Genomic DNA, 270,909 nt, shown 5'->3' with positions numbered 1-270,909 from the left:
AGGGGAGAGGGGTAGAGGGTGGTACCATTCTGGGCTGTGGGTATCCCTTCCCCAAATCCATGGAGTAGCTGCGGCCACCTGCCAGTGACCTCCTGAAGGAGATGGGAGGTCCTTCCTTCTTGAAGTAGCATTGCTGGAGCCTTGTCTACAGCTGGGCACTTTCCTGAAATCACCTTTGCAGAACTGGTCTCCAACTGTTGGGCTACTTTAAATAGATCACCTGGGAAAGGCCAGAGAGAGACTTAGGATATGCTCTGGGGCACAACAGGGTGTTGAAAGGCAAAATATCCTGGGAAAATGTGAAGTTTCTTTTTGTATAAACTAAACAAAGAGGAAGTAGGGCTTCCCATCTGCCTGAGCCATTCACAGTACCTGGGTGCCTGCAGGGGAGATCTGCCTGCTGCATCCAGAGGAGAGCAGGTTCAGGGCTCGGGTACAGACTCTCTGATTCTGCTTCTCATGCTCAAGTGAGAACTGGGCCATAGACCAGGCGAGCTGGTGACTCCTTCCCTCCTGAGCTGGCTGAGGTCCCCCTGAGAGCCCCGCCTATGTGCCTCCACCCTCAGCTCCATGGAGAGCTCCCACTGCCGAAAGCCAGGCTTTCTCTGTGGGTTCTGCATCACTTGGTACTGCTGAGTAGTTTGGCATGAACCCCGAATCACTTGGGTGCATTCGCCAAGGCTTGGAATTAGAGCTGCCTTCCACAAATCACTTGAGGGTACGTTCAAGCTGCCTCAAACAGAAGCCCAAGTCCATTAACTTAAACAAACATGGGGCAGACAGGCCAGGAGGGGCTCAGAGAGCCACTGGAGGCTGTCAGGACCCGGGCCTGCTTCCAGAATCAACATATTTAGTGAGTACCCTTAGTACCCTTAGACTGAGAACTTCATGCACAAACCATCACATCGGCATCCAAAATAGAAAGAAAAAACGAAGTTTCAATGTCAGGACCAAACTTTCCCAAAAGTTCCCTAGAGATGGTTTCTTCTGTGCCTTTGGGCTCAGACTCTGATGCACAACTTCATTTCAGGGCACCGGGCAAATGTCATTGTTTACGGCTGAACTACCGAAGCAACAAACATCAGACTGTGTGGAGCTGTGTGAGGAAATGAACGGAGGGTTGGGTCTGGTTCTTCCTTCCAACCCCACGCTCCCAGAAATAAGACTCAGACTCAAAATACACCTTCAAATCCCTTAGCCGTACATGTAGGCGCTTCTCTGACTAGATCACAACTGAAGACAGTCCGTTTACTCTGACCTACACTCTGCCACCTGGCTGGTTACTGTGCCAGGGACCGTGTGCCTCACACCGTACAGGCAAACCTTCCCAAGCCTTGCTCTAGCCCAGAATTCTTTCTCCTCCCGGATGTCCCACCTTCTATTCTACCCTTCCCTATAGAGCATATGGTTTTTAATTGACAAGTGATGCACCCATACAATACACAACATATTCTCTCTACACTGGTCGGGCAGGGATCAGGAGAGCCATGCAGGCACAGTGCTGATGACCCAGAACCCAGAGGTGATACCAAAGTCCCCTTGGCCCTCCTACCTGGGAGTGTTGTTGTTAAAATTAATATCAACTAGGGGTTTCTGACCCTCCTTAGACCATTCAATCTCCAGAAACAAGCCACAAAACCTTTCTATTTAAAATATGCCTTAAACAGCACAAGAGCTGGGTAGATATCAGCCCTCTAAGCTATTTCGTCTACTTCTCTGCCAATAACCCTGAGATATGGCTTGCCATGTTCCACCTGGGCCATTCTTACTCCAGCTGGCAGACAGTCATAGCCAGTTCTTGCAATCCCTTACCCCACAGTGTCTTCCTCTCTCTCTTCACTCTCCATTCTCCTCCTCATGGTCTGGCTTCAGACCCCAAGCCCGGGAACCAAAGCCCTACCTCCCTCCCTTCTGCCCAGCTACAGGCTGTAGGCATCTTTATTGACCAATCAGGGGTGGCTTCAAGTGCAGGTTACATAACATGCCTTGGTGTAGGTTAGGATTTTCTCAGGTGGAAACCTCTGGTTTGTTTGGAAAGTCAGTTATGTCAAATTATGTTTTTGTTGGGGCACACAGGTGAAAAGATGCTTGCACATAGCAGACACGTGAAAGGACCCATGATGAAGGAGTATAAATGTGACCCCGCAGACATGGGAGAACACTGGTTTCCTTTGCTCGGCCTCACTATTCTTCACTAAGGACACACATGTATTGGCTCACCTTACATATGTTGTTGAGCTCAACTTGCGGTAACACTGCCTTTGAGAGAAACTTGCCCAAGAGCTGGGGCCTCGCCTCCGGCTGACTGGTGAACCTTGCATTTTCTTCAGGATTGAACTGCAGCTGCTGGTTGGTGCCTGGTGTTTACCTTCTGAGAACTGGACTGAAGCTGCTGGTTGCCTGTGCTGTCTGCCTGCCTTGAGGGCTGGTCTGCAGCTGCTGGACCGTTGTTTGGTGTTTACTATGGGGCTGAACTGCTGCCAAATAAGACTGAGAACACCCCCAAAGGACTATTGCTAAGCAGGCCCTCATAGGCCCCTAATAACTTTTCTCTTCCACTAACTTGGCTGGGTGATGGGCTAGAGGAGAGAGGTTGGACGTTTATTAGTGTTTATTATGTGGTAAAAAAAAAATGTATGCCTACAGCAGCCAGACCTTCCAGGCCAGTATTTAGCATTATAATACACAGCAACAGAACAAACCTTAACACTGGAACTGTCCAGGAAGCCAAAAGTCCAGCAGGGACATCACCTGCTGGTAGCAGTAGCGCTTGAAGTAGCACCAGAGCTGGAAGGTGCCGCTGAGAACTAGCAGAGGGAGCCTGGACGGTGTGAATACTCCCACTCACAACTGATCATCTTGAAGGCAACGTCCCAGGAGGGAGTGCTAGCGCGTTGACCCAGGATGGAGATGGGCTTTCCGAGGCAGGCCTCTGGGAAGTACTTGGGCGTGGCTTGCTTATGCATGAGGTGAAAGTCGCTGTTGAATGCTTACCCCTACACCGTCTTGAGCGTTGGACTGTTCAAAAGATAACGCATCTGGTTGTACTTGTTCCACTCGAAGCCGTGTACAGGCTGTTGAAGAAGCGTGGCTTTCGCCCACTTGTAGGCACGGGCTACCCAGCGACACTTCCTGGCTGAACTGTGCCTCATCCTGCCCTCGCATTCTCGCCAGCGCTGCCTGTGGCCTGGAGCTGCTGGTGCGACCCTTGCAGGCGCTGAAGGCCCTCTTAAGGCTCCAGCAGATGCGTGTCCAGCAGGCGGCTCACTGTGAGCAGCCATGGGCTGTACCACCCTATATTGGCGTCTGCCAGGCTCTGCTGGATCAGGTCCTCCTCCATCAGCACTACTTCACCGGTGGGCTGCCTCCCCGGGTTGCTGGAGCCCCCTCGGGTTCCACAGGGTCCACTGAAGGCCCAGAGCTGGGGGGCAACTCCTCAAGCTCAGACTTGAGAATTGAGAACAGCACGCCCTGTTCCTGCTTTGGTTTGAACAGTTTCTGCCAAAGAGCATTCTGTTGGCGCTTGGCGGAGCCCAGCCCTGGCCATGTGAGCAGGCAACTGCTGAAGCAGGCTCTCCCAGTAGTCCATGGCGAAGTTGGGGTCGCCAGCATGGATATTCCCCTCAATGCTCTGGAAGATGACCTGCAGCTGGTCATATGTCTTTGCGTTGATCCCCTCTTGGCACTCGCCTGGCCCTTTGCCCGAGGCCGCCAGCTTGCCGGGCCTGGGGGCCTGGCAGTCTCGTTCTCAGTAATAGTTGTACTGTCTTGCCAGAAGTCCACGTTCTTGCCCTGCTCTAGCTCCATGTGTACCTGAATGTCCTCTAGCAGGTCCTCCATGTCCACCACTGTGAGGCCACTGAGGAAGGTGTAGTGCAGCAAGTAGCTCCTACTGCCTGGCTTTAAGTTCCAGGTGGACCGTGCTACCAGCCCCACCCAGGTTCCCTCCAATCTGCAGATGAAACACACAATCTTATTTTTTAAATGCTTTAGCTCAATGGCCGGGCTCTTCTAAGCCTTCCTCGGCTATCATGCCCTCCTTTTCACTCCCAGCTCAACACCCTAAATCTGCCCTCAGCTTAGTTGGGTTTCTAATCTCCTGTCTGCTAGCTCAGGCCCAGTCAGGGAAGTGGCTGATGGCCACTCTGCCCTAGATCTCATAGGGCTAGTGGCTCTTTCTCTCTCCGAAGCATCTTCCTCTCAGAGTTGGCTAGCCTGCCTGGGGGAGAGGTGGGGATATGGGCTGGAAGTCCCGCCTATTCCACCCAGATCATTGGCCGATATCGATTAAGAACCAATTGGGAAACAGGACCTTCAGCATTCACACACAGATTCCTGATCAAAACATCAGAACCACTCCCTGCAGTGTAGAGAGTTCTAGCAATCCCACTGCCAGGTCACCCACCTCTTCACTGGTGTACTTTGCCAGAAGGTCGATGGGTTTGGCCCACCTGTCTCAGTTTAGGATCTTAGAGCAACACTTGGCCTGCTACAGGTGTCCCCCAGCTCCTGTTCCTCAATGGCTTCAGCTGCCCAGGGCTTTGGAGTGTCTTGGGGGATGACCCTGGGGACCATGAGCCTTGCAACCCTGCAGGTCCTGGAAGCCCCTCATCGTGCCTGAGTCTGAGTGGGTGGCCTGTCCTATGAGTGCCATTGGCTTAGCTGGGGGCTTTGCCTTTGCCTCCCAGACCTCTGCCACCAGTTTCCCTCCGAATCACACCTGCGCCTTGGCTGTGCCACCTGCATTCAGGATGACCTCTGTGTTCCTGTCAACTCCAGTTGTTCAGTACATGGCTCTGACTCTGACCCCTGTAACCCAAGGAGTGTGAGCACCAGCCAGTGTCCAGACCCATTTGTGGATTCAGCTGGCCTGTCCTCAGGAGCCTAGCAATGGCTTAGGAAACCGTAACTTTTCCTCTCTGAGGCTTTACTGCCTTTGTCTGCTAACCAAAGCCTAGTTCTAGAAGCTTCTAGCCTCCTTACACAGGGGCAGAGAAAGCACCCAACTGATCTTACCACTCTACCCAAGTCCTAGAAGGAAAAAGCTTTCTCCTTCTCCACACTGTCTTAAATCCCCTTCAACTCAAAGGCCCTCCTTTCTGTTTACTAACATCCATGCCCTGTCAGCTGCTTGCTTGCTCTCTCCCCTGACCTAGGGTTGACTTTATATAGCTCTTGGATTACAGATGTGTGCTGAGGCTGAGCCACACCCCAAATACTTGTTTACAGTAAACAAAAAATACTAGGATCAAAGGCTGAGCCACAATTTGAAACAGATTCTTAGAGTTCACAGTCTTTGCATTCACAATGTGACTAAATATCCTGGAACACTGGCCTGTCTGTCTTCACCTGTGTCTAACTTGATCCCTCTCTGCAACCTGTCTCTGTACAACTGTCCCTGTAAAACGCTGCTGCCCCCCATCCCACCCCACCCCCGCTCTACTCTGTCCTGTCTACTCTACTATCCTGCTCTCAAATCAGTTTCTCCACAGACAAAATGAACCAATTCAAACCACAGGTATAAAGGCAGGTCTAAAGGAGGCTTCATTGATCTCAAGGGTGGAAGTCAGTGAAGCCCCATTCTCTGGCAAGTTGATGTTATGGGTTTGAGGCTTGGGGTGATGCTGAATAAGCTGGGGCCCCTGTGGGAGCACTCGTGGGTGGGTAACTGGAAAGACAGAGAGAAAGACAACTTGTTAGCCCAGAATTCTCCTTGTGGATGAGGTAAGCAGAAGAAGAGCAAACGGGGTTTCTTAGCTTGTGCAGGTGGCAAGCAGAGGTTTCAACCAAACATCTGGATCTCTTTGCCTACTTCCTGCTGAAGAGGGGCAGCCTGAGTCAGGAGAGGCAGGCGTCAAGTGCAGAAGCATTTGGTTGACCATTACTCAGGAAACTTCTGGAATCCCTCCCCGGAGAAAGCGAAGGATGCAAGGTGCTAGGAGAAACAAACAGACAGATTCACCCAGCAGCCCTCCGAGCGGGGCCAGCCACGAGAGGAAAGCATGGGACAGAATCACCCCAGCAGCCCTCCGAGCGGGGCCAGCCATGCCAGAAATGGTTGTACTGGCGTAGTTCTTCTGACAGTTTGCGAAGTGGCTTGATATCAGTCTCCACCGGGCCAGACTCTTTGACATAACCTGGCTTGCCCTGTGACCATACACTTTATTCGCATGGCTCCTCTTAACACTCAATGTAGAAATTGTCTGATGCTCTGTGTGAGACTTAATCCACCTCAGTTATCAGCTCCATTCTCCTGGGTCCCACTGCCTCTAGAGCAGTAAACATGGGTTCACGGCAATCATATCCAGACCACATGCTACTCAGTATGTGCTGGGGAAGAGTGTCAGGCAGGGCTCCTTGGCAAAGGGACAAGAGCACAACTGATTCAGAAGCCTGGAAGGCTTGCATGCCCAGAGAGACACAGGAGCCCAGGGCTCTCAGGAGATGTTACTGAGCAGCGGGCCTCAGAGATGAACAAGATGTCTGAACAGGCCCAATGCTGTCAGCCCCGACTCTCAGGGAACCAAAGCCGATGCACAGACCAACCCCAGGAAATACTGCTGACTCATTTTATAATCTCAAAGATTAAGTCTACTGGGAGACACGTGCCTAATAGGGAGAACATGGCTCATTCTGTTTTCTAGCATTCCAAACACAGGGCTAGGTTGATAAACAGGCAGAGCCCAGGCCTCTGAGCATGCACACCCTGCTGATTCCAAAAAGGCCATTTGGCTGACACAGCCTGTACCTTAGCTGAGAGAGGTGAGAACGTCATGTCAGGTAAGGAAGGAAGAGACTGAAGCTGAGCAAATGAAGTCAGCCCAGGACTCAGCCACAGGAGACCCATGTGCCCAGGACTCAGCTACAGGAGACCCATGTGCCCAGGACTCAGCTACAGGAGACCTATGTGCCCAGGACTCAGCCACAGGAGACCCATGTGCCCAGAACTCAGCTACAGGAGACCCATGTGCCCAGGACTCAGCTACAGGAGACCTATGTGCCCAGGACTCAGCTACAGGAGACCCATGTGCCCAGGACTCAGCCACAGGAGACCCATGTGCCCAGAACTCAGCTACAGGAGACCCATGTGCCCAGGACTCAGCTACAGGAGACCTATGTGCCCAGGACTCAGCTACAGGAGACCCATGTGCCCAGGACTCAGCCACAGGAGACCCATGTGCCCAGAACTCAGCTACAGGAGACCCATGTGCCCAGGACTCAGCTACAGGAGACCCATGTGCCAAGACTGTTCTGATTGTGGCAGAGCTCAGCCAAACACATTAGAGCAAGAATGTTGGCTGTGCAGCTGCCGCAAACACAGCTGCCACAGGCTAAGAGGCCTCCCAGGAGCTCAGCTGTCTCTGTTCATCGCTCCTCAGGCCAGCTCTCTGTTGCAAGGGAAGGCATTCCCAGAAACTCATTCTTCTACACGGCCCACAAAACAGATGATGAACAAGTACATTTGGCATTTCTAAAACAGCCATGAAGTAAGTCAGATGGGCCAGGCTTGGCCCAGAGGCTGTCCTGAAGCCAATCCCTGGGCAAGGGCTGGCAGGAGACTATGATAACAGGTTGTGATAGACACATTGATCATTCTTGGAGCTGGAGCTTAAAGTTATCTCCACCAATGGGTTTAGAGTAAGTAGATCCTCAAAGGAATCTTACAGTTCAAGAAGAAGAAAGAAAGAGTTCCAGGACAGCCTGGTCCACAAAGAGAAACCCTGTCTCAAAAAACAAAGCAAAAATAAACGCCAGGCGTGGTGGCACACACCTTTAATCCCAGCACTCGGGAGGCAGAGGCAGGCGGATTTCTGAGTTCGAGGCCAGCCTGGTCTACAAAGTGAGGTCCAGGACAGCCAGGGCTATACAGAGAAACCCTGTCTTGAAAAACCAAAAAAAAAAAAAATCAAGAACAACAACAAAAGAAGAATGAAAAATGTCTGCTAGTTAGCCAAATAATAGAGGTAACCAAATACCACAATAGAAGAAATGGCGTAGCCATCTGGCCATTGATGCTCAGCTAGACAGGCAAAGCTGGACACAGTCATCCACGTTTTACCAACAGCTTCATGGCTGTGCCAGCTGGACATTTTTTTTGGGGGGTGGGGGTTGAGACAGGGTTTCTCTGTGTAGCCCTGGCTGTCCTGGAACTCACTTTGTAGACCAGGCTGGCCTTGAACTCAGAAATCTGCCTGACTCTGCCTCCCGACTGCTGGGATTAAAGGCGTGCGCCACCACCACCCGGCCAGCCGGACATTCTTAATAATGGGTTCCAAACCTGTCTCCACTGGTTCATGCCCCAGCTCTGGCTCAAGTGCACCGCTATGGACTGACAGTCCTAGACATAGTGAGAGAAATTTCATGAGGCCAGAGGTACCCAAAGCAACCTGAAGAAGAGAGACACCATTTTTGTAGGTTGATGATAATCATGACCATGAGGACGGTGATAGGGATGGCGGTGATGGAGATGATGTTGGTAATGAGATGGGGTGGGGGTAGTAATGGAGGTTATGGAGATGATGGTGATGATGTAATATGATGATGACAGGGATGGTGGTGATGTTGATGATGATGCTTCTTGATATGGTTTGTAATGCAGCAGCATGATGTGGCAGGAGGGGGTGGGTGCCTTAGCAGGCCCATGCTGAGACATCCCCTCCCCAGGTACCAGCCATATGACGGGTCTAGTATAAAATAAAGTTTATCTGGGCATGGGAAGGGGAATGTGAAAGGAGTAAAGGCAGAGAAAGAGGGGACAGAGAAGTCCAGAAAGAGAGGAGAGAGAGAGCACGAGAGAGAGAGAGAGAGAGCCTAAATAGTCCTTTGTTAGCAAGCCAGAGTGTTGTTGGATGGAGCCTAGAAGAAATGCTAACACTTACGAAGATGTGGATAATGGTGGAATTACATTCTCATCAGCTGAGATCTCTAATGAACACTAGCCCACATTTGAGCACATGGCAGGGAGGAACAACAAATGGCCACAGCTCGATGAACAGGAATTGCTGAAAACTGAATTTGCATAAAGTTCTTTTAGAAGCAGCTTTGGCTGCTCAGACCCACTTTGCCACATTGCTGAACGCCTACAGGGACAGCAGAGATGTTTTAGGTGGGAATCACTATCATACACCGATCTCGGGGCTATGGAGATAGCTCACTCAGTAAAGTGCTTTCCATGAAGGCCTGAGGACCTGGGTTTGGATCACCAGCAAGGTATGATGGTACAGTCTGTAACCTCAGTACTGCATGGACATGAGTACATGCATCAGACGGCTTGCTGAGAGACCCTGTCTCAAAACAGGAAACCAAGAATAACAGATAGAGACCTTCTGTTGACCCTGGGCATGCACACACTTGCAAATATACATGCACACACATGCAAATGCCGTGCACATACATGATGCATATGACATAAACAGAAGAAAGCTTATAGATATTAACAATTAACTTGAATTTTGGAAAAAGTGATGGTGGCAAAGGCTTATGTACTGGGAAAATGGAAAGCTCTCTTGGTGATAAACAGGTAATGGACAGAAAGACTGACAGCATAGGACCTTGAGACCCAGTCAGTGGGACTTCCTAGGTGACTGGGCATGCTTCAATCTCCAGCAGCTCCAAGGAGGTGGTTGATCCCTTTCTTGCCAATACACGCCTGAGCTCTCAGAGCTCTGTTTCTTGCTCTGAGGAGGACTTGAGGAACCCTTCACACACATAATGCTGAATAGAAGCTGACCGGCCTACAGGTACCTGCACGCTGGTGTAACCAATGTCTGGAAGGCCTCAGCCATTCCAAGCCTTTGACTTTCTGCCACTGGAACTGGCTTCTTGATTCCATTTCCATTTGCTCTCAGGTAATGCGCTTTATCTACCCATAAGCCAGTCTGCACTCAGCTCAGGTCAGTCCCTGTTACCTGCAGCTGAAAGCCTTGGGCAGGCTGAAGACACCTGTGCCCAGGGAATGCTCCTTACCTACCAGCCCCGTGATTAGGATGTTACAAGTTCCTTCCTCTGGGTGCTGTGATGTCTACAGACCAGAAATGGAGGCAGCATGGATGTTAACAGATTTTAAGAGCACCCATGTTAAAGTCTCCATCTTCAGCCTCTAGCACTATCAGGGAGATGAGGAGACACTGGTCTCCGATCTCTGCCTCTTTTTCTTTTCCTCCCTCATTCCCTCCTCCCTTCCTTTCTCTTTGCTTCCTGACTGCTGTGAGCAAGCAGTTCCTTCTGCCCCATTCTTCCCTGGGAGGTGCTGATCCTCCACTGTTCCAAAGCGGCCATGAGATGAAATGGAATTGGCCCGTTGGTCATAAGCCAAACCAGCCTCTCTTCCGTGTAAGTTATTTGTCTCTGGTATTGTGTCACAGTGACAGAAAGCTGATATTAGCACATGTGCTCTCCTGTCTGAGTACAGTGGACCCAGCCAGCCTACAGGAGGGTGTGGCATCTCAACTAAGGTTAGACACTCCCAGAGGGATGACCAGAGCCACTCAGAACACAAAAGGACCCCAGGCAGCCACATGAGCAAAGGTAACTCTCTGCATACCTCTAATGTCTGAGTGGCTGCCGTTACCCAAGGCAGCTCCACAGTGAGTTGACCTGCAACTCAAAAGCTGCAGTTTCTTATTTTCACTAAACAAGAGAACCATGATACTCCTGTGAGGTCCTCAGTGTTGAAAGGTGACCACCAGCAAGCTGTCTTCTGTCCTGTGTGGTACCGTCTCTTCTGGGACCCCGTGCTCCTAGGCCCCTGAGAAAGAGTGTTGGAGGTGACAGATTTCATGAGGCAGATGGCACAGCCTCAGGTACAATTTCCTTTGATAAAGGTATTAAGAAAAATTATGTGCAGGGCTGAAATTATGAGTTATTATGAGTTTTTAATAATGATTTGGATTTAATTAATAAATTAGATTAAATTAGTGAAAGCTGGCAAAAGCCCAGGCTAGAGCTGGCAGAATTGCAACAGCACACAGTCCTGGCTTTGAAGCCTAATATCAAGCACAATTATTTTTAATGATTAAAACAAATGTTTAAGCTGTGGCAGCGGTGATGCTTGTCTTTTGTTGTTGTTGTTTTTTATTAATCATTTTATTCGTTTACACTTCAAATGATATCCCCTTCCCAGTTACCCCTTCACAAACCCCACATCTCATCCCCCTTCTCCCCCTCCCCTTTGCCTCTATGAGGGTGCTCTTCCACCCACTCACCCACTCCTGCCTCACCACTCTAGCATCCCCTACACTGGGGCATCAAGCCTCCACAGGACCAAGGCCCTCCCCTCCCACCAATGCCAATCAATCATCTGCTACACATGTACTGACATTGGGTGGCTCAGCAGGAGCCACGCACCCAATCGTGTGTACTATTTAGTGGATGATTTAGTCTCTGAGAGCTCTGGGTGGTCCGGTTGGTTGATATTGTTGTTTTCCTGTGGGGTTGCAAAGCCCTTCAGTCCTTCCCCTAACTCTTCCATTAGGGTCCCCAGGCTCAGTCGGATGGTTAGCTATGAGTATCCCCATCTGCATTGGTCAGGTGCTGGCAGAACCTCTCAGGGGACAGCCATACCAGGCTCCTATCAGCACTTGTCTTTAACACACACATACTGCACTTGGGAGGCAGAGGCAGGTGGATCTCTGTGAGTTAGAGGCCAGCCTGGTCTGCAGAGTGAGTTCCAGGGCAGCCTGCGATACACAGAGAAACCTGTCTCGAAAAACAAATGAATACTGCATGTGCATGTGAGTGTGCATGCAGGTAACTCTGGAGGGCAGAAAGGGCATTGGAAGCCCTGCAGCTCAGGTTGGAGGTAGTGGCATGTGAGCCACGCAATGTCAGTGCTAGGAACTGAACTCCAATTCTCTGCAGGAGCAGCGGGTGCTCTAACATCTCTTCATCCTTTGCATTTTAAAGAAGAGAAATGGGATTGTGACAGGTTATTCTAATGGTTTACAGCAGTAAGCTAGCTGATGTGACTGTGACACTGCTCCATGAATCCTACAGGGGACATGTATGACCAGGCCCATTCTGGTGTCTGCTGAATTCACAAGGTGATGGGAAGGGTGTTCCCAGCCTTGCCCACATTCTGTCTCTGTTCAGTGTCTACCATCTTCAGTCAGGATAGTGCACCTCATAGGTGACCAACCCATACAATCCCAGAATGCAGTGAAGGATTAAGACAAAAGAAGACAACTTGCTTGTGTTTTTATTTATAAGTAATACTACTTTACATATGATGGCCCAGAGGGCTAGGGCACATCAGAGAATATATATATAAGTCACCTCAACAGAGCCTCAGCCCCAGATTGGCTACTTTCAATGGCAAATGTAGTAAGAGGGCTTATGTGTTTTCCAGGGTGTGTACTGTGTTCTTGTATGTGGCTAAGAGCATATGGAGGCAAGGTGGGACCCTGAATATGAGTCCAGTCTTAACTCCAATGCACCAATTTGGTCTCATCAAACCCCACTGGGTTGAGGATAAGAGGAGGTACAAAAAGGCTGCTTCTTCCTCCTCTCCCTCCTCCCTCTTGCCCTCCCCCTCCTCCCCCATCTCTTTTGCAGCCATAGACTTGGCTCAGGAGTTAAGAGCACTTGGTGCTCTTTCAGAGTACTGGAGTTCCGTTCCCAGCACCATGTCAAGGAAACTGTAACTCTAGCTGTCTGGGATCCAATGCCCTTTCTGGCCTCTCTGGGTACCTACCCACAAATAAGATAAATATCTTTTTAAATTTCTTTAGACAGAGTCTTACTATGTAGGTCTGGCTGGTCTGGAACTCAGTATGTAGACCAGATAGCCTTGGTAATGGTCAATTCAGAGAATTTTCTGTCTCCTGCCTCCTGCCTCCTGCCTCCTGCCTCCTGCCTCCTGCCTCCTGCCTCCTGCCTCCTGCCTCCTGCCTCCTGCCTCCTGAGTGTAGAGACTAAAGGCATATGCCACCACACGTAGCATAGAAAATACAGCTTAATTTTCCCCCTTGATACAATAAACTAGGATTTATCCCCCTAAAAATTAATTCAGTTTGCAGATAGGAAAGTGGCAAGCTCTGTTATATTTCTTTTTTTTTAAGATTTATTTTATTTATTTATTTATTTATTTATTTATTTATTTATTATATGTAGGTACACTGTAGCTGTCTTCAGATACTCCAGAAGAGGGAGTCAGATCTCATTACAGATGGTTGTGAGCCACCATGTGGTTGCTGGGATTTGAACTCCAGACCTTTGGAAGAGCAGTCGGGTGCTCTTACCCATTGAGCCATCTCACCAGCCCTCTGTTATATTTCTAATGGTTTGACACGACACAGTAAACCTCCCCATTCCTCCCTCCCTTCCTCCTTTTCTTTCCTCCTTTCCTTTCCTCCCTCCCTCTTCTTTCCTCCTTCCCTTCCTTCCAGACAGAGTAGCCCAAGCTGTCTTCAAACTCACTATGTAGCCCATGTATGCACAGAGCCTGGTGACCCTCTGTCCTAGCCAGGTAAGTATCCCTGACATGATCCTCTGTCTCTACACAAATGCCAGAATCACTCTCAGGACACAGCTGGTCACCTGGTCCCCGGCCCAACCCTTGGTTCCTAATCAGGGGCAAGGTACAGGGGTGCAGGACACAGACTATCTCCGTGTAGTGACAACAGTCTTATGTGATCTTGAGTTAAGCTGGTGCAAGCCACTTGAGATCCTCACGGGTGGGTGGACTGGTTGGGGGGATCAGGGTGGACATCCTATCCCGAGCAGCCTGGCCTGCTGGGCCTTAAAGGGAGGATATAGCTACATCAGCTCCGGTCCCACAGGCAGCTCACAGGAGGTGGGACCTCCACGCAGCCTTCTCTAAGGTTCTAGAGCATCCTTAGGGTGGAATAGGCTCCTTTCCTAGGAAGAGCACTTACTATCCTCTTAGACTTGACCTACCTCATGCAGCTTCCTGCATCTGTCTCTTCCTATTCCCAGGACCCTTCCACCAAGAGAGACTAGCCCATGAGTGAAACACACTGGTGGGGTACAGCTGATTTGTCCCTGAGGAAGGGCACCAACTCTGTCGTTCCCAAGTCTCATCTTAGGTCAGTTTGCCTTCCATCAGTGTGGGAGAGTTTAGTCGGGGTCTCCTGGCCTTGGCAGCCTCAGGTGGACGAGGAAGACCAGTTCCATGCTGGCTCAACTCTCCCTGGGGCAGATTTTCCTGCCCTGACCCTCCCAAGTCCCGCTCCACTGTCTTCCTCTCCTGCCCTGCTCAGGTCTCCCAGTTCTACATAATACTTAACAGCCACACCACAGCCAGTGTGGCCCTCCATGGTGGTTGCTTTGAAAAGGAACACTGACCCAATTCTAGCTCATAAACTAGGAGGGAAGAGAGTGGCCCGTGTGGTCTGCAGAATTCCAGGAACATCAACACCCCTCCCCCCTCCTTCCAGGGTGTTAAACACACTCAGTCTCTGGGGACTCCTGGCATGTAGTTTCTGGGAGTATAGGGACCCAAGGACAGCAACCCAAATCACTGGAACCCAAAACTTCATCAAAGAGTAGTTCGTTGTCTCGAGAAGCTGTGAGCTGCCAGAACCACGATGGTCTCTTGGCTCCACCCAGCATGGTCAGATTGAAGGGTCCGCTCCACCTGTCTGGAGGTCCAATCTTCCATTTGAGACACTACTCATCTCTACTTCTTCCAAATCTACATGAAATAAGTCAGATGTAAAAGGACAAACGTGGGACACCCATCTCACCTGACATGTGCAGACTAAGTCTAAAGAGATGCACTGTGCCCAGGACATGGGGAAGAAAGGGATTCATTGCTTAAAAGTACCAGAGTTCTGTGAGAGACACTGGAAGCATTCTGAACTAGACATAAGCGGCGGATCCTCCCCAGGACACACGCCTCCAGAACTGTCAGTGTGCCCAAGGCCTGGCCCTCCTCTGTCACTTGGCTCACAGTCCTTTGCAGACTTGATTATGAATGTCATTCAGAGGACATTTGTTTGTTTAGGTTTCATAAAGTCTAGACTAGCCCCAACTTGCTACCAGCTGAAAGCCACCTGTTCTTGCTTTCTACCTCCCAGAGTGCTGGTATTTTACACACACACAAGATAACTCAAAGAAGGGAACCCTATCATAGATTTTTTTTAAAACAAAACAAAAAAATATTTATTTTATTTATGAGTTACTGTTGCTCTCAGACAGGCCAGAAGAGGGCATCGGATCCCATTGTGACCCACCATGTGGTTGCTGGAAATTAAACTTAAGACCTCTGGAAAGGCAGTCAGTGCTCTTAATTGAGTCATCTCTCCAGTCCCTCCCCACCCACCCCCACCCCCACCCCATCACAGATTTCTACTTCTGAGGGTTTTGTCGTTTGTTTATTATTATATCTAAGTACACTGTAGCTGTCTTCAGATGCACCAGAAGAAGGCATACGGATGGTTGTGAGCCACCATGTGGTTGCTGGGATTTGAACTCAGGACCTTCCGAAGAGCAGTCGGTGATTTTAACCACTGAGCCATCTCGCCAGCCCCTTGTCATTTGTTAGTGGTCCCAGATTCTTGTTTGTTTTAATCTTTTAAAAATATTCATTATGTGTATATGTCTGTCTCCCAACAGCTGCCCTATTTTGACTTGGATAGTTGCATGGGCAGTTGATAAACAGGTGTCTCCACTCAGAAGGGGAGATGCAACAGCTTGTGGGTAGAGGTGAGTCCCTTTAGGTGCGTGCATGGTCCCTGAGCTCTTGGGGTTCCCCTGGCAATCATGGCCTTCATCTCAGGGCATTACCTGTCTCCTAAGTTACAGTCCCAGCACCCCTCCATGCAGACACCTTCCCAGTACCCTGAGGAAGCTGGCTCATCAGACTGTGAGTGACTCCTACAAGGAAAGCCCCTGCTACTGTGAAGCCAATACAGGCTGAGGCCTGCTGTGTCCACACCTGTGCTGGCTGGTTTTGTGTGTCAACTTGACACAGGCTGGAATTATCACAGAGAAAGGAGCTTCAGGTGAGGAAATGCCTCCATGAGATCCAGCTGTAAGGCATTTTCTCAACTGGTGATCAAGAGGGGAGGGTCCCTGGTGAGTGGTACCATCTCTGGGCTGGTAGTCTTGGGTTCTATAAGAAAGCCAGGGGAAGCAAGCCAGTAAGAAACATCCCTCCATGGCCTCTGCATCAGCTTCCTGCTACTGCTTGAGTTCCAGTTCTGATTTCAACAATGAACAGCAATATGGAAGTGTAAGCTGAATAAACCCTTTCCTCCCCGACTTGCTTCTTGGTCATGTTTGTGCAGGAATAGAAACCCTGACTAGGACAACAGCAAACTTTCCCCTCCACCTAATCCTAGCTCAGCTCGATTGTGTCACGAGGTAAAATATAAGGGGCCAAAGCTCAGATGAAGGGGGCTGGAGTGCCAGGTAAGAGGGTCTCAAGAACCCATCTGTAAAGTCCTGGAATAATTAACCTGTCACTGGCCCTAGAACGATGCCTTCCTGGAACCTCACCAAGGCAGGTGTTACTGACATCCTTGCTTTGCCTACAGACAAGGCTACAGGGCTCAGAGAGGTCATAAGGTTCTTGTGGTGTGGAGAATTGAATATTCTTGGCCCAAGGGAAGTACTACTATCAGGAGGTATGGCCTAGTTAGACCAAGTCTGTCACTGTGCAGACGAGCTTTGAGGGCTCCTAGTGCTCAACCTCTGCCCAGTGCAGGAGAGGCAATCTTCTCCTGGCTACCTATGGATCAAGATGTAGAACTCTCTGCTCCTCCAGCACCATGTCTGCCTGCATGCCGCTATGCTTCCTGCCATGATGATAATGGACTGAACCTCTGAACCTGTAAGCCAGCCCCAGTTAAACGTTGTCCTTCATAAGACTTGCCGTGGCCATAGTGTCTCTCCACAGCAATGGAAACCCTAAGACACATGGGTTCACCAGTGAGTGACCAGAACACCTGACCCGAGTCTTCTCTACTGTCCCATTTCCTGCCTTGCCTTCCTCACAGGCCTAGGGTGCATGGTCAGTATAGATCATGGGGACAAGACACAACTTCCATCCCCCAGCACTCCCTCTTCTTGAGAAGAGCAAGGGGCTGGATGGCTTAGCAGTTAACAGCACACAGTGCTCTTGCAGTGGACCTGAGTTTTCTCCCAATGTCTGTGTCAGAAAGCTCACAGCTGCCGGGCGATGGTGGTACACGCCTTTAATCCCAGCACTTGGGAGGCAGAGTCAGGTGTATTTCTAAGTTCAAGGCCAGCCTGGTCTACAAAGTGAGCTCCAGGACAGCCAGGGCTACACAGAGAAACCCTGTCTCAAAAAAAAAAAAAAAAAGCTCAACTTCAGCTCCAGGGGAACCGGCACCTCCTTCTGGACTCTAAGGGCAGGCACCCGCACTAATGTGCACGTACCCACAAACACGCATACAGGTATACATACAACAGAAAATCACCCGCTGTTTGCAGAGTTGATGCTTCTCTTTGTAGTCCTGGCTGGCCTCAAACTCAACAGATATGCCTGCCTCACTTAGCCTTCTGAATGCTGGGGTTAAAGGCATGCGACACCATGCTGGGCAAAGGCAAATGTTCAGGGTGGGTTGGAGAGATGGCTCAGCAGTTAAGAGCACTGATTGCTCTTCCAGAGGTCCTGGGTTCAATTTCCAGCAACCACATGGTGGCTCACAACCATCTGTAATGGGATCCGATGGTGTTGTCTAACGACAGCTACAGTGTACTCATATACATAAAATAAATAAAATCTTTAAAAAAGGAAAGAAAGAAAAATGTCCTATAGGCTTGCTTATAACCTGATCCTGTGAAGGCATTTTCTCAATTGAGGTTCCCTCCTGTCAGATGACATTAGCTTGTGTCAAGTGGACATAAGCAACCCAGCACATCCTAGCCTTCATTATTGAATTCTCCCCAAGCGTGGTGGCTAGAGTCACTTGGGAAGAGGAACCGTCAATAAGAAAATGCCTCCACCTGATTGGCCTGGGTAAGAAAGCAGGCTGAATGGGTGGGGAGCAGGCAAGCAAGCAGCACCCTCCATGGCCTGCATCAGCTCCTGCCTGCATCCTTGCGCTAAACAAACCTTTTTCTTAAGTTTTTTATGCCCATAGAGTTTACACAGCAATAAGACAGTAAGACCAAAATCTCAGCCAACAGCTTTATTTTTTGTGGTTTTTGAAACAAAGATTCACTATGAAGCCCAGGCTGGCCTGGACTCTGCATAGATCCTCCTGCCTCTGCAACCTGAGTTCTAGGGTAGAAGGCATAGAGAGCTGTGCCTGACACATGATGGGGCGTGGACAAGTGATAAAGCGCGCAGTTCTCACCCTCAGTGCTGGAGATGGAAGCTGGGATGTCACACGGTGGCTCACTTAAGCACGGGATCTAGCTTTGCACATGGAGCCACAGCACCAACCTGGGTCACAGTGAGGAACTGTTGTTCCCAGGCTGCCCTGCAGCGTGGGGCTAGAACTCCACCTTGCAGGCGGGGAAGGCCTCGTCCTGCATGGACACCAGGCTGCCACTGCCCAGCACCCTGATGCCCAGTGCCTGGTGCTGCGCATGCGTCTCCTCATACCACCTGTGCATCACCGCAGAGTCGAAGGTGGGGATCAGTGTGACCTGGGAGAACAGCAGGCAGAAGGTGACCCTTCATCTCCCCTGAAGCACCAACAGACTTTCACAGTCAGATGCTACCACACAGCCCAGACTGGCCCACCACTCCCCACATGCCCATGAGTCTCCCACCAGCCACTAAGGTTGCGCCATCCTATCCCTGGGCTCGCTCCCCTACTGAGCTGCTGCAGCTCTAGCGTGGGCCTTTGTTCTCACTGTTCCAGAAGCAGACACTGTGCACACAGGTCTGCCTGGCCATCTGCTCAGCCTGCAATGTACCTCTCAACCAGAGGCCCTCAGCCTCCATGTCCTGGCCCCACACAGCTTTGGGGAGCACCTAACCCTTTGATAACATAAATACCACCTGTTCTCCAGAGCTGTCCTGCAGGGGACAGGGCACCTGGGTCCCATGCCCCAGTGTCCTTAGGCTGAGCAGGAAACACCTCTTAGAAGCAAGACCTCAGAGTCCTGTGGTCCACCCACCTGCAAGTCAAGGTCCCACTGCCGCTTGCCAGCCAGCAGTGCATCCAGCACAGCTCGCAGGCCCTCTTCCTGGCGCTGGCCTTGCCCACTGATGACATAGCAGAGTGCACGGACACGCAGGAAGAAGTTCTGGTCCAGGTGACCGGCACCACCACCAGGCAGGTAGGCCAGGTCCAGGTATACAGGGGAGCCAGCAGCAAGCGGTGCAGGGCGGCCACTGGGTCCTGTGAAGATGTACAGGTTGGTGGTGGCATCATATAGCTACAAGGTATCTCTGTGGTAGGAGGCTATTACCTCCTGCTGGCAAGGACATCCCAGATCTCTGCACCCTGTATTCACGGGGGCTTTACACTGGGCCATAGAGCCAGGTGCTCAGAGAGTAAGCTCTCAGCCTACAGCCTGATGTGCACAACTGAGGCTGCTCACAAAGCCAGTCATGTGGGAGGTGCTGAGACACAAAAGCCTTGTCCTACTCCCAGGTGACAGACAGGGAACCAGGACAGCAGACCCCCACAGCAGCCTCTGTGCCACAGGAAGGCCAATGGTGGCTCTGCCCAGGGCAGACAGCCCTGCTGGGGATTCTGAGGATCCTGAACGGCCGTAAGGTCTGCAGAGGGGCAGGGCAAAGCCACAGCCACTGCAAGGCCTTTCTAAGCCCAGGCCTCTCTGGGTACCTGTGAGGCCTGAGGAGCTGCAAACACCGTCCCTGCCCGGATCTGACATAAACAGAGCTGGTACCATGGCTAGCTGTGCACTGTCCTCAGAGGCGTGGGTCTGTCTCCAGCAAGGTCACTAGGAGCCACTCTGGGTAGATGGAGCTATCAAGTCTCCCCCAGTTGCTTAATCTTATGTTGGTGCAGAGCCTTCTGCAACTAGGCCCCCGACTGACCTGTAACCTGCAACAGTGCTTACGACCAGAGCCCTGCTGGGGACAGCCCTGAGACAGTCAGCAGGGAGCCACTTCCAACTTTCAGGACAGGCCTAAGGGTCCATACCCTTGGAACTCACATGCAAAGTCAACCCAGGCACTCACCTGGCAAATCAGCATTCACAGAGGGAGGGAGGCAAGGGGGATCATTTCCGGTTCTAGGCCAACCTGGGCTGCAGAGCAAAACCCTCTCAGTCTGTCTGAGACAAGGTCTCTCTCAAGGTTAGCCTCAGACTCCTAAGATCTACCTGAGTCTGCCTCCCAAGTGAAAGGCTGCACCACTATGCCAGCAAAACCTGCTCAAAACACCAAAAAGGGCTAAGCCTAACCACCTCAGCAAGGCAGAAGGATCCAGCATGCAGCCATCTCAAAGCACAAGACAAGACACAGATGGCTTAGGCAGGTGACAGCTAAAGAGGGCAGTGGTGGACAGGACGGACTACACACACTGTCAGCAATACCCAGCGCCCGACAGAGGTCACGAGGGGACCAGACAAGAGGTGTCTTAAATACCATCATTTCAACAGGATGAGGAAGAGCAGAAAAGCCCAGGATCTAGTGGAACTTCCTAGAAAGCAACCTTAGCCAGACCAAGACCGGAAGGCCTCTCTGAAGGCACTAAAGCTGGAGCAAGAGGATTAAAGGGACTCACCGGAGGAGAGCCTTGTGGCAGAGGCCATCTTGGGAACGGTCTTAGGGACTGAGGGCTTCCTGGTAAGGGGCACACGGCCTGGCCTGTCTGCAGGCTCACTGCGGGCGCTGAGTGGCCGGTTCCGGTCCCCCGCGGGGCCCTTTGTCTTGGCAGCTACAGTTGCAGCTCTGGGGGTGGCAGAGGCAGAGCTAGGCCTTGCAGGGGCCTTGCGGCTACGGCTGGGATTGGTGGTGTTGAGGGGCTGCCGGGCACGAGGCGGTAGCGCCTCCGGGTCCACCATGCAGATTCCTGGTACATCTGGCAGTGGTGGTGGCACACGAGGTGTAGGCGGCGGGTCCCTGGCCGCGCTCTCGCTGCCTGCGTCATCATCAGAATCCGCCACGGGCACGGGATCAGAGTCAGATAGTGTGGGCAGTGACTCGCTCACAGACGTGGGTGGAGTCTCAGGTGGCCGCTCCTGTGACCGAGCACTGCTGTCCGAGCTGCCTGGGGAGGCAGGAGGGGGTGGCTTGCGATGAGAGAACTCACAGGGTGACACGAGGCACAGGTCCACATCATGAGGAGACGTGGAGCGGCGCGCGAGGCGCAGGGGCAGGCTAAGCCCTGGGTCACCTGCTGGCAGGACTTGCTCGAAAGACACAGAGAGCGACTCGTCCACCTCAGTTGAGTGGGGTGAGCCCAGCTCCGCAGGCAAAGAGGGCGTGGTCAGCGTGGGCGTCGTGGCTGAGGGCGACGCATCAGGGGCAGGCTCTGGGCGCAGAGGGCTGAGTGACAGGCGCTCAGGGCTATTACCAGGTGCTGTAGGTGGTGGGGACTGAGCTGGGGACAGAGTTGGGGATGGGGCAGGTGGCCGCTCAGACTCCAAGATGTTCTCCGCTTCTCCAGGGCACTCAGCCACAGGAGCTGTGAGTGGCGCTGCCAGAACTGGGGCACGAGGCCCATTCTGTGATACACGAGGCTTTGTGTTGACCACACCAGGCCCGGAGCGGCGTGTGTCTCGGGCAGTAGGCTGAGTGGGCCCAGATCTTGTGTCCTTCTTCTGGTCACGAGTGGCCAGGGCAGGCTCCCTTCGCACTGTACTCCTGTTGGCAATGCTGCCAACAGTGCCACGGACTGGCTCCTTGCGTGCACTGTCCCGCGAGGCCAGACTGTCTTGGCTGTTGGCCCTGGAGGGCGCTTCCAGGTCATGCGTGGTAACTACTGGCCTGCGCAGGCACGGCAGGTGCTGCAGGCGCTGTAGCCCATCCAGCAGGCGCGCGGGCGGCGTGCGGCCAGGAAATAGTACACGCACAACCTTGTCGCCAGGCGCCGCTGGCTGCCACACGAGCAGAGCACAGGCAGGCGCTGCAGGGTCCCCAGGAGGAGGGTGCAGCACAAAAAGCTCTAGGCGGCCTACGCCCAGCTTCTCGAAAAGGACAGTGGGGCAAGAGGGCTGTGGGCCACGCTGCAGTGGCAGAGGCGCAATGCCCAGGCTCCGCAGCAGGCTCCGAGCACACACAGCCTCGTCTTCGCCCCCACGCAACCGAGAAGCAGCCTCACGAGCATTCAGGAACACCACACCCAGCGCAGGCGACAGCAGGCGACGTAGCCGCTCCTCATGCTGTCCCTGTGGTCCTGCGGCTGCTTCGCGCTCTGCCAGCTTGCGGCGCAGCAGGCTGTTGAGGCCCGGCAAGCTGTCAGCACCCGCGTGGGTCACAAGGACAGCGTCCACGCGATCCAGGTGGCGCACCAGCTTCCAGAAGCTCGACTTGGGGTTGGAGCCACCATTCACCAGCACTGTAAAGCCGTTGACAGCGAAGAAGGCGGCGTCTCCCAAGCCACCCGGGAACACATAGCAACAGGGCCTTGCTAAGCGCAGAAAGCCGCCCGCAGCCGGTGGCTCCAACAACTCGAAGGGCGATGGCGGCTCCAGCGACTCAGCCACATACTCCAGGAAGGCACGAAGGCCCTCTGAGGCCGGCAGCTGCGCGGGCGGATTTAGTCGCAGCTGCAGCCCGGGCACAGGGCCCAACAGTGCCCAGTCCCCAAAGGTTGGACAGGACACAGTGAGGGCTGGGGCAGCTGGTGCTGAGGCCAGTGCATCCTGGACCTGTGGGGCAAGCACAGGACCACCTGGACATGAAGACTAGACACCACTTCCTCTAACCCCCACCAGCCGCCACTTGTCACCCCGGGCCTACCTACCAGGGTCTCTGGTGGAGTTGCCTTCCTAGCCCACGGCCCCGTTCAGTGTACCCTCCCCACTCACTGCACTGTGCAGTGGATGATAGGCTTCGGAGCCCTTCTCTCACCCTAGAGCACAGGCTTGGGAAAGGGCGGAAGGGTCATGGGAACCACTTACCTCTTTGTCCCCCAGCACCTGCAGGAAGTGGTGGGCCGAGAACCCCCCAGTCTGCAACAGCAGTTCCCCAGTCTCCTCCAGGCAGGGCCCGGCCAGGACCAGCAGCTTGTGAGGGGCGGGGTCCATCAGGAGGTTCCGGAGCTGTGGGTAAGGTGGGCAGCCCCGTGAGTGGCACTGGACCAGGCCCCAGCTTTGAACTCATTGTCAGAGGCAACTGAGAGGCTGAAGGAAAGCAGAACCAGCAGGTGTGCCTACCACAGCCCTCCCCTTCCCTGAGGCCAGCTGGCATCTGCCTGCCAAGCAGGGCTCCTTCACCGTGAGACTCCTGTGAAGACCCACCTAGCCCTTTCTCCATCTTTCTTTAGGCACAGGCTAGCCCTCACCTACCTGCTTCTGCCTCCTCCTGCTGGGACAACAGGCCTGTGACAACATTCCCAGATCAATTTGTGACATGCATCAGAGAGTCCCAGAGCTGTCTTAGACTGGGAGGAAGGTGCAGGCTGGCCAAAAGCAAGACTCCTACCACCCAGGGCAGCTCCTGCCTGGGCCAGGTAGAGGCTAAGCCAGGACATTGGGTTCCATGGGTTCCTCCCACCTGCCTCCAGCTCATCAGTGCATTCCATGACCAGCCTTCCTGCCCCAAGTCTACAAGAGGAAGTAGGTGCAGAAGTGTCAAGCACATATGCTGGGTCAGGAGTGAGGACAGCACAGGGCCCTGCTCCTACCTCATCACACAGGGACTTGTCTGAGGGGTTCAGCAGGACCAGCGTCTCCAAGGTCTCTCCACGGTGGTGCAGGCTCCGCTGCCCTGTGGGATGACAAGCCCAGGCCCCGGCTCAGGCTGCCTAATCCCAAATCCTACCACCAGGGGACCCTCAGGTACTGAAGCTGCAGAACCCACAGCAGGGTGCCCCAGCTGAGAGCAAACAGGAAAGAAAATGGAAGAAGCCCATGGGTGCCCTGGGCCTCAAGCAGGGACAACACAGATGATCAGCCAGGGGTGCTAGACTGCGTATCAGCACCAGCACAGCTCAGCACCTAAGCCAGGAGGACACACAGGAGGCTCTACATGGCAGACAGCAGCTTCAGCCCTCCCCTGCAAGACCAGGCCAGAGAAATGTGACTACCCAGAAGGGGCGTCCAGAGGGCTGTGGTCACACAGTAGGTCACTTCCAGCTTTTTCTCCAATGGATCAGGGGTCAGGAAGCCACTACGACCCAAAGGGACACTTCCTTCCCCTCCTGCAGCTGTAGGTGGTGACTCAACCCACTGGGCAGGGACGAGCTACAAGCAATACCCATGAAAGGGCTGCTCTGGCCACCCCAGGATCCCAAGGAAATCGCCCTGCACCCCATCTCTGCTTCCCTATTGGTTCTCAGCCCTGAGGGCCCCTCCCTAAAGTCACTACACCCTTCTGTAAGTTAGGGACAGAGCATATGACTTTCTTCTACTGTCCAAAACCAAGGCAGCATCCACAGGCCAGAGGTACCTCTGTGCAGGCCTTAGCACTGCCTCACCCCACGCCCGGCATACAGCTGCCACTCAGCAGCTCAGCACCCAGAGAGGAGCAGGAGAACTAAGGGAGGCAGAGTGGGGCAGGTCACCTTTCACAATGCTGGAGAAGGTGGCTGAATGCCGGGACACGAAGGCCTTGAGCTGCTCATCCAGGCTGCAGACAGCGGGGTCCACATCCTCCCAGGAGCGAACACCTGCAGGCAGCAGGAGACAAAAGCTGAGTGCCAGCGCCCTCCCTCCCTTCTGTCTGCTTGGCTCCCGTGGCTTAGCTCCTGGGAAGGCACAGTCAAGGGGCTCAGGGAAGCCTCAGCATCTCTGACTTGAGGCCTGACCAACAAGATGACCAGTCCCTGTCTGGCCATCCGCTTCACATCTCTGCTCTATTAGAATCCTCAACTTTTGGGAGATTTTTCTGTATGCACATGTATGCATGTGCACACCTATGTACTCCTCCTCTGCTGAAGTCACCTTTTGGTGAGCATTTACATGGGACACAAATATCTTCACATCCTTTGCCCATTTGGAGAGATCTATCCACATACTTCTTCCCCAGATGTCTTTCTCACCAATTTTCCAATTGTGATCTTTCCAAGTCCCTGACCATCCAGCCAATCCATTGGCTACAGCCCATGAGTCAGTGAATAATCGTACATCTGGCCACTTCTTCTTACAAACAAACTGTAATACCATGTGTACTGCCCGAAGTTCTGCCCACTGTGAAGATTTCCCTTCACCTGTGTCTTTCAAGGTTGTCTCAGAAAGGGGTTGTAATGCTGCAGCTGTCCACTTCTGGGTGGTGCCTGCATAACGTGCAGAGCCATCAGTAAACCAGGCTCTAGTCTTCTCCTCTTCGGTCAGTTGATCATAGGGAACACCCCATGAGGCTATAGGCGTATGCTTGGCAGCAGATGGCATTGTAACAGGAGTAGAAACCATAGGCATTTGAGCAACTTCTTCATGTAACTTGCTTGTGCCTTCAGGACCTGCTCTGGCCCGATCACGTATATACCACTTCCATTTGATAATAGACTGCTGCTGCGCGCGTCCCACTTTATGACTTGCAGGGTCTGATAGTACCCAGCTCATGATGGGTAGTTCAGGTCGCATAGTAACTTGGTGTCCTATTGTCAAACGTTCAGTTTCCACTAAGGCCCAATAGCCGGCCAAGAGCTGTTTTTCAAAGGGAGAATAGTTGTCTGTAGAGCTTTGCTCCAAAATCCCAAAGGTCTTTTCTGTGATTCACCTACAGGGGCCTGCCAGAGGCTCCAAACAGCATCTCTATGTGTGAGCACGCACATGTATTGAACTGTGTGTGTGTACCACATGGAGGCCAAAGGTCAACACTCAATGCCCTCCTCAACTGTTTTGGATCTTACATTCAGGGACAGAGTTCCTTAGTAAATCTTCAGGTCATCAACTGGGTGGGCTGGCTCCCAGTGAGCGCCCAGGGTTACCCTGTCTCCACATCTCCTGTGGGATTACAGGCACACACTGCCAAGTTGAGCTTTCATGAGAGTCACAGCCATCTTAGTCACTGAATTTGGGGTATCAGTCTCACACTAACACAAACTGGTTTGCACAACAGACCTCTTGCCTCAAACTTCCCAAAGTGCTGAGATCGCACACCTGGCTCTCTTAGGCTACTCCCACCTGAGAAGGACCCCATGTACCTTTCACCAGTGTGCAGAGTCTCTAACTGCGTCCCCCTCCTTCAGACTCTAAGTCAGGCATCACTCTAAGCCAGTGGTTATCAACCTTCCTAATGCTTGCTGTGAGCCTTTAATACAGTTCCTCGATGGGCGGTGGTGGCGCACGCCTTTAATCCCAGCACTTGGAAGGCAGAGGCAGATGGATTTATAAGTTCAAGACCAGACTGATCTACAGAGTGAGTTCCAGGACAGAGGACGGCCAAGGCTACACAAAGAAACCGTCTCAAAAAAAAATAAAATAAAATAAAGAAAAAGGGGGGGGAGGAGGCTGGCGAAATGGATCAGCGAGTAAGAAAACTGATTGCTCTTGCGAATGTCCTGAGTTCAAATCCCAGCAACCACATGGTGGCTCACAACCACCTGTAATGAGATCTGACACCCTCTTCTGGTGTGTCTGAAGACAGCTACAATGTACTTACATGTAATAATAAATAAATCTTTGGGCCAGAGCGAGCAGGGACTGAGGGTACAGAGTTGACTGGAGTGAGAGGTCCTAAAATTCAATTCACAACCACCACATGAAGGCTCAAAACCATCTGTACAGCTACAGTGTACACGCATACATAAAATAAATTAAATAAATAATCTTTTTTTAAAAATACAGTTCTTCACATTGTGGAGACCCCAAATCATAAAATTATTTTTCAGGACTTTTAATTGTGTGTGCATTCTCTCTCATTCATATTCTCTCTCTCTCTCTCTCTCTCTCTCTCTCTCTCTTTCTCTCGTGTGGCACGCGCGCGCGCACACGCACACACACACACACACACGCACACACACAAATGGGAGTCCCCGTGGAGGCCAGGGATGCTGGATACCTTGGTGTGAGTACTGGGTATTGAACTCAGGTGCAACTTTTAGTATTTTTAAATCTTTTTTTTTTTTTTTTTTTTTTTTTTTGGTTGTTTGGTTTGGTTTGGTTTTTCGAGACAGGGTTTCTCTGTGTAGCCCTGGCTGTCCTGGAACTCACTTTGTAGACCAGGCCTCGAACTCAGAAATCCGCCTGCCTCTGCCTCCCAAGTGCTGGGATTAAAGGCGTGCATCACCACACCCCGCTAAACCTTATTTTTAATGATGGATTTTAAATGTTTTAACCCCTCTGTCACTCACTAGAGGTAGTGGAAAAGAAAGGATATGGGGGAAGTGGACCTGTTGAGAAAGGTTTTTTTGGAGTATCTCTCATCTGTGCTGTCTAGAAATGGACAGTTTAATTACAGGTTGGCAGGGGCAGCTTGGTCTATTTGTAAATCCTTTTTTGTTGTTTTTTTGTTTTGGGGTTTTTTTGGTTTTTTTCCGAGACAAGGTTTCTCTGTGTAGCCCTGGTGTCCTGGAACTCACTCTGCAGACAACGCTGGCCTCGAACTCAGAAATCTGCCTGCCTCTGCCTCCCAAGTGCTGAGATTCAAGGCATGCACCACCACTGCCCAGCTATTTGTAAATCCTTTATGGATATGTCAGCAGTCTAGCTTGGTAGAGTCGGGTTCGAAACAGTGGTGATACCACCTAGCAGAGATAGCCAGGCCTCAGCCTTAGCTCGAGTCAGCAGGAGGGACCAACAGGAACATCAGAAGTTCTCAGCTGTTCCTTCCTCAGGGAAGAGAAGATCAGCAAGGATGCAAGACCCACAAGTTTTGAACAGTTGGATGTACCAGCAAGTCAAGCTCTAAGCTCTGTCTCTGTCTTTCTCTGGAGTCCTATTTATAGCCTCCAAGCACAAGTCCACTATGGGTCTTATCTCAGCACCTGTACCTAATCAGCCAGACTGCAGAAGTGGCAAGAAACTGTAGACTACCATCACAAGTTTTTTGGTTTTTTTCTGTGTGTGTGTGGTCTCAGCACAATGTAAGGCGGACCAGTATATGTGTGTTATTATTAGTAAAGAATCTTTTACCATGTGTCTTTTTATGTGTTTGTTTTAGTAGAAAATCCTCTCTCCTGTGTCTGCTTCAGGGAAATGTTCCTTTACAAGTCTGTCCTTAGCTTTTTATATCTTTATCTATTTTAATGAAACATTCTTTCACATTTGCCCCCAGCAAAACCCCATCCAACTGACTTTCCAAAGTACCCTTAAGTTTCCACCTCATTCAGGTTCTCTGGAAAAAGTTTGCTCTTAATCACTGAGCCACCTCTCCAGCCTCATAAAGTTATTTTTGTTGCTCCTTGATAACTAATTTTACTAGTTACAAACTGTAAATATCTGATATGCAGCCCCTCTCCAGAAGGGTCATGAATCACCGGCTGAGAACTCCTGCTCTAGGCAACTCCTGCTCTAGGCCTTCAGCATCCTCAAGTACCCTGACACCATGGAAGTCTTGCTTGCTTTGAGTCCTCTTCCCCAGCACATCAGCACTTCTCAGAAGACAAGGGACACTGCCTGTCGTTCAGCCCAGCCTGTATGCTGAGGCTGTCCCACTTAGGCCCAAGGACCATGCACCTCGATGGGCATTCTACATTGTTCTGGGGATTTGATTTTTTTTTGAGACATGGTCTCACGTAGTCCATGCTGAATACAACTGCTCTATGAAGTTAAGGACAAGCCCTTTATCTGATGTGCATCTCAAAGGTGCTGAGATGACAAGTGAAGAATGCTGGGGATGAAGCCCATGATCAAGCACTCCAGGCAACTTTAGATCTATCGACTGAATCCCAGCACTTATTTTGAATAGGTTGTCTTGTAGCCCAGACTGGCCTGGAACTTGCAGTGCTCCTCTGGCCTCAGCTCACGACTGCAGGGGTAACAGGCATAGGCATCGCATTCGCTACCCCATTGCAGAGGATGCTGCTGCGCTCGATGCCCCAGTGTGGCAGGTGCGCCTGAGTCAGCTCCCCTCGTGCCAAGCATCCCCGGGGCGGCCGCGCCACCCACGCACCAATTAGCACCCCCGGAAAGCAGGCCCCCGGGCGCCGGGGGAACTTGCCAGCCAGGCGAAGGGAGGGGCCGTGGGAGTGAGGCCGCACACCGCCAGAACCCCGAAGTCGGGGACGCAGCGCCCACCCGGCCGCAGGCCGCTCCCCGAACCCTGTATCCCCGGAATGTGACGCCACATCTAACGTGCCCCACGCGGATCCCAGCCTGCCGCGCCCCACCCAGACCCAGTAACCCGTGTGGCAGAGTTTTGTCCAGGCCGCCGCTAGGCACGTGCGCAACCCTATGCCCGTCTGGATCGTAGGCCACGCCCGGAACGTTGCGTCCAGGGACCCCGCACCCCACCCGGACCCCGGCCCGCCGCGCGCCGGAACCCCCAGCCCCGGACGCCCCGCCCCGCCCCGCTGCCACCGCCCCAAGTCCCCACGGACCCGACCTCGTTCCAACTCCTCCATGACGTAGGCCAGCAGCCCGGGGCAGCCACACTCGCCACCCACCACCAGCAACAGTAGGGAGCTGGGCGCCTCCACAGCCTCCGGCGCCGCCATCACTGCCGCCATCTTCGCACCGCCCCGACGCTCTGAGCGCCCCGCCCCGCTGGCCACGCCCCTTCAGGGAGCTTACCGGAAGCACCGGAGACCCCGGCCGGAAGCGCCCCCTCCTCTCCACCCCTCTGTCAATGCCCGCTAGGCTTTGGGAGCCCGAAGAGGACTGAGACTGGCTGTGTACTAAGATACCGTTATCCCTCCCAAATTTCATCCATTCATTTTTCATTCATTCCCTCATTCATTCTCCCGCTAAGCAACGCTTAGAATCTCTGTCCCCCGAAAACTCATTCCATCACAGGGGTTCTGCACAGAACCAGAGTCGGCTAGGTCCTGCGAGCTTCCTGAGTTAGAACCTGGACAGAAGAGAGCTTGGGGATGTGTAGCTGCTTGCTAGGTGTGTGTGCTGGGCCGGGTCATTTTGGAAGAAAGGACATTTTGGAGGGGTAAAGTCACCAAGCCTATCTGACACCAAGTCAGGTTGTCTCTAGATGACCCTGGGACTGTGATCTTCCTGCCTCCACAGCTTCCCACACGTTGGGACAGTAGACAGCTTGGGATTCACTAGGGCTATGTGTGATGGAGACTGCTTATGTGGCTCCCACTCAGACCTGGAACATTTTCACCCCAAACTTGCATCTTGGTTTATTTGTTTTTCGAAACAGGGTCTTTCTGTGTAGCCCTGGCTGTCTCGGAACTTGCTCTCTAGATCAGGCTGGCCTCAAATTCACAGAGATCTGCCTGCTTCTGCCTCCTGAGTGCTGAATTCAAAGGTGTGCTCCACCACCACCCAGTCCAATCTTACTTCTTTTTTGGCCATTCCATGTTAAGTATTTGAAATGCTGTTCACCCCAAGAAGGACCAGCTGGCTCCCCTCAAGAGTGAGCCTTCTGTCTCTGGAGTAAACAACTAAGCCCAGCCAGGTGCTTCCATTCACAGTCAACCTCCACTACCTAACAAATATGAGTCCAGCCTAGGCTACATCAAGTCATATATCAAAAAGAAACAACAATTTAAAAAGACAAAGATTCATGCCTTTAACCTCATCATCTCTCTAGAGACAGAGGCAAGAGGATCTTTGTGAGTTCAAGGCCAACACTGGTGTACACAGTGTTGACAAGACAGACAGACAGACTTTTAAAATAAATGAAAAACAAGCAAAGGCAATTCAGGACTGGTGTGATGCATCAGGAACCCAAATCAAGCCTGCTGCTGACAGACGTTCTGTAAAGGACTTCCCCAAGCCAACTTCCTCCATCAGTCCGTAGCATCAGCCAAGTCCTCAAGCCATGGTCTGAGCTTCCTGGATACTCTTTTGGCGCCAATATCCTTCCTGAATCCTGACTCCTCCCCCTTAACTGGTCAGCCTGCAGAAGTTGATGGCTTGTGATTTCCTCTGTTGTTATAACGGAAACAGAACTGGGATGGTCCATTCTCTGCCCTCTGGCTAAGATCCAGTGCAGAATGGGCTTGGCAGTGCATCTCCACACCCCTAACTCATCACAGAAGACTGAGTGACCTTGGACAGTCTGTGGCCACCCTGGGCTACATAGGGAGTTCAAAGCTAACCTGGAAAATAGAGCAAGTCCCAGGAAAGACTAGGGTAGTAAAATCAACACAAGCGACTACAGGGATAGCTCAAATCTTAAGAGGTCTTAACTGCTCTTGCAGGGGACTCACATTCCATTCCCAACACCCATAGCACAGGTTCCAACTTCATGGAACTCCTGCTCCAAGGGATTTGACACCCCCTCTGACCTCTATGGATGCTCTCATATGCACAGTCACTCAGACACTAAGAAATCTTTAAAAAAGAAGAGACAGGCATGTTGGCATGCATCTAATTCCAGCACACTGGGGAGGGGGCAGAAGCAGGAAGATGTCTGTATGTGGTTAGCTTTGTCTACGTAGAAAGGGTTTGGCCAGCCAGGGCTGCACGGTGAAATCTTACCACCACATCAGAGCTGGAGCTCTGGTGAAAACCAGCAGGGTCACACTCTCTGGTTCTGCTCTGTGCAGGGGACACAGTGGAGGCTTGAGGGTTCTGCACAATGGAGCCAACAGCACATCCCCCACTTTCCACTCATTCATTTACTCAGTCTTTTCATGCTAATGTTCACAGAGTCCCTCAGGATTTGAACCCAGGAGCCCTTGGCTGACTTGTGAGCTCTCCTGCTGCCTAAGGCTCTACTGTTCTCTTTTTTCCACTTCTATACATTCCACAGTGACCTCAAACTGATGAGTCTCCTGCCTCAGTCTCTCAGCTTTGGGCACAACAGACTGCATGCATACCACTTACATTAGTAGTGAGTGTTAATGTCATTATCTGGTCTCTGGGCCTGGAGCTCCACAGTACATCTCTGCCATGAGTCAGCTGGGGAAAGGGTTTTCATTAGGCTTTGTGGACCTCAAGTTTTGCAAAATACACACACACACACACACACACACACACACACACACACACACAGAGAGAGAGAGAGAGAGAGAGAGAGAGAGAGAGAGAGAGAGAGAGAGAGAGAGAGAAATGTCCTTGAGCTTTTCCTATCCCTACGGTTGGGAGTCAAGGCGTGGGGATTGCAAGTCTCCTGGAGAGAAAGACTCAGTGGTCACTTGGGACTCAGGTCACTTCCTTCACCTCTATCCACACCTAGATCCAGTCAGCTAATGGAGCAGCTGTCTGGTCCCCGTGGAGACAGGGATGGGGGGAGGGGAGGGAGGAAGCTGTGAGCCCTTGAGGCAGTCAGACTTTCTATTCCGCAACACTCCCAAGCTGTTTAGCCAGACATCCCTCTCTGCCTCTGCAGCCAGGCCTGGGGCTCCACATCACCAGCCACCCCTAGCCACATTCCAGCACTTTCCCTGGGGGAGTCTAGGCTGGCACCCTATCCCTGAGTTATAGCTGGTCTTTGCAACTTTGTGGGTTCTTTTTCCCACCCTTTATAGCCCAGTTTCACCCTCAATCACTACATAGGAGAGAAAGAAGGATAAAGGGGAAAGAGATCCCTGTTTCTTCGAGTATAAACCAACAAACCGCAGTCAACCCCCTTGAACAACAACCACCTATCCTATATCTATCATAGTATTTATTAGCTAGCAAAACCACATCTCCGCTAGAGCATGACATAAATCACAGCCAACTGCTGCAGCCAGTGCATAGGAGCCCCCGTATCTGCACACCTGGGGTTAAAATAAAAACACTTTCTTATGTTTCTGCATTTTTCAAGAAACCCAAATTCCAAAATTATCACTGATAGGCCAGGCCCCAGCCCCAGCCCCTCCCGGTGGGATCTTAGCCTGTCACACTTCCCCTGAGGCACAACCCCAGCCCCTCCCTGGGTGAATCTAGGCTGTCACTCTTCCTCTGAACCATGCCCCCAGCCAGTCTTTTTTAGGTAGACATAAAGGAGGCTCCCCTGGAACTTAGAATCTTCCCACCTCCACCTCACAACCATGGGCTGGCAGATGTGGGGCACCAAGCTTAGCCCTGTTGAGCTTTGTGAGCCATTGCCATAGCTCTGACAGCTACCATAGACTTACCGCCAGCCTCCTGCAGCTCCTGGAGTTCCCTGCGGGAGCCCTGGGCCAAGCTCCCTCCAGTTGGCACCAATCCCATGCCTTTCCTTTCTCCCTAACAAGCCAGTCAGACAGCTCCATCCCACCTTTAGCGCTGGCTTCTGTGACAGCATTCCCTCAGGCCAGGTCCTCTTTCCTCTTCCTCCCAACTCCTCTTTATTTCTACACTATCACGTCTGTACTGGTTGATTGCCGAGCCCCTCACACCTGCTGTTCATATCCAGCTGGTACTAAGTGAGGCAGTTACATGCAAATGACCCACAGGAACTGTCAACAATACTCAGTTGGTTTGCTTGTTTTCGGTATTTTGCGGGACGCCTGCTTGTTCATAGCTGTCCTGAAACTCACTATGTGGAGACTGGCCTGCCTCTGCCTCCTGAGTACTGAGACTAAAGGCAGGCTTCACCACCACCCAGTGAGTACTGAGACTAAAGGCTCCACCACCACCCAGCTTTACTTCACTTTCGTTTGTTTTGTTTGATTGTTTGTTTGTTTTTTGTTTTCTTAATGAAATCTTAATGTTTGATAATTCATGAGCATAGGTAACTTTTTAAAGATTTATTTATGGTTTATGTGAGTGTCCTATCTGAATGTTTCCCTGCATGACAGAAGAGGTCATCAGATCCCACTACAGATGGCATTACAGACAGCTGTGAATCACACCATGTGGTTGCTGGAAACTGAACTCAGAACTTCTGGAAAAGTAACCAGTGCTCTTCAAGGCTGAGCCATCTCTCCTGTCCTCTATTCAGGAATTTTTTGACATGTGTAACTGTGTGGAGGCCCTTTCAGAACCTCCATCTGAACTGAGAACATCTGGAACGAGGTGTGTCTTGCTATCAAAGATGGCCTCATTTTGCATTTCTCCTGTCTTAGTCTCCTGAGTGGCTGGTATGTCAAGTGTGTGGGTCCACACTCGGTAAAATAGGCTCTGCATGTGTGTGCTCATGCAACCACTCTTGTGCATGCGACAGAGGACAACTTTTAGAAGTAAGTTCTCTCCAGGCAGTGATGGCACACGCCTTTAATCCCAGCACTTGGGAGGCAGAGGCAGGCAGATTTCCGAGTTCAAGGCCAGCTTCACTCACAGAGTGAGTTCCAGGACAGCCACGGCTATACAGAGAAACCCTGTCTCAAAAAGAAGAAGAAAAGAAGAAGAAAGAAGAAGTAAGAAGAAGAGTTCCCCTCTTCCACAATAGTGGGATCTAGTGCCCTGATTCAGGTCCTCAGGCTTGATGCCAAGTGCCTGTGCCAGCTGAGCCAGCTGAATAGCTTCTTTTCTGTTTCTCTTTTTGTTTTGAGATCACATTTTATGTAGCTCAGGCTGACCTTGAACTCTTGATCTCTCTGGCCTCAGCCTTCCTAATGTTGGGGTGACAAGCAAGTCCCACCATACCCCTCTCCCTTTGCCACTTCCCTCTGTGGGCCTCACAGGGTAATGGAAAGACCTGGAGATGTTTAAAAAAAAAAAAAAAACAGGAGAGAAAACCAGTGACAAAGAGACTGGGGACAGCCCAGTGCCCAGGGCCAGCAGCAGCACTCCATGTCTGAGTCATCTGAGACATAGTGGACTGAGCCATGGGACTTCCAAATTAATAGGAATCCAACTGCTCAATGGTAAATATGAAGAAAACAAGAATGACATGACCGCATGACCCCAGGAGTGCTATGAGCACAGCCAGGGAACATCCCTGAGAACAGGGTTCATCACCACCAAGGGTCACTAGCAAGATACAAACATGGCAAACCAGCTCTCCCACCTCAGTCTCTCTGTCACTGGTTTTCTCTCCTGTTTTTTTTTTTTTAACATCTCCAGGTCTTTCCATTACCCTGTGAGGCCCACAGAGGGAAGTGGCAAAGGGAGAGGGGTATGGTGGGCACCAGGCACAAAAGTGGTGCACATATATACATGCAGGGAACACCCATAATAAAATAAAATAAATTATTTAAAGTCCCTGAATAAGCTGCACATGGTGGCACACACCTTAATGGGAGCATTGGGGAAGCCGAGGTAGACAGATCTCAGAACTCTGAGCTTGAGGCTAGCCTGGCCTACAGAGTGAGACCTTGTCTCAAAATAATAAAATCAAGTAATCAATTAAAAGTGTCATTTGTGCTGGGCGTGGTGGCGCATGCCTTTAATCCCAGCACTTGGGAGGCAGAGGCAGGCGGATTTCTGAGTTCAAGGCCAGCCTGGTCTACAGAGTGAGTTCCAGGACAGCCATGGCTATACAGAGAAACCCTGTCTTGAAAAACAAACAAAAAAAAGTGTCATTTGTGACAGGTGTTGTGGCAGATGCTTATCATCTCAGCACTGGTGAGGTAGGGGCAAGAGCAATCAGGGGCATTAACAACTACATAGTGAGTCAAGGCCAGCCTGGGCTACATGAAACCCTGTCTGGGTAGTAAAAAAAAGCATGTTGTCACAGAAGAGTTGGGCCAAGATTTCTTAGAAATTGTTTGTTTGTTTGTATGGCCGTATATTTTTAAAAAAAAGATAAAACTTTACTTTTAAAACAAAAGCTTTGGGCTGGTGAGATGGCTCAGTGGTTAAGAGCGCCGACTGCTCTTCCTAAGGTTCTGAGTTCAAATTCCAGCAACCACATGGTGGCTCACAACCATCTGTAATGAGATCTGACTCCCTCTTCTGGAGTGTCTGAAGACAGCTACAGTGTACTTACATATAATAAGTAAATAAACAAAAGCAAGCTTTGACCAACCTGGGCTACATAGGGAGGCCTAGTCTCAAAAAGCAAAAAGAGGGGTGAGGCCCTCTGAGGGTAGACCCTGTGGACTTGGCAGAGTGGGAAAGGCAGGTGTCCTGGCGCAGAGAAGGACCCAAGCATGGTAAACGTGGTACCAGCAGGTCTTGCCCTCTCCCTTGCTGAGCCATTAGATTACATTCCCCAAGCTAGCCACCAAGGGCTACTTCCTTATGCCTGAATAAAACACCAAGGTCCAGCTATCAAAAGTCATTATTTGTCTACACTAGCTGATCTGTCTAATCAGGACTTACCTAGTCACCCTAGCACAGACTTCCCTTTTTCTCCTTAAAACCCACTCCTGCAGAAGCACCTGCTATGCCCAATCCAGAGGCAGCTCCCCCCACCCCTGCTTGTCCCTGGGGGGATAAATAAATGTCCTTTGTACTGAGGATCAGATGTCTGGGTCTGTTCCTCCTCAGAGTGTAAGGCCTGTTGCAGACAAGGGAAACCCAGGGTACTAGGTAGTTTAGGGTCTGAAGGCATTTTAGGGTCTGAGGACTGGTTACAATATCCTGCCTAGTTCTGCAAGGCACAGGACTGAAGTTACTAAGGCAGGGACATCTCTGCCTAGGGACTGAGGGATAAAAGCAGGTGGCCTGAGATCCCAGATTAACAGGTGTACTGCAGAAGAACAAAGGCACAGGGGACAAGCCAGTCAGTGGACCTCAAAGTCCAGAATACTCACTAGCCTGTGGTGACAGGGCTGTTGTGACAGAAACCTGAGGTCTTACCAACAGGTGGCCCTGCTGGGATTCTTCATAGCCCCTAGGAGAGGAGCCATTTGGAGAGGAGGTCTGTTAAGGCTAGAGCCTGTCGCCACTCAGGAGAGGCCAAGGGGGGCATCTGCAAAGCAGGAAGTGAAACTGAACCGCCAGCACCTGTCCTGTTCACCCAGCTGAGGGTCTTGTAAACTCTGAATTTACATCAAAGCCCAGACCAAGGTTAAGGCTGGGCCTGTGGATACCAACTTTTTCCTCACACAGCTGTTTCTCCATTCCTTTCCCTGTGCCCTCTCAGGGCACAGCTTGCACCCCAGCATCTGTCCTGCATCTTACAGAATGTATCTACCCCACTTCAGCAGCCTCCAGAACACAGGTTGGAGCAATGTGTTCCAGCAGAGGTGGACTGTGTCCTAGCCTGCCCATTGCACACCGACATGTTATTAAGCTGTTTATTTTGGGGTGGGAAGGCTGTAAGATGAGATCTTTCTGTGTAGCCAAGGCCATCTTTCCTGAGCCTCCTGGCTCACTCTCCCATTTGTAAGACCTCAGGCATGCAACACCACGCCCAATTTCTAAATCTTACAACTATCTTATGGGACGGGGAGTGTTAATGCGGCTGGGGAAACTGAGGGATCACACTTGAATGCGCCTGAGCACAATGGAAATGGGGGACCTAGAAGCACACATCCCAGCATTGCATTGCGTTGCGGCTGAGCCAAAAAACGCGCTCGCCACCTAGTGGCCATTAGCGGAAACACACGGCGGATATTGTCGCCTTCAGGTACAGGACCTGGCCAGGAAAATGACAAAGTTAAGACAGAGTGACACAGCTCTGATACAATTCTATAAAGAAAATAGTTACGTGGGCTGGCAGGTGGCACACTCCAGCATCCCAAGAACTAGGAAGAGGCAGGAGAATTACAGTGAGTTACAGGCTAGTTTGGGCTACATTATCTCAATAAACAGTAAAAAACAAACAAACAAACCAAACTAATGACAGAGAAAAAGATAGATGGGGCTGGAGAGAGAACAGCAGTAGCTAAGAGCACATACAGGGATCGATTCCCAGCATTCACCTCACAACTTTTAACTCCAGCACTGAGGAACTGACGCCCTCTGCGGGCCTCCGAGGCACCAGACACGAAGGTGGTGCAAGCAAATAAAAAAGATGGATGATGGGTCATAGATGGGTAGATACACAGAAGGATGATGTAGAAAGTGGGAAGAAAAAGATGAAAAAAGAGAGAGACAGAGAGAACTAAAAATCCGGAATCTAACTAGGAACCACGATTACGCGTAGACTCCCAGGATCCCTCGCGCACGACGATGGGGCGTCCCGGGAGAAACTTGCAAAGGCCCGTCGCGCTGCTCTCTGGGAACTGTAGTCTCCGTGAAGAGAGGCGGGACTTATACGTAGCTGATCGGTACCCAATAAAAAAGCCAAGAACTTAGACCGCTACTAGCTGTACCCAATGGAAGCACCGCATCAGGAGGGCGGGACTTCCGTCAGAGACCATGGTGAGAGCCTGCGCGAAAGACAACACTTCCTTTTGTGACTGGCGGTGAACGAGTGCGCAGTGCCATGAAGGCCTCGGGCACGGTAAGGAGGCCGCGGCGGGGCAAAAGGTGCGGCGTTGGCGGCAGGGCCGCTCGGGTTGGCTGTGTCCTCCGGGGTGGTGGTGCGTTCGTCGCGAGGGTCCCTCAGCGGTTACGGGCAGCTCTCCTCGCCCACAGCCTCCTTGCGGCCAACATGGCGGCCGCCGCGTGCTGGGCGGCCGAGGACGGAGCGGGTTAGATCGGGGTGCACCGGAAGGCCCTCCGCCTTTTCGTGTATATCAGCGTTACACTCCTTTTCGTTGCCAAATCTAGCCCCGTGGTTCTTTTAGTCTTTTTTTCCTTCGAGACAGGGTTTTCTCTGTAGCCCTGGCTGTCCTGGAACTCACTCTGTAGACCAAGCTGGCCTCGAACTCAGAAATCCGCCTGCCTCTGCCTCCTGAGTGCTGGGATTAAAGGCGTGTGACACCACGCCCGGCTGGCTTGTTTTAGTCTCTTATGAGGTTTAAAGCTAACCTGGTCTATTTAGACTGGAGTGGACACGCGGCCCGCCTTAGGTTTAGAGAGCATTTGGTAAGCTTGCGGCCTGTCCCCAGCGCTGGCTACACCGAGCCTGCTGCCACTTATCTCGGCACTTGAAATCGAAGCAGAGCGTCGCTAGAATCATCCTTAGCTAGTTCTAAAGGCTGGCTGACGGTAGCCTAGGGTGCCGGATCTCATACTGGCCCCGGTGTGTTGGACACAATCCTTCGGACTCTTGGTGAAAAGCTAGTCTGGAATCGTCAATTAGTCCCAATCCAGAGACAGTTTCTCTGTAGAACAAATGGCCTTTTTCCTGCTCTGGGATTAAAGACGTGAGCCACCTTTGCCATCTTGGCCTGGAGTTTCAGGGAGAGCAGAGCAGCCTGCCACATGTAGACCCTGAGGCAGCTTCGTAGCGGAGCACAAGCCTTCTGACTTGCCTCACACTGGGCTCGAGTGTATGAGCCCACTTTGGACACCCCTGCCTGTGGGAGGACTGAATCTCAGGCCGGCTCTGCCTCCACACCCCTCCCCCACATAGACAACTTTCTCTCCTGACATGTCTTTCAGCTTCGGGAGTACAAGGTGGTGGGGCGCTGCTTGCCAACCCCAAAATGCCACACACCACCACTGTACCGTATGCGAATCTTTGCACCCAACCATGTGGTGGCCAAGTCCCGCTTCTGGTACTTTGTGTCACAGCTGAAGAAGATGAAGAAGTCATCCGGGGAAATTGTGTACTGCGGACAGGTGAGGTCTGGGGCCCCACAGGATGCCGGTCGCTGGGTACCATCAGAGCCAGGGCAGCACTCCTCATGTCCTCCCTACTCCCCACAGGTGTTTGAGAAGTCACCCCTGCGTGTGAAGAACTTTGGCATCTGGCTGCGCTATGACTCCCGCAGTGGCACACACAACATGTATCGGGAGTACAGGGACCTGACCACTGCTGGTGCAGTCACACAGTGCTGTGAGTCTCCAACCCTCTGCCAATTTCTGGCACCCAACCCAAGAACTGTCGCTGCCTGTAGCGGCTGTTTAAATAGTGGTGCACACAGCAAAGGGGCTTCGTCGCCTTTGGGGGGCTGTGCAGTGCCCCCCAGAGTGAATCAGTAGGCTCTACAGAATGTGGGGGCATTCTGGGTGGCTGGGGCTGATTTTCTTTTCTTTCCACAGACCGAGACATGGGTGCCCGACACCGTGCCCGTGCCCACTCCATCCAGATCATGAAGGTGGAAGAGATTGCAGCTGGCAAGTGCCGCCGGCCAGCTGTCAAGCAGTTCCACGTGAGTGACCCCGAGTGTGGGGCTGACGCAGGGCTGCAGGGGGTGGTTGCACACGGACAGTCTCTGGACACTGATTGCTTCCCTCCCCACAGGACTCCAAGATCAAATTCCCACTGCCCCACCGTGTGTTGCGGCGCCAGCACAAGCCACGCTTCACCACCAAGAGGCCCAACACCTTCTTCTAGACACAGAGACCCACTGAATAAAAACTTGAGACTGTCCTTGCTTGTTTGCTTCTATGTCCCTGGAGAGGTCCCAGTTGGTCCCGTCCCTAACAACATGCTAGCCCTGCTCACCTGCCTGTCAGCCTTGCTCAGTGGCATCTTTCCATAGGTGTGTATCCCCTTAGATTAGCTTCAGCCCCACTACGATTTGTCTAGGACATAGCCTGAGCCCTGCCTGTGACACTGAGGGGTAGCAGTCTGTTTCTGGACTCCAGGGTGCTGCTGTCTCAGGCCTAAGAATTCCAGACATGACTATAATCCAAGCCTGGGGACCTGGTTGAGCTTTTTATCCTGCTGGCTCTAAGCTTCAGCTAGGTGGAAATGAGGCCAGCCAAGCCCCACAGTGAGCTTGCAAGCTTTAGATGGGGACAGGGTTACGCTTTGGTGAATGATGGAGGAAACATGGGGGTTCCTTTTGTTGGGTGCAGCCAGCACGGCATCATCATGGTGCCCAATCTTGAAAGGGCACAGGCCTGAAGCTTCCTGGGACTGTTCTGTCACAGGGAGGAACCTACTGCAGTTGCCTACAATTGCTACCTCTGAGGGACTTGCCTCTGGCCCCTTGTAGACATTTCCATGTCTACACATGGCCCAGAGTACTTTCAGGGATAGCAATGTGTGAATGGCACTTAGAAGATAACATGTGAAAGCCATAAGAGGGCATCTGGTCTATAGATGATTCTTTTTCCCATTAAGTCCATTGGTCCCACATCAAAGGAATGGGTGACCCCTCAGACTGCATTGCTTCCCTGTGCAGAGTAGAACCAGTGGCTGCTGCTTTGGAACCTTGAAGAATCCATGAAAAGTTCCTTCTCTTAACCTGGTTTTGTCCCTAGCACCTGTATTAGGCCCACATCTGTAACTCTTGCTCCAGGATATCAGATGCCTCTGCAGGCGCCAGAATTCATATACAGCTCCCCTTCACCCACGTGCATAATTAAGTTTTGTTTTGGGGAGTTTGTGAAGATACCTGGTGTGAGACTAAGCCCAGCCCTCAGGGAGGCAAAGACAGATCTGAGTTCGAGGCCATCCTGGTCTAAAAGGTGAGTTCCAGGACAGTCAGGGCTACACCAAAAGAAACATTGGGTAGGCACACGACCAGCCCCAGCTCTCCCTGATGCTAGGCACAGGTCATGACTGCAAGTGTTGTCCCAACATGGCAGTCCCGCTGCCTCGGGAAGACTCTTCCCTCCCTCCTGCGTTAGTGCTTCTTCCCATTCAGAATACATGTGTCATCTCATCTTAGTTCTACCCATTCTGAAGCCTTGCAAAAACCTGAAACCCCGGGCTGGAGAGATTGGCTCAGTTAAGAGCACTGACTGCTCTTCCAGAGGTCCTGAGTTCAGTTCCCAGCAACCACAATGTGGCTCACAACCATCTGTAATGGAATCCAGTGCCGCCTTCTGGTGTGTCTGAAGCCAGCTACAGTGTACCCACATGTAAATATAAAATAAAGTCTAATAAGAAGAGAAAAGCCCTTTCAACCTCATCAGTAATGCCCTCAAGCCCGCCTGCCACCTAGGTTTAGGAGACTGCCCTAGCCAGGCCTCCCTCCTAACCAGCACCTCCAGGCAGGCAGTCCAGCCAGTATACAGCATATGAGGCCACCAGGGGGCGTGTGCCTTAGTTTTACTTATCAGACCACCCGGGAAGTACAGACGTGGCTCAATAGGGAATCAACCCTGAACACCCCAGAAACGGCCAGTTCTCCAGAAAAGGGTCCCGGTGACAGTTCTGCATCATCCCAAGCCCTGGGTCCCTTGAAAGCCACTATCAGCAAACTTCTGTTCTGGACCCAGGTATGCCAAAGTACCTGCGACAAGAAGGGAGAAATGGGTATCCAATGAACCCTCACTTGTCATCCCAGCACTAGGGAAGCCATGGCAGGATTGACACACCTTTGTGGTCAGCCTGTGGGAAAGAAAGGAAGAGAACAGGAAAGGGGAGGACAGCCAGGTCAGGTGTAGTGCACACTTGTGTTCCTGCCGGTAGGGTGGGCCTTGGTCAGGACTCCATACCAGCCTGAGCTACATGAGACTCAGCCTCAAACGCGTGCGTACACGCATACACACACACACACACACACACACACATACACACACATACAACCATAGGTCCAGACTGCCCTGTGCAGGTAGGGAAACTGAGTCCTAAACAGAAGGAAGAAATTCTCCAAAGAGAACCTGAGTGCCTCCCACCGGGTTAGCAAGGGTGGACAGTTCCTTCTCCCACGCTGCGGAGAAAGGCAGATGCTCTCTGGGGGGAAGGCTCGAGTCTCGTTTTTCCTTATGGGGCCCGGAAGTCCCCGAAAGTGAACCCCAGTCCTGGGTTCCTCGTAGCTCTGGTTCCTAACTCCCGCAGGCTGTGTGAACAGAGGGGAGCGGAGGTCTGAGCCGTCCAAGGCCCTTCCTGTCTGTTCACAACTCTACACGGAACAAGCCCTAGATGTGGGAGAAAGTGTCAGGAGACGCTAGTGTCCCCCCAACCCCGTTGCCCGCACCCCTGAAGGCCCGCTCGCCCCAGGACGGAAAGGGTGCGGGTCGCGCCCGCCTCCCAGGCTGGGGGCGGGGCCGCGCTGACCCCGGAGCCCAATAAATCCGCCGCGCGAAAAGCTTGTGGGTCGACGGCCCAGCAGGAACTCGCGCTGCGACGACGCTCGCTCTGAGAGTCCCCGACGTCCTCCGCATCCTCTCCGTTCCGAGTTACCTGTCTCCATGGAGGGCGCGGAGGCAGGGGCCCGGGCCACCTTCGGCCCCTGGGACTACGGCGTGTTCGCGACCATGCTGCTGGTGTCCACGGGCATCGGTCTGTGGGTCGGCCTGGCCCGCGGCGGCCAGCGCAGCGCCGACGACTTCTTCACCGGGGGCCGGCAGCTGGCGGCAGTGCCTGTGGGGCTGTCGCTGGCCGCTAGCTTCATGTCGGCTGTGCAGGTGCTCGGGGTCCCCGCGGAGGCAGCGCGCTACGGTCTCAAGTTTCTGTGGATGTGCGTGGGCCAGTTGCTCAATTCGCTGCTCACAGCCTTGCTCTTCTTGCCGATCTTCTACCGCCTGGGCCTTACCAGCACCTACCAGGTAGGGGACTTGGTCCCATGGGAAGGTTCCGGGAAGATGCCGCGGGCACCGGGCAGGGCCAGGAAGGAGGAAGAGCCAGTCCGGGCCCCACAGCTCGCAGCAGCCTCGGGGCAGTGGCCTCCCGCTGACACCTGTCCCTGCGAGTGCCCGTACCAGCCACCCACCGGCGCCCGACAGAGTTCAAACGCCTGCAGTGAGGTGTAGGATTTCCCAAACGCTCAACAACTGTAGTGAAAACGGAATAGCATCCACTTGCAGTTTCAGCACTAGGGAGATTGAGGCAGGAGGATTGCCATGAGTACCAGGCCAGTTTGGACTCCCTAGGGATACCCCAGTTTCAAATCTGAGGGCGCAACTAGGCACCCTGAAACAACGGTCCAACAAGTGTAGCGACAATATGAAGTCCCATGTGTGATATCTCAGTACTAGAGAAGCTTTGGCAGGAGGATTGCTGCGAGTTCCAAGCCGGCTTAACCTACACAGAGACTCTGTAAGCTCAGTTGGGCACTCCGGAACAGAGTAGAAACAGTGAGGATGGCTGAGGGGTCACTTGCCCGGTAACCTCCAGCCCTTGGCTCCCTCTGCAGTACCTAGAACTGCGCTTCAGCCGAGCGGTCCGGCTCTGCGGGACGCTGCAGTACTTGGTGGCCACGGTGAGCGAGCTGCCCGCCCTGCCACGCCCACACGAGCAATTATCATAGCCCGCTCCAACCTGACCTCACGCCACACCCCTCATCCTACCTGGCCCCGCCCCCTTCCAGCTTGAGCTAAGCTTCTCTGGGACATACAAGGACCACGCCTATAGCTCTGCCCTCATTCTGCCTATGGGCACCCTCTCACCTAGCTCCACCCCATCCTACCTAAAAACACCTTCTTGCAACCTGGCTCCGCCCTTTCTGCCTGATCCGCGCTCTCTTCTTTCTGCCTCCAACCCGTTTGCCCGCCCCTTGCCATCACCGACCTCCCCACCCACAGATGCTGTATACTGGCATCGTGATCTACGCACCTGCGCTCATCCTGAACCAAGGTCTGGCTGTCGGGAGCGGGAGGGGCCAGGAGCCCAGGCTGGACCCTACATGAGCAGGCAGGATGAGGGAGACCTGACAGGGGGTGTGTTTTGCAGTGACCGGGTTGGACATCTGGGCATCGCTCCTGTCCACAGGAATCATCTGCACCTTGTACACGACCGTGGTAAGTGGGTTGTGGTGGCTGACACGCGGAAAACCTCAGGCAGGCAGCACCACTCCAGCTTCCTGGCACCTGAGGTAGCCGCAGCCTGCCTAACTGTGCCCGTGTCCTCTCCTACATAAAGACTGATAGACATGTGAGCTTCAGGTGCGGCTGGATCCAGCAGCCCTGACAGAGCTTTACCTTCCCATGGTCACTCTGGTGCCAAAACTGGCCCCCTGCCTTTCCTGGCTCCTGCCCAGCAGTGAACTGGTTTCAGCTGGATCTGCCTGAGACTCTGGCCTAGTCTTCTCCTGGTCCCCTGATTGGCTGTGCCACCTAAGGGACTGGCATGTTCTGGTTGCTGTTTATGTACGGCGATGGAGGCTCAGATTTCTATGAATGGCAGGGAGAAATACATTTGTGAATCAGAAGTAGCTGCTTGGCTCCTTTCACAGCAGCATTGGGGAGGCTGGAAGCTTGTAAGTTCTAGGCCAGTCTGAGCTACATGGACCAGAAATAAACAAAAAGGGATAATGATAATACTGGGTGTTGGATTGTTTGCTGGGATGCCTGGGGCCATTGCGTCTGTTCCCCCTTACCTTATCTAATCCTCTGACTGACCATAGAAACACACAATATTTCACAGATGTGCCACAGGAAGCCAGGCAGGGTGAGCTGGGGGTGCTCTTCAGCCTTCTCCCCACGCAGCCCTGCCCCAGCAGCCCTGGGCGGGTTTGTGACCTGTATCCCCTCTCCCACACAGGGTGGTATGAAGGCCGTGGTCTGGACAGATGTGTTCCAGGTTGTGGTAATGCTCGTCGGCTTCTGGGTGATCCTGGCTCGAGGTGTCATGCTCATGGGGGGCCCCTGGAACGTGCTCAGTCTCGCTCAAAACCATTCCCGGATCAACCTGATGGAGTGAGAGATGGTGCCTCACTGTGCAGCCCAGGCTAGCCCCACTTCTGTCCCTCAGCCTTCCCAGCACTGTGTCTCAGAGGGGAACAAAACTCAACATAGAAAACTCCTACTCATACTTCAAAACTCACTGCAAATGTCCCCTTAGGATCTAGAAAAGGCATAGGTGATCTGGGGAGGGTGACATCCTCACATGGTTGTTTTTGTTGTTGAGTTTGTTTGTTTGTTTTGTTGTTGTTTGTTGTTTTGGTTTTGGTTTTGGTTTTTGGTTTTTCGAGACAGGGTTTCTCTGTACAGCCCAGGCTGTCCTGGAACTCACTCTGTAAACCAGGCTGGCCTCAAACTCAGAAATCCTCCTTCCTCCCAAGTGCCGGGGTTAAAGGCTAAAGGCATGCTCCACCACTGCCCGGCTTGGTCTTTTTTCTTGTTTTTTTGTTTTGTTTTGTTTTGTTTTGTTTTGTTTTGTTTTGTTTTCCTCACATGGTTGTTAACCTGCCTCATTCCCTACTCAGCTTTGACCCTGACCCTCGGAGCCGCTACACCTTCTGGACATTTGTAGTAGGTGGCTCCCTGGTGTGGCTCTCCATGTATGGTGTGAACCAAGCCCAGGTGCAGCGTTATGTGGCCTGTCACACGGAGAGAAAGGCCAAGCTGTGAGTATGCAGCGAGTGTGCAGTGAGGGACCCACACAGAGGCTGCTGGGACAGCCTGGCCCTCCCCACACACTCCTAAGGCCACTCCATCCCCCAGTGCCCTGCTTGTCAACCAGCTTGGCCTCTTCCTGATTGTGGCTAGTGCAGCTTGCTGTGGAATTGTCATGTTTGTCTACTACAAGGACTGCGACCCCCTCCTCACAGGCCGCATCGCAGCCCCCGATCAGGTGAGCTCTGCTCAGCTTTCCCATCGTGGGGTGGGGCTAGAAAAGCATTCCTTCTAGAAGGCACAGGCTGCAGGCTTTTGATGCAGAGAGCTCAGAGGCTGGTCCAAGGAAAGCTGGGGGGGGGGGGTGAGCCTGGGAGGCAGGCAGTAGGGAGCCATAGTGGAGTGAGAGCAGCCAGAGGACCTTTCAACTGAGAGTCAGTCACAGAAATGCCCTAGGAACATCAAGGAGAGGGAAGACCTCAGGCAGCCAGTGTGACAGGACACTTAAGATAATGATAGCTGGACTCTTCCTTTTGGAGGGTAAGGGGTTGTTGAGATAGGGCTTCATGTAGCTCAGGCTGACCTGCAACTCACAATGTAGCCGAGGCTGAGGCTGGCCTGTCTCCGTGTCCCCCTTGTCACAGAGGCCTCTGTCTTCCACAGTACATGCCATTGCTCGTGTTGGACATTTTTGAGGATCTGCCCGGAGTCCCCGGGCTCTTCCTGGCCTGTGCCTACAGTGGCACCCTCAGGTGGGCTCCCTGCTGCCCCTCAGCATGACTCTGCCCCCAGGGGCTCTGGTGCTAATTGACTGGCCAGCATCCCCTGGAGGATGCCAAGGTCTGGCCTCATCCATCAGTTAGGGAGGATGGCCCTGGGAAGGGGACTGCACCAGCTCTCTCGGGGTGTCCTAAGACTTATTTCTCCTCCCTCCATCCCCAGCACCGCGTCCACCAGTATCAACGCTATGGCAGCTGTAACTGTGGAAGACCTCATCAAGCCCAGGATGCCTAGCCTGGCACCCCGGAAGCTGGTTTTCATCTCTAAAGGGCTCTGTGAGTTTGGGGGACTAGGGTTCAGGACCAGGATGGTACCCTACACTGACTGAGCTACCCCTCCCCCACAGCATTCATCTATGGCTCAACCTGCCTCACTGTGGCTGCTCTGTCCTCGCTGCTGGGAGGTGGGGTCCTCCAGGTGAGACCCCCAACCCCACCTGTCTTGTACCTACGTGAGTCTCAGCCCAGGTTCAGGGAGATGTTCGGGCTATTGGACACTACTAGCTGGGAGTAGGGATGGGGTGGTGTTGAACGCCTGTCATCCTAGAGGCTGAGGTGGGAAGGTGAGGAGTTCGAGGCCATTCCTAGCTAGATAGAGAGTTCGAGGGCACACGTGAAACCCACCACTGACTCTGTCTACTAGCCTTGGGGGAGAAATAGGACTGAGAAAACTGGGACACAGAGGAATTTCAAAACCTGCAGTGGTTTTGTGCTGAGAAGTGGTGAGTAAGCCCAGTCCTTTTCCACCTGCCTTTCAGGGCTCTTTCACCGTGATGGGTGTCATCAGTGGGCCTCTCCTTGGCGCTTTCACCCTCGGGATGCTGCTCCCAGCCTGCAACACGCCAGTGAGTAGGGAGGGCTGGGCGTGTCCTGTGAGAGATGAGATCAATGTGCCCCGCCCCTCACTGTGGCCCCGCCCCCAGGGCGTCCTCTCCGGGCTGACAGCAGGCTTAGCTGTATCCCTGTGGGTGGCCGTGGGGGCCACGCTGTACCCGCCTGGAGAGCAGACCATGGGGGTGCTGCCCACCTCGGCTGCGGGATGCACCAATGCCTCTGTCCTCCCGAGCCCACCCGGAGCTGCCAACACTTCCAGAGGGATCCCCAGGTGAACAGCCCGGAGTCGGGGGGGGGGGGGGGCTGGGGGGGGAGGGTCCAGGGTGTGATGTGAGGGTGTTAACAGGAATGGACTGGGAGCAGAGGAAAGAGCATTCCTAGAGGGACAAAATCGGTTTGTGCAAAGGCCCTCGGGCCACGCCACGTTCAAGTTCTAAGGCTACAGGGAGGTGATCTGGTTTTAATAGAAGGGCAGAGGAACCAAAGGCAGAAGAATTGGCTTGCTTTTCCTCTTATTTTTTGTATTTTAGTACTTTGAGAGAGTCTCAGGTAACCCAGGCTGGCCCTAGAACTCTCTACATAGCCAAAGATGACCCTGAACAAACCCCTGATCCTCCTTCCTCTACCTGCTGCATGCTGAGGTGACAGGTGTGCTCCAACATATCTGGCTACTCTGGTTTTTTCTTCTTTTCCTTCTCCTCCCCTCCCCCCTCCCCCCTCCCCTCTCCTCCCCTGTTCTCCCCTCCCCTTCCCTTTTAGGTCTCTCCAGACAGGGTTTCTCTGTGTAGTCCTAGCTGTGCAGAAACTCACTCTTGTAGACTAGGCTGGCATAGAACTGTCTTCTGTCTTTATTAATTATTCTACTTTTTATTGGGATGTAATACACAGCTAACCATAAAAGCTTAGGTTTAACTGGGTGTAGTGGCTGAGCTTCGCAGCACTTTAGAGGCAACAGGCTAGATCATAGGCTATCCTTGACTACAAGATAAGTTTGAGGACAATTTGGTCCACATTAATAAATTAATTTTTTTTAATTCTCACTTCTGGGAAGATCCCTATTTTAAGTCTGTGGGTTGACCTCTACTAGGCATTTCCTAAGAACAAAATCTTACAATATGTGAACTTTTGCATCTCACCTTGTTTTGGAAATTCATCCTTGATTATCTATGACCGAAGTGTCCACCATCAGTTCCTTCCCTTTCAGGGCTGAGTGATATTCCATTGAATGGATATACCACATGTGTGTAACTGCTCATCAGTAGATGGCCATATGGGTGATGCCCTGGTTGGTGCTGTTGTGAACAGAGTTCCATATACCTTTGTGCACACAGCCAAGTGTGCACAGGCTTCTCTTCCTAGCCCTGGGGAAGGCTTGAGACTTTGTCTCAATCGAGGCCTGGTCTTGGGGTGTTGCTCACTGGTTGAGTACTAGCCTAGCATTGGAGAGGTCCTGGGTTCCTTCTAGAAAAATGCAGAGAAAGAAGAGAAGATGCTAGATGAAACTCCATGCCCATCTAAAACCTTCCAAAGCTTGGTTGGGTCTGGCTGGCATTCTCCTGTGTGTGCCTCTTCAGAGGACAGGTCTTTGAAGGTTTTGACCAGAAGGTTGTTTTCTAAGCATTCAGTTTCACTTAATTGCAAGATCAATGGGCAGCCATGGTGGGTGGTAGGCTGTAGCAGAAAGAGAGGAGACCCGGCAACTGCATACATCTCTGTATTTGAGGGATGACTGAAGTTGGTCTCAGCTGACACAGTGGGCTGGTGGACAAACAGGAAGAAGGCATCTCACACCTGTCCTCCCCCACCGCAGTTCTGGAATGGACTCGGGCCGCCCAGCCTTTGCCGACACCTTTTATGCTGTCTCCTATCTCTACTACGGGGCTCTGGGTACTTTGACCACTATGCTTTGTGGTGCTCTCATCAGCTACCTAACTGGTAAGTGCAGCAGCCTCCTCTGGGGTCAGCGGTTGGTCCTCCTGTCTCCACCCTCAACTCCCCAAAGGGAGAGATGAAAGAGATTCCCATGCGGCTGAGAGCTGGCACATTTTTACCTCATCCTTGAGACGCCCCACAAGGCCGGTTCTATTTTGCAGATGTGGGAACTAAATGGGGCAGGTTCCTCCGGAAAGTCCCTGCTATGGCCGGGGATGCGGGACGCTGTCCGCGGTCCTGAAGCAAATCAGCATGGGGAGGCCCTTGGGCTCTAACAACATCCTGTTTGCTTGGATTTGACATGGGGGTGGGGGATCTCTCTCTGCAGCTCAGGCTGACCCTCATGACAATCCTCCAGCCTCACCTTTATGAGTACTTGGATGACATGTGCGCATCACCGCACTCAGCACAGGCTATATTCTCTTTTAGTCATATATTTCCTTTTGAGACAGGGTCTCACTTAGCCCCGGCAGGCCTCGAATTCCTTATGAAGCTGAGGCAGACCTTGAATTTAGGATCCCCCTCTTCCACCCACTCCTGAGTGTATTCACCACCATACCTGGTTTATGTGGTTCTGAAGGTGGAAGCCGGGGCTGCCTGCGTGCCAAGCACTCTACCCTCTGAGATGGAAGCATTTGACACCCGACCCTCAGGCCCAGCCTGGCTTACTCCTATGACTCAGCGACTTGGTGCCCCCAGGCTGTTGCTGAACTTCTAGACATTAGGGTTGAAACAGTGAAGGGCCAAAGGCTGGGCACAGCTCCCAGCCAGCTGAGCTGATGGCGCCTATCTGTGATGCCAACACTTGGAAGGCAGAGGCAGGAGGACTGACTGAGCTGTAGCCCACCTGTCTCAAAAGTGAAAAATAACCTAAGACTGAAACCAACTCCTCACGATTCAGATGAAGCAACTGAGATGAACTGGGTGGGCCACCATGGCTGGCGATGGGGCTGGGCAAGCACTCAACGCTGAGTCCCCGTCCTCTCTGCCCCTCAGGCCCCACCAAGCGCAGCTCCCTGGGCCCCGGATTACTGTGGTGGGACCTCGCTCGGCAGACAGCATCTGTGGCCCCAAAGGAGGACACCACCACCCTGGAGGACAGCCTGGTTAAGGTCAGATTTAGCCCAGGTCACTGGGCGCCAAGGTCATGGGGACCTGGCGGGTGTGGCCAAAGGGGCCCGGCAGATTCCTCTCTGTGGTTAAAGTCATCCCTTTCCCAGGGGCTGACACATGAGCGCTGTCTATTTTTATCATATCTGTTTTTTTAAACAAATATTTCCTGCCTGTGGCAGGGGAAACTGGTTTCCCCTTGAGAGAGAGAGAGAGAGACACTCATGAAGAAGTCTTAAGATAACATTACTTAATTCAGAATTACATAAGAAATGGGGGGGCTGGAGGGGAGAGCTAGGCTGGAGCTGAGGCCGGGGACTGTAGAGCCAGTCGATGATCTGAAAGTTGGAGACACTGTCACCTCAGGTCAAGTGACCAGATTGACACAAAGGAAGGAGAAGTTTTTCTAGTACATGACACCAAAGGTAGAAATGTGGAGTGCCAGGCCAGGAGTTCGAGGCCAACCCGAGCTACATAGCAGGCCTGAGGCCAGTGTAGATCTCAAGTAACAGTAGGAAGGGGCTGGAGGCGCCAGCTGGGCTGGCAAAGGACCCAGTCCATTCAGGCACCACATGAGGAGCACCACCATCTGTCACTCCAGTTCCCCCAGATCTGAGGCCCCAGGCATGCACACACGCTGGCATAACACCCACACCCCATACCTGTAACATAGAAATAAAATAAGGTTATGAACCTTAGTGATCCCAGTACTGAGGCAGAAGGATCACTGCAAGTCTGAGGTTACACCGGGACTGGGGCTGGGCCTTGGTGGAACGCTTTCACAACACCAGGGAGGTAGAGGCAGGAGGATGGACCTCAGCTACAAGGCTAGCCTGGACAGCAGCTGACTCTGATGGAGGGAGGGGTGCTGGGCCACTCTGCATGTAGCTGACCTAGTTAGTCCTCTGGGACCCCATCTGGGGCGGGTGTATGATGTCCTACACTTTCTTCCAGGGACCGGAAGACATCCCTGCTGCGACCAAGAAGCCCCCTGGCTTCAGGCCAGAAGCCGAGACCCACCCCCTGTATCTGGGGCACGATGCTGAGACCAACCTCTGAGGGCGAGGCCCGAGAAAGCCAATCACAGGCCTCGGGCCAGCAGCCTCCTCTCTGAATGGTTGGACCATCACCTGTACAGAAGCTTGGCTGATAGAGGCCCTGCCCGCCCTGAAGTCCCTGTGTCCCACCTGTGCCCCCCAAAAGAGGGTTGGTTCTCTATCCACCAAGGAAAACATCTGGAACCGCAGTGACCTTGTAGATTGCAGTAGGCAACTGAGAACACTCAGCTTCTCCAGACCGTGAGGTTTTCCCATTTAACAAGCAGAGAAGCTGAGGGCGGTCACCCCAACGCTGGGAAGGTAGAGGCAAGAGATTCAGGAGGTCAAGATCATCCACAGCTACAGGCTGAGACCCTGCCCACCCCCAAATATATAAAAGTAATCTGGGTGAGCCGCGTGGCTTCGCGACAGAGGGCTTGCCCAGCACACAGAAGACCCAAGGCAGAGGGAGAAATGGGATGTCCACAGAACACAGAGCCCCAAGGATTGTGAAGCTTCCGCGAAGTGCCAAGGGACAGATTCTCAGAGCCCTCACAAGACACGGATGGACGAGTTGCCTCCTCAAAGGGACTGACGGTTTGCAGACTATCAGAGAACATGTTCCTTCTGTGATCAGCCACCTAGGCTCCGCTAATGCGTTCCAGCTTCCAGGAGACCCTGCAGACCCCACCTCCCATGCTCTCTGCCCTTTACCCCTGTGCTTTGTACACACTAGGCACCTGCTCTACCACTGAACCTCACACCTACACCTCCATTTTTATTTTATTTTTGACACAGTGTCTTAAGGTAGTCTGGCTGATGTCTGGCTATCACTCAGCGCTTTTTTTGTATATCAATATTTCATTCTTTTTCATTGCCAAGTGGTCTTGTAAAGACATACCACAGTGTGTCATCCATTCCCAGTGGGTGGATGGGTGAATAGCTGCATTGTTTTCAGCTTTTGTGTACACCAATAAAATTGCTGTAGGTGTTCAGATGCAGTGGCCTGTGGCGTAATCATTGGCTGTCAGTCTCCAGCCCCACACCTGTGTGTTCCATGAACCCACAGATGGGAAACATGGAAAAATTATTTTACTGAACACATATGGCCTTCTTCTGAGGTCGTGGTCCCTAGACAAATGATGTAAGAAGTATCTACAGAGTTGACTCTGCTCTGTACCTTAGGGTGTGCACAGAAGTCAGGGGTAGTGGCACACCTGCATGAGCCCTCAGAAGGCTGAAGGAGGAGTGTGCTATGGGTTTCAGACTCATTTGGGCTATGGAATGTTTTTCTGTCTCAAAACTACAGGACCACAAATCAGCAGACAGCTGGTGTTGTAACCTGGAGAGTTTGTCATGCATGCCAGAGGCTCTGTCCCCAAGCACCACGAGAAAGACCAGTCTAGAAGGCTGTGCAGGTTGGCTCTGTACAAGCATAAGATGTATGGTGTCCTAAGCAAGTGGGGCATCCTCCAAGCCACGCTCCTGAGGCCACCACACTAATGTTTCTCCTGGAGTATTCATTTCTTGGGTGGCCATGACCTGACTGGTCTTATTTTAGGGGCAGGACTGAGGCAAAGTAATATGTAGCCCAGGGTGGCCCCCCCATTTGCTAAATAATTCAGGATAACGTGTCTAACACCCAGTCCTCCTGCCTCTGCCTCCTCTTGTCTAGCAAGAAGCTCGGGAGTCCTCCCACAATCTCTCTCCTCCCTCTTCCCAGACCCTACCACCTCCATTAATGGTTTGTTGTTTTTCTCTTTCTTTTCTTTTTCTTTTTCTTTTTCTTTTTCTTTTCTTTTTTTTTTTTTTTTTTTTTTTTTTTTTTTTTTTTTTTTTTTTTTTGAGACAGGGTTTCTCTGTGTAGCCCTAGCTGTCCTGGAACTCACTTTGTAGACCAGGCTGGCCTCAAGCTCAGAAATCCACCTGCCTCTGTCTCCTGATTGCTGGGATTAAAGGTGTTTGCCACCACGCCCGGCTTTTCTTTTCTTTTCTTTTTTTTTTTTTTAAAGATTTATTTATTTATTATATGTAAGTACACTGTAGCTGCCTTCAGACACTCCAGAAGAGGGAGTCAGCTCTCATTACGGATGGTTTTGAGCCACCATGTGGTTGCTGGGATTTGAACTCCAGACCTTTGGAAGAGCAGTCGGGTGCTCTTACCCACTAAGCCATCTCACCAGCCCCTTCTTTTCTTTTCTTTCCTTTTTTTTATGATTTTACTTTATTTTTTAAAATATTTTTTATTATTACGTATTTTCCTCAATTACATTTAAAATGCTATCCCAAAAGTCCCCCATACCCTCCCCCCCACTTCCCTACCCACCCATTCCCATTTTTTGGCCCTGGCATTCCCCTGTACTGGGGCATATAAAGTTTGCGAGTCCAATGGGCCTCTCTTTCTAGTGATGGCTGACTAGGCCATCTTTTGATACATATGCAGCTAGAGACAAGAGCTTTCCTTTTCTTTTCTTCTTTTTTTTTTTTTTTCTTTTTTCTTTTTTCTTTTTTTTTTTTCGAGACAGGGTTTCTCAACTGCCCGGCTGGTTTGTTGTTCTTCTGAGACTTCTCTGGGTACTCCTGGCTGTCCTGGAATTCAATATGTACACAAAGCTGGCCTTGAACCCAGAGATCCACCTGCCTCTGGCTCTCCAGTGCTGGGATTAAAACTGTGCACCACCACTGTATGACCATCACTTCCCTTATTTCCACCCCCCCCAAAAGTTGCTCCCTTTTATTTGTATGTATGCAAACACACACCAAAGCAGGACACTGAGAGGTCAGACAACAGCTTGCAGGAGTTCGTAGTCTCCTCCTACTGTGTAAGACTGGAGGATTGAACTCACATCCTCAGGCTTGGCAGCAAGCTCCTTTGCCTATTGAGCCCTCCCTCCGGCCCCTCTTTTCTCTTTCACTCTGGCCTTGATTCTTTTTCTTATCTGGATGGTAAACATCACAGCAGCATTAGCTGCCAGCCAGGATGGCGGCAGCTCTGCTTCACCCAGAATGTGTCATGTCTGTCCTTCAGTCACCTGACACAGGCAAGCAGCCCTGTTCACTCCCTGGCTTGGAGCAGCGTAATTTCCCCAGCTCGCCTCTTAGCACAAAGGCTGACATCCGGTGCCTCAGCACGGTGAGCTGCTCTTCGGGAATGTTTCTGCCTCTCATGTTTGAGTGATCCAGGCCCTCTGAAGCTCCAGGGTTCTTCTGGTCCCTGGAATGAAAACCTTGCACACCCCCGGCATTGTGGCCTCCGCAGCACAGCTGACTTCAATCTTCTGATATTGTTTTTTGCATTTTTGCATGCGCATGGGCTGTCTCCTGCACGCCCCTCCGCTGTACTCTGCAGCTCTATCCCGAGGTGCCCAACTTGAGCAGGGATCTTACAAGCTCCCTACCTGCTGACTCACCCTAAACTCTCAATCCAGACCTCTCCAAGAACTGCCTGTGCCCGGACTAAGCAATCACAGGGCCTCCCTCTGCATCCCTCCCTCTCCTCCCCTCCACATCCCATCCTTACTGACAATCCCAAGCCAGGTGGGGCCTCCCACAGAGCTGGTGGCTGTGTCTGTCGCCCCTGCTGGTCTAGGCATCCATGGCTCAGGCCAAGAGCTTGCCGACATTCCTGTAGGCTCTGGGGCAGCAGGGGCGCTGTCAGGAAGCCAGGAGGAACAGAGCCAGCACCTGGCAGGAAGCAGTAAAGTTCCTTTGGCTGAGTCAGCTTTGGGCTTGGGTGGCCCCAGGGACATCTGTGATGCTGAAACCCCAAATTCACTCTGCTAGGTGGGACATGCCCGGGAGGTGGGAGGATCTGAAGCTCAGGGTGTCATCTTTGACTTCAGGGTGAGTACAGAACCAGCCTGGGCTGCCTGAGACTGTCTCAAGTCCCAAACAGCAACGACAAACAAATTAAAGATTCAAGACCTGTCCACAGACATTGGAGAAAGAATTGGGGTCCTCCCTCAGAACGAGGGCTCCTCAAACTTAGCTCAAGCACAAGCATTACCCACTAGAACAGAATCCCATGAGGTTGGTATGTGACCTGCCCCCTGTGACTGCACTTCTCTTGTTTCGCCAGGGCTGGCCAGGCAATGGGTTACACAGCAGGAGCTGAGATGCCGTTGCCCTAGCAACGCAAGGCCAACCAAATTCTGAAGGGTGTTCTTCTAAAAATCCTGCATCTTGGATCAGGAACATGTTTCAGTGGAAGAGCACCTGCCCACCATGTGTGAGCTGGTGATATTGCCAGCAGATGAGTTCCTGGTCCCTGGCTGTCATACCATTTCTTCCAATGGAGTAGGGAATGAGTCTTGCCTCCCATGCAGCTTCAGGCTAGCCCTGGCCACAGAGATTCTGCCTTAAACACAATAAACAGTAACAGGAGCGGGAGAAGGGAGAGGGTGTATGAGCTCAGCAGGACTCTCAGGATGGAGGTGGGATCCAGGGGAGGTCGGCCAGGTGGACCAGAGTCAGGATAAACAAGGGCTGGAACAGACTGAAGCCCAGCTGGTTCTGGTGGGGCAGCCTGTGAAAGTGTCAGCCTGGAGGTCCTAGGCCCACATGCCCTGAGCCCCACACCAGTGATGGACGCCAATGCTGTCTGCTCCTTGATTACAGTTTTCTTTTACCTGTGGCCTCGAGACTTTGAACAACCCCACCATTTCATCTGTAACAAAAATAGAAAGACAAATTTTGGGGGGGCGGGGTTTCTAGACAGGGTTTCTCTGTGTAGTCCTGGCTGTCCTGGAACTCACTTTGTAGACCAGACAGGCCTCGAACTCAGAAATCCGCCTGCCTCTGCCTCCCCAGTGCTGAGATTAAAGGCGTGCACCACCACGCCCGGCAGAAAGGCAAATTTTAAGAGGTGGAGAAAGGGCTCAGGAACAACTCTTGTAGAGGGTCCAGGTCAGTCCCTAGCAACCACAGAAGGTATCTCACTCAGCTCCAGGGGATCCAATGCCCATTTCTGACCTCTGCAGGCACCAGGCACACACATAATTAAAAATAACAAAATTAATATCTTTAAAAAGAAAACAAAGATGAACAAGATTTATTCACTCAGGAGGCAGAGGCAGGAGGATTTCTATGAGCTCGAGGGCATCCTGGTCTACAGAGTGGGTTCCAAGATAATCAGGGATATATAGTGAGATGCTGTCTTGAACAGAGAGAGAGAGAGAGAGAGAGGGAGAGAGAGAGAGAGAGAGAGAGAATATGTGAGGTTGGTTTTTTGGTCTCCTGAAGCTGTGCATGTCACAAGAGCAGACCCCACAGGGCGGCTGTTTGATGTCTGAGTCTGCTGCTTGTCCACATATCAGCATAGCCCACATTATCCAGTGCAACAGATTGCCTCGGGAGAGGAGGAGAGGGGTCAACCCCAGAAAGCAAACAGGCCCTTGGCCTCTGCTTTGTGTCCCCAGGGGCCTTGTCACACTGGGCTTCATGCCTGCCCAGCCCACCTCTGAACAGGGCTCCTGCGGTTGCTGGATTTGGTCCTTTCTCAAACATTTGTTTTGAGACAAGATGCCTGCAGGTGAGTCATGGCCAGGGCAGCTGAAGGGAGAGAGGGCTGGGGCAGGACTACAGCTGTGCAGGCCCTAGGGGCAGATGAGGATCTGGGACCACAGTGACCTGGAGTCCTGCAGGGGGCAGGGGGGGGGAGGGGATGGGGACCAGCACAAGGTGCAGTGTTAGGACAGAGGCCAGGAATCTGCAAGGAGGAGACTGACATACAAGTCCCTCTGTGACAGTGCAGGAACAGACGGTCCCAGAGCAAGTGACTCCATTGATTGAAAGGTCCAGAACAGGCCAGGGCTCAGGGTGGCTTGGGGTGGCATCGAGGGTTTGAAGGATAGCCCGAGTGACTGACAACAGTTTGGTGTTGGAATATTCTATGGCTTGACAGATGTGGGGGTCCCTTAGAGGAAAAGAAGCCAAGGGCCTGTAGACTGAAGTCTCACTCACATAATTTTGATCAAATGAACCAGACATGGGAGTTAGAGAGCTAACTCAGCAGCTAAGAGCCCCGGCTGCTCTTGCAGAGGACCCACCACCTCTGGGAGCACTGAATGCATATGGTGCCCACAGACAAGCAGGCGGAACAGTAACACACACGCAAACCTAAAAGGCAGACCAGGCAATGGTGGCACACGCCTTTAATCCCAGCACTTGGGAGGCAGAGGCAGGCAGATTTCTGAGTTCAAGGCCAGCCTGGTCTACAGAGAGTTTCAGGACAGCCAGGGCTATACAGAGAAACCATGTCTCAAAAAAAAAAAAAAAAAAAAAGAGTACTGTGGCTCAGTTGTTAAAAAGTACTTGTGGCTCAGTGATATAGAACTTGCCTCACGTGCATGAAGCCCTGGCTTCCATCCCAGCGCATCAGGGTATGGCACCCAGACCTCTACTCTTGCAGGAGGATCTCTGAGTTCTGGGCTAGTCAAGGCTATATAGAGACACCCAAGGCCATCCTAGGGACTTTGCACACGCACACAGAATGAAGAAACAAGTAACTTAGAGACGTAATAGAAAACAACAAAACTAAAACCCAGGTCGAGCTTTGTGCAGCCAATCACAATGCACAAGTGGAGGCCACGAGTTCCAGACTGGCCTGGGTTGCAGGCCAAAGAAAAAACTAGAAGCAGCTTCTTCTGCACCCCGGCCCAATGGGATCCAAACCCAGACCTGTGAGTTCGTCCTGGGACTCACAGCAGCAGAAGGCCCTGGAAGGCCAACTCTGCTCCCGGAAGATTCCTCTGGTGTAGCAGTGCTGGCTTGGTGACAAAAACACATAGAGTCTCCTGTCCTTAACTGAGTGACCTGAGACTTGTTTAGATATCTGGATTCATTTTAACTAAATTGACACCATTCTCTTCTCACATATAAGCTTTGTTTTTGGGTTTTTTTGTTTGTTTGTTTTTTGTTTTTTTTCAAGACAGGGTTTCTCTGTATAGCCCTGGCTGTCCTGGAACTCACTTTGTAGACCAGGCTGGCTGCCTGGGACAGAGCTAAGAACAGGCTCTAGGAGGCTAGAGAAATAGCTCAGTGGTTAAGAGCACTGACTGCTCTTCTGAAGGTCCTGAGTTCAAATCCCAGCAACCACATGGTGGTCCACAACCATCCATAATGAGATCTAACGCCCTCTTCTGGTGTGCCTGAAGACAGCTACAAGGTACTTAGATATAATAATAAATAAATCTTAATAATAAAACAGGCTCCAGCCCCTCACTGAGGATTCCAGGAGGGAGCTCCACTCCCGAGCCACGCCCCCAGCCCCTTGCTGGAGGAATTCTAGCCAGGGGCTTCACCAGAGCCACACCCCTGTGCCTCCCTAGGAGAGTCCGGGCAGGAGCTCTACCCCTGGGTCTTGTCCCCACCCCACTTCATTGTAGCCCTGAGTACCTCTGGGCCCCACTGACTGTGTGAAGATAACACAGTTTGCTCTGGCTGTGGATGGCTGGGCTTGCTGACTGAGGTCATGGCCTGAGAAATATATCATGTCCAAAAGATTAAGGCTTGATTCTGTGTAGACAAATTTCGCAAGCAACTGTGTGAAAAATGTACCTTTTGGGAGGAGCAAATAGGAAGTTCTTCAAGGTGTTTCCAAGGTGCTATATCAAAGAAGATAGCTTAAAACTGGGGTATTAAGTCCCAGTATTAGGTCTCCCTGGTCTCCTCTTCCAACCCCTAGTTTGAGATGTGGTCACTGACTGATTCTGAGCTGAATCCTTTTTCTCTCACCCTCTACATGAGTAGCTAAAACAGCAGGGGTTGAGAACAGACTAATCGTCACGGGGAAACCTACTTCATAGGAAGTAGTAGTGACTGGGCAGCATCTCAGCTGGTGGCTCAGTTGATACAGTGCTTATAGCACACTCTCGTTAGAGTGATTGTTGCTCAGTTGATAAAGTGCTTGTTGCTCACTTGTTAAGAATGCTTGTTGCCGGGCAATGGTGGCGCACGCCTTTAATCCCAGCACTCAGGAGGCAGAGGCAGGCGGATTTCTGAGGTCGTGGCCAGCCTGGTCTACAGAGTGAGTTCCAGGACAGCCAGGGCTATACAGAGAAACCATGTCTCGAAAAAAAAAGTACTGTGGCTCAGTTGTTAAAAGTAATTGTGGCTCAGTGATATAGAACTTGCCTCACGTGCATGAAGCCCTGGCTTCCATCCCAGCACATCAGGGTATGGCACCCAGACCTCTACTCTTGCTACTTAGGAGGCTGAGGAGGATAAATCCCTTAGGCCAGTCTGTTGAACATAGATCCCGTTTCAGCACCACCAACAAAAAGAGGTACACCTGGCTACTCCAAGAATTTCTGTCTCCGAACAACCAGCAAACTTATCGTGCCAAACCAATGTCATCTGTGAACTTTGCCATTCAGATAAAACTAATAAGTTTAATAACAAACACTAGAGGATGGGTTACCAGGAACAAATGTTTGCATTTCTCTAAAGGTACCTACGGGCTGTCACCTCTCACAGAGACAAGTCTTCCTTCTGTCACTCAGGGAAGCAGACAGCATTTTTCATAGTTCTTTTTTTTTCTCACACTTTTCAGTTTTCTGTTTGTTTGTTTGTTTGTTTAAATAAGGTCTCTCTATATAGCCTTGACTAGCCCAGAACTCACAGAGCTCCTCCTGGCTCTGCCTACCAAGTGCTGGAATCAAAGGTGTGTGCTTCCTACCATGTGCCCGGCATTCTGGGTTTTGTTTGTTTGTTTGTTTGGCTGATTTTTTGATTCAGGGTCTCCTGTAGCTGTGTCCTGGTGACAGGTGGATGCCACTAGGTCCAGCTTATGGCCTTTGTCTACCCACTGAGCCACAAGCTCTCTACCAACTAAGCTACAAGCACTCTTAGTCCCAGCACCTGCTTTTAAAAGATGCATCTTACTTTGTAGCCCAGGCTGTCTCAGACTCATGATATTCTCCTGCCTCAGCCCCACCACACCCACCCAGTGCTACCACACCAGGTACTGTTCAGCTAATTTTTTCCTGTGATCCTCATACAATTGGAACCTATTCATAGCAACAGAAGTACTGTGTGCTGGGCTCAACAGGAGGCCATCCTCCTCTGGGGTCCGTGCAGTCACTGCAGAGGCTGATCACCTGCAAAAGGCCCAAGAAAGCCAACATTAGCAGTCCACAAACTGAAACACCACGCCGAGAGTTGTGTGCCTTTCCTTTTGTGCTTCTCAAAGTCCACCACACGGACGGGGAGCCAGCTCCGGCTGCTGTTAGGGTGAGGATGGGGCAGCGCCTCTTCCCGCAAAGCCATCTTTCCTGCTCTGCATTCCCGCTCACAGTAATAGACTCCTCGAACTGAACCTTCTGCTTTCTTTCCTACAGGGCCATGCCTGCCATTCCAGCGCCTGGGACAATGAGGCAGGGGGACCAGTTCAGGGTCATTCACGGCTCCAGAAACTCCAAGGATGACCGGATGTGGCAGTAACTGTGTCAGAGATGCACAAAATCCTAAGTATTGCAGACTAAGATGAAGTTAATCGTCAATGAAGCAACAGAAGCATCAAAAAAGAACTAGGGGAGGGGGGAGTAAAGAAAAGCAAAAGATTAAGCAGTGCCAGTCGGCTTCAGCAACAAGGCGGGGGCTGACTCGGGCAGCAGCGGACGCCGAGCAGCTGGGATCTCTCTGTGTAGCCCTGGCTGTCCTGGAACTCACTCTCTGTAGACCAGGTTGGCCTCGAACTCAGAAATCCGCCTGCCTCTGCTTCCCGAGTGCTGGGATTAAAGGCGTGCGCCACCACCGCCCCGCGCCGGCTTGTGATTTATTTAGCAATTCAGTTATGTTCAATTATTTTTGAGATAGTGTCACTTTCGGCCTAGGTCTGCAGTCAGTCCTTCTGCTTCGGGCCCCATAGTGCTGGAATGAATGACACCATGACGGCCATGTCGGTTGCATTTAGTCTAATCCAACTTCTACTCCGTCTGACCCTCAGTTTCCCGACTCAGACAGGGCAAGGGATGTCTTCTCACTTTTGCCCTGAGTTGGAGGAGCCATTGGCCTGACAAAGAGCCCAGAGCAGCCAGGCCCGCACCCCGGGTGGGCCACTGACGCCCCCTGGTGGCACAGCAACCACATCCCGGCCGTCGCCACAGGGCTGGGGCCGGCCTCCCCATCTTTTCTCCGGGCAGCGGCCATCTTGGTGAGGTCACCGTTATGGAGTTTAGCGTTTATCTTCCGTTTTTGTTCACCAATATCTGAGATGGGCCGATAACGTGTTATTCTTGAAAACATTTTGCTTGGAAAGAAGGAGAGCTGGCAACACTGGTTTAGTATTTTGGCTCAGAGAAAAACTCCTACAGACTCTACCAAGATGGCGGCATTCGAGAACGTCATGAGTAGAGCGCCACCGAAAGTTGAGTACGCAGGCGCGGCGACGTCATTGACACGCGACCGAGCCGGTGCCGGGGGAAGAGGTAGGAACGGCTGTGGCGCGGGCGGAGCCGGGTTGCGGGGCACGCTGGGCGGGCGCGGCTCGGCCTGGGGGTCCTGCCGGCGGGAAGGCGGAACTGGAGATGGGGTGCCCGGTGGTGGGTGCTCCCAGCGCGCAGGCGCAGAAGCTCGCGGGGAGTTCAGCCAGTTTCCGGCCCAGGTCGAGCCGGGAGGGCTTCCTGGAGGAGGAGGAGTAGGAGTTTTCTGTCACTTTCCTCCTGCCGCGCGGCCTGGCAGTCATGGGGAACCACGTAGGCACTTTTCGAAGGGGATTATTTAGAGTCCTGGGCTCATTTTGTAGTCTAGGCTGCCTCGAACTCAGTGTAATTCTCCTACTTCAGCATTGCTAAGTGCTGGAATCACAGGCGTGGGCCCACGATGCCCGGCCTCGGACCCTAGGTAGGTCCGGAAACTGAGGTGGTGGTGCGGATCTGATCAGGTCCCTAGTGAGGAGGGTCCTTTGCTGTCCGTGCTCGCGGACTCCTTAATGCCCCCAACTTGCTGATGACGATGGTTTGTTAAATGACATATATACAGTAGACATTCAGTCAGGAAGATTCTGAGTTCCAGGATAGCCTGGGCAAGATACCGAGGCTCTTTCTGGATACAAATGACTCCGGATACCCACTCCACACCCACACACCCACAACGCCACCACCAAATGCCTTAAAGAGAAATTTCCGGTCTGGGAACGTCAGGAGCTCTTGGTCGGCCTTCTCTGGTGCTACACCTGAACTGGTTTCTTTCTTTCTTTCTTTCTTTCTTTCTTTCTTTCTTCCTTTCTTTCTTTCTTTCTTTCTTTCTTTCTTTCTTTCTTTCTTTCTTTCTTTCTTTCTTTCTTTCTTTCTTTCTTTCTTTCTTTCTTTCTTTCTTTCTTTCTTTCTTTCTTTCTTTCTTTCAAGATTTATTTATTATATGTGTGTACACTGTAGCTGTCTTCAGACACTCCAGAAGAGGGCATCAGATTTTTGTTACGGATGGTTGTGAGCCACCATGTGGTTGCTGGGATTTGAACTCAGGACCTTTGGAAGAGCAGTCAGTGCTCTTAACCACTGAGCCATCTCACCAGCACCCTGGTTTGTTTCTTGAGGGATGCTCTGTATGGCCTAGGCTGGCCTGGAGCTTAGAGGTATCCACCTGTCCCAGCGTGGCAGCCATGCCTCTAGTCCCAGCCAGCCTTGCCCTGAAGTTTCAGCAGGAGTTTATTGGGTTAGAAGAGAAACATGAGCCCAGCATAATGCTGCATGCCTGTCATCCTGCTGAGGCAGGAGGATGGAAAGTTTCAGGCTGGGTGTGAGGTCCTGAGGGCAGGGCTGGTGGGTGTATTTGAAGGCTCAAACGAGGCAGGTGTGCCTCTCACAGGGAAGACCTAGTGAGGAGCTTGGGAGTCAGGGACTGTTTGGGGTCCAGCTGGGGTGCCTACCCCATGATACGGGGTCAGAATTCACAGCATCCCTATGAGAAAACTGAGGCCAACAGGAGCGCCTTGACCACAGGGACCCAAGTTGCCACGGTCCTCCTTGCGCTTTGTCTGATGGCCCATTTGAGGCCAGACAGTGCTTAGGAGCCAGTCAGGGCCCTCACCCTTCATGAACTGGCCTCATAGCCTGCTCTCATGATCCCTGCCCACATGGTGTTCACACCCAGCAGTGCCCACGGGAGCTGAATGGGACTTTGTAAGCCAGATAGGAGTGTGTCCCCAGCCCTGCCCCCTCCTCTTTCCTACCCCTCACTCACCCACCAGAGCTTCCATGGACCCCAATGAACACACAGCCTCATTCCTGCCACTGGACCTTTGCATGCTCTGAGCTGTCTGTGGGGAGTGTCTCCTGATAGGATGCACAGGGTCTCCTGTAGAGGGAACAGAGGGCCTGAGGGTGGGAATTCCCTGGTGGTCCCCGGCCACTCAGAACTGTCTCCCTCACTCTGAAGCACTGGGCGGGAGCTCGGTGCATAAGTCTGAGGCCCAGTGGGCTGCAGCCCTTGAGCCAGTGCATGCTGGGTGTGGTTCTTTCTTTGTGTAGCTAAGATGGCCTGAAACTTCTGGTCCCCATGCCTCAGCCTCCCAGGGACACACCACCACACCTGACAGGAACAGGGGTGCTCCCCTCACCTGAAGGCCAGACTCCTCAGTTTGGTCACTTACCCTGGGGATGCCTGAGCACCCCACAGTTGAGGTTCTGGGGGCCTACCGTGGAGTCAGTCTACTACAATGTCTCTTCCAGGCACATTGGCTGTGTGTCCTTTCATCTGGTGGGGTCCAGTGTAGGCTCACAGGCCACAGAGTGTCCCCCATCTACACAGTCTAAAATAGGACACCCCAACAGCCATCACCCACCTTGCAGGGTTCCAGTACACTGTGACTTGTAAAAGCCCATACCTTGGTGGACGGTTAGATATGCTCCATACAACATATGCCACCAGAGGCTCTGACACGACACAAAACCCAGTGCTGAGTGACAGCAGCCAGACAGAATTCCACATGGTGAATAGTCTGTTAACCGGAAATACCTCCAGGGACAGGCAGAGGGGAAGTAGCTCAGGAGCTGGAGCAAGGAACGGAAGTGACAGCTGATAGGATTGGAGTCTTCTGGAGTACGCAGTGTTGGTCTTTGCACAACGTTGTAATTATAGTTTTAAAAAAATTATTTCAGTAGGCTGGAGAGATGGCTCAGTGGTTAAGAGCACAAGGTCCTGAGTTCAGTTCCCATCAACCACATGGTGGCTCACAACCATCTGCAATGGCACCCGGTGCCCTCTTCTGGTGTGTCTGAGAAGAGCGACAGTGTACTCACATACATAAAATAAATAAATCTTTTAAAATTAATTATTTTTTCAAGACACCCTGGCTATCCTGGAACTTACTCTGTAGACCAGGCTGGTCTTGAACTCAGAAACCCGCCTGCCTCTGCCTCCCAATGCTGGGATTAAAGGCGTGTGCCACCACCGCCCAGCAATAAATCTTTTTTAAAAAATTGTTCAAAAGCCTCAGAAGAAACACAACAGTAGAGCCCCTTCCTAGAATCACCAGGGAGGGGTGAGGACATGGCTCAGGGCTAGAGCCCCTGTCCTCCAGTGTGGAGGTTCAGGTGGAGCTCCCTCCGCCCTGTGGAGGCCCTGCCTACGTTTTGTGGGTACAGAGTTGTTATATATGTTAATAAAATGAGAGGAAATGCTGACTTGAGGGACTCGCTGCTCCTTGCTATCCTAATAGCGTCCAAGGGTCAGACAGGATCATGTCAGGCCAGCCTGCTCTACATAATGAGACCCTGTTTTTTAAAAAATCGCTTTTGCAAGCAGTCTGTAAAGTCTTGGAGATGGGTGGGTCCTAGTCACAGTCCAGCCCCTCCACGGTGTCCTTCCTGCAGCCTGCTGAGGGATGCCCAAGAAGTTCCAGGGCGAGAACAGCAAGTCGGCAGCTGCCCGAGCACGGAGGGCTGAAGCCAAGGCGGCCGCTGATGCCAAGAAACAGAAGGAGCTGGAAGATGCTTACTGGAAGGATGAGGACAAACACGTGATGCGGAAGGAGCAACGCAAGGTGGGCGGCATGGGCTTCGGTGTTGAAAGGTGGCTCGAGGTAGCCATGGAGGGATGCATACTCAGAAGCTAGCTGAAGTGGGTCTGTGTTTGTCTCCAACCTTATTGTGACATTCCTGACCGAGGCCTGTCTTGAGCCAGCCCCAGGTGCCTACTTGGTACTGGAGTGGTTCGGGCTTGGTGCTGACGTGTCTGCCCACTAGGTGGCAACAGAGACCCTGTCTCCACAGCAGGCCTCGCCCTGCTATCCAGGGGGTTGGTCATTGTTCTGTTTCTATCACCCAGGCTGGCCTGGAACACCCGGGCTCAGCCTCTCCACCTGCCTCAGCTCCCCCTGCAGCTTGGTGGTACTCCAGGTTCGCACCATGATCAGAATTCTGTGTGTCTTTCTCAGTACTGATGACCTTCTTTTGGGATGAGCTGTCCTGGTGCACGACCCTGCCCAGACCCTCTGTCCCCAGAAGACAGAGTGGGAGTGGGATGTTCAGAGCTAGTGGAGGAATTCCACAGGGCAGGGTGCTATTCAAAAGCCATGTAGCGAGATAGCGCTGAGGCAAAGGAGCCTCCGGAAGATGCTGCCTTCAAACACCTTTGATTTTGACCCCAGATAGGCATTCCTCTCTGCCTTTGGGGTAAAGGCACATGGAAATACCCTTGTGAAGCACTTTAGCTGCCCAGGTCCTTTTGTACAAGGGTGCCCTGGGGGGATAGGGAAGGAGGGAGCAGCGCCCTCTTGGGTTCCACCCTGGGCACCCAGGCAGCTTCTGTCTACATAGCCTTCCCCTGTTGCCCCTGCAGGAGGAGAAGGAGAAGCGACGCCTGGAGCAGCTGGAGCGCAAGAAGGAGACGCAGCGCCTGCTGGAGGAGGAAGACTCACGGCTCAAAGGCGGCAAGGCCCCACGTGTGGCGCCCGCCAAGGTCACACGTGCACAGATCGAGGACTCGCTGCGGAGAGAGCAGCGGGCAGAGCCAGGTGTGCATGTGGCCTGGGGCAAATCCCCCGAGGGCTTCGCGCCAACGCCTCGTTCTCATATTCTGTCCCTGTCACCCACAGTGGAAAAGGCTAAGAGCCACCTAGAGCTGCCACTGGAAGAGAACCTTAACCGGCGCCTGCAGGAAGAGGGCAGCGTGGAGGCGCGCACTGTGGAGGACGCCATCGCAGTGCTCAGGTGGGCGGGGCGGGCTGTGTGGGCGGGGCCCTGAAGAGGAGAGTTTGTTGGGGCGGGACTTAGGTCTGGGTCCTGACTCCTTGACTTGCAGTGTGGCTGAGGAAGCTGACCGGCATCCTGAGCGCCGGATGCGAGCGGCCTTCACCGCGTTTGAGGAGGTGCAACTGCCACGGTTGAAGCAGGAGAACCCCAACATGCGGCTGTCGCAACTGAAGCAGCTGCTGAAGAAGGAGTGGTTGCGCTCCCCTGACAACCCGATGAACCAGCGCGCCCTGCCCTTTAATGCGCCCAAGTGACAGAACCAGGCTGAGTCCAGCTTGTCTGAGTCAGCTCATCCCCCTCCAGCCAGGCCTGACCAGGGATTCATAGAGTTCCGGGCCTGGGATTCTCCCAGCTGCGCCATAGGTCATCCTCAACAACCCAGAGGGTCCCTGCTCTGACATCCTAGTCCCCGTGAGCCCTGCAGAGCCCAGTGGAGTACCCTCCCAATAAAGGCTGTGGCGAGGCTGAGGCCCATGTCTGTATGTGTGGTGGGTCCCACAAGGGTGACAGGAGGGGCTGGACTTGCACGCCCCCTGGATAGGGCAGGGTGATTGGAGAGGCTTGAAGTCAGTCACACAGCAGCGGTGGAGCTGCAGGTGCCCACCCTGAGCCTGAGGTGTAAGGCAGTTTTCTCCAGGCTGACACACGGAACACAAATGTGTGGGGCTGGCTGAGGCTGTCTGGTAAAGATCATTGGCCATGATGGAGAAGAGTATAGGCTTTGAACCCAGAGCTGCTTTTTCTAGCAGCATTAATACTGAAGAGCTGAGAGGGAGCTGGAGAGAGACCCATAAGCCTGTGGGCAACGCTAACTGCATGACATTGTGAGGCCGGCTGGCTTGCACCCTGGCAGTGTCCCCATCTGAAAATGGCTGGTGAGCACCTTTGAGAGGCAATGGTCAGACAATCAGCAGCACGTACTGAATGTAGAACTTAGTATTCAACAGACTCGGGCACTGAACTTATGTTCTGCTCCTGATCATAGGACATTAAGATGGCCTGTCGCCGTGCAGTGGTGGCGCACACCTTTAACCCCAGCACTCGGGAGGCAGAGGCAGGAGGATTTCTGAGTTTGAGGCCAGCCTGGTCTACAGAGTAGTTCCAGGACAGCCAGGGCTATACAGAGAAACCGTGTCTCGAAACCAAAAAAAAAAAAAAAAAAAAAAAAAAAGGCCTGTCATGGGGAAATTAAGGCACAAGGGTAGGCGTGGGGGTGGGGATTTATCAAGTCCTAAAATACTGACACCTGACACACATGACGTTTTTCTTGTACCAGGAATGATGCAGGTGTCCCCTGCTCCCAAGGGCTGGGGCTGGGATGAAGGGATAAGTTTCATGGAGTGGGCCTTTGAAGAATGTGAAAGAGTCCTATACCTAATCAAGAGGGACGGGCCATTGATGCCAAGGGAGTGACACACTGATGCTGGATGTGGCTGGAAGTATAGCAAGATACATCAGATTAGTAGAGTGACTCCAGCCCCACAACTGGAAAGTCAAAAATTCCTAACCTGGGCACGGGGCGCGTGCCTGCCACCCCAGGCCTCCAGGCAGAGTCAGGAGTTCCTGGTCACCCTTTGCTCTATGGTGGCTACATGGTCTTAAAGGCCTCGTGGGGAGAAAAGCCTACTAAACCGAACAAGTCCTGCAGCGCACCAAGAGGCAGCCCTGGGAACAGGGGGTGCCTGGTATCCCTGCAAAAGACCTGGAAGCCTTGGTGAGGCTGGGGCAGAGGAGTCATCACTCATGGGGCGTGGCAGCAGTCGGGGGTCCATGTACCTGAATGTGTCGTCTCCTATACACGTATGGTATCCTCACCTTACAGTGACAGAGCAGCTGGGACAAAAAGCCCATCATGCTTGCAGCTCCAGGTGCCTCTAGGAAACAGGTCCCGGTAGTTCCCCATAAAGAGGTGTTCGAATCCCACCTGGGTGGCTGCTAAGATCTTAAGCAAAGTTATCTTGTGTTCCTGTGAAGCTGCTGCAGGAGTCAACCTGGGCTACAAAGATCTTATTCCCCCTACCCCATCTACCCCCCAAAAAAGAGAATTGAGGGAGCTAGAGAGTTGGTTCAGTAGGTACAAGTACTTCACAACTGTGACTCCAGTGCCAGCGTCTTCAATGATCTCTTTGATCTCCAAGGGCACCATATACACATGTGGCATATACACTTATCTACTTAGGTGTGTCTACCTATGTGTGTTCAGACAAAACACTACACACATAAACGTTGAAAACTAAAAACCTTAGCTTGAGACAGAGTCGAATGTAGCCAAGGTTGACCTTGAACTTATTCTCCCTCCTCCTCCTGCTGGTACCAGAATTCACTGCCACACCCAGGTTCCAGGATCACCAATGGCGCAGAGCTGGTCACAAGGTGCAGGGCATCGCTGGAAAGGCATAAACGCCCTAAAGAAGGCGACCCATTGAACCTCTCACTGGCCCGTGTTGGACTCTCCTGGTGACAGGAGGAAACCAGCAGGAGGGGCAGGGACCTGGGAGCGCACTGCAAAACAGCGCGGAGCCACAGGGCTGGCTGTTTTCCTACAAGAGTTAGAACATAAAGGACAAGAACCACATGTGGTGGCCCTTGCTAGTCATCACGGCAATGTGGAGTTTGAGGCAGGGGCATTGCTGCAAGTTCAATGTCAGGCTGAGCCACATACAGAGACAATGTCAAAATAAAAAAAGACGGGGACAGGAGCCTAAGCAACAACCTTTGTTCTGTAGAAAAGCCCCATCTCTCGGAATCCCAGCCCGCGCCTGCGCACTAGCAGCGGGGAAATCCCTGACTCGGAGAGGGGTTGCTAGAAGGGAGTTCCCCGCAGTTGCCAAGGATACCAGGCGGGCCTAAGAGTCACACGCTGCGCATGTGCGGAGTACTTTGTTTCCTTCACTTGGGCTTTCCCTGTGGGGGGCGGGGAGAGAGTGTTAACCCGCGCGCATGCGCCAGCCACTGCGCGTCCCAGGGGACTAGGGGAATCCTCCACCGCCCTAGCGCCCACGCAGTCCGGGGTAATCGGCTCGAACAAGGGAGGAGCTCCTGGCGAGGGCGGTGGGGGAGGGCTGCTGGCGGGGTCTTCCCCAGGTTTCGGCCCTCGCGGTCGCCATGGCAACCGTGCGGGAGCTGCAGAGTGAGGGCTACAGGGAAGCCGGGCAGATGTGCGCATGCGCCATCAGGGCTGGGGGGTTCCCCTTTAGCACCGCGGGGGTGACGAGGACAAAGGGACCGGCGCGCTGCTGTAGAGAAGAGCCGGGTCAGCCCTGCACGGTTTGCCACACCTGTTATACCAACACCTAGTGGAGGCAGGAGAATTAGGAGTTCAAGGCCAACGTGGGCTCCGTGAGCCCTTGTGAAAAAAATAAAAAATAGATCACGCGGCATAAAGCCTGCAGCCATAATTTGGCTCCCCCTACTCCTCATTTCCCCCTCCCCCTGCAACTCTCCATCCTCAACCATCTCCCCAGTCTCTCCCCTTTCCCACTTCTCTTCCCCGGGTCTCGAGCCTCTCCCAAATCCTGGTGCCATAATTCCAGCCCAGAGTGTATGGGCAAAGACGTGGCGCCCTCGCGTAGCTCTGCGCTGTTCAACCCGGTGTCTGGCCCCGGGGCTGCGCCTTTGGTGTCCTCCAGGACCCAGGGCCCACCCAGTGCCTCTCTGTCCGCATCACTCAGAGGTGCGTGGCAGTGTCCAGAGGGACAGTCTCCTGTCGTAACCGCAGTGCCACTCTCTTTAGGGTGCAGACGCCTTCCTTGCGCCTTTGTCCTTAGTACAAAGCTTTCGTCCATCCTTTGTAGAGAGAGCGTGTGACACACGAGGCTATGGGAACAATGAGTCGCAAGAAAGGTCAGGTCTCAGCGGTCACCCTGAACACACACTGTATTCGGTCCCCAGCGGCGGGGCAGCCCCACTGAAGTTACTGAAGTTTTGGGGATGCCCTGCAGAAGTCATTAAGGACTTCTGTGCTGGGTCCAAAGGTCCTTCTGAAGTATCTGTGCACAGCCCCCCTTCTCTGGCACCTTTATTTGAGGTGGACTCGCCCTAATTGCAGCTTTCTTCCGGCTCCCTAAGAGTCTTTAGGCTCCTCTTTCTCCTTGGGAAGGAGATGAATGTATCAAGAATGGAGGGAGTCGGTGACCTGAAACCCGGGCGAGGTGGCCAGTAGGGACGCCTGTCGGGGATCACCTTCAGGTTGTGAATGAGAGGTGAGAGTAGTTGGCACACGGCAGAGCTGGTCAAAGAGTCCAGATGCTCCCGAAGCTGGCCCGGTTCTGAGGGACGCTGGGTTTGGTCAGGGGTCACCCAGAGGGTCTGTGAAAGACTATGGGGCTGGGAAAAGTCCAGTTGGTCTCCTCGCTTGCAAGGAGAGACAGGAGAGACGTGCGGGACAGGAATGTGACCTGTCACCAGGCTGTCAAGGTGTTTCATGAGGCAGGGATTGTAGTGAGTCTAAGAATCGCGGGTCGAGGACTCCACTCAGGGCGATATAAGGTTCAGGGTTCCCCACAACGAAGGGAATCCTTTGTCGTCCCTCCCTCGAGCTCTGTTCTGCAGACCCAGAAGTCCTCCTTTCTGTCTTGTTTCTCACCGCCCGCCCGCGGCTCCGCGGTGGGAGGGGCGCTCGCAACCCGCGCCGGTCGCGGGTGCATCCCAGCCCCGCCCGTCCGAGGAATCCCCGGCCACCGCGGGAGCGCGGCGCTGCTCACGAAGTGCTGCGGGGCTGGGGGACTGGCGAGGGGGGACGGCTATTTTTAGAACATATGGAAGAAAAAATACAAAAACAAAAATAACAACAACAAAAATGATGGAAACTCTTAAAGGCCTCCAGACTCCCAGGAGGAAATCCCCCTGTCTCAGACCGTGGCAGAAGGTGGGTGGGTGCTCAGGGGTGGGGCTAGGAGGGAAGGGCTGAGAAGGGGGTTGGGGGGGGGGTCGACACTTAGAGGACAAAGCAGGACAGAGCCAGCAGCCCACAAATTCAGTTTTGGAGAGCCACCTCAGAATGGACTGGAGAAACTGAGTCTTGGGTCTAGCCAAGATCACCACAAGGGTCTCGGACCCTCTCCAGACCCAGGCTCTGCTTTCCCGCTCCTTGAGCACTCCAGACCCCAGGAGGCTCATTGTTCTGGCTGGGTATTTTGACCTTCACGGTCCCGCCACCCCTGCATCCGCCGTTAGGGGCGCAGGGGGGACTCCAGCTGCGTGAGCGGCACCTTCCAGCCAGACACAGGGACAGAGAAGTTTTCTCTTCCTGCCTCTCTGGTCACCCCACCCCTCGCCCCCAAACCAGGACCTTCCAGCCTGGGCCGCGTCATCAGCTGCTGGAGTCTCCCGGCGTCTCTCCCTCTCGACCCTTCCCTGCCCCAGGCTCAGCTTCTCGCTGGAGTGCATTTCCCTGTGGGAGGCGACAGCTGCTGCACCTGACTGGGTTGAAGGACAAGGATCCCTGGTCTTTGTCGCAGCCTCAGTTTCCCCGTCTGAAAACTGCGCGCGTAAAGCCAGCGGACACCAAGGATCGCCCCAGCCCTTGGCGTGTCCTCGGTCACTGTCCTCGGCCTCGGCGGGGAGCGCGCTGGGTGCCGCCGCGGAGGGGACACCTGACCGTCCCCAGCGGGCCGCGCGGGTGGGGGGTCCGCGCTGCAGCGGCGCGCGCACCTCTGTTCCCACGCCCTTGCCCGTCTGCTTACTCACTTGGTTTTGCTCTCGGGCCGGGACGCAGGGACTCCAGCAGCTGCGGCTGGAGACTACTGGTGAGTTAACAGGCAGAAGGGGGTGGTGATGAGGTGGGGGTGTCTCTTTGCCGGGTTTCACTAAGTCTACCGATGTTTGGGAGACCTGCGGGAACCGCGGGATGTCCCTTCATCTTCCCCAGACAATCCGGAGCAGAGACTCTGCCCCAGAACGAACCCTGAGTCCCTGGGCGAAAGGGGCTCAGTTTCAGGTGAGGTTGGGGACCTGGGGACTGCCAGTCACTCAGAGTGGCAGTCCTCCTCCTCCTCCTCGCTATTCCCCATGGCTCCTTCCTTAAGGCATTGGTCCTCATGTTTGGCGGGGATTCCCTCCAGAGATGGCCGGCAGGAGCTTCGAGCTGACCTGCTAGACCCTCAGGCTTTTCCTCTGGCTTTCTCAGTCAGCCACCCCCTGCGGTGGGTAACTGGGGGGGTCCAGAGAAGGCTAGTACTCACCCAAGGTCACCCAGCAAGGCAGGGGCAGAGTAGTCCAGAACCCCACAACCCCTGGGTGGGGTCCTGTCTGGGTTTTTTGCATCATCCCTGAGCATGGGGTGTGAAGCCCCTCAATCTGGTGCCCAGAAACTAGGGGGAGGTTAAGTTAGGATCCCCGGGACTCATTTCAGGGCCATGATCTAGCTGGCTGGCCGAGCCCAGTCCCAGATCCTGTGGATCACCTAGTAGGCAGGTGTCTGGAGGAGGCCAACAGAGTGACCTTGGCAGCCCCTGCCCTCCCCAGCCACTGTCAGCTCTCCTGGGCCACCACCCCACCACTACCCGTAACCACTGCCCCTTGCCCAGGTCCTGTGAAAAGAGAAGAGTCACGTTTAAGTTCACAACGGAAAGCAAGGAAGAAAACCAGGAGGTGGAGGGGAAGTGGTGTGTGGAACAGCAGCCTCAAATTCTGGACTCACAGCTGTGGGTCTCACAGTCGCCAAAGCCACTAATCTTAAAGAACCCTGAGGTCCGCAGACCTTCAGCCTGGTCGGGGCACACACCCTTTAGTCCCAGCAATCACAAAACAAGCCAGAGCCACGCTTGATCTCTGAGTTCAAGGCGAGCCTGGTTTACAGCAAGAGTTCCAGGACAGCCAGTGCTACACAGAGACCCTGTCTCAGAAACCAAAAGCAAACCAAAACAAGAGAAGGAACCCTGTGGGCCTTTCCGATCTGGTTCCCATGTCTGATCCTTACAGGTGTGGAGAAGAGCCAAGGGCAGGGCCATCCCACGTCTGAGGGCAACTTCAAGACACGGAAGAGCAGCGGCCTCAGGTTGGTGGTTTCCAGAGCCCCTTGGACCCCAGGGTGAGTCACCTGCCCCGGTACCCCCTGGTGTGGGGTAGGAGAATTGATGATTGCCAGGCCTGAGCTGGGGGTGGAGGGCAGCCTGGGCCTGATACTTTGGTCCTAACTCGGCGGGAGGACTGCTGTGTAAGCAAGGGGACCTAAGTGTGGATCTGCACGCAGCATTCACACTGGAAAGCAGGCAGGGTGTGGCCAGGCCTGTGCCTGGAACCTCAGCACTGTACAGAGTGGAGGCAGGAGCATGGCAGGGTTGATGGCTGCCAGCCCATCTCCAAGTGAGTGAGAAACCCTGTGTCAAGGGTATAAATCCAAGAGTGATCCACAGACACCTGATACCCTCTGGACTGCTCAGGGACACCACACACACACACACACACACACACACACACACACACACACACACACACACACACACACAGAGAGAGAGAGAGAGAGACAGAGAGACAGAGAGACAGAGAGAGACAGAGAGAGACAGAGAGAGACAGAGAGACAGAGAGACAGAGAGACAGAGAAACAGAGGGAGAGAGACACGAATGTATGCACACAGAGTGAAAGAGAGTGACAGACAAAGAAAAACACACACACACAGAGGAGAAACTTAAGTACAGAGAGAGACAAAGATAAAGAGACACAGACACACATAGACACATACAGGATAACAAATAAATAAACAATAAATAAAGCCAGCAGCCCACGTCTGTCGCCCTGCCAGCCTGATCTCCCAGTGCTGGGCAGTTGTACACAGAAGGCTTACCTAATGCCTTGACTCTGTAGTGAGTTCCTGTCCCTTTAAACAAAATACACACAGACTTGAAGTCAATTAAAAAAAAATTTTTTTTTTTTTTTTGTTTTGTTTTTCAAGACAGGGTTTCTCTGCATAGCCCTGGCTGTCCTGGAACTCACTTTGTAGACCAGGCTGGCCTCGAACTCAGAAATCCACCTGCCTCTGCCTCTGCCTCCTGAGTGCTGGGATTAAAGGCATGAGCCACCATGCCCAGCACGAAATTATTTTTAATTAATTTTAATTCTTTGGGGGAGTGGGCAGTTCTCAAGACAGGGTTTCTCTGTATAGTCCAGGCTGTCATGGAACTTGCTCTGAAGACCAGGCTGGCCCCAAACTCACAAAGATCCACCTGTCTCTGCCTCCTGAGTGCTCAAATTAAAGGCATCAACACTGCCTCGTCCTAATTTTGATTTTTTTTAAAAAAAAGTATATGTCTGCGAAGGCCTCTCACTTGAGTGCAGGTGGAGATGCAGGAGGCAGCGAGCCTCTGATGTAGGTGCTGGGCCTGGGCCTCTGCCAGATCAGCGGCTGCTCCTGTGAGGTATCTTGCTAGCCATAAATTTTTTTTTAAAAAGTAAGGATGTATCGTGTGTGTGTGTGTGTGTGTGTGTGTGTGTGTGTGTGATATGCATGTATGTCTGTGTATCAGGTGCAGTGCTGCTGACCTTGGGAGCCAGAGGAGGGTGTTGGATCCTCTGGAATCAGAGTTATAGAAGTGGGTATCAGCCCTCTCAAATATTTTAAAAGGTCTTGGAACACTAGCCTGGCCCACACCAAACCCTGGCTTCCATTCCCAGCACTGGGAAAACTAGGCATGTGGGAGAAGGAACTAGGAAGATCTGAAGCTCAATGCTAGCCTTGGCTATGTAGTGATTTTGAGAATAGCCAGAGCTACATGAGACCCCCATCTTGAAACAAGAAAACAAGGGAAAATAAAAAATAAAAAAACTAAAACCTGTAACAACAACAGCAGAACCTCCTAAAGCTTAAGGGAAAGGGCCTGGAAAAGACACCATAAGAGCAAAAGCAGTGGCTGGAGACATGCCCAGCTATGTCCTCTCGAAGAGGTTGGAGACATGCTCAGTGTCACACAGCCTGGTTGGTGGAGTTGAAGGCAGGCCCAAAAGATTCTGACCCACCCCTCAGTTTCCAGTCCTGGCTGAAGTCTAATGTCAGCTGTGAGCTGTCCATGGGGTCAGTATTAGTCAATCAACAAACACTGCATAGCTAGCGGCTATGCAGGAGGCCTTGGGCTGGGCACTGTGTACATAGCAGGGACTAAGACTTTGTCTTAAAACAAAAAACATCTGAATAAGGTCAGAATGTGAAGTTTTGGGACAAATGGAGGTCCTGATGGTTGCAGAGATGAGGGGACTGGGTCTTCTAAAACCTCCTTAGGTGGCTGAAGGAGACACCTTGTGTATTATTGGGGACCACTTTCCTGGAGAGGACTGGGACCAGTGCTCTCCCACGTCAAGTCTGACTTGTGTGGGCTTCTGTTATCCCTAAGTACAAGCTCTGCATACAGGACAGGCTCAGGGCACACTGATGGGTAAATCTGAGATCTCTGAGCCCCAGATAAGCCAGAATTAGTTCCCTAAGATGTGTGCCCCCACTTCTTTTGTGACTTCCTTCTCTGCTCCTGCCTCGGGGCCTCTGCACACTCAGCTGTGACAAACTCTTTCCCAATTTTCTGTTCATTTTACAACAGGGCTGTAGCCCAAGTTGGCTTCCTATCTGTATAGGGAATGCTGGCCTTTATTTTATGATCTTCAGGGCTCCACACCCCCCCACCCCCCTACCCCCACCATTGCTGGGATGGCAGGCATGCACTGCATGGGCCTGGCTGATTTCAGAGCTTGGTGGGTGTGGTGGAGGTAAGAGAGTGTGTGTGACCTAGTCACCTCTGCTTCAGCACCCCCCCCCCCGTCTTTACAGGCCTAAAAGGGTTCCCTGGTGTCCTTCACCCACGGCCCAGAGACGGTGGCTCAGCCCTCAGGCCCTAAGGAAGGGCCTCATGTTCAGCAGTCTCCAAAGGACAATTTTTGCAAAGCTGTTTCCTGTCACAGGAGTGTAACTGTGTCCTAAGTGTATCCGTGGCTCCTCTGCCCCTTCCCGCCCACCATGGCCCCTGGAGCCCATGCCTAGGATGAAGGTGTGGCCAGTTTGCACTCAAGCCCAGAACCACCCTGCCCATTACCACCACCAGCTTCATCTATCTCCAGGGCTGAGGTGCCCAGAGGCCTCCAGGCCACCCCAACTGGTTGCTAGGATACCTCCTCCTCCAGGGGCTCCTTAAAGGCAGGGTGGGCCCCAAGAGGGAAGGGGTAAGTCTTAGAGGCAGTGACTGCTGAGCCTGTGAACTCCTTGATTGTGGTCACAGGCACCATGGGGGTGCATGTTGAGACAGGCGCCTGGAGGAGAGCTAGATGGACAGTGAGCACCCCAATTTTGATGACAAACGGGGGCATGCCCCCAATCCCTGGGGGCTGTGAGAGGCTGAGGTGTGTCTCAGGAGACTGAGTGCTTTGCCAGTGTTTATGACGCCCTGGCTTCTGTTGTTAGCACGGAACAAATGGGGCTTGGTGGCCCAGGCCTATCCTGTCAGGTAGGACCTGAGAGGTAGAGGCAAGATGGCCAGTTCCAGGCCATCCTCAGCTCTATAGTAAGTCTGAGCCTCACAGATATGAAACCCTTTCTAAAACAAAAAGCAAAACAATTCCTGGGTAGGGGGTAGGCAGGGAAGGCCCACAGCCACAGGCTGAGGTGGCCACATGCAGAAGGTTTAGGGGCTGGAGGCAGAACCTGGTGCTCTTGGCCTGTCCCTCTGTGGTGTCTCCTGGAACCTGCTTACATCTATCACCCCAGGCTGGTTCCATCTGGCTCCACCTATGTGGATAGTGCAGATGTGGTCCCCAACACCTGGACTGTCACTCTGTTGGTGGCTCTGCTGGGGCTCAGTGCTGTCACTGCTCCCAGGCCACTTGCTGGCCACACATCTGCCCCTCAGTCCTTCCTGAGGCCCTCTAAACTGCAAAGACATTGGGCCAGGAAGAAGCAGGAGCTGGGTGGCTGGGGTGGGGGTGGGGAGGGGATTAGGGAGGGGATACACACACTCATCGCTCGGCTGCAGGCAAACCTCAGCTCCCCAGCTTGTCAGTAATCACGTGACTGAAGGGGCGGAGACTAGACTCCTTGGTCTCTGGGATGTCTTAGAAGACACCTGAAACTCCAGCACCTTAGGAAGTAGGCTGAGAGGAGGATTTCAGTGAGTAAATTCAAGATCAGCTTTGGCTACAGAGCTATCAAAACAAACAAACAAAACCCAAGACCACAAAAAATGTTGCATGAGCTGGAAAGGGGGGCCCAAAACTGTCCCAGCGCTCAGGAGGTGAAGGGAGAAGGAACAGAACTTCAAGGCCACTCAAGGCTAACCTGGACTCCCTGGTAAGTTCTAGCGCAGCCTGTACTTCACAGTGAGTTTGACGCCAGACTAGGTTATGTGAGACCTTGATTCAAAACAAAAACTTTCATGAGTGAGCTCTGTAAGTTTGGCTTGAATGATGGGGGCAGAGCAGGTTCGGGGGTCTCCCCAGCCCTGATGATTGCAGCTGCCTGGAGCTCTTTCTGCCCGCAAGGCTAATAGGGTTTAAGATCGGGGTCCCTGAGGTGAGCGGGCTTGTCTGTCCCCAGAGATGAGGTCCAGGTGTGCAGGATCACCTGCAATAGCCAGCTGCCTGTGCACAGATGCCCATCACCGGGGTTCTTATTCTTGCCCAGTGCCCAGGAGGGAGCTTTAAGCATGGGCGGAGCCTGCGGGGTCATGGGGGTGGGGCCTGGTGCACTCAGCCAATCCAAGGCGCCGCTCATACGGGGCGGCGCTGCTCCCCCTCCCTGGCCGGTCTCGGCGGGGACGCGCTGGCACGAGGGTCCAGGTCCCCGCCCGCAGGTATTGGCGAGAGGAAGCGGGGGTGAGGGGGCTGGGGGGGCAGTAATAGCGGGTCCCTGGGCTATGCGACTAGGGACGACGCTGGGGATGGTGTTGCCACGCGGTCAGGGGTCAGGGACACAGAAGAGAGGGTGCGCGTGTCCCCCGGTGAGGGAAGATTGCGAGTGGGAGACGCTGAGTCCATAAAGTCCATGCACAAGGATGGATGTGATACGGCCAGTGACATGAGCACTCTTCGGCCACCCTAAACTGAGGTCAAGGTGCTCAGTGACAGCACCTGGGCTGCCAGACTGGCCTTGTAAGCTCCCTGGTAGCCGGTGTGCAAAGGGCAAGCAGAGCCGGGCACCCTGAGGAGTCAGTGAGCCTGGTGAGAAGAGCTCTGGCACCCTTCCTCAACTCCATTTCCCCACCAGCTGCTGGGGAGGCCACCTGACACAGGTCTAGTGTCTTGGGAGTTTCTGTCATGAGCCGTTATCACTGTGGTTCCTACAAGAGTTGTGGGAGGTGGGTGCCTCCTTGAGACTCACAGCAAGGGACACCTATTGATCCGATTTTATTTTATTTTGAGACAGGTTCTCAGGTAGCCCTAGTTGGCCTCAAAGGCCAGGCTAGCCTTGCTGTTTAGCACCTCTTGATAGGTATGTATCACCAGTCCTAGCATGGCGACTTACACCTGCCATCCCAGCACCTGGGGTTTGCCACAGTGCCAACCTGCACTATAGATTGAGAGCCTGTCTCTAAAGTAAATAAATAAAATTACAGAAGACAAGAGAAAACGGACTGAGCTGGTACCCCAGGCTCCATGACAGAAAGCAGCTCTGTCCTCAGCTCACAGCCACTCGGGCAGAGCCAGCCTGGTTCCCTGTCAAGGTCCTGCCCTCAGCCACCGCCAGGCTGTGTCCCTTAGTCTGTGTCTGACTCGGTGCTGGCAGAGGATCCAGGGGCCACCCAACCTCCCTCAGCTTTGCTCTTCTTTTTAAAACCAGAAGAGGTATCCCCCTTGTGCCTGGGGCAACAGACAGTCCTTTTAACTGGAGGCTCAAAACACAGCCAGCCCAGGACTGGTCACTGAGCCCTGCCTGCTCTGCATCTGTCCTGTGCCAGCCAGCCTGCCCAGGAAGAGGCTGTCTCAGGGAACAACATGGCAGCACCTAGGCTTGGCATATGTGTCAGACAGCTGAGTCACAGCCCCATATTGCCTCTTCACCTGTGTGTCTTGCAGGCACCCAGGCCACCTTGTCACCTGCTGTTGGTAGCTTGAGGGGCAGGGGGTGCTCATGGGCCAGGATGATTGCAGGGCATGCTGGTGTCTGGGAGGTTAGGCGCTGGGGAACTGAAGCAGACTTTGAGCAGGGGTCGGTAGACACTGACTTTCCAGATGATCCTGGACTCTCCTGAGCCTTGGAATGTTCTGGAATGGCCAAGGTGATGTTCAACCTTTGCTGTCTCCACAGGTCCATTCAGAAGCTCTGCTGCGGAACCATGCTGGGCCCCAAAGGGCCTGCTGCACGCCCAGCCCACGGAGGCAGGTGGCCATGAGTAGCCACAGCCACAATGGCAGCGTGGGGCAGCCTCTGGGCAGCGGGCCTGGATTCCTGGGCTGGGAGCCTGTGGACCCTGAGGCAGGCCGCCCCCTGCAGCCCACCCAAGGCCCAGGCCTGCAGATGGTGGCCAAGGGTCAGCCTGTCAGGCTGTCACCCGGTGGTTCCAGGGGCCACCCCCAGGAGCAGGAGGAGGAAGAGGAAGAGGAGGAGGAGGAGGAGGACAAGACAGGCTCAGGGAAGCCCCCAACAGTCAGCCACCGCCTGGGACACCGCAGGGCCCTCTTTGAAAAGCGTAAACGGCTCAGTGACTATGCGCTCATCTTTGGCATGTTTGGGATTGTCGTCATGGTGACAGAAACAGAGCTGTCCTGGGGTGTATACACCAAGGTAGGCATCTGCTCAGCCTGGGGATGGCATCTCAGTTGGGGACCCATGAGCAAGGGTGAGGGACGCAGGAGAGGGAATGTAGATGGATGCTGCTTGCAGAAGTCACTAGGATCCGTGAGCTGGGGGACACTGAGATGTTTCTGGGAGCCAGAGGAGCTGAGACATGGAGTGGGGGAAGCCACAGATACAGATCCCATCTGGGTGGCAATTGTCCCCACTCAGCTGGCGCCTGGGCATCAATGAGGAATCCTCAGCATCCCCTCCCTCTCTGTGTGCAGGAGTCACTCTGCTCTTTTGCTCTGAAATGCCTCATCAGCCTGTCCACTGTCATCTTGCTTGGCCTTGTCATCCTGTACCACGCCCGAGAGATCCAGGTTGGTACTTACTGCATTGGAGGCATGACCCAACGCTGGCCCAGGGCCTCTGGGGTAATAATGTCCCACTCTTTTTTTTTTAATATAGATTTATTTATTTATTATATGTGAGTACACTGTAGCTGTCTTCAGACAGTCCAGAAGAGGACATCCCATTACAGATGGTTGTGAGCCACCGTGTGGTTGCTGGGAATTGAACTCAGGACCTCTGGAAGAGCAGTCAGTGCTCTTAACCGCTGAGCCATCTCTCCAGCCCCATAATGTCCCACTCTTGACCCTCCCAATATCCCCACTTTGTCTGTTTTCTGTTTTTGAGACAGGGTCTCAAATAGCGCAGGCTAGAAACTACTGATCTTCTTGTCACCATCTCCCAGTGCTAGGATGACAGCATGGGCCCAGTGGGCCCAGCTAAAAACAGTTCTTCCTTCTAGCCACCCCTTTGATGCTGAGGAGGCAGGAACCCTTTGATTTCCACCCACAGCATTCTGACCCAAGACAGAGGGATGGAGGCTGAGGGAGGCCACAAAGCCACAAGTGTAGCTCTGCATTGCTGAGAAGGTTCCAGAATGGGGAAGTTGCTAAGATGAACAGATTCTGGGTTGCAGGGCTGAGGGAGTTAGACTGAGAGCTGGCAGTGACAAGGTCACTGTGTGGCACTTGGGCCACGGAGAAGGAGGTGTCACCTGCAGTATGGGGCAGGTCCCTTCCTGATGGCACGGAGGCTGCTGAGGCTGGCCATCACCACCACATCCCAAGACAGTGTCAGACTGTATGTCTCCAGCAGGGCTAGGTGGACATTAAACTAAAGGACTTCTCTGCAGTTCGGGTGATCAGACCCAGGGCAGTGAGGCAAGCGCTTTCCCAAGAGTCCAGCCCCGCGCCACCTTTTTTTCTTTGTGTGTGTGTGTGTGTGTGTGTGTGTGTGTGTGTGTGTGCATGAGTAGACATCATTTCTTTGTGTGTGTGTGTGCATGAGTGGAGGTCATTTCTTTGGGATCCGGGACTTGAACTGAGGTCCTCTGGCTTGCTGGTGAAGCGAGCACCTTTGCTTGGCTATGAGTTCTAGCTGCAGCTGGGGAAGCAAGTGTCCTACATGGCACATACCCCATCATTCTAGTACTTTGGAGGCCGAGGCAGGAGGATTCCTGATAGTTCAGTGCCAATCTGAGCTTTATTATAAGAGCCTGTCTCAAAAAGACAAGACAAAAACAGCAAACAAAACCAAACCAGCCAAATGGGGTGTTTTACACCTGTCATCAAATATTTGTCAGACTGACGCATAAGAATCAGGACTTTAGGGTCATTCTTGAGTAACTCGAAGTTCAGGGCCAGCCTGGGCTAAATGAGACCCTCTCTCAAAAGTACACAAACAAAAATAATCTTTGTCCAAAATCCTGACCTGGGGGGCGGTGCTGAGGCCCATGCCAGCTTTCCCACCAAGAGGTAGCCCCATCAAAATCCTGACCTGGGGGGCGGTGCTGAGGCCCATGCCGGCTTTCCCACCAAGAGGTAGCCCCATCCTCAGGGACCCACTCAGTCACCTCCTTCCTGCAGCTGTTCTTGGTGGACAATGGTGCCGACGACTGGCGTATCGCCATGACGTGGGAGCGCGTGTCCCTGATCTCGCTGGAGTTGGTCGTGTGTGCCATCCACCCGGTGCCCGGCCACTATCGCTTCACGTGGACGGCACGACTGGCCTTCTCTCTGGTGCCGTCGGCAGCCGAGGCAGACCTGGATGTGCTGCTGTCCATCCCCATGTTCCTGCGCCTCTACCTGCTGGCTCGGGTCATGCTCCTGCACAGCCGCATCTTCACCGATGCATCCAGCCGCAGCATCGGGGCCCTTAACCGCGTCACCTTCAACACACGCTTCGTCACCAAGACGCTCATGACCATCTGCCCCGGCACTGTGTTGTTGGTCTTCAGCGTCTCCTCCTGGATCGTTGCTGCGTGGACAGTGCGCGTGTGTGAGAGGTGACCGACTGCGGACCACCCCCGTCCTGTCCTTGAACCCAAGCCCCAGGTCCTTACCTCAGTCCATTCACCTCCAGACAGTCCTCCTGTCCTCCTCCTGACCTTGCAGGAGCCTGCACAGGGGACCTCAGGATCTCTGGCTGGGGACTATGTCCATCTCTGCCTGTGTCCTCAGCCTCCACTGTCCCCGGGGAGACCCATGGCTCAGTCCCTGACCTCCAGGCATCCCATGCTGGCCTCTGACTTCAGCCCAGCAGAAGGGGCCACAGGCTCAGAGCTGCCCCCATCCCCATCCCTCCACTGATACCCCCACTTTCTAATTTCTGGGGAGCTGGGGTAGAACTCAGGGCTCAGAGCCACCAGGTCCAGCTGAAGTTTAATGTTAACTTTCCCTCCCTGTCTCTGGCCTTCCAGACCCTAGGGGGAACACGTGAGTCCTACAGTCAGCTGAGCTGCCTCCAACCCCCACCCCCACCCCTGCACCCCTCCTATGACTCAACCACCCAGCTACCCCTGTGGTCCCACCAGCCAAGAATTTACGATCAGCTGTGAGGGAGGGGAGCTGGCAGCCAGGGTGGGCCTGACTGGCAGGAAGGAACACCCAGAGTCCAGGGTCTTTGTCAGCTCTGGACACCAGAAGTCTCAGCGCACTCACAGGCCTGGCTGGGGGTGGAGGGAGGGAGGAGTTGTTGCAATGCCCCTTGAAGTCCCTGAGAAGGAGACTTGGGGATTGAAGGACTTGCCAGGGGCCGTAGACCTGACTGAGAAGAAACAGGTGTAGCTGGGCCTCGTCACACAGGAGCGCCTTGTGCAGAGGTCTATCTGCTCTGTGCAGGAACAGCCTTGGTGGGAGACCCAGGACTCCCCACTTTGTCCTTCTAGGGTTCAGGCTGGCTCTCAGGGATCTGGTGTGCCTACAGTTCCTGTAGCCCCACCCTACTGATAAGAGCGGGAACCTTAGGACCCTCCCTGCACCCCTGCTCTGAGCTGGGGAGCACGCAGCCTGTCTTAATACCAGACTCTGCTGTTTGCAATCTTGCCTTGCTCCCCATAGCCCTGTCCCCACCCACATGTCCCCATCCTGGCACCTGGGTCACCCTGTAGCTGCAGTCTGGCATGGGACAATGCCTGTCATCTCAGCACTAGGGAGATGGAAGCAGGAGGTTATCCTTAAGTACATAGTAAACTTGAGGCCAGCATGGGCTACATGATGTCCAGTCTCAAAAAAAAAAAAAAATTCAACACTAACGCAGTACCATGGCTGGCAAGCTTGGGATTGTGGGCAAGTTCCCTGCCTCCCATCACCCCCAAGCCTGAACAGCCCCTGCCTCTGTCAGGTGCTCGGTTTCCACAGCTCTAGTAGGTGAGGTCTCAAGCTGTCTTGCCTGCAGAGGTCCAAATCCAGCTCTACCATCCAGTGTCCTCTCCTTTCCACAACCGAGGCCTCAGGCTGGGGGCAGCATGTGCCTCTGTACCCTGACTCCCACCTTCCTCAGTACCCCTCCCCTCCTTACACTACAGCCTCCTCTGGCCTTCTGTCTCCCCCAGTCCTCTTTCCTCAGGCCTCACTGGCTGTGCTGCGGGAAGTTCTTCCTAGTGTCTACCCTACATGCTTGTCTTCCATGTGGCTGTGCCTTTGGGTCATCCTTGGTCATGCCGTGGGGGTTAGGGAGGGCAGACATGGTGGGTTGCAGCATGGGTGTCAAGGAAAGGAGAGGCTGGAAGGACCATGGGGGGGGGAGGGCATGGGATCCCCATCCCAACATTCACCACTCAGCCCCAACTCTAGTCCCTGAGCAACCAGGGAAACTCACCCCAAAGTCCTGTCCCCATCCCTAGGAATGTGATGAATGAAGATTGTGAGGACAGCATGGAATGACGAGCCTTGTCTGTCCCCCCTCCCCAAAACCAGGTACCACGATAAGCAGGAAGTGACCAGCAACTTCCTGGGAGCCATGTGGCTCATCTCCATCACCTTCTTGTCCATTGGCTATGGAGACATGGTGCCGCATACCTACTGTGGGAAGGGTGTGTGTCTGCTCACTGGCATCATGGTGAGTGTAGAGCCCCTGTCTTGCACCCCAAGTCTGGCTCAAGGGTTGGAAGGGTTTGTCTAGGGAATTCTGGGGATACCACAGCTTTGCCTAGAGGTTTCAGTTAACCCCATATATGATTTCAGGGAGCCCGGGTGGCTCATCAACACCTCTAACGTTTGTCTGTAGTGACTCTAGAAGCCAGGAGGAAGGATCCATGGCTCTCATCTTGGTGGGTGTGGTCCACGTGGGACATCAGATTCCTTTCCTCCTGATTTAAGCAACAGTTTCCTTGTCTTTGTTTGAGACCGGAGTCTCACTATGTAGCCCTGGCTGCCCTTGAAATCATAGAGATCTGCACACCTCAGCCTCCTGAGTGCTGGGATTAAAGGCAAGCACCAACACCAGCATAGGCATAGCAGCAGCACAGCACAGCAGTAGCACAGGCTAGGCAGCAGTAGCACAGGCTAGGCAGTGGCAGCACAGGCTAGCAAGCAGTTTTCTAAGCTACTGTATACCATTCTTGCTGAGGCACAATATTCTTGCAAAAACAGGATCATCGGCCATCATGGTAGCATATGTCTGTCATTCCAATGTTTGGGAAGCTGAGGCAGGTAGATGGCCACTTCCAGGCCAGTTTGGACTACAGTAAGAGATGCTATCTCAAAACAAAATTAAACTAAAAGTAAGAAGTTCTCAGCCACACAAAGCTTAACTGGCTCTTGGCAGGCCCAGCTCATGTGACCCTGTCTCCCTAAAGGGCTTCATGGACTCTTGGCTAATTCACCTGGCCGTGTTCCACCCGAGAAAGGAGGAAAAACAAGGATGGGCCTTGGCCCACTCTCCCAGAACACAGAGATGAAGCCTTCCGGTCCAAAGTGGCCTGGAAGGAATACAAAACTATGTTCCCTAATGGGCCACATCCCTTCCAGAAAGTCCTGTGGTTAGCCAGAGTCCCTTAATGGACATAGCTTTAAAGGTATGACTCCTTTCAGAAAATTCTAACTAGCAGCCCCTTCCTGAGGGAGTCTAGACAGGAGCTCCACCCCTAATCCATACCCCCAGGCCTTCACTGGAAATTCTAGACAAGGGCTCCACCCCTGAGCCATGGTCCCAGCCACTAATTTTTTGACAGTCCTGAAACTCCACCTGTCTCTGCCTCCTGAGCAGCTGGGACATTGGTGCTTGCTCTGCCCCACCTTCAGTCACTTTCAGCACCCCTCTTTTTCCCTTGAATCTGAGGTTTTGTAGCCTGGCCTCTTGGGAGGCAAACATGGGTGACTCTTTTGTTTCACAACTGTTTGCTCTTTTGTGCTTTTTTGTATGGGTCTTTCTCCTCATTCTTTGTCCCGACTCTGTAGTATTCCCTCCAGAACTTTCCAAGTTCAAAGCAAACAAGTTGCTTTGACTTTGTCAATGTGGCTTTTCCCAAAAAGAGGCTTCTGGGTCCTTAAAGACCTTAATACCAACCAGGGTTGAGACAGGCTCATCATGGTGGTCTCTGCACTCTGTGGCCACTATGCCTGGCCTCAGCACCTGCCTCCATGACCTGATGGCACCTCTTGGGTGTTGGAGGCTCCCTGTCTCACTGTGGCAGAGTACCCTACCTCTTTCCTGTGTAACTTCTCTTGTCCCCCTCCTACTGTCGCAGAGGGCTGGGACACTGGGAGGGCTTCCTGGAGGAGGGCAGGCCTGGCGTTGGGATTCTGACATGCCCTCCCACCACACACAGGGAGCAGGCTGCACTGCACTCGTGGTGGCCGTCGTGGCTCGGAAGTTGGAACTCACCAAGGCTGAGAAACACGTGCACAACTTCATGATGGACACACAGCTCACCAAGCGGGTGAGGGGCCTGCAGGCCACTCCTGTCTCTGTGGGTCTCCACCGTAGCTATTCCAAAGTGGTATCAGGCTCAGCCCAGTGTTCACAAGTGTGCAGCACACAGAGAAGACATGGCCATACTGCGCTCCCAGCTCTGGATCAAGCTGCTAAGTGCACATCCCAGACTCTCCAGCGTTTGCACATGGCCCTTTCTTTGCTTCAGTTCCCCGTGTATAAAATGAGGGGCTGGAAGTCAGTCAGCAGTGTTTGCCTAACTTGCACAGAGTCTGGATTCAAACCCCCTCCCAGGACCACACAAACCAGGCATGGTGGTGTGTGCCTGCCATCCCAGCACTCAAGCCAGAGGCAGGCGAACAAGGCCAGCCTCAGCTACATAGTGAGATTGAAGCTAGCCTGAGCTACACAAGACCGTGTAAAACAGTGGCTCTCAATCTTCCTTAATGTTACAACCCTTTAATATCTTTTTTGATCCTCAGGTCAAAAATGCTGCTGCAAACGTTCTCAGGGAGACATGGCTCATCTACAAACACACCAGGCTGGTGAAGAAGCCAGACCAAGGCCGGGTTCGGAAACACCAGCGTAAGTTCCTTCAGGCCATCCATCAGTAAGTCCGGCTCCTTTGCAGTGCCTTTCTCTGCTCACCTGGCTCCCAGGGAGCCACACACAGCTTTGTCCTAGTGCTGACCTCAGGGAATGTTCAAGAATGTTCAAAAGATTCCAGAAAAGGAAAGTGGGAGGTTGGGGGACTGAAGAATAGGTTCTAGTGTGAGTCACCTGTGTTTAGGACATGGTGGTCAGGTGCTGCCCCGCCTCTCCATCACCCGCCCCTCTGTTGCCCCTCCCCTTCGTCGCTCCCCCTCCATCACTCTTCCCTGTGTCCTCCAGCAGTTATTGAGGTCAAATTCGGATTAGGGCCTAGAGGGAGACAGAGGCTTGGACAGGAATCCCAGAGGCAGCCTTATCAAGGACGGTGTGAAGCCCAGGCTGAGGTAGGGAGGTGGGGGGAACCATCACAACTAGGGCTTGCTGAGGAGAACCCTGTCAATGGAACTAGTGTTTGAGCTCCTAGGAAACCAAAGAAATAAAACCAAAAAGGGACGGTCCTGGGAAAAATACACAGAGGCTCATGTGATTTGGGCGTCTGAATCTTCCCAGCCGCGGTGGTGGTCCTTGGTGGGAAGAGGCTGCAGCCCCTCGGTCCTCTTGAGCTCCTGTTGCTGGACGTGCTGAGTGTCTGTCTGCCCCTCTCCCTCCCTCCCTCCCTCCCTCCCTCCCTCCCTCCCTCCCTCCCTCCCTCCCTCCCTCCCTCCCTCCCTCTTTCTTTCTTTCTTTCTTTCTTTCTTTCTTTCTTTCTTTCTTTCTTTCTTTCTTTCTTTCTTTCTTTCTTTCTTTCTTTTTGCCAGTGATACTGTGACTCTCCAAGGGTGCCAATGTCAGAACTCTGGGTCTTAGGAGGCTGTCCACACCCCTGGGGAGGCATATGCAGGATGTGTCATAGAGAGAGCGGAACCTACCTTTGGCAGCCTCTTCTCCAGGGGTCAAGGGCACCACACCTGATCAGCAGCTATGGGTTCATATCCTGTCTCTGTGCTGATCCCTGATCCTGTCTGTATGCTGATCCCTGATCCTGTCTGTATGCTGATCCCTATGGCACTGCCCTTGCCAACCTCTGTTTTCATCCAGGATGTTTTCTAAGCAAGTTGCCCATGGAGGCAAGGTGCCACTCAGAGGACTGTGGGAGAAGGGCAGTGAATAGCATCTACCCAGGGCTGCCGGGAAGTCCCCGGGGTGACAGGGCGCAGGTGTCGCCTTATGAGGCCAGATCCCTGCCACATGGGGGCAGTAGCTCCTTGGCAGCCCAGGAGCCCCTGCTGGGAACTGGGGAGGCACCTGGCTACGGGGCTGGGGCTGCGGCCACTCAGCCAGTCACTGCATGAGATTAAAATTAAACTGTGCTTTTTCTCTTTCTCCGTTTTCCTTTTCTGCACTCTCCTGGCTCCTCCCAGGGCTCAGAAGTAAGTCTTGGGGTGACTGGAAGTCTGGTGGTGCATGATGCCCGTGGGGGGTCCCTAGTGGACAGAGAATGTGTCTGTCTTAGTCTTGTGGATGGGCCTGCATCCAGGCTCTTGGAAATGGCCTGATCTGGACCAAGATTACAAATGCATTCCACCCTCAGCCCCGAGTGACCTGCCCCTGTCCCTGCCCTATCCCCAGGCTCCGAAGTGTGAAGATTGAACAAGGGAAGGTGAACGATCAGGCCAACACGCTGGCTGAGCTGGCCAAGGTGAGCATCACCAGGACGGGACGGGAGGAATGGGCTTCCAGGGACACGGGGATAGTGTCTAATCAGAGGAGGCAGAAACCCACAATGCAGCATCAAGTATTTATGCTCAACTTGGCTCTTCAGTTTAAATTCATGAGTAATATTCCAGGCATCCACAGCCAGGGTTCTAGCTCCTTCAGAGGCTGAGGCAGAAGGATCCTTTGAGGCTAGGAGATCAAAAATAGCACAGGCTATATAGAGACTCAGCATTGACTACATTTACAGCATAGGATTCTAGACATGGACTCCACCCTGAGCCACACCTCCAGCCCCTCACTGGGGGAGTTTAGGCAGAGACTCCACTTTCTAGTCCCATTCTACCCAGTAATGTCTTCAGAAGATATTAAATTCTTTGTTGTTTGTTTTTAAATATTTATTTATTTAATATGTACGTGAGTACACTGCTGCTGTCTTCAGCCACACCAGAAGAGGGCATCAGATCCCATTACAGGTGGTTGTGAGCCACCATGTGGTTGCTGGGATTTGATCTCAGGACCTCTGGAAGAGCAGTCAGTGTTCTTAACCACTGAACCATCTCTCCAACCTCCAACCTCCATTTTTTTTTTTTTGGAGTTTTTGAGACAGGGTTTCTCTGTGTAGCCCTGGCTGTCCTGGAACTCACTTTGTAGACCAGGCTGGCTTTGAACTCAGAAATCCACCTGCCTCTGACTCCCAAGTGCTGGGATTAAAGGTGTGTGCCACCACTGCCCGACCTTTTTGTTGTTTTTAAGACAGTGTGACATGTAGCCCAGTCTATCCTGGAATTCACTGTGTAGCCAGGGACAACTTAGAATTCCTGATCCTCCTGCCTTGTAGCTGCCTGCAGCTACACGAACCGGGTTCCTGAATCGGAGGCTGGGGCTGTATGGGAGGAAATGGTGAGAGAAATAACGAGACCAAGACAAGATACTGATCAAGGCCCAAAGTTTACTTAAGAGTCTGAGCTTATAAAGGTGAAAGGGCCATCCTCCAACACTCCAGGTTCTCCTTGCTCTGCCGCCAGGCTGTCAGTACTTGGTGGCCAGGCTGTTGCTTATTCAGGATCGGCTCAGGAAGACAGGTTCAGCCTGTCAGCAGGCAGCAGCATCTTGGAGAAGAGCACAGAGGGGGCAGAACACTAGACCTAGCTATGTCTCGGAAGTCTCCACCCCAGGTGGTCCCCTTCACAGTGGCAGAACAGGTCTGAGCCAGCCTGCTCACCGCTGGGGGACGCTACACTGCCTCAGCTTCTAGAGTTCAGAAGTCATAATGGTTCATTTCACATAGTTTACTCCAGTACTCACATGGCTGCAGGAGGATGATTGCTTCAAATTCAAGGACAGCCTGGAGACTGTCTCAAGAAATACACACATACATATAAATAAAAACCAACCAAACAAATAAAGCCAAGCTGGGTCTGGCGGCACAAACCTTTAATCCCAGGTCTCTGGCTTCTGAGTTTGAGGCCAGTCTGGTCCAGGTAGGGAGTTCCAGGCCAGCCAAGGCTACATGGTTATTTATGCCCTGTCTCAATAAATGAATAAACAAACAAACAATACCAGAGAGGGCTATGAGCTAACAGTTATGGGTGTCTTCAAATGTCACATCCTGGTTTCTGGACAAGTAGGGACAGGTAAGCTACAGTCTGGGCAAAGCCATGGTGGCCCAAAGAAGAAAACCATTCTCTAGCTCCATCTGAGCCTGACATGTTCACCAGCTCCCTGGCGGCCTGTGTTGGGACTCTGCACCTCTGGCGCCCCCTGCTGGTCACACAGCCGGCGAGCTGCTGGAACAAAAACTGCTCAGTCCCCTGCTCTTTAATCCTCATGCTGGCCCCTACTGTCCTTAGCCCTCTGCCCTCAGCCATCTCCTGGTCCCTCCCTTTATCACTCGGTCTGTCTCTCCATCTCTGTAGGCACAGAGCATCGCATATGAGGTGGTGTCAGAGCTGCAGGCCCAGCAGGAGGAGTTGGAGGCACGCCTAGCCGCCTTGGAGAGCCGACTGGATGTCCTGGGTGCCTCCCTGCAGGCTCTACCAGGCCTTATAGCCCAAGCCATATGCCCTCTACCACCACCCTGGCCTGGGCCTGGTCACCTGGCCACAGCCACCCAGAGCCCACAAAGCCACTGGCTGCCCACCATGGGATCAGACTGTGGGTGATGGCTGCTGACCGCTAGACTGCTCCATCTCAGCCATCGTGTGGCCACAGCTAGCTCCTTGCCGTTTTGGACCTCCGGACTACTGCATTTAGAAGCTTGGGTGAACTGAGCCGACTGGACTGGCACTCATCCTTCTGAGGCTGGGCCACAGGATCCAGGTCCCCTTAGCTGTCCCAGGCCCCAGGAGGGCAAGGAGTAGTAGCAGGGGCCTCAACATTTCTAAGTAAATCAGGAGCTTCCAGCCCGCTTTCTGTTGACATGCAGGGGGCTGCAAACATCTCCCCAGAGGAGGTAGATGACCCCACCTGGGGATTCCTTAATGGACGGGGACAGACGTGGAAAGTCACTGCACATGCATTGAGTATCTACTGTATACAGGGACTGAAACAATGGCTTTTCTTCAGGATCTATCTAACTGGAGTAAGATACAAACAAATGAGAATTCAGAGAGGTGAGGCCACTTGCCTGTAGCCACACAGCAATGGTCTGAGGCAAACACACTTGTTAAACAGCATAAGCGGATAGATTCTACTTGGGGATCCTGATGTCAAAGTAAGGACACACGGGAGGGTGAGAGGCCAGGGTTACAGACGAGCAGAGTCACCACGGTCACTTCAGACCTTAGGCTTCAGACTTTGGGTACTTGGGGAACACTGAGACACCTCACAGGCATGGGCGGCTTATCAAGAGCAGCCTAAGTCACAGTGTCCTCTGATCAGACTTTCAGCCACCTGTCTTGGGAGATAGTGGACCTGTGTGGGAACCCAGAGGCCCAGTTTGGATTCTATAAGTTTGTGGGGTGGAGCTCTGGGGTGGACCTGGGCAGGCTTTATTCCCCTGCTGCTGTGGGAAACAGGCCTAACCCAACCCCCACACGGGTCAGACAGTAGGTGCTCAATAAATACCCCCTCCTTCCTAAGACTGCCCATGAGGGCTTGGGAAACATGGACCCATCCTGCCCCTTCTGAGCCCAGTATTAGCTCCTGTCCATCAGGAAGGGGACTGAGATCAAAACAGGTCCAGAAGAAATAAACAAGGCAGGTCAATGTGACACATGCCTTTATTCCTAACACCTAGGAGGCAAAGGCAGGTGGGTTGCAGTGTATACAGTGTAAGACGTGGGGTGGCACAGAAATAAACAAGGCTGTAGGTGACTTGGGATTCTGGTGAAACATTTGGGCGTGGAGGACAACAGGGTCCTTCAGATTCCAACTGCGCGCTGCGTGTTTCTAAGGTCTGTGCATCACCGGGAGGCGGGCTGGGGCTAAATGAGAGTATAAAATGGCCTGGCGTGGTGCAAGCCTTTACTCCCAGCATTTGGGAGGCAGAGGCAGGCGGATTTCTGAGTTCGAGGCCAGCCTGGTCTACAAAGTGAGTTCCAGAACAGCCAGGGCTATACAGAAAACCAAAAAGAAAGGGAGGGGGGGAAGGACGGAGGGAAGGAGGGAGAGAGAGAGAATAAAACGCAGTTGTGAGGCCACAGATCGCCTCGGTCAGAGGACACATTTTCCCTGCCCCGGACTTAATAATCAACGTCATGGAGTAGGAAGTCCGGGTGTCTAGGGACCCGGTTCGTGGGACATGCAGCTGGGCTCCCTGCGCAGCTTCGGGCGCCGCGGGGGTCGGGGGCAGCGGCTGCCAGGCTGGTGATGTTCCAGGCAGCCGCACTGCTGCATGTGCAAGCACCTGAGGTGGTGGTGCGCGGTTGGAGCGCAGCGTAGGCGTGAACGCCGTGGCCAGTGACTTCACCGCAGCCAAGACAACCTGTGACACCAGCAGATGTTACTTCCAGGTGAGCTCGCAGAAGCAGTAGACACTCAGGAAGCTGAGGCAGGTGGATTTCCAGAAGCTCAAGGCCAGCCAGAGCTACACAGAGAGACCCTTTCTCAAGACTTTTCTTAAAAAGTTAGATGTGGCTGCACATATCTGTCATTCCAGCACTGGGGAGCTGAGGCAGGAGGATCAGGGCCTCATAATTTGAGGGTAGCCTGAGCTAACATATACTGTCACAAAAATCATAAGGGCTCCCAGAGTTAGGATTTCACATAGGGACGCCCATCTATCCTGGATGAAGTCCTCCTGCCTGGACTATGTCCCTATTTCAGGCCTGTGACAACCTAGAAATAGAGGTTGACAGTGGAACACTCCCAATTAAAGCAGGGGATTCAGGATCTGTGGAAACCCAGGATGGGCTAGAGAGTCTCCTGTTTAGGACCTCCAGGTGAGGGGGTCCCGATTCTCAAAGAAGCTTCTCGTGTGTGCACCCCGAATTCTGTCTCAGTTTACCTTGCCTTGTCTGCTACTCTGGGTCTGTCCCTGAAGTGGGGGCGGGTCTGATGGTGTTTGTGGATAGGAAGGGAATCTCTCCCACTGGGAAGGAGCCTGTGGCAGACTGCAATGGAAGACATTCCACTGTGAATCCGGGTCATAACCCCTCCCAGTTCACTTATGAGACCCCTAGGGCATTCCTATCCCTGAGCCTTGCTGTGTGCCTGCAGGGCAGATGTGGTGTCTCTGGGCTCCCTGCCCCTCACTCACTCACTCAGCTAAGCCAGGCTTCACTATGCCGGACCGTGAAATAGGCAGGTCAGAAGCGGGGCCCCACATCTGCTTCCAGCTGCTCTAAACAGATAAATCCTCAGTTGGATGAAGGAAGTCAGCGTCTGTCCAGTGGGCCAGGAAGAGACCCCGTTGAAACTTTTTTCTCCAGGTGACTCAAAGGAAATCCTGAAGCCACCCAGACTTTCACTGAGGACTTCCTCTAACACACACGGGGTGGGGTGGGGTTGGGTGGGGTGTGACTTACTCCGTGACTCCAGGCGAAGGCCAAACCCTCTCTCTGGTCTCCGAGACTTATCTGTGTGGTACACTCACTCTGGGAGGGGGCGTCTTCAATTCCCGCACTTTTCTTTAGTCCAAGACCTGTGGGACTTCTCTGGTCCTCCAGGCCGCCTTGTCCTCTCCAGGCTGCGGGCAGGGGGTGCTGCAGCCTGGTTCATAAGGCTGTGAACCTGTGTTCGTTCACACAGCTGGGCTCAGGAGTGAATACGAGCCGCAGTACATCCCATGTCCACCAGGGGGTGCCCGTGTCTACAAATGCCGGGCAGGTTTCCCTGCAGGAGCAATTCTTCCTGTTACATTCCAGAAGGGTCTCCCTATCCCCAGGTACACTGCAGCCCTTGACTCAAAATATCAGAGTCTCCTGGATTTGCTGCCTATGCACGGCAATCCCTTTCTGGATCTGAGGGACTAAGTTCCCCTAGGCCTTATGGAAGTGGAAATTGAGGCACATCCTCCTTGTCCCTTGCCAGGGTCCTTTAGGTTGAATGGGGGTGCCCAATGCGGGGGGGGGGGGAAAGGACCAACACTTCCCTGTCCCCACCAATTCGCATCGCCGGAAACAATGGGCCTGAAAAAAGGTGCCCCAGATAGGTCTGCAGGCGGCAGCGAGTTGATGATTAAGCTGGGAGGTTCTGGCCTAGTGGACACACCTGCGAACCCAGCATCTAAGAGGCTGACACCGGAGTTCCATTGCCTTGAGTTCCCGGGCAGCCTGGGTTACAGTGTGAGATCCTGTCTGAAAACATAAGAAAAAGCCAGGCCGGGCAGGAGAGATGGCTCAGTGGCTAAGAGCACAGACTGCTCTTCCAGAGATCCTGAGTTCAATTCCCAGGAACCACACAGTGGCTCACAGCCATCTGTAATGGCTCTCTTCTGGTGTGTCTGAAGACAGCTACAGTGTACTCATATACATATACAAATAAATAAATCTTTTTTTTTTTAAGTTTAAGAAACAGTCAGGTACTAAGGCAAACGCCTATCAAGTCAGCTCTGGAAGACTGGTGGAGGATGGCAAATTCAACATCGGGCTTGGTTAGAGTACGAGATGCATTGGAGGCTATGTGAGACTTGGCCTCAGAAGAAAATAAAGCTTTCGGGTTCAGAAATCCGATTTGAGCTTTAATTCCAGCACTCGGGAAGCAGTGGCAACCTCGCCTCTATGAGTTCAAGGCCAGCCTGGTCTACACAGTGAGTTCCAGACTAGCCAAGGGAACACAAAACTACTGGCCAATCTTGTAAACAGAAGCAGGGGGACTGTCTCAAGTCCCAGGTAAGTTTGGGCTACATGAGAACCCGTCTCAAAAAGCAACAGAAAAAAAAAATAGTGACAGTTGTCACGCTGGGTGACTAAGACCAGTTTCCCTATTCCTGGGCTTCCTTGTTTGTGTATTTGCGAGACCTAAGGCGGCAGAGCCGCGCTGCAGCACCTCCCACTTAGGCTCCGGTTCAGAACCAAGCAAGGGTTATTTTGTCTGGAGCCTCGTGAGGCCACGCCCCACCGCGCTATTGGTGAAGTTCTTTCCGGTAGGCGAGGCTTTCTCTAACGCCCCGCCCCGCCCCGCCCCTCGATGCTACTGACTTTCTCGCAGGAGCTGATTTTGCCCCCTCAGACCACGCCCTTCACACGCTATTGGCCTGGTCCCTTGTAGGGGGGGGAGCTTTCTATCAGGCCACCGCCCTCGTGGAGCCTTTGGCCTAATTCTCTCAGCAGAACCAGGCTTTTTCAGGCCCCGCCTCCTCAGCGCGCTATTGGTGGAGTCTTCTCCTGAAGGTGTGGCTTTCTCCTCAGGCCATTCCTTCGCCGCGCTATTGGCCTAGTCTTTTCTGGGGTCCCGTTCCCTACTGCTGTGTTTGCGGAGTCTCTTCCGGTAGGTGCGGTCTTCTCCTCAGGCCCCGCCCTCCAACCGTCCTATAAGTGCGACGCAGCTGCGGGTCCCCAGCGGTCTTCCGTCCTGTTGTCCCGCTTGTGTGTGTACGTAGTTCGAGCCCGCTGCGTTCGCAGTCTCTAGCTCTTTCTTTTCGCGGGTTCGAGCACCTGGCCGATCTCTTTTTTGGGTTCGCGACCGTCACCGCAATGCTGTTCGATAAGGTGAAGGCGTTCGTAGTAGAGATAGACGGGGCGCGCACGGGCACCGAGCCCGTGTTCCACGGAGGCCAGGCCGTGGCAGGCCGGGTACTGTTGGAGCTTGCGGGCGCGGCACGCGTGGGCGCGCTCAGGCTGCGCGCTCGGGGCCGCGCGCGCGCGCACTGGACGGAGTCGCGCAGCGCGGGCTCCAGCACTGCTTATACTCAGAGTTACAGCGAGCGCGTGGAAGTCGTGAACCACCGCGCCACGCTGCTCGCGCCAGGTACGGGCTGGGGACCTTTTGGGGCGCACCGAGCATGCGATTCCCAGGCCTACGTCCGCTGAGCCCCGGGTCTTGTTCCTAGACTCGGGGGATATCGCCACGCTTCCCGCTGGACGCCACGAGTTTCCCTTCAGCTTCCAGCTGCCTATGTAAGCCCCACTGTCGCCTTCTGGCTGGGCATCTAGGGTTCCCTCAGCCCTGACTTCTCGGGACATCCCTCTTGTATGCCCTTCACCCCACTATCTCCTGATAGTGATCCTCTGATTACCCACTCTTGCCACCCCAGCTCCCTGGTGACATCCTTCGAGGGCAAACACGGCAGCGTCCGCTATTCCATCAAAGCCACTCTGCACCGGCCATGGGTCCCTGCACGCTGCGCCCGGAAGGTGTTCACTGTCATTGAACCTGTGGACATAAACACACCTGCCCTGCTGGCAAGTGGCTGCCCCATGGGGGTTGGGGTCCAGCCTGGCTGCTTGACACCTTTTAGATTTGAGGGTCTCAAATGACCTCTGTAACAGGGAGCCAGGAGTTAGTGGTGAGTTTAAAACCCACTATAGGTAAGTGCAAATTCTGAGGGTGCTCACCTGCTGTGTGCCTCTGGGAAGGTATCTTGCTCTTTCCCAGCCTCAGATACCCCATTTGGAAAGCAGGATATGATAGGGCTATTTTTGTTTTTGTGTTTGCTTTTGTCTTTACTGGTTTTGGGTTTTGCTTTATTTCTTTTTCTTTTCTTGTTTGTTTTTGTTTTTTGTTTTGTTTTGTTTTGGTTTTTTTGAAACAGGGTTTCTCTGTATAGCCCTGGATGTCCTGGAACTCACTTTGTAGATAAGGCTGGCCTCGAACTCAGAAATCTGCCTGCCTCTGCCTACCAAGTGCTGGAATTAAAGGCATGTGCCACCACTGCCCGACTTTTTTTTTTTTTTTTAATTTTAGAAAGGTCTCTCTCTGTGTAATCCTGGCTGGTCTGAGATTCACTGAGTAGACCAGGCTGGCCCTAACTAAGCCCATAGAAATATACCTGCTGGGACTAAAGATAGGTGCCACCACATCTAGTCTTGTTTTTATTATTTATTTACTTATTTTGTTTTTTTCAAGACAGGGTTTCTCTGTGTAGCCCCGGCTGTCCTGGAACTCACTCTGTAGACCAGGATGGCCTTGAACTTAGAAATCTGCCTGCCTCTGCCTCCCAAGTGCTGGGATTAAAGGCGTGCGCCACCACGCCTGGCTTATTTTTAATTTTTATTCAACTTTTGGCTTCCTAAGATAGGGTTGGCCAGGCAGTGGTGATGCACGCCTTTAAGGCAGAGGCAGGTGGATTTCTGAGTTCAAGGCCAGCCTGGTCTACAAAGTGAGTTCTAAGACAGCCAGGGCTACACAGAGAAACCCTGTCTCGAAAACAAACAAGCAAACAAACAAACATAAAAAGAGACAGGGTTATGTTATTTGGGGGTATCTGGTCAAAACTTAAAACAGCCCGCTTGTCTCAGTCTTTCTATAAGACTCAGGTCTCCAAGTGCCCAGTGCTCAAAATGACCCTTGGTGTGCCCAGTGCTCAAAATGCACTTGGTGTCTCCCTAGGAACCCCAGGCTGGAGCCCGGGAGAAGGTGGCACGATCCTGGTACTGCACACGTGGCCTCGTGTCCCTCTCGGCCAAGATTGACCGCAAAGGCTACACTCCAGGTAACATGGGGAGCTGTGTGCAGCTGGAATGGGTAATCGGTAGTGGGGAAACTGAGGCAAGCTGCTGTCTGCTGTAGGCGAGGTCATCCCTATCTTTGCGGAGATTGACAATGGTTCCACGCGAGCTGTGCAGCCCCGTGCTGCCCTAGTACAGACACAGACCTTCATGGCCCGAGGTGCCCGCAAGCAGAAGCGTGCTGTGGTGGCCAGTGTGGACGGGGAGCCTGTGGGCCCGAATCGCCGTGCGCTGTGGCCCGGTCGTGCGCTGCGTATCCCCCCGGTGGGCCCGTCCATCTTGCAGTGCCGCGTGCTTAGTGTGGACTACTCACTCAAGGTACCCAGGGCTCCCTTACATCCTGTCGTCCAAACCAAGGGGGAGGGCACAGGTGGGCTGGTAGCCCACTTCGCTGCTGCTCCCTTCAGGTCTTCGTGGACATTCCAGGCTCGTCCAAGCTGCTGCTGGAGCTGCCTCTGGTCATAGGCACGGTCCCCCTGCATCCTCTGGGCAGCCGCTCCGCTAGTGTGGGCAGCCGCGCCAGCTTCCTGCAAGACTGGGGCCTGTGCACCATGATGGATCGGCCAGAGGGTGAGCTTAGCCAACTGGCAAGGGATGTGGGCGGGCAGAGCCACGGCCCAGGCCTGGTCCTTTGTCCAAGGGGTCTCTATACAAGCAGGGACTAATCCCAGGCACCAATCAAACCTGCACCAAGGGCTAAGGAGTCAGCTCAAGGCCAGCTTCCAGTACTTAATAATTTAGAAGCCAGCCCGGGCTTCAAGAGACCTGGACTTCAAAGCCAAGCCAAATCAGGGTGTGGAAAGACAGGCCTATAATGCCAGCAAGCATCCGGAGGGCAGCCTGCTCTACACCAAGATCCTGGCTCAAAAAAGCACAAAGAATCAGTATTCAAAACTAAAAGTCCAGGATGACAGTTTGAGGCAGGAGGATTGCTACAAATTAGATGTTAGCCTGAGCAAGAGGAGCTGTCCCCAGAGGAAAAGGGCTCAGTTGTCACCATGTTACAACCACGGGTCTCCCAGAGCCTCACTCACTGTCTTTCCTTTGCAGCCCCACCTGAGTACTCCGAGGTGGTGAGGGAGAGCCAGCTGGTATGTGCGTCACCGGGGCCCTCCTCCCTCCTACACGACCTAGGTGTGACCACAGAAGGGCCCTACTTTGCCTGTCTCCAGGAGTTCCGCTACTGCCCGCCTCCTCTGTACTCCGAGGTAAGCTGCCTGCACCCTCTCTTGCTTCAGTAGCCTGTTTGGTGATATGCTGATGGGGGCAGGGTGTGGTGACACAGGCCTGTTGTCCCAGTCCTTGGGAGGCTGAGGTAGAAGAATCATAAGATCCAGGTGACACTCTCCTCGGGACCCCTGACTGACTGCTTGATCTGAAGGGGTTGGGGTGTTGGGGCACACAGTGTGGCTCACTAGGGCTCTTTCTGTCAGGAGGACCCTAACCCACCCTCAGAGGCTGTGAGGCCACGCTGCATGACCTGCTGATCCATGGGCTGACAACTTCGGTACCAGGTTCACACTCTTTGGCCATGAAGTCCCGCCATCTGCTTTGGGAACACAGGGTTAAATGAGGCAATGTGTCTCCCAACATTGCAAAGGAGCAGCATGGCTTCCAAGGACAGTCCATCTTCTCAAAGCTTCTGGTTCTCTGCGTTTAGACCCACCAACGAGGCTGTGGAGCAATGCTCGGCTCCTCTAGGGAACTGTAGTTTGGGAGAGATGAATCTAGGAATGGACACTTCCAGTCTCAAGGAACCAGAACCAGCTAGAAGTCCAGAGGGGAGACAGAAGACTTCCAAAGGGCATTTCGGCTGAGGCTTTGAGATATGAACAGGAGCTCAGCAAGCAGACAAGCACAGAGGAAATGGTCAGAGCAGATAGCGCCCATTCCTTCTTCCTACGGTTGGGAGCCCAGGCATTAAGGTGTCTTAGACATGGCCTCACTGTGAGGTTAGCAGGGCAGAGGGCTCAGGGACAGACACAAAGGAGAAGTCATTGGGACCTGAAGGTCCAGAGGCTCCAGCTTTTGTGAACTGGTGGCCCAGGTGAACCCAGAGCTGCAGTTGTGATCTGCCATGTTCAGAACCTGCAGCCTCCCTCAGGGGTCAGGATACAGACAAGTACATCGCAAGGAGAACAGGCAACTGGGGCAGCTGGGGACATCACAAGGAGAACAGGCAACTGGGGGCAGCTGGGCAAATCCCCCACATCCCAGACCTGCCAGGGACTTGCCATTTCAATGGTCTGAAGAATTGTTCACTTTTATATATTAAATAAATAAAAATGGGAGGAAGACACTGGGCCGTCTTTTCATTTGTTCATGACAGCTATAAGCCAGCACAGCTCTGACCCCTTCCTGGGAGGATCACTAGGACCCACGTCTGCCTCACTATTTATCTTTTTAAAGTTTTAGAGTAACTTCCCCAGCCCTGGGTGTGGTATCTGCATGTGATCCCCAGATCCCCTCCCTGAGGCACAGCACATATGGTTGTCACCAGCGCATAAATGCAGACAGTTAAAAACTGGCTGAATAGGCTGGAGAGATGGCTCAGAGGTTAAGAGCACCAACTGCTCTTCCAGACATCCTGAGTTCAATTCATGGTGTCTCACAACCATGTAATGAGATCTAACGCCCTCTTCTGGTGTGCCTGAAGACAGCTACGGTGTACTCATATACATAAAATATAAATAATTCTTTAAAAAAAGAAAAACCTGGCTGAGCACTCAGGAGGTTGAGGCAGGAGGATTTCCATGAGTTCAAGCCCAATCTGGGCTACCTAGAGAGATGGTAGTGATGACAACTGATAATAATTAGATTACAGTAATCAATTATTTAATTCCATCACTGGGAAGCAGAGGCAGGAGGATCTCTGGAAGTCCCAGACAAGCCATGTGGGGAGAACAAAATAAACTACAGTCTTAAGTGGCGTTGGTCTCCAGAGCCCCAAGGTGAGGTGGGACCCCGAGGTAGTCCAGATGCCCCTCCAGAGCCCCGCACAGCCATGGGGATACTCTGGGTATCTAGATTAGGGGACCATCCTCACTACTGTCCCCCAAACCCAAAGCTACAGCCAAGGACATTGCGTCCCCACCACATGAGTGCCAGATGCTACTTCCAGGTGTGTTCCTGAGTCTCACAATATGTCCCAAGAGGGGACATTCAACAGTTCCAGGGAGGTTCCCTCAGGCCAGGCCAGGCCAGCTGACAGCCAGACACCTGAGCAGGCAGCTGTGGGGACCTGATGCTTACAGGAGGTTTTTGGGGTCAGGTGAGTGACTAGCAGGAAGGGGCTGGTTTAGTGGTCCCAGGGCAGAGGAGGGGGAGGGCAAGTTAGGGAGGCCCATGCTGCTTCAGCCCCCCCCCCCCACTGTTTCAGATCCTCTCCTCCCTCTCTCTCCTCCCTCTGCTGGGACCAGGGCTGCTTTCTCACCTTTGGCTACAGGACTGAAGGTGAGGGCTCACCTCCATACCCCTGCTCCCAGGAACCCCCTTAATCTGACCAATGAGGGCTCAGTGTCAAACTCCAGGTCCCTCTCTGTCTCTCTGAACGCTGACGGTGTCCCTGATGCCTCTGAGCCCCGGGGTGACAGGCACGCAGGGCACAGACACTTGGCAGCTGGCCTGGCCGGGCGGCGGTTCAGGAATCTACCCACAGTTGCGGCTGCCCTCTCCATCTCGCAGCGGCTCCCGGGCACATTCTGTCCAGAGCAGGGCACCCTGGGGTGCCGGGGAGGGGGCTGCTATCCTGCTGGGCTCCGGTTACAGGACATCCTGTCCCTACCTCCTGTCCCGGCTCCCTCCCGCTCAGATCTTCCTGAGGAAGCAGAGCAGTTCCAACCCCAGGGCCTTTACACCTGCTTCAGCAGCAGCTCCTGCTCCTCAGCCTCTGAGCCCTGTTTGTTTTTGAGACAGTCTTGTGTAGCCCAGGCTGGCCTTGAACTCCTCGATGATGTCATGACAGGCATACCCGGTTTATGTGTTCCTAGGATAGCCAGGGTTTTGCCCACGCTAGGCCAGCACTCTGCCGGCTGAGCCCCAGCCCTGTTCCCAGGGCTTTATTTATGATGTTGAGGAAAGTCCCAAAAAAGCTGAGGAGGAAGCCGTGATTCTTCCGGTCGGGTGGTGCCAGCTGTGGCCAGCGGGGGAGGGGAATACAGCCCAGGAGAGGGACTTAAACAGAGCAATCCCCCTGCAGGGAAACTGTCCAGGGCTCCTCAGATCCATACTGGGCAGGAAGGGGCATCAAGCTTTGTGCACAAGGCCCTATCAGGGTTTGGGGTCTTCCCCTCCCAGCCAGACCTGCCACACTTCCGGGCTCCATGGAACCACAGATCATCTGATGTGGCACAGCCATTGGGGTTGGCTCACAGGCTCCTGACAGAACCCAACAGACTGGAGGCTCAGCAGAAGTAATCCAGCCTCATTATACCTCTGTGACCAAGGCGGTAGGGCAGAGTCCAGGCCTCCCAGAGTCAGGATGGAGTCATGCAAAGGAAAGAGAGAGGGCATTGGAGTTGGGGTTTGGGTGGATGAAGAGGAGTTTGCCTGGGAACGGTGTTCTAGCCACAGGGAAGAGTCTGTGCAGTGACATAACAGGCAGCAGTCAAAGATGCTGGGGACAGCCAATGTGGCTGTGAATAGAATGGGGCGGGGGGCGGGGGGAAGTGACCCTGGGAGCCCCCAGGAACAGAGCCACAGGTCAGGAAGATCTGGCACTTCCTCGGGTGTGAACCTTTGGCCAGGGAGTAGGGCAGATCAGGGGTCAGCTCTAGACTCCTGTCTTCCCTGAATAGGCAGCGGGCATCTGCGGTCTGTGAGGAGGGTATGAGGAGGTCGCGGCTTGGGATTGGCTGAGGAGTGCCAGAGTCCTTTTCCAAGCACAAGCTGTTCCTTGTGTGGGCAAAACAAAAAGCAGGGCTCGCAGGAGCCCCAACCTGAGCATTTGCCAGGTTGGCCCAGCTGCGTGTGGACACTGGCAGTGACCCCTGTGCAAGGGCTGCACACACGGAGACAAGATTGTCCGCCGTCCTGAGGGGAGCAGCTTCAGTTTGGCCGTGTCCCTTTCCCAGGCTTTCATCTTGACCACATCAAATGGGGACAGTTCCAGCCTGAAGTCATTTTGCCCCTGATATCGTTGGAGTGCCACTTTTTATCATATTACCAGGGTGCTACATTCTTGTGGTAAACTTCTAATCACCCTTCAAAACCCCTAAACTGAAGCCAGCCCCCTCTATGCCTCTCCAGCCTGGTTCTGACCGTCCTGGGCTGAGGGTGTTTATAGCTTGTGTGGGTCACTGTTCCTGTCATCCTGGCCAAGGCTGAGGCCTCTCAGGGGACCCGCACCACAGAAAAAGAAAGATAGGATTATAGTTCTCAAATATGACCACATGCTGGGTCCTGAAGACTAGCCCCACCAGCCTCCACTTAATTAGCTTCTTTTATTTGTTGAGGCAGGGGGCTTGCCTGGAGTTGAGCAGATGGTTATTCTCCTGCCTCAGCCTGTAGATTGCCAAGCTCACGGCTCTGCCTGGGACACCACAAAGTGCTTGCCTTCAGCTCTCCCACCATCATGCCTGCAGGATGGCCCACAGGAGCCCCATCCCAGCTGGAACTGGCAGTTACCCCTATGGGGATAATGTTTACTAAGTATCGAGTGATATCAACAAGTGACCAGACTGGTCACAGGAGCGACGCTGTGGAAGGGCCTCATGGCCTGCGCTGATGGTGAAACCCAGCCTGCTGTTGGCGCGGCCCTACTAGGTTGACTGCCAGACACCAAGTCCAGGTGGCCGAGGACAAGCAGGAAGGACTGTATGGTGCCCTGCCTTCCAGCTGGCTGGGCCACCCTGCCACACTTCCTCAGCCTTGATGGACCTAGCTTTCTCACTGAAATGTAAAAGTGAGTAGAGGCTACCCCTACAAAATGCTGATGTCCCAAGTGAGACTTCCTTCCGTCCTTCTCTCTGTCTCTGTCTCTGTCTCTGTCTCTGTCTCTCTGTCTCTGTCTCTGTCTCTGTCTCTCTGTCTCTCTGTCTCTCTCTCTCTCTCTCTCTCTCTCTCTCTCTCTCTCTCTCTCTCTCTGTCTCTCTTTCGCTGGGGCCTAGCCTCTGCAGTCCCAGGATCTTTTCATGCTCTGAGTACTTCCCATCAACAAGCAAGAAGGGGCCAGCCAGATGGCTCAGCAGGCAAAGGCATCTGCAGACAAGCCTGTTGACCTGAGTTCGATCCTTGGGCCCCCATAGCGGAAGGAGAACCTGGTTCCTGCAAGCTGTTTGTCCTCTGACTTTCACATGAGCACCACAGCATGTACTCTGAACCCACACAAAATAAATACATATAAATAACAAAATAAATCTTGAAACATTCAAGAAGCAGCAGACACACAGGTACAACTTAGTCAAGTCCTGTCAAAGGTACATCCTGGGACTGGACCTTCAGAGACAATAGGGTCCTAGGGTTGCAGAGGCCGGATGGCTGGGGACCCAGGGGTTGTGTTTCAGCCTCACTGGTACTCTGAAACTCAGGGATGGAAACCCAGGTTCCACCCACAGAGCTGAAAAGAAAGAAAAGCCTCACGGTTTGGAAACTGGGAGCAAGAGACTACAGTCCTCAGCGCTTCTCCTTCACCTTCATAACAACCGTGTCTGTTGGAGCATGGGGCTGCGTGCAGAGCCTTCCAACAACCTGGCTTTCCTAGAACAGCGAGGGTGCCCAGCCGTGCCTCAGTTTCCCATGGGCAAAGAAGTTCTCTGGCCAGTGTAGGGAGGGTGAGGAAGTCGGAGCAAGATGCCTGGCACACTTTCTCTTGTTTGTTTAAGGCTTTGTTACTTTTTGGTTTGTTTGTTTGCTTGTTTGTTTGCTTGCTTGCTTGTTTGAGATAAAGTCTCACAGAGCCTAGGCTGGCATCACACTCACAAAGATCCACCTGCCTCTGTCTCCAGGGTGCTGGGATTAAGTAATGAGTTTTACTTTTATTGTTTTTATAAAACAAGAGTCTCACTATGTAGCCAGGTTGGCCTTGAATTTATGACAATCCTCCTTGCCTCAGCTTTCCAAGTGTTCAGGCCCAAGTGCTGCCCACATGCTTAGCTGTGACAAACCAGCCTGAAGCCTGATTGAGCCTATTTTCCTGATTCTAAAATGGGGGGTGGATGCCGGGCATGGTGGCGCACGCCTTTAATCCCAGCACTTGGGAGGCAGAGGTAGGTGAATTTCTGAGTTTGAGGCCAGCCTGGTCTACAAAGTGAGTTCCAGGACAGCCAGGGCTACACAGAGAAACCCTGTCTCGAAAAACCAAAAAAATAAAATAAAATAAAAAAATAAATAAAATGGGGGTCGGGGGATTGAGGGGTAAGGGAGTGGGGGATGGGGGGAGGAGGTGTGCACTGGGGAGAGACTAGGACTATGTTCCCACCAGGGCAGGGAACAGTCTTAGTGTGGAGCAGACCCGAGGTCAGGCTGCGGTGCTGTCCACAGAGATCCTGTCCCTTTTCTTCATGGCACTGCAGTTGTCGCCTGCTCGCCATCGTTCATACTGTCATTTTTGAAGCCGGATCTCCCCCTGAACCGAGGGCTTAGCAGTTCAGCTAGAGCATGGAGCCGGGTTCCTCCTGCGTCCACCTCCTGGGTGCTCCTCTAACAAGCCCCTGATTCGATACTTGAGGTGCAGGTTGAGGGACATGGTGACCGACCCTGTGACCAGGCTGCGACTCAGATGTGTCATGTGACCCTGGCGGTGCAGGCGGCAGGGGGTGGGGGTGCTGGGGTCAGTACCAGGGCAGCAGGCCTCATCAGCTGGGTCACTGTGGATCAGAGCTAGTTCCTGGCTTTTACACAGGTCTGGAATTTTCCAGGACTCACAGAATGACCTGAGGTTCCCAGACCTGGGCCTGGCCAGTAGATACCTAGTTCTGTCCTTGAGGCGCAGGGGCTCAGCAGGCATTTCACAGCTGTGGGAGGGTCGTTGAGGGATGCTTGTGCCGCGGATGCAGAGACCTACATGGCCACCTACATTGGGGAGCACACAGCTCTGCACAGCTCTGCTTTGGAGTGTCTGAGGCAAGTGTTCCAGGACTAAGGACCCTGGAGCAATCTGGATGGTCACGAATGAGAGACTTGACTTAATATTTTAAAACGTTTAAATTACGTTTTTATTGTATTTCTTTACTTTGTGGGGTGAAGTGGCAAGATCCTCGTGCTGAGGTCAAGGGATAGCTTGCTAGAGTCACTTCTCCTTCCAGCATGTAGGTTCCAGGGAATGAACTCAGGTCCTCAGGCTTTGCGGCAAGCACCCGCTCAGCCATAGTGCCAACACTACCAAAAATATTCATTATCAAACCAGGAAGATGAAGGCACAAGCCTGTCATCTTGACACATGGGAGACTGAGGCAGGGGGATGGCTTTGAGTTCCAGACCAGTCAGAGAGCCTCAGAGTGAGACCCCATCTCAAAGGACAACAGCAAAGAATAGTCTGCATCATAGCTGGGAGGTAGAAGTTCAAGGTCACCCTTGGCTATATAGTATGTTTTTTAGGCTAGCCTAGGCTACATTAAGTAGACCAACATGTCTCAGCAACAATAAAAAGCCCTGTTTAAGCAGAGGGTGGTGCAGGGCCCAACACTTCTGGAGAAAAGTGAGGTGGCGAGACTGGTCCTACCAGACCCTGGGAGCAATTTCACAGCCTATGGTTACATCAGAAAGATTGCCACAGGGAGGGACTCATTGGCCAACACATTGGAATTCGGGGCCCAGAGAAGCTCCCACACAGCCCAGGAACTCTGCCTTAAAGTTGAGAGGGTCTTTCCCCAGAGAGAGGGCCATCAGTGTTAGAACTCACACGGCAGACACTGAGCTCAAAGTGGTACTCTGTGGCTGGGTGTGAGGTCGAATGCTCACAGTCCCAGGACTCTGCAGAGGTAGGAGAATGGAATGGTGAGTTTGAGGCAAACCTGAGCTATTAGAGGGAGATTCTGTCTCCAAAAAAAAAAAAAAAACCTGAAGAAAACAAATTAATGTGTACAAGTTTGCCTACGTTAAGGATAGGGAGGCCGAGGAGGCAGTGCAGGTAGTCAAATGCCTATTGTGCAAGCATCAGGACCGAAGGCTGAATCTCCAGCTAGGTGCACAGCTTTAATCCCAGCACCCAGGAGGCAGAGGCAGGCGGATCTATGAGTTCAAGGCCAGCCTGGTCTACAGAGTGAGTTATAGGACAGCCAGAGCTACACAGAGAAACCCTGTCTGGAAAAACCAATCAACCAATCAATCAATCAATCAATCAAAATGTACATGCTGGTGTAGCTGTATCCCCAGCCCTCAGGGCAGACATAGGGTCACAGATGTCAGCACTGTGGTTAGTGAGAGGCACTATCCTAAGGAACAAGATGGGCTGACAAAATGGTTCAAAGGGTAAAGGTGCTTGCTGCCAAGCCTGACTGTCTGAGTTTGATCCCCAGGACCAAAAGAACTCAGTCCTGAAAGTTGTCCTCTGACCTCTGCATATAACCCTCAAATAGATTAGTTAAAATGCAACAAGAAGGAAGGTTGAGTAGCCCAGGAAAACCCCAGATGCTGAGCCCTGGTTTCTGCATGCCCACGGACAAGAAAGTAAGCACACACACAATGAAATGCATAAATAATTCTAAAAAGTAACAAATTTTTTTGTTCTTCACAGGATGCCTCAATAAAAATGAAAAGATAGGGCTGGTGAGATGGCTCAGTGGGTAAGAGCACCTGACTGCTCTTCCGAAGGTCCAGAGTTCAAATCCCAGCAACCACATGGTGGCTCACAACCATCTGTAACAAGATCTGACGCCCTCTTCTGGAGTGTCTGAAGACAGCTACAGTGTACTTACATATAATAAATAAATCTTTAAAAAAAAAAAAAAAAAAAAAAGAAAAGATAGGGGGCTGGTGAGATGGCTCAGTGGGTAAGAGCACCCGACTGCTCTTCCCAAGGTCCAGAGTTCAAATCCCTGCAACCACATGGTGGCTCACAACCATCCGCAACAAGATCTGACTCCCTCTTCTGGAGTGTCTGAAGACAGCTACAGTGTACTTACATATATTAATAAATAAATCTTTAAAAAAAAAGAAAAGAAAAGATAATTAGCATAGTAGCATCTCCTGCTGCCGTGCCTCCCAGGATGCTATGTCTGCCGATCTTGTGTTTCACAGTTGTGTGTGCACATGAGTGCAGAGCACAAGAGGGCCACAAGGGGGCATCTGGATCCCCTGGAGCTGGAATGGAGGCTATGAACTGCACTGTGGGTGCTGGGAACTGATCCCAGCTCCTCTGCAAGAGGAGCCCCAAGGAATGAAGTCTGAGGTGGTGTCAATGAGCCACAACTTCCCCTGCCCCTTGGCCATGGGATCCTGAGACAACTAGAGCTGTATGTATTTTCTGTTGATATTTTCCATTTAGGACAGGTTTGTCAGGACAAGACCCCACCATAAGCCAGAGGACATCTTTTGTGTGTTAGTTTTTTGTCAACTTGACATAAGCTAGTTCTTTGGGAAGAAGAACCTTGGTTAAGAAAATGCCTCTGTTTGATCGGGCCATAAGCATGTCTGTGGGCATTTTCTTCATTAGTGATGGATGGGAAAGCCCATTGTAGGTGGTACCATCTCTGGGCTGGTGGTCCTGGGTTCTATAAGAAAGCAGGCTGAGCAAGCCAGTGAAGGCACTAAGCAGCACCCTCCATGGTCTTTGCATCAGCTCCTGCCACAGGTTCCTGTTCTGAGTCCTTCAGTAATGAAGTCAAATAAACCCTTTCCTCCCCAGATTGCTTTTGGTCATGGTGTTTATCACAGGCAATGAAGGAATAGTATACAGTATACACAAAGGACTCCTATGCTGCACACAAGAGCCCAGCTGCCCACACCCAAGGGAATATGGTGGGGACGCAGCTGTCACAGACCCAAGGCTCTGGAAGAGATTGCAAGCATTATTCACCTTCCTACATGATTGACAAAAGTTCCAGAATCATCACTCTGAGGTATGTCCCCACATGTCCACTCAGGACATGCACACAGTGGGGGAGGCTTCAGAAACCCGCAACCCCTTGAGTTCCCAGAGAGAAAGGTGCAAGGGCCAGGAGCACATGCCACCTCTTTGTGCCCGAGGATCTGCCAAGCCCAGCCACAGGGTGGCTATGACTTGGGGTGGGAGGTGAGCTGGAACCTTAGCCCTACTGGCTTGGGCCACCAGGAGCTTCTGCCAAGGTTGACATGGAAGGGTCTAGAGTTTGAGTTCGGCTTGGGCTACATAGTAGGTTCCAGGTCAGCCTGGGTGGTAAGAGACAGTAGTGTGCAGGGACTCCAGCTGAGCACCTGAGGTCCCAGGTCCCTCCCACCCTGTCCAACACCTGCCCCTGTCCCTGTGCCATGGCCTGGTGCCCTGTTTCCTCCAGTACACGGTGACAGAGCCAACCTCCCCCGACTGCCCCAGGCAGTATGATCCGGTATGCCATCTGCAAATCGATACCGGCCTCCAGCCACCTGTGAAACTGGCTGCCACTGTTTCCGCCCATGAGAAAGTCCCCAGGCAGGCTGCGTGGTGGAGTGGCAGATTAGCAGGAATAGCTCAGCCCTGTGCCTCAGTTTCTCCACCTGTGAACTCTCTGAAGCCCACACAAGTTTCTCCTGCTGTCCTCAGGGAGGGGATCCAACCTCACATAACTGCCCTGTGGTCATGCCTACAGGTCTCCCGACACGGAGCATGATCTCCTACCCCAGGGCCTCCCACTGTCTGATTGTGATGATCTGTGGAGTAGAGGACACCAAACCTCAACCTGTTCGTCAGGTGCACACTACTTAAACCCCAACTGTATGCAGTAGCTAAATATGCTATAGACAGAAATGTTTCAGATTCTGTATTCTGGGGACATGTGACCGAGAAGGACATCGGAATTGGACCCAGGATGGGCAGGGGCAGGGAGACAGGCGGATGTTACAGAAATTAAAGATCCCAGGCAGAAACAAGACCCATGAAGAAGTGCTGAGGCAGGAGGATGCCTGAGTTCTTTGGGGAGTATTAGGAGGCTGGGGAAGACAGGGGTGGGAAGCATGACAGGTCCTGCATGGGATCGGTGTGACTTGGGGGTCGGTATGACTCGGCAGAGGCAGCTGGCTGGTATGAGCCAGGGTCAGTCCCAGGGAACAGTCATCAGAGCTGCAGAAGGGACCATAGTTTTGTAGGTCGATGGTTTAGGAAGCAAAGAGGCCAAGGCTGAGAGAATCCATAAGCTTGCCCCAGGCCCTCTTTCTGAGATGCATGTTGACTGACTGTATGACCTCTTCCTTGAGGTCCCAGCTGGGAAGCACCTGACCCTGAGGAGGGAAGCTACTGGAAGGATCCAGTGCTGGGTCAGCCCAGGGCAGGAACAATGGCCAGAGTAGATCCCAGCCATCCAGGCCAGGACTGAGCAGCAACCTCTGTGGAAACCTCGGTAGGCAGGCCGGTGGGCCTCCCTCACTCTGTTTTATTCAGTGCCTGGGCCACCATTATGGTGCTGGGGACAGTGACTCTGAGAGGCTGTGGGCTAGGTAAGTTTGCCAGAAGCCCTGTCATGGCTGCTGAGAATCAACTTTGATGATTCTGGGAGGCTCCAAGAGCAGAAGGGTGGGGGCGAGGGCTGTGGCCCAGAGAGCATCCTGTGTAAAGGGTTAGTCTGTGGTCTCAGCTCCTGCTTAGAATCCCCCAGTGAGGGGCTGGGGGCGTGGCTCAGGGGTGAGTTTCTGCTTCCATTGAAACAAGATCCTGGGTTCCATCTTCAGCAAGAAAAAGAAGGGAGAGGAGATAAAAGCAAATGCCAAAAGGAAGGAACGCAGAAAGGGGAGAATGTACGAAAAGAGGGAGGAGAGAACAGATCTTTCTCCCACGACTGCAGATCACAAGCCGGAGCAGCAGGATCCACAGCAGCCCGGAACGCAGAGCCACCTGAACCCTCATTAGCACATGAGCAGAGAGACAAAGTGTGTTCTGGGTGCACAGTGGAATAGTACTCAGCTATGAAAAGGAAAGAGGCATTAACACATGTTAAAAACTTCAAAATCACAATGCATGTGATTGACAACAGTCAGCACAGACTCTGGGGAGTGACCCTTGTGACCTGGTGTCCGGATCAGGCTCAGGACTGTGAAAGTGTGCCCAGGGGTTCAGAAGCAGCTCGTGGGGACACACATTTTGGCGTTTGGCATGGAATGTTCTGGAATTAGTCAGAAGTGCTGTGTGCACACCGAGTGAATCCAAATGTCACCAAATTGTGCTCTTTAAATGGGCAAACTGAAGAAAAATGGGGTGTGTGGGGCAATTTGTGTGGTGTGTAAGCGCAGTGTGATTTTAAATCAAACATCGACAGATATAAAATCAAACAGGCAGACAGTGCTGGCAGAGCCCTGGGCACCTGGCTCTGGCGCTGACCCTGGGTCACTGGTCACAAGACATGTTCCCTAGAGCCTGTGACAATCTGTCCACACCGGCTAGAAGCACACAGCCGGAAGGTACCTGGAGAAGAAAACTGAGGCTGCTCATGTCCCTGCTCCACACAAGGCCACTGCAGTAAGCAGGGTGAGGAGGGGGCCAGGGACTGGGCCTGTTAGCCCTCAGCCGTCATCCTAGTACTCTGGAGGCTGAGGCAGGGGGATGGTGAATTCTGATCTAGCATGGGCTGTAGCCAGAGGGCCCTGAGCAGCTTGAAGGGAAGTCACAAGCTCCTCTGTCCAGACCACCAAGCTAAACTAAAAGGTCCTGGCCTGCTGGCAGCAGCCCTGCCACTCAGAGCCTTTATCTGGCCTCCTCAGGACCTTTGCTGTTTTTGTGTTGTTCCCAGATTGTAAAACCCCCAAAGAGACCACCAGGAATCACAACACCGCACAACACCGATGTAAGCGCATGAGGGTTTTTATTGAAGATCAAGCTCGGGCCACCAACCTTCCTGATGGAACAGGAAGGAGACTGAACCCCCAGGTCTGAGTGAAGGGGGTCTCTAAAGGGGGGAAACAAACAAACAAACAAACAACAACAACAAACCAAACACCGAGACTGGGGTTTCCAAGCCTTGGCATTACATAAGAGGGTACAGATGTGTTAGTCTTTAAGCTAATTGGTTTACAAGCACCTGGTTAAGCCACAAGGAGGGTGATGTGTTTATAAAAAGATAAAGATGGGGGTATCCTCTATGGGGACGTAGTCAGGTATGGGAGAAGGGGAAGTCTCAGTGGGCCTATGCCAAGGCCTCCCTTCCCCCTGAAGGACCAGCCCCAAAACGGTAGAGTATAGAATAGAGCTTATTCAGGGCATGGGGAGGGGAGTTAAGAGGCTAGTAGAGGCAGAGAAAGGCAGAGAGAGGGAGAGAGTAGAGAAGAAGAGGCCAGCCATGAGCATGTGGAGAGAGTGGGGGAACGGAATGGGGAGAGAGGGTGAGCAAGAGAGCAAGAGAGGAGGGGGCAAGCAGCCCCTTTAATAGTGAATCAGACCTACCTGGTTGTTGCCAGGTAACTGTGGGGCAGAGCTTACAGAGGGAGCATACAACAAGAAGGAGCACCTTGACCTGGGAATGACTTATGTTTTCTTAGCCCACTTTGTTGTTACCAGCCAGCTGCAGCTGCTGTGTCTATTTTGTAACTGCCAAGGACATTTTGTGATTTTTCTCAGACCTCAAGGGAGGGGGCCATGCCTCTCTAAGGGCAAGTTAACTTAGAATGGAGTCTTAAGAACAAAAAGGCGTGGTGGCTCACGCCTTTAATCCCAGCACTTGGGAGGCAGAGGCAGGTGGATTTCTGAGTTCGAGGCCAGCCTGGTCTACAGAGTGAGTTCCAGGACAGCCAGGGCTACACAGAGAAACCCTGTCTCAAAAAAAACCAAAAAAAAAAAAAAAAGGAAAAAAAAAGTGTGGGTGTGATGTCTGGATCCGTGTTTGCCTGCAGTAGCCTGTGAGACATCCCATGCCACAGGGGCTGAGCACGCAGGATGTCTGGAACACAGTAAGGAACTGTGTTTTGCACTGGTGATGGTCAGACCCAAGGCAATTAGCATTATGTTGATCATCCCATCCTGGAGCCACGACATAGGAATCCTAAATTGTTACTCTGCTCCCCGAGCCACGTCCCCAGCCCACTTTGGAAATTCTAGGCAGCTTCTCTGACTCTGAGCCACGCCCCCACTTCCTTAAGGGGGATTCTAGGCTGTCACTCTGTCCGCCACCCACCCGTCTTTCCCTTAGCCAGAAGCCAGATGGAGCCTGTTGGACACAAAATATACTCCACGGAAAGTTTGTCCACCACACGTGGCTGGATGCTGGTGACTGACTCTCCACCCCCAGGTCTGGTCTTGCCTTCTCCACCCGAGTCCAGGCAGACTCTAGGTGTGTTGGCAAATTCTCCCAAGCGTAGAAGTGTCCTCTGCTTCAACCTCCCGGGGTCCCTGGAGGAACCCCAACATACCCCAGCACTGGAAACGGGCTACCATAACCGAAATATTTGTGTAACCACTGTGTGGCTGGACCCGGAGACCACGGCTCCTTCGCCAGCTAGAAGCTTCTATGATAACGCAGGTTCCAGGTCTGGGAGGCCTCGCCCTACTAGCTTCGCATACTCTTGTTATAAAAGGGTTCTCAAACCTTGGGTAGTTCAAACTGGAAAAGTCCAATTTGAGCCTCATGTGCAGGGCGGGCGGAGGCGACACGCGTCGCTGCTGCCTCCTAGCGGCCAAAGTGAGACATTACGGACGCGCGTTTACCGTGGCTGTAGCGCCAGGAAAAGAGGGAACCCAGGGTCCTCTTGACGGGCGGGCGAGCACATGGGAAGGGAGCTGGGCCTCTCGCCTCAACTATCTGTACTACCCAGGTCTTATCTCGGAATTCTAGGTGACTGTCCACACTGTCCTCCAGACAGGGTCTCATGTAGCCCAGGCTACCCTCGGACTCGCTTTGCAGTCCAAGCTCATCTTTCTGCAGCTGCCTCCTGGGTATTGGGATGACAGACGTGCACCACGACGGCCAGATTTAGTTTCTCAGTCTCTGGGAAGGCCCATTTATTAAGTGCCCAATACTCTAATAGGGAAACTGAGTCCAGACGTATAAACTTCCCGTGAATGTCTAGGCCCTGCTTTTTAGGTAACCTAATTTATGACGCTCTAGAGTCATTCTGTGACCCCAGCCAAGGACGCTGGAGGCAAACTGAGCCTGTGACTGACCATGTCCCCTCAGACTGGAAGGACCCCCCCAAAAATAAACAGACCAGTGATAGGGTCCAGCCTTGCCCTGAGGATACCAAGCAAAGCTGCATGAAGCACTTTCCCCTTCTTGGAGGTTTCCATGTTCCCCTCACAGGCGGTGTGGCTATAGGCGCTGGAGGGAGTGGGTGGGAGAAGAGAAGGGTGCTACAGAACCGGGAGAAAGGCCTGGGTCTGCGTCCTGCAAACGCTGTGTGACATCAGGCAAGACAGTCACCTTCTCTGGGCCTCAAGAATCACATCTATAAAATAGGACAGCCATTATGACCAGCTGTTGCAGTTTAGGGGCTCCTGAGGAGGGAGCAGGCTGGAGATGCAACAGTCAGGCCTCTTGCCCCAAAGTGGGCGGTCCCGGCTCCGCAGTCTTATGGGTCCTCCAAAGATCGTCAAGTACAGAGGCTCCCTGGGTCACACCTCCCAGGAGCAGCGGGAGTGTCACGTGGGCCAGGTCACCACGGGGACAGTCCTCCCTAGCCAGGCCCAGGCGCCTGGCCTCTGACAGTGCCTGCACCTGCCTCTGCCTCTGAGTCTCCAAGGGCCGCCTTGTGTCCAGGGCGCACTCAGGGGCGGCCTGGGGCGACTCTGTCCCGTCGCCTCTGTCTCCGGGCATCTCGACCACCAGCGCATCTCGCGGGTACAACACCTCCGGGAAGTCCTCAGGGTTGCACCACTGCCAAGCCTAAAAAGAGGGGGGACAGAGTCAGTGAATTCTCGAGAGGGGCTAAGTAAAGTGCGGGGCGGGGCGGGACTGAGTGAAGGGGCAGGATGGGGGCGGGGCCGGGACTAATTAAGGAGTGTTGGGGTGGGGATGGAGCAAACAGCAGGAACAAGAGGAGGCAGGATGTGTGGGCGGTGCCAAAACTGAGTGAAGGGGAAAGGGGCAGGATCAGAAATTGAGTGATGGAGCAGACGTGGGCGGGACCAGGACTGAGTAAAAGGATGAGGGCAGAGCTAGGGCTGTGGGCAGAGCTATGTAATTGCTCCAGGACTTGGGAGGAGCCAAAACAATGGGAAGAATCCTGTCGTTGGGTGGGACTAAGACTTGGTAGGCGGGGCCAGGATACAGTGTAGCTGAAAACCCCTAACACCCCTCCCCCTCCCAGTGCCTAGAGGAGCACATTCATTCTGTGGAGACCCTCTTCCAAGTCGTCCACCGAAACAGCCAGGGTGAGGCCCCCAAGGTTAGCTACAGCACAGAAACGGATCCCGTCCCCTGGATCCAGCCATGCCTGAAGCCCGAAGCCTTGAGTTTGTTTTTCACATTCCCCTTTAGTTGAAGCCACGTTAAATTCTGATTCTAAGATGACATCCAGAATTCTCCTGCCTATTGGATCTACCTGTCGCCCTTCAGTTTGGGCAAGCTGAGCTGGAGCACACCCACTGCCCAGAGTACATTACTCTGCAGTGGGAAGCTGCGAAGGAACATCTACCTGCTTGCCCTGGCTGCCAGGGAACTCCACGGCAGTGCTGCCACAGGGTGTAGGCAGGGGTGGGCACAAGTGCCAGGCGGCCCTGAGGAACAAAAGGTGACAGATCAGAGAGGGTATTCTTGAGGCTTCCTTGTCCCCGCTGTTATGAAGGGTGTGATGTGGACCAAATGAGAGTCCTGCACACTCAAGATCAGCAACATCTCTGCCCACAACGCAATTCGGTTCCAGGCCCTCTGTGCCTTGGTTTCCGCGTCTAGACCAGGACAGATCTATACTTTGGGGTCGTGAGTGTCCTCAATACTGCTCTAGCAGACAAGGCAGGAGGGGTAAGGCAAGAGTCACCTGTTTAAGCCAATGTATCCGAGACTGCCCACGAGGAGGACGCTGGCGAAGCTTCCCAGAGACGCGAAAATGATGGATAAACGGGAAATCTGCACCTCTGGGGGGCGGGACAATTTGGGTTGAAGGATGTGTGCCCTGTTCCTACCCTGACTGAGGAAGACGCAACTTGACCCACATACAGCAACCCAAGGAGACAAAAGAGAGCAGAGGGGTGGTCACTGTGGATCAGAGACAAGTAGGGAGTGCTTCCTACAGGAGAGAACTTTACAGCTGGGGTTTGAAGGACAAATAGGAGTTTGACAAATGGAGAGGAATCAAATACTGCAGGTAGATGAGGTAGGCTAGAGAAAAGGAATTCTGACCAGTGCTTTTTCCAGAGGCCATGGAAAAACACAAAGGAAAAGTTGGCCAGTGGGGTGCTGTGGTGCCGGGTCCTGCATGGTTATGGAAGGGAGGTGGGACACAGTTCCTGCTCCTGACACAGAGCCAGGAGGGTGTTGGCCTGCAGGAGTGCTGACAGTTGCTGGGCATGAGGCGTGTGTGTGTGTGTGTGTGTGTGTGTGTGTGTGTGTGTGTGTGTGTGTATAAAATGTTCCTCCTTTGGGAAATATTCTCCCTGCCAAGATTAATGACTCAATGATAATTAGAAGCAACATGAGTCCATGAGGCGAGGCTGTGCCTAATGTCTCAGAAAAATGGTAAATGCTGAGACCTTCAGGACAGCCCTTAAGGCTGTAGGAAAGAACTCTGAAAACATGAGTCCAAGACTATATAATTTCTCAATATGCAAAATATAACGATGCAGTATAAGTCAGGGCCTTCACAGATCTAGAAGAACAGGGACAGCTAAACTCTGAGCCAGCTTGTCAAAAAGAAACTGAGGAAGGAGATAAAGAGATTTAAGAAATGGTAATCTGGGCTGAAGAGATGGCTCAGTGGTTAAAAGCACCCTCTGTTCTTCCAGAAGTCCTGAGTTCAATTCCCAGCAACCACATGGTGGCTCACAGATGGTATCTGTAATGGGATCTGGTGCCCTCTTCTGGTGTGTCTGAAGTCAGCTACAGTGTACTCACATACATAAAATAAATAAATCTTAAAAAAAAAAAAAAAGAAATGGTAATCTCAGGACGGGATCCCACCCAGCTAAACTTACTCTCTGTGCTTACAAAGGCAGGCAGATCTCTGAATTCATTTGCAATGTTAAGAAAAAAAAGGGGGGGTGGGTATGGGGGACTTTGGGGATAGCATTGGAAATGTAAATGAGGAAAATACCTAATTTTTAAAAATTAATTAATTAATTAAAAAAAACAAAGGAACCAGAGATATGGTTCAGTGGTTTAGAGCAATGACTGCTCTTCCAGAGGTTCTAAGTTCAATTCCCAGCAATGACATGGTGGTTCACAACCATCTGTAATGGGATCTGGTGTACTTTTCTGGTGTGTCTGAAGACAGCTACAGTGTACTCAAATGAATAAGATAAATGAATCTTTAAAAACAAAACAAAGACTTTAAAAAAAAAGAAAAAAAAAAGAACGTACTTGCTGCCTTTTGCTAAGAATCACAGGCTAGAGTCAGGGAATGGTGATTTGTAAAATGATGTGGGGAGGCGGGGAAGGTGGACAAATGGATTGATATGAAATAAAAGACTGGGCTTTGGCCCGAGAGAGAGAACACTCAACTCAGAGAGGGAACCTGGAGAGCTAACACTGCTATTTAGAAATTTTTCTGGCTTTCAGATTTTGATCAGAAAACTCAATATTTACTTTTAGGATTTTTTAAAAACAGGATTTCTGACTTGATTGGAAAATCCAAGATTTGTTTCTGAGTTTGGTCAGAAAGCCCATGAACTATGCAGAGAGCTTTTAGAATTCTTTCTAGCAGAGACCTATCTGGACAGCCCACTTGGCAGAACACAGAGCTCTCATCTTGTACCCCACAACTGACTTCAAGTTGTTCTTTCACCACTCCCAAACACCCCTTTCTCAGGACCCCCTTTTCAAGCCGAGGCTGGTCCTTGGCACTGTGGGGTCATTAGGGGAAGAGCAGTCAGCTATCCTTGATGTCTCTCCACTCACCAAAGCTAAAGCGCTGGGGATGACTCCAGGCACCCGGGAGCCTCGCAGTGTCGGCTCGCACCTGAACCTTGTACATTACTCGGCTGCGCAGTCCGTCAAGTGTCACTTGGGTTTTAGTGGGTGGCACGAGCCACTCTGCTGGGGAAGGCAGCAGTGGGTTAGGGATCCCTTTATGACCTGTGGTACGAGCCTGACACTCAGAGCAGCCCTGTGAGGTCCACACTCGCTGCGGGGCCACCGTATCTTGTCTCAGGACACAGCAGCGGGGCTCACACTACACTCTCTTCCACCCCCATACCCCCAGCACCTGACTCCCACGCGCCGTCTTCAGCCTCGCAGCGCACGACGTATTGCGTCAGGACCCCCGGGCAGGTGCTCAGCTGTGACGCCGTCCACTCCACGGACACCGAGTCCCCGGTTTGGTTCCTCACCGACACGTGTCGTGGAGTACCGGCTCTCGAGGCTGTGCAACGCCTCAGTCACCAATGGGGCAAAGGAAGGGAAGGCCCCGCCCACCGCGACCCCGCCCACACAGACCACACCTTCCTCCACGGTGGCCATGCCTACCAGGGTGGCTGCCCGCCCCATGCACAGCCCTGGATCCGCCCAGTATCCTAACTCCACAAACTTAGGGCTCTACGAATAGCCTTGGCCACACCTGCCGGCGTGGATCCTTTAATAGAGATAGCATCTGACTAGCTCACATCCTTGGTTCCACCCACAGCCACTCCAAGGTGACCAAGGGACATCAAGGGTCATCAAGGGATAGATCGACTCACCGTTACCCCCAAAGTAGTAACTGGACAGGACTGTGGCCCACAGCATGGGATTCTTGGGGTTCTTGGAGGCGAACACTGTGATGCGGTAACATTCCTCCTGCTCCAGGGTAGGTTTAGAGCTCCAGCTGTGTGTCACTAGAAAGACCAGCGGAGCAGCCACTGATGGACTGTCCCATAACTGTTTGCTGACTGTGCTGCCTTCTGGGACTGCCTAGAAAACTTCTACTCGTGCTTCAAAGCCTTTCTACTTCTTCCCCTGGATCGCTCATCCAACTACCTAGCCTTTACAGCATGCGGAGAAGTCTATGTGGAGCTCCACAGCCTCAGCTGTGAAAACCCCAAAAGTGTGTCCACCAGGACTCCAGCCCAAACCCACAGCAGGACATCTTAAGACACTGCAGTCACCGTCCTGCTGCCTGGCTTTCTCTAGGCCTCATTAACTTGCCAACAGCAACTGTGAACTGCCACCTTCCGTGGTGCGGGAATGTTTAAATCATCATAATATGTGAGACTCATTATCTGCCATCGTGTGACCTGCCCAGGGCAGGACATGGGAACCCAGCAAAGGTTGCAGATGCAGGCCACAGCATTCCACTTCTGCCCGATTCTGTGTGACTCTGAGTAAGTGAAGATGACACTCTGGGCTTCAAACACCCTGTCTGCACAGACCCTGAAGGTTGGAGCCCACCATGTATTACCCATCTTGGCAGGATCCTCTTCTTCTGGTACAATCAGGGTACAGTGTGTGTGGTTCCTGTGCTGGAACCATGGCTGCCACTCAAGGCAGTAGGTGGTGCCGGGAGCCTGGGCTGCCCACTGCATGGATGTCATGTTGCCTCCCACGCTGACATTCAGGGCTCTTGTCTCTAGAAGGAGACCGAGTGTCACACTCTGGGTAGAAGTACAAGGGCTCACCAGCATGTCAGTGATAATCACAGACACAACCTCAGCTTCCCACTCTGAGATCACCTCAGCATTTATTGAGCACCAACTGTATGTCAGGCTGACTGACAGTGAACACCTTACAGGCTACACAGTGGGACTCTGGGGACTCTGGCCTTTTGTTATTCTTTCTTTTTCTTTCCTTCTTCCTTTCTTCCTTCCTTTCCTTCTTTCTTTCTTTCCTTTTTATTAAGGTTTATTTATTATTATATCTAAGTACATTGTAGCTGTCTTCAGATGCACCAGAAGAGGGCATCAGATCTTATTACAGATGGTTGTGAACCACCATGTGGTTGCTGGGATTTGAACTCCGGACCTTCAGAAGAGCAGTCGGTGCTCTTAACCACTGAGCCATCTCTCCAGCCCTATTCTTTCTTTTTCAAGACAGGGTTTTTCCATGTAGCTCCTGCTGTCCTGGAGCTCACTCTGTAGACTGAGCTAGACTTAAAACCACAGAGAGCCTCTGGTTCTGCCTCCTGAGTGCTGGGATTAAGGGCATGTCTCACTAGGCCTGGCCAGTTGCCCTATTTTGCACAAACACAACCAGAGGCACAGAGAGGGAGAACCACCAGCTTGGAGCCTGTGACTGTGCCAGCCTGTCAAGCGCCTGTGCCTGGACACTGTGGCGACAGGATCAGGTAACCGGTGTATGGGCAAAGGGTTTAATGTGAGGACAAGAACTAGGAGGCAACAAGAGTCTTCTGTTGTAGTTTTCAGACAAGGTGTCTGTGAGGCCTGGAATTTGAAATCCTCCTGTCTCAGCTCCTCGAGTGCCCCCACCCATGTCTTTCGAAGGTTTTAAAGTCCTGCATCATACATTGCACATCTTGGAAACTGCATTTTTGATGCGACCTTGACTTAATCTCTGTGAGGAATGGCCCAGGCCTCGCGCATGCTCAGCGCAGAACGGAACCAGCCTCCCTCATGCTCCCGTCCCAGCGACCCGGACACCTGTGAGCTCTTGGGCAGGAAGGTGCCACTTCTGGATGGTGCTGCGACCGAAACGAGTTTTGGCGAGCACATTCAGGTCATAGGTGGCCCCGGAGAGGTTCAGCTTCTTGCCCAGGGGCACGGTCTTCGAGGTCTGAGCCTGGCACCTGCAGGACAGCATGCGCACCAGCACCAAGTGCTTCTTCACCTGCGCACCAGGCCTGCCTCGGCAGCCTTCCGGGACTGCCAGCTGTGGTGACTGCAGAGAGGAGATGGGAATGGGGATCCAGGACAGCCCTCTACTGCAGGGACACCGCCCTCCCTGCTCACACATATGCCCTAGCTCCCCATTAGCAGCAGAGACAGGATATCATGCAGCCCAGGCTGGCCAACGATGACCTTAAACTCCTCATCTTCTTTGTCTACCTGTGCTAGATGACAGGTGTGGGCCACCATGCCCAGCCACCTTTCAAAGGTAACCCCATAGCCTGCCACCGCTACCTCCCCTGCTACCTCTGCCACCCCCAGCCCAGGCTAGCACAGTCACCTGTCCTTGCATGGTTAGACGCCTCCTTCCACCTTGGTTCAGGGGCTCCACCAAGAACTTAATCTTGGCCTGGGGAAGGACTTCTGTAAGGAGAGCAGAGCTGGTCCCAGACCTGAAGGACTGAGAGGCTGAGACCAGTCCCTCCCGGCCCTGAAACCTGATGTCTAACCTCCCCCCTAGCCTGATGTCTGAAATTTGCTGCCATATCTTTTATTATTTTCTTTTGAGACAGGGTCTGGAGATGGAGCCCAAGCTGACCTCAAAAACAGAATCCTCCTGCCCCAGCTTTTTTGGCGTTGGGTGATTGGTATGCACCACCACATGTGACTTTGTTAACTCTTTCTAGAACTAGTAATCCAGGCCCCCTCACCAGGTGGAACACACACAGGCATGCTCCAATCACTCCAGGGACCTCCAGGGGCTCCTGAGGAGAGCCGCCTCCTCCTCCGTATCTGGATCTCTTGGGCCATGTTCTCAGAAGGGCAGAGGCAGGACTCTGGGTAGAAGTACAACAGGGATCATGGTGTCAGTGTGCTGGGGCTGCCCAGATGTAGATCCAGGTCACCCAACCAGTCCTTTGTGAACTCTGCCTGCCCCTTGGTTTTCCTTTGCCTGTTTCTGTTACTTTGCTGGGCTGGAGCTCTGTACCCACCCTTGACTGTGACCTTGGCTGTTGTACATATCACTCTGCCCCTAGCTGAATAGGAATAACCCACACTGGCCAACAGGGCAGGGCCATGGGCTGTGCATAGAACAGGGGACTTCATCAACACTTACCAGACATGCTCCCACGAATGTCACCAAGCACACCTGAGCCAGAGTTAACCTGAGGTCCGCAGTCACCCTAAAAGAGAAAGACGTTGGGTATGTGGCTGATCTGCACTTTGTGGCTCAGAAAGGAGCAGGTGGGATGTTTCCATTTTGCTTTTCCGACCTGAGTCTCTGTGCAACTGAGTCCTGGAACCTGAGAACCCCCCTCCCTCCCTCCTCACCGCCTCCCAGAGCCTCCTTCCTGCAACTCCCAAAGTGGGTGCTGCCAGGTCAGGCTCCTCTGACTCATTGCCTGTTTATTTGAGAGGAAAACTGAGAATCATAGAACTGGGGAAAACCATGAGACTCCAGTGGCTGAGGAGTGACTGTGAATGGATCTGAGAGTAAGAGGTGGCCCTCACATAGACGGGAGGGACGGAGCAGGTGATTGGGCTAGCCCTCACACAGATGGAGTATAGAAGCCCAGAGCCTGGACCACATGGACCCAGCAGAGAAAGGTAGCCCAGAGCTTGTCAAAGAAGCAAGATGCTGACGAGACACCCAGAGAAGGTAATGGGGAACCACAGTGTGAGTGTGTGAGAGTGTGTGTGTGTGTGTGTGTGTGTGTGTGTGTGTGTGTGTGTGTGTGTGTGTGTGTGTGTGAAATCCATCAACAGGATTTCAGAACAAGCAGCAGAATAGAAAGGAAAACTCTGAGGATGAAGACGCCATCTGAGAGTTATTGATGGTGCTATGGTGACCTTTGATATGTAAAAGAACTCACCAAGGTCCAATTCGTTGTGGGCATACGGCGCCTGAACTGTACCTCAGCACCGGCCTCTTCAGACACATTCCAGTCCATTCGCAACTGCCGGTGTGATTGTGACACCTTGATGTGTCCCAGGGGAGGGGTCGTCTTGGCTGTTGGGGAGGGTGAACACACATCCCTGTGACTTGACAAACGTCCAGGGAGTCTGCCCAGCTCCACCTATGGGCTGCCCTGACTAAGGCAAGCACTCTGTACCAAGGGTTAGGGACAGGGCGTTTGTCTCAGCATTTGTGTTTGTTTCTTCAGACAGGGTCTTTAGTAGACTCCTGATCCTCCCACCTCCCAAGAGGGGGCGTGCCAGGCATGCTCCCCCACAGTGACTTATGCTCTGCCAGGGATGAAACCTTAGGGCTCCCTGTATGCTAGGCTCATGGCTACCTGCTGACTCATATCCCCAATCCAATGATTTAAAAAAGAAAAAAAAAAAAAAAAAAAAAGACTGTACCAAGGGGCTGGAGAAGTGCTCAGGGGTTAGGAGCATGGATCAGAGGACCCGGCTTCAGTTCTCACCAACCACATGGCCGCCACTGCAGGGGACCAGGCCGCCTCCCTGGGCACCAGACGTATTTTTAATGACACACAGGCAAAACATACATTCCCATAAAATAAAAATAAATAAACCTGGACTGGAGAGATGGCTCAGCGGTTAAGAGCACTGACTGTTCTTCCAGAGGTCCTGAGTTCAATCCCCAGCAACCACATGGCGGCTCACAACCATCTGTAATGGGATCCGAAGCCCTCTGAAGACATCTACAGTGTACTCATATAAATAAAATAAATAAATCTTTAAAAATAAATAAATAAACCTTAAAGAACAAAATGCTGTGGGCGTGGCTCAAGGCAGAGCCCTTGCCCAGAATCCCCAGTCAGGGGCCTGGGGGCATGGCTCTGGGTAGAGTATGAAGAAAATCCCGAGTCTCATCTTCAGCAGGATCCATTCTTGTAAAACAACCGTTTTGCTTAAGTTTTTCCCACTGAGAAGTGAACTTTTCTCTGCTGTGGTTAATTTCCTGCCTCAGTGGAAGGGTGGGCACCCCCTCCCCCCACTCACTAGCCTGCCCACATCCGTTCCTGAATCTTCCCACAATCCACATCCTCACGCACACTAAGGACAGCGCTCTGTAAAGACGCGCTGAGTCATGAAAACACAGCTCCCCAGAGGATGAGGCTGAAGCCAGAAGAAACCTAAAAGAGCCTAGTGACAGGGGGGTCCTGTGTGACAGGTCTGCTTTGTTGCACAGCAATGTGCAGCGCCTCACCCTGGACCTGGAATGTTCTCAGGCCTGGGTCTGGGGGTGCCTGCTATGACAGAGGGACAGGTAAAACGGACAACTCACTCCAGTTGTACAGGTACTGGGATATCTTCTGGGACTTCATGGTTCGGTTCCCAAGCCGAGACTCCACCCAGAAGTTGACCTTGGACAGCACAGGGATACCGTCCTGTTCCCAGAACTGCACAGTGCGGTCTGGGCCTGAGGAGAAGTAGCGGCAGCGCTCCTGGCCGGTGTGGGTATGGTTCGGAGGGACAAAGCTGCAGCGGGGAGGGGCAGGGGGCGGGAGGAGAATCATAAAGGTCAGTTGGAAAATAAAGTCATGACGCAGTCTAATCCCAACCGCTGTTTAATCCCAGAATTCGGGAGTCAGAGGCAGGAGGATCTCTGTGAGTGTGACTTTGAGGACAGCCTGGGCTACATAGTGAGATCATGTCTCAAAGGGGGGTGGGGGGGGGAGGGAGAGGGAGAGAAACTAGACTGTCTGTCCCTTGCAGTGACATGCAGCCCCTGTCACCATGTCACCTGACACTCAGAGATGGGCGGGGATCATGCCCAGCAGGAGCTCACACACAGATTTTGCCTGAGTGATTTTGGAGACAAATGAGGTTGTGGGAATGGGTCCTCACCAGCACCACAGGACGTGAGAAACATTGTCCTCAGGGCCATCATACTGCCAGGAGCACTCATAGTCTGTCTTGGAAACCCTGTAGCAACTCAAGTTCCTGGGTCCTAAGGGTGAGCCTGTGGGAGATTGTGGCGGTCTGAGAAGTGGGGCTCCACAGTGTACCACCATCCCTGTGTCCCCATGCCTTCCTCCAATCCTGCCCTTGCTGGACCTCACAGGGACAGGGCTAACTTCCACCTCAGCACCTACCTGCACAGGAGGGAGGGGGAGCCCCCTAAGCAGGATAAGCAGAAAGACTTTCCTTTGCACACGGGCAGCCCTCGGCTTCCTACCTGCACAGGAGCTGCACCCCTGCCCTGCAGGGTAGACAGGCTGATCTTTACCTCATTAGCTAAAGATGACTATGAACCCCTAGTGCCCCACACTACCCCTTACTCCCACTCCCGGAGTCTTCCAAGGCCTGGGATAACAGCGGATTGGGGACCCTGTTTCTTGGGGTTCTTTTGTGGTATTTGTTAAGAAATATAAATACTTCCCTTAGGGACTGAGTGCAAATATGTAGCTGGTAATTGTCCCAAACACTGGCCCATCTAAATAACAGGTGCTTAAACCCTGAGACCAGGCTGCAAAGGAGGAGGGGCCAAGGCGACCTATGTTCATGAGTGCCTGAAAGGGACCAGCAGGGTCCAGTCGTGCAGGGGCTGGGAAGGAGGGACACACATGGGGTAACATGAGGCAGAGTGTGGTGTGGCTCTCAGCCTGGGAGGACCTGTGTCGGACCTGAGGCTCCCTCTGGGAACGATGTCTTCTCAACGCAGCAGCCATCACCTGGGCCTGAGGCTGAAAGACAAGCGTGAGTCCTGTGAGCCTGGGAGAGCACAGGAGCGAACATCAGCTTGCCCACCCCCGAGTCCGTCTGTGTCTGTTTGCTATCAGCACAGCAGCCTGCAGACCCACACATCCCTCGCCCACACCCCTACCAACCCACCCAATTCACCCACCCCACACCCCAAAAATCCACCCACCCACTCAAACGCTCATTCTCACCCAACCTGTCTACCCACCCATTGTCCATCAGTCCGTCCTCTCTCAGCCGTCATCCCTCCCCCAGGTGGCCCATGGGTCCCTCTGTGACTGCCAAGGGCACACACAGGAAGGGGGGTGGGGCAGCACATTTGCCCTAGAAAAGCAAGCTGCTGAGGAGGGTAACAGCCCCACAAGTGCACGATCCTGGTAGTCAGGGGCAATAACAGTCCCCGGGGGATGGTGATGTCCTGTGGGGATTCCACTGAGGTGTTCCAGCACCAGGGTCTCCCTAGAAGCCTATGTAGACACAGAGTGTAGACACACCAGGCAAGGACGCCAGCCTAACTGGAAGCATGTCAAGATTGTCCGGTGAAATTGGCCTTTTGGATTCTAAGGTGAGGGTCTTCTTCCCTCCCCTGGTGACCCCAGCCCTGCAGCCTGAAGTCATGCTTCCCTCTCTGCCGCCTCAGGTTCTAGGATGGTAGCCCTCTGTAGGAGGGGCCCTTGCCTCTTGCTATGAGTAGCACATGGTATCCTCCAAAGGCCTGCAGCTCTTTTGCTGGGGCAATCCTGACTGCTATCCCTGGAGCCAACAAGCTACAGATGCCTGGCCTACAGAGGAATAGAGAGGCATAGAGAGGCATAGAATTTGCCCAGAGTCACACAGCAGCCATGACTGAGGTGGATCCACGGGGCCCCGGCCCTTCTCAGCCTGGTCCAGGCGTTGTCCTGATAGGCACGGCCTGTGCATATCCCATGTATGAGAGTCTATGGCAAGCTGTGTGCAGAACATGCAATCTTCCATGTGTCTGCCATCCCTTGAGCTTTTCTTGTTTAAGAAGATGGGAGATTGGAATGGGTCAGACTCCTCTGAGAGGGGAAACTCAAACCCGGACTTAAGTTAGATCCAAGGCCACAAGGACAAAGAGGAAGACGGCCTCAGAAACCACCAGGCCATGGAGCCTGTAGGCTGCCAGGGACCCCTCCCTACCCAGGAGAGTGGTGCAAGGATTGGTGGGGACTCACCGCCTAGCTGGCAAAGCAGGAGGAAGGTGATGTGTTTGCTGGTCCCTGCCAGCCCCATCATGTCCATGAGGAGCCGAGTCGTGAGGCCCCAGGAACTTCTGCAGGGCTGAAGGGGCCCAGCCGCCTTGTCCACGCTCAGAAACACACTGACACTGAGAGAGAAAGAAAGTGAAGAGGGGGAGAAGAAAAGAAAGAAAAACTCATTGTCTCCAGGCCAGTCAAAGTGAAAGCAAAAGCCAGGAAGTCAGCCCAAAGGTGGGGGCCCCTCTGCACTACAAACCCACCTTGGGGTGAGTAAGCCTAGAAATCTCTTGGAGGGTTTTTTTTGGGGGGTGGGTGGGGGGTGGGGACAGGGTTTCCTGTAGCTCAGGATGAACTTAAATTTACTCTGTGGCTGAGGCTGGCCTTGAACTCCTGCCCTCACATCCCTAGTGCTGAGATGACAGGTGTGTATCACACCTCTCCTGATCCAACGGGGACTGGGGATGGAGCCCAGAGCTTCCTGCATGCTGTGCAGATAGATGCTCTAGAAACTGAGCCCCCACCTGCAGGTTGCATTTTAAAGTCCATTTTCTAGTACAGGGAGGTTGAGATAAGGGATGGCCATGATTTTTGTGGGCAGCCTGTACTATATAGACAAAAGGAAGAAAGAAGGGAAGAAAGAAAGAGAGAGAAAGAAAAAATTAAGTGGTATGACCGTTCTTTAAACATGTCATCAGGGGAGGAGAGAAAAAAAAAGATGTTATCAAAGCACGGTGGTGATGGTCCACACCTTTAATCTCAGCACTCAGGAGGCAGAGGCAGACAGATCTCTTGAGTTTGAAGCCAACCTGGTCTACAGAGTGAATTCCAGGACAGCCAGGGCTACACAGAGAAACCCTGTCTCAAATTAAAAGTTCCAGGGCTCACACAGATGATAATCTTTTGTGGGTTGGGCATAAGGGGAAACTGAGGCCTATACAGATGAGTTCATGGTGCTCTTTTGGGGGGAGGGCAGCTTGGAGCAGGGGCTATGTTCTCAGGACAGCTGGCTCAGCCTGGCCCAGGGTCAAGTGTCCTGAAGGCTATGAGGTCAGCAGCTCTGGGACAATGAGGCTGTGTCTCTGCCCTGGCACACTCCACCCGTGTGACCCACACAGACTGGCTCCCTGGTGCTCACAGGGAGGGACCAGGGGCTGGGGGAGGGATGGAGTCAGGGAGATGGAATAGACACACAGGGAAAGCCAGGTGCAGTAACACAAACCTGCCATCCAAGCACTTACCTGGAAGGCTGAGGCAGGGGTACTGCTGTGAGTTCTAGGCCATTCAGAACATTCTAGGTCGTGGAAGAGTATAGCATGAGTTTGACCTGCACCCTGCCCCCACCATTGTCTTAAAATGGCCTGCTCTCAGAAAGACTGCTATGGCTGACTCCACATCACAGATAAAGAAACTGAGTCCAGGGGCCCCAGTTGGAGGCAAAGAGATGGAGTGATTCAGCATCACGGGGGCCAAACTTGGTTCTTTGGGAGCTGTCCACATTCTGCCACCATTGCCTTCACACAAATACATGTATCTGTCTCTGTTTCCCCCAACAAGCTGCATGTGAAGGAGGCCGGGCTGGGTGAATGGCAGCCAGGCAGCTATAGTCGGTGCTTGGTGGCAGCAAGACCATGGCCTCAAGCTTCTTCAAGTGCCAGGCTGGGGGGCCTGCCTAGCTAGGAAGGACCTAGGGAGCCATGGAGGGTGTGTGAGGTGGGGAGGAGATCCCAAGCACACTGGGGTGCTGAGTTTCCCCTTATTGAGGTCACATTGTGGGGCACTCACACGTGTCTTCCTCCCCCACCCACAGGCTCCTTTGAAAGCTCAGTATAGATAGCTAAGTGCCCAGAGTGCCCCACTTTCAGGAACATTACACACATGGGGGCGGGGAGCAGGAAGGAATAGGTCACAAGGGCCCCGGAAACCATAGCAGAAGAAACCACTGAATGTCCCTATGGTCTCGGCTTCTGCTGCTGGTGGCCCAGTCAAGGGAGTGACCTTCCCTTTCTGTGCCCAAGAGACTCTGAAGCCCTGAAACAGCATTCAGAGAGGGTGTTGAAGACTGAATAGGAGTTTTCAAGGAACAAACTTTGTTCATTAACAAGCATACGGGCACCAGTTATCAATAAGAACAATTTAAAAGATTTTATTCTTATTTAATGTGTGTGGTGGCTGCCTGCATGTATGTCTGTGCACTACACGTGTGCATGGTGGCTGCCAGAAGAGGTGCTAGATCCACTGGAACAGAGGATTGTGAGCTGCCATGGGGGCACTGGGACCTGCCGATGCTCTAACTGCTGACCAACTCCCATAAAAACATTTAGAAAATCAGCTATACTGTTCAAAGGCATTTATGTCTTTATATTTGGGTTGTTAACACAGGGTCTGATGTACCTCAGGTGGACCTTGATCCTGCTGCCTGACCACGGCAGGAGAATTGCTCATAAGAGGTCAGGAGCTCTGGTTCTTGGAGCTGTCAGGCCCCAGCCAGCACACGAGAGCAAAGGCTGCATGCAGTTTGAGTTTTTTGCACATGGGTTTTCAGCCAGACTCCAGCCTGCCTGCCCCACAGAATTACTCACTTTTTTGACATCTGTTTGGCCGGCAGGCGCTTTGGGAAACCAACTGGCACTTCCTCTACCTTGAAAACACACAGATACCATATGGCCCTGGGAAGTCCACTCGCAGGTAAACATCCAAGACGCAAAACATATTCCAAAAAAGACATTCCATGTTCTGCAACTATCATTGCATCTACCCCAGGGTAGCTACAAAACGAAGTGGCCAATGGCCACCGGTGGGTAAGCCAGTGGGAACTCCTACTCAGCCTTTTTAGGAAAGCACACCTGACAACCCAACAAGGTGGGTGGAGTTTGAAAAGATGTGAAATGGTCAAGGAGAGAAGAGTGTGTCAGGCTGGAGATGGGGCACAAGAGAGCCTGCTGGTAAGGATGGGGCTCTTTGGGGTGTGTATCTTAGGGTTAAGTGGTGGTGACGAATGTACTAAAACCCCTTATTTGTTTTGAGACAATCTCATGTAGCTCAGGCTTGCTTACTATTCTCTATGTAGCCAAGGATGACCTAAGGAGATCTCTGCCACCTCTTCTCATTCTGGGATGAAGGGTAAATGCCAGCATGGCCAGCTCCACACAGCTGATTAATTGATTGATTGATTGATTGATTGATTGATTGATTGATTGATTTTCAAGACAGGGTTTCTCTGTGTAGCCCTGGCTGTCCTGGAGCTCACTCTGTAGACCAGGCTGCCCTTGAACTCAGAAATCCGCCTGCCTCTGCCTCCCAAGTGCTGGGATTAAAGGCGTGCGCCACCACCGCCCGGCAATAAAATACTTTTAAAATCCAACTTTTTCTTAAAGATGGAGTCGGGGAATTTCTTCAGTTTTGTATCGAGGTGAGCGCGGCGGCGTCTTGCTGTGTGACCTCAGCTAGCTCAAAACCTCTCGGCCCCTCCGAAGGCAGCTTTGCGAAACGCTCCGGGCCGGAGGGGCGAGGCCTGCCGGGCGTCAGCTGATCAACAGGACCAATGGTGCCAGGGGGCGGGCCCGAGGGAGTGGGGCGGGCCGGTGGGCCGAGCCCGGCCCGGGAACACACAGCGATGGACGAGCCGAGCCTCCTGCGGCGCCGTGGGCTCCAGGTGAGGTGGGGTGCGGGTAGGAGGGGGGACAGAGCCTTCCAGGTCGGGAAACTAAGGCAGGGAGTGAGGAAGGCGGGAAGCGTCAGATTGCGCCCTCTGCTCACTTGCTGTCCAGAACGGTTTGCGTACGAGGTGATCTCTGTTAGATGGGGAAAACTGGAAACTGAGGCTGGGCTCTGGCTTGAGGAGAAGGAACTCGAGGGTTCCTGCACCACACCAGCCGGAGGGCGTGGAGCTTCAGTATGTGCAGCCACTGAGGTGAACACAACCCAGCCTCCTGCCAGGGTCGCCTCTAGCAGCTAGTCTCCTGCCTTCGGTTCCTTCCAAAGATGAGCAAACCGAGGCTCTCGCCTAAGGAAGCCTCAACAGAGACTGCCCGGTTGAGATTCCATCTCTGCAGGAACACAGATCTGTGTGACCACGAAAGATCTGCAGGGTGTGTGATAGTGGTGGCTTCTTCGAGCCTCAGTTTCTCGATTTGGCGTTGCGCCTCCGGGAAGTAAGAAAGTGGGTATAGAGAGATCAAAATGCAAGTCCAGGGCACTCCCGGGTTGTGGGACTCTTGAGGCGACACCTCTGGCTTCTCTGGATCTCAGTTTCCCCATCTATAGCATCTGCAAAACTCATAGCGGTTTGCCTGCTTCGTTCTGAGACTGGGACCGCACACCTAAACGACCAACAGCTTTGCCGTGGGGATCTTCGTAGCTACCGTCTGCCCTGCTTCTACAGTGTGCAGAACCTCAAGTGGCTTAGAGTTGACCGCGCAGAGTGGCACCGGCCGCGGGAGGCAGGCGCAGGGCAGAGGAATTTGGGGAAGTGAAGATTAAGTAAAGCTGTTTGGACAGGGGCAGTGGGGCGGGTCCCCCCGGGCGGGTCCCCCCTCCCCGAAGAAGCCGCGGAGCGGAGACCCTGGCGGGAAGGCGGGAGTGGGGGCGGGGCTGGTGCGCGGCGGGTGTCGCCGGGGGCCCCAGTTAGATGCGAGCCCGCCCTCGGCCTCTTAAAATAGAGACACCGCCTCCGGGTGAGTGAATGGGGGCGCGGCTGACGTCAACAAGCGGGACCTGTTCCACATGGGTGGTAAATATTTTCAGATGACAGGTCCCACGTTACACACAGGGAAACTGAGTCCCGCAGAAGTATAGCGGTTCTCAGGGTCAGGCGGCCATAGGTTGGCTGCAGGGAGGACCTGAGGAGCGGGCTCAGCAAGTGCAAAGGCCCGGAGGCCATGGCTGGGTGTTGTATTTAAGGGGAACTAAAGCCTGTAGCCAGAGGTGGGAGCTCATGCCTACAATCCCAGCACTTGGGCGGCAGAGGCAGGAGGGTCCAGGAGTTCAAAGTCAGTATAGGCTCATCTTGAAAAATCCAAACAACAAAACCATCCAGAAAAAAACAAATTCACAGTTGGAGCTGGGTGGGAAAGACAATGGTGAGCTTTTGAAAAAGCTAAATTTGGGGGGGGGGGCTGTCGAGAAGGGTAAAGGCATTTGCAACCAAGTCTTACAACCTGAATTAATCTCCAGAATCAACATGGTGAGAGAGTTGATTTCCACAATTTGTCCTCTGAGATGCAAACATGAGCTGAGGCACGTGGGCACACCCATATAGTAAATACACACACAAGTAAATGAAAAAGAAAAATAAGCTGGGTGGTGGTGGCACATGCTTTTAGTCGCAGCACTCAGAGGCAGAGGCAAGTAGATCTCTTGAGTTCGAGGCCAGCCTGATCTACAGAGTGAATTCCAGGACATTCTTGTCTATATAGAGAAACCCTGTCTCCTCGGGGGGCGGGGGGGAGAAAAGAAAACAGAAAAAAAAATTTAAAGCTAAATTTCGATGCCAAGGTAATCGGTAATCCAGAGCAGTGGTAGGTGCTGGGGCAGGGAAAGCTCTAGTAACAGGAGACAAGAGGGCTTAGACGACACTGGAATAAAGGCCAGAGTAGAATAAATAAACATAAGAAAACAAGCTGGGCGGTGGCAGAAGTTCATGCACTTTTCTGTCCTTAAAAGTTCGCCCAAGGGCTGGAAAGATGGCTCAGTGGTTAGGAGCACTGACTGCTCTTCTTAACATCCTGAGTTCAAATTCCAGCAACCACATGGTGGCTCACAACTATCAGTAATGAGATCTGACACCCTCTTCTGGAGTGTCTGAACACAGCTACAGTGTACTTACATATAATAAATAAAAATAAAATCTTAAAAAAAAAAGTTTGCCCAAGCCAAGCTATGCTTTTTGAGCAATCTTTGACTGGCTTAACAGGTTAAAGCCTCAGCCAATCAAAGGCCAGGCTACCTGTGACAGCCAATAGGAGTGCTTGGAGGCTGATGCTGGAAGTCTAGGCTCCACTCCTAAATGATGGAGGCAGCACTTCTGGTAGCCAAGGTTGGCCTCGAACTTCTAATCGTCTTGTCGCCTCCTGAGCAACATCAGGCCAGGCTAATGGCTCAAGGGATGGGGCCCCAGGCTGTGTGTGCCCGGCAGCTGCTACCAACTTGAGATCAGGCTCATGGTGTAGGCCAGGCTCGCCCACTTCAGCCTCTAGGGTAGTTAGAAGGCAGACGATGCTCTCCCATGCTGCAGAATGGTTCATTTGGGAATGAGTTCCCCCTCCCCCACACGTAGGTATATTTAGCCACCTCCTCCAGGAAACCCTGGAGTTGGAGTTTTGTTAATGGTGATGGTGCACACCTATCATCACAGGAGTTGGGCAACTGAGGCAGGAGGATTGCTTCAAGTTCTGAGGTCTGTTGGGGCTGCAGAGTGAGATTGTGTTTAAAAAACAAAAGCCAAGTCCCCATTAGGCAGATAACCTCTGAGACTGGACTTTGGGTTCCAGTGGACCCCAGGCCCTGACTCACAATATAGTCACTGTTGGAACCACCCAGTCTTATCAGTTTTAAAATGGCAGCAGCCTACCCCAGCCTGGCATGCCACCATGGACAGCTGCTGCCTCTTGACCTCAGAAGCCCCTGGCTCCTGTGCCTGGAGCCACAAGTCCCTCTGGGGTGAGGCTCCACCATAGTGTCCAGTTCCTCCTGGACACTATGAGATCTCTAGGCTGGTGATGAGTCCCACGGGACAGCATCACAATCCATGAAGAATCCCTCAACACAACATTTTTAAGGCAGCCGTAGTTGGCTTAGTGGGCTGAGTGCTTATGGCTCAATAGAATGCTTGTAGTTCAGTGCTTGCCTAGCATGCATGGAGCCCTTGGGCTCCATCCCCAGCATCGCATAAGCCTCCATCAATCTAGCACTCAGAAAGTAGAGACAGGAAGGATCAGGAGTTCAAGGCTACCCTGGGCAGAGGGAGGGAGGGAGGGAGGGAGGGAGGGAGGGAGGGAGGGAGGGAGGGAGGGAGGGAGGAAGGAAGGGAAGGGAAGAGACAGAGACACAGACTGTCTCAACAACCACAACAAAATAGCAGTCCCGGAGGGCCATCTCCTGTGATCCCAGCACTCTGCAGGCTGAGACAGGAGGATGTGAGTTCCAGGCCACCAGTCTGCATTGCAGAGAGAAGCCCTAAGAAAAATAAATAACAGCCAGTGGCTGGGCGTCTGTGTGGGAGTTGCCACAGGAGCAGCTGTAGAGGAGGCTGCGGAAGCAGATGGCACGGGGACGTCGCGGGCCCACTTCCGGGGAACTTTCCGGGCCTGGCACCCCAACACCCCCCCCCCCCCGCTGGTCCTTTTGTATCTTGGGAACGCGTTTAAATCGTCCTCACTGACGATGTGCCGGCACTGGGCCCTATGGAACCTGCTGTTTTCTAACTCAGTTAACTCAAAGCACAGAGAGGTTAGGCCAATTGGCAGACTCCACACAGCAGGACCACCAGATCCCAAGAAAAGGCCAGGATGGTGGGATCCCAGTCTGAACCCTAGAGTTCATATTCTGTTTCTTTCTGGCTTGGTAGTGGGGGGGGGGAGCTGGTGAAAAAACACCCCGGGTTCCCCGCGCCCCACCCCCGACTGGCCAAGAGGAACCCCTAGGGTATCAGAGCACAGCAGGGGTCCATCTCTCCCCCTTTGCCAGCCAAGTGGTCCAGTGCCTGGCAGTTTCGCCCTCCCCCTCCAATTGGCTGTGGGGACGGATGACGCCACTGGTTGCCATGACAAACACCCGCCTGGGGATGTGGGTAGTCTGGAACCCACCATTGTAAAAATAGTCTGTGTCCCCAAAGTGGCTGCCCCAATGAGTGTGTCTGTTGAGCTGGGGCGTCTAGAGAGTCCATTTCCCAATTCCTCTCTGTCTCTATGCCTCAGTCTCCGAGCCTGTACAGTAGATGCTGAGTAATGAGACACAACATGGTCGTTTCTGTTTAATTTGTTGCTGGGCTGAACAGTAGCTGGAAGTAATGTGCCCTGGTCATGTGCACAGCTTTCCTGATGTTAAGTCTACTTCCAACAAGGCTTTCTTAAAATTAAGGGGGGAAAAAAATCTCCCTGATGGTGGTGGTGCAAGCCTGTCATCAGCAGCTGAGAAGCCAAGGCAGGAGAATCACTATGAGTTGCGGGTACCTAGAGAGAGCCTGTCTCTCATGTTAGGGAATGGCCCAGCCAGGCAAGCCACCTGCCAGGAAGCTGGTGCCTGTCTTTCCCTGGGATCCACACTGCAAGAGATGCAAGTTGTCACATGTGCCATGACACGAGTGTGTGTGCACACAAGCACACAGACATAACCACATGATCAGAAGGGACTCTGGGGGCAATGGGGCCCAAGGCCAGGCTTCCTTCTCCTTATATACAGGACAGGCAGCCAGAGTTGGTACAGATCAATTTTTTTGAGTTCTCAAAGGATAAATCTAAGTGTCTCTACCCTGGACCAGAACCAACAACTTCATAGGCTCTGAGGATCTGGAGAACTAAATTGGGTTGTTGAGGTGACAAGTGTGTCCACTAGTCCTAGCACAAAATTTACGTGTTTGTTGTAAATTATTATTACTTGAAACAAGTCTCCCTCCGTAGCCCAGGCTAAAATGAAAATGTTCCTGCCTCCACCTGCCATCGCTGAGAGGCCAGGTTTGAGCCACTGAACCCGTCTTCATGTCTTCTTTTCCTTCCATTACTTTATTACATTATTCATTAATCTTGTGTGTGAGCACACACCCTCAACCACTTGCAGGAGAAGGAACCCTCCTCCCATCGTGTGGGTCCTGGGGATCGAACTCAGGTGGTCAGGTTTAGCAGCAAGCCCCCTTTCACACTTAGCCCCAATTATGTATTCATACCCCCTCCCCACCAGCAGGGTGAGGCAGCTTGAGAGCCTGGTGGGAATACTGCAGGTCAGAGTAAGGACTAAGCCACTGAACATCACAGAAGGCTGAAGTTACCAGGAGGACCCTGAGGCAGTGTGTAAGCAGGGAACAGGTCTTGACTGGGTCTTGGGAAGCTGATGTTGGGGTGCAGAGGGTGGGGCACTTCCTAGGTTGACCCCACACTTTTTGTCTCATTTCAGAAGGAGCTGAGTCTTCCACGACGGGGGCGCGGGTGAGTAATTGATTCAATGATTAATACAGCATTGCCTTCTCTCCTTCCATTTGTGCATCCATTGAGGCAGGAGATGTCATCCCAGAACCCCCTGGAGATTCTCTGTCTCTGCCTTGCAAGGCTGGTGTTACAGGTGGGCTGCTGTCATGACCCTGAACTCCTTATCATTAGCAACAATCGCTTTAACCACTGAGCCTTTCCCCAGAATCTCCTTCCTTGCCCTCACCCCCCAAAGAACACTTCTCAGGGCTGGAGAGATGGCTCAGCAGTTAAAAGCACTGGCTGCTCTTCCAGAGGTCCTGAGTTCAATTCCCAGCAACCACATGGTGGCTCACAACCATCTGTAATGGGTTCCGATGCTCTCTTCTGGTGTGTCTGAAGACAGTCTTCAGACACATATAAATAAATAAATCTAAAAACAAATAAACAAATAAACAAAACAAAACCCAACAACTTCCCACCTTGGGGTCCAGCCAAAACATAGTTGCCTGTGATTCCAGCAGCACCCAGGGAGCTGAGGTCGATTGACAGTTCCAAGCCAGCCTGCACTACATAAGATCCTGCCAAAAAACAAAACAAAACAAAACAAAACAAAACACAAACCAATATTTGGGGCCGTGACTCCAGTGTAGATGGCTTGTTCAAAGATTCGAAGGCCATAGGCTCCAGAGGTGGCTCAGTGGCTAAAGGCAATTTGCTGCCATGCTCCGGATGCATTGGCGGCCCCAAAAGTTGTCTTCAGACCTCCAGGTGTGTGCAGGGACAGACCTATACTAAATGAATAAGTGTAGAAAGAATTGATTCTCAGCACTGGGGGGAGGGTGCGATTATGAAATATTAACTTCTAACCCAAGTACATTGGAATGGGCTTGCATGACAAGAGACTCGCTTCCTTTTGGCGCCGGCCAACAGAATCTGTGATGCTGCCATCATCTGGGGAGCTCTGGAGCTCAAAGAACATTTTGTTCGGTGCGTCCCGGGTTTACAGATGGATAAACAAAGACTGGGGGAGGGGTTCACCTCCTGTTCGCTCCAGAGAGCAAACAACCTTGGACGCCCCATCTTTGAAAGTCGCGCATGTCTCAGTCGGAGGCTTACAAGTTTTTGAGCACCTGCCCGTTGGAGAAACAGGGGAAAGAGATGTTTCAACCCCTCTGGCGCCCCGGTTCTTAATGGGGGGACACAAAACGTGAAAAGTGTGTGCTCAGGCAAAATTAAATGGAATGAGACAGGCGCCCGGGTCATTTGGAGGAGGTGAGGTTTGGTGTTGGAGAGGACCAACGGCGGGCAGGGCAGGAGGAGTCCGACGGCGGTCCTCTCCAACACGGTCAATGTGTGGACAGTTCCAGACAGGGGGCCCAGGAGTGGAACCTGCTTTGGCAGTGAAGGCGGGGCTGGGCGAGGTAGAGGAAGAAACGCAGGTTCTGAGAACAGGGTCTCAGTCGCCCCAAAATCATGTGTACTACGGCTGGGGCAGGGCTGGACCTTGTCCTTAGTGCGTTGTGAGGGGCCGGGGACGGGAGGAGCGCAGTGCACCGACCTCGAGGGCAAAGTCGGGGCCAGAGTCCTCCAGGAGCTGCTAGCTCTGCCACCCGTGCTGTACGTGACTCGACCCCGGGCTTTCAGGGACCAGATCTGTAGGGGCGCGACGATGGGAGGGGACACGACAATGAGATCTCGGGTGGGAGATCCCAGGCCACAGAACCCAGGCCTTCTTCCCTCCCGGCCCGTGGCTGGGCGGCTGAATGTTCCGGAAACTGGTCAAAGAGGGTCAGACAGCAGCCCCCCAGGATTGCCCGCAGGTCTCTCTTTTCCGAGCGCGCACGCTCTCCAGAGCTGGGCGCTCAGCCCCGCCCCACCGCGCGAGGCTCCGCCTCTGTCCCTGCCCTCCACCACAGTTCTTAAGCGGTACCGCCCACAGACAGGCCCAAGAGCCAGAGTCCACACACACACACACACACACACACACACTCAGAGGCCCCGCCCACCACCTCACCCCCGCGCGACTGGGGTCCTGCAAGTTGCTTCCAAACGCCCAGCCCATAGTACACTTTTGAGGCCCAACCCCACCAGCCGCATCGGGCTCTGTTGTACTAGGCCCCGCCCTCTTCAGAGTCTCCTCTCTCCCAAGCCTCCCATAGCTCCGCCTCTCATTCTATAACTCGGTCTACACACCAGAATCCACGCCCACGTTCTTACTCAGGACCTCTCCAGAAGCTCAGCTCCTCACCTATAGCTCCCCTTGTAACTCCGCCCACACCTCATAGCCCCACCCGAACCTTGTAGTCCCGCCCCATCATCCTTTAGTTCAGCCCCGCATCTTTGTAGTACTGCCTATAGTCCTGCCCCTCGGTCCACCGTCTGTCCCGCTCCTGGACACGCCCCGTAACCCGTAGCCCCGCCCTGAGTCCCCGCCCCCGCCAGCCGCTGGTGCGCGCGTCCCTCTGTCCATAGTCCCAGCGCGTCTGCTCGCGCCCGGTGCCACCGGGCGTCGGTTCCCGCGGCGCCGCCATGAAGTCCCGCAGGGAGAAATTACTGATCCCCGCGCTGACGCTCGAGTGAGTACCGAGGCCCGAGCACCGCGGTACGACCCCTGGGAATCCGCGGGGGTCACGCCGGGTCGCCGCGGGGTCACCGCTCGCCTCTGTCTTGCAGTCTGTCGCCCAGCAGCCAGAGCCCATGCCTGTTGAGCCCCGGCAGCCCGTGCAGCCCGTGCAGCCCATCGCTGGGCCTGCAACCCTGGAGGTGAGTGGCGCCGCCCAGCACGCGCACCCTCCACCCGGGCCTTTCACACCCCCTCGCTGCCCCAGGCCTCAGTGTCACCCCCTTCTTGGCTTCACATCCCGCGGGAACACCCAGCCTCAGGCTAGAGCTGGACAGGTGTCCCAGGCCAGGTCAGAACTTGAGTCCAAGGACTTCTTGAGACAGGTGCTGGATTCCCAGGGCCCTGTTGGGTAGTGACCAGAAACTCCCTGTGGTCACACACAAACCCAACAGGCTGCACCAGACTGAAAATAGCCATTTCTGCTCTGATCATATTTCCTACTAAGGGAACTGAGGCTCAGAGACAGACCTGTTATGACCCCCTAAATCTGGAGGCCAGCTTGGCCACCACACCCCACTTAGAGTCAGCACCACCCTCTGTGACTCTGGGGCAGGTATCAGGGACTTGCCCATGTGAAAGTCAAGTCTTGACTTACCTGGGAGCCATTTACACCTTAGTATAAATGAGCTGCTTAGCACATTCCATAGATTTTGTAATGGGGAAGACAATATACTATGGAGTCCACACTGAATTTCTATTGGGTTACCTTCATTCCCTCAGCAAACGCCTACTAGGCACCTAACCAGTGTGCCAAGTAGAAAGTCCATAGTTGTGAACAAGTATGGCAGACATCTCCCTCCGAGGGTTCTCGTTTGGCTGGAGGAGGTGGCCAGCGAGCAAACAAGTGACAGTGTTCAAATGCTAACCCCTTGGGGAAGTGGATTGGAGCCATGGACAGAGCTAGGTGAAGGTAGCACTGGAGAGCTAGCACTGAGTGCAAAGGTCCTGAGGTAGCCTTTTGAGGGGAAGAAGGTCTTGTGGTGATTAGGACATCTGGAGGAAAGCTGGTCTGTCTGGAATGGGTTGCCCAGTGGGAGGTAGGCACTGCTGTTGCCACATTTCCTCAGGAGTGGGTGGAGGAGATCCAGGGCATCCTAGGAGACAGTGTGAGGTCAGATACATCTCTAAGTTCTTGGTTCCAACCCAGGGGAGGGCAGGTGAGAGGAAAGGGAGGGACCCTAAATTGGGGTTGCATGTGACTAAACAGCTTATACCTAGAAGAAATGGAGGCACTGCTGGGGACTGGAGCCCAGCCTACCAGGCAGCCACAGTTACCACCAGAGGGTGGCAGAGCCACTTTGCCTGTAGCCCCAGAGCCTTGAGCCTCTCACATTTACTGCCCTGTGCTGGAACAGAGTGAATGGGATTTGTCTGGCAACCATTTATACACCTCAGTATGGAAGAGCCCCTGTACTGTTGGAAAAAAGGTCCTCGAGTGTCCCATAATCCTTATGATGCCCAACCTTGTGCGACCCACCTGCCTCTCCCCATCTGTCCCCTGACATATCACTCTAAGGTGCATCCTCCGGAGTGCAAGCAGATCCCAGTGTTGGTGGAAGGAACACACCCTGCTGAGTGAGGACACCTTTCTGCGCCATTGTTGAGAGTTTATTTCCTTTACAACCTTGAGAGTCCCTAAAAGGCTTGGCCTGAATCTCTCTGCTCACACTGTATGCTCTGGGCAGGGCCCAGTATGCAGCAGATGTTTATTTGATGCTCTGACATTGATGAATAGAAAGCATGTAGAGGCCGGGATGGTGACAACGCCTTTAATCCCAGCACTTGGAAGGCAGAGGCAGGCAGATTTCTAAGTTCGAGGCCAGCCTGGTTTACAAAGTGAGTTCCAGGACAGCCAGGGCTACACAGAGAAACCCTGTCTCCTAAAAAAACAAACAACCAAAAAAACCAAAAAAAGAAGAAAGAAAGAAAGAAAGAAAGAAAGAAAGAAAGAAAGAAAGAAAGAAAGAAAGAAAGAAAGAAGGAAAGAAAGGAGAAAAGAAAAGAAAGCAGGTAGAGGGGCTCTGTTGGCCTTTAGGGTCAAAGGCCATCTTGACTTGACCCTACAGGCCACAGACTGCCCAGGGCCTTGGAGGCCAGGCTCAGAGGGAATGTACCTGGGGTGTGCAGGGTATGGGGGCTGGGGACAGTGGTCCAGCTATTTGGAATGTGGGAAGAGGTAACAGGATGGGTTGGCCAGATTAAGACATACCCAAGGCTTTGCCATTTAAGCAGTAGCAGAGAGATAAAGCAAAGTCCCCAGAGCAAGTCACAGGTGATGTTATGGCCTCTGCCCCAAGAGGGTTTCATCTAGAACCCCTCGGCAGAGGACCTGTGAGCAGGGACCCCTGTATGCTCAGCCTTGCCAGGCAGGCACTCTGGATAGTTGCATAGCCCAGTTCTTCAGAGTGGGAAACAGGCCAGGTGGGCTGCTAAGGCATTAGTCTGTGGCTGGGGATAAGGAAACAGCTGTGTATCAGGTGTGTCGTGGAGGTGTGTTCCCAGGCACAACAGTGGTGGGTGGCTCTTCCTGGAGGTGTATGAAGCCCAGGGCTCCATCACCATTTGTGTCCACAGTCAGGAGGCTTTGAGCTCAGTGCTCAGACCTGACACAAGGTGATCATGATCCTCTTGGTCACATGTGGCCACTTCAGGGCCTGTCCTTGTGACTCAGAACTTGGGCTCTAGCCACTCCCTTTCTCCAGGTCTTTCCATGATGTAGTCTTCAGCTTTTGTCCCCTCATGCCACCAGCTCCTCACTAGAGGCTTAACCCTCTATCCCAGCTTCTCAAAGGTCTTTCTTTGCTTTCCAGGACAGACATGGAGGCGCTCTAACACCATCCATGGCTCCCTGTTGCATTTTCAGTGAGCTCCAATCCTTATTGCAGCTGTGTGGTTAGCTCAGCGAGCACCCTCCTCCCCATCTGTGACACTCTTTCCCCATGCCCACTGATTCTCTTCTTTCTCATGGTCAAAATTATTATGTTGCCTGTCTGCTTGCCTTCTTTGCTATTTCTTGAGAAAGAAATATCGTCCAGGCTGGCCTTAAGTTCCTACCTGTACCCCTCAAGTCCTGTGACAACAGGTGTGTGTTACCACCTCCAAAAGTGTGGTGAGGGCTGGGATGGAGCCCTCCATGCCAGGCAAGCATTCTGCCAGCACAGCTATATCCCTCTTTCTTTGAAGTTACTCTTTGACATTCTTCATCTGTCTCCTTATCTGAGATCAAGGACTACCTTGAAGTCACCCCTAGATGTCCCAGAGGCAGGTAAACTGTAAGTGTTCAATAAATGTTTATCAAGTGAATAAATGACTGGATATGGGTTTGTGCTGCAGCCAGCAGCATGGGAAACGCCTGACGTGGCAAAGAGCCTGGAGGAGACGTGGCAGAGTCTCAGAGTGACTTGACAAGGATGAGTTGGGGAAAACCTGGGTGCATGTGCCTCAGTTTCCCCAGCTATCTTCTTGCACCAAATATAGGATCTGAGCTTCAAATCCGAGCAAGGCTCTGATCCGGTGTCTAAAAGTCCAGGGAGTCGGGTGCTGTCAGAATGACCACTGGCTACCTAGGACCTGGGGGAAAAGGACATATTCCTTTGGTTTGTAGTATATATGACTTATCGCCTTTGGTAATGGCTTTCGTGGCCATGCACACTGCGTTCATCGCAGACATCATACAGATGGGAAGGAAAGGGGAAGAGCCAGGCAGGGCTAACACCTCCAAGTCAGAGGGCAGACCCGTCACAGCCTGCACTACTAGCACCGCCAAAGCTCTACTCCGCCGTCCAGGCCCTAGCAACGCCCCACCTGCTTGTTGTGGCCCTAGCGACGCCCCGCCCTCACCGCGCAGTGCCCTAGCAACGGCCAGGTAGCCCCGCCCCCCCAATGCTCAGAACCATAGCAAAGCCCTGCCTGGGCTGCTGAGGTCCATAGCAACGCCTCGCTCTCCTGTCAGGGTGCCTCTCCTGGTGCTTAGAGCTCTAGCAACAACCTGCCTGTGTTGCTGAGGTCCATAGCAACGCCCCGCCCTTGCTACCTAGAGCCCTAGCAACGGCCAGGTAACCCCGCCCCCTATGCTCAGAACCCTAGCAAACCCCTGCCTGTGCTGCTAGGGGGCCTAGCAACGCTCACGTTAGTCCCAGAGCCCTAGCAACGTCCACTACGCCGCGCCGATCTGCTCGGGGCCCTAGCAACGCCCCGCGCTGTCCCTCAAGGCCCTGGCAATGCTGGGCACCGACAGGCGGGTTCTAACTGCGCTCCATCCCAGCGCTTCCGGCAGAGCTGTAGCAACAAAAGCTCCTTAGTTGGGGACCCTAGCAACGCCCCGCCTAGCACTGTAGCAACGCCTCGCCCCCCTTCCTCCTCCATCACGACGCCACGCCCCCTCAGGCTCCGCCCCGTGACTGGGCGGGGCTCCCAGCCGGGCTTCCTCCTTGCTACCGCGCGCGCTCCTTGTTGCCCGCGGCCACTGGGCCGCTCTACGGGGCTCAGGCCGAATCCGGCCGATCTGGCCGAGGCCCGGGCAGACGGAGGGCGGCAGCATGTCCGACCCCAGCTACTGGACCGCGGTCGCGGCCCCGGGGCACCGCAGCCGCCTGGCCAAGGGTGCGCTGCTACAGCGTTCCAAAAGGTAGGGACGGCTTGGGGCGCAGGGTCTAGCTGTGGACGCCGGTATTTGAACTTGGGACTCGGGCCTTGCAAAGCGATGAATTTGGGAAGAATGAAGCAGTCTGTTCTGGACACTCAGCGGAAATGTTGGCGCAGATGCAAATACTCATGGCCCAGACTGACGAGTGGGTGGCAGGTCTACAGCCAAGAAGGCATGCTTCTCCTCGGCCCAGGTCCTCCTTTGCAAGGCACAGAGGCCAAGAGAGATGGTGCCTCAACTGTCGACCCAGGTTCTAATTGTAAGATAGCTTTTACCGTGCGGTGTGACTCCAGGTAGTTCTTCAACCTCTCTGTGCTTGTGTTTCTCTGTATTTAGGTTAGCATAGTTGGGAAAAGTCTGAGATGCAAGGACCCTGAGTGCTCGATCCAAAGCTTCGACTGGGCCTTGAGATAGTGTGGTGCCTACCATGGCTTACAGGCCTTTTAGAGCAAGGAACAGTGTAAGCAGTTGGCATTTAATGTGTGCTCAAGTGAGATGATCCAGGTTCTCTGAGGCGTCCAATATGGTTGTTTTCAAGGTCTTGTCTAAGCATAAGGGAAAGGAACCAACCAGTCTCATTGGCTACCGGTGCAGGACCATGGGACAGCAGGGCAGGGAGAGGATGTGGCTGCCAGTGTGTGTCGTGTGCAGAGGGGGGGCGACAGGAAGTCTTGCAGGGCCCTTTGGGTTCCGCTTCTGCACCCACACTTCAGCCTAGGGGGCAATTCTTTACCCTCTTGGTAGCTGGTAGCCCCGATTTCCCTGTGTGAAGAGCAGGTACAGTTGGTGGGTCCCCCAGCTCAATGCTGGTTTGTACTGTGTCCACACCTGTGGCTTAGCTGACTCTGGGGGCGTGGCCTCCTGTAGGCAGGCTCTTAGAGCATAGGTCCCCCAAGGCCAGCTTCACAGGGTGTGTTGATTTTGTGCACCTTCTGGTTGTCCTGATGGGGAAAACAGAGCCTCCTGCAGCAACAGACAGGCTGGGCTCAGCTCCCTAAAACCTATGCCCTTTGCTGCCTGCGGCACCTCCTATCTTGGCCTGCAAACTGCCCTTCTGTTACCCAAAACCCTCCCTGCCTCCTTAGGGCCCCTCCTGTCGCTCCCTCCCTGACACTTTTACAGAGCTGCGTTGGTGGAGGGCTGTGTGGGCTGCTCTCCTTGCCTTCAGTCAGAGCCGCCGTTGCTGGGTGACTGTAGGGGGCTGGGAAGGAGGGCAGGATCCCTGTGACTTCAACTCTGCCAAGGTGGAGGCGAAGCTCAGGGTCTGGTGGGCAGAACGGGCCAGAGACCTGGGCTGGGGGATCAGGGCAGGTGGGCCGAAAGGGACATGGGTTTGTATGTAGCCCACACTGTAGCCCCCAATTCAGAGACTGGATTGAAGGGGTGTGATACCACAGACTGAAGCATTAGCTCTTTGGCAGGATCTTGGGAAGGTAGGGACAGCAGGTTCAGGGACAGGGAGGGGGAGTGGAGCTGGCTTCCTACAACCACAGCCTCTGGGCATCTCCTGTCTCCACCAGACATCTGGGTGTGCCTGGCTGCCATCATGGTGTAAGATGAAAGGCCAGGGGCTGGGAAGGAAGAAGTCAGTGTGTCCTAGTCACCTGACAGTGTCCCCACAAGGCTAGATGGGTGTTCTCCCACCATGTCATATGGTGGTAATGAGGATGGAAAGGGAACGTTGAAACAGTTTGTGTCCCATGTGTCATCGTAGGAGATCAGGCATTGAGAGTCACCTCTGAGTCTGTCCCAAGGCCAGCCTGTGCTATATGAGACTGTCTCAAGAATAAGAAGATATGTTTGTGCTGGGTGTGGTGTCACACACCTTTAATCCCAGTACTTTTAAGACTGCAGAGGCAGGTTCTGTGAGTTCAAACCAGCCTGGTCTACAGAGTGATTCCCAGGACAGCCAGAACTCCACTGAAAAACCCTGTCTCAAAATAACAAAAAGAAGGGGTATTTGCCTAGGGGTGACTCCCAATGGGTCTCAGAAACCCCTTAAAGGGACCAACCACAGGGGCATCGTGGTTGGTCTGGGCCAGCTTGCAGCCAGCCACAGCACACTCCCAACTATCCCCCTGTCCCTCAGTTTTGTCTTCTAACCCTGCTGTCCCCTCCACAGCTGCCGCAGTGGCAACCGTAAGAGCTTGGTCGTGGGGACGCCCTCACCCACTCTCTCCAGACCTCTGTCACCACTCTCTGTCCCAACTGGTGAGCGGGGGAGATCCAGGTGGGTGGCTGGGTCCTGCTGCCACCCCAAAATGACTGTGTCCCCACCTCCCCTCAGCAGGTAACAGCCCCCTGGACAGTCCTCGGAACTTCTCTGCTGCAGCAGCCATCAGTTTCCCCTTTGCCCGGAGGTAAGTGTCCTGGCCTCGCACGGGGCTACTAACCCTCATGGGGCCAGACCTGCCTGGCCCTCATTGATTTCTGTCCCCCTCCCTTGGCCCCTTCCTGCCCGGGTGTCTGGTGGTGGTCCCTCCTGCGGCTTCTACCCTCCACAGCCACCTCTCTCACGGTGACAGGTAAATTCAGAGTTCTGGGAAGGAAGAAGGGGCTGCAGTCTGAAAATCAGAAACTCACTAACAGCTGCAGAGGTTCACTAACCAAGCACTGACACGGTGCCCAGGGCCTTTAATTCCACCAAGGATTGAGCCACCAAAGCTGTGTGTGCGTGGGTGCAGGGGGCTGAAGCCCCCCCTTGGATATCCCTGAGTTGTTTGTGGGCTGGGATCTTCCAGTAGCAACAACTGACTGGCCAAAGCTTGGGCTGCACCCTATCAGGGAGGGTTTCCTGGAGATAGTGGACCTTGCTGCCTGGAGGGTTCTTGATCCAGAGCGGGCATCCGCCAACACAGCTTGCTGTAAGTCCCCACCAACACAGGGCTGATCTGCCTTTCCATCTGTCCCTGTCCTTCTCCAGGGCTGACGGCAGAAGATGGTCACTTGCTTCCCTCCCGTCCTCGGGCTATGGGACCAACACTCCCAGCTCCACTGTATCGGTACTGACAGCTGCCTGGGCAGGTGGAGTGGGGTGAGGGGTGGACTGGAGCAGACGCACGCCCTGCTGTGATTTGTGGGGCTCCCACTGCTTGCAGTGGGCCTCAGTGGGCCTGTGGGATGCTAAGGTGCTGGGTCTGGGCTGTGACGCCGACCTTTTCCTTGCCCCAGTCAAGCTCGTCCTCCCGGGAGCGTCTACACCAGCTCCCCTTCCAGCCCACAGCAGACGAGCTGCGCTTCCTGTCCAAGCACTTCCGCAGCTCAGAGAGTGTGGTGGACGAGGACGGAGGCCGTTCTCCACGCCTGCGCCCACGCTCACGCAGCCTCAGGTAGACTTGGGCTGGGACCTCTCCACCCCACCAGGGCCTCCTCTGTGACCCTCACCTTCCTGTGTCACCCTTTCAGCCCTGGACGCACATCAGGAACCTTCGACAACGAAATAGTGATGATGAACCACGTGTACCGGGAGCGTTTCCCCAAGGTGTGTTGCTGATTCCTTTACCCTGTAGCTGCCACTCTGTGTTAGCAAGGCCTAGTACCCGGGCCCTGCACCCTGTCACTCACCAGAACCCCTCCCACCACTAAGACTCTGTTCCTAGCCAGTCACCAGAATCAGACCCTCTGCTGAGGCCACCCCAGCTCTGATCAATGCTGTCAGTCATCTCCACCCTGTTTCAGTTATCCCTGTCCCACCCTTTATTCAAATCTCACCCCTTCTGCCTGTCCTGTCTGACGATAGCCCCGCCCCCGACTGAACCGCCCCCTCTCAGACTTCTGGACTGTCCTCTGATCCATTTCTGTCATTACTTTCTACACGCCCCCTCCTGCCCTCCCTCCCTCCTGCCACTGATCTCTGCTCACATCTCAGGCCACGGCGCAGATGGAGGGCCGGCTGCAGGACTTCCTGGCAGCATTTGCTCCTGGCGACCGCCTGGCACTGGCAGACGGTGTCTTGGGCTTTATCCACCACCAGATCGTGGAACTGGCACGGGACTGCCTGGCCAAGTCGGGCGAGGCTCTGGTCACTTCCCGCTATTTCCTGGAGATGCAGGACAAGCTGGAGAGGCTGTTGCAGGATGTATGTGAGGCCGGGCCTGACAAGTGGGCACGCCCATAGGGGGTGGGGTGTGTTGGGGACACGCCTTTTGGGGTGGAGTCTGCGGAGCCATGGCTGTCCCCTATAGGTGTGGGCGGGGCCTCTTCTGTGGGCGGGTCTCGTCAGGTGCGCTTGCCCACAGGCTCACGAGCGGTCGGACAGCGCCGAGGTGGGCTTCATAGTGCAGCTGGTCCGAAAGCTGCTCATCATCATCTCCAGGCCAGCGCGGCTGCTCGAGTGCTTGGTAAGCAGAAGACGGGCCCCTGGGATTCCGGGAACTAAGTGAGGGCTCACGGCTCACAGCTTCTCCCGCGCAGGAGTTTGACCCGGAAGAATTCTACCATCTGCTGGAGGCTGCAGAAGGCCAGGCCCGCGAGGACCAGGGCGTGAAGACTGATCTGCCCCGCTACATCATCCGCCAGCTGGGCCTTGCCAAGGACCCGCTGGAAGGTGAGGGGCATCTAGAATAAGGACGATCTGGGTTGGAACCCCGGGCTCACTTTGCTTCCTAGTCCCAACATCATTCTGCCGCTTTATGACAGTGACCCCTGCCACCAAGGGCAACGTTCAAAGACTCACTAGGGCTGTTGTTTGCCAGTCCCTGGAGCAGAACACTGGAGAGCTAAGGCTCTGAGGCATGGCTTTGCTTGAAGATTCTATAGTTCTTGCTACTGGGCTACATAGTGAATCCTGTCCAAAGAGCAAACAACCAAAACAACAACAGCAACATTTAATTTCTTTGACAGAGATCCAGCCCCTGAATGACCTTGATGAAAGCCAGCCCCCTGCTCCTGGATCCCCTGAGGTGAGTTACAAGCTGAGGTAGAACTGTGTTGCCCTTTCGTGGGTGGTTGGATTAGGGGGTGAGTTTGCTGAAGTATATGCTTAACAATTGTGATTTGGGGGTGTGGCTGCAGTGGGACTGCCCCATCATAGAAGTATCCGAGAGCTGGACTGGCCTGTAATGGGCACAGAAAAGGTGGGTCTTGAAGGATGTGTAGAAGTTTGCTGGGAAGCAGGCTCTGCTCAAAAAAAAATTTAAAAATCGTAAGAAACTTCCATACTGGTTTGACAAGTTTGGACAGAGAGGAAGTAGCAACATCAGTGAGAAAGCAGCTTAGACTTGGGGCCAGCTTTGCAGTGGACAGACCCTGAGCTCTCCCCTTGCAGAGCCGAGGCCTGGGTGGTCCGTCTCGGAGGAAGCCATGTGAGAGCGACTTTGAGACCATCAAGCTCATTAGCAATGGAGCCTATGGGTGAGTCCCGGGTCCCTGCTGGGTGCAGCTTTGGACTTGGAGTAATGGCTACTCAGCGTCTCCCTTCTTGTGTGCAGGGCCGTCTACCTGGTGCGCCACAGGGATACGCGGCAGCGCTTCGCCATCAAGAAAATCAACAAGCAGAATTTAATTCTGCGCAACCAGATCCAACAGGTGTTTGTGGAGCGAGACATCCTCACCTTCGCCGAGAACCCCTTTGTGGTTGGCATGTTCTGCTCCTTTGAGACCCGCCGCCACCTCTGTATGGTCATGGAATATGTGGAAGGTGCGGCCCCTAGGCTGCTAGCCTGCCCCCCTTCCACCCCCAGGGCACAGCTGGGGAGGCCCAGAGAGGGATGGGTGGGGATCCTGGAGGGCTTCGGCAGGTGAGACGGCCACCGTGCAAGGGAAATACCATGTATTTTGGCACTAGCTGTGGGCAGAGTTCCATCCATCTTAGAATGCTACCCTGCTGGGCAGAACCTATAGACCGAGTCCCCGCCCCTTGCTGACCTCAGCAGCATGGGCAGGACCCAGACCTGATTCAAGTCCCCGTGTAGGGGGTGACTGCGCTACGCTCCTGAAAAACATGGGCCCACTGCCCGTGGACATGGCACGCATGTACTTCGCGGAGACGGTGCTGGCACTGGAATATCTGCACAACTATGGCATTGTGCACCGAGATCTCAAACCTGACAAGTGAGTGGCCAGGGTGTGGCTGTGGCTCAGGGCGGAGCTCTGGGCGGGGCCATGGTGTTAAGGGTCGGGTAGGTGCTGCTGGGACCTCATGGGGTTGCCAAGATGGCAACAGAGAGACCCTGCACACATGCACCTGCTCTGCCTTTAGGGTGGAACTCATCTAGTCCCACCTGTCTCTGAAGCCGGGACCTCTGGGTTCTTGGCCATGTGCTGCTGCTGTGTGCACTGAGCTCAGCAGATGTATTTGACACCTGCTGTTTCTCTCGGCACTTCATTTAGCGCACAGACAGAAGTCACAAACACGTGCTTCTTTGTGTGCCTAGGCATACTAGAAGGGGCCAGTGAATGAATAGCGGTGTATACAGGAAGTGAGCTTTGGGGGATTTTATTCGTAAGGAGTGGATGTAACTGCACAGTGCATAAAAAAGGTCACAGCGGGACATGGTGGGACAACCACAGAGTGAGAGGTCACCCTGAGCCACATGAGCAAGACAGTTTTTGTTTTTTTTTCTTTTGTTTTGTTTAATGCATGTGCATTCTGACATGGGTTACCTAGGGAGACCGGGTCTCAAACCAGTATATACAAGGGGTCTCGGCCAATCTTGGCAACTGTGCTGGCTCTGGCCTTCCCACCCAGCCTGAGGGTCCTGGCCTCACCCACAGCCTGCTCATCACCTCCCTCGGCCATATCAAGCTGACGGACTTCGGCCTGTCCAAGATCGGCCTCATGAGCATGGCCACCAACCTGTATGAAGGTCACATCGAGAAGGATGCTCGAGAGTTTGTGGACAAGCAGGTGTGACCCAACCCAAGGGCAAGCCTGAACCCACCCAGGCTAGGCTAGCCTCATTTCCCATGTGTGTAGGTGTGTGTAGGCTAGCCTTATTTCCCATGTGTGTAGGTTTGTGGGCTAGCCTCATTTCCCATGTGTGTAGGTTTGTGGGCTAGCCTCATTTCCCATGTGTATAAATGTGTTGGGGCTAGCCTCATTTCCCATGTGTATAGGTGTGTGTGTAGGGTAGCCTCATTTCCCATGTGTGTAAATGTGTGGGGGCTAGCCTCATTTCTCATGTGTGTAGGTGTGTCTAGGCTAGCCTCATTTCCCATGTGTGTAGGTGTGTGTGTAGGCTAGCCTCATTTCCCATGTGTGTAAATGTGTGGGGGCTAGCCTCATTTCTCATGTGTGTAGGTGTGTGTAGGCTAGCCTCATTTCCCATGTGTGTAGGTGTGTATGTAGGCTAGCCTCATCTCCCATATGTATAGGTGTGTGGGACACCCGAGTACATCGCACCAGAGGTGATCTTCCGCCAGGGCTACGGGAAGCCAGTAGACTGGTGGGCCATGGGCGTCATCCTGTATGAGTTCCTGGTGGGCTGTGTGCCATTCTTCGGGGACACGCCTGAGGAGCTGTTCGGACAGGTTGTCAGTGGTGCGTCTTAAAGGGTCTGAGGTGACCACAATGCTACCTCATGGTGGGGTGTGCTGGAAGGTGCTAGAAAGAGCATTCTGACACTCCCCCTCCCCCCGCCCCGGAACTTCAGATGAGATCATGTGGCCAGAGGGAGATGAGGCCCTTCCCCTTGACGCTCAGGACCTGATTACTAGGCTTCTGCGTCAGAGCCCAATGGACAGGCTGGGGACTGGTAAGTCTGTGGGACAACTTTACTCGAGACCCAATTTACCTGGCTGTGTGGAGGAGGGAGCTGGGAGCTGGGGTTTTGAAGGGTCTGTAGGAGTTAACATGCATTAAACTTGGAAGGAAGTACTTGGCTCTGGTGTTCCCCATTTTTTTTTAACCACATTTCTGGGTCTGTCCTGGCTCCATTCAGTGGGAAAGGAGGCGGGGAGTGGGGAGCGGGTAGTGTGCAGAGCTCAGCCAGCCTGTCTGCAGGTGGCACCCATGAGGTGAAACAGCACCCCTTCTTCCTGGCCCTGGACTGGGCAGGGCTCCTGAGACACAAGGCAGAGTTTGTCCCACAGCTTGAAGCTGAGGATGACACCAGCTACTTTGACAGTAAGTGGGGACCCTGTGGATGCAGAACAGTGCCTCCTGCCCATGATCCCTGTCTGTGGCACCCCTGCATGTTAGGGGTCCTCCCTGTCTGCTCCTCTTACATAAAGCAGCCTTGAGACATATCCTTGGAATTCCTGCTGTGACCACAGAGCTTTGGGGACACAGTAGGGACCACCAGAGTTTAGATCTGCTGTGCAGGAGTCTGTTCCCAGATGCCTGGCAGGCTCCAGCTCAGGTTCCCATGCTGGCTGGGCCATTCTCCTGTAACTGAGCAGGACAGCCCTGGACCTCTGGGTGTCCCTGGCTGCCCCAGCCTCCCCTTCCCTCCCACAGCTCGCTCTGAGCGGTACCGCCACTTGGGCTCCGAGGACGACGAGACGAATGATGAGGAGTCCTCCACGGAGATCCCCCAGTTCTCCTCCTGTTCCCACCGCTTCAGCAAGGTAGGCTGGCCGGTGGCAATTTTCCTGAGTCCGTCTGCCTGTGCGGGGTGACCTCTGTCACCGTTCCCTCATTACTGACATTAAGAGAGAACACCTCCCAGGTTTACAGCAGCTCTGAGTTCCTGGCCGTCCAGCCCACCCCAACCTTTGCTGAAAGGAGCTTCAGTGAGGACCGAGAAGACGGCTGGGGGCAAAGCCTCGGGGACCGTGGCCGCCGGCTGAGCGCTGACCTCCGGTAGGTGGGCTGAGGAGTTGAGAACCAGATCACAGAATCTGAGGTAGATGGAGCCTCCCAGTGGCCCAGTAGGAAAGAGTGAAGGCAGGAGGTCCCTGCTGGTCTCACTCCTATGGCTTCATATTCCTAAGACACAGTGGCCGCTGTGCTCCATAACACTGTGGAACTTGGCTCCATGGCCCTTTTCTACCTCAAACACACTTGCCTAAGAAACTCCATTTCTCCTTCAGGCTGCAGACTCAATAGAAACAATGTTGGCTAGAGGGTGAGAAACTGGGCTTTTGGGGTTGAAGAGTAAATGTAACTTTTATTCACTAGATGTAATTATTGTCTCTGAGGCTTATTGCCCTCTGCTAACCTAGGCCTAGTCCTGGAAGCTTCTAGCCTCTGTACAACCTTACCTAGGCCTAGGATGTTTTCAGCCTCTGAGGCTCACTGCTGAGTAAGCTCACCCTTTCTAGTTCTTTCTGAGCTCTGGCTGTCTCAACTCAGCTGTTCCAACTCTATCTAACTCCTCTTCACACTGGCTGATTCAAACACACTCTCTCTCTCTCTCTCTCTCTCTCTCTCTCTCTCTTCTCTGCCTCCCTTCCTCCCTCCCTCCCTCCCTCTTTCTTTCTCCCTCTCTCTCTCTCCCCACCTTCTCCTGAATTGCCCCGCTTGGCCTCATAGTAATTCTGGCAATCTGTTCTAATCTTCTGGCTCCTGATTCTTTGGCTCGGTCTGTCTTCACCTGTGTAGAGTTATTCTCTCCCTGCAACCTGCCTCTGCACAACTGTCCCAGGAGAACTGCCTCCTCCTCTCTGCACTGCCCCTCACGTAGCTTCCCATTCCTCTTCTCCTGAGTTGGGCATGTGCTACTCTGTCAAATCTTTCTCTGATTCGTCACTTTGTCTGCCACTCAATTAGACATCACTTTCAAACATGGGTACTTCCTTCTACAAACTAACTTTACCTTCATTGTTTGGGATTAAAGCTGTGTACTAATCGTTCTGTATTCCAGCCAGGGGGAATATAGAGGCGTGCTAAGGCATGTTGTTGTTGGTTTTTTTTTTCTTTTCTTTTTTTTTTGGTTTTTCGAGACAGGGTTTCTCTGTATAGCCCTGGCTGTCCTGGAACTCACTTTGTAGACCAGGCTAGCCTCGAACTCAGAAATCCGCCTGCCTCTGCCTCCCAAGTGCTGCGATTAAAGGCGTGCGCCACCACGCCCGGCTGCTAAGGCATGTTGTTATTCCAGTCAAAATTGCTGTATTAAAATCTCTCTCCACTGAATAGTTCTGCAAGCAGGTGTGGCTGAGTGACATAGTCTCTTCCCTCAAACAGGCTAAGGTCCTGGACACCTGCCTCTTCCTGTCAGCCATCTTCCTGTCAGACTGACCGGGGTCCTAGCCCGTCTCTCCTAAGCACTATCAGTTTGGATGTGATGCCTAAATTTGCCTTCTCCTCTGAAGATGAGGGAGCAAGTTCAGGACCTGCTGATCCCCAAAAGCCTGTCTTCATTCTGGGGGAGCCTGATCCCCCACCCCCGACCACCCCAGTGACACCCAAGCCCTGCAACCTTTCTGGTAAGTGGGCTTCAAGGTGAGTGGGGAGTTGTTGAAACAGGAAAAGAAGTTTCTCCACACAAACTTGAGAATAGACAGGCCTTACACACCCTGAACCTGCATTCTACCTTCATGGGGGGTGGGGGGGCTGGGATGAGATGGATAGGTGTCAAGCTCACCCAAGTTGTCCCCTCAGCTGACACAGCTGTCCTCAGCCATGCCCGCCTTCGAAGTAACAGTACAGGAGCCCGGCACTCCACTCCTCGGCCCCTGGATGCTGGCAGAGGCCGCCGCCTAGGAGGCTCAAGAGATCCTGGCCCTGAGAAGCCCCGGGCCTCCCCTGGTGGCAGTGGGGGTCGAGTGCCCAAGTCAGCCTCTGTGTCTGCCCTGTCCCTCATCATCACGGCAGGTGATATGTCACTTTTCCTTGTGGTGGGGTGCTTCTAGAACTGGACACAAGGCCAAGCGCCAGGGTGGGGGTCATGTGGCCACATGGGAGAAGAATAGAAACCCACATGTAATGAGTGTTCTTCCCACCCTCTACAGACGACGGCAGCGGGGGCCCTCTCATGAGCCCCTTGTCGCCCCGCTCGCTGTCCTCCAATCCCTCCTCCCGAGACTCCTCACCCAGCCGGGACCCATCACCAGTGTGTGGTAGCCTGCGGCCTCCCATCGTCATCCACAGCTCAGGCAAAAAGTATGGCTTCAGCCTGCGCGCCATTCGTGTCTACATGGGTGATAGTGACGTGTACACGGTGCACCATGTGGTCTGGGTGAGTCCTCGACAAACCCCTCACTATGGGACCTGGCTGTGGGAATCAGGGTGCTTGCCATCCCTGAGTGGGTCCTGCCATGGGCTTGTGGGGGTGTGGCCTGCTATACCTGACCTCCGTGCTTTGTCCGCCCACCCCCACCCCCACCCCTGGCAGAGCGTGGAGGAGGGGAGCCCTGCACAGGAGGCAGGACTGCGTGCTGGGGACCTCATCACACACATCAATGGGGAGTCAGTCCTGGGCCTGGTACACATGGACGTGGTGGAGCTGCTGCTGAAGGTGCGACCGTGGACCCCTGGCCTGAGTGTGTGCCCACTGCGCATCTTGGGCAGCTGTCCCTGACACCACGAGCCTTTTATGGCTGCACCTCCTCTATCCTGGGGTCCAGGGCAGAGGGGAACTGAGTGTCAGGTGCTGGACAGGTGCCATGGACCCTGGAAAGCTCTCAGGTGACTGGTGTTCCTTCCGCAGAGTGGCAACAAGATCTCCCTGCGCACCACGGCCCTGGAGAACACCTCCATCAAGGTGGGACCCGCGCGGAAGAACGTGGCCAAGGGCCGCATGGCCCGTAGGAGTAAGCGCAGCCGCCGGCGTGAGACCCAGGACCGGTGAGCAGGGAGGCAGGGAGGCAGGGAGGCCCCAGCAACTCCCAGACTTCTCAGCCTCCCTCACTGTTACCATGTCTGTCCCCAGGCGGAAGTCTCTGTTTAAGAGGATCTCAAAGCCATCTTCTGTGCTCCACACCAGCCGTAGCTTTTCCTCAGGCCTCCAGCACTCTCTGTCCTCCAGCGAGAGCCTCCCCGGATCACCCACTCACAGCCTGTCTCCCAGCCCCACCACGCCCTGCCGCAGCCCTGCCCCCGACGCCCCCACAGGTGGGCGGGCTCTCAGCCTGGCTTTATGAAACTCTGCCTGTGGATATGAATGTATACGCACGCCTGTGATAACAATCAGTAAGGAGTCATGGCTGTGCTTGAGTTCAGTGGATGGCTTGGTGGCCTTGTGTTCATTATTTAAGGGTCAGACTATGCAAAGAGGAGGCAGAGGTTTCTGGGAGGAGGGGGTGGGTCAGTGAGGCCTGGCTTTGAAGGGTGGGTAAGAGTTCATTAAAGCAAGGCCAAGGGTGGGTGGCAATACTGGAGGGCATAGGCAGTGCCAGTTTGGCCCCACCGCTAGGAGGGGGACACTGACCAATTCCTGTTGCCCACAGACACAGCATCCCCACCCAATGTGTCCCCAAGCTCCAGCAGCCCCGCTTCTCCAGCCACTGGTCACACCCGTCCCAGCTCCCTGCATGGCCTGGCAGCCAAGCTCGGACCACCTCGTCACAAGAGCGGTCGCCGCAAGTCCACAAGCAGTATCCCTCCATCTCCGCTGGCCTGCCCGCCCGTGCCCACGCCCCCGCCACGCTCACCATCCCCCCTTCCGGGGCACATCCCCATACCCGCCCGGTCTCCTAGGCTGCGTAGGGGCCAGTCAGCCGACAAGCTGGGCCTAGGCACCAGTGAGAGGCTGGATGGGGATGGAGGCCGGCGCGCCCGGGGGGCCGAGGCTGAGCTGGTCGTCATGAGGAGGCTGCATCTATCAGAGCGTCGGGATTCCTTCAAGAAGCAGGAGGCAGTGCAGGAGGTGAGCTTCGATGAGGAGCCTGGGCCGCCTCGCGGGGTGCCGAAGATCGCTGTGCAGGGTGCAGAGGCCACACCTGGAACCCCAGGACATGCCAGGAAAGACTGACCACCTCTGGCTGCAGTTCCTTATGCAGCTATCATCTTCACCAAGTCACACCTAGATGGGGTGCAGCTATCAGCCTGGGACTCGGCCGAGGGTGCCCCCTTCCCAGGAAGGGCTGGGATGGGGGTGCCAGTGACTTGTAAATAGCAAGCCCTCGCGACTAATTTATTACTTTTTATAAGCAATAGCCAGGCTGGCCCGCCTGGTGGACTCGGCTGTCTTGTCCTTGGCCCCTGGAGCACAGCCTACAGACCCTGTTCTCTGGGTCAAGGCAAAGCACTTTGGGCAACTTCTGTGTTTTCTAGTTTGTCCTTTCCGTGTGTGTGTGTGTGTGTGTGTGTGTGTGTGTGTGTGTGTGTGTGTGTGTGTGTGTATGTGTATGTCCATCCCATTCCCAACCCAAGACCCACTTGAAGGCACACAAAAGCTGGTCCCTACTGAGTTTTGACAGAATTTGGAAGCTGCACCCTAAAGCAGGCGGATCACCAATTCTGTGGCAGGCTATACTCTGAAGACTACCTTCTGTGTCTGAATAGCTCTCCTCAGACTGTCCTTACTCCACTCTGCCTGTGATCCTGCATGCTTCAGTTTAGGGGAAGTATGGGAACAAAGGACTTGGGGGATGAGGAATGCTCTGGTTTGAGGCAGAATAGCCCATATACCTTGCAGGAAGTAACTGACAGACCTAAGGGCCATCAAGGTGGGGAAGGTGTCCACTGCAGGGTGGGACAAAGCACTTGTCCCAAGTGAGGACCATGCCTGACCACCAACCCCTGCACCACAAAGTCTATGCCCATGTGCACGAGGCCCAGCATGGTGAGTGCCAGAGGACCGAGTGTGGACCCCAGCTATGCTGTGTAATTCTAGAGGAGTGTCTTTCCCATTCTGTGCCTCTTTACAGGACTAACCCCAGTGACTTGCACACTTCATGTGCACTGAGCACACCTGAATTCCCCCCAGCTTTGTGTGATCCAAGAAGCTGAGGTTCCTAAGGCCAGAGGCATGTCCCACAATGGTCCAGTAAGAGTGGCAGCCCAGGACAGGCTCTCCTAGCCCTACTGTGAGCATGGCCATGGGGGAGCCCAGACTCCCATGCTGTGTGATCTAGCAGCCATGTAGTAGGTTGCCAGTGGTGCAGCTCTACACACTCCACGAGGGGAATTCGCAGGCACTCAAACCCTCTGCACCTCCCTGACTCGCAGCCAGTACCTTCTGCTGGAAGGGAGACCAAGGCTGTGCATGAGTAGCCCTCTACCCATCTTGGAGCTGGCATCAAATAAAGTCCCATGAAGACATCTGATACTGGTGTGTGCATTTGTGAGTGGCTGGGGGTAGGGAAAAACTGATGGCTCGATATCATCTAAGTGAGTTTTGTTGGCTGTATAGGGGTTTGGTTAAACACTTAATCCAAGCCAGCCTGCATCCCAGCTACCTAGCAGGCTGGGATCCTGGCTAGGGCAATAGGGCAAAATCTCATCTCTAAAATGAAGTGTTTCCAGGCATGGCTGTATACACATGTAATCCTAACACTTGGAGGTGGGGGCGTGGGGAGGCACGAAGCAGAAGGATCATGAGTTCAGATACAGCCTGGGCTAATAACAAGACCCTGTTTCAAATAATAAAGCCAAAGGAATCAATGATTAAAAGCACTGGCTGCTCTTCTAGAGGACCCAGGTTGTATTCCCAGCACCTACATGGCAGCTCACAGCCGTAACTCAAGTTCTAGAGCATCCGATGTCTCTTCTAACTTCCACAGACACCAGGTACTCACAAGGCGCACAGTTGAACATGAAGAAAAACACAAAATCTTAAAAAGGAAAAATCCAAAACGCTGGGCGTCATAGCTCTTGCTTTTAATTCCAGTCGGGTTATACGCGGCTGTAATTTACTGAACCTGGATCCTGTGCAAGAGCAGTGAGCATGCTTAACTGCCGAACTCTCGCTGCAACCCCTCCGTCCCAATTTTCTACCCTAGTCTTTGCGGTGAGCTAAAATAGATAAATGAATCCCTCGGAAATCAGCCGAACAAGCTCGGCAACTTCTGGTTCTCTCCGTCTCGCCAGAGTCTGTCCGTATTTCCGGAAACAATCTCGCTTCCGGACGCTGATAAGCCGCATTCTCGCGCGTGTTGGGCCGGAGACACTTCGGCTGTTTCCGGACGCCTAGGGTTGTCATGGCAGTGCCTTCGCCTTCCATTCCTTCCACCAGCGGCTCTCCATTGAGGGTACAGCTGCCGAGCTCGTCCAGTGGACCTTCGGCAATTTCCGGAAGCTATCGGCGGCCTCCGAGTCAACTCCCAAGGCCTGGAGTTGAGGTCGTTCGGTTCCTCCCAGACACATTCCGCGGTCTGGCAGGTTCACGACTTCGTAAAAAACACAAACAAACCCCTGTTATGGCACGTTCTGCTGCTTCCGGAATGGCTCGGGTATCTCAGAGTCCCAAGTCCACCGAGCCCAGCTTCGGACCGAATGCGTTCCCGACCCTTCCGCTTTCTAGTGTTTTCGTGAGCCTCCGACGGCCGTGCTCGGCTGTCTCCGACCAGCCTCGGCTGTCTCGTGGCAAAGCCCAGCCTCCCATTCCCGCGGGAGCACACTCGGCAGCTTCCGGAGGCTTGCCCGCGTGCCTCGGTCTTCGGGCTCCGCCTCGTGTGGGGGGAAAGGCCCGCCCTCCCGACCCGAGTGCGCTCGGCTATTTCCGCCTGGGGGCGGGCCCGAAGGCTTGGAACCGCGGCGACGGTGGCTGACGCAGGGATCCCGCGGCTGCGGCGACGGCGGCGGCGGTCGTGGTGGTGGCGACGGCGGCCGGAGTGGGTGAGTCGATGGTGGTGGGGAGGACCCGAGGAGAGAAGGAGCCGCACAAAACCGGGCTCCGAGCTGAGCGTGGGGCTGTGCAGCCTGCGGGGTAGAGACAGGGTCTCTAAGGCCGGGAGGTCCCCGCCCGCAACGGGGCGGAGAGCGGGACACGACCCCGGATCCGGCCACTTCCGTCGTCCAGGGGTCTTCGGGGTGCACGAGGGTCTAGGGGCCCGTCTGTGTGAGCACACAGACTATGCGTGCATCGTAGGCCCCTCCTTTTGCATTGGGGGTTCCGCGATACCCTCCCCCCATGGTGTGCAGACGTGCTCGGCACGGGGGCGGGCAGACGGGTGGCTTTCTTAGGAGAGGCCTCTCCGACCCTCAGTTTCCCTACCTATAACATGCAGGCCACAAGAGGCCGGACAGTGAGTCACACCGGATACCCTGGACCACAAAGCCTTAAGTCCCTCTAGGACACCTGCACCGGGTCCCCGAGATCTGGGGATGAAGCCCAGACCCTCCCCTTGGCACGCTAAACGCCTTTTTCATGGCTTCTTTCTGAAAGCCTCTGCATCCTAGACAGGCGTCTTCCACCATCGGGCCTTTGCAGGAACCGGTCTGTCTATGCATTGCCCTGTCCCTATACGAGGACCTGTCAGCCTTGCTCCCCCAGGAGGATGCACAGAAGACCCAACTGCAGGCTGGAATGGGGACCCAGGCTAGGACCCAATGTGGGGTGTCCAGCTCCTGTCCCCATCCTACTGTGGCACTAAGGTGACCATGGTTCTTCTTGACACCTCCCCTCTCTTGCATCACCAGAGAGCCCCAGGCTAAGGCAAGCTGGGGACACCCCTGCACCCTGTCTCAACCTCCCCTGCAGGAACCAAGGCTTCTGTTTCCTTGGATGCCCACCCAGGCCACAGCTCTTGATAGGCCATGTCCACTGCTCAGGTGTTCAACCCCTTCTTGGGGTTCCCCAATAACCCCAAGTCTAACTGGCCATGTGGTCACTGTCTTTGTTCCTGCCTTGAACTTGGGTGCATCTGTGGTTGGCTTCCTCCTGATGAGTGGGGTTCTTCAGAGAGCTCTGAACTTCAGTTCCCACAACCCTAGTGGGGACAGCAAAGCATTCAGCTCCCAGCACCCCGAAGAAAGGCTGTCAGTGTGGCCTCTCGGATGGGGAGACTAATCAGTAGTGGGACAGGGGCCAGCCCCAAGGTCACTGGGGGATTCTGTCCTGGCTCACTCCGCCTTGTCCATGTCCTTTAGGCTGGTGTTCCCGGCTGAGCATGGTAGCAGCCTGTGGTCTGGGTCCCTTCGTCTGGTGTCAGGCACATCTTGAAGAGCCAGTAAGCCTGGGCACCCACAGCCCAGCTAATGAAGGAGTGATCCACCTATCCCAGCTTGACCATCTGATGGGTGACACAAGCCAAATAATTTGAGAAAACACCAGGAACATCATTGCACAGGTGACTAAATGGTGGCCTCTGTGACAGATGGCCATCTAGGCATGTGCGGCCCCCGAGGTCGCCTGTGACTTCTGGAAGTAGAGGTCTACAAGCCCACCACACAGGCCGCACCAGCCCATGGGGTCCCTAGAGCCCCGGGGAGCCAGCTGACGGTCCAGAACCCCCCAGGCCAGCCATGGCAGGAGCCGAGGGCTTCCAGTACAGGGCTGTGTACCCATTCCGCCGGGAGCGGCCTGAAGACCTGGAGCTGCTCCCTGGGGACCTCCTGGTGGTGAGCCGGGTGGCCCTACAGGCACTTGGTGTGGCTGATGGAGGAGAGCGCTGCCCACACAATGTGGGCTGGATGCCTGGCTTCAACGAGCGCACCCGACAGCGAGGGGACTTCCCCGGGACATACGTGGAGTTCCTAGGACCCGTGGCTCTGGCTCGACCAGGCCCTCGCCCACGGGGGCCCCGTCCGTTGCCCGCCAGGCCCTTGGATGGATCTTCTGAGTCAGGTGAGCAGACACCGTGGAGAAGGAATGAGTCCACTCAGACTGTTCTGTGGTCTCTTTTCTCTGGTGAATGTAGGGTACTTGTGTTGGGACGCTGCTGTCAGTGAGCTCACCCCTGGAGCCAGGTCCTGGTCAGGCTTCTTATTCAGGAAGTGAGAATGTGTCACTCTGGTGACCAGAGTGGTGAGGAGTTGAGGGCTTAGGCCCTCCAGGCACAGAGCACAACTCCTGCAAAGGCCCCTATGTGAGCTTCTAACCTTGTTCTTACTGAGCCATAATGCCAGAAAAGGTGGGATGTCTGGCCTTAGTGTGCTGCAGAGTGGGAGGCAAGGACCCCACAAACCTGTTGAAGACAATCAGGCAGCCGGAAGTGGAGGTGCATGCCAGTAATCCCAGCATTGAGAAGGCTGAGGCAGGAGGATCACAGAATGTTCTAAGACTAGCTATGTGGCTTCGATGTCTAATGCAGACAGTTACATGGCTGTAGCCCCTCACTTGGGGTGGGTGGATCTGCAGCACAGCTGAGGCCTGGGAGGTTGGCTCAGGCCACGCAGCATCTGGCGTCCCCAGAGCCCAGGCCTGGCCCTGAGAGCTGCAGGGCCCCAGCCCATCCGGGCTCACAGCCAGAGCCTGTGGCTGCCCCAGTAACAGCCGCCTCCCTCCCCAGGCTGGCCAAGGTCCAGCCATCTCAAATGCCCCGCCTCACCCTCAAACCTTCAGGACTGAGGGCGGCCCTCTGCAGGCTCAGTTTCCCCACCAGCAAAGGCCGCACCTCCGAGTCCTGAAGAACCACCTGGAACCACTCAGCCAGCTCCTCCTGCATCTCGAAGGGGGTGAGGCTTTTACCAGTGGGGCCTCCGTTTGGCATTGGGGTCCCTGGCTGTTGTATCCGCCCTCCCCTGCTGGCAGGGTGCTGCCCACCTCCTCTCCTCTCCTACAGGTTTGGGGAGGTTGTTTCTTTTTCTTTCTTTTTTTTTTTTCCATACAGCTGGGCCAGCTCCACTCAGAGAGGCCCCGCAGGCCCTGGCTTGCCTCTCCTGCATGCCAGGGCATCCCTGCCGAGGGCCAGAGCCAACCCAGATGGTAGGGGCAGGCAGAGCCTTGCCAAGGCCAGCCAGACACCTGTGCACAAAAGGCCCTACATGGGAACCAGGCACTACTGGAAGGGGGCTGGGCCTGGAAGCTGCGGTGGGGGAGGGTGGAAGCCAGGTGTGGGGATGCCTGTAATCCCAACCAGAAAATTGCTTTGGGTTTGAGGCCACTAGGGCTACATAGTAGGTCTCTGATTCAAAGCCAAACAAAAGAGCATCAGACTTGGTGGCCCAGGCCTTTAAGCCCAGCACTCTAGGAGGCAGAGGCAGGAGGATCTTTGGGAGTTCCAGGCCAGCCTGATCTATATACTGAGACCCTGTCTCAAAATAAAATCTAAAACAAAAAGATACTCCAGTCTGGCAATTTTCTTTGAAGTGTAAAGCCCAGAGTGGTGATCCCTGAGGTCGGGGCTGCACAGCTGACCGTAGTAGAGCCAACGCCTGTGTGAGCTTTGCTCGCTGCCTCATGAGTCATCTCGAGACCTCATAGGTGCAGCCGCATGTTTGTAGAGGCCAGGCGTCTGAAGTGAAGAGGGCTGGTGTGGGCTTCTCTGGCGGTTCCAGTTGAATACAGAAGCCGTCTGCACTGTCACCTCTTTTGCTTTTGGAGACAGGTTCTGTATAACACAGGCCTCCTGCCTTCATCCCCAGAGTGCTGGAGTGATGGCTGTCCACTCCCACACCTTGCACTGAGCTCTTACCGTCCTTCGTGTCCTCCACTATCCCTGGGCTTGCAGATTCCTTGTGGTAAACTTCGGAAATAACTCCCACTGACACAGCGCTCCCTGTGCCCTGGGTTCCCAAGCTGGGCGGCTGCACAGTCTTGCAGGCATAGAGGGCATGAGTGTTCACGCCCTGCCCCTTCCTTCCAGGCCACATACTCCCAGACCTGGCAGAGCAGTTCTCCCCACCTGACCCTGCTCCCCCGATTCTGGTGAAGCTGGTGGAAGCCATTGAGCAAGCAGGTGAGGTCCAGCCTGAGTGTGTGGGGGGGGGGCGGGGGGGGGCGGGGCTCCAGCCTGGTCTTTTCATGGACAGAGGCAGAGCTGGGATGCTGTGGGTTTCCTTGTTGGCTGGGGGGAAAGGGTGACACCTAATAGGGAGGGAGGTGTCCTGGGCCCCATGTTACATATGCTGGTCAGTCACGTGAGTCCCCTTCTCCCAGAGCTGGACAGTGAATGCTACAGTAAGCCGGAGCTGCCCGCAACACGGACAGGTTAGGGATCCTGCTGACTTTCCCGTGGTGATGGGAGGGGCAGGCACATTCACCAGGCTGGACTGTGATGCGTTGCCATACCTGCAGACTGGTCCCTGAGTGACTTGGAGCAGTGGGACCGCACCGCCTTGTATGATGCTGTTAAGGGCTTCCTGCTGGCGTTGCCTGCAGCTGTGGTGACCCCTGAAGCTGCAGCAGAGGCGTACCGGGCACTTCGAGGTAAAGCCTGGCAGAGCAGGGTGGGCAAGGGACCTTGGGGTGGATACCCGTGTGGTTACTGGCCCAACTGACTGGCTCTGGCTGTCTGTCTCTGCCCGCAGAGGTTGCAGGCCCCGTGGGGCTGGTGCTGGAACCCCCAACACTGCCGCTGCACCAGGCTCTCACACTGCGTTTCCTGCTGCAACACCTGGGTCGTGTGGCCCGCAGAGCACCCTCGCCAGATACAGCTGTCCATGCACTGGCCAGTGCCTTCGGGCCGCTACTGCTGCGCATACCTCCGTCAGGGGGCGAGGGTGATGGGTGAGTGGGTGGAGCCTGCGACGAGGTGTGGCTTGGTGGGTATGGGCATCACTGTGTGGGATGGGTCCCAGAAATGATGGAAGGGAAAAAGTAGTTTTCCTGGATGGGAACAGCCAGTGGGACCAAAAGCTTTGGGGTCTTTAAGGTAGGTGGGGTCAGGGAGAGCTGCTGTATAGGGCAGAAAGACTGGATCCCTAAGTGAAAGGGAGCAGGGCAGGGGGTGGCTGTGTGGGCAGGGTTTTCACTGTGGCTACAGTGAGGGAGCTACAAGCAGAGAGGGGCCGTCAAGCCTGCCCACGAGCTTGGCATTACTTCCTGTTTTCCTTGGAGCTCCTATTGCACATGCCTTGCCACACCTGTCTTCCTACACTGCCAATTGTGTTCCACACCTGCACCCCATCTTCTCACACATGGTGCAGCTGTCACTCCCAGGACTTGACTCCCCCACTTCCCCCTAGGAGTGAGCCTGTACCCGACTTCCCTGTGCTGCTGCTAGAGAGGCTGGTGCAGGAGCATGTGGAGGAGCAAGACGCTGCCCCCCCAGGTGACTGTTCTCATTGATGGGCAAGTCTATGACCAGTGTCGTATTCAGTTAGTACTTAACGTGAGCGTGCTTTTTGCAGCGGCAGTATGCACTTGGTGTGTAAGGCATGTGTGTTTTCTCCCCCAGCGCTACCACCTAAGCCCTCTAAGGCAAAGCCGGCACCCACAGCTCTGGCCAATGGAGGGAGCCCGCCCTCGCTTCAGGATGCAGAGTGGTACTGGGGGGACATCTCCAGGTAGTTCTGCTGCAGCAAAAGATGAGCTTCGTGTGTGCGTGGGACGGGCATGGGGAGCAGGGTGGGGCAGATAGGCTATGTCAGTGGCTCCATGCCCCCATTCCCCAGGGAAGAGGTGAATGAGAGACTCCGGGACACACCTGATGGTACCTTCTTAGTCAGAGATGCATCCAGCAAGATCCAAGGAGAGTACACGCTCACCCTCAGGTAGGGCCGGTGCATAGGCAGTGGGTCGGGAGGCTCCGGTTGGGGAGGTGTCCCACGATAATGACCCCACCCCTGCATACAGGAAAGGCGGGAACAACAAGTTGATCAAAGTCTTCCACCGGGATGGTCACTATGGCTTCTCAGAGCCCCTTACCTTCTGCTCCGTGGTGGAACTCATCTCCCACTACCGCCACGAATCACTGGCCCAGTACAACGCCAAGCTGGACACACGCCTTCTCTACCCTGTGTCCAAGTACCAACAAGTGTGTGCTGCGCTGGGGGTTGTGGGCCTCGGCTGGGCCTGGGTTGGGAGGGAAGCACTGATGGTTGTGTTTGGGATCCAGGACCAGGTGGTGAAGGAGGACAGCATAGAGGCTGTGGGCGCCCAGCTCAAGGTCTACCACCAGCAGTACCAGGACAAGAGCCGCGAATATGACCAGCTGTATGAAGAATACACACGGACCTCCCAGGTACCTGGGCTCTGCACATGGGGGGGGGGGGGGCTGAGGTACAGAGGGATAGCCCAAGCCAGTGTGTGCTCCCCCAGCACTCAGTGCTACACCCCATTTCCTCCCAGTGCTTCTTACAAATCTAGGTTTGGGATTCCCAAAAATGAATATAAAGCAAGGATGGGTTTGTAGTGGGATTTGTAGGCTGAGTCAGTTAGCTGAGTGCAGCCAGCCAGCACTATTGAAATACGGTTCTCAGTGAAGGAGACAGAGCAGAGTTACCCTTCACTCCTGATAACGGACGGACGTTAGGGACTTGTGGGCAGAACTGAGCTCCACCCCATCCCCAGGAGCTGCAGATGAAGCGCACAGCCATAGAGGCCTTCAACGAGACCATCAAGATCTTCGAAGAGCAGGGCCAGACACAGGAGAAATGCAGCAAGGAGTATTTGGAGCGCTTCCGGCGAGAGGGAAATGAGAAGGAGATGCAGAGGTGCGGGGGTTCCTCCTGTGCATCCTCTGGTGGCCACGGGGCAAGAGGGAATGGAAGGTGGCTCTCACCGAGGAGGCTGGTAATCACTGGAAATGGAATTCGGAGGGTGCATAGGAGTTCGCCCTGCCTTTTTCCTCAGGATCCTGCTGAACTCCGAGCGACTCAAGTCTCGCATCGCGGAGATACACGAAAGCCGCACGAAGTTGGAGCAGGATCTGCGGGCGCAGGCCTCCGACAACCGTGAGATCGACAAGCGCATGAACAGCCTCAAACCTGACCTCATGCAGCTGCGCAAGATCAGGGACCAGTACCTCGTGTGAGTCGCACCCTCTCCTGCTCACCAGGGGGCGCTCGTGCGCATCACTGCTGTGCTGGGTAAACCACGTTCTGAGCGCCCCTTTGGGCCGCCAGAGATACTGCACTTGGAACCCACTCTGGTTTACCTCGGTTTCCCAGGCATTGCTCACTTACCTCTCCCTTGTCAGGTGGCTCACCCAGAAAGGTGCCCGACAGAGGAAGATCAACGAATGGCTGGGAATCAAGAACGAGACTGAGGAGTGAGTGATGTGCTGCAAGGGGCAAAAGGACTTCATAAAGGGAGGGGGTACTCGCGTTGGTGGTGGAGGATGAGAGCTCTCCAGGCAGTGGCTCCTCTCCTGCTTCACCCCACAGCCAGTATTCACTGATGGAGGATGAGGACGCCCTCCCCCACCACGAGGAGCGCACGTGGTACGTGGGCAAGATCAACCGCACACAGGCGGAGGAGATGCTGAGTGGCAAACGAGACGGGACCTTCCTCATCCGGGAGAGCAGCCAGCGGGGCTGTTACGCATGCTCCGTGGTGTGAGTGCTGGGCTATGGGTTGGGGTTGAGTCATTTGTGTTGCGAATCCATTGTGTGCATTGAGCACCCATTTCCATTGTGTGCTAGGCTCTGTTGAGCTTGGCAGTGAAGAGGGGGAGAGGCAGGCATGGCTTCTTCTCTGAGCAGCTCTTTTGGCCACGCAGGGTGGACGGCGACACGAAGCACTGTGTCATCTACCGCACAGCCACCGGCTTCGGCTTCGCAGAGCCCTATAACCTGTACGGGTCCCTGAAGGAGCTGGTGCTGCACTACCAGCACGCATCACTCGTGCAGCACAATGACGCACTTACCGTCACCCTCGCACACCCTGTGCGTGCCCCCGGGCCTGGCCCACCGTCTGCAGCACGCTGAGCGCCCACCTCGCCTGCCTCCCTGTCCATGTCTGTCTCCAGATCCCCTCCCCTGGTGAACACGCGCAGGAGGCCATCCCTCCCGCTGCGCCTGCCATGTTTACAGAGGCTGTGGGGCCACTGGCCTGGGCGCCCTGAGTTCTTCAAGCCATATCCCCGGGGTTAGAAAGGAACCGCGCTAGGTGGTTTCCAGGAACTCAGGCCTGGACACTCGGGGCCGGGCGGGACCCGCCCCGCGGACCCCAACTTCCCCTCTTAAGGTCGAAGTGAAACCAGTCACAGGGGGTTACCCCGCAGCTGCCGAGAATCTTCCCCACTCTGGCGGGCAAAATACAAACTCTGGCCCTCGCCCAGGCCCTGCGCTGTTCTCCAGACTGTGCAATCGCCTCCCCTTTGGGACAAGGGCCCTGGGTGTGTCCCTGCTCCCTGGACCCCATACCTGCCCAGGGCGGATGGGCAGCAGGTTTTGTACGGTACATTTATTGATACGAATATGAAACATTGTACCTGTTGGCTGAGTGTCTTTGGGGACTGGAATTCCTAAACCCTGTTGCGAACGACAGACTTTGTCCTGCCAGTGGCCATGCCCCATACCCATGTCCTGGCCTGCCAGGGACCCTAAACCCAAGAACAGCCCCTCTTCTGCTGCCCCAGCTCCAGGGTGCTCGGACAGACACAAGCTGTGACGCCCATGTCGTCCTTAACTTCCTCATCAGGAAGAAAGGCAACAACCTCCCAGCCACCCAGGCGGGTGTCGCCTGTCCCTAGTCTCCCTGATTTGTGAGGGGAGACCAAGCTCTGGCCCTCTGCACACTTGCTGACCAGACCCCAGGATCTGTGCTCATTAGCAAAAGTCCTGCACTAGGGTAGGAACACATCAAGACTTAAGCCCATGAGTACTTTGCCAAGTGCTCCCATTCCCCCTCCAGCGCGTTTAGGCTCAGCTAGGACAGTAACGGACAGAACCCGTCCCTGACCCACTACCCTATGGGTTCAGTTGGCCTTGGTCCATGCTGCATCCTGCAAGTGACCTAAGACAAACAGCACCTTGTGACCCCAGAGCCTGGGAAGCTGAGGCACAATCACAAGCTTATTAGCTGGGGAGACAAATCAACAAAAGAGAAAACAAATGTTATCCGTACTCGTGGCCTCAGGGGTGGTCTCTGCCCAGCTTGCAGAGGGGTGAGGGTTGGAATCAAGACTTGGTTAGAACAGAACTCAGCATGTAGCCATCCCAAATCGCCATCCCCTCTAGCTTGCTGTCTCCTACACAGAAAACCCGGTTTTCTCACGCTTGGAGCTGGAACTTTTCCTGCTGGTGCTGCTGTTCTGTGGCCTGTCACTGCTCCAGGGACCCAGGGTTCAATTCTCAAACTGACTTGGTGCAGAGGCTCTCACAGCATGATCCTTTCCTGGCGACTCTATCCACAGTCATGTGTCACTAGCACCCCATTTCACAGACTGGGAAACCGCAGCTGATGGAAAAGGACAGTGTCTGGAGTCCAGGCACATCTCCAGTCTCACACTCAGTTGCTGGAAGCAAGTACCTCAGCTATGTCCTCAACCCAAGCCAGGGCCCAGAACCAGAGATGGGAAGTTGCCCTGCCTAAGCTAGCTTCTTTGCTGTGGCCTGAATCAGCGGAGGTGGGGGGATGTGCCGGGCGGGCGGGGCTGGCTTGCTGTGACCTGGAGTCATGGCAGTAAGAATTAGTGATGAGAATGTGTCACTCCCCCACCTCCGCTGGGCTCTGGGGAAGAACATGAGCCTCCTGTCCCTCGGTCTGGTCGTCACTGTCTGGAGTCCCCCTTCCCATGCCTGATCCAAAAACTTCACGTGACCAGACATGCTAGCCGCGGAGGACTGGAGGCTGGACAGAGTCTTGTGGCCTCGTGATTTGGGACCAGCACCTGGCTGGGGCGGAGCCTTCAGGAAAGGAGTCCCAGGGTTAGAAGGAGCCTGGATGGGGCGTGGACTTAGTGGGTGGGGCCTCCACTTGCTTAAAGTCTCCCGCCTTCCTGGCCTGACCAAGCAGTCCTGCCAGCTTTTTCCTCCGCAGCCATGTCCTGGTCTCCGATCCTACCATTTTTGTCCCTTCTGCTTCTGCTGTTCCCACTCGAGGTTCCCAGAGCAGCCACTGCGTCCCTTTCGCAAGCATCCTCCGAAGGCACAACCACCTGCAAGGTAGGGACCGCAACGCAGGAAGGGGCCCAGGGTCAGATGCCCGCCAGTCTGTCAGCTTAGGGACTTCTCTGCACTTATTCCGTGAACTCGTTTTGGGGAACTCCAATGTCTTCAGGGAAAGCTGTCACGCCCAGGGCCGCCACCCCTAATCCAGTCCCTGAACTCTGAGTACCGTGTCCACGTCCTTTCTCTTCCCCATCTCAGGTCTGAAAAATGCAGCTATCCCCTGCCCGCCTTGCCTGAGCATTTATCAACCACCTACCGGATATGTCTGAGTGAAGAGCTGAGGGATGGGCACGCGCACGGGGTGTGTGTATGTGTGTGAGGGGGGGTGTTCTGCTCCAGACCTGTTGAATCACTGTCTGGTCTCCACCCTCACACAATTCTTGTCGCTTACGGTGTGCGTTCCAGCCGAAGAAGAGAGGGGGCTAGCGTGCTTCTGACCTGGAGCAAACACATGCCCCGCACGCCTAGATCCTTGCTCAGACTCGGCCCGCCCTCCCCGGGGACCGGAAGTCTCTGCACGCATCAGGCACCTTCTGTGTCTAGTCGGGCATCAGACTGGGTGAAGTTTCCCTGGGTCCCTGGAGAGGAAGAATAGAGTCTTCGTGGGTGAAAGGCATCGCTGTGATGCGCAAAATTACAGAGGTGGGGAGGGAGGAGGGACGGAGAGAGATCAAGCGAGAGAGCATGTATTTGGCTTCAGAGTGTGCATCTCTGAACAGACAAAGCTGAGCGAGAGAGCAGCAACTAGAAATATGCATATCTTTTTTTTTTCTTTTACTTTATTTTACTTTATTTTGATTTGGTTTGGTTTTCTGTTTTGTTAATGGAGGGGACAGAGTCTCAGTGTAGGGCTGACTGTCCTGGAACTCACTATGTACAGCAGGCTGGCCTGGAACTCTTCCTCTGCCTCCCGGGTGCTAGTGTTGTCTTAGCACTTCCTGAATATAGTTAAAGATTGTGCATTCGCTGAGCACCTACTGTTTGAGAGCCTGTCAGGTTCCGTTTTGTAGATAAACTGTGATTGCGGAACAGGATCTAGAGTCTCGAAAACCTCAGAGGGGGAAAAAAAAGCCTGGCGGTGGTGGCGCACGCCTTTAGTCCCAGCAATTGGGAGGCAGAGGCAGGCAGATTTCTGAGTTCGAGGCTAGCCTGGTCTACAAAGTGAGTACCAGGACAGCCAGGGCTACACAGAGAAACCCTGTCTCTAAACCCCCCCCCCAAAAAAACCCTCAGAGGGCCCGGGATGTGGCTCACTGGGAGACTGCTCCCCCAACACGTGCAAAGAAACCTTTAGTCCCCAGTGCCACAAGGCTGAACGAACTATAAGGGTCTTGGCATAGGGCTGCCCTCTTCAGGGGTGACCGGGGCCATACCTCACCAGACACCTCTCTTCCTTTCAGGCCCACGATGTGTGCCTCTTGGGGCCACGCCCATTGCCCCCTTCACCACCTGTCAGAGTCAGCCTGTATTATGAGTCCCTGTGTGGAGCTTGTCGCTACTTCCTCGTCCGGGATTTGTTCCCAACCTGGCTGATGGTGATGGAAATCATGAACATCACCCTGGTGCCCTACGGGAATGCACAGGTACTGGGGGCGGGGCAAAGAAACTGAAGCAGGAGGGATGCCAAGGGACAGGAACACCTGGTCACCTGAGCTCACCAGGAACACCTAGTCACCTGAGCTCACCAAGATCCATTGCTATCTTGCAGGAGAGAAATGTCAGCGGTACGTGGGAGTTCCACGTGCCAGCACGGGGAGCTGGAGTGTAGACTGAACATGGTGGAGGTAAGCTGGAGTGCGGACCTGCGGTGAAGGGAGGCGGGATTGGCCACTTTCTCTGGACAACACTTGCCTGCCTCTCCAGGCCTGTCTGCTGGATAAGCTGGAAAAGGAGGCAGCGTTCCTAACCATCGTCTGTATGGAGGAGATGGATGATATGGAGAAGAAACTGGGACCGGTGAGTTGTTGGGTGGGAGGTTGTGCCGCCCTGGCTCCAATATCTAGGCAGGGGATCCATTCCTGAGCCACGCCCCAGGCCCTCACTAGGGGGGTTCTAGGCAGGGCTCCTCCCCAAGTCACACCCCTAGCCCTTGGCGTGACTTTCCCTCACGTAGTTTCTATACAGGAAAACCTTTAGGTCTATGAGCAAAGCCTGGGATCTTCACTATTTGTAGACACAAGACACAGGTGACAGGAGATAAGCCAGGCCGAGCCTGCTTCCCAGAGCATTGTGGGAAATAACGTCCAAAGGTTCACAGCTCTCCAATCACTACTGTGGCTTATCAAACAAACGTCAGGCCTCCCAGCCTCCTGGAGCCTGCGGGACACTCCCAGCCCGACTCCTTTGGTAGGACTGGAGAGTCAAGGAGCCTGAGCACCAAGGAGACACCAAGGAACAGTAGGGTGTTGCCAGCAGAGGGATCGGCATGTAAGGAGGCCCTGAGATAATGAGATACCAGGGGGCAGAGGCTGCAAATCCGGTGTTACTGGGAGGCAAGAGCACCCAAAGACTCAGCTTCAAGGAACCTCCACCCAGACGGACAGTGAGAGGGGAGAGGTCTGTCTGGGGCCACTTGGGGGCTGATGGCGAAATGACTGAACAATGTGTCCCCCTCTTCTCACAGTGCCTGCAGGTGTATGCTCCTGAGGTGTCACCAGAGAGTATCATGGAGTGCGCCACAGGAAAACGGGGCACACAGCTCATGCATGAGAATGCCCAGCTCACAGATGCCCTACACCCACCCCACGAGTATGTGCCCTGGGTGCTGGTCAATGAGGTAAGAACTCTCTAGCCAGCCAGGGCAGCACAGTCTGAGTTCAAAGCCCCAGAGTCATGTAAAAAGCATGGTGGTGTATTCCCCAGCACTGAGTGTTGCTACAGCAGTGACTCCAGGCTCGGTGGTTAAGAAAGCTGGCCCTCTTTGCAGATGACCTGGGTTTGAGTCCCAGCACCAGCTCCAGGGATCTACCGCCCTCTTGTGGCCGCCATGGGTACTACATAAACATTGTGTACACACATACTTGGGGGCAAAACATCCCTACACATGAATAAGATAAACAAATCTAAAAATAAGATTTTAATTAGAAAAAAGACACCAAAGCCAAAATAACAAAAGACAACAAAGATCCTCCATTTTGAGCTCTGGCCTCATACACAAGAGTCTTTGTCTGAAAGATCCCAAAGCAGAGTGACAGATCAGCCGCCCTGCCTAGGTCAGTACAAGTGAGAGTGTTCTGGAACTATCAGTGATCCCCCTACGTCAGCTCCCAGGCTCATTCCTCTTACCCAGCTGTGCTTACCCATGTCTCCTGTGATATGCAGAAACCTTTGAAGGACCCCAGCGAGCTCCTGAGCATAGTCTGTCAGCTGTACCAGGTAAGCTGGGCATGAATCATGGGGTTCATCTAGGGGGGTTGAGTCTCCCCAGAGGTCCCCCATTCCTAGCCTTTCATCCCCCTCCAGGGAACGGAGAAGCCAGACATCTGCTCCTCCATTGCCGACTCCCCCAGGAAGGTCTGCTATAAGTAAAGGCATAACCTCAAACTCGTCCCAGGAAAAACTGCCCAGCTTCTTCAAATTGCCAACCTGCAAGAGCTGCTGCCTCGCTATGAAAACCTTGCACATGTCCCACAAAGCCCAGACTCCAGACTTCTCAGAGACAAGGATCTTGCCTTATTTTCAAATGGTGCTAAATTTAAATTCATAGAATAAATCATCTATACTCCTGTGATTCCTTTTTCCTAGAGTTGGAGTTTGTGTTTTTGTCTTTAATGTGGAGCTGTAACCCAGGGTACTGCACCTGCTCAGCTCTCAATGCCCCAGACCCTAGAGTTCATCCCATCTGAAAAGCCAAAAAAATGCCAGTCTCTGGGAATTACTTTTTTCATTGTATAACAAAACACAAAAGCTACTTAAGGAAGGAAGGGTGTATGCTGGCTCACCTTGTGAGAGTCTATAGCCCATCTCCTATGTGTGTCTGTGTCTGTGTGTTTGTGTAAGTCCAGACAGGAGCTTGAAGTCACACTGTATGCAGTCAGGAGGCAAGCAGGCAAATGCTGATGCTCCACCCACTTCATCCTATTGGTGGGAGGGGTTGGGTGGAGACAGAATGTAGCCCTGGCTGTTCTGGAACTTGTTCTGTCCCCAAGTCCCTCAAACTCACAGAGATCCACTTGCCTCTGCCTCCTGAAAGATGAGACTAAAGGTGTGGGCAACCACTGCTCAGACACTTGCAACTTTTTAATTTGTCCAGAACTCTAGCACATAGGATGGTGCCACCCACATTCTGGGTCGGGGGAATCTTTTCACCTCAGCTAACAGTCTAGACCAGCTGCTCTCACCCTGTGAGTCCACACCCCTTGGGGGAGGTCAGACAACCCTTTCACAGCGGTCACATATCAGATATTTACAAATCATAACAGTAGCAAAATTACCTAACAACAAAACGTTATAGTCGGGGGTCAGCACAGCATGAGGAACTATATTAAAAGGTCATAGCATCAGGAAGGTTGAGAACCACTTTTCTAGACCAACCATCTCATATGCCCCCGGGGTTGTCTTCAAGGTGACTCTAGATCCTGTCTGATTGACAGAATTGACCTTCACACCTAAAGATGCCAAGGACCAGTTACCAATGAGTCCTCTGTCCAGGAAATGCAGAACCAATCCTGTCACTAGTTTAGTGAAGCCAGGATAGGCCAGGGGAGGAATGAAGACTGGAAGGATGGGATGTGTAGAGTCTATATAATGAGGATAGGCATTTTAGAATTGGGCTTTGAAGAATGAATAGGAGTTCCTTAGGCAGAACAGAAATTCATGGATAAACACGTAACTATAAAACCTATGATGGGGCAGAGACTTAAAGGGGGGTCGGGAGCATGTGTTTACTGTAGGAAATAAATAAGACTTTCCTGGAAAAGGCAGGTGAGATACTCGAAAACCTGGGCATCGGACAACAGTTTAGTGGCTTGTCTTGTGTATGGTTAAAGAATAAAGGAAGTAAGGATGTTTGTTTCCAGAGTGACACAAAGTTGCTGTGAAGAGATCAATACATGAATTTTGCATAATGAACTCCTATTCAGTCTTCGAAACGCAGAGGTGTGGCGCGGCGGTGGAGGCTGTAGCCTGGGCTGTATGAGCATAGGTCTCAAATAGCTGAGGTTAGACCGGTGTCTATGAACTTGCCTGAGCAGCTTCGCTGGCACAGGAGAGGTCACGCCAAGGTCAAGTCCAGCAGCTTTGCTAATGCCCCTCGCCCCGCCCATTCCCAGGAAGCTTTGTGGGCGAGGCGGCGAGGCGAGAGGCAGCCACCTACCATTGGTCAGCTCGGCTCAGGGGTGGGAGGCCCGCGAGACTCATGTGCGCTTGCCCATTGGTCCGCTGAGAGCAGAAAAGTGGGTAAAGCAAAATAGGACTTCCCGTGTTCGGCGTGAGCGGCCTGCCGCAACGCTTGAGGACGATTGGTCACTTCCTTTGAGAGGCGGAGCTTTGGGGTTTTGGATTGGTCCGTTCTGAATAGGGCGGTTCTTCGGCGGGGCATGTGATTGGCGCGGGCCCGGCGCTCGGCTGCCGCGGCTCCCTGGTGTCTGTAGCGGCGATGGCTCTGGGAGGCTGGCGCTGGGCTCGCAAGGCGTTGGCTGCGGGGCGCCCGCTGTTCCAGGGCCGCGCGCTGCTCCTCACCAACACACTGGGCTGCGGCGTGCTCATGGCCGCGGGCGATGGCGCGCGACAGGTCTGGGAAGTGCGCGCGCGGCCTGGACAGAGATTCAGCGCGCGGCGCTCAGGTGAGAGGGACCTGTGCGCGAACGAGAGGGACCCCCAGAGACCGAGCGGTCACCTGGACCGGGCACCCACCTTCCTGGGGCCTGTCAATCACTCTGGGACCTGGCACCCACTCTGATGGGTCCTGTCAGTCTCTCTGCACCTCGCCAGGAGGTTCTGCCATTGACTCTCCCTGTCCCGCAGCCAGCATGTTCGCCGTGGGCTGCAGCATGGGCCCCTTCCTACACTTCTGGTATCTGTGGTTGGACCGCCTCCTCCCCGCGTCGGGCCTACGAAGCCTCCCGAGTGTGATGAAGAAGGTGCTAGTGGATCAAACGGTGGCATCTCCCATTCTGGGCGTCTGGTACTTCCTGGGTAAGGAGCAGCAGGACTTTGAGAACTCAGAAGTTGTGATGGGCAGAGCCTGGTTTGTGCTTAGGGGAGTGCTGACGGGGCTTCTCTTCTATTTTTTCCCTCCCCCCCCCCAAGGTTTCTTTGTGTAGACCTTGCTGCCCTGGAGGAACTTGCTCTGAAGACCAGGCTGGTGTCAAACTCACATAGATCCACCTGCCTCTGCCTCCCGAGTACTGGGATTGCTTTGTTCTAGGAGGCATCATGTACTCTCGCTGCCTTGAGTTTGCTACCAACTGGTCAGTAGCCCAGTTTCCTGTCCCCATTTTGAGACAGAGACTCACATGTAGTCCCAACTGGCCTGAACATCTCTTTGTAGACCAGGCTGATTGTGCCTGCCTCGCCTCCCTGAGTGCTAGCATTAATGTGTGTCACCACTCCCAACTTTCTAAAATCCTAACCAAAAGGAGTCTGGGCCAGAAAGGGTTTTTCAGCCACAGTTGTGGGGAAACCAGGCAGGAACTATACACAGCTAGTCACATCTCAGCCAGAGAGAACTGCATGATTTCTTGCTTTGTTCAGACTATTTTACCACTCATGAGCAGTCCAGGACCCTGGGTCTTCCCACATCAACTAACTTAATTACATAAGCCTATACAAGCATCCCACAGGCCAATGCATGTAGACAGCCCCCGGAGACTATCCGATAACTCTAGGCTAAGTCAAATTGACAAAGGTACCTGTTAACACAGCGATGGGGCTCGTGATCTAGGCTCACGCATTTATGTTTTCATAAGTAACTCAGGCTCCCTCACACCAACCTCTCATTTTCCTGGACCTGCCTGCTGCTCTGCCTGAGACCTGCCCTGCTTCTGCCTTGCAGCCACCTCAGCCTTTATAACTACTTCTTGGTCTTCTTCCCAGGCCTTGGCAGCCTGGAGGGTCAGACACTAGAGGAGAGCTGCCAGGAGCTGCGGGCCAAATTCTGGGACTTCTACAAGGTGGGCGTGCCCACGTGGGCTCTCTCAACATGGCTCCACCCCCCCTCTTTACCTTCCAGACCCACACCCAAGGCCTTGGCCCCCACCCACTTTTCAAGCCCCGCCCCTCGTAGCCGCCCCCCCTCTCACAGTGGCCCTCCCACTTTTCCACAGGCCGACTGGTGTGTGTGGCCAGCTGCCCAGCTAGTGAACTTCCTCTTCATCCCTTCTCATTTCCGAGTCACCTATATCAATGGGCTGACACTGGGCTGGGACACATACCTGTCCTATCTGAAGTACTGGGTGAGCTCAACTCCATGGTGTGGGAGTGTGGGAGGGCGTGGGTTCCGGCCTATTCCTGTTTGACTGTCCCTCTGCTGCGGACAGGTCCCTGAACCCCTTCAGACTCCGGGCTGTGCAGACTGAAACTGAAGCCTGGCAGATGAGTTGGCCGATGGATACACTCCCACAGGAGATTACCGAAGCTGGTCAAAAAGCTCTGGGCCATGTCCAAAACCCAGGCTGACTGCCCCTGGACCAGCAGTCCCTTGAGTCCACCAGAGACTGTTCCCATGTAGAACAGACGCCAGCACAGGCTGTCCGCCCTCCCCCCAACCCCTCCCGGTTTTCCAGTGGGACCATGAAGCCCTCTGTCTGCCTGGACACCCTCCACAGCCTTGAAGTGGGGTCTGGTTTGGCCTCAGAAAACTTGATGCAAGGCTGGGCAGGGTGCGGAAATTCATTAAATTCTCTTTAATGTCAAGGACTGCGTGTGGGTGGGTTCAGGGGCTGGGCCAGCAGACTCAGCAAGGTCCATTCGCTTTATTGACTGTGTGTAGTGTTCATAACTTCTAGGGAGGAGTGGGACACATTTGACACTCACGACGTCAGAACAGGTTTGGGGGTATCCCAAAGTAGTGAATATATCCCCTACACCCCATTTATCCCAAAGTATAAGGCAGAAGGCCCAGGCAAGCAAGAAGCCGTCTGTCAACCAGGTGGTCCATATGGCGATCCCCCAGCCTCGGGGTTGGCAGGCCCCGCCATCTTCCATCAGCCTGCTGCAGAGTGACATCTGGTCCCCTCTTCACAACTGACAACTGTGGACGGGATGGTTTACAAAAACAAAATGGGGGTGGGGGGTAAAGGAGAGGGAGCAGCAGTGACCACAATACACCACGGCCGAGCTGGGTGGAGCTATGTACAGGGTGGGAAGGGGGTGCGCTCGGGGCACATCCTCAATAAATAAATAAATAGCTACAATAATAAATAGGGTAGTCGGGGATGGGGGACGTGCCCCTGGCAGCAGGGAAGGGAAGTGGCTCAGCAGGCACAATCCTGATGAGGTGGCGCCTGCTGGTCGGTGAGCTGCGGGCCCTGCTTGGCACCGGTGACCGCAGGGTCTGCAGTATCCAGGGACTCTGACATCTTCTCACAGATCACGTCCACCAGACGTTCAAACGTCTGCTTGACATTAATGTTGTCCTTGGCGCTGGCCTCAAAGAACTCAAAGCCTATATTGGGGAAATGGAGGGGTGGCAACAGAGCTGTAGGCTCCAGACGCACTCACACAGGCCCTCGCACTGAAGGGTCCCTCCCAGGGAGGCCACACTGGTCTGGGTGAGCCATCCATTACTACCCATCCCTTGGGATAATCTTAAGCACCCTAGTGAGACATCCCTTCCATCTGCCACCCAGCCAGGCTCCAAGTCCCTTTCCAGAGACCTACAACCTCCATGGCCTGGTTTCTTGTCAGCTCAGCCTGCAGTGACAGCCACAGTTCCTCTAAGGGGCGATCACGCACCACTGTCACGACTCTGCCTATACCAACCTTCCCATACAGGCATGTTGTGCCTGCTCCGGGAAGCCAGGCTTAGCCTCTTCCACCCATTTCTCTTTCTAGTTCGAAAACTTCACAGGCCCAGTACCTTGAAGGTAGCTCATGGCTGACAGCTGACAGCCAACATGGCAAGCACCTCCATGTCCATCAAGACCCATGGTAAAGCCTCCTGGATAAGGCCTAGTTTTCTCAAGTGCAAACCCCCTGGATTCAAGCCCATGTCCTGATCAGTGAGACACTGGGTGTGTAGCTATCAGGTATCCAGGTCTCTGGTCCAGCCTGGTAAGGGCCACAGTCCTCAGTACTCACCCAGGTGGTCAGCCAGCTGCCGGCCACGCTCTGAGGACACCACTCGCTCATCTTCCATGTCACACTTGTTTCCCACCAGCAGCACCTGGGCATTGTCCCACGAGTAAGTTTTGATCTGAGTGGACCTGCAGAGACAGCCAGAGGCTGAAGAGGAAGCCGGAGGACCTGGCCCCATCCCCGAGTCTCTGCCTGTGTCTAGCCCTTGCAGGAGAGACCACTGCCCCTTGGTAACTGAGTCCAGCCTATCTCACTCAGACCTCTCCATCTTCCCAAAGCTGGGAAGATGGGCCGGTGTCCACTACACCAAATGTCAAGACCTGGGGGAGTTAATTTTTGGTGCTGTGGCTGGAATCCAGGTTCTCATACATTTGAGGTAAGCGCTTGGCCAGAGAATCACTTGACCTCAGACAAGTGAGCTAACGTGGTTCTCCTGCCTGGGCTACCTGGGTAGAGATCAGTGGGAGGTTCCTTGTCTACTCACTGGTTACCTTGTGTGCTTCCACAACCTCAAGCCTTGGGAACAGCCACATGGCTTGTCCCACCAGAGGCCTACTCTTGGTTGTCTTTTGGCCATGCTGGGGACGAACCCAAGGCTTTGTCCTGGCCAAGCAGGCACCCTACCAACTAAGCTTAGCTAAGCTTAGCTAAGTCACCTCCAATCCCAGCCTTGTGTTTTCTGAGTAGGTGGGCTGCTCACCAGTCCTGCACTGCATTAAATGACTCCTCATTGGTGATGTCATACATTAGGATGAAGCCCATGGCGCCTCGGTAATAGGCTGTGGTGATGGTGCGGTACCGCTCTTGCCCTGCTGTGTCCTGGGGAAAAGAGGGATAGGTCAGAAGGGACCTCGCAGCAGCCCCCGAGAGAAAAACGTGCTCCAAGGTTGTCCAGCAACCACTTTGAGGCCCGGGGACAGTGGGTCAGGAAAAGCAGACAGTGACCCAAATGGGTCACTGCAAGGCCACTTAGTCACTCAACAAACATGTACTGGGTGCTGCCTGAATGCCCTGTGCCACACTATGCTAGAAGATGAGTGGGGATGCTCGGGACTTAGGAAAACGGGAAGCTCATACTGGGATGGAGATGCAGGCCTTAAATCCCAGCGCCAGCCGATGGCTAGCCTCAGCTTCCTTTTGTGGGGGTTGGCAGGAAGACATCTCCCCTCCAGCCCTACACACCCAGATCTGCAGCTTGATCCTCTTGTCGTTGCGGTAGATGGTTTTGACCTTGAAGTCTATGCCAACGGTGCTGACAAAGGCTGGAGTGAAGGAGTCATCTGCGTAGCGGAAGAGGAACGAGGTTTTGCCCACGCTGCTGTTCCCAATGATCAGGATCTTGAACATATAGTCGAAGTTCTGGTCTGAGGACTCCTTCTGCCCATAGCGAGAGTCTGTGGCGGAAGCCATCTGCGGGAGGCGTGGCACAGAGGGCCTGAGGGGAGCATCAGGACCACGCACAGGGTGGGCACGGCACAGGGGTAGGTGAGGATACCCCCCAATGTCACATGCTCAACCCCCCCAACCAACATAAGGCAGAGCTGTGACCTTGACAGCACCAAGGTTTTAAGCAGGCTGTGAACCTCAGATTCCCCTGTACCCTGAGGGAAGACTGAGCCTCCTCTGCCTTCCCATCAGTCTCTCACAGAGACCCACACCGGAACATGAATACAGGAGGATCCCCAGTTCTCGCTCATCCTTATTTTTCTCCTGCAAGAACTGGGGCCCTGAGATAGCCACATCACGTGACGAAGACAGGATGAACGTAGGCTCACACACACAAAATCGCGAGCACAAGAGCGCGCACGCATACACACACACACACACACACAAGCACAATGAAGCATCTAGGGCAGGCAGACCCAAACACCTGCCCTGCATGCAAGAGTGGTGCTAACAGGCGAAACAAGCAGACATGTATGGTGTGTGCAAGCCCATGTGTGAGCACAGCTCCCTGCACCAATGCACGACTGTACCTGGCCATCCGGGAGGACACACCACACACGCGCATGGCTCCACACGCGTGTGAGCACATACTTGAACTAAGATCCACGCGCACCGCGCACGCGGACCATGCACGCACAACGTATCACAAGTGTGCACGCTGCGCGTCCTGCGGTCACTCGAGCCTCTCCATGCCCAGCGGGCGCGCACACGCGTGTTCACCCCACGAGCACGAGCACGCACAAGCCTCCCGCAAGGCCTGGCTTTCCCCTCCCCCTCTGTCGCAGAGCCCGGGCCCCAGGTGCCAGGTTAAGGGCGAGGGGTGCGGGATGCGGGACCAAGAATGCCAAATGCGAGACCCATAGCCACTACACCCGAGTTGCGCTCCCCTTGATCCCCCAGCTGTCAGTGAAACGCGGGCTCCTCAGTGTGTGGACCTGGGTTGCGCTCACCCTTACCCTCTCTAAGCTGAGACAACGCTGGCGACGGCGACCGTGGCGACTGCGCTGGCGACCGGGCCCCAGAAGAGGATGCGGGGGATGCAGGCGGCGGCGGGGGCTGCAGGCGGCAGCGGAGGAGGCTCAGGCCCCTGCAGTCCTAGCTGACGTCCTGCAAAGCCAGGGGCGGGGCTTTCTATGCAAACGAAGCTGTGACGTTAGGGGAGGGACTGCATCGACAGCCGCGGGACCACACTGGCCTGCGCCGGCAGAAGAGGGGCAGGGCCTGGTAAGCCACTGGAAGACGGGGCTCTAGGGAGGCATGAAGTTTCCATTGGCTGATGCTCTCGAGCGACGGACCGAATATCAAATCAGCGATTCCTACGTCTTTAGAGGCCCAATGGTGACTGCTAGGTGTTTGAAGGGCGGAGAGGCTGAGGCCAGGACCTAGCTCTGGTTGGAAACTTGTGGTTAGAAGTCCTTGCTTTTGAGACGTGAAGCACTCAGGAGTTTAGGTTTTGTTTTGAGAAATGGTCTCAAGTAACAAGCTGGTCTCGAACTTGCCAAGTAGCAGAGGCTGATCTTGAACTCTTGATCCTCCCGCCTGCACCTCACAAGTGTTGGATTGGCAGGCATACATCTTGATTACATTTTAGGGCTCAAAAAACTCATTAAAGACCACACAGAATTTTTAGTCCCAGCACTCAGAAGGGAGATGGAGGCAGATCTCTGTGAGTTCGAGGCCAGCCTGGTCTACAACGTGAGTTCCAGGACAGCAGGACTATGAAGAGAAACTTTGTCTCAAAAAACAAAATAAACAAGCAAATAAATAAATAATTTTTAAAAAAAGAAAGAAAGAAAGAACTGTTTTTTGATGGGCTGAGGATAATTCTCAGTTTGGTGGGGAACCTGCATCACAAAGACCTGGGTTGATCCAGGCTCCTGTTCTCTGCACTGGGAGGAGAAGGGAAGGAGGGGAGAAGCAGAAGTCCAAGGTGATCCTCAGTTACATAGTGTCTTAAAGTCAGCTTGATCCACATAAAACCCTGCCTCAAAGAAATAAAGGAGAAAATCCGGTCTGTGCAAAGAGAAAAGGGTCTGATGAGTCCCCAGAGAACCCCTTGCTTCCTTGCGCACTTAGGGCTCAGAAGTATCCTGACCCATAAGTCTTCCAAAATTGTAATGAAAGACCAAGGAAGCAGAGAAGATTCAAGAGTAGCTGCCCAACGCCCTTTACGATATGGACACTGGGACCCGGGTAACCCTGTGTCTCAGGAAGGTGGGCGCAGAAATGCAGACTTCCAAGCCGCTATGATACACACGACTCATTCCTGCAAATCTGCCTGTCAAGGTGGGAATCTGGGGTCTATCCTATTCTTCCTCTCCGTGCGGCCGGGCAGGGTCCCCATCGCTTCCATTCCCACAGGAAGCAGAACTGGGAACGTGTCCTGGCCCTGTTTATAGACCTCCCCGCCAGCTGCGGAGGCGCCAATGGACCAGAATAACTTGTCGCCTGGATGCTCGTCCACCCCCGCGAGGAGCCTGGAGCCCCGCCCAATCCGGGGCCGCTGGAGGAAGCTTATTTCCTGCTTCCCCTGCACTTCATGCAGAGACACAAAGTGACCATCAGTTTGTTACTTAGCGAGCTCCGGGCCCACGCGGAGGCTACTGTGGGGACCGGGACCGGGTTTGAGGACAGAAAGGGTGCAGGAGGAGCCTGGGACACTGGAGCCTGATTTGGATTTATTCCGAAGGGATAAGGTTAGGGGAGGAACCCATTTGCTTCCACCACCAAGCAAGGGCTCCAGGAGAACTGTGCTGGTAGCTCAGTAGGTGGCAAGGCTTCATCGGAACACTTGGAAAGCTGAGGCAGGAGGGTTGTTGAGTTCTTTATCATCCTGGATCACAAAGTGAGACCCTGTTTCATACTATAAACGTGTGCGGGGAAACTGCTGGCATGGTAACAGAAACCTTTAATTACACAGCACTTGGGAATTTCTGAGTTTGAGGCTCCCCAGAGAGGACAGCACAGCTGTCTGGAAGAATGAAGCAAGTGTGTTAAAGGCCTGGGCAAACAAGAGCACAGGCAGAAGAAGGGACAGAGGGAAGCTGTTCCTCAAATCTTTCTAAGTTATATTCATTTATTTGTGTTGGAAAGAGGGGAGTGTCACAGGACAACCTAGGAAGTCAGTTCTTTCCTTCCAGCACAAGTCCTAGGAATGGAACTCACGTCATCAGGTTTGTGTGACTTCCAAATTCTCCCACAGTGAACACACATGACTTTGTTTAACAAGAAATCTCTAAGGGTCGCCTCTTAAGACATCTGGAAGGAAGAAGGAAATGTTCCAGTGTGTGACCCCAGATGGCCTTTTGTGCCTCCTGGGGATGAATAGCCCGAGTCATAATATTTACAGAGGAAGTCGCCTGCCACTCTGGCTCCTTGGAGGCCTTGGTCAGGTGCAGAGTTACAGGCTCAGAGGGAAAAAGGAAAAGGGAAAGAGAGGGACCCCCCCCCCCCCATGGCACATGCCTGTTACCCCAGCCAAGCACTCGAATGGTGGAGGCAAGAAAATAACGTTAGTGTCATCCTCTGCGGCAAACAAGTCTGACATTAGAACTTGAGACCATGAGACCTTGTCTCAAAACGGCCAAAGAACTGTTTGGAAAACAAACAGGGAATCAGTCATACCGCCAGGGGGCACCAGTGCCCACTCTTAGTATATAAGCTCTGAGGGACTAGTTATGACTCAGTTTCCACACAAGAGAATGAGTAGGTGTCGCGGCTATTCCTGGTTGTCAACTTGACTATATCTGGAATGAACTACAATCCAGAATTGGAAGGCTCACCAGTGACCCTAATCTGGAGGCTTGGAGATAGAAGTTTCTGATCTGGATCTTGGTATGGAGATCTTAAGACATAGTGGCTATGGCTTCCAGAAGATTAAGACAGGGAGATCTCATGGGCTGGAGAGATGGCTCAGTGGTTAAGAGTACCGCTGCTCTTCCGAAGGTCCTGAGTTCAAATCCCAACAACCACATGGTGGCTCACAACCATCCGTAATGAGATCTGACACCCTCTTCTGGTGCATCTGAAGACAGCTGCAGTGTACTTACATATAATAAATAAATAAATCTTTAAAAAAAAAACAAAAACAGGGAAATCTCTGAGTTCAAGGTCATCTGTGATTAAAGGTGTGGTGGCACACACCTTTAATCTGGGCTACACCTTCTGCTGGAGACCTACATAAGGACATTGGAAGAAGGAAGGCTTTCTCTCCTTCACCTGCTTGCCGTGTAGGACTGAGCAACTGCTAGATCCTTGGACTTCCATTCACAGCTGCTGCTGACCACTGTTGGGAGTTGAACTGCAGACTCTAAGTCATCAATAAATTCCTTTACTATATAGAGAATACCCATAAATTCTGTGACTCTAGAGAACCCTGACTAGGGAACGCCTATGGTGAAGAGAGGTGTGCCGGCACTCTGGTTTGAGAAGCCCAATCTTGTCAGAGACAGGGATCCTCATTGACGGGAAGACTGAGGCCTGCAGTGCTCTTCTATTTATTCTATTTTTGCAGTGATAGAAATGGAACTCAGGACTTCCCAAAAGCTAAAGCTCTGTTACCAGAGCCACACCCCAAGCCCCTCATTGGGCAATTCTAGGCAGAAGCTCCACCCCTTAGCCACACTCCAGCTACTTTTTTTTTTTTAAAGATTTATTTATTTATTATATGTGAGTAACCATTGCTTTCTTCAGACACAAAAGAAGAGGGCATCAGATCCCATTTCAGGCCACACAGTGGTGGTGGCACATGTCTTTAATCCCAGCACTTGGGAGGCAGAGGCAGGTGGATTTCTGAGTTCGAGGCCAGCCTGGTCTGCAGAGTGAGTTCCAGGACAGCCAGGGCTACACAGAGAAACCCTGTATCGAAAACAAACAAACAAAACAAAACAAAACAAAAAACAGATCCCATTACAGATGATTGTGAGCCACCACGTGGTTGCTGGGATTTGAACTCAGGACCTCTGGAAGAACAGTCAGTGCTCCTAACCACTGAGCCATCTTTCCAGCCCACTTCCAGCTCTTTTTATTTCTAGTCAGGCTGCCCAGCCTGGACCAGCTGTCTCCACACACACACAGCCAAGTCTGGGGGATGCCTATGGTGAAGAGAGGTGCACCAGCACACTGGTTTGAGAAGCCCAATCTTGTCGGAGACGGGGATCCTCATTGATGGGAGGACTGAGGCCTGCAGTGGTCTTCTAGGAGGGTCACCGGCCTCCTGATATCTAAGAAGAGTCTTGTGCAGCCAATGGTGTCAGGAGACACCAGACCTCAGTGGGAAGTGTTCCCCGCCCGCATTTTACGAAAGGGATTCCCCCGAGGGACTCAGTAAAGGCTTGCAGCTGGACTGGTGAAGGCAACATTGGTTCCATCTTTAGTGCCAAAAAAGAAACCAACTAAACCATAACACAGAGTCCGACTGCATGTGCTGAAGCTGACGTGCAGACTGCAGCTGAGTCTAAGTCTGTCTTCTGAGATGCAGGAGTCGGCGCTTCCCAGGGCTGGTGCCATTCCAGTCTGTGGGCAGAGCTGGTCCCAGCCTCCCTCAGGCTTGGCTCTGTGTAAACCTTGGCTGTCCTCTTTGAGTGGTGGAACGTCATCAGTGCCCATAGGTGCCCATGGCCTGACCAGGACTCCACGGTCCACACTAAGCTAGCCCAACTCTTGTTGGACAAAGCAGACCCTGGGCTCTGGGCTGGCCTTAGAGGACAGGAGTTAAGTGCTGGGTAACTCTGAGGACTCCCTGTTCAGTGCTGTGCACTGCCCTTCATCCTCCTCTTCCTCCTCTTCCTCTGCTTCCTCCAGGGTCAGCTCAAACTTGAACCTGTCCGAGCCCATGGTGTGTGGAGGGCTGCAGGGAATCCTACTCTGATACCACTCTCTGTTGTCTTCCAAGGTGTCCAGAAGCTCCTGAGCATCGGGGTGCACTAGGTCAGCCCATGTCTCCCACAATGGCTGAGCGATGTAGTCAATGAATCCCACCTTAGGGTGATCACAGAAGGGGCAAGTGAGACCCAGTGAAACCTAGAATTAGTCCCATCTCACAGTTGGCCACCTGGTGTTCTCAGCCTGGAATTCTCATTTGCCAACTCCTATTCATCCTTCAAAATCCTCTTGAAAAAAGCCATCCTGGCACAACAGGAGGAGACTGAGGCAGGGTGATCTCAAGCCAGTGAGTTCTAGGCCAGCCAGGGTGACAAAATGAGATGTCTTCAAAACAACAAATCAAAACATCTGCCCTAGCTGGCTGGTGGCGCACACCTTTGATCCCTGCACTTGGGAAGCATAGGCAGGCGGATCTCTGAGACAGAGACCAGCCTGGTCTACAGAGGAGGTCCCAGGACAGCCAGGGCTGCACAGAAAACCCTGTCTCAAGAAAGACTCCGCCCTGTAGTGGGCACAGCTCCCTTCCCGCACCTGGGATTTCTCCATCGAGGCTGTGTGTTTGTCGCACATGGGGCTGATGTCCAGACCCGACTCTCGCTCCCGGTCACCCTGCTGGAAGAACTCGGCCATGATGCGCTCCGTCCACTGGCGGTAGAGGGGTAGCGGCTTGGCGGGGTTGCTGAGGTCAGCGCAGTGCACCAGGCTCTGGAGAACCTGTTGGGTATGGGGGGACTCACAAGGCCCAGCCACGCCCCACCTCACCACATCCCAAAGCTGAGTGTAGTGTGGTGGTGCGCGCCCAAGGCAGGAGACTGTTGACTACTGAAGCAGTCTGAGCTACAGAGTAAGACTCTCTCAGGAAGCTAAAGCTGAAAACTGAGGCTATGGCCCCGCCTCACAAACCTGGATGCGGTCAGAGTAGTTGTCCAAGAGCAGGACGCCAAGGCTGGTCACTTTCTTCGTCTCCACCATGGTCTTGAGGTCGGCCAGAAGGCTCATGTGCTTAGACATATCTGTGGCCAGCACCTGGGAGGACAGTAAATTAAGGATGCTGCGCCTCTGAGACCTGTGCCTCAGTATCCCCACCTGTGAGAGGGAGGATGGAAACACTGGGCGGCACAGTTGTCAACTGAAGATGCCCGCCTGTCAGCACAGAAGTGAAGGCAGGGGGATGAACTTAGAAAACGTAGATAACAAACAGAGGAATACCCAAAGGGCACAGGTGAAGTCAGTACACAACAGGCACCTAATATAGTATTGAATTTATAGATGAAATATGCGACCCTCAACCCCCGACAACCCACTGACTGGGATAAATCAAGCGGGCCACTGGAAACCCCGTGCCTGTTGCCATGCAGCCTGTGTGGGAAGCCTAACCCTCGTAGGGCATCACTGCCCCGTGCCGTGACGTCACCATGTCTATGACCATCCTGCGCAGACTCAGTCTCTGCTTGGTACTGAGGTTCCGGAAGATGTCGCAGTTTTCCCCCTGCAGGAGCTTGAAGCCTACCGCGAGGTGATGGTTCTCCAGCACCGATGAATCATTGTACATCAGTGCCAGCTCTGAGTCTGTGGGGACAACCAGGGACTCAAGATCCAACTCCACCCAAACACTGTTGAGGAGAAATGTCACTGGCCAACTCCTATGTATGCAGGGGAGCCCAAACTCTAATGCCCCTTCCAGGAGAAAGCCATTCAAGTCATGGACACCCGTCTGAGTCTGCAAGATAGGACAGTTGAGGACATACTGGGCAACTCTGGCTATGTTCACCTCACTTACTGGTGTTGATGAGAAACTGGTTGGAGACCCCCGGGTGGTCTACGTCGTGTATAGCACATGCAAAGATAGCTGCCAAGACTTCTAGGTCCGTGAACACAGCCTGGATAGAGCCTGGGCGTCAGGGCGGAGGGTGACTGCTCTGCCCTGCCCACCCATGTCCTTGGCTGGGTGTGGTACCTCCAGGGCTGGGGTGCCCAGCAACACGTGTGCGGACTGCACCACATCGGCAGCATGCATGCTGTTGTGGTACGCCACGTCGGAGTGGTAGTGCCCCTCTAGTGTCAGCAAGTACGCCAGCAGCGTGTCTGCTGGGATCTGGAACGTCTTGAGGAGGTCTCGTTCCTGGTGCAACACAGACCTATCTCAGGGCCTTGGCTTTGGGGCTCCAGCTCACCTCACCCCACTCCTCTCCTCTGTGTCCAATGCCCCTTCCTCCAGGATGTCCTGGTGCTGCTGCAATCCTGAGTTCCTTCTGCCCTTGTCCCCTTTTCTACTCTACCCACCACCAGTACAGGTCAGGGCTCCGCCATTCCGATCTGGGTCTTTTCAAGGCCGGAACAGGACAGCCCAAAGCAAAGGCAGGAGAGGCACCTGGAAGACGCTGAATATGACAGCTGTGAGAGGCCGGTTCCCACTCAGCTCAGCCACTTTGAACACATCAAGTCCCCATTTGTTGGTGTCTTCAAGCTCCTACGAGTGACAGCAGCGCCACATTTGTCCCTCGAGCTCCATGTACAGGTTAGGAAACTGAGGCCCGTGGCTCTGGGGAGACCCACCTTAGCCAGCTGCTCCTCCTGATCTGTCTGGACCCCAAAGCGTGGGATAGCAGCTGTGGGAAGGCTGGTGTGGGAGGACCTACGCAGCTCAGTGATCTGGGCCATGGGCCATGGGTCGTCTTCCGTGGGCGGCTGAGGCAGCTCAACCTCAGCCTGTTGGTCTGCAGGGGGCAGGGGGCTCAGACTCCAGCCCACTGAGCAGGTTTGACTCAGAACCCCAGGCCCAGATATCCTGTTTATCACTGGGGTCTCCTCCTGTCATGAGCATCTGTAGGCTTTGCTGTGTCTGGGGTCGCATATGTTCCCCTTGTCTTCATTAGCAAACTCCTATTTGTGCTGCAAAATTCCACCTGCTATGTCCTCTCCTCCCTGTCATCCCTCTCCTCCAGCCCTGTCCAGCTGTGCTGGCTGAGACCTAACTAGCTCTCCTCCACAGAGGGCTGTAATGGCATCTGCCAGAGAAACCTCCTCTGACCTCCGAAGGCTGTCAGGCGGCTCACCCAGGAAAGTCTGCGAGATGTACTCCGACACCTGGTTCCCTGAGCGGCTGGTTTCCGACAGGTAAGACAACTCACGGTTGAGCATGCGCTTGAACTGTGGGGCCCAGGAGGAGAATGAGCAGGGAGGGCAGCAGGCAGGGAGGACAGCCACCAGGGAGGATAGCAAACAAGGAGGACTGTCAGCAAGGAGGACGATGAGGCAGGGAGGATGGCAAGCAGGGGCCCTGTGTCCTCACCTTGTTGGAGGCCATCTCGCCCACTGAGCGACGAGTCTGCAGTGTCTCCAGCTGCTCCAGGCACCAGTCCAGCTCCTCCAGGGTCTCCTGCACCAGCTGCAGCCCAGAGTCCTCTGGGAGCCAGGTGAGTTAGGGCGAGGATCCCCGTTGGGAGCCTGTGCCACCCTCATCTCTGCACTTCAATCCCAGGAGCCTAGGGCCACAGCTCCACAGCCTCCTGTGAGGTGGCTGTGTCACGCTAGGCATGCCCACAACCCTTCTCTGGTCTGTAAAGTGGGCAGGGGGTGGAGGGTGGGTTCTGAGTGCAAATGTGGGCTTGGGGGTGGAGCCTGTTTACAATGAGCCACAGCTCAAGGCTAGGACCAGAGGACTTTCACAGCTGCCCTTCGGGTGAGGGTGGGGTGATACCTGTTGGGGCTGCCTGTTGACTGCTGTGCGGAGGGGTTCCCAGGAGCACCTGCCTGTGGACAGGTAAGTCAGAGGAGCCCACATCACCAGGTCCCCCCCAGACCGGTCCTAATCCTCCCACATACATACACCCCAAACTCCCCATGCCGTCAGACCCCGCCCTTCCAGTTCTCCATACCTGGTGGCACTACCCGGGCCATGTGCAAGGGCAGCCACGTTGTTACGGACCGTCCTGAGACTGGCCAGGACCTGGGGGGAGAGCGGTGCTCAGCGGTTGGAGAAGGCACTGCTCCCTTTGTGCATTCGCTGCGGAGGACGGCAGGGAACACCCACCTGGGCGAAGGGCGTGACAATCATGTCTTCTCCATGTCTGCAGGACAAGACCATCACTGAGGGCGTCTGCCCGCTCCAGCGAGCCCTCACCTCAGGACTTCTACCCAGGCCTTTCTAGCCTCTCCCACCAATCCCCTATGTTATCCATATTTAAAATGGGAAAACTGAGTCCTACGGACAGAAGGGGTCTTAGGGTCAGGACAGAAATAATTGTTTCCCTTTTCATCACAGCTATTGCTGAACTCAAATAAAAGTATTTGTTCAGTTGCTACTAATGTGTCTTAATGTTCCCGAATCAATATGTCACTCTGTCCCAACCTGAGGCCAAGTACGCACAGACCTCTGGTGTTTGCTACAAGCTGGACATTCACAAAGTAACGCTCTGGGAAATTCCTACTTCAACTCCAAAGTCTCACTAATCGGAGGAAGGGGCCTCACAGGTCACTGGCCGCCGAGGAGGTCCGGGACACAGCCTTGGGTGAAGGTTCATGGTCGCTGTCCGAACGGTACAGGAAGGACTCGCGCCGCTGGACATGATGGACAGGGGGCTGGAGGGCGCGGCCGAGACTCGGCCCGGACTGAGCGTCTAGGAGACCCTTGCCGCCCGGAAGCCCATTTTCGAGGTCAAAGCTGGAGGCAGGAACAACAATAACAACAAAAAACAACCTCAGGGCAGGATCCTTCTGTCTGTAAGTCAGTCACTACCTCCCTGGACCTGCCTCCTCCCACCTCCATCCGTCCTGCCCCGCATGAGAGAACCTACCAATGCCAATCAGCCTCACCCCAAATACAAAGCCCCGCCCCGTTAAGGCACCTCTCCTCTCCATCGACTACACCCTCTTCTGCAAGTCTTCCAGGTTCAGCTGTGCCTCTGACCCGGGCAGGATCTGGTCTACACTCCTCTCTTTAGGGTTAGAGGTAAGAAAGGTCGGGGTGGGGGGGTAGAGCCGGGGTTCTCTTCCCACGTAATGGCCTGCAAATGTGACTCAGTACTCGAGATCTGATGCCCTCTTCCGGCTTCTGTGGCACCAGGCATGTGGCACCCACACATTCAGACAAAACACCCACACAATGATAAATGCATTTCTAAAAAAGAGGCGTGTGGCCGGGCAGTGGTGGCGCATGCCTTTAATCCCAGCACTTGGGAGGCAGAGGCAGGCAGATTTCTGAGTTCGAGGCCAGCCTGGTCTACAGAGTTCCAGGACAGCCAGGGCTACACAGAGAAACCCTGTCTCAAAAAAACAAAAACAAAAACAGCAAAAACCAAAAACGACAACAAAAAAAGAGGCGTGTGGGACAGGAACTCAGTGGACGAGGACGGTAGCGACCTTGGGAAGCACTGCCCGCTGGCCGGAGATGCGGTCACGTGATCATCCGCTGTACCCTAGAGGTCATTCCATTCTGGTCCTCACCAGTAGTGCCGAGTAAGCTCGGCTCGATTTGGCTGTTTCCGGCAAGGATTGGGAGAGTTCGAATAGATTCGTGCATTCTCGACCCAGTCCCGCCTCACTCGGGTGAGCTCAGCTGCGCTCCTTCTCTTTGCCAGATTCTCTCGGGTTTTGGAGACAGACATTTTATGACGTCACGTGGAGCGGGGCTTCCTCTGCTTTTACTGTCGTCGTGAGCGCCCCAAACTCGCCATCCCAAGGACTTCAGGTGGTGGGCCCTCTCCCCATCCCACCTGGGGACGATTGGAAAAATTTGAGGCAGGGGCAACTTCACGGTGCTAGGTTCTAACCCTCGGGCGCGCAGGGTTAAGGGCTGGCTGGCGATTCGTTGGGGCCTGAAAGGCTGCTTTTCTTTGTGCTCTAAACTTAGCCGGGGTTGGCGGGTCAGGCGGCCGTTCCATGACGTGAACAGCACTCTGTGTCCTGGGTATGGGAACGGCGCGGTAAACTGAGGCACTGAGCCGCAAAGGAACCTCATACCCACTTTCATTTCCAACCTGCTGAGGACCTGCCCTCCTCCCTCAGGCTCACTTTTGAGTACCAGGTGGCACATTCCCTGCAGACCCTAGAGAGGGGCAGCTCTTGGCTGATGGCTGTGGTCCTGATGCTGCTCCCAAGGATCACCCCGCTCCTTAGCAGTCACTAAATGGCTGTGTGACCTGGGTGAGGGAACGCCCGTCTCGGGGTGCTACACTCAGCCCGCACTCAGTTCCAGCAAAATGACTGCACGAAGCTGGTCTCTGCGCCCACAAGTCTCTGCCTTGACTCTTCATAAACTTACAGCCTATGAGGTCACAGTTCCTTAACACAGGTTAAGATTTGAACCAGGAATGGAACCTGGGAACCCCACCCCTGCTTCCGAAGCCCTCGCCTGACCCCGCAGCCCCGTGTACCGAGGGCGAGACATCGGAGGGAAGCTCCCCCCACCTCCCTCCCCCGCGCCCGCAGTAGGTCAGCAGGGTCAGAACGAGATGTGCAGGCCCTCACAGCTGCACAGGGACCGTGAGAACAATGGGCTGGACCCCTAGGCGTGCATCGAAGCGGTGAGTGGAGGGTACAGGGGGACAGAGATAGTCACCAACTGCGAGAGAGACAGGGAAGAGAGGAAGGAGAGGCGGGTGGACAGACGGACGCCTGATCCTAGCGTGGCTGTGGCTGCTCCTGCGTGTCACCCCAAATCCCTGTCTCTGACCCTGGTCCCCTCACCACAGCGGATGGGCCACCGTGAAGCGGCGCTGCAGGCGGATGCTCTGATTCACCAGCAGCTTCCTGAAGAGCACGGGGGAGCCGCGCAGGGACTCCCGAGGGGAGCCAGGCGCCATGGGGCCCTGCATGGCTGGGTTGAGCCAGGATTTGGGAAGCCGAACCTTTTTAGATGCTCCGGGGCGGAGCGAGAGGACCAGGCTCCGCCCACTGCTCTGCATCTCCCACCCTGGGGGAAACTTCAGGGACACTGAGGCTCAGCATACCCGCGACTCTATTCACTAACTTCTATTTATTCACTTTTTTTTTTTAAACCGGGCCTCAGGTAGCCCAAATTTGGCTTTGAACTCACTCTGTGCCCAGGCTGACTGAGAACTCATGGTACTCCTGCTTCAGTCTCCCGACAGACAGGTGGAGCAGTAGGTAGCCACCAAACACAGTCTTAAGGGTTGGTACAGGTGTTTGGGCTGGGACTGCCTCAGAGTGAGATGAGGTGTGTTCAGGCACATCTGCCATTCCATCTGGGGAGGCTGAGGCAGAAGAATTACCACTAATTCAAGGGCACCTCAGACTAAAGAGCTGCACTGTCTCAAAGAGTCGTGTGGGAGATTGGAGAAGGCTATCCACTCATAGGGAGAGAGATCCCTGAGGTACAGGGCCACCGCAGCCCACAGTAACACAGATTCATTCCTGGGTGAAGACGTCCCTGGACTGACAAACCCTGTAGCTGTTTTCCTGTGGGGAAACTGAGGCACTGTGAAATCACAGGACTTCCCTGGAGCACTGCAGCATAGCTCCAGCGCCCAGGTCCCCGTGTGACCCCATCGCTCTGACATTCCCCAGGCCCTGCGTCTGGACCATTTCAATGGTGAGGCTGTGTCTCCCACACAAACATCCGCCCCCAGAGCCTTCCGCCTGGGCTGCTCCAGATGTCACCGGATCTACGCCAGGTGCCCTGCTGGAATGCTAGGGTACACAATCGCATTGGTCAAAAGGGGAAACTGAGGCTCGTGCAGGTCACAGACAAAGGAAAGTCATGGACTATGCAGTGGTCAGGCTGAGGCTGTACAGAAAGGACACACATACCTCCAGCCCTTGCCTGAAAAGTGACTCCCAGGATTCCCCACATCCTGGGGCTGGCTATAGAGGAGGGTTTTGGTGGACCTAAGCGATGGGGGTATAGCTGGAACTGAGTTACATCCATTGCTCAGACAAGAACACTGAGGTTCAGAGGGTCACACCCTTTCCGCCCCCACCCCTGTGTAGGGGAGGCGCAGCCTGGCCAGGAAGCCCTGAATACCTGGTGGGAAAAACCTCACTGAGCCCCAAATGAAAATACCATCTGTGACTGCTAGGCTCTGGCTAATTATAGCCATTCCCGTGGGGTGGGGGGAGCAGAGGCCCCACCAGCCAGGGTCCAAGAACTCTTGACATCACTCCAGGCCTGAGAGACGATCACTATACCCAAGTCCCCAAAGACAAACTGGGTCCCAGAGGGAATCAGTTCCACCCTTGAAAAAAAAAAACAGAAAAGTGAAGAAAAGAAAACATCGTGATGACAGAAGCAGAGAGGTCAGGCCACTTGCATTCACACAGCTATGAATGGTGGAGTGAGTTTACAGGATTCCAGATCAGTGAACTCCACTGTGTGGGCATTCTGCATTTAATTCTTCATTAACTAATTATCCACCCTCTGCAGTCCAGCCTAGGACTAACATTTTATCAATGGCTATCCTGCAACTGTTTCATTCACAAATCCTATGTCATTAATTGGCTCCCACAGTCGTTTGTTATAGTAGCTTTTAGTGTAGGGAAATGGCCACAACCTGGACTGGACATTCAAAGCCTGGGCCCGTGAATTTCAAGGGCTACAGTCCTGCTAGGTGACAGGCCACTAGAAAGGGGTGGTGTAGGCAGCCCTGTACTGACCTACCCTACATTGCTGTGTGACTTCAGGGAGAACCCAGAAGTCCCTGGTGCCCTCGAGACCCTGCTGCCTTCCTTTCTTTCTTTTTGAGTTCCCTTCCGCCAGGAGAGCACTTTTCTCCTCTGTTATCAGAAGACCCAAGTTGAGAGCCATTGGGAATCTGGCATTTGTCTCTGGGCTCAGATAAGGACCTAGGCTCAGTAAGAACATTAGAAACAGTGACGGTGGGGCTTTGTTTACTGCTTTGCTGAATTATTCCCTGTGTGGTGTCTTGCCTTGCTACTTTACTTGTTACCTTGTGTCTTCTCCGTGTTTACTACTTGGCTTGATTACTTTGTCTGTGATCTGAGAGCCCACCCTGTGTTTTGGATGCACCTGCAATGATAGAAAAGCAGGCTGGAGAGAAACAGAGCTGCTTCAGCCTCAGCACTGGCTGGACTCAGGTTATAATGTTGTCTAACTTTTTCAGCCCTCACTCCCTCGCTTGAGACCCTGTTGACTGACTGAGCTGGCTTGGTGATACGGCCTCAACTTGGGCTCAAGCAAGGGAGATACAGTCAGTGAAGGAAACCATTGAGAGAGGAGCGATCGCTTGCAGAGGAAAATGAAAGATATGAGCCAATGGTGAATAAATTTTGTTAAAAGGGACAAGGTAATGGTAGAATGTATTCTGTCTATGTGCTTAGAGTTATGTTAGAATATAGAGGAGTGAAGATAATTCTCATAGGTGTGTTTAGGTCTTTGAATCCTGATTAAAGATAGTTTACATGAGAGAGAATGGGTTTCAGAAAGGCAGTTGTCCCCTCTGTCTTGGATGCTTTGGTGAAAGAAGGAACGTGAACACAGGCTGTTCCAGAGCTCTCCTAGGGACAGGAGGCAGTCAGGAGATGTCCTGCCTCCTCTCTGGCTCCCACTGGAGGAAGGCTTAGTTCTGGTTCTGGGTCCCTTAGTAAGTTCTCTGGGTTCCTTTGGCACATCTAGTTCTCTTCCCTCTCTGCCTATTGTCTGTCCTTGGTACACCACTCTGTCCAGGTCTGTCAGTTTATATCTGTTTTTGTTTTGTTGCATGATTGGTGCTCTGTGTTTCATGTTCAAAAGAAAACAATGGTTAAAACTTTATCTCCTGGTCCTTCACCCCTTGATTTAGTTTTAACTCCGTTCAAACTCAATTTTCACAACAAAAACTGATTAAGTTGCCCTGCACCTGTAGCTGAGTCCAGCACAGCTGGAGAAGCCAAAAGATGCTCTAACATATTACAAGGACACACGTTCCACTATGTTCATAGCAGCCTTATTTATAATAGCCAGAAGCTGGAAAGAACCCAGATGTCCCTCAACAGAGGAATGGTTACAGAAAATGTGGTACATTTACACAATAGAGTACTCAGCTATTAAAAACAATGACAATGAAATTCTTAGGCAATTAGATGGAACTAGAAAATATCATCCTGAGTGAGGTAACACAATCACAAAAGAACACACATGGTATGCACTCACTGATAGGTGGATATTAGCCCAGAAGCTTGGAATAGCCAAGATACAATTCACAGAATACTTGAAGCTCAAGAAGGAAAACCAAAGTGTGGATGCTTCAGTCCTCAGGTAGTACTATGTCCAATTTTCTGAGGAACCTCCAGACTGATTTCCAGAGTGGTTGTACCAGCTTGTGATCTCACCAGCAATGGAGGAGTGTTCCTCTTTTTCCACATCCTCACCAGCATCTACTGTCACCTGAGTTTTTGGTCTTAGCCATTCTGACTGGTGTGAGGTGGAATCTCAGGGTTGTTTTGATTTGCATTTCCCTGACGACTAAGGATGTTGAACATTTCTTTAGGTGCTTTTTGGCCATTCGATATTCCTTAGTTGAAAATTCTTTGTATAGCTCTGTACACCATTTTTTCCCACTCAATCTTTAATCAAGTAGGGACAAATCCCCACTTTGAAAAAAATTGATAGTTTAAAGGGCAAAGGGAACAGAATAAAAAGAAAGAGGACACTTTATTTTGACCATCCTCCCCAAAGGTTTTGTAAACCTTTACATTTTAAAGGCAGGTCTCTCTTTTTTTTAAAGATTTATTAATTTATTTTATGTATATGAGCATAAGGTAGCTGTTTTCAGACACACCAGAAGAGGGCATCTAATCCCATTATAGATGGTTGTGAGCCACCATGTGCTTGCTGGAATTTGAACTCAGGACCTTTAAAAGAGCAGTCAGTGCTCTTATCCTCTGAGCCATCTCTCCAGCCTGGCAGGTCTCTTTATACAAAGAAACTGCTGGCTTTCTTTCCTAGTGAGAAACTAAGGCAGAAAGACCCCTTCTTCTAAGTCTCAAACATGGTCCCAAAAAGCAGGTTCTGATTGTAGCAACTGACCAGTCAATGTAGAGTTCCACTGACAACGCCTCTGCCCTGTTGGCATATTTTTTAAGAGAACAGTTATAAAAGGCTTATTTCTATCATTGTATTATTTCCTTATAAGCTAAAGAAGTTAGTGTCTGGGCTAAATAAAGCAAACATCATTTATGACATTTTCTTAAATGGAAAACAATGCTCAGAATCCCAAATGACATCCTTATAATGACTGATCCACAGACCATTTGAGTTGTTACGGAATTACATACATGCAAGACATGTTACTTGGCTTCAGGATACAGGGCAGTTGAAGAGGGAAACTCTGGTTGGCAAAACCAAGGTCAGACCCCTCAACAGACCGGGTAGGATGCAGAGCCCGGCAGGTGGCTCCTGCAGGCACTTGTAGGTGTGTGATTACAGGTTTGCCACCTTTCCAAAATGTACTGAGAGCATTTCTGGCACCTGCTGTGAAGCTCTCTGTAGGCACTAGAAGCAAAAATTGCACCACTCAGAAGCCCTTTACACAGGTACACACCAAAGGGGCAACAAGGAACCCCTCAAGGGTTGAACAGGCGGGACATCTGGCTGACAGGAAGTGACGTGACTGTGGAGCCCAGTACCTCTGCTGTCAAGTGGCAGTTGTGACCTTACTGCCAAACACTTAGTATTCTAAGTGCCTAAGGAGCACTGCTTATGGGCAAGGTCAAGAGGTCTAAAGCTTTCTAAAGGCAGCCTGGGCAGCTTGGGCTTTGCTGCACACACAGAGTAGCTCTTTTCTAAGCGGTGAAGCATACGTTGGTAAAGAAGCCGATCCAACCCAACGTCCTTCAGCAGGCTTTCCTCCCAACTTCAGGAACAAAGCAAGACAGAAGAACAGGAATCCACCAAATACCGGGACATATATGGCCCTGCAGAGGCCAGAGACCTTCTGTACAGGAAGAATCATGAACAGGGAGAACCCCTCACAGGTTCAGAACTAAGGCCTATGCTTAAGGCTGATGAAACAAACAAAAGGAACAACCCACGTGCAAATCTGGCATGCTAGGAACTAAGCCAACTAGAGAGGAAGACAGGTTGCTACTTCAGATAGGTGCAGGTATGGAACAACTCTGAAGATCGGTGTAGAGAGAGAGGGGGGGAGGGGAGTGAAGGGGAGAGGAGAAAGTCAGGCGTGGTGGCACATGCCTATGATCCCAGCACTTGAGAGGCAGAGGCAGGTGGATCTCTGTTCGAGGCCAGCCTGGTCTACAAAGTTAGTTCTAGGACAGCCAGGGCTACATAGAGAAACCCTGTCTCAAAAACAAACAAACAAGCAAACAAACAAAAGGACAGGACTGAGAATAAGGGCTTGATTTCCAAAACAGCAATCATGTTTCAGAACTGTAGGGTGACATAATGGGGGAAGGAGAGGAGACATTAGGGTTCTGAGGGATCTCAGAGGGGGAGCATTCAGTGATAGGCATTTCCTGAAAGGCTAAGTGTGGACTCCACTTTGTCTTTAAGAGTTTCTGTCCTACAGAGAGGGTAGTGTGGGTTCTTTTTCAACCAAACCACACTTAGATGCCCAACAGCCAGCAGCCTGCTGACACAAGGACAAGAAAGACCCTGGCACCCTTCTGTTAACGGCCTAGCTCTTCTGCCTTCCCCACAACTTTACAGATGTGTTTCACAGAGAGCAATCAGAGATGAGGGACCAGAGCATCCCAGTTTACCCTACAATGTATGTCTTGGCAGTCTACAAGGCACAGTCCTCTGCGCAGCTCTGCCGATGGCAAGAAGGACTATGAGTAGTCAACCCCACATACATGACAAACCCTCTCCCACCCCAGCTCATTTGAGTTAAAGGAAACAGTAACATTCAATACCCTATCTCTGTCTGATCTAGTTATGGGCAGAGCAGGAGCCTGTATCTCAATAGAAAGAGAGGCTGGGGGAGTGGGTGGGTAGGGGAGTGGTGGGGAGGGTATGGGGGACTTTTGGGATAGCATTGGAAATGTAAATGAAGAAAATACCTAATAAAAATATTTTTAAAAAAGTGAAAAAAAATCAAGTTCAAAATCTATTTAAGGGGCTGGTGAGATGGCTCAGTGGGTAAGAGCACCCGACTGCTCTTCCGAAGATTCGAAGTTCAAATCCCAGCAACCACATGGTGGCTCACAACCATCCATAATGGTATCTGACTCCCTCTTCTGAAGTGTCTGAAGACAGCTACAGTGTACTTACATGTAATAAACAAACAAACAAATAAATAAATGTTAAAAAAAAAAGAATGGATCGATTTGCATTCTTCTATATGCTGACTGCCAGTTGAACCCGCACCATTTGTTGAAAAGGCAGTCTCTTTTTTTCTTCCCCAGGTAGATGGTTTTATCTCCTTTGTCAAAAATCAAATGACCATAGGTGTGTGAGTTCATTTCTGGGTCTTCAGTTCTATTCCATTGATCTACCTGCCTGTCTCTGTAGCAATACCATGCAGCTTTTATGACTATTAAAACATTGTTTCTGGGCTGGTGAGATGGCTCAGCAGATAAGGGCACTGACTACTCTTCCAAAGGTCCTGAGTTCAAATCCCAGCAACCACATGGTGGCTCACAACCACCCATAATGAGATCTAACACCCTCTTCTGGTGTGTCTGAAGTCAGCTACAGTGAATTTATGTATAATAATAAATAAATCTTAAAAAAAGCATTGTTTCTGTAATGAGGTATTAAAAGCTACACCATCATGCATTCGTATATAAGAGCTGGCACCCAAACTTTCTAACATGAAAGTAATAAACTTGGGGGGAGGGTATAGGGGACTTTTGGGATAGCATTTGAAATGTAAATGAAGAAAATATCTAATAAAAATTGTTTTTGAAAAAAAGAAAGTAATGAACTTGATATTGACTTTAGAGAAAATGGATTGTTTAAACTGTTTAAAAAATTGGTTTTGCAGGCTGGAGAGATGGCTCAGAGGTTAAGAGCACTGACTGCTCTTCCAGAGGTCCTGAGTTCAATTCCCAGCAACCACATGGTGGCTCACAACCATCTGTAATGGAATCTAATGCACTCTTCCGGTGTGTCTGAAGACAACTACAGAGTACTCAAATAAAAATAAATTTTAAAAATTTGGTTTTGCTTTCCAAAATTATGGCTATGCTCTTATTTTGCAAAAGAAATTTAAAAATTACAAAGTACTGTGGGATGGGCACATGGAACTTTAAAACAATATCTTCATAAAATAAGAAAGGGGGAATTTTGCCCACATATACCCACAACTTTATCTAAATCTTTAAAGATTTGGATGCCAAGGAACTCCCTGCTGAGTATCTATGGCGCCCTACCACTAGGTATACTCATGCCTAGGTGAGATGGAAAGATCCACTTACTGGCATGTGGCATGACCCCAATCAGATATTAATATGGGGAAGAGGGCATGTTTGTTTTTCCTGCAGGATGCTGAAGGAGCGTGGCAGCTGCCAGAATGACTGGTGATACATGCTGATGCTGGGACAAATGATGCTGATCGTGAGCTTGCTGAGAGCCCTGACAGTGGTGACAGGGAAGCTGTATTAGGCCTATGTTCCTGACCTACCACTGATACACCCAGCAGTGTGAACACCCAGCAGTGTGAACACCCAGCAGTGTGATCCAGACCGGGGATTCTTGTATTTGGATCTCCCTGGACAGAGGAGCCAATTTATCATAAGACTATGACTTTCAATGCATTTGGTGATGGGATTTCTGTTTGCTTTTAAAGAATATAGTATAGATGTATTTCTGTGTTTCCTTAAAGTTGGAATCCTTTATTAATTGGTCATGTTACAATTTTGTTTTTTCTATGCTATTTAACACTTTCTAATTGTGTTAATATATTGAAACCTGGCATGTCTGTTATGGTGGTTTATCAATCAGCTTTTGTATTATTGCCTATGAGTATTCCAGGACCTTGGTATTCTGAAAAAGACTTGCAAATACTGCAAGAAGTGAGTCAGGTTTTAAGCAGAAGCAAGAGGGTAGTGGGCTTGGTTATTGTTAGTATTGCACCTTTGATTACATTAATAGCTGGTACCATAGCTCCTGCAATTGTTTTGATGCAAGAAGTTAAGACAGCTACTTTTGTTAATCATTTAGCAAAAAAAAAAAAATGTTACTAATGCTCTTGAGTATACAAGAAGATTCAGATAGACATCTAGAACAACAGATTGACACTCTTCCCCCCACCCCAAACTGACACTCTTATTGATACTATTCAAACTAATGGAGAGGAGGTTCAGAGTTTAAGAATATGAAGTCATCTTGAGTATCATGCTAAATACCAATGGAAAATTCAAAGATTGGGGCTGGTGAGATGGCTCAGTGGGTAAGAGCACCCGACTGCTCTTCCGAAGGTCCAGAGTTCAAATCCCAGCAACCACATGGTGGCTCACAACCATCTGTAACAAGATCTGACTCCCTCTTCTGGTGTGTCTGAAGACAGCTACAGTGTATTTACAAATAATAATAAATAAATCTTAAAAAAAATTCAAAGACACTTGCAGGGTATTTGGCATAGTTCTAACACCTCTCTGGATAGTTTAACTTTGCATAAGGAGATCCTGAATTTAAGAAATACAAAGCTTAAAGTAAACTCAGCCCAGGAGTGCATGGCATTCCTCTTATCTTGGTCATCCTGATTCATGGTTTGAGGTCAGTATTTCCATCTTGGTCAAGCTTCAAGAATGACTTATATAGCTTGATCATGTTAGCTCTCCTTGTCCTGGGAATACTTTGATTCCTGCCCATTGTGATAAAACTTGCCTTTAACAACATCAACATATTGGTGGCCAAAATACATGACTCGAAACTAAAATGGATCTCCAGACAGAGTTATTAATCTAACAGGCTGGCAGCCAAAGACAGGTAATTTTCTATACAGTGCCTTACCGACCTAAGACAGAATTACATTGTTTTTGAAAATGTAAATTCCAAGATGGGTAAGCAAGGCATTCTTGTCAGAATCACCTAAGACAGGCACAGTCATGTTTGTGAAATAAAAAATGGGGAGATGTTGAGAGCCATTGGTGCAGCTTCTAGGAATCTGGCATTTGTCACTGGGCTCAGACAAGGACCTAGGCTCAGTAAGAACATTAGAAACAGTGACGGTGGGGTTTTGTTTACTGCTTTGCTGAAGTATTCCCTGTGTGGTCTCTTGCCTTGCTACTTTACTTGTTACCTTGTGTTGTCTCCGTGTTTACTACTTGGCTTGATTACTTTGTCTGTGATCTGAGAGCCCACCCTGTATTTTGGATGCACCTGCAATGATAGAAAAGCAGGCTGGAGAGAAACAGAGCTGCTTCAGCCTCAGCACTGGCTGGACTCAGGTTATAATGTTGTCTAACTTTTTCAGCCCTCACTCCCTCGCTTGAGACCCTGTTGACTGACTGAGCTGGCTTGGTCAGGCTGGAGACAGGGAAACTGAAAAGAGCAAAGCAGTTCCCCTCCTACCCCTTCTCCCATGGCTCCCACCCTCACCCTCACCCTCAGAATTCACACCTTGCAGCTTGCCTCTGCCAGTGCTCTCTCAGCCCACTGGGCTGCAGCTGGCCCACAAGTTGGTCAAGGGCAGGTCACCTTGTTTAAGATGTACTCATAGCATCCGCAGGCACACAGTGCCTGATCAATGCTTGTGACTTTCCAGCTGCACCCTTCAGTCTGAGACTTTGGAGCCTCTGTTTTTCCTGCTGATCACATTTGTCTGTTTGTCCACTCTGCCTGTTTCTCTCATGCTGCTCCAGACCAAGCTCACAGCTTCCAGCTGTACCTGCCTGACTCTCACCCTGAACCCACCAGTCAGTCTGTGAGACCCTCTCTGTAGGTTCCTAATCTACACCTGAATTACTGGCAAACAGTAGGAGCTTTCTAAGTACTTTCTGAACAAGAAATTTTGACCTTCCGGACCGAGCCATCCACTTCCAGGTTAGAGGAGGCTCAAGCTAGGGGCCAGAACATGCCCCCACCCCCACCCTCACCCCTGTCCCTTCCCATGAAACTTGCCTCCCTAGGCTGATCCCCTCCCCCACAAGGCTAAGTGAAACACACGCCATGCCTGAACCATGTGGGTCTCCCCTCACCTCACCAGAGAAGCCCCAAAGGAAATGTATTTGTACTTTCTTGAAAATGGAAAATGGCCCTGCTGGGTCACCTAGGATGGCAAACCTGGTCCTCTGGGCTGAGGGTGCCTGAGGCTTTCCTGGTGCTAGAGGCAGACTATGGTGATGGGTTCCTCAAGGGTACAACCAAGCTAAGAGAGGGAAGTGATGTGGTCTAGGTCCCCTAGGCTACACTTCAACTGGGAGGGGCTTTCCTAGACCCACCCAAGGCCTCCTCTATCTCCTGGATGACTGTGCCTGTCCCTAGGGACAGAGCCACAGCTGGAGACACCCTCCCCTGCCCAGGCTCACACAGAGCCTAAGGACACTGCCTTACTGCAGTAGGGTCTCTTTAGTCCCTTATCACTCCCACAGTCCTAGAAGCAGAGACCAAGAACCCCACACCTTTCTTTTTCCTTCTTAGACAGCTTCAGGTTAGCCCAGGCTGGCCTCAAACCTGCTGTGCTACTGCAGGTGACCTTGAACACCCTATCGTCCAAACTCCAGCTCCAAAGTGCTGGGATGAGCTACTAGCGTATGATACCCGGGGCTTTGGGCATGGTGGATGAGCAATCCACCAATCACCACACCCACAGATTCAGTTCCCCTCCTTTCTTCTTTATAATTTAGTCTTAATGCTTTTTAATTGGATGTGTGGCTTGGGGTATCAGGTTGTCACTCCTCAAAAGAGCACATCTCTCCGGGCCCTCTGGAAGTGGGAAGTCAGTTGTGTCAAATGATGTTTTGCTGGGGCACACAGGAGAAAGTTACATTTTGCTGTAGCAAACACATGAAAGGACACGTGATGAAGGAATATGACTATGATCCCACAGACAGTCGGAGCTCGAGAATTGGTTTGCTTTGCTCTGCCTGGTTATTCTTCACTAAAAACACGCATGTATTGGTTTGCCTTACAATGCATTGCTGAGCTCGGCTAGTGGTGACACTAGAGAGGAACTCACCAAGGAACTTCTCCTGAGGTTCCAGCAGCTTCTTGCCATCTCCAAGGCCTCTGGCTGGTTGGCGAGCCTTGCAGTTTCTTCATGATTGAACTTTAGCTGCTGGTTCATATTCGGTGTTTGCTAAAGGACTGAACTGCTGACATCCTGACAACAAAGACTGGGCTCACCCCCAAAGAAATATTTCTAAACAGGTCTACTTCCCTCGTTTCTTAATAACGTTTTTCTTCCACTATCTTTGCTGGGTGGTGGGCTAGAGGAGAGGTTAATCGCTTGTTAAAACAGGCTGTGAAGATTTTATGCCCATACCCTCACTCTCCTCTCCCTTCTTTTCTAACACAAGGTCTCTCTGTGTATATCAGGTTGCCCTGGAACTCTCTAAGTAGTCTAGATTAGCCTCCAGAGATTCCCCTGCCTCTGACTCCTGAGTGTTGAGATTAAAGACTTAAGCCACCAGTGGCCTCCCCAAGTCTCCTTAAATGTAAGAACTGACCTGTGTTCTGACCCTCAAGCAGGCCATAGGCAAACTGCTTTACAGCACCAGGACTTGGGCCTGCAGCCCAAGGCCCACTTAGATGCTAAGAAGGATCTGAAAGGCCTCCCAGATACCTCGGAACGTTCTAGAGCAGCCCTCCCCACTGAAGCCCAGCAGAGGACAGGCAAGAACAGCCCCACCCAGCTGCTGACACATCCTTGGCCACCCAAGAGGAACCTCATCCCTTACACTGGCTTGTGACACACTGCAGTGGGGACCACAAAGACACAGATGACTGGAGACTGGCACGGGGCCTCTCAGCCTATGGTTGAGGCACTGTTCAGACTGTTGCCTGAAGATGCCACACACACCAGGAGCCCATGTCACCCCAAGTCACTCAGATCCACAAAAAAAGAATACACTACTGCCCACTACCAAGGCCCCTTCGCCTAGATATAGCTCTGCCTCCAAGGTGCACTCCTAAAACCAAAGGCTCCCCACGCAGTCCTCAGGGGTAGCCCTGACCCTTCTACACACACCATCGCAGCTCCAAGTTGCCCAGCTTAGTCTAGCCTAAGATAGTTCCTGACCCCCACCACAAAAGACCCAGCCCTCCACAGTCCACCAGACTATGCACCATCGCCTCCAGGCCACGCCCTGCCCCACCTGCAGAAGAGCCAGGACACTCCTCTGCTGTCATCTTCTCCTTCTCCCCCTCCTCCTCCTTCTTTTTTTCTTTTTTTTTTTTTTTTTTTTTTTTTTTTTTGGTTTTTCGAGGCAGGGTTTCTCCGTAAACCCTGGCTGTCCTGGAACTCACTCTGTAGACCAGGCTGGCCTCGAACTCAGAAATCCGCCTGCCTCTGCCAAGTGCTGGGATTAAAGGCATGTGCCACCACTGCCCGGCCACACTGTCTTCTTAAGGGTCTTTCTACTCCCAACTTGTTCCTCCCTCACCTTGTCCCACCCACCACAGACCACACCCTCTCCAGACAGGTCTCATTCATTTCCTTCGAGATCCGCCCACTTTCTGCAAGCAGCTAGACTGCTTCCCTCACCTTGAAAATAGTGACCCTTACCATTTGTGTAAGTGTCCCCTCTCAATACAGGTCATTTCCTCAAATAGGCCCCGCCCCGTCACCTACCGGCGGTGAAAGGAACTGGGCCACGAGAGCCGCGACTTTACCGGCGCGGGCCGATCAGGGCGCTCTGGGTCCGAGTGGAAGCGCCGCTGGATGCGGATGGGGCGCTGTAGCTGCCCCCACAGGTGCTTCGGGGATCGGGGAACCCCTGCGCGGGCCGACAAGCTGGGTCTCCATGAGCTGTCCCCGACGACGAGGAAAAGGAAAGAGAGACAGTGGGTGGCCCCTGGAGCTCCTGTGCACATGTAGGGGGTGGGGGAAGGGTCGCCACCCTACGGAGCCGCCCTCTCCACAGTGCAGAAGCCAAGCGGAAATATCGCAAGACTCAAACCTGAGGCTGCACCCACCAGTCACCGACACTCCAGACAGCTGAGCAAGAAGCCTAGATTTAGGGTCTGGACCCTGAAGGCACAAGGCAGGCAAACCCAGAGAGGCAGGCTGGGAGGTCCAGCCCCAGCGGGTCAGAAGAGGGGTTCTAGAAAGACGACGAAGTTGAGAGTATCACTGACCTAGACGTGTGCACACAAAATCACAGGCCAGGAATCTCAAGAGCTGGGGACAGAAGCAGAGCCAGTCACTTCGCATGAGCATCCCTGCAGGGCTGAGGCCTCTAAGATGTCCCCACCTCTTGGACTTAAAGAACTAGAGTAAAGACCCACCTTGCCTGTGAACTCAGGGTGACCAGCAGGACACTGCAGACAGCCCTGGGTCTTTATAGCCTCCTGGATGCTCAGACCCTCCCCATGGCACATGATATCATTGGCCCCCAAACACCCCAGGGCTCACCCCCCCATTCCTGTCCAAACCTCCACCTTGTCTCCTCCCTCCCAGTTCTAGAAAACTCAAGTTCCCACTCGGCACCCCTCCTAGTCTCAGGGGGAATTTCCCGGAGAGTGTCAGAGAGCTGTGAGGACACTTTCCATCTTAATTAGTAGAAGCACTAAGTGTGTGGGAGGGAGATGGCTATGGCAGAGCCATGCCTCAGTCCTGGTGAAAGTCCCCCGAGGGCACTGTGCTGGGAAGGAACTGTTGTGAGGGTATGAGACATGGAAGCTGTCCCCAGCACTGTCCCTATCCCCCAGCTGAAGACATGATGGCTTAGTTGGTGCAGGCTCTTGCCACCAAGCCTGATGACCTGAGCTTGGTCCCTGGAACCCACATGATGAAAGGAGAACCTTTCTGCTTCTGTGCTCACTTGGGGGCGCCCCTCCCCGACCTCCCCTTCCCCCCCCCCGTTTGATTTTGAGACAGGGTTTGTGGTGGTTTGGGTGAGAATGACCCCCATAGGCCCATATTCTTGATCAAGTGCTTGGTCCCCAGTCGATGGAACTGCTTGGGAAAGAATAGGAGGAGTGGCAGTTAGGACGTGTCACCATGTAGAAGGTGACTCAGAAGCCCAGGCCACATGTCCAGTCTTTCTCCCTCTCTCTGCCTCCAGCTTGAGGGTAAGATGCGAGGTCTCAGCTACTGCTCCTGGGACACGCCTGCCTGCCTGCCTGCCTGCTGCCACGCTCCCCACTGTGATGGTGTGGACTCACCCTCTGGGCTGTAAATGCCACACTAGAGGCTTTCTTTTATACATTATCTTAGTCTTGGTGTCTCATCACAACAACAGAACAGTGACTAACACAGGGTCTCACCTTGTAAGTCAGGCTGACCTGGAACTCATTACACAGACCACAATGGCCTCAAACCTGCAGCCATGCTCCTGCCTCTGCTTCTCCAGAGCTGGGATTACAGGCGCGCACCACCACCCCACTCTCTGGAAGGTTTCGATTGTCACTTTATCTGTCAGTCCCAGACCCCTCCCTTCTAGCTTGGAGGAGTTGGATTAAGCATGGTCTCTCTGCAAAGATCAGCTACTACATGTGACCTACAGAGAGAGCCACGAAATCACCCGACACTCCCACTCTCATGGGTGTCCACCATGGTAGGCTGAGCTCCTATCTTGGTTCACACACCAGCAACTTCCCAGCTCTGCTGAGCCTCCTCCTGGATCTGTTTCCACCTTAACTTGACCATCACTTCTAGCCCTCAGGCCCTGAAGTGAGGCTGGTCTTAAACTCTTGATCCTCCTGCTTCCCCCCCCCCCCAGGCCCCCAAGTATCAGCTCAGCTGTTTTTATGGTGCTGGGGACAGGACCCAGGGCTGCAAACATGTTAAAAAAGTACTTTATCAACAGAACTCCGACCCCAGGTGAAGGTGGTCTGTCCTAGCTAGTCTCATGTCAACTTGACACATAAACTACAGTTATTTGAAATGAGGGCACCTCAAGTGAATGCCTCTATGAGACCGGGCTGTAGGCAAGCCTGTGTGCCATTTTCTCCATTAGAGACTGAAGGGGGAGAGCACAGCCATTACGGGTGGTGCCATCCCTGGGCTGGTGGTCCTGGGTTATGTAAGAAAGCAGGCTGAGCAAGCCATGGGGCACAGCCAGTAAGCAGCACTCACCCCTCTGTGGCCTCAGCATCAGTTCCTGCCTCCAGGTTTCCGCCCTGTGAGAGTTCTCTCCTGACCACCTTCAGTGATGAGCAGCAATGTGGAAATGTAAGCCAAATAAATTCCTTTCTCCCAATTCACTTTTGGTCATGGTGTTTTGTCACAGCAACAGAAACCATAACTAAGATGGGGTTTCTCTCTCTCTCTCTCTCTTTCTTTCTTTCTTTCGTGCATGGGGCAGGGCACATGTGCTAATTCATATATGAGTAAGGGAGAGGAGAACGTGTGAGAATTGGTTCTTTCTTCCACGTTCGGGTCCTGGGGATTGAACTCAGGCTGTCAGGCTTGGTGGCAAGCACCTTTACCCACTGAGCCTGAGCCATCTTGCTGGCCTAGAAGCTTTTTTTTTTTTTTTTTTTAATCATTTTCCTGCCTCAGTCTCGTGTCAAGCAACCATGGCTTGGAGAATTTAAAAAAAAAAAAAAAAAAAAAAAAGCTAATATGGTCAAATTGTTGTCCTAAAAATATCCCAACCAATTGTACCCCAAGATGTCTTGAAAAGTCCATCCCCTACCTATGTCCCTAGGCCTTCCAGCCCAACTGCTCTGTCATATGCTATGTCCACCTGCTAGGCACTTGATTCTCTGTCCCACCCTGTATGACTTCTATGGTCAGAATGTGGCTGACTCTTCTTTCTCAACAACCGAGGAGCAGTTACCTGCTGCCTACGTTCCAGAAATGAGTGCAGAGACTTTGGCCACATCTGCATCCTGCCTCCCTGGCAGGTACATCTGCTCACCTGCTCTGAGCTGAGCCAAGGTTTCTCTGTGTCCCTTGAGTTCCAATTGTGAAGACCACGTGGGCAGCAGACTCCGCCTCCCCAGAGGACCCCAGGCGGCTGGACAGTGGAGGCAGCAGCAGGGTCCCTGAGAACCGTCTCAGGATCACACCCCCACCTAGGGGGCTGACAGGGGCCACTCCAGAATCCACTGGCTCTCGGACTCGCTGGGGAAACAGCAGGAAGTCATGAGCAAGCGTCTTGTGCACACACACATGTCACCAGGGAACCCAGAGCTTCACACATTTCTCACCGGCCCGGCTTCCCTACTGTCCTCACGTGTGTGGGATGGAGTGTGTGCATGGGTGTTATGGCTTTGTTGCATTCTTAAAAATCAATTTATTTGTGTGGGAGCATATACATGCTACAGTCCACAAGCAGAGGACAACCATCCTTCCAGCCAGTGCCCCTCTCCCCCGTATTAAATCAGCCAGACTGGCACTTGCTGAGCCTTCTCTTCAACCCCACACTTTTCTTCATCCTTTTTTTCTTTATTATTTTTCAATCCTTCCCATCCATCGCCTCCCCTTCTCCTGAGTGGGTGGAGGCCCCATGGGTATTTATCACCCCACCCTGGCACATCAAGTCTCTACGGGGCTTTTTTTTTTTTCATCACTTTAGGACTACAATTTGTTCCTCACACATGGTCACTAGGTGCTGAGATTTGAACACAGGGCCCTGGGAGCCAGGAGCCACACCCCAGCTTCCTCTGGGCTGCTGACTGGAAGGGAATCGAGGAGCTGTCCAGTGCTGACCTCCGCGGGCGGCACAAGCAGGAGCCTTCTGGGCAGAGTGCGATCGGTGGGGACCAGAAGGCGGCCCAGCTTTCCTGAACTTCCTAAAGGTCTAACTCCAGTATCAGAAGAGTCAGTGGGGAAACTGAAGCCTGAGACCATAGCCTCAGGACCAGCACATATCTATAAGTGGAAAAGGGCGAGAGGAGAAGCGGCTACACCCGAGAAACATATCCTCTGCCTCTGGTTTGATTCCTGTAGGACTCCCTTTAGTCTCAGCAGAGGGCCTGAGGGCGGGGTCAGAGAAAAGCATGGAGCGGTGCCAGGGGAAAGCCTGGGTGCAGGTCTCACTTTCAGTATTTTATTCTGGGAACATTATTTTATTTCTTTATTTTTGTTTTTGTGTTTTGTTTTTCAAACAGGGTTTCGCTGTGTAGCCCTGGCTGTCCTGGAACTCACTCTGTAGACCAGGCTGGCCTCAAACTAGAAATCCACCTGCCTCTGCCTCCCAAGTGCTGGGATTAAAGGCGTGCGCCACCACCGCCCAGCAAATAAATCTTTTTAAAAAATGTTTAAAAAAAAAAAAGAAAGCCAGGCATGGTGGCACACGCCTTTAATCCCAGCACTCAGGAGGCAGAGGCAGGCAGATTTCTAGTTTGAGGCCAGCCTGGTCTACAAAGTGAGTTCCAGGACAGCCAGGGCTACACAGAGAAACCCTGTCTCGAAAAAAACAAAAAAAAACAAACAAAAAAAAAAGGTAATTAACTAACTTCAAAGGCTGCCTGCCCAGCGGTTGCCCAGCCTGTAAGCCTAGCTGGGGCTGCCAGTTCCACAGAAAGCCTTGTGCTCCCTGCCTCCTCCTGGCTCAGACACTGGTCCAAGCACTCACAGCTGCCCACCCTCCTTGCCTAGCACAGAGCCCTGGGCTCCATCCCCAGCAGCACACAGAACAGGCAACAGCCCTCCCTTCACTTTGGGTTCCAGAGCTTAGGAGGTGGAGCTGGAGGCATAGGGATTAGAACGTCATATTTGGTTGCAGTCAAAGTTCGAGGCTAGCCTGGGCTACGTAAGACCCTGTCACATTGAAAGGAAAAAAAATCGAAAAAAAATCTCTCTGTCTCTGTCTCTCTGTCTCTCTGTCTCTCTCTCTCTCTCTCTCACACACACACACAGAGGCAGAGAGAGACAGAGAGACACAGAGGAACCATAAATCTAAAACAAATGAAGGTAGAGGGGTCTGGAGAGATGGCTCAGTGATTCCAGCAATGGCAGCTGGAGACCAGGGTTCTGTAACTCCAGTTTCAGGGCATGGATTGGCCTTTCCTAGCCTGAGTGGGCCCTGACCTCTGCGGTACACAGACAAACCATTCAGGCGGAAACCCCCATACAGAAAATAATAAAAAATATTTTTAGGGCTGAAGAGATGGCTCAGTGGTTAAGAGCAGTGGCTGCTCTTCCAGAGGTCCTGAGTTCAATTCTCAGCAACCACATGGTGGCCTACAACCATCTGTACTGGGATTCAATATCCTTTCCTGGTGTGTCTGAAGATAGCGACAGTGTACTCATAAGTAAATAAACAAACAAACAAATCTTTAAAATGACTTTTATCTTGCATTCAGGCCCTGGGCTCAGGGAGCCTCATTGTCCCTTTTCAGAGCAGGGACCTCAGTCCCCAGCTCCTGCACTGAGCCCAGTCCCGGCCTACTCACCTCAGTCCACAGGAAGGACAGGGCCGTGCCACTCCGCCTCATGGTGCAGGCTTCTGTGATGACAGGGATCAGTGAGACCAGGTCCCAGCCAGTTGCTGGGCCACCCCACGCCCCCAGAGCCCAGAGCCACATCAGCAAGGCAGCGAAGTCACAGCTGCCTGGCGAGGCTGCTGCAGGTACTCCCGCCCAAGCTCCCTACCCTGGCCAGCCCTAGGGACTAGAATCCTGGGTCCAGGTCACCTAGGAGAACCGTTCAGCGCCCGGAGGGACTCTTGCGCTTTGTGGGGTTTCTGAGAGCCGAGTTTCATGAGAGGTAGGCCTTCTCACACTGACACAGGTGTGGTACTCACTTCCAGCTGCTCCTGTGGGGACCTGCGCTGTGAGTGTGCTCTGTGACCTCCCAGGAGCAGAGGACAGACGGTCCTATCCCACTCCCAGCTGGGTTCTTTAACTGAGCACCAGACTAGACCCGAGCCAGGAGGCACCCTCGGGACTGGAGGAGGGGGTAAGGGCAGAGTGACCACAAGGGCAGGGAGGTGTGTGTGTGTGCCCAAGTGTGTGACCAAAACAGGGCTGAGGGGGAGGGGAGGAGAGGGGTGAGTGGCCAGGCAAAGGTTTACTTGTTAATGTGTTTACACCTGACAGAGGACAGAAATAGCCTGAGACTGAGGCATTACGTTAGTATTTTGGGGTACCAATCAAGGCACCCCAAGGCTTTAGGAAAGCTGTTCTGCTATGCTGTGCTGGTCCAGGCAGCTGATGACACTCTCTGGTCAAACCTTACCCACAAGTTAGAGCTGCAGTCAGAAGTGGGAAAGCCAGGGAGCTGGGACTGGAAGATGGAATGTGGCCTGGGCCTAGGAGATCTTGAGGCCACTCCAGTCTGTGGCTGTGAAGCAAGTTAATGTTTCACCCTACACCCCTCCCCCACAGACAGGCCAGGAGACCTCTCACCACCTACTCCAGTGGTCATCAGAGCGTGACCTGCTGTGGGTGGAGGTCACTTCAATCTGCTGTCAAACATCATAGCAACGAGGGAGACACCCTCACCTGTACTGAAGAGTGGGTCCTGTCTCACCCTAAAGTCGGCTGTCTGAAGGGTTACCAGACTGGAGCCTGAGCCACTGAGGGAGTGGTGGAGAGCAGGGTGTGCAGAGAGGAGCTGAGGCAGCCAGCTCCTTCCTCCCCGTGACCTCTGCACAGCCCACTTGGTACCTCCTGCCCCAAGGTTTTGAAGATTGCTGGAAAACTCAGATCCTTCCAGCAGTCAGAAGACCCCTCTTCACTTCACGGCCAGGTAGGCCTCGATGTCTTCATCAGGAAATAGGCCCATGCCTCTCCTACTGTAGGGCCTTTTCGTGCCCTGAGTACTTGCCCTGGGTACTTGCTCTGGGTGGGCTTTTTTTTGTTTTTTGGTTTTTCGAGACAGGGTTTCTCTGTATAGCCCTGGCTGTCCTGGAACTCACTTGTTTTTTTGTTTTTTTGTTTTTTGTTTGTTTGTTTGTTTGTTTTTTGAGACAGGGTTTCTCTGTATAGCCCTGGCTGTCCTGGAACTTACTTTGTAGACCAGGCTGGCCTCAAACTCAGAAATCCACCTGCCTCTGCCTCCCAAGTGCGCTACCACGCCCGGCCCTGGGTGGGCTTCTTAAGTCATGTGGATTTGTAGCTTTCCCCAGGCTGCCTCCCGTTAGGTTAGGTCTTCCAGTTCCTTGGATAGTGGCCTCTGTCCTGCCAGGACACTGGGTCACACAGGTCCTGGCTGGGGGGGGGGGGGGTGAGGACAGCAGCCCTGTCCTCTGACCCTGAAATGACATGCTCTGATTGTCATCCCCCCTGAAAGCAGACTCGGGGTTAACAGTGTGACTCCGGATTAAGGCAAAGAGGTACTCAACCCGAGAGTCAGGAAGCAGCTCTGAATCGTGAGACTTTACTCAGTTTATGCTTATTTAGTTTTATTTTTTAATGTGTTTTGCCTGCGTGTATGTCTGTGTGTCACCTGTGAGCCTGACGACTGCAGAGGGCAAAAGAGGCCACGGGACCCCTGGGACTGGGGTTGCTTACATGTGGGTGCTGGAAACAGAACCCTGGTCCCCTGAAAAGCAGACAGTGCTCTTAACCACTGAACCATCTCTCCAGTCTCCCACAAAAAAAATTTTTTTTCTAAAGATAGAGTCCCATGTAGCCCAGGCTGACCTCAAACCCCATATATAGCTCAGGGTGGACTTGAACACATGATCCTCCTGTCTCTACCTCCCAAGTGCAGGGATGACAACTGTGCTCCATCCCACCTTGATTCATTTCTGAGTTGTGTACTAGATCTGTGGGCCAAACTGGCCTTGAAATTCCTGGGCTCCAGTTGTCCTCCTTGCCACTTATCCCCAGGTCAGGATAGCAGGGTACGGGTGAGGGGGGGAAATGTTTCCAGACACTGCTCTTTCCAGGTGTCACCCCCACCATATCTCTAGTCCTCTGAGAGTCACGACTGTAGGCGGTCAGCAAATGGCAGCCTCTGGCTCACGCTGCCCTAGAAGAGGAACACACATAGATTGGCATTAAGCACCACAGGGCTCTACTGCAGGGGGATGTCTACTGGGAAGTCAGCAACCCAACCCTGGCTGTACCCATCTCACCATAGATACCGTATCCAGATTATGGAAAGCTGGAGCATCTCGGTTATAATGTCTCACAGCGACGAACGCAGAGCCAACGAGTAAGACAGACACAAGCAGACACACAGCAATCACCACACCGGGGTTCCTGTATGATGTGGGGGTCCAGAGGCTGCCTGCATCTGGGAAGAGGAAGGGGTCAGCCCTGGCCACATCCATGCCCCAGGCCCTCACTGAGGGTTCCTAGGGAGGAGCTCCCCCCTCAGCCACACCCCAGCCCCTCACTGGGGGGTTCTAAGCAGGAGCTCCCCCCCAGCCACGCCCCAGCCCCTCACTGGGGGGTTCTAGGCAAGGTTCCATCCCTGAGACTCGCCGCAGCCCCTTACTGGGGAATTCTAGTCAGGAGCTCTAGCCCTTAAGGTACTCCAGGGCCTATGTTGTTTATAAACAAGTATATAATTTCATGTGGATTTTTCGTTCTCTCTCTCTCTCTCCTTCTTTTCCTTTCTTTTCTTTTCTTTCTTCCTTTTCCTCCTCTCCTCCTCCTCTTCTTGCCTTCCTCCTCTTCTTACCCTCTTCCTCTTCCTCCTTCTGTTCCCCCTCTTCTTGTTAATTTTTCAAGACATTTCTGGCCCTGGCTATCCTGGAACTCACAGTGTAGACCAGGCTGTCAGGCTGTCCTGAAGCTCACAGAGAATCTGCCTGCTGCTACCTGAATGCTGAACCACCATCACCCTGCTTGGTTTTCTTTTTCTTCTTTTCCTCCCATCCCCTTGGTTATCTTTTAAAAGACAGGGACCCACCATGTGGCCTGGGCTAGTCTCAAACTTGAAGCCATCCTCCTACCTCCTCCTCACAGTTTTAGGAACACAGCACTGGACCACCACACACAGCGACAACTAGGTAATGAAACCTGTTTTCTTGCACATGGCTGTGTCCTCAGGAGCCAGCACACACTAGCAAGTTACTAAGGCCATAGACCCAGTAAAATATGGCTTTAGATGGCTTGTGGCTCAGGCCTGCCTGCACACTTCCAGGTCTGTGTCGCCACCTGGTGACTGGTTTCAGAACTGCTGTCAGATTTCAGCCAATTTGTTTGTTTGTTTGTTTTTTGAGACAGGGTTTCTCTGTAGAGCCCTGGCTGTCCTGGAACTCACTTTGTAGACTTTGTAGACCAGGCTGGCCTTGAACTCAGAAATCCGCCTGGTCTCAGCCAATCTTTACACTCACCCTGGTGTGGGCTGGACACAGTGGACAACCCTTGTGGAGGCAAGTTCGTGGACTGGGATGTGGTGGTCGGCTCGGAACTGGGGAACCCAGAGGTGGGGAGAGAGGCTGTCTCTGGATCTGGGGAGGCTGAGCCCGGATTTGGAGTTGTGGAATCTGGAGGGGATATGGTTTCCAGACTTGTGTAGGTAGAATCAGGGGTTGTCTCTGGACTTGTGGAGGTGGGGACAGGGGTTGTCTCTGGACTTGGGGAGATGGTATCAGAGGCTTTCTTTGCTATTAAACTCTTCAAGAATAGTGTAAAATTAACATCTGGGAAAAAAACAAACAAAAAAACAAGATGTGGATATGTGTCTATGAAGCTTGCGAATGGGCATCCTGGGCTGGAACGCTGCTCAAGTTCGATCTCAGCCCCTGGCCAACATACCTGTGACTGAAGATGAGCGCTCTGAGTTTAGCTTGCCAGCGCTCTGGCCCGCCTAATGCAACTCTGCCTGACTCCACAGAGCTAGGCTCTGGAGTGCCACCTGTTACAACTCAATCACTGCCTGTGACTTCTGCTTTACAGAAAGGGAAACAGTCCCAGAAAGTTGAACCATTACTCAACTCTGTCACTCGGGTGCAGGCATGACCTCCACATCCAGAACTTTCTAGAACCCTGAGAACTGGGAAGCCCTGACCTAAACTAGGACTTGAACTCTGCCCCAGAATGCTGGCCACACCCTCTACCGCCGAACCAACACCAAGATTCAGGTCTCTGACACACCACCCCTCCCTCCTGCCGTGCTTCCCCTCCCACGGCACCCTTCCCCCACCCTGAAGACATTCAGAGGCTGTGGAGATAGTTCCTGTTCTCCCTCCTCCCATGACTTCCTTCCAGATCCAGGTCGCTCCACCCAGGTGTGCAGGGCACAGGCCGCAATGGCTGCTTTGCCCAGCCCATGCCTCACCCCACATAGCACATATGAGGAAATAACATTTAGGTTCTGAAAGGGGGTGCTGACCCCACCTCCCACACCCCAGTCTCCCAGGCCCTGTGGCAAAGGAACCTAAGGATGTGAGTAGACTCGATGAGAAATTCCTGAGGAATTAAAATTGACCCTAAGCCAAACCAGGATTAATTAATTAATTAAGGTTTTAAGTGACGAAAGAGGAGGTGGTAGCAATCTCCAGTTCTACTAAGAACCTAGCACCAAATAGGTCTTTATAATTTTCTGGAAAGTTAAACAGAAAGGAGAGTAGAACCTGTCTCATGCCTTTAGTCTTGCACACAGGAGGCAGAGGCAGGCTAATCTCTGAGTTTAAGGTCAGCCTGATCTACAGAGCAAATTCCAGGACAGCCAGAGCTACACAGAGAAACCCTGTCTTAAAAAACATCAAAAAATAAAAATAAAAAAAATAAAGGAAAATAGGGGTGTTTTGGCAATGTATCTGGTATTGCACTTTTCCGTCTCTGAGATGGAAGCTGTGCCAATTGTCCTTAATAGGGTCATCCACAGGCTGGAGCCTGTCTGGGCTTCCAGGGATAATTGTGGGGCTTTCGGAATAAAACCATCAACTATTATAAATCAACTGTCTAAAGAAGTAGCTGGAAGCCGGGCGGTGGTGGCTCACACCTTTAATCCCAGCACTTGGGAGGCAGAGGCAGGCAGATTTCTGAGTTCGAGGCCAGCCTGGTCTACAAAGTTAGTTCCAGGACAGCCAGGGCTACACAGGGAAATCCTGTCTCGGGGAAAAAAAAAAAAAGAAAAGAAAAGAAAAAAAGAAGAAGAAGAAGTAGCTGGAAGGAAATAAGAAGTCTGGCACCACGACTCCTAAAGGGAACAGGGACAGTGAATGAACAGAAAGTGAGCCCAGATCCCTGGTATGACAAGGGGGCGGTTGTGTAGGCCCTCCTCACTCTCTGGATGGGGCAGGACTGTGCCAGAAACCCCTGAAGTGTCCCGGAAACCACTGGCTTTTGCCTCAACTCAGATGATCCTAAGGGGTTGCTACCAACTCTACTGTGTCTGGGAGGAAAGGGGAGAGTAGGGTTTGAAGCCCTGTGTCCCGGTCCCACTGTCCACCCGGAGCCATTCCCTTTCCCTCCACCAGCCTACCCCTGGATGCAAGGATGACGGAGGAGTCGCCTAGCAGCAGCAGAGCCAGCGCCAGGGGCAGCAGCCACGAGCTCGCCATTCCTGCAGTCTGCCCAGGCTGCAGGTGCGCGCCCAGGTTAGCAGTGCCTGGCCCACGCGCGGCCCCTGCCGGCGGATCGCAGGAATGACGGGCTGCTTGGGGCTCTGGGGTTCCCTCCAACCCTTCCTTCCTCCTTGGCACCCCAGCGCCTCCTCAGCACGGGGTGAACTGTGCTCCTGAAGTCTCAAGACACGTAGTGGCCCCTGTCCCCAGACACCCAGGGATACCCCTTCTATGGCTGCCCCAAACCTGACTTGAATACCCATGTCTCTCTGGCCACCAGACTCCTCTGGCTCACCTAGGTGGAAATGCCTTCTCCGGTAGGTCTCACAGCACAGTGGATGCAGCTGGAACCGTCTAGCATTTTTCTAAAGGAGGTACAAGCAAGCTAAGGAAGTCGAAGTGGGCTAGTCCCTGCCACAGAGGGTCTCACTGTGTAGCCCAGGCTGACCTAAACCAAACCTCTTGGTGATTCTCCTGCCTCAGCCACCCATGCTGAGATGACAGGTGTGTGCCTGTCACAGGTTAATTTATGTATATTTGGTGTTTGTTCCTTCAAATAGTGTGTGTGTTTATGTGGTGTGTTCCTACATGCCGTGTGAGTGTGTGTGTGTGTGCAGGGAGATCAGGTGAGTCACCTCTCCCCATCAGTGATCAAACACACAGGCTCAGTAGCAAGCATCTTAACCAACTGTGTCATCTCACTGGTCCCAGATGTGACATTTTACAAATCACTAGCCATGTGACACACAGGATTCCATGCTAGTGACCTGTGGCCCCTGGAAAATAATTAGGGTTCCCCAAGCCTAACTATAGATACCACATGGGCTGGAGACACTGGAACTCCTTGCTGCTGGCACGGTCTAGAATTCCCCTTGTTCCTCCCAAGATATATGACCAGAGTCAGGCTGTAGCATGCTTTATTCACAAGACTCATGAGGCCACATGGCCATGATGGTGTCTCTTGCCCACAGCCAGGGAGGGGTCTAGACGCCAGGCCAGTGCAAAGAGTAAGCCCTTGAGCTATGGCGTGAAGTGTCCCTGGAGATGCTCCACGGGCCTCCTGTTCCCAAGAGTGCATCCGTGGTGAGGCAGCTTCGAGTGTAATGGCCCCTCCACACGGCCTGAACCATCTTGGCTGCAGACTGCTTCTGGCTGAGCTGCCGGCGGGTCCTGTAGCCCTTCCAGGCGGCCTGGATGATGGTGCATGCTCTGTGCTGCTGGCTAAGAAGGGTGTTCTGCTGGGATGCTGAGGCCCATCGAGAGACAGGCTGACCTGAGATGCCCTGGCCAAAGCCCTGCACCACTCGCGTGGAGAGTGTGTGGCCACACACGTGGCAAGTGCGTGGCTGGGATCCCACAAGCATCACAACGCTGGGCGGACTCTCTACCGGGGGACCCAGGGATTGACAGACGCTGCAGACATCTGGTTGACAGGATAGGAAGCAGCGGTGCTCGGAGCTATTTCTGTTGTCCAAGGTTCCCTTGGTTCGACCACTGTGCTCTGGCCATGCAATAGGGAGCAGTACCTGGCGGGCCCGGGCCCGGCGAATGCAATAGCCGCGCCAGGCAGCCTGGATGATGGTGGTGGCCCTGAACAGCCTTTCCAGATTCCGTCGTACACGGTAACCACGCCACGTAGCTTGGATGATGGTGGCCCATTGGTGCCACACTTTCACAGTGCGGCGCACTAGGTAGCCACGAGCGCACGCTTGGATGGTGACAACGGCCTGGACGACAACTTTCTCCATGCCCTGTACTGACATCAGCAGCTCAGCTGAAGGCTTGCGGTCCAGCTCGGCCTCTGCACCAATGGGGTCCCATGGCTTGTGGCCCCTGCTGGGATACCATACGCCTTGGGGTGCCCCAGCATGTGCTGTGGCTCTGACCGATACGTTGGGGACTTTGGAATTCCATGACTGGCCAGAAGCCAGGCCGGCATCCACAGGGCCCTGGGATACAGTGGGGGGTAGGGATATCGTATTATGGCCAGTTTTGGGGTGTGTAACAAGATGGGGTCTGTGGCTGTGGGGTGTGGTTCTGGGGCCCTGGGAACTCCCACCGAGGCTTGTCTCACCCACCTTGATGTGTTGAAGTCTATGGCCATAGAGCATGGTGGGGACTCTTCCAGAGCCCTCACTAAAACTAGTTTTAGGGACTGTGACCTGAGGGTGTTCTTGGCTGTGAGGTGCAGTGGAGATTCGTGAGACCCCATCATAGCCAGTGACAGGGCGGTTGATGTACTCAACATTTTGGTTGTGGGGCATGGTTGGGACCAGGGAACTCCTATCATAGCTAACTCTGGGGCATGTGACAAGAGTGGGCCTCTGGTCAGGGTGTGTGGTGAGGCCCAGCATTGTTTTTGGCAGACCAGCCTCTCTGCTGTCCTGGGCAGCCTCATCAAGAAGGGATCTCTGGGAGCCACTTGATGATGGCTCATGGACCAGAGACATCCTCTGAACTCCTGAGGTTGCCTTCTGTCTCCTCGCATCCCCGACATGGTTAATGGGTGTGATGCCCACTGTGGATGTCCCTGAGGGTTCCTTGTGACTGTCCAATGAGACCCGAGGTACCAGCTTGAGTGGATGACTAAAGGGGGGCAATCTGTTCATGGGACCTTCTAGAAGTTCTGAGACAAAGCTGACTTGACTGGGTTGGTAGGACTTTTTAGCAGTGAGGGACTCTTGGTGGTCACTCTTGGTGTGACCTTGAGGTCCTCCAAACTGGGAGGCACTAGACACCCCATTTTTAGATGGGGGTGCTGAGTCTGTCCCCCCTGAGCTCTCGACAGCTCTGGGGTTTCCAGGCTTGACCTCCTCTGACCCTAGAGACAACTCAGCTGTCCCAGCTTTGCCTGTACTCAGTGGTGCCACTGAGACGCTGGAAGCCAGAAGTTGGCTCGAATTGTCCACAGCGGCCTTCTGCAAGCTCGGGACCCTGGGAGCAGGGAGGAGGCTCTGGGGATCACTGTTGCTTTCTGAGGCTAAGGGCTGAACAGTGATGCTACTGGCTATGGGGTGCTTACCTAAACTTGGGGCCTGTTTAGGGACAGGGGGCACACTGTTGACTTGTCTGGGAGCTTCCTTGTTCAACAGAGCCTTTGAGAATATTTGGTCTTTGAGAGCATTTTCAGCTGCCAGGGGCTTCTGCCCATGACTCTCTCTTCCTGTGGCACCAAGGCCTGCCCTCAGTTCTGACTCAGTCTCAGTGCCCTGTGGTTTGACAGAGTCTCTGCTAGGTGCCACTATTGAGGACACTGTGTCAGCCATTTGTCCTGGTTTTGGCAGGGTCAGGTCATTGACACCTACATGCTTTGTCAGCCCAGGGTCTTGGCTAATCTGTGAGGCACTTGACAAGACTGTGGGCGAGTGGTGTAGGTCTTCAGCCAGTTTCTGTAATGCTGGAGAGTGAGCATTGGCCAGGCTGTTGACAGACGGTGCCAAGAAGGAGACCTGGGAGACTTCCCTACACTGTGTCGCCTGAAAGGGACGTGGACAGATCCCTACCAGCATGGACCCCAGTGGGGCCGTGCTACTTGTCCTGCTGGCCACAAAACTCGGGCAGGTTCTTGGACTCTGGGAGCTTGGTGAGGGTTCTATGGCTGGGCTCAGCTTCTTCCTACTACCATCAGTCTCTTGAGGGTGACTAGGGGCCTTGCTGCTAGCCACAGGGCATGGAGGGAGGTTGAGGGCCACATCACTGGCCCCAGCATCTCTGGGAGGGCTCTGATCCTCACCACTAATCACTGATTCTGTCAATAGGTTCTGGGTCCTGACACCTATTGTAGACTCTGGGGGAACATTCTGTACCACACCTTCCACCATGGACTCTGGGGGAACGTACTGGGCCAATCCATCTGCTGTGGACTCAGGGGGGACACTCTTGCCTACATCCCTGATCATAGACACTTGAGGAAGGTTGGGAGTCTTGCTTTCAAGCACAGGCTTGGCAGCTGGTGCTGAAGACGCCTCTCCATCTACAGAACCCTGGGGCAAAGCCCCGCCCACAGCACCTGCTGGATCTGCAATAATCATACCTACATATTGATAACTGGGTTGGACCATGGTGGCCATAGAGAAGAGCTGGGGGTCTAATGTAATAGGGAGAGTGGCGCAGGGCTGAGGGATGCTGGTGCCCAGCTGGTTTGGGAAGAGCTCAGCTGGGACCTGCATCCTGGGCATCACGGCTGGGCATGAGCTCTGGCCCACACCTGTGGCCATGGCAGCCTGATTTTGAGTCCAGTGGACATCTGATGGCGAGGCCCAGGCAGCCATGGGGGGTGGGTTGCCCCCCTGACACACACTTAGGAATAATCCAGTAGTCAGAGGCCCCTGGGGCATCCCTGGGGCTACGCCCCCGAACAAAGCTTGGCATGGAACACTGGCCCCTACAGCAGGAGCCACAGAAGGCTGGCCAAGGCCATGCATGGGCTGAGCCACAGGACTTGGGGACCCCTTGCTGGCCTGGGTAGGCTCAGAGTGAACAGTGGGATTCTGAGGGGCGGACCGGCTCCTAGCACCTATCAGGTTTCCACCTGGGCTGCTGCAGACTCCCAGCGATGGCTGGCCTGCTGTACTCTTCGCACATGGCTGCGCCCCACCTCGGTTGGACATGGGGGGCTGGCTTTGAGTTGCCCTGCTGTCCTGCTGTGTGTGCTGCTGTGGGCCGAAAGCCGGCTTGCTGACCCCGCGACCCACACCACATACCACAGTGGGCGGCAACAGGCTCAGGGCTCCCAAGGTAGCCGTGGGGACATTGGAGAGATCAGGGTAAACTCTGGGAGCCAGAAATGGGGAGTTCAGACTGGGGGGCACCCTGTTGGACAGAGGCACCTTGAGTACTCCAGGGACCACAGTGCTGGCTGTGGTTGGCTGATTGTGGTTTGGAGATGCCCTGTTGGCCACAGATGCATGGGCCAGGGTTGGGGACCTAACACTGACCATAAAAGCCTGGGCTAGACTTGGAGACATGCTGTGGGACATACATGGCTGCACATAGTTTGGGGTTACAACCGTAGCCATATAAGGTTGAGCGAAATGTGAAGGCATGCTATAGGGTGGGAATGGCTGGAAAAAGCTAGGATACACCCCAGTGGCTACAGATGTCTGGACTGAGTCTGGATGCCCTGCACCCTGTGTGGGCAGGGAGGAGGAGCCAGGCGGTGGACAGCTACTCAGAGGTGACTGAGTGGGCCTCGGGGCTCTGTGGGTAGTGGCAGATGGCTGAGCCTGGCTTGAAGTTGCCCCAATGCTCACTGACTGGTTGTTTAAGGTCACCACACCAGCAGCAGATGTCTGTGTAAAGTTTGAGGGTACACTAGAAGCCATAAGTTTCTGGGTATAGACTGGGGACCCTCCAGTGTACATAAATGGTTGACTAAAATTTGTAGGTGACCCATAATATATCAGTGGTTCTGTCAGGCCCGGGAACACCCCAGTGTCCATGGATGGCTGGGCTAAGGTTGGGGACACCCTAGTGGCCGCAGATGGATGGGCCAGGCTTGGGGCTACCCCAGTGCCCGTGGATGGCTGAGCCAGGCTTGGGGCCACAGCACTGGACCCTGCAGACTGAGATGAGCTTGGATACAGCCCCCTGGCCTCTAATGGTTGGCTTAGGAATTGAGATCCCTCACTGGTCTTGCGTGCCTGGCCAGGGCTTGGGGCTCCCCCATGAGCCAGTTTGTCTTTGGGTTGGACAGGATCCAGGAAAGTGACCCCATTTGGTTTCTGGTCCCTGGCCTGAACCTGACTCCTCCTATGCCAGGTTGAGTCCTGGGACAGTCCCTCAGTCAGGTCCCCAGTACTATAGTCAGACCCACTATCTGAGTCCCAGTGGAGATTTGAGGCTAGGCTGGTGCTGCTAGAGAGGAGGGGCCCAAGTCCCAGAGTGGGCTGTTGGAACTTGGGGAGCGTGCGCTGAAGACCAGTTGGGCATGTTCTCTCCAGATGCCCCTGGAGCCTGTACCTTGCCTCTCTGATCTCCTTCAATTTTGGCTGGAATTCCTGCATGTCACCCTCCCTGCTACATTCCAGACCCTCTGAAGGTGGCAAGCTAGATGGAATGGAGGCGCTAGCGAAGGGGCTGTTCTGCAAGGAGTTCTGAGAGGTACAGCTGTCCTGGCAGCGGACCCTGGGATAGCTCTTGGCTAACACAATCTGTGGGTGCTGTGGGATCTTGGCCAGTAACTCATCCAGAAGGGACCTGTGATGGTCAGTGGCCTGGCTCAGGGAATGGGGTGGGGCTGAGGACACTTGGGGGTGCTTCTCCTGTTTGAGGGTAGACCTGCTGGTGACTTTCTGTGACTTAGGATTTAGGAACACTGGTGATGGCTGAGCACTACACTGTTCTTCGGCTACCTTCCTGACGATGGTAACCATGTCCTTACTGCCCAGTGGTGCCGTTACTCGTCTGTGACCTGACGGCAGAACCTGCCTACAAGTCTCCTTGGGCAATGTGCTGCGACTCCGGACTAGAGAAGAGCAGTAGCCACAGGGAGACTTTTTGTGCATCCCTGGGGTTGGACACTGACACACATTGCCATGACAAGTGGTAGAGGGCCACGGGGACATAGGGGACTTCCCGTCACCCACGCGACCCGAGCGCTTGCTGGCCACCACGTTGCCCTCTTGGTATGACGACCCTGGGTAGGGTACCCTGCTGGCCACAGATGGCTGGCAGGAGCTTGGGGCTGTGCTATTACTGATCACTGGCGGCTGGTTACTGCTTGGGCCTACACCGTTGGCAACAAGTGGCTGCCATGGACTAGGAGGTGGTGGCTGGGACAGTCGCTTGGGGACATGGGGACCCTCACCACATGCCATGGAGTCAAGATCAAACGACCTCAGATAGAGACCAGAATAAAGGACCAAACCTACCTCCCCGGACAGCGTGGGTATTTTGAGTAGAGGACAGCAGTAAGTTCCAGTGACCTTCCCTCCAGTAAAAGAGCCTATGGTGGACTGTGGCGAGCAGGGTGACCCTTCCAATGTGACCCTTTTCTCCCCCAGGATCCCATCAGGTTGTTCCCAGGGCAAGCCCTCCCATGGTGGCCTGACCTTGCTACACCGTGCTCCTACAGGACCCATCGCAGGTCCCCACGCCACCGACAGACTCCCGCTGCAAGTCACCTCCACTGGGGCAGGCGCTGTGGTCATCCGGCTCCCCACTGTTTTTGAGGTGGCCTTAGGGAGGAAGGTGCCTGTCCTCTGGGCCATCTGGGCCAAGGACTGAGTGAAGACAGCACCCAGTTCACCCTGGCACAGCGCCTGGCTGAGTGTGGCCCTCTCCTCTTCTGTCAAGGCCTTACACAGGACCTCAGCCAGCTTGCCCTGTGTGGCCTTGTTGAGTTCTGGACGCAGCTCACCTCGGGACAGGGCCCGGGACAGGGAGATACCCAGTTCACCCCACGACAGAGCCTTCATCAGTGCCATTCCCAGCATGCCTTGGGGCAGGGCCTTGACCACAGATGGCCCCAGGACCTCCCGGGATAGGGCCTGACTCAACGCCGTCCTTACTTCCCCCTGAGAAAGTGTCTTGACCAGGAGTGTCCGCAGGTCTTCAGGGGAGCCCAGCATGGCCACCAGATCTGCACATAGGGATGCAACAGATGCTGCCAGGTCATCGTGGCAGGGCACTGCCTGGTTGGGCACAGGGGATGGAGGTGGAGTCTGTGCCCGTCCACTGTCACCCCAGGATTCTGCATTGCACACTGGGTGTCCACTGGGAGTCATCAGAGGTATCAGCATGCCTTGGCTATCTGTGACTACTGAACGTGGGTTCTGCATGGTCTTGTTTGGTGCATGGCTATGGAGCTGGGGCTGGGCCACACTCCTGTCATCTGGCTTGGCACGGGATCCAGTGCTAAGTGTCCCCAAATGTTGCCACAACTGGACAGATGCCTTGGAAGAGCTCAGGAATGTCTGTGACTGGGTCTTGCTTCTGTGGTCAGTGGTAGGGTGGGCAGCCAAGAGGCACTTGGCTGTTTCAGTGGCCAGCTGGGCCTGGGAGGGAACCTTAGCCAGACATGTGATGAGCTGGGCCAGGGATGGGGCCTTGCTGAGCTTAGTGGATGGACAGACCTGGCACGCTGCCTTGGTGGTTTTAGTGTTCATGGTCTTGGCATGCTCAGCAGGTGGATGCAGCTGAGATGAGCTTTTTGCCAGGAGAGAGGCCATGTGGTGCTGGGGAGCAGAGGTAGGTGAATATGTGTTTGGGTACACTTCAGGAGGAACTATGGTCCCTGAGGACCTTGCCTGCAGAGAGGCTGAGGCTGGACATGACCTGGTCAGATGATCTCGAGACACAGATCTGGCCTGTTCACAAGCAGGTTGGAGCTGGGCTGTGAGTGACATCAGGTGTGCGGCCAGTGGTGAGGAGGACAGGGAGGCAGAGAGACCTACAGGTGGACGCTGTCCTTCAGGTGTGCCGTGGGCCAGCCCGGAGGGCATGCAAGACTGGGACACAGCTTTACAGAAGGGTGAGGTCGGCTGAGTTCGGGCATGGCAGGGGGGCGGCTGGATTTGGGAGGAGCTCTTGGTCAGGGGGACAGCCAGCTGGGCCTGGGTCAGGGTCACAGGAATCTCTTCAGGCATGTACACTCTGAAGTGAACCTTTATGATCTCCGCCCTCTGCTTGATCTGAGTCAGGGCCTTGCTCCGATCTTCCATCATTTTTGTCCAAGACAGAGCTCTGGCTGCAATGGTTGTGTTAGTTTTGAGAGCTGCTTCCTTCTTGGGGGACCTTGCGGGACATGACTTCATCTTTTCTACTTCCAGTGGATACGTGGCTGGAGGCTTAGGAACTATGGTGTCTAGATTCCCCTGGGACCCGCACCTGCCCAAGTATGACTGAGAGTTCACCTTGACAACTGTGGTGGCCTGCTTGGTGCTCACGGTGACCTTGGTCCTTGTGCTATTCAAGTGGACCTGGGATGGAGTGTTGCCAGCAACCACTGGACTTTGGGGTGAACACCTGGGACTTGAGGCTACTGCCTCAGTTGTACCACCACACAGGGTCCTGAACACAGCAGCTACGGAGCGTAACTGAGCCGGGGTCTTGGTTAGCATAGCTGCCAGGCGTGTCTGGGGTGAAGGCTTGACCGTGGGGCTTGACGGGGAGGTTTTGGATGAAGTGGACACCGTGTATGTCTGAGCTTGGCTTCTGGTCATTGGTCTCATCTGGAGTGAGGTCTTTGTCATTGTGAACCCAGGGCCAGTTTGCAGTGGGACCTTCATGACAGGCGCTCCAAAGTGTGGTAAGGCCTTGATTGTAGAGGCCACAGCAGAACCTGGGGGCTGTATTCTGGCCCCAGGCATCATGTAACGCACCTGCATCTGTGGTGTGGTGTTAGAGAGTGAAGAATTGGGTCCCACAGGAGCTGGGAGCCTGATCACTGGGGAGGTCGGGCTGGTTGTTGCTTGCATCTTCATGACAGTTGCTGGGGATGTGGGGCGTGCCTGGGGTGCACTCCTTGGTGCTGTGGACATTGTGGCTGAGGATTCAGGGACGGCAGCAGCCATTGGACACACCTTGGTGTGGGTCTTGTTGACTGGATATATACGCAATGGGGCCTTGGGGACATCTGATTCTGTGTGAGCCTGGGTCTGGGTCTTCAGGGATCCATGCATGGCCTGGCCATATCTCCCTGTTGCTGCTGCCTCTAGGGCCCCCACTTTGATAGTCTTGGAAGCCACATGCCTGATCTTCAGACTGTCCCCCTCCAAGTGTCTCATGAGACAAGAGCTCCGAAAAGTCTTGGTCAACATGCAGGGTTGATACTTGGGAACTGTGAGTCTGTTGATCACATACTGTGGATGGAGACCACCTCCGGGGACTCTGCTGGCACAGGGACCTGCTGTGGCTTGTGAGGGGACCAGATTGTCAAAGGACGGGAACTGAGTCTCTTTAGTCACCATGACTGGTGGCTGGTCCTCTGGGGCATGAAAGCGCACCTGCTGTGGCTGGTGGTAAGGGATGTCCTCTTCATCCTCCCTCTTCGCTTTCTTAACAGTCAGCCTGTTGGAGTGCATCAGCCGGCGCGTGCTGAAGCGTCGCCAGGCCTCCTGGATGGCCTTGGCTGCTGTCATCTGGGAGATGAGTTTCTGCCGCAGCCGGTAGCCCTTCCAGCTGGCTTGGATGACAGTGGCTGCCCGTGACACCATCATGTCCATCTCATCTACCAGGATGTTCCTGAAGGCCTGGCTCTCCACCACTGCCCGCAGGCGAGGCACTTCTTGTGATGGTAACACTGCTAGCTCCTCGGATGGATAGAAGTCATGCTGGAGCTGAGGACATAGCTTGGCCACTTTCTCTTGGTGAATGGGGGTAGGCTGAGGGAGGCTTGGCCCGCTAGGTGACATGAGGTTCTGGAACTGGAGCTGAGCTGCCGGCTGCATTGCTGCCATTCCTGAGCCAGGCAGAAAAGTCTGGGTGGGGGGAGGGGGCGAAGGATGAGGTTTGGTAGGTAGGGAGGATGGACAGATGGGGGGTTGCATAGATGGGTGGAGATGGGTAAGGAGACAGTGGGTTCTTGAATGGTTAGATATACGTGGAGGGGTGGGAGAAGGGTTGGTGAGGGGCAGAGAGGTGGTGAGTGTTGATGGGTGAGTACCAGGTGGGTGGCGGTGCACACACTGTGACCAGATGCGTCACTGTGCAGTGAAGAGTGGAGAGCACACAACCTAAGGGTTTCTGCTGGACAGCAGGTACAGAGAACAGGGACACCACCACCCAGCAGCCCTCAGACCTGTAACCTGGGCATGACGTATGTGCATGGCAGAGGCACTCAAGGCAGGTCCAGCCATCTCCTTACCTTGGAGGGTCATAGAGTTGGCAAAGGAGCAGAAGAAGATGTAATCTTGGAAGCCAGCCTGTACGGGGAGGCTGTCTTCAGTTCTTCATTCCAAGAAATGTACACAGCAGTGCTCTGGGCTGGTTCTGTTAGAAATACCAACAGGAGTGGGTGGGGCTGTGGACTAGGCCGAGGGAGGACAGAGCTGGGAGGGAGGGCACAGGGAGAATGAAGCAGGGAGGACAGAGGGAGAGGATGAAGCAGGGAGGATTGTGAGGGTCAGGACAGGGGGAGGATGGAGGGGGCAGGACAGATGACATCCCACAAGAAGAGCCTGGGGAGAGTTCAGTGTTGCTTGGCAATTAGCACTTAACGTGCGTGTAACAGGGACTAAGAGGTCCCAAGGACACATGAGACTGGAGAGCAGAGGATGTCTATGTCACTACTATCTAGAAGGGTAAGACCCAGAAGCACACATCCAGGACACTCCCACTCAACACACTATCAAGCAAGAAGTAGGGAGTGCAAGAAGACTCAGTGTGAGGAGTGTCTGGGTCCAAGGCTGACAGCACAAGTTCTCCCCTGAACCCAGCCAATGGGAGCAGAGAACCAGTTGCTGCCATTACCTTCTGCCTCTGTGTGGATATCTAGTGCACTCACCTTCTATACACAAGCTAATATGTGGCAATCAAAAAAAGTGAGGCCAGGGCTAGAGTGGCTCCGTGGTTAACAGCACTTGTAGCCCTTGCAGAGGACCGGGGTTCTGTTCCCAGCACCCACACCATTCACAACTGTCCCTAACTCCAGTCTCAGCAGATCTCATACCCTATCTGGCTTCAACAGGCACACATATGGTGCACAGACACACACTCAGGTAAAGTACCCATACATATAACAATTTTTAAAAAGAGAAAACAAGCCAGGCGTGGTGGTGCATGCCTTTAATCTCAGCACTTGGGAGGCAGAGGCAGGCGAATTTCTGAGTTCAAGGCTAGCCTGGTCTACAGAGTGAGTTCCAGGACAGCCAGGGCTATACAGAGAAATCCTGTCTTGAAAAACCAGAGAGAGAGAGAGAGAGAGAGAGAGAGAGAGAGAGAGAGAGAGAGAGAGAGAGAGAGAGAACAAAACAACAACAGCAAAATCTAGACCAGTCCTGGTAGCACCCACTTAACCCCAGCACTCAAGGGGTGGATCTCTGTGAGTTCAAGGCCAGCCTGGTCTAGGGAATGAGATCCTGTTTACATAGATAAATGATGTCAGACAAAGGATCCTAACTTAATTTTACTACCAGATACTTTAAACACGAAGATCTGGCCGGGCGGTGGTGGCGTACGCCTTTAGTCCCAGCACTCGGGAGGCAGAGGCAGGTGGACTTCTGAGTTCGAGGCCAGCCTGGTCTACAGAGTGAGTTCCAGGACAGCCAGGGCTACACAGAGAAACCCTGTCTCGAAAAACAAAACAAAAAAAAAAAAAAAAAAAAAAAAACCACGAAGATCTGGTTATATTGGAGGTAAATGAGTAGAGACAAGACTTGTTGGCTACCATGGCTATGTTCCAGTCTGAGGTACTTATGCCTCATATCCACAGAAGACACTCAGACAAAGCAACAACAAATACATCTGAACCTAATAACACAACTACCAAACACATAAGGCAAGAGTTGGCAGTACCAAAGAGACAGACTGATCCAGAATCAGAGTAGGACTGGTTTAATTCTTTTCTTTTCCTTAGACAGCATGTCTCTATGTAGACCAAGCTGGCCTGAAAGTCACAAAGATCCACCTGCCTCTGTCTCCCTAGTTCTGGGATTAAAGGTGTGAGCCACCATGTCTGGCTTTAAAAACCATTGTTTTGGGGGCTGGTAAGATGGCTCAGTGGTTAAGAGTGCCGACTGCTCTTCTGAAGGTCCCGAGTTCAAATCCCAGCAACCACATGGTGGCTCACAACCATCCGTAATGAAATCTGATGCCCTCTTCTGGAGTATCTGAGGACAGCTACAGTGTACTTACTTATATATGTAAATATAATAAATAAATAAATCTTTTAAAAAAACATTGTTTTATGTGTGTATCTGTATGTGTGTGATGGTGTAATGTGAGTGCACACTGTGGTTACAGGCGGGTACAATCTCTCAGGTCATTTTGTGGGTGCTGGGATCTGAGCTGCTCTTCATGACTGCTGAGCAATTGCACATGGTGGCTGAGTCGCCTACATCCTGTCACGCTGCCTTGGTTGTTGGCTTTTACATTTCACTTCACATATGTGACTATTTTCCCTGTGTGTATGTCTGTGCACTGGGTGTGGTACAGTGCCTGTAGAAGCCAGGGGAGTTGGTTGTGAGCCCCCGTGTGGGTGCTCGGAACTGAACCTCTGGAACAGCAGTCAGTGCTCTTAATCTGAGCCATTTCTCCAGTCCATTTTATCATTTGATTTCATTAACCATTATTTGTAGTGTTATTATACATCTCTACTAGCTAGTTTTATGTCAACTCGACATAAGCTAATCATCAGAGTAGGAAACCTCAACTGAGAAAACGCCTCCTTCCATATGATTAGACTAAGCCAAGTGGTAGAGGCCAGCCTGGTCTACAAAGTTAATTCCCAGGACAGCTAGGGCTACCCACAGAGACCATGTCTCAAACAAACAAACAAACAACAAGAAAAGGAAGGCTGAGCAAGCCATGGCGAGGCAGCTGTAAGCAGTCCCTTCTGTGGCCTCTGCATCAGCTCCTGCCTCCAGGTTCCTGGGCTGTGGGAGTTCCTGCCCTAACATCCCTCAATGGGTGTGAAGTGTAAGCCTGACAGACCCTCCCCTTCCTAATTGCTTTCGGGCATGAAATTCATCACAACACAGAGACTGATGAGGACACTGCTGTGTGCATGCAGGTGTCCCCAGAGGTCTGAGGATGGCTCCTGGAACTGTGATTACAGAATGTTGTGAGCCTCTGGGCTCTGGAAACCATTCAGGTCCTCCATAAGAATAGCCCTGAGCCCCTCTCAAGCCCCGTGTGCACCACACAGGAACAGGCAGAGGTTAGAACAGCTCAGAACTACAGTACCATGTTGGCCAGACTAGCCTGAGAACACAGAAAAGCTGTGTGGAGGTAGGCAGGTCTCTGTGAGTCTGAGGCTACATAGCAACTTCCAAGACAGCCAGGGATATACATTGAGACCCTGTCTTATGCAACAACAACAACAACAATGAAAAACCTCATGTTTATAAGCCAGAGCTGTGGAGGTAAAGGCAAGGTCCCTGGGACTGGCTACTCACTCTGTCTTGACGAACTGGCCACTGGCCAGTGAGAACCTATCTCAAAAAACAATATGGTGCCAGGCATGTGGTGAGGAGGCAGAGGCAGATGGAGTTCTGTGAATTCCAGGCTAACCTGGTCTACATAGTAGCACCCTGTCTAATAAAAATGAAAGAAAAACCGAGTTCCAGAAGTGCGGTTACCTGTCCACGGTCACTACAGGGTCCACAGCAGAACCTGGCTCGCTGACTCCAGTCAACAAGGGTGACCACAGCCCTCTCCTTCAGGACAGGTCCCAGGGATGTCCTCGGTCCTGGAGCGGTCACCGTGTCCCCCAGGCCCTCAAGACACCCCTGGCTTCAACAATGAGCCAGCATGAGGTCAGCAACTGAGCCCCCATTCTGTGACCTCTGCAACCCAAATTTTCATCCAAATCCCAGAACACTCATGTGTACAGAGACACCTGTGAGACAAAACCCCAGCATGCTAGGAGGAGCTGTCAGCAGGCTCACAATCAGCGATTGTCATCAGACCATGATGCCCATGTCACAGGGAAAGTGGGGCTTGGACCATGGGGAGCACAATTCATGGTAACCCCACCTACACAGTAAGTTCAAGGCTTCCCTGGGCTACATAAGGCCCTATTTAAAAAAGAAAAGGAAAGCCACCAGGTGATACAGGGCCTGATAAGAGTTCAGAGGGGGAGAAACAGGGTTATGGTGTGGGGATCGGAGAGGAAATGGAGGGGCACCAGGGCAGTGGTCTAGGGATGCCTGTGAGCACATCTCTGAGACCCCTCTGCTCCATCTTAGTCACACAGAGCAAGCCCACCCTACCTTGGTGCTGGAGAAGGAAAACAGGCTCACAGGGTTGGTGCCCAAGGGACAGTACCATCATGGCTTGAGGGACCCAAATACAATCTCTAAGGGCCTAGCTACCTACCGCAGTCCAGAGAATGCAGACATTCTTGGCAAGAGCTGGGTGACAGAGTGTGGTACCCCCACCAGCCCACTCACCTATCCCCAGAGCTGAAGCCACCAGCCCTGACAGCCAGCCTTGGGAACCGGGGCACCCAAATGTCTTTATGACTCCAGGTGAGTTCCGACCAATCCCCAGCAGCATTTAGGGGAAAGGGTTCTAGAGCTTGGAACTGGGGCCCCTGACAGGACAAGAGGATCTGAGCTGTCCTGATGGTCCAACAGGGAAGGAAAATTAGGGCTCTGAGCATAGAGCTAGCCTTCCCCCCTCTTGCCTTGTGTTTGGAGGGAGTTCTGTCACCACCTGACATAGCTGCTGAGCCTCCAAGATGTCCTGGAGACATCTCCTGGAGGGCATGAAAAGACACGTGCAAAGCTTCATATGGCCTGCAACAGTCAAGCACCGAGAGTTTATGGATTTTGGTGAGTTCCAGGCCAGCCTGGGCTGCATATGGAGACCCTGTGTAGAAAAAAATAAAAGGTCATGCAGTGTGAGCCACAGCCCTAGGAGGGGGCAGATGGAGTGAAGCCAATGTTCTGGGCCACCTCCCCAGGCTGGGCTCATACCCAGTGTGAGTCATAGATGCTCCAGCCAAGGCTGACACACACCTTGGCCTATGCACAGCAGGCTCAAGCCAGAACCACTTCGCCTGGCCAAGGGGCTACTAGAACAAGGCCTCTATGCAAAGAGCAGACATACAACCCTGTGGCTTTTCCCTGCCTCTCTCCTCTGTCCTTTAGCTGTTGTGAGCACTTCTAGTGAGCCTTTTGTTTCTTTGGGCACCTAGATATGGTGGTCTTAGCCCATGTGCTAGATGAGACTCAGGGAAAGAAATGTACTTGAATTGCAGAGCCAGCCTTTCAATGCTGGGGAACAGAACTCTGAGCCCAGGCCCCCTGGGCACATGATGTGCTCTGTCAAGAGTCCTTGGTGTTTTGAGATAGGCTCCTTATATACCCCAGGCTGGACTGAAACTCATGGCCCTTCTGCCTCTACATTGCAAGTGCTTAAGTCACAGGCTTGCAGGGCCCAGCCTGGCTCTGATCAGCTGACTGGAAACACTCCCAACATCAACAAAACCTCATTGGGCCGCTGTGGTGGCACATGCCTTTAGTCCCAGAGGTGGGAAAAACTGAGTTCGAGGCCAGTCTGGGCTATACAGTAAGACATCATCTCAAACAACACAAATCTTTATAAAGATCCAGATTCCATCTAACACTACAAAAGCAGAACACTGCAGACACTGGTGTACATGGTATCCCAACATTTCAAGGGCCAAAGGAGAGGTCAGAGTTCAAATTTCTACTATGCTGTTCACAGCCTGTAGAACAGGTTTCTGGGCCACTGCTGTGTAATAGGGGTACAATAATCTTGGCCCAGCTGGGCAGTGGTGGCACACACCTTTGATCCCAGCACTTGGGAGGCAGAGGCAGGAGGATTTCTGAGTTTGAGGTCAGCTTGGTCTATAAAGTGAGTTCCAGGATAGCCAAGGCTACAGGAGAAAAACCCTGTCTCAAAAAAAAAAAAAAACCCACAAAACAACAATAATAATAATCATCTTGGCCCTGAGAGGGACAGGGAAGAGGGGAACCAAGATCAGGACACCCCCTTTTCAGAGCACATAAGATAGAGGCCCACAAAGGAAGAGTATAGCTTTCATAGCTGCTGCAAAACTCCACCATGGTACCCAAGCTGGAACTCTTATGTGCCCGAAGCTCAGGAGAGTGCCTGCCCAGGAAACTCAGCCCTGGGCTCCATCCTCACACTGTATGAACTAGATTGTCATCCCAGCATCCAGGGAACCTATGTTCAAGCCTTTTCATTACTAGCTTTAGTCTTACTAGACAGGGTGTGTAGCCTGGGCTGGTCTAGGATTGAGGAGTCTCCCGCCTCGGCCTCCCAAATGTTAGGATGATGCCAGAACCAAGCTGGACCCACAAGAGTTCCATTCAGGGCGGGCAGGCAGGCACTCAGCAGCTGTCTAGGGACACCTGCCACCCACTGGGACTTACCATGTGACCTATCACCCACAGTGACACCCTGAGAGCCTCAAGACCCAGGGTCTCAACAGCAGTGGCCAGGGCTGACAGGAAACTGTATATATAACATGGGGGAGGGGAGGGGAGACGAGACCTAGGGTCAGATGTTCCCACTGGGCTGAGCTGGACGACCTTGATTAATCTGCTCTAAGCCCAGGGCACTGAAAACGGAGATGAAACAGGCAGGTGTGATGGCACATACCTTTAACCCCAGCACTCAGGAAGCAGAGGCAGGGGGAGCTCTGGCTGGTCTGCATAGAAAGTTCCAGAACAGTCAAGACTACATGAAGTATCCTTGTCTCAAAAATAAAGATGCTATGTGACTCAAGACAATTGCTTTACTTCGCTGAATATTGTTTCCTCAAAATAGAGCAGGTGCTGCGAGAAGGGGGCGTGTCAGGGAGATATTTAAATGCACCTACATGATTCTAGGCTCCCACATAGACTTGCAGAGAAGGCTCTGGGTCTGAGGTACCCTTTGAAACCAACAAAGGCGAATAAAATCTAGTGAGCACAGGCTGCAAGCCCAGCTCTTTTCTGTATGGATGAATCCCGGAGGCCCCAAGCTTGTAAGCACTTCCTTCTGCCCCTTCCCATGTAGTCACTCTTCTTCCTAAAGGATATACCAGCTAAATTGATAGGCTAGTCCAGGATTGCGTCCTGGTGCCACCTGGACCTGGGCCGACAGCGTGCACCTAGGTGGCGCTCGCTGCGCAGCAGATGTGCAGGCACGGCCCGCGCCCACGCCGCGTTCCCCCCCCCCAGGGGGGGGGGGAAGAAGGGGAGGAAAGAGGTTAGAGGAGGAGGGAGGGGGATGGGAGAGGGCTAGCCCCGCCCACCCTCAGCCCAGGCGGGGGAAGAAGGAGGCGGACAGCCAAGCTGGCGTAACGAAGACTTTACTGAAAACACAAAACCGGCGAACCAAGGATTACGGAACAGGAATGTGGACTCGTAGCAAAACAAAACCAAACAAAAAGAGAGGGGATGGTGTCGGGAGGAGAGAGAGCGGGGGGGGGGGGAGGGGAGAGGGTTTTTTTTTTCTTCTTCCCGTTTCTTTAAAAAACCAACACAAGGAAACACACACTCAACACGCAACCAACGTTTGTTCCCGAGTAGAAACATAAATAGGGCGGAATCGGACACTCCCGTTCTCTCTTCCAAAAGGCAAAAAAAAAAGGAAAGGCAGAGCGTGAGGCTGCGCGCCCCTTAGAGCCCCTACTCGGAGGTACAAAGGGGCAGCCACGCGCAGGACTGGGGGTAGAGAGGCGGCGCGAGGGCGGGGGTCGTGCGCTCGGGTTCCCCATCCAGAGTTAAGGGGGGTCCGGCTTGTCGAGTCCGGGGGCACCGAGTCTCGAAAGAGTCCGGGGCGCCCCCCCACCGCAGCTAGTCCGCGCATGCGCCCCGCGCTCGGGCTCAGTACGCCGGGACCTGGTGCTGGGGCAGCAGCTGGCAGCCGCTGTTGACGTGGCTGAGGACTTTCTGTTTGAGCTGCGCCACCTGCTCGCGCAGCAGGCTGGCGGTGGACGCCAGCTCGGTGTTCTGGCTTTTGAGGGTCTTGACTTTCTCCTCCAGGCGCGAGATACGCTCCAGCTTGCGCTTGCGGCATTTGGAGGCGGCGATGCGGTTGCGCAGCCTCTTGCGCTCCGCCTTGATGCGTTCTTGCGTGTCCATGTCGATGGGCGACAGCGGAGGGCTGTCGCCGAAGCTCGGCACGTCCGGCACGGTCTGCGGCTCGTCCTTGAGCGCGGCCAGGCGCGGTGGATGCGGAGGTGGCGGCGGCCCCAGCGCGCCCGGGGGCGGCGGGAAGGGCACTGGCTCCGCGGCGAAAGCCACGGTGGCCGCGCCCCCAGGGGGCCCGGCGCCACCCGCGAAACTGCTCAGGTTGGCGTAGACCGGGGTCTCCGTGGCCCCGGGGGTGGCGGCCAGGTCGGCGGGCGCGGGAGGCGCGGGAGCCCCTGAGGTGGCCGCGGTGGCCGCACCCAGCTGGCTTTGCTTGTGCAGGTCCTCCAGCGCCTTGACGAAGCCTTCGGCGAACTCCTGCTCCTCGCTAGCTGCCACCTTCGGGTAGAGGAACTGCGTACTGGTCGGGGTAGTGGTCACCAGCCCGTTGGACTGGATGATCAGCCTCTCCAGCTCCGGCGACGCGAGTTTGAGCAGCCCAAGATCCGGCGAAGCCAGCAGCCCGTCGGGGGCGCCGTCGGGGCGCAGCGCAGAAGGTGCAGTGGCCGACCCTGGTTTCAATCCCGCCGCTCCCTGCTCCGCCAGGCTGAGCGTCAGCGCGTCTTTCTTCAGCATGCTGCTCGTCGGGGGCGCCCCGGGGAAAGCGCGGCCCGGGGGCGCGAAGCCACCACCGCCGGGGGCCCCAGTAGCACCAGCGACGCTCGACGCACCCGCAGCCAGGCCGCTCAGCGCCTCCTCGCCATAGAAGGGCGTTTCCATCCCCACCTTCCCCCGCCGCGCTCGGCCCCGGGGCGGGGGGAGTGGCCGCGGCCTCCCCGGGGGGCCCCGTATGCCCCCCAGTCCGCTGCCCGTACAGACCGGCTCCGATGCCGGCCGCTCTGCCCCGCGCCGCCCGCGCGCACTCTTATAGCCTCGGCCCCCGCGATGAGCTCACCGCCCCCGCTCGCCATTGGCGCGAGGTGACGTCGTTGATTTGCATAAAGGGGCGGGAGCGGGACGCCCTCGCCTGGTGGCGGCCGCTGTTGCCAAGAGCGACGCTCGCTACATGGCACAACAACGCGCTGCATTGTGGGTTGACGTCATGGGGGTGGGGCTGAACGCGGTTTGGCCGGGTCACCACGCCCAGCTTGGATTGCCGGGCAGGCTCTGTCCCTACCCTGCTGTTTCTTGCCTCTCCTCCCTTTCTCTTCCTCCCCTCTTTACTTCCCTCTAGATCTTGCCTCTCTGTTTCTCAAACTGGACCTCATCTGTGCGTCTATCTCTCCCCTGTCTCTGGCACTTCTGTGGCGTGATGTGTGGAGCCTCATAAACCCAGGCCCTCTGTGAAGCCACGCCCCGCGTCACGCCCACCGAAGGCACGCCCCTCGGGGGCCGGGCGCCGGCCAGGGTTCCTCCGGCTGGGAGCTGGCAGGTGTGGGCAGGAAGGGGGAGGCAGAGGAGGGTCCCTTGGAGAGTCCCCACAACTACTTAGCTCCTTGTCAGTTTCACAGGGTGGAGTCGAACGCCCTAAAAGCTGACCTCCTGCCTTTTCCTTGGGGAAACTGAGGATGGGATGTGTGGAGTCCAACTGCAGCCAGGGTAGCCATCAGTTGTAGGTTTTTTTCTTGATCTCGGTGAAAAAAAATTTTTTTAATCTTTGTTTTGGGTCAAGACAGGATCTCATCCTCTAGACTCCGCTATTCATGAACTTAACTTCAGTCCCCCTGTTTCATATTCCCAAGTGTGGCAGTAACAGGCCTGAGTCTCTTAACCTCGGCCTACAGATCTCGGTTTTTATTTTACATGCTGGTGTGTTTGTCTGTGTGGTTGTGTATCTGTGTTTGTCTGTGTAGGTATCTGTGCTTTGTGTGTGTGTGTGTCCAGGAAGGTCAGAGGAGAGTTGGGAGTCTGTTCTCCCCGGTGTGGCACTCTGGCTGTCCGACTTGGGTGCAGTCACGTTTACTTTCTAAGCCTACCCTATGGCCCTGGATTGGGACGTTTTGAAACAGAATCTCACTCTGTACCCCAGAATGACCTCCCGAACCCCCCAAAATCTCACCTCAGGCTTCTGGATGACTAATATATGCCATTGTGCCTTGCTTCGGTTTCAGTTATTAGGACACCCTGTACCCTAGCTGACCAAGACTGAGGGTGATTTCACTGCCTCAACGTGAAAGACGTGCCCATCACCTCATCTTAGCATGAGATTTGAGTCTTGGGTTTGTTGAGTTTTACTTTGTGTTTTGAGCAAGGATCTCTCACCTTCCAGCTGGGGCTGGCTGGGAACTTACAGATGTGGACCTGCTAAGTGCTAGAGTTAAAGGGCACTATGCAAAAGCTGTAACCCAGGTTGACCTGGGGCTCCTGCTGATGGAAGTTCTGGGGTGAGCTTGTGGGGTTTTTTTTGTTTTGTTTTGTTTTTGCCTTTGTTTTGAGACAGAATTTTTCTGTAGCTCAGGCTAGACTTGAGAAGTGATCCTTCTGCCTTCTATGTGCTGTAAGGACAGGCATTTACCACACATTTGTCCTCCCAAGGACAGAACTAGGGTGCCAGGCCTCTGGACAGCCATGGCAGTACACGTTTTTACTCTTGACTCTTCTAGAGCCTGAGGTGGGTCCCAGAGTGGAGCCTGCAAATGAGAATCCGGACTGGTAATTACCCTCTTAATTAGTACAGTATGCCACCAGGCCTGATGCAGGCTTTTCTGCTTGCTGGGAACGGAGGTGGAAGAGGTGGGAGCAACAAGTCCCAGCACACTCAACACAACCCTTAGAAGACCAGAGAGGAGTCTCATCCCTTCTCTGTGACTCCTCTCCAATCTGTACCCCATTGGAGCTCCTTTGCACCTCAGGACCTTCGCCCAGGCCATTGAGGCCTCAGAGGGTTCTCCCCCCTCCCCCCAAACCCCCGCCCGAGCCTTGACCAGTTGTTGCCTCAGAGAGCCACACACCCAGGTTTTATCCCCTTTTGTAGGCAAGTGACCATCCAGAAAGATAGAGTGGACTCTCCCCTCACCACACACGTGGGGTTTGCGCTTCGCGAGCCATATCCCAGCCAGCACCCCCTCCCCCGCCCCCCGCCAAACGACTGAGCCAGCTAGTGCTGGCCCAACGCCAGCCAGCCCCCGGCGCCAGGCCTGCCTCTCCCCGGGGCCGTACGGAGCTTGGCGGAGCGCGCGAGGCTCCGCCCTGACCTTGGGACTTGGCCTTGGCGGGTGGGGGATGGGCGGGCGTGCGCTCTGGAGGCGGTGGTTTGAGCTGACTGGGGACAGGTTTACGTACCAAATTAAGTTTTACCTCTGTTGAGACTCACTTTCCCTATCAGGCAAGGAGAGCATTTTGTAGTGGCATGGAAAATGTAAAGAAATAGTAAGACCTGAACATTTTTGGTTGCTTTTCGAGACAGGGTTTCTCTGTGTAGCCCTGGCTGTCCTGGAGCTCACTCTGTAGACCAGGTTAGTCTCGAACTCAAAGATCCTCCTGCCTCTGACTCCCGAATGCTGGGATTAAAGGCGGGAGCGGCCTGTCCTGACTGACTTTTTTTTTTTAATTGTATTTCTGTAGGAAAAGGGCTTGTTGAGAGGCTGGGGAAGGACCTCAGCTTTCAGAGTCTGTTCTCTCCCATTCTGTGGGTCCTGTGAACTCAAGTCAGCTCTCAACAAGAGCAACAAGAGCCTTTACCCGCAGAGCCATCTCGACACCCCATCAGTCATTCTTCAATTTTATTATTTGGAGAAACTTAACCTGCTGGTCTTGGGGTGCCCTTAGCCTCTGGGAAAAACTCCTACTAAACCTTCAAAACAACTGCAATAAGGAGTGGAGGGATTCAAAAAGTCTCGGGGCGCTGGGTTGGGCTGGAGGCCATGCAGTGCGGCTGGTCAGTGGGTGGCAGAAACAGCGCCCACTCTGGATTCTGTTTTCGCTTCTGTCTTCCCTGGTCAGTGTCTGGGGAAGTGACTTGTACGGGACGCATGGCCCAGCGTGGAGACTGTGCACCCTTCACATTGAACCTGAAATCTCGTGGGTGGGCCTGTGTTCGAATCCCCAGGTTCTCAGGAACCCTTCCACAGTGCGAAGATAAATTTGACTTTTCTAGTTTGCGTTTTCAGTCTTTCCTTGATCAGGCAGAAACCAATGATCAGCTTCATAAACCGGGAAGACAGAAAGGGGGCCCCTGGGAGTGGCTGAGGCAGAGAGGGGACTGTCCCAGGAGTGTGAGGGCAGAGCTTGTGGGCACCGTCCCCAGGTGGCAGGGCCCGTGGGGCGACCGCATTCCTGAGGTCGGGTTACCGAGAAAACCCGGCCTCCCGCCCCTCCCGTGCTGCTTCCGCCGGCGCAGGCCGAGACCGCAGGTGTTTGCGCGGCTTCTCCGCCAGGCCCCATGTCCTGTTTTCTGGGTTGCTGCCAGCTCCCTCCAGCCTCATAAAACCTTTTTAAAATGAGGAAATGAAGCGCACCCTCAGCTTCCTCACCGGTCCAGTGTCTCTGGGATGTTTGTTGATGACTAGTTGACAGTCAAGAGTTACCATAAAGGGCTCTCTCCCGGAGAAAACCTTCCCATATCAATCTACCAACCTCAAGCATGCATTAAAAAGCACCTGCTATGTACCCAACCCTGACTAGGCCGAATGTGGCCTGCCCAAGTGTTTCTTTTATTTTGTTGCTTTGGCCTAACCTAACCTCTCACAAGGCTTTACTGAGCATATACTACGGGGCTTGGGAGGGGGGATTAAATTATCTTTTCTCTAGGCTCTTTCACAAAAGATAGGTTCTTAAACATGACATTTGCCGGGCAGTGGTGGTGCACGCCTTTAATCCCAGCACTTGGGAGGCAGAGGCAGATGGATTTCTGAGTTCGAGACCAGCCTGGCCTACAGAGTGAGTTCCAGGACCGCCAGGGCTACACAGAGAAACCCTGTCTCGAAAAACCAAAAAACAAACAAACAAAATGTCATTTATTCCTCTATTTGGTGTGTGTTTGTACACGAGCCACAGCCCACTCCTGGGGGTCAGAGGACAACTGTGACAGCCTGCTGGTTCTGCCTTCCATCATGTGGACTGAACTCAGCCCTGCTGCCATCTCACCAGCCCGAAGGGAGCAGCAATCTTCCTAAGTATGGGGCACACCTTCATCAGGAGTCTAGAGCAGTCTCAGCTAGATAGTGTGAAGGTAGCCTGGGTTAATGAGCCCCTGTCTCACAAAAGACAAAACATAAAAGAGTGAATAAATGAAGTATTTTATCATAAGCTAATTTTCTGTAGTAAGGTTTTTTTTTTTTTTTTTTTTAAAGATTTATTTATTATATGTAAGTACACTGTAGCTGTCTTCAGACACTCCAGAAGAGGGAGTCAGATCTTGTTACGGATGGTTGTGAGCCACCATGTGGTTGCTGGGATTTGAACTCTGGACCTTCGGAAGAGCAGTCGGGTGCTCTAACCCACTGAGCCATCTCACCAGCCCAAGGTTTTTTTTAAAGACAAGGTTTCTTTGTTGTAGTTCTAGCTGTCCTGGAACTCACTCTGTAGACCAGGCTGGCCTCAAATTCAGAAATCTGCCTGCCTCTGCCTCCAGAGTGCTGGGATTAAAGGCGTGCGCCGCCACTCCCAGCCTGGCTCTCATTTTTAAATGCACACCCCTTTTCTGGTTTTGCTTCAAAGTACCCTATGGGTTACAAGGATGTAAGGCCAGCTTCTTTCTCCATAAATGGGACTAGAGACACCGTGAACTGATACCAGACATAGGCTGCTCCCCTCTGGAGCACCGGGCTGGGCTGAGACCTCACATGAGGTGGCATTCAAGACTGTCAATCCTTGAGCCACACATAGCTAGGTACACTTGTCCCCTCCTACCAGATGTATGGGACCCAGTACACAGTATGTACTAAATTACCGAATCCCAGTCTCCAGAGTGATGTTGGATTCCCTGTAAGGAAGGGGTTGCTTCAGTCCAACATAGCCCCAGTGGGAGTGTGGACCTACTTCCGGGTTACAGGGTCTGTGGCCAACGACCCCATTGGAGAAAAGGAAGTTCAGCCTTCGTCTGGAGGCCTCAGGACTGTCCCCACCCACAGCCCTGTAGGCCACTGACAGACTTCCTGTGCTGTGTGAATGAATAGCATTGAAAGATTTTCCGGAGGGGGCAGTAAGTGGGGGAAACTGAGGCAGCTGTGCACACAGACCTCCTGTTTTTGAAGAACTGGGAGGCAGGTATTTGTAGAGCCCAGGTCTGGGGTCCCTCAGAGCAACCCCCCCCTCCCAGGACAGACCTGAGCTGATATGGCTAGGGAGTGACTTGGAGGGAGGGCTGAGGAGGGTTGGAAAAACAAGTCGTTGCACATCTCACACCTTTCAGCCTTCTAGCCCAGACCTCTGGAAGCTGAGACCAGGAGGATGACCACAGCCAAGGCCAGACTGGACAACAAACTGAGACCCTGTCTCAACAAAGAAACACCAGCCTGATGCCAATGCCTGGCAAATACAGAAGCCCATGCTGACTGTCATCTATTGGATGGAGCACAGGGCCCCCAATGAAGGAGCTAGAGAAAGTACCCAAGGAGCTGAAGGGGTCTGCAGCCCTATAGGAGGAACAGCTATATGAACTAACCAGTACCCCCAGAGATTGTGTCTCTAGCTGCATATGTAGCAAAGGATGGCTTAGTTGGCCATCAATGGGAGGAGAGGCCCTTGGTCTTGTGAAGATTCTATGCCCCAGTATAGGGGAATGCCAGGGCCAGGAAGCGGGAGTGGGTGGATTGGGGAGCAGGGGGAGGGGGGAAGGTATAGGGGATTTTCGGAGAGGAAACTAGGAAAGGGGATAGCATTTGAAATGTAAATGAGGAAAACATCTAATAAAATTTTTTTTTAAAAAAGAAAAGAAAAAGAAAGATTAACCATTTAGAAGAGGATGTGCCTAATCCTGTAGAGACTTGATGCTCCAGGGAAGGGAAATGGCTGGGGGTGGAGGTGGGGGAGGGGAGCACCCTCTCAGAGACAAAGGGTAGGGGGTATGGGTGAAAAACTCTAGAAGGGGAGACCAGGAGGAGAACAACATTTGGGGTGTAAATCAATAAAATAATTTTTTTTTAAGAAAGAAACACCAGCCTGACAGTAGTGGCACACTACTGTATCCCAGCACTTGGGAGGCAGAGGCAGGTGGATCTCTGAATTCGACACCACCATCCTGGTCTACAGAGCGAATCCCAGGACAGCCATGGCTTTGCAGAAAAACTGTCTCAAAAAACAGAAAACAAAAACAAGAGAGAGACAGAAAGAGCCATGAAGACTCAAGACTGAGCAAAATGGGGACCCCAGTAATTTATGAACCAATGTGCCAGCCTCGGGGCAGAACAGGTGGCCAGGAGGCTTTTAGTTCACTTCAGAGGGGAGGATGCTGGCAGCAGTGGGATACAGCTCAGGGGAAACCGAGGCACAGGGCCCCATCCTGTCCCCTCCCCAGGCTCCCAGTCCCGGGCTATGGCTGCTAGGAACCAACTTCGGGTTTATTTGGGGAAATTTTGGTGTGTTCAGAACGTCGACATGTCCTTACCCAGATCCACCCCAGCTGTGTGGCCTGTGCCTCAGTTTCCCTTGCAACATAGTTGCCCGGGGGTGGGCGTGTGCACAGTGCAGCTGGGAAAGGGGGAAGAAGGCAAGGCTACAATAAGCAGCAGCCTCCTGCCTCCACAGCAACCATGTCGCCCCCGCCCCAGTACGCTGCTAATTGAACCCAGCGCTGGGGGAGGGGCGGAGAAAGGAGGTGGGGGGAGAAGAGCTGCAAGGGGACGCAAGTGGTGCGAGGACACTGATCCGTCCAGTCGATTCGACCCGCGCGTGCCAGAGTGACCCAGAGCCTTGCTGGTCCCGCATCTGAACTTCTGACCTCGCAGCGCAGTCAGCCCCTCCTCCTCCCTGCTCCAGACCTTTCTCCCTCCTCCACCCCTCCTCCTCCTCCTACCTACCCCTCCTCCTAGCACCCGTTCTTTGTCCTCCTTTCCCGCCTTTCCTCAAAGCAGCCAATCCCTTGTAAATCATGAGGCTGCCTCTGGGACCTTGAGCAGCTTGACTCCTGGCTTTAAGGTCCAGCTCCCCCCTGCCAGCCCTTCCCGGATTCAAGGTTCGAGGCAACCCTGTCTGTCTGGCCTGCTGAAGACCGCAACAGTGATCAGAGCCACTGTGCACAGCCTGGCAAATGTGGCCGGGCTCCCCTTGCGCCTGTGTGGAGAGGGTCAGAGGTGCCCCCTCTGACTGCTTTCCTTGCAGCCTTTAAGGACCCTCAGGGTAAGTGGTACTTCCTGCCTTCCTATTGCTGGAAAATACGGAACATGCAGGGCTCCATAGCTGATTCAGCTTGTAAAAGCACCTGCTGCTCTTGCTTGATCCAGGTTCTGTTCACAGCACCCACATGGTGAGTCACAACCTTCTGTAACTCCTGCTCCAGGGGAGTCAAGGTCTCTGGCCTCTGAAGGCACTGCACACATGTGCATATGCACACCCGCACACATACACACATGATTAAAAGTAATAAAAACTTAAAAGAAGCCGGGCATGGTGATGCCTTTAAGCATTCAGGAGGCAGAGACAAGTGCATCTCTGAGTTCAAGGCCAGCCTGGTCTACAGAGTAAGTTCCAGGAGAAACCCTGTCTTGAAAAAACAAAAAACAAAAATAATATAAACAAAAAATAAAGAACAAGATATCTTCTCCTCCTCCTCTCCCTTCTCCTTCTCCTCCTCTCCCTTCTCCTCCTCCTCCTCCTTCTTTTTTTTTTTTCCAGACAGGGTTTCTCTGTGTAGCCCTGACTGTCCTAGAACTCACTCTGTAGACCAGGCTGGCCTCGAACTCAGAGATGCACTTGTCTCTGCCTCCTGAATGCTTAAAGGCATGCATTTATATCTTAAAAAAAAAAACCCACAAAACAGATGCAGACGTCCAGACCATGAATGATGCTGGTGGCTGGCTGGTCCTCACCTCCTGTCACCCCTCCTGTTGTCCTCTTCCTCCATGGGGACAGCCCCTCTGTGAAACTCACCCAACCCAGCCTCCAGATTCAATAGCAACCCTCACTGAACTCCAAACAGATCATGGGATTAAGCCCCAATGAGAATTTCCCACATTAGCCGGGCAGTGGCGGCGCACGCCTTTAATCCCAGCACTTGGGAGGCAGAGGCAAGCAGATTTCTGAGTTCAAGGCGAGCCTGGGCTACAGAATGAGTTCCAGGACAGCCAGGGCTACCCAGAGAAACCCTGTCTCCAAAGACAGAAAGGAAAGAAGGAAGAAAGGGAGGGAGGAAGAAAGAAAGGAAGGAAGAAAGAATGAACAGCCACTCAGGGTGGGGAGGAAGCTCAGGGCTGCTCTGGCCCTGAAATGTCAAGCAGCCATGAGTATGAAGACTGACCAGTCTCTGGATTGGGTATTTATTTATTTATTTATTTATTTATTTATTTATTTATTTATTTATTTATTTATTTTTGAGGCAGTGTATGGGGCCCCAGCCGGTTATCTTTTATAAACCAGGCTGGCCACACACTCACAGAGACCATCCTTCCTCTGCCTCTCAAATGCTGGGGCTAAAGGCGTGTGCTACTATACTCAGCCTTCAGTTTAATTTTTTAATTAGATTAAAGATCTCATGGGACCAAAGAGAAATTCCCCTCAGGCCTGAGCTCTGGCTGTGTACTGATGGAATTTCTAGGACTGAAGGCAAGAAGCAGAACACATGTGCAACTCAGCTGGCAAGAGCCTGGCAGGTGGTCAAGTAGGCAGCCAGCCCAGGCCTGGGAATCGAGCACCCTAACCCAGGTTCTGGGATGCCTAGAAGGATCTAGGCTCCCTGTTTCCAAATGCATAGCAGTGGTGAGATCCCGGTGGAAGGGGGAGGACCCCGACTGACAGTAAAGAGGAGAGCAGTGTGCATCCCTCACACCACAGAGCACCCAGTGGGAGTGTGTCAGCACACAGGGAGACATTATAAGACTAACACATTTGGGAGCTGACAACAGGTAAGGCGCCATCCCTTCTGAGGTGAGTGGGCCATGTTTCTTGGCATCGCTGTTCTCACAGTCCTGCAGCGCTTGCTGCTCGTACCTGGGAAACAGACACTGTGAGATCACCTCCATGTCACTGGGGTCTGAGCCCTGGGAAGGTAGGAGAGGTGACCTTCCTTCCCTGGCACTGTCAGACTGGTTGATCTGTAGGGGACTAGTTCTGATGATCAAGGCCAGGATCCCAGGGAGGCTCAGGGACCAGCCAAGGGCGACTGGGAAGCCTGACCACCTTTCATAGTTCCTCCTCTTCTCACAGGAGAGACGGGCTCTGTGGCACGGGGAAGGTTGGGGATGGTCTATGTATGTATGAATGTAATAAAGAAGGGTGATGGGAAGGTCCTGGCTTGACCAAGGATCCTTGGCAAGGCTCACCCCGCTGAGAGGGGCCCCCTGGAGGGGGGGAGTGTTCTGACATTGGAGTTTACAGAGCCTTAGTGAATGCTAAGGGAGGCAGGGACAAGCAGATCTCTGTGAGTTCGAGGCCAGCCTGGTCTACCAGCTGGTTGAAATGACTGAGGGGCACTATTAGGCAGGGACAACAGAGGCTCAGAACTAGTTCCCCCAGGCCCCTTGCTGGTAGTAATGGCTGGTTCAGGTTTTCTAGGTTTTTTGTTTGTTTGTTTGTTTTTGCTTTTTGTTTTTTTGGTCTTTCGAGACAGGGTTCCCTCTGTGTAGCCCTGGCTGTCCTGGAACTCACTTTGTAGACCAGGCTGGCCTCGAACTCAGAAATCCTCCTGCCTCTGCCTCCCGAGTGCTGGGATTAAAGGCATGCGCCACCGCGCCCAGCTGTTTTCTTGGTTTTTATTTTTATTTTTGTTTGCTTGCTTGGCTCCCTGTGACCTGGCTGTAACTCACAGGGCTCCACCGGCCTCTGTCTTCTGAATGCTGGGGTTAAAGGCGTGCACCCCCATGCTTGCCTCCAAGAGGAAGTTCGGAGAAAGGCCTTGAACATGAGGAGGGCCTCAGGCACCCCAGGGTCCTGAAGAGCTCAAACGGTTTCTAGGAGAGCCATGGAAGGGCCTTAGCCTTCACATGCGCGTCAGATTTGATGCTCCCTGAAGTCAGAATGGTTAACTCAGCTTCGGTCAGCCAGGCCCAGGGAGACATCTGTCACAAGCGACACACGTCCAAAGGCTTTGCTGGCATTAGCACCGGTGTCTAAAGGAGATTTTATCACCAACCAAGCCTGGGAGGTCCAACTGAGGCAGAGACGGAGAAATACAACAGAGAGTAGATCTGCAGGCTGTGGTGGGAGGGGAGGGCTAGGACATTCCCGGGGAGGTGCCTGGCTGGGCCAGGACAAGGACCTTGCCAGAAGGACCACCTAACTCAGAGATGAGATTGGAATGGCTACGTGCTTGCTGCCATGGGCCACTGAGGTCAGAGAATTACCAGACAGGGGGGGCAGGGGTGAGTCTGGTGAGTCCAGTACTGACCGGCACTGGGATCCTACAAGGGTGGTGTTGCTTTGGCCACTGTGGGAAACTATGTAGCAGTACAGCAGGTCCCAGGAGCCCACTGCCAGACAGAAGCATCATGGTCTATGCCAGGGCAGAGCATTCTGTGATGAGTCAATACATGGGTCCCCTCTCAGGGACAAGTCCTGGGTAACTAGGCTTGTGTCCCCTTCAGGTGTCTGTGAAGTCCTTCTCAAACAGACTGTGCACCCTTGTCTGCCCTGTGGCTCTCTTTCATGGTCTCTTGTGCCTCCTATGGACAAGCTACCCTGGCTTTAGGAAGTCAAAATCAAGACTCACAACCCTCACCACAGTCCAAGAAGAATGAAGCTCTAGAGCCTCAGGGAACGGCTGCTATGGACAGCTGAGTGTCCCCGAGAGGTACCTAGGATGCAAGCTGAAGGCAGTGCCCCTGACTGCCCTGGGATGAACGCAATCGCAGGAGCCCTAAAGTCAAGGATGATGGGAGGCTAGCTACAGGCTGGAAAGGGAAGGGGACAGTCTGCCAAGAACGTGTCAAGTTTCTTGGTTCCTACCCAAGGACAGAGTCCACTTGGTCCGGAGGGAAAGCAGGCTGTAGGCCCGTTGCTGGTTTATTCAACCTGGTGCCAGGCCAGTGATGGCTGGCCTGGAACATGTCCAAGCCTGCTTCCCATGCATACATGAGTGTCCTGGCGTCACAGTGGAGGTCCTGACCCAAATGTTGGGGTCTTGGCACCATCTAGTCCGTGCCACTTGGTCACTGCAGGCTGGCCACTTTGCCTGTGGGCATTTGCCGCCACCGGCCTTTCAGTGACACAGGCTGACAGATTGACTGTGGGACAGGGATTAACAAGGGACAGTAATGAGTGACTAGCAATGGGATGGAGCTGTGTGGGCCTGATCTCCACCTCTCTACTGACCATTTTGATGACTGTATCAACTGTGGACTGTATTTCTGCTCAGCCTGGCTTACCGGACTGCCTCTCAAGGCCAGGATACCAAGTGCTTCATCTACACTGGCAGTTTCACCAAAGAGGGGGAACAACTTGTGGGGTACCCCTGGGGATCCAAAAGGAACCTTGGAGCTAGGGGTCTTTGGAGGTGAGTCCTGTCTTGACAGGAATAAGGGGATTTCTGGCAGAAAGTCTCAGTGTTTCCTTTTTTCTTTTCTTTTCTTTTTTTTGGGGGTTTTGTGTTTGTTTGTTTTGGGTTTTTGGGTTTTTTTGTTTGTTTGTTTTTTGAGACAGAGTTTCTCTGTGTAGCCTTGGCTGTCCTGGAACTCACTTTGTAGACCAATTTGGCCTCGAACTCAGAAATCCACCTGCCTCTGCCTCCCGAGTGCTGGGATTAAAGGCGTGCGCCACCACGCCCGGCTTCCTATTTTTCTGTAACCCCCCAAAATAATCCTTCAAGGAAATGGCCAAGCCTTTGCTCCAGTAAGGGCCTGTGGCTCCTGCTTGAGATCTTGCTGGTGACTGTGGTGAGGCCTGTGAGTTTGCTCCACTTATCCCTTTCACTGCGGCATTCAGACACCCCAACACACCTCAAGGCCCCCTCCCCAAAGGAGAGAGCCCTTAACTCCAGGGGGCTCAACTGACTGCCACATTGAGGTAGGTGTCATAGGAGCACCCTGGGGAGCCCCAAACTCACATGAAGCTCAAAACCCAGCAGTGAGTGGTCCTTTGGGAACCAGTCTGGTTCTGGCTGCCGACATCAACATGGGATGTCTTGACAGAAGCTATTTCACCTCTTCACAGTCTGTGACGTGTACCGAGATGGTGCCGTGGCTACCAGGACGACATTAGCATTAGATATGATGGAGTCTGTGTCGTGCTGTCAGGGCAGCGCACACACCACACAGCACAGCTCTAGACAGAACTGTTTCCAGGGCACGGGTGCACAGCCCATGCAGTTTAATGGAAGAATGGCCCACACAGCAAGGAGGGATTCCTCCCACACACTGAGTCATAGCTTGAGCCCTGACTCGGTTTACCCATTAGTGGTCCAGTCTGCAGTCTTCCAGAAGCAGCAAGTACCATGCAAAGACTGTGAATGAGACAGGTTGTGAGGAGTCATCTCCTGTCAGGTAGGACAGGGTATGTGTGTGCCTGGCTGGCCTGAATTTCCTTAAGTGCTTCCTCTGTAGTCCTGACTCAATGGCCACTATCTCATGGACCCTTCTCTTCCTTTTGTGCCCACTCTCAGCCAGTGAGAAGGCTCTGACCATGACCTGGGCTGGCTCACCAGCTCCCAGTCACTCTGAACACTTGAGTGCAGAAACCTGAACCCATCTCAGCTGGCTGATCTGTGAATCTGTGACCCTGACCTTTTAAAATTTACATTATTTTAATATGTGTGTGTGTGTGTGAGAGAGAGAGAGAGAGACTTGCCTGCGTGTTGTGTGTACACATGCACCATGTGTGTGCCTGGTGCCCATGGAGGGGAGAAGAGGGCATCAGATCCCCTGGAACTAAATCACAAGTGTGAACTTTCCGTGGAAGTGAATGTCTGTGGAAAAAGTAGCCTGTGCTCAAAACCACTAAGGAGCCTTTAATCCCAGCACTTGGGAGGCAGAGGCAGAAGGACCTCTGAATTAGCGGCCAGCCTGGTCTACAGAGTGAGTTCCAGGACAGCCAGGGCTACACAGAGAAACCCTGTCTTGAAAAAACAAGCAAGCAAACAAACAATCAAAATGCTGAGCTGTCTCTCCAACACCCCCCCCCATGTTGGACAGATATATGGATGGGTGTGGGAGTGTGCAGGGACCCTGCTTGCTGTTGGACAGTATATGGATGGGTGTGGGAGTGTGCAGGGACCCCGCTTGCCTGCGATGCTCAGCAAGTGAGCTTTCTTTTCTTGTAGGTTGTCTTTAAGCTGGACATGCCCTGAAGGAGGCTGCTGCAAAGTTCTGCCCAGAGAGTTTCTTCTCACCATGAGCCCGACCTGAAGCCAGGGACCTCTGGCACTCCTTTCCTGTGCGTCTCTTGGCCTTGGCACACCTGGCTGCGTGCTCAGAAGCTTCCAGGGAGCAAGGGAGAGCCAGTCTAGCCAGATCCCGAGAAGATCAGCTAGTAGTCTAACATCCTGAGGGCAGAAAAATAGCCTTAGAATTGGGCGGTAACACCAATAGTCTAAAAATTACAGCACTGGGTGACAGAGTCAGGTGGATCACTGAGGCCAGCCTGGTCTACACAGTGAGTTCAAGGCCAGTCTGGGCTACACAGAGAAACCCTGTCTAGGAAAAAACAAAACAAAATTCAGAGCAGAAAGAAAGGGGCTTGGAAAGGGAAATTCCTAGGGTCCATGACATTGGTGGATAGATCCAGAAGGCTCAAAGGAAAGTATCCCTGAGCAAAGGTCGTGGGTCAGAATTTGAGGAGTGGGACAGATTTCAATGAGGGGCCTGGAGTTGGGTGGGGAGCATGAGGGGAGGAGCAATCCTTCGGGCCTAGAGACTCATCAGCAGGGTATGAGACTGGTTATTTATCATCCCATAAGTTTCTGCTTGCCTCAGTTTCTCCATCAGTGTGCATTCCCCAGGAAATGCCTGGGCTCTGAGCTCATTAACCCCAGCTGTGCTGTCCTGTAATGCGGTCACCCATCCCTGGCTACTCTTGGTTTGCAGGAGTGCCCACCCATGAGATATGTCACCTATTCCAGGAGACTGAAGTGCTAAGGTGGACACTGTTCAGAAGTTAGATTTCCTGTCTCCAGTGATGCCTGAAATCTGCTAAAAATATCTGTGCCCCCTGCCAGGGAGGCAGCTATGACGGTGGCTGGGCTGCAGTGATGATGCTGAGCCCAGGGAGCATCCGGCAGAGCCAGTTGCCATGGTGATGCTGACTCACAGGCAGAGGCAGGTAGTGGTATCTGGTACCCGGCTGCCCGCCTCTGCATGGCCAGCACTCAGCATCCTGCCCAGCACCCACCCCACAGCCTCTGCGGGAAACAGGGTCGCTATGGGGGCAGAGAACGTGCACAGGCTGCATCCTCCACTGTCTCTATGTCACTGACCTGTCATAGCAGGAAGATGTCAGATGTGGTTTAGCTTCTAATGACCTTGACTGGGGCCAATAGGATGCACGAACATACAACCATCTGCCTGACCTTTGATCAACCCATCCACCCACCCATCCAGCTCTCATGTCTGCTTGACCTCTCACCCACTCACCCACCCTGCTCTCATCTGTCCTGTCTAACAAGCCCTTCATTTCACATTTACAAAACATGTCCTGTGCACTAATGTACTCATAGTCATGGTGGGGGAGCTGTGCTGGGTGAACCTCATGGTCACTTGGACCCATCCCTGGTGCTGGCTAAGACCCTACCTGTTCCTCATTTTCTTGTCCCTGTCTCCCACTGTCCTCCATTCCCACACCTCAGGTTGCCACAGCCACATCAGCTGCAGCTAACACCCTTTTCCACCATCCACCTATATCAGCTGATTTCTGCCCCAGGGCCTTTGCACTTCCAATTGCGGAAAGGACCCCTTTTTTTTCCTCAGCTGGCCTCTGGGCCTCCGGATTCTTGGTTTCTTTATATTCTTCCATCCTAGGTGATGGTACCTGGCAGGCTGATGCCAAGCACCTTGGGTTACACAGTGAGTGACACTATCTGTAGACACAACAAAAGCAACAGTGCATACAGAAAGGAGATGGGTGGTGCACACCTATTAATCCCAGCACTCAGGAAGTGGAGGCAGGGCTATCTCTCTTGACTTTCAGGTCAACCTGGATGCCTGGAGCATGAGGTCCTAAACTTGATCCATAAATTCCGGGTCCCCCCTCCCCAGAACTGGGGAGGGAGAGACAGACAGATCCCTGGAGCTTACTGGAAACTATAGAGCAAAGAAAGGCTTGGTGGGGTGAGATAGCTCAGCAACTACAGAAGATTGTCAACCAAACTAAACCAGGCAACCTGAGTTTAATCCCCTGGTACCCACATGGTAGAGGGAGGGAACTCCAACATATTGTCCTCTGACCTACACACACACACACACACACACACAGAGTGTATAAACAGAGAAATTAAAACCACTTTTGAGAACCAAATGGCCGGATGGTGATATCAAACGCCTTTAATCCCAGCATTAGAGAGGCAGAGGCAGGAGGACCTCTGAATTCGAGGCCAGCCTGGTCTACAGAGTGAGTTCCAGGACAGCCAGGGCTACACTGTCTTGGAAACCCTATCTTGGAAAAATCGAAAAGAAGAAAAACCAAAGTGGACGCTTCTGGAGGAATAACCCATAGACTGCGCTGTGACTTCAACACAAAGAGGCATTAATTACACAGAAATAAGTCATATCAAAGAATAAAATTCACCCAGTAAACTCAAAACGAGATGAAACAAACCCTATGCTTGCTAAGAAGCTGGGGTCAGGAAGGACAGTTCCCTAAAATGTACTGTCTGGGGTGACTCACCCTCCCTCAGGGAGAAGCAGGTGGGGCCAGGGCACTGCTGTGACCCAATGGGACACCTGCTGAGTGGCAGCTGAGGCCAGGGCCCAGGCATGGCTTGTGTTAGCCCCGGGGCCTTTGCACATGCTGTTGTGACTGCCAGAGGAATCCATGCCTGTGCATTTGGAGAAGCCGCCTAGGCTACCTTGCTGTCCTTGTGGTCCCCCAGCTTACTCCCACCCCATCCTGCCCCTCCCCTTAGGTCTCCAGAAAGATCTGTGGCTTAGCCTGTGAGGGCAGACAGGGTCACTGGGGGTTGAAGGCAGGGGTCAGGTACATGGAGCTGCAACCCAGAGGGTAAGAGCCTGGGACTCACCCCACCCTCCTGCCTCAGCTAGGAGAGGTCTCCCAGAGCGGTCTCCAGGAGCAAAGGAGATCAGAAACGGTTCCCCTCACAGAGGGCTGCTGCGGGGCCGGGAGGGCGTGGTGGAGAATCTGCAGGACGCGGGTATTTTTAGGCGCTGAACGAAGCTCTGAAGTATGTCCATGGCCCCTCCCGACTGCAGGCTGGGTGGCTGCTTTGGAGCCTGGATCCAGTGAAGGCGGGATGGGACGGAGGGCGTGAGTCACCGCCTGGTGGCTGTGAGGCCAGGCGGGCGAGGGAGGGAGCTTGCAGAGGCTGGTGCTGCCCAAGGGAGGCTCAGCCCGTCGGTCTTCACCAACTCCCACAGCTTGTAAAAAGCAACGCCTGGACAGCATGAATGTTCCCAAAGATGCCACTCTTAGATGGGTCTATGCATTTACTGAGTACTTAATGCTTACTTTCTACTTGGCTGGTCCTGGGGTGATCACCATGCTGTGCACTTCCTTGTATACCAGGTTAGCCCTAGGAGTCTGCCACACTATATATGCCAAAATGGTCACAGTGATGACTGCCATGCCACGTATTTACTGGGTCCATGCTGTGTACAAGGCTGATGGATAGTTCATTCGCAGCACACATTTATTTAGCACCTGCTGCATACCAGGTTGATCCTAGGAGTGATGATCATTGTGTCGCACATTTGCTGGACACTAGGCCAGCAATTCACCCGCAGTGTGCACTTATTAATCACTTACTGCATACCAGACTGGCCTTTGGGTGATCAGCATATCATTTATTGAGCACGTACTGAAGTGCTGGTGCAGAGAGGAAACTGAGGCACTGTGGAAGTTGAAGTGGTCCAGGCACTTTACCTATTTAATGCTTCCAAGCCTGTCTGGCCCCACTGCTAGGCTGAAGTGCCTTGTTTTGCTGTGTAGTGCTAGGCAGGGAACCCCAGTACTCCACGTAGGCTGAGGGAGCCACACCCTTGCCCAGGGGAGGATTTTTTTTCTAAGTTTATCATTGAGAAGCCCAGCAAGCTCTGCAACAGGCGAAGGAGCTCACAGAATGAATTAAAGTTCTTAACATGAAAATGCAGGGAGGCTCTGAGAACTAGGCCTTATCACAGAATCAAAATGGTAAACTCAACAATTGTTCTCTCATGTCAGTATAGTTAATGCAACCCTGTCACCTGACCTGTGTCAGTGTTTCCTTAGGGCAATTATATTGCTAAAATTATTAGCACAACTGGCTCCTTAACTTGGAGTCTTTAAAACCATAGGGGGCCTTGGGGGTCCACAAGCCCCACACAATTGTGTGTGAATATATATATTATATATATAATTTATTGAATATATTATATATATTCAAGTGGGTTCAAGAACTCAGGAGGTTGTCAAATTCCTTGGTGATTAAAAACCCCTTAGGGCAGGGGCTTCTCAGCCTTCCTGCCAGCTAAATGGTAACAGTGGAGTTGACTGGAACATCAAGAATGAATGCAGCTACAAATCAATAATCAAGAAAAGCTGTGCCAGGAGGACGGCTTGGGACCTTCAAAACCAAGCTTGCTGGTTCTATTCTGGCAGGTGGTCTCCTGCAGAAACTGTAAAATCAACTTTTCTTTGATCTAAAGATTGCATTAAATGTCTATTTTGAAAAAAAAAAAATTCTTAACAAGAGCCAGGACCTTACACTCCTGTTTCTGGCCAGTGCTTGGCTCCTTGTTGGCTCTTGATAAAGCTGAGGGCAAAGGTTACTGGCCACATCAAGTTCTATGTTACCCATGCGCATGCAGTGCTGTGTCTTGAGACAGGGTCTCACTGTGTATACCAGGCTAGCTTGGCTCTGCCTCCAGTGCTGGGATAAAAAGGGTATGCCACTCAAGATGCGACATTAGGGGCTGGTGAGATGGCTCAGTGGTTAAGAGCACTGACTGCTCTTCCAGAGGTCCTGAGTTCAACTCCCAACAACTACATGGTGGCTCACAACCATCTGTAATGGGATCCGATGCCCTCTTCTGGGGTGTCTGAAGAGAGTGACAGTGTACTCAGACATGGCAACATTAAAGTGTGCAGCAACCACTCTCTGTTCCTGGGCAGTGAACAGGATGCCTCCTGTAGCCACAAAGCTGAGCAAGCCTGGAGCACGGGCAGGACGGACCCTGGGGTCAGGTCTCCACGAGTCGTGGAGGAAAGGTAGCTGAGGAGGAGCCGCTGCTTAGCCATCAGCAGGTGTGAACCATGCACTTCTGGCTCCCATCCTCTGGCACACTGACAGGCCCTAGTGAGGCTGTGCTTGCTCTTCCTCCTGAGTCTCCTCCTCCCTGGCTGAGTCCCATCACCTCATCTGTTTACCAGGGTGCACTCCTCCAGTTCATGTGTGCCTGTCCACAAGGCCTTTGTATCTGCCTGGAACACTAACTAGGTGGCTGGCCCTGCAACACACCCTCAACTTACAGTACTCAGGGTCAACCCCAGGGCTTGGTGCATACTAGTCAGTGCTCTATGCCTCTCCCTGGCACCTGAGGGTCAGAGGACAATTTGTAATCCCTTCTCCAAGTCCACCATATGGGTCCTCGAGGTCAAACTCAGCTTGTCCTGAAAGTCGCCTGACCCCTCCCCTGGCTGCTTCTTCAGCTGGTCTCCTCCCTGGTCCTTTCTTTCTGAATGGTGGATTTGGTCTCTCTGTGGTAGGCTTCCCCTAGGGGAAGGGCAGGGCTGTAGGGTGAGGGCTCTGCTGTTGGCTAGGTGCCAGTCCTCCCACATTTGGACAACTATTGTAAGATGTCCTGGTGACCACAAGGTGAGTGGCCAGGAACCCCAGTGTCCCTTACACTGTATGTTACTAAGCGCCTGCGAGGAGTCAGGAGGGGTAACCGGGACCTAACTATTGTGGGAAGACACCCATCATGAAAGGTGGCCCCTCTGCAGTCCCTGAACCTGGGTGAGTCACCTTGCAGGGCGAGCCACCCACAGGACAGCAGCTTAGATCAGGTGATGGGTGTGGACAGCAGCCCTGAGGGCCTGGCTCAGAAGGATCTGGAAGGCAGCCTTCAGGAACTAGGTCTGGCTTCTGGCTTCCTCTCTTCTGCAAGGGGCTAGGGCTGGGTTCCTGGAACTCACTGGGAAGAACACAGAAACCTCACTCAGCTCAGAAGCTTCTAGAAGCCAATGCACCTAAGGGGGGGTGCATGAACCAGGAAGCAGAGTTGACTGTTCTTCGTGGTGGGATAGGCATGGAAGGAGCACTGGCAACCAGGGCTGAGCTGGCAGGAAGCTGCAGGGCCCTGGGGGCAGAGCACTCAGCAGGCAGGACTGTGGCACAGACTGACCCCTAGGGACAGGAAACAGACACAGGGGACCTGGAGAGTACTCAAGGATGAGCTCCATTCCAAGCACTCCAATGGCTGTCATCTCATTTCCAATATGCACCAGGTATGCATGTGGTAAATACACACGTGGACAAATACACAGACACATGGGCACAGACAGACACACGTACATGTCCCGTGCTGTGCTCTCCCTGGGTCACTTTCCCTGTGGTGCACTCTGGAGTTGTATGGGATCAGAACTGTTCTGCCTGCAGAAGCAGCCTGACAGCCTCCTACCCTAGTCTCCCACAGTCCAATCATTACAGGCCTGGCTTTTTAAGTGCTTTGTAGCTCCAGTTGGCCTAAAACTCCTGACTCTACCTCTTAGCCTTCTAAATGCAGGATCTGCTCTACTCTCACCTCCACTGGCAGGACACACAGACAAGCCCCATGCCCAGGGAACTGCTCCCTCTGATAAGACCCAGGTGCCCTGAGGACAACATGCTCAGGGCTTAGGCAGAAGAACAGCTGGCTCTTTCTATGGTGTTTGCTTTTATTTTTCAAACAGAAGATGTACAGGGTATGGCTGGTAAAGGACAGGTGAGCCGCCATGGGCTGAGCCTGCAGCTCCAACTGAAACTCAAACATGCCTGGAAGAAGTCAGCCCTTCAAAGGGCATCTAAGGCTCCACAGGCACCTCAGACTCGGAACCTTCCAGAAACTGAGTCAGTGGCCAGCGAGGGACTTCACTGGACCAGACGCCAAGTGGGGCTTCACACAAAGGTGCCCTGAGGCCTCACCCACCGTTCTGGGCTCGGCTCAGGCAGGGAGTGATCACTGTTTGCCTGCCTGCCGCCCTGGCTTCTTCTCGGGCTGGCCTCGGCCTGCACCTGGGATGCCACCCCGGCCCCGGCCACCAAACACACCTGCACAGAACAGAAAAGGCAGAGTTAGACACCAGCGTCCCTAGACAGGGACAAGGGTCTTCCCCTCTGTGCCCTGGTCCACTGCGCAAGGGTCCTGTGGGAGATTCCAGGTTGTACTCAGCCTACAGGAGCCCACACCACCATGCCCTACATGTGATTGAAGAGGGTGCAGAGAGGCGAGTGCCCAGGTGTCCCTCCCCCACCTCATCCTCACAGGGACCCCACCTCGGCCAGCGCCGCCCATGCCTCGGCCTTTCTGCTGCTTCTGCTGCTGCGGTCCTCCTCGCCCTCGGCCCTTGGCGGCCTCCTCCCGCACCATGTCAATGATCTCATCAGGGATGCGCAGGTACTTGATGGTGCTGCCACGGATGTAGCACTCAGGCATCCTCCAGAACTTGTCACCATCCTGTGGAGAGGGGAAGTGTGACAGGTGGGCATAGTCCATCCAGGCCAGCAGTGCACCCTCCCCGCATGACCACTCACCCGCGACGTGCAGATCACCTCCCGGAGGTTGATGTTCATCCAGTTGTCACAGCTCACCAGATGCCCGTTGTAGGTCTCCCCATTCTTCAGCTCCACCAGCTGTGGGAGAGCCCATCAGCCTAGCTCAAACACAGCTGGCTTCCCATCCCAAACTACAGCTTTCTGGGTGTGCTTTGGGATCAACCTCTAAGGGCTGGCTGCCGCTCAGCTCATAAGTGGGTGCTGTGATAAGCAGGCACCGCCCAGGTTCCCCACCCAATGTATGGACAAAGACAAATTAAAACTCCACACTAGCTGGGCATGGTGGCACACACCTGTGATTCCAGAACTCTGGCGGCTGAGGCAGGAGGATAGTGAGGAAACAATGGGCAAGCCCAGTCTAGTCACCTACAGAAGGAGTGTTAACACAGCCAAGAAAATGACTCAAAACCACTGAGTGACAGACAAGCCACACTCAGAAATGCTCACAAAATGCAAAGGAGCAGACGTCAGGTGGGAGCAGTGCACAGGCAACCAGGGCTGGGGTAGACCCGAGGTGGGTGCTGAGGGGAAATGAGAAGAGGCTGGGCTCTGGCTGTGTGGAGTCTATAAACACACTACACACCACAGAGGCATGGCTCCTTCTGTGGCACCTCGGATGGAACCCAGGCCTGCAGCTTGCTGGGCCATGCCTTGGCTATTCGGCCACACTGCTGCTCCTTTTCAAAAAAAAAAAAAAAAAGCTTCAACCAGTGGCAATCCTCCTGCTGCATCCTCCCAGGCAGCTGCGATGACAGGGGACCTGGTCTATGCTGTGACTCTCAGGGCAGAATCAGGGGCATGAGTTGCACAGTGCCCAGCTTCTTCTTGACATTACTTTTAAAAGATTTTTTTTTTTTTTGGTTTTTTTTTTTTTGAGACAGGGTTTCTCTGTGTAGCCCTGGCTGTCCTGGCACTCACTTTGTAGACCAGGCTGGCCTCGAACTCAGAAATTCGCCTGCCTCTGCCTCCCAAGTGCGGGGATTAAAGGCGTGCACCACCATGCCCGGCTATAGATTTCTTTGTGAACGTTTTCCTTTGTATTGCATTTGCCATTCTGTCTGTGTGCAGACAGGGCAGAGAACAACTTCAGGGAAGTCATGAACCCCTCCATCATCACATGGGTCCTGGGGATTGAACTCAGGTCCTTCGGCTTGGCAGCAAGCACCTTTACCCACTGAGACATCTTGCCAGGCCTTCAATCATGAACTGCAAAAGACTGAGCTGTGGGCACATGAAGGGAGGTGGCCCAGAGTGCTTACCATGGGGTGATTCTGCGCTGTCTTCAGCAGCGACAAGGGAAGCTGGAAGGCAAAAGTCAGTGTGAGGTGTAGTCCTCAATTCAGGGACGACCACATGGGCATGGCTACCCCCAATGCACTCGCCTGTCTTCAGGTCACAGGTAACCTCACATCATCCCATTCTACAGATGTGAGCCACCTGGACCTCCCGGACCATTTTGGTCATTTCTCCACAATTTCTGTCACCTGGAACCACAGAAGCGGGGCACAGTCCTCTGTCTGGAGGTAGCTTTTCTGAGGCAGAATCTTGTCATAAGCCCAGGCTGGCCACAGCCTTCTAAATGCACAGGACTGCACACCAGCCTGCTTCACATCCCGTCCATGTGCTTCCAGAACAGGTGACTTGGGTTGCCTGAGCCCCAGGGCTGAGGTCAAGGTGACAGCAAGGCTAGTGACACTTTGCCTTCCAGAGCCAGCATCATAAAGACCAACATAAAGCCAGGTGTGTTGTGCTACACCCGTCATCCCAGTGCCAGGGAGGCTGAGGCAGGGGGATAAGGAATTTTAGATTATTTTCAGCTACAGTCTGAGATCAGCCTGGACTACATTAGACCTGTCTTCAAAATACACAAAAATCAAATTACAGCCAAGCATGCAGTGCACACATTCAATCCCTGCACTGAGAGGCAGAGGCAGGTGAATTATCTATAAGTTCCAGGCCAACTGGGTTACACAGTGAAACAAACAAACAACTACACGAGGGGCTGGAGACATGGCTCAGCAGGTGAGAGCACAGGCTGCTCTTCTGGATGACCTGGGTTCAATTCCCAGCACCCACATGGTAGCTCACACATCTATAACTCCTGTTCCAGGGGGATCCAACACACTCACAGACACATGCATGCAGGCAAAACACATGAAATAAAAATAAATCATTTTAAAAACAGAAGAAACAAACAACAAGAGCCCCAGATCCTCAGGGCCATCATGCCCAGCATGGGGACTTTGGGTCATGAGAGGACTGGGGGAGCCTACAGTACAAGGCCCTTCCCAAGAAGAGCTGAGGGGCGGGGAGGAGTTAGTGGCAGGGAAGTGAAGCTCTAGCCCACTTCCTGCAGAGGCTTCCTGGAAGGGTAGGAGGCAGAGGATGACTTTTGTGAAAATGGCTGGTGGGTGGGTGGGTGGCCTTGGTGATCAGTGACAATGGTGTCCACCCTGATCCTCAAATAAACAGCAGAAAAGAGCCACAGTATAGCATCCTATGGCTAAGCTCCAGGTAGTTGGAGCCATGGTTATCCTTGGCTACAGTGTGAGGCTAACCTGGGCTACATGAGATCCTGTTTCAATAAAGGAATAGAATAGTCAAACTCCCAAATACAAGGCACAGCAAGGGCTCAAGGGCAAACATTGCTAAACAAGAATAGAGGCACACAAAGCTCTTCCGGAACTGCTATGGCCCAGCACAGCCTGGAGGCAGCGATGGCAAGGTCCAGCCTTACTGCTCAACTTTCGTTCCTCCTGCCAGGGCCCCAGCCACCACCCAGGGTGCCCTTCCCTAGACTCTCTGCCCAATCCTGCTGAGCATGTCCCCTCCTGTGGTCAGGACCCTAATGGCCACCCTAGGCTGCCAGCCTGTTTCCAGCTCAGCAGCTGAAGCCGCTCTCTAATTATGGGTGATTAGCATCAGTCTCCCTGGCTAGACACAAGGTCAGTGTGGGCGTGGGCTCTGCTGCAGCAGGGAGGAGCAGTAAACACTTGCTGAACACGCAGGGGTGGGGACACCCAGCACAGGTGCATCCTGTCCAGTGCCACAGGTAAGAAAAGTGTGGTGTAGGGACAGGCCACCACAACCCCCCACTCCCCTACTGTGTGTGCAGTGGGAGAGAGGAATGAAAGAAGTAATTAGGAATGTCTCCCCAAAATGAAGGAAGAAAAAGCTCAGAGTGAAATGGGCCAGGGCAGACAGGGAGGCTGGAGCTGGGATAGTCACAGGCTTTTGAGTGGAGGAGACATAGCTTTACACAGAGCAGCTGCAGGTGTTATAGCCACCCGTTCTGGAATCCAGTCCCAGCACCTCCCATTAGAGGAGCCAGTTCCAGGAAGGGAAATTCCTTCTCAGCCATCATCCAGACTCTCTGGGATCCAGTGTGTAGATGAGATAGCTAAAGAACCAAGTCTAGGGCTCTGAGTTCAGGAATGTTCAGCTGGGACACTCCTGTACCAGCCTGACCGCAGAGATATGGGAGTGTCTGTGCGCACCTGCATGAGGTGGGTGTCCAGTCCTGGACGCACCTGGCCATCCCTTCAGGAAGGCTCAGGGTACACCCAGTGGGGAGTGCTTACCTAGCATGTGTTAGGCCTAGAGTTCCTGCACCACAAAACCCAGGGTCATTCTGGAGTAAAGGCAGGGTCAGGAGTTCACAGTGATGCATGTATACAAATGGAGTTCAAAGGCAGCCTGGGCTATATGAGACCCTGCCTCACATCCTGACTCAAATGTGGAGTATACACGTGTCCTTTCCATACTCCAGTGACTGAAGCAAGAGGATCAGGAGTTTGAGGTTAGCCTGGATTATGTCAGTTCAGATCAGAAAGCCTAACCAAAAAACAAACCAAATATCCTACCATCAAGAACTGGGGAGATGGGAATATGTGGCTCTCCTCACTTAGGCCAACGCGCCCCTCGACAGAGCAGGGGGAAACCTGGCCTCCTTTACTTGTTTATGCCAGGTCTAAGAGTCCCCAAACTGAGGAGGCCTGAGCCTAAACTAGGAGAAAAAAAAAATCCTTTCTTCCTGAGCAAGACATGCTGTGTGTCCCAGGGAGAGAATCAACCCGCTCTCTGAGCTGGATTTCCAGCCAAAGGCGTGGGCAGCTGAGGTCAGACACCAGATAAGCATCAAGAGGGCAACGAAGCCCACGTGAGCCATTAAGCCCGCCCATTTCCCGGAAACGCAGCTTTCCTATCAATGACGGTGACAAGCCCCGGAAACGATCATAGTCCCTCTTCCGGTCGCAAAAACCGTGTCCATCAAGAGATAAATCCCCAACGGTGACCGTCTGGGGCCCTGGAGGGACACCGGTCACTCCGGCCTCAGTTTCCCCCATCTCTCAGCAGCCCGAAGACCCTGCGCGCGCCCCTCCGCCTCGCGGCCCTCACCATCTTCCCTGCAGCGATAACTTCCGCCGCGGCACAGACACACGCGCTCCCACCGGCGGCCCACCGCGCGCCCCAGACTGAAAAAGACTGGCAGAAACTATGACCAATCAGCGAGCAGCTCAACGGACATCTATCCAATCGGGACGGGCTAGGGCGGTACCTACGGAACAAGACGGACGGCCTCACCGTATTTCTACGGTGGGATTGAGAGGTAGCCGTAAAGTGCGACACTAGAACGACGCAAAAGGCCGCAGCACAAGTTACGCCCACTACGGGGTGTATGTTGGGAAAGGGCGCCTGCGCAGAGGTGCTCTCCTGGATCTGGTTCGGCGCCTAATTCGGCGCCACACTGTGGGCGAAGCTGGCTAATGCATGCGAGTCGCGCGGTGCCTATTTTGCGCTCCTAGCCTTTCATTCTTTGTTTTGTTTTGTTTTGTTTTCGAGACATTGCTTCTCTGTGTAGCTCTGGCTGTTCCTGGAACTCACTCTAGACCAGGCTGGCCTCGAACTCAGAAATCCGCCTGCCTCTGCCCACCAAGTGCTGGGATTAAAGGCGTGCGCCACCACTGCCCAGCTCTAGCCTTCCATTCTTGCCCTTATGGATCTCTTTGTCTTTACCAACTCAAATAGAATCTTTGAACACGAACGGCAGGTCTGGCGTTCCCTGGCGACAGGAAGTGAAAACAAATCTCTGGGATTTTCCTGTTTTGAGATGGGCTTCTGTGGCAGCTGAAGCTAGCCGATCATGAACTTGCATTAGACCCCGACTCGGCTTCTCCACTGCTGGATGGCCACTGTGGGCCATCAAGCTTTAATCCTTGCTTTAAAAAAAATCATTATCATTTTGGGAGGAACATAGTGTTTCTCTGTACATCCCTAGCTGGCCTTGAACACACAATGTAGACCAGGCTGGTATCGACCTTCCAGAGATCCTAGTGAGTGCTGGGATTGCAGGTGTGCACCACCATGGTTTAATGTGTCTTCTTGAGCTACAAATTCAGGTTCTCATGCTTGCCCAGTAGGGGTGCCAAAGAATGATATTCCGGACTCAAATAGTATGAAAACTCAAAGAGTGTCTTATTATGCAGAAGTTGAGCATGCTGGAGTCTCGAATTACCAAAATAGACACCCATGTTAACTTGGAGGTTTGATTTAAAGCACATTAGGAAATTCCGGGGCAGGTGACCTCTATGTTAATCTGTGAGGTCCATCTCTATGGACGTTCCATGGCAGGGCTGCGGGGGCTGGAAACTTACTGGGGAGGTCTGGAAACTGTTGCTTACCCATTGTCCTTGCCTCAGGCCAGGTGGTGGGGCAGCTTCTGAGGCCTGGACTTGTCTGGAATTGGCCAGTTCTTGGAAACAGATTTAGGCCACCTCTCCTTAACTGCCAGTTTGAAGCTTGTCATGAAGTCAGCCTAGCCTTCTCATCAGGAAGCATTTTTACCCATGGAGCCATCTCCTAGCCCTTCTATTTATTTTTATTTTCTTTGGCTACTGGTTATGGAATCAGAGCTCCACCCTGAGCTGTCCCAAGCAGGACAGCTGTTTGACCAAGCTGCTGAAAGGCCCTGGTACAGAATGTTAGCGATGAGTTCACTTGTTGGGATCCTCTGACCCGGGAGACTCCCTTGGCACACTCCCCAGGGCTCTTCTAAGTGATGGAGTGAGACTCCCGCACTAAGACTGCAGCTCAGCGGGAGGGATAGAAGCCCTGAGCTCCCGCCCCCACCCCCACCGCTAACAATAAAGTAAAGCAGTAAGTGCTGAGGAGCAGCGCCTGAGCAGAATGGGCACTATCTCAGCACTGTGGAGGCACTGCTGGAGAAGCACAGGTTCAAGACCATCCTCCACTTCATGGACAGTTCAACAACAGCCGGGTCTACTTTACTCTGTCACTAATAAGGAAAAGAGAAATATGTCAATGGGTCTGCTGACCTCATGTCTAAGATTAGAGAGTATCTGTCACCCCAGAATCCAGCTCTGAGATGGGGACCAAAGGGTTTGTGATGTGAGGATCTGAGATACCTAGGGAAGAAGCAGCCCATGACGGGGAACTTGGACCCCTGCAGCAAGACTGGGTGAGTTCCAGCAAAGTTGCCGTCAGCCCTCAAGGGAGGCTTGGCTAGCCCATGCTTCTGCACACAGAGTGGGGGCGGGGGCGGGAGCCTTGAAACCTGAGGTGCTACTGCTCAGTGACAAGTCACTTAAGTCACCTAGGTGAAGGGTCAAAGCTCCCTACATTAAATAAAGCCATTGCCACAGTGGAGAAACATCCCTCCGACCTGGCTTCCTGCACTCCAGCCACCATCAGAGGAGCCTTTTCTGACTGGCCAAATGGGCCTGTGTACACGATGGCCAGGGGAGAGGCCCACAGCAGCAGCAGCCTCAATAAACAGGCTGCATACCTCTATTCTGTGTGCCTACAGCTCCCAGCAAGTGATACAGCACCAGTGCTGAGCTTCCAAGTGTGGCCTGGGCGGCTGCTGCACACTGGGAAGGTGCACTTGTGTGTCTGTTCTTCCAAAAAGATAGGGACAGGTTCCAAACTCTGTGGATAAAGAACAACTGGGCACAGGGCGTGGTGGCTCACACCTTTAATCCCAGCACTTTGGAGGCAGAGGCAGGCCGATCTCTATGAGTTTGAGGCCAGCCTGGTCTACAGAGTGAGTTCCAGGACAACCAGAGCTACACAGAGAAACTCTTGTCTTGAAAAACAAACAGCTGAGCCTGCAAGATGGCTCAGCAGGCAGAGGAGCTTGCTGGAAGCCTGGTGACATGTGTTTGATCCCTGCTACCAACATAGTGGAGCCCAGCACCCCACATACTCACACAAATAAGAAAACTGACATACAAGTATCAGAGTTAAAAGAAGTTCTATCTTCTTTAACTCTTTAACGTTCTCTTTTGCAGCAGTACTGTGTATCTTGTATGTAGGTATGAGGGAGGGTACATGTGGCCTCCTGTGGCCTTCAGAGGCCAGATGCGACAGCAGCTCCTCCATCCCTCTCCACCTTGCTTGCTGAGGAAGCATCTCTTACCTAAACTGAAGCTTTCCTTTCTGGCTAGGCTGGCTGGCCAGTGAGCTCCCGGCACCTCAACGTCTCTGACTCCTCAGTGCCAACTCATGGATGGCTGTGCCTTACTTTTTACATACGCATTTTTTTTTTAATTAAAAAATTGCATTTACTTAGAAGCATTCAGAATGTCAACAAAAAAGCCGCATTTTTCTTTTTTGCAATTAGAGTGGTCTTCAGTTAACAGAACAACAATTACTTCATATAAGCTGCATCAGAGACATCTGAAGATGAAAAAACAAAACAAAAATAAAACCAAAGGCCGGGCATGGTGGCGCACGCCTTTAATCCCAGCACTCGGGAGGCCAGGGCTATACAAAGAAACCCTGTCCCGAAAATAAATAAATAAATAAATAAAATAAGATAAAACCAAGCCAGGCGTGGTGGTACATGCCTTTAATCCCAGCACTTGGGAGGCAGAGGCAGGTGGATTTCTGAGTTCGAGGCCAGCCTGGTCTACAAAGTGAGTTCCAGGACAGCCAGGGCTATACAGAGAAACCCTGTCTCAAAAAACCAACCCCCCCAAAACAAAACAAACAAACAAACAAAAGAAAACAAAACAAAAAATAAACTACTGTCCCCATATATAACAAATTTGTGCTGTGTACCAAGAACCTGCTTAAAATTTCCATGCCAATTTACAACCCCCAGACTGTACCAGGCAAGGTTAGTGGCTATTGAAAATACCACCAGGACAGGGCTATCTAAAGACACATTCAGTAGTGTTTTAACTATACCAAAAAGTGAGAGAGAGAGAGAGACACACACATACTGTACACTTTAAAAAACAAATCTTACACACCCTTACATTTCAAATTTTTTCTTTAGAAGGAGTGAGTTGGGGCTGGAGAGATGGCTCAGTGGTTAAGAGCACTGACTGTTCTTCTGAAGGTCCTGAGTTCAAATCCTAGCAACCACATGGTGGCTCACAACCACCCGTAATGAGATCAGATGCCCTCTTCTGGATTGTCTGAAGACAGCTACAGTGTACTTACATATAATAAATAAATAAATCTTTAAAAAAAAAAAAAGGAGTGAGTTGTTTACAGGGGGGTTAAGTGCTTAATAAATAAGAAAAAAAACTGTGTGAGAACCAACTTATTTATTATGTATGAGTACACTATAGCTATCTTCTTTCTTCTTTTGTTTGTTTGTTTGTTTGTTTGTTTTCGAGACATGGCTTCTCTGTGTAGCCCTGGCTGTCCTGGAACTCACTCTGTAGACCAGGCTGGCCTCGAACTCAGAAATCCGCCTGCCTCTGCCTCCGGAGTGCTGGGATTAAAGGCGTGTGCCACCACCGCCAGGTTCTATAGCTATCTTCAAGCTATCTTCAAACACCCCAGAAGAGGGCATCAGATCTCATTACAAATGGTTATGAGCCACCATGTGGTTGCTGGGATTTGAACTCATAACGTCTGGAAGAGCAGTCAGTGCTCTTAACCACTGAGCCATCTCTCCAGCCCTTACACAGATTTTAAACTCAGATCCTTTTGCTTTTCCCCACCGGGTCATCTCCCTTGGGTCCCAAAACAAGTAGCTGGGGGATAGCAACTCATACCTGTTGTCTTAGTTAGGGTTTCTATTGCTGCAGCAAAACACCAGGACCAAAAAGCAAATTGGGGAGGAAAGGGTTTATTTGGCTTATATTTCCATATCATAGTTTATCACCGAGGGAAGTCGGGACCGGAGCTCAAACAGGGCAAGGACCTGAGGCAGCAGCTGATGCAGAGGTCACGGAGGAGTGTTGTTTACTGACTTGCTCCCCATGGCTTGCTCAGCTGCTTTCTTACAGAACTCAGGACCACCAGCCCAGGGATGGGACCACCCACAGTGGGCTGGGTCCTCCCCCATTGATCATTAATTGAGAAAATGCTTTATAGCTGGATCTCATGGGGGAATTTCTTCAACTGAGGCTCCTTTCTCTCTGAGGACTCTAGCTTGTGTCAGGTTGACATAATATGATGTCATCCCAGCACACATACCTCCATGACTGTTAGTCAGGATGGGCATCAGGGAGATGTGGGGCTAGCAGCCAGAGGTGCCCACCGGGGCATTAGCGGCACAATTGCTATGGGTATCACCAACGCTTACTGGATGGAGTAGAGTCCTGGTCCAGAAGAGGGCTTGTGTCTGCGTCTGCAAACAGGTTGTGGCTCTACACCTGTGGCTGGGGACCTCATTGGCCCCGTGGGGAAGCTACTGTTGTTTGCCTAAATGGTCAGGAAAGGGGGAGAGAAGGTGTGATGGAAATGTGTCAAAAATGTATGAAAGCCACCCTCCTCTGGCTGAACAAACACATGCTAATACAGCAGCCAGGGGAGAGGCAGGATTATTGCCATAAGTAGAGGCAAAACAGCAAAACTGCCTCAACATAACCAAAGCCAAAAGTAACAAAAGATCCAACAACCCCGGGGCTGGTGAGATAGCTCAGTGAGTAAGAGCACTGACTGCTCTTCTGAAGGTCCTGAGTTCAAATCCCACAACCACAATGTAGCTCACAACCATCTGTAATGAGATCTGGCGCCCTCTTCTGGAGTGTCTGAAGACAACTATAGTGTACTTACATATAATAAGTAAATAAATCTATTTAAAAAAAAAAGAACCAACAATTTCTCTGGAATGTGGGGAGCCTGGTTTGCATAGCAAAACACTTCTGAAAACAGAGAGAGAGAAAGAAAGAAAGAAAGAAAGAAAGGAAGGAAGGAAGGAAGGAAGGAAGAAAGAAAGAAAGAAAGAAAGAAAGAAAGAAAGAAAGAAAGAAAGAAAGAAAGAAAGAAAGAAAGAAAGAAAGAAAGGACAGAGGAGAGTTTGGGGAGATTGGTGTAATGGCCATGTCTTTAATCCCAACACTCAAAAAGCAGAGCCAGGTGGATCTGTGAGCTTGAGGCTAGCCTTGTCCACATAGCAAGTTCTGGGTACTAGGCAGTCAGAGTGTGAAAGTGGGCCAGCCAGAGCTTTGTAGTGAGCAGCTGTCTCAGAACAAAGTAACATGAACAAAAGGGGGGGGGGAGGCTGTGAGAAGGATCAGTGAGTCTCACTTGTCGTCAAGACTTGGTGACTTGGTCCATGACAAGCAAAGATTCCACACAGTCCTACGCATGCCAACTGGCATGCCAACTGAGCCGCAGAGCCAGGGCTGCTGGCTGCGTTAGTACTGTTTTCTCACTGTGTTCAGAGTGTTCCAGACTGAGGGTGCTGGCAGGGGTGTGGCCTGGTGGGGTGTGGTCCAACAGGGATGTGTTCTGCAAGACTCCAGACTGGTGTCAAACAGCCCCTAAAGTCACCTTTTGTTTACCGGGAAATGAGCTTAGACTGGGAACTTAAAGATTGTGTGGTCAACACACTGGGGCATCAGTCTCTCCTCCACAGTCAGATATAGAAAACAGCTGGAAACAGCTTTCTGACACCTGCACACACAGAAACCCAAAGCTTCCTGGGGATGGAGAGCTGGCTCAGGGGTTAAGAACACTGACGGCTCTTACAGAGGACTTGGTTCAGCTTCCAGCACCCATACACCAGCTCGCAAACACCTGTACTAACTTCAGTTCCAGGACATCTGATCTGACACCCTGTTCTGGCTCCAGACACCTGCACATGTGTGCTCAAACTCTCCCACATACAGATAATTAAAGGTATCTAGGGGAGGTCGGGCATGGTGGCACACGCCTTTAATCCCAGCACTCCGGAGGCAGAGGCAGGCGGATTTCTGAGTTCGAGGCCAGCCTGGTCTACAAAGTGAGTTCCAGGACAGCCAGGGCTGTACAGAGAAACCCTGTCTCGAAAAAACAAACAAACAAAAAAAACCCCAAAACAAAACAAAACAAAAGGTATCTAGGGGAGTTGGGGTGGCGTGGGGGCCAGACCAGAAGATAGCTCAGTGGGTGAAAGCATTGCCATGAAAACCTGGGTTCAATGCCTGGGACACAGGTAAAAAGGCAGGTACACAACACATATTTGTGATCTCAGCACCCCTGTGGTGAGACAGAGAGTGGAGGTTGAGGACTCTTCCAGTATTTCACAGGTCAACTAGCTCTGAGCCTTGCTGTGGGGGAAAAAACAAGAGAGACATGACCTGACCCTCAGAATATTCCCTGACCAAGCCCTGACCATGGCAATGCCCACCTGTTATCCCAGAATCAGAAAGTGTATCGGTCCAAGGGCATCCTCAGCTGCATAATGAATTTGAGGCTAGCCTGGACTACACAGATCCTGTCTCAGTAAAACAAAACAAAACATAAGAAAACACAGGCCGGCTGTGGTGGCGCACACCTTTAATCCCAGTACTCAGGAGGCAGAGGCCAGCCTGGTCTACAAAGTGAGTTCCAGGACAGCCAGGGCTATACAGAGAAAAACCAAAAAAAAAAAAAAAAAAAAAGAAAGAAAGAAAGAAAGAAAGAAAGAAAGAAAGAAAGAAAGAAAGAAAGAAAGAAAGAAAGAAAACACATAAGCCTCAGCACTCAGTCTGCCTCACCCCCAGGCCATCATGCTTCGGCCCTTGCCCCAGGAATGTGCTAGTCTAGGCATAAAAGACCTGGTTGAAGTACAGAGGGCAAAGGTGCAGACTAGTGCGCATGGCTCCAAGCCCTGCACAGGGCAAGGACACAGTTGCTGCTTTCATCAGGGGCACTTTCACCAGGAGGGCATGGAAGCTCCTGGCCCCTCCCAAAACATCACCTGATGTTTCTGTGAGGTCTGAGCCTCCACTAAGTATCCCCAAGATGGGACACACCAGTCAGCAGACCAGACCAGGAAAGGAGGCTCAAAGACACCAAGCAACCCCACCCTGGAAATGGTAGTCTGCCCTGGAATCAACCTCAGGGGATGCTGGGCTTTCACTCATGCAGGCTAGCATAGGTCGGTTTCCCACACTCAGCATTTGGATTTACAAATCAACTGCGGGAGGTGGGGGGCTGGAGAGAACAGTCAAGAACACTGCTGTTCTTCAGGGCCTGACTTAGAGTCACCCACACAGGGGCTCACAACTGACTAAAACTCCAGTTCCAGGAGATCTGATCCTCTCTCTGACCTCACAAGCACCGGGCCAAAAACAAAACAAAACAAAAAACCCAGAAAACAATACAAGTGAAAAACTGGAATAAACCAGCCAGGCGGTGGTGGCGCACCCCTTTAATCCCAGCATTTGGGAGGCAGAGGCAGGTGGATTTCTGAGTTCGAGGCTAGCCTGGTCTACAGAGTGAGTTCCAGGACAGCCTGGGCTACACAGAGAAACCCTGTCTCAGAAAAATCAAAACCAACCAACCAAAACAACAAACAAACAAACAAAACCTGAAATAAACAAAGTAGAAAATCTAATACAAAGCAAAAAGTTTAAAAACAAAACCAAGCCAGGCAAGGTGGTGCACACCTTTAATCCCAGCATTTGGGAGGCAGATGCAGGCAAATTTCTGAGTTTGAGCCCAGCCTGGTCTACAGAGTAAGTTCCAGGACAGCCAGGGCTACACAGAGAAACCCTGTCTCGACTAAAAAAAAAAAAAAAAAAAAAAAGGGAATCATGGCCACACCCATCATCTCAGCACTAGGGAGGTGGAGAAGTCAAGATCTTTAGCTATGTAGGAAGTTCAAGACTTCCCTGGGCTACATGAAATGCTGTCATAATTTTACTTTAAAATAGCAGGTTTTGTAGTAAGGCTGGACAA

General features: G+C 53.2%; 18 protein-coding genes, 4 long non-coding RNA genes and 4 other non-coding genes across 83 annotated transcripts; 13 read left to right on the top strand and 13 right to left on the bottom strand.

Moving 5' to 3' along the window:
* Positions 1–2,596: 2,596 nt before the first annotated feature.
* On the bottom strand, positions 2,597–4,319 carry Gm10654 (predicted gene 10654). The gene has a single exon (NM_001357655.1). It carries the CDS (start codon positions 3,838–3,840, stop codon positions 3,346–3,348), a length of 495 nt encoding a protein of 164 aa, NP_001344584.1. The 5' UTR covers positions 3,841–4,319; the 3' UTR covers positions 2,597–3,345.
* Positions 4,320–10,015: 5,696 nt separating this feature from the next.
* Mir1969 (microRNA 1969) lies at positions 10,016–10,109 on the bottom strand. The gene has a single exon (NR_035495.1). It is a non-coding gene; the product is annotated as a microRNA 1969 (primary transcript).
* A 7,995-nt stretch (positions 10,110–18,104) lies between these two features.
* Positions 18,105–29,660, bottom strand: Map1s (microtubule-associated protein 1S). 3 transcript variants are annotated; one of them, XM_011242305.2, is made up of 8 exons: positions 29,507–29,644; positions 24,585–24,689; positions 24,108–24,264; positions 23,368–23,788; positions 22,981–23,121; positions 20,640–22,728; positions 19,060–19,283; positions 18,105–18,582 (listed from the first exon to the last, which is right to left on the bottom strand). In XM_011242305.2, the coding sequence occupies exons 4-8, from the start codon at positions 23,431–23,433 to the stop codon at positions 18,427–18,429; spliced, it is 2,676 nt and encodes an 891-aa protein (XP_011240607.1). In that variant the 5' UTR covers positions 23,434–23,788; positions 24,108–24,264; positions 24,585–24,689; positions 29,507–29,644; the 3' UTR covers positions 18,105–18,426. The 3 variants fall into 3 exon arrangements, with proteins under 3 accessions (XP_011240607.1, NP_766601.2, XP_030099457.1); NM_173013.3 differs by lacking the exon at positions 24,108–24,264 and having other exon boundaries at positions 23,706–23,788; positions 29,507–29,660; XM_030243597.1 differs by lacking the exon at positions 24,108–24,264 and having other exon boundaries at positions 29,507–29,652.
* An 8,530-nt stretch (positions 29,661–38,190) lies between these two features.
* On the top strand, positions 38,191–40,912 carry Rpl18a (ribosomal protein L18A). Its single transcript, NM_029751.4, has 5 exons — positions 38,191–38,275; positions 39,322–39,501; positions 39,589–39,718; positions 39,925–40,034; positions 40,127–40,912. The coding sequence occupies exons 1-5, from the start codon at positions 38,258–38,260 to the stop codon at positions 40,217–40,219; spliced, it is 531 nt and encodes a 176-aa protein (NP_084027.1). The 5' UTR covers positions 38,191–38,257; the 3' UTR covers positions 40,220–40,912.
* Snora68 (small nucleolar RNA, H/ACA box 68) lies at positions 39,778–39,875 on the top strand. Its single transcript, NR_002901.1, has one exon. It is a non-coding gene; the product is annotated as a small nucleolar RNA, H/ACA box 68 (small nucleolar RNA).
* On the top strand, positions 40,064–40,126 carry Mir7067 (microRNA 7067). The gene has a single exon (NR_106034.1). It is a non-coding gene; the product is annotated as a microRNA 7067 (primary transcript).
* Positions 40,913–42,848: 1,936 nt separating the features above from the next.
* Positions 42,849–52,749, top strand: Slc5a5 (solute carrier family 5 (sodium iodide symporter), member 5). Of its 3 annotated transcripts, NM_053248.2 has the most exons (15): positions 42,877–43,329; positions 43,917–43,982; positions 44,305–44,356; positions 44,453–44,520; positions 45,263–45,417; positions 45,927–46,067; positions 46,165–46,294; positions 46,720–46,808; positions 46,999–47,111; positions 47,183–47,253; positions 47,594–47,680; positions 47,759–47,940; positions 49,480–49,604; positions 50,598–50,713; positions 51,666–52,745. In NM_053248.2, exons 1-15 carry the CDS (start codon positions 42,973–42,975, stop codon positions 51,768–51,770), a joined length of 1,857 nt encoding a protein of 618 aa, NP_444478.2. In that variant the 5' UTR covers positions 42,877–42,972; the 3' UTR covers positions 51,771–52,745. The 3 variants fall into 3 exon arrangements, 2 of the variants coding, with proteins under 2 accessions (XP_006509600.1, NP_444478.2); XM_006509537.4 differs by lacking the exon at positions 43,917–43,982 and having other exon boundaries at positions 42,850–43,329; positions 51,666–52,749; XR_870460.3 differs by lacking the exons at positions 47,183–47,253; positions 47,594–47,680; positions 47,759–47,940; ... (1 more) ...; positions 50,598–50,713; positions 51,666–52,745 and having other exon boundaries at positions 42,849–43,329; positions 46,701–46,808; positions 46,999–47,086.
* Positions 52,750–62,143: 9,394 nt separating this feature from the next.
* Ccdc124 (coiled-coil domain containing 124) lies at positions 62,144–67,408 on the top strand. Of its 2 annotated transcripts, none has more exons than NM_026964.3 (5): positions 62,144–62,175; positions 65,560–65,729; positions 66,527–66,701; positions 66,783–66,897; positions 66,989–67,407. In NM_026964.3, the coding sequence occupies exons 2-5, from the start codon at positions 65,571–65,573 to the stop codon at positions 67,191–67,193; spliced, it is 654 nt and encodes a 217-aa protein (NP_081240.1). In that variant the 5' UTR covers positions 62,144–62,175; positions 65,560–65,570; the 3' UTR covers positions 67,194–67,407. The 2 variants fall into 2 exon arrangements, with proteins under 2 accessions (NP_081240.1, XP_006509718.1); XM_006509655.4 differs by having other exon boundaries at positions 62,166–62,590; positions 66,989–67,408.
* A 2,534-nt stretch (positions 67,409–69,942) lies between these two features.
* Kcnn1 (potassium intermediate/small conductance calcium-activated channel, subfamily N, member 1) lies at positions 69,943–92,476 on the top strand. Of its 10 annotated transcripts, none has more exons than XM_030243866.1 (12): positions 69,943–71,806; positions 72,304–72,686; positions 73,861–73,969; positions 80,157–80,633; positions 80,912–81,007; positions 82,562–82,980; positions 84,893–85,034; positions 86,746–86,856; positions 87,332–87,459; positions 88,862–88,870; positions 89,070–89,139; positions 91,073–92,476. In XM_030243866.1, the coding sequence occupies exons 4-12, from the start codon at positions 80,238–80,240 to the stop codon at positions 91,316–91,318; spliced, it is 1,617 nt and encodes a 538-aa protein (XP_030099726.1). In that variant the 5' UTR covers positions 69,943–71,806; positions 72,304–72,686; positions 73,861–73,969; positions 80,157–80,237; the 3' UTR covers positions 91,319–92,476. The 10 variants fall into 10 exon arrangements, 7 of the variants coding, with proteins under 7 accessions (XP_030099726.1, XP_030099725.1, XP_006509871.1 ...); XM_030243865.1 differs by having other exon boundaries at positions 72,227–72,686; XM_006509808.4 differs by lacking the exon at positions 69,943–71,806 and having other exon boundaries at positions 71,886–72,686; positions 73,861–73,936.
* Positions 92,477–95,913: 3,437 nt separating this feature from the next.
* Arrdc2 (arrestin domain containing 2) lies at positions 95,914–100,505 on the top strand. Of its 3 annotated transcripts, none has more exons than NM_027560.1 (8): positions 95,914–96,506; positions 96,589–96,655; positions 96,793–96,940; positions 98,088–98,190; positions 98,268–98,524; positions 98,614–98,776; positions 99,257–99,414; positions 99,640–100,496. In NM_027560.1, exons 1-8 carry the CDS (start codon positions 96,233–96,235, stop codon positions 99,691–99,693), a joined length of 1,224 nt encoding a protein of 407 aa, NP_081836.1. In that variant the 5' UTR covers positions 95,914–96,232; the 3' UTR covers positions 99,694–100,496. The 3 variants fall into 3 exon arrangements, 2 of the variants coding, with proteins under 2 accessions (NP_081836.1, XP_017168452.1); XR_379046.3 differs by having other exon boundaries at positions 95,919–96,506; positions 98,633–98,776; positions 99,640–100,503; XM_017312963.2 differs by having other exon boundaries at positions 96,059–96,655; positions 96,793–97,044; positions 99,640–100,505.
* An 11,586-nt stretch (positions 100,506–112,091) lies between these two features.
* On the bottom strand, positions 112,092–127,274 carry Il12rb1 (interleukin 12 receptor, beta 1). 8 transcript variants are annotated; one of them, XM_006509557.3, is made up of 16 exons: positions 127,016–127,274; positions 125,744–125,803; positions 124,965–125,079; positions 124,402–124,595; positions 123,020–123,156; positions 122,263–122,329; positions 121,856–121,981; positions 121,486–121,568; positions 120,960–121,197; positions 119,765–119,932; positions 119,067–119,201; positions 118,595–118,750; positions 118,288–118,425; positions 116,213–116,309; positions 115,871–115,952; positions 112,092–115,119 (listed from the first exon to the last, which is right to left on the bottom strand). In XM_006509557.3, the coding sequence occupies exons 1-16, from the start codon at positions 127,080–127,082 to the stop codon at positions 114,763–114,765; spliced, it is 2,220 nt and encodes a 739-aa protein (XP_006509620.1). In that variant the 5' UTR covers positions 127,083–127,274; the 3' UTR covers positions 112,092–114,762. The 8 variants fall into 8 exon arrangements, with proteins under 8 accessions (XP_006509620.1, XP_006509621.1, XP_006509622.1 ...); XM_006509558.4 differs by lacking the exon at positions 127,016–127,274 and adding an exon at positions 126,028–126,416; NM_008353.2 differs by having other exon boundaries at positions 114,210–115,119; positions 118,288–118,422; positions 127,016–127,185.
* A 3,311-nt stretch (positions 127,275–130,585) lies between these two features.
* Positions 130,586–157,517, top strand: Mast3 (microtubule associated serine/threonine kinase 3). 14 transcript variants are annotated; one of them, XM_006509708.3, is made up of 29 exons: positions 130,597–130,691; positions 136,145–136,176; positions 138,832–138,921; positions 145,549–145,637; positions 145,717–145,786; positions 145,931–145,951; positions 146,350–146,428; positions 146,598–146,755; positions 146,832–146,907; positions 147,295–147,504; positions 147,665–147,766; positions 147,840–147,972; positions 148,269–148,327; positions 148,693–148,778; positions 148,856–149,064; positions 149,339–149,477; positions 150,141–150,273; positions 150,741–150,906; positions 151,019–151,120; positions 151,369–151,491; positions 151,825–151,934; positions 152,036–152,169; positions 153,493–153,734; positions 153,910–154,122; positions 154,260–154,486; positions 154,643–154,765; positions 154,958–155,094; positions 155,180–155,361; positions 155,697–157,517. In XM_006509708.3, the coding sequence occupies exons 1-29, from the start codon at positions 130,653–130,655 to the stop codon at positions 156,218–156,220; spliced, it is 4,008 nt and encodes a 1,335-aa protein (XP_006509771.2). In that variant the 5' UTR covers positions 130,597–130,652; the 3' UTR covers positions 156,221–157,517. The 14 variants fall into 14 exon arrangements, with proteins under 14 accessions (XP_017168399.2, XP_006509771.2, XP_006509770.2 ...); XM_006509707.3 differs by having other exon boundaries at positions 145,714–145,786; XM_017312908.2 differs by lacking the exon at positions 138,832–138,921 and having other exon boundaries at positions 145,714–145,786.
* On the bottom strand, positions 137,442–137,499 carry Mir7240 (microRNA 7240). The gene has a single exon (NR_106099.1). It is a non-coding gene; the product is annotated as a microRNA 7240 (primary transcript).
* A 510-nt stretch (positions 157,518–158,027) lies between the features above and the next one.
* 2010320M18Rik (RIKEN cDNA 2010320M18 gene) lies at positions 158,028–158,772 on the bottom strand. Its single transcript, NR_029440.1, has one exon. It is a non-coding gene; the product is annotated as an RIKEN cDNA 2010320M18 gene (long non-coding RNA).
* Positions 158,773–158,921: 149 nt separating this feature from the next.
* Pik3r2 (phosphoinositide-3-kinase regulatory subunit 2) lies at positions 158,922–167,458 on the top strand. Its single transcript, NM_008841.3, has 16 exons — positions 158,922–159,027; positions 160,282–160,978; positions 162,939–163,031; positions 163,232–163,282; positions 163,370–163,501; positions 163,603–163,801; positions 164,260–164,345; positions 164,472–164,580; positions 164,689–164,787; positions 164,870–165,050; positions 165,132–165,257; positions 165,587–165,729; positions 165,869–166,045; positions 166,215–166,286; positions 166,402–166,572; positions 166,737–167,458. The coding sequence occupies exons 2-16, from the start codon at positions 160,657–160,659 to the stop codon at positions 166,942–166,944; spliced, it is 2,169 nt and encodes a 722-aa protein (NP_032867.2). The 5' UTR covers positions 158,922–159,027; positions 160,282–160,656; the 3' UTR covers positions 166,945–167,458.
* A 600-nt stretch (positions 167,459–168,058) lies between these two features.
* On the bottom strand, positions 168,059–174,519 carry 6330537M06Rik. Its single transcript, XR_003947402.1, has 2 exons — positions 174,446–174,519; positions 168,059–169,709 (listed from the first exon to the last, which is right to left on the bottom strand). It is a non-coding gene; the product is annotated as an RIKEN cDNA 6330537M06 gene (long non-coding RNA).
* Ifi30 (interferon gamma inducible protein 30) lies at positions 168,971–172,861 on the top strand. The gene is given in 8 exon segments (NM_023065.3): positions 168,971–169,125; positions 170,532–170,714; positions 170,840–170,869; positions 170,871–170,915; positions 170,995–171,087; positions 171,755–171,907; positions 172,453–172,506; positions 172,594–172,861. Coding segments are annotated over 8 exon segments (747 nt in total). The 5' UTR covers positions 168,971–169,002; the 3' UTR covers positions 172,660–172,861.
* Positions 174,520–174,701: 182 nt separating the features above from the next.
* Mpv17l2 (MPV17 mitochondrial membrane protein-like 2) lies at positions 174,702–176,985 on the top strand. Of its 2 annotated transcripts, XM_011242299.2 has the most exons (6): positions 174,702–174,914; positions 175,096–175,266; positions 175,381–175,541; positions 176,126–176,243; positions 176,397–176,525; positions 176,610–176,985. In XM_011242299.2, the coding sequence occupies exons 3-6, from the start codon at positions 175,507–175,509 to the stop codon at positions 176,646–176,648; spliced, it is 321 nt and encodes a 106-aa protein (XP_011240601.1). In that variant the 5' UTR covers positions 174,702–174,914; positions 175,096–175,266; positions 175,381–175,506; the 3' UTR covers positions 176,649–176,985. The 2 variants fall into 2 exon arrangements, with proteins under 2 accessions (XP_011240601.1, NP_898993.1); NM_183170.2 differs by lacking the exon at positions 175,381–175,541 and having other exon boundaries at positions 174,713–174,914; positions 176,167–176,243.
* A 40-nt stretch (positions 176,986–177,025) lies between these two features.
* Rab3a (RAB3A, member RAS oncogene family) lies at positions 177,026–180,931 on the bottom strand. Of its 5 annotated transcripts, none has more exons than NM_001166399.3 (5): positions 180,766–180,931; positions 179,551–179,778; positions 179,069–179,187; positions 178,372–178,496; positions 177,026–177,736 (listed from the first exon to the last, which is right to left on the bottom strand). In NM_001166399.3, exons 2-5 carry the CDS (start codon positions 179,776–179,778, stop codon positions 177,546–177,548), a joined length of 663 nt encoding a protein of 220 aa, NP_001159871.1. In that variant the 5' UTR covers positions 180,766–180,931; the 3' UTR covers positions 177,026–177,545. The 5 variants fall into 5 exon arrangements, with proteins under 5 accessions (NP_001159871.1, NP_001314976.1, NP_033027.1 ...); NM_001328047.2 differs by having other exon boundaries at positions 179,551–179,803; positions 180,771–180,931; NM_009001.7 differs by having other exon boundaries at positions 180,771–180,931.
* Positions 180,932–184,447: 3,516 nt separating this feature from the next.
* On the bottom strand, positions 184,448–211,799 carry Pde4c (phosphodiesterase 4C, cAMP specific). Of its 7 annotated transcripts, XM_011242248.3 has the most exons (18): positions 211,417–211,675; positions 211,067–211,119; positions 208,585–208,790; positions 205,350–205,526; positions 190,169–190,360; positions 189,731–189,767; positions 189,576–189,646; positions 189,398–189,450; positions 188,990–189,102; positions 188,754–188,847; positions 188,254–188,414; positions 188,069–188,167; positions 187,655–187,819; positions 187,478–187,577; positions 187,112–187,266; positions 186,601–186,723; positions 186,229–186,411; positions 184,457–185,793 (listed from the first exon to the last, which is right to left on the bottom strand). In XM_011242248.3, exons 2-18 carry the CDS (start codon positions 211,106–211,108, stop codon positions 185,527–185,529), a joined length of 2,238 nt encoding a protein of 745 aa, XP_011240550.1. In that variant the 5' UTR covers positions 211,109–211,119; positions 211,417–211,675; the 3' UTR covers positions 184,457–185,526. The 7 variants fall into 7 exon arrangements, with proteins under 7 accessions (NP_001297394.1, NP_963901.1, XP_011240550.1 ...); NM_001310465.1 differs by lacking the exon at positions 205,350–205,526 and having other exon boundaries at positions 184,448–185,793; positions 211,417–211,570; NM_201607.2 differs by lacking the exon at positions 205,350–205,526 and having other exon boundaries at positions 184,448–185,793; positions 186,229–186,309; positions 211,417–211,570.
* Positions 211,106–228,767, top strand: Gm34255. Of its 2 annotated transcripts, XR_379077.3 has the most exons (3): positions 211,106–211,242; positions 212,000–212,363; positions 227,090–228,767. It is a non-coding gene; the product is annotated as a predicted gene, 34255 (long non-coding RNA). The 2 variants fall into 2 exon arrangements; XR_003947401.1 differs by lacking the exon at positions 211,106–211,242 and having other exon boundaries at positions 211,665–212,363.
* Gm3336 (predicted gene 3336) lies at positions 212,999–217,139 on the bottom strand. 2 transcript variants are annotated; one of them, XM_017312493.2, is made up of 5 exons: positions 217,002–217,139; positions 215,149–215,214; positions 214,906–215,115; positions 213,697–213,857; positions 213,002–213,590 (listed from the first exon to the last, which is right to left on the bottom strand). In XM_017312493.2, exons 1-5 carry the CDS (start codon positions 217,078–217,080, stop codon positions 213,543–213,545), a joined length of 564 nt encoding a protein of 187 aa, XP_017167982.1. In that variant the 5' UTR covers positions 217,081–217,139; the 3' UTR covers positions 213,002–213,542. The 2 variants fall into 2 exon arrangements, with proteins under 2 accessions (NP_001182182.1, XP_017167982.1); NM_001195253.1 differs by having other exon boundaries at positions 212,999–213,590; positions 214,906–215,214; positions 217,002–217,091.
* Positions 217,984–234,313, bottom strand: Iqcn (IQ motif containing N). 5 transcript variants are annotated; one of them, NM_001370847.1, is made up of 4 exons: positions 232,063–233,609; positions 227,891–228,015; positions 224,136–227,504; positions 217,984–219,032 (listed from the first exon to the last, which is right to left on the bottom strand). In NM_001370847.1, exons 3-4 carry the CDS (start codon positions 227,481–227,483, stop codon positions 218,067–218,069), a joined length of 4,314 nt encoding a protein of 1,437 aa, NP_001357776.1. In that variant the 5' UTR covers positions 227,484–227,504; positions 227,891–228,015; positions 232,063–233,609; the 3' UTR covers positions 217,984–218,066. The 5 variants fall into 5 exon arrangements, with proteins under 5 accessions (NP_001357776.1, NP_001357775.1, XP_006509876.1 ...); NM_001370846.1 differs by having other exon boundaries at positions 232,137–233,609; XM_006509813.3 differs by having other exon boundaries at positions 217,984–227,504; positions 232,063–234,313.
* Positions 234,314–235,017: 704 nt separating this feature from the next.
* Positions 235,018–237,895, bottom strand: Jund (jun D proto-oncogene). 2 transcript variants are annotated; one of them, NM_010592.5, is given in 1 exon segment: positions 235,018–237,895. In NM_010592.5, a coding segment is annotated over 1 exon segment (1,026 nt). In that variant the 5' UTR covers positions 236,577–237,895; the 3' UTR covers positions 235,018–235,550.
* A 5,383-nt stretch (positions 237,896–243,278) lies between these two features.
* On the top strand, positions 243,279–252,325 carry Gm39191. 2 transcript variants are annotated; one of them, XR_870499.2, is made up of 2 exons: positions 243,279–244,073; positions 250,141–252,325. It is a non-coding gene; the product is annotated as a predicted gene, 39191 (long non-coding RNA). The 2 variants fall into 2 exon arrangements; XR_870498.1 differs by lacking the exon at positions 243,279–244,073 and adding an exon at positions 246,615–248,379.
* Positions 252,326–256,881: 4,556 nt separating this feature from the next.
* Lsm4 (LSM4 homolog, U6 small nuclear RNA and mRNA degradation associated) lies at positions 256,882–262,403 on the bottom strand. 3 transcript variants are annotated; one of them, XM_030243665.1, is made up of 6 exons: positions 262,341–262,403; positions 262,177–262,263; positions 259,038–259,079; positions 257,758–257,856; positions 257,500–257,680; positions 256,882–257,274 (listed from the first exon to the last, which is right to left on the bottom strand). In XM_030243665.1, the coding sequence occupies exons 2-6, from the start codon at positions 262,177–262,179 to the stop codon at positions 257,183–257,185; spliced, it is 417 nt and encodes a 138-aa protein (XP_030099525.1). In that variant the 5' UTR covers positions 262,180–262,263; positions 262,341–262,403; the 3' UTR covers positions 256,882–257,182. The 3 variants fall into 3 exon arrangements, with proteins under 3 accessions (XP_030099525.1, NP_056631.2, NP_001345971.1); NM_015816.4 differs by having other exon boundaries at positions 262,177–262,403; NM_001359042.1 differs by lacking the exon at positions 262,177–262,263.
* Between the last annotated feature and the right edge of the window lie 8,506 nt (positions 262,404–270,909).

Source organism: Mus musculus, chromosome 8 (assembly GCF_000001635.26).
Source record: "Mus musculus strain C57BL/6J chromosome 8, GRCm38.p6 C57BL/6J".
NCBI classification, from domain to species: Eukaryota; Metazoa; Chordata; class Mammalia; order Rodentia; family Muridae; genus Mus; species Mus musculus.
The sequence above is the reverse complement of the archived record's forward strand: the minus strand, read 5'-3'. Positions and strand labels throughout refer to the sequence as shown.

What these genes read in the sequence shown, in the direction of transcription:
- Gm10654 (NM_001357655.1), bottom strand. Translation starts at nt 3,840, where the DNA reads ATGGAGGACCTGCTAGAGGACATTCAGGTACACATGGAGCTAGAGCAG.
- Map1s (NM_173013.3), bottom strand. Translation starts at nt 29,630, where the DNA reads ATGGCGGCAGTGATGGCGGCGCCGGAGGCTGTGGAGGCGCCCAGCTCC. An exon ending in CTTCTCCAGCATTGTGAAAG is followed by an intron (nt 23,789 to 24,584) that starts GTGACCTGCCCC and finishes GTCATCCCACAG; the next exon opens with GGCAGCGGAGCCTGCACCAC. An exon ending in ACAAGTCCCTGTGTGATGAG is followed by an intron (nt 23,122 to 23,705) that starts GTAGGAGCAGGG and finishes CCTTACCCACAG; the next exon opens with CTCCGGAACCTCCTGATGGA.
- Rpl18a (NM_029751.4), top strand. An exon ending in AAATTGTGTACTGCGGACAG is followed by an intron (nt 39,502 to 39,588) that starts GTGAGGTCTGGG and finishes TACTCCCCACAG; the next exon opens with GTGTTTGAGAAGTCACCCCT. An exon ending in TGGTGCAGTCACACAGTGCT is followed by an intron (nt 39,719 to 39,924) that starts GTGAGTCTCCAA and finishes TTCTTTCCACAG; the next exon opens with ACCGAGACATGGGTGCCCGA.
- Slc5a5 (NM_053248.2), top strand. Translation starts at nt 42,973, where the DNA reads ATGGAGGGCGCGGAGGCAGGGGCCCGGGCCACCTTCGGCCCCTGGGAC. An exon ending in TCCCGGATCAACCTGATGGA is followed by an intron (nt 45,418 to 45,926) that starts GTGAGAGATGGT and finishes TTCCCTACTCAG; the next exon opens with CTTTGACCCTGACCCTCGGA. An exon ending in TCTCATCAGCTACCTAACTG is followed by an intron (nt 49,605 to 50,597) that starts GTAAGTGCAGCA and finishes TCTGCCCCTCAG; the next exon opens with GCCCCACCAAGCGCAGCTCC.
- Ccdc124 (XM_006509655.4), top strand. Translation starts at nt 65,571, where the DNA reads ATGCCCAAGAAGTTCCAGGGCGAGAACAGCAAGTCGGCAGCTGCCCGA. An exon ending in AGAGCAGCGGGCAGAGCCAG is followed by an intron (nt 66,702 to 66,782) that starts GTGTGCATGTGG and finishes TGTCACCCACAG; the next exon opens with TGGAAAAGGCTAAGAGCCAC. An exon ending in GACGCCATCGCAGTGCTCAG is followed by an intron (nt 66,898 to 66,988) that starts GTGGGCGGGGCG and finishes CTTGACTTGCAG; the next exon opens with TGTGGCTGAGGAAGCTGACC.
- Kcnn1 (XM_030243866.1), top strand. Translation starts at nt 80,238, where the DNA reads ATGAGTAGCCACAGCCACAATGGCAGCGTGGGGCAGCCTCTGGGCAGC. An exon ending in CCTGGGGTGTATACACCAAG is followed by an intron (nt 80,634 to 80,911) that starts GTAGGCATCTGC and finishes CTCTGTGTGCAG; the next exon opens with GAGTCACTCTGCTCTTTTGC. An exon ending in ACACACAGCTCACCAAGCGG is followed by an intron (nt 86,857 to 87,331) that starts GTGAGGGGCCTG and finishes TTTGATCCTCAG; the next exon opens with GTCAAAAATGCTGCTGCAAA.
- Arrdc2 (NM_027560.1), top strand. Translation starts at nt 96,233, where the DNA reads ATGCTGTTCGATAAGGTGAAGGCGTTCGTAGTAGAGATAGACGGGGCG. An exon ending in CGCCACGCTGCTCGCGCCAG is followed by an intron (nt 96,507 to 96,588) that starts GTACGGGCTGGG and finishes TCTTGTTCCTAG; the next exon opens with ACTCGGGGGATATCGCCACG. An exon ending in CGCCTCCTCTGTACTCCGAG is followed by an intron (nt 99,415 to 99,639) that starts GTAAGCTGCCTG and finishes TCTTTCTGTCAG; the next exon opens with GAGGACCCTAACCCACCCTC.
- Il12rb1 (XM_006509557.3), bottom strand. Translation starts at nt 127,082, where the DNA reads ATGGACATGATGGGGCTGGCAGGGACCAGCAAACACATCACCTTCCTC. An exon ending in TTACTACTTTGGGGGTAACG is followed by an intron (nt 118,751 to 119,066) that starts GTGAGTCGATCT and finishes GGCGTTGCACAG; the next exon opens with CCTCGAGAGCCGGTACTCCA. An exon ending in AGACGGCGCGTGGGAGTCAG is followed by an intron (nt 118,426 to 118,594) that starts GTGCTGGGGGTA and finishes TGCCTTCCCCAG; the next exon opens with CAGAGTGGCTCGTGCCACCC.
- Mast3 (XM_006509707.3), top strand. Translation starts at nt 130,653, where the DNA reads ATGGACGAGCCGAGCCTCCTGCGGCGCCGTGGGCTCCAG. An exon ending in CGCGGCTGCTCGAGTGCTTG is followed by an intron (nt 147,767 to 147,839) that starts GTAAGCAGAAGA and finishes TCTCCCGCGCAG; the next exon opens with GAGTTTGACCCGGAAGAATT. An exon ending in CGAGATCTCAAACCTGACAA is followed by an intron (nt 149,478 to 150,140) that starts GTGAGTGGCCAG and finishes CCTCACCCACAG; the next exon opens with CCTGCTCATCACCTCCCTCG.
- Pik3r2 (NM_008841.3), top strand. Translation starts at nt 160,657, where the DNA reads ATGGCAGGAGCCGAGGGCTTCCAGTACAGGGCTGTGTACCCATTCCGC. An exon ending in AATGAGAAGGAGATGCAGAG is followed by an intron (nt 165,730 to 165,868) that starts GTGCGGGGGTTC and finishes CTTTTTCCTCAG; the next exon opens with GATCCTGCTGAACTCCGAGC. An exon ending in TGTTACGCATGCTCCGTGGT is followed by an intron (nt 166,573 to 166,736) that starts GTGAGTGCTGGG and finishes TTGGCCACGCAG; the next exon opens with GGTGGACGGCGACACGAAGC.
- Mpv17l2 (NM_183170.2), top strand. Translation starts at nt 174,728, where the DNA reads ATGGCTCTGGGAGGCTGGCGCTGGGCTCGCAAGGCGTTGGCTGCGGGG. An exon ending in ATTCAGCGCGCGGCGCTCAG is followed by an intron (nt 174,915 to 175,095) that starts GTGAGAGGGACC and finishes CCTGTCCCGCAG; the next exon opens with CCAGCATGTTCGCCGTGGGC. An exon ending in TGTCCTATCTGAAGTACTGG is followed by an intron (nt 176,526 to 176,609) that starts GTGAGCTCAACT and finishes TGCTGCGGACAG; the next exon opens with GTCCCTGAACCCCTTCAGAC.
- Rab3a (NM_001166399.3), bottom strand. Translation starts at nt 179,778, where the DNA reads ATGGCTTCCGCCACAGACTCTCGCTATGGGCAGAAGGAGTCCTCAGAC. An exon ending in TTTAATGCAGTGCAGGACTG is followed by an intron (nt 178,497 to 179,068) that starts GTGAGCAGCCCA and finishes CTGTCTCTGCAG; the next exon opens with GTCCACTCAGATCAAAACTT. An exon ending in GCAGCTGGCTGACCACCTGG is followed by an intron (nt 177,737 to 178,371) that starts GTGAGTACTGAG and finishes TCCCCAATATAG; the next exon opens with GCTTTGAGTTCTTTGAGGCC.
- Pde4c (XM_011242248.3), bottom strand. Translation starts at nt 211,108, where the DNA reads ATGAGGCGGAGTGGCACGGCCCTGTCCTTCCTGTGGACTGAG. An exon ending in TCCTCGGCGGCCAGTGACCT is followed by an intron (nt 189,768 to 190,168) that starts GTGAGGCCCCTT and finishes CTTGTCCTGCAG; the next exon opens with ACATGGAGAAGACATGATTG. An exon ending in TCAACAGGCAGCCCCAACAG is followed by an intron (nt 189,103 to 189,397) that starts GTATCACCCCAC and finishes CCTGGCTCCCAG; the next exon opens with AGGACTCTGGGCTGCAGCTG.
- Gm3336 (NM_001195253.1), bottom strand. Translation starts at nt 217,080, where the DNA reads ATGGCGAGCTCGTGGCTGCTGCCCCTGGCGCTGGCTCTGCTGCTGCTA. An exon ending in TGTGTCCAGCCCACACCAGG is followed by an intron (nt 213,858 to 214,905) that starts GTGAGTGTAAAG and finishes TCCTCTTCCCAG; the next exon opens with ATGCAGGCAGCCTCTGGACC. An exon ending in ATCTGGATACGGTATCTATG is followed by an intron (nt 213,591 to 213,696) that starts GTGAGATGGGTA and finishes TTCCTCTTCTAG; the next exon opens with GGCAGCGTGAGCCAGAGGCT.
- Iqcn (XM_006509813.3), bottom strand. Translation starts at nt 227,483, where the DNA reads ATGGCAGCAATGCAGCCGGCAGCTCAGCTCCAGTTCCAGAACCTCATG.
- Lsm4 (NM_015816.4), bottom strand. An exon ending in AGGTGATCTGCACGTCGCGG is followed by an intron (nt 257,681 to 257,757) that starts GTGAGTGGTCAT and finishes CCCTCTCCACAG; the next exon opens with GATGGTGACAAGTTCTGGAG. An exon ending in CATGGGCGGCGCTGGCCGAG is followed by an intron (nt 257,275 to 257,499) that starts GTGGGGTCCCTG and finishes TGTTCTGTGCAG; the next exon opens with GTGTGTTTGGTGGCCGGGGC.